Genomic DNA, 288,358 nt, shown 5'->3' with positions numbered 1-288,358 from the left:
TAAATACTTTTTTAAATGTCTAAAATGTAAAATGCAATGTAAAAAATACTCTCCTAAAAGTAAAAGTCCAGTAAAAGTCCATAATTCTAAGTAAATATACTTTCCACCACTGACGCACACACACCCACACACGCACAAAGGGAATGAAAAGGATGCACAGCGTGCATGGAAGGCAGAGAGAAGAGGACCTGCCAAAAGTCAAGAGGGAGAATTCACTCGCTTTTAGCATCTACCCTAGAAACCTTCAGCTTGCCAGCACTGCATGCCCGTACGCAGACTCACACGCACTGCATGCCCGTACACAGACTCACACGCACTGCATGCCTGTACGCAGACTCACACTGCATGCCCGTACGCAGACTCACACGCACTGCATGCCCGTACGCAGACTCACACTGTATGCCCGTACGCAGACTCACACTGTATGCCCGTACGCAGACTCACACTGTATGCCCGTACACAGACTCACACTGTATGCCCGTACACAGACTCACACTGTATGCCCGTACACAGACTCACACTGTATGCCCGTACACAGACTCACACTGTATGCCCGTACGCAGACTCACACTGCATGCCCGTACGCAGACTCACACTGTATGCCCGTACGCAGACTCACACTGTATGCCCGTACGCAGACTCACACTGTATGCCCGTACACAGACTCACACTGTATGCCCGTACGCAGACTCACACTGTATGCCCGTACGCAGACTCACACTGCATGCCCGTACACAGACTCACACTGTATGCCCGTACGCAGACTCACACGCACTGTATGCACGTACACAGACTCACACTGAATGCCCGTACGCAGACTCACACTGAATGCCCGTACGCAGACTCACTGCATGCCCGTACGCAGACTCACACTGAATGCCCGTACGCAGACTCACTGCATGCCCGTACACAGACTCACACTGAATGCCCGTACGCAGACTCACTGCATGCCCGTACGCAGACTCACACTGAATGCCCGTACGCAGACTCACTGCATGCCCGTACACAGACTCACACTGAATGCCCGTACGCAGACTCACTGTATGCACGTACACAGACTCACACTGAATGCCCGTACGCAGACTCACTGTATGCACGTACACAGACTCACACTGAATGCCCGTACGCAGACTCACACTGAATGCCCGTACGCAGACTCACTGCATGCCCGTACGCAGACTCACACTGAATGCCCGTACGCAGACTCACACGCAAGAGGGAGGTCAGCAGCTTGTCAATACATTCATCCACGTGCACTCAAACACACGCGCGCGTGCACACACACGCATACGCATGCATGAACATGATGAAGTGATCAATAATTTTTAAACTCTACCCCCAAAAACGTTTGTCAACAGACACAGACGCACGCACACACACACACACACACACACACACACACACACACACACACACACACACACACACACACACATACACAGGCATCCCATCTGTGCAGGAAGATAACTGTGAAGCACTTACCATCTGTTTGTGTTCGTCGCTCGTAGCGCAGTGTTAGAAGGTGGAAACAACTGTGTGGCCGACCCGCCTAACAAGCTCCTGTTGGTAGGAGGAGAGCAACGTTAATATACACACTCATTTCATCAGTGGTTTTCAACCCTTTTCATATCAAAAGGTCCAATATTTATTCAGCATCTGAGCCACGGACCACCAATTAACCCATTTTGGGCGGGAACCCCTTTTGGTGTTAGCTTTAGCTATTGAAAAATAGCAGATCTACAACCTACAACCAAAAAATGAAGAACGACTGACATAGAAACATAGCTTTTTCAGAAAACTGTCAGGATGTAGAAGACATTTTTAGAATCTGATCTCAGGCCAAAATGGGTTAAGGAGATTTAGCCTGTCAGACCCCAAAACTAAAGAATATTTTGTTATCGTTGGATAAGATCTTGTCCACAATTCCATGCTGTATTGATGTGGAACTATAGGAGAGACAAACGTTGATCAAAATAACAGTTCTTCTACATTCTCTAATTGTGTGGACTTCTTGTAAATTAACCAAGTGATACTGATGTTTAACAATAATGTAACTCTTGAGAGCGTAAAATATATAACATAATAGAATGCCAGATCAATAATGACCTCGCATCTGTCTTCATGAGATGCTATCTAAATTACATACTTTAGCCTTGCATATGCCTGCAAGGTCGTCGAGGCTATGGCAAGTGCTATACGTGCTAAGATGGAGTCTGGCAAGAGGTGGGAGTTTTCGGACTATACGGCGGAAGATCGGGTGAGTGACTCTGCGGTTCTCATTGCAATGTTGAGTTCATTCCATAATTTCCATAGTTTGGGAGCCAGAAGGGAGAAGAGTCTGGGACGTGTTGGAGCGTTGTCCCGGATGTTTTGACGAAGGTTCTGCCAGTTAGTCTTTAATTGGTCTTAATGATGAACAGGTGACAGATCCATGCAGCGACTCGCGTGTCGCTCTCTGTTCTGCGGTGCAGCATAACGCTGTTAGCTAAAGTCTCAGCTCTGACACGCAGCTAAAAAAGATTCTTCCCCTTCCTTCCCTTTCTCCACCAGCCTGCCCCTGTGTGAGAGACTGGTCCCCAGCGTTTTGCCAAGCTATTACCCGCCCTAATAAAACTGTCCCCATTAAGTTGAAATGATGTCCAAGCTCTCAACGGGGCACAATTTGGCCCACTCCTTCAGACCACTGGCCGATAGCCACACAATCTAATTGAACTGGCCGTTGCTCTGTCTAAGGCGCTATGACACTAGGCTGTGTAATAGAGAGAGACTGGGGTGGAGGGTGGGGGGGCAGCCACTAGTCTTTCACAGCCAGACCTTTTGTACTGTAGCTCTGCCTACACCAAGGCAATGGTTCTCAAGCTTGTGTTGCTGGGGTAAAATACAGACCTAGAGGTAAAATACAGACCTAGAGGTAAAATACAGACCTAGAGGTAAAATACAGACCTAGAGGGAACTGGGGTAAAATACAGACCTAGAGGTAAAATACAGACCTAGAGGTAAAATACAGACCTAGAGGGAACTGGGGTAAAATACAGACCTAGAGGTAAAATACAGACCTAGAGGTAAAATACAGACCTAGAGGTAAAATACAGACCTAGAGGGAACCGGAGGTAAAATACAGACCTAGAGGTAAAATACAGACCTAGAGGGAACTGGGGTAAAATACAGACCTAGAGGTAAAATACAGACCTAGAGGGAACTGGGGTAAAATACAGACCTAGAGGTAAAATACAGACCTAGAGGGAACCGGAGGTAAAATACAGACCTAGAGGTAAAATACAGACCTAGAGGGAAAATACAGACCTAGAGGGAACCGGAGGTAAAATACAGACCTAGAGGGAAAATACAGACCTAGAGGGAACCAGAAATCCCCAACCATCCATTTCTATCCAGTGTCTCACCGAGCACCAGTGTTGATTTTGACAGCCACACAATTTGGGGAAACATTTTTGGAAGGCTGACTGACTGAAGTGCGTGTGTGCGTGTGTGCGTGCGTGCGTGCGTGCGTGCGTGCGTGCGTGCGTGCGTGCATGCGTGCGAGTGTGTTCCTTGTATTGACGGTTCTAGTGCCTTAGACATGTGTGCCTCCTGGCAGAGAGGGAGCCATCTGCTGGCCATGCAGGATAAACGCACATGCACGCGCACACACACACACACACACACACACACACACACACACACACACACACACACACACACACACACACACACACACACACACACACACACAGGAGGCTCCCCATAGACGATCAGGAGATCTGCCTTGACTGGCATCTACAGGCATCAGTAAACATCCCTGTCTCTTTGTCACACACACACACACACACACACACACACACACACACACACACACACACAAACACACGTATCTGTCTCAGCTGTTGAGACGTACAAACAGAGTCGACGGGGTGAGGAAAAGGCAACGGTGCAAAGTACATTTCTTAAAAGGATCCCTGGCTAATAAGACAAATATGCCCTCTATAACTACAATTTAAAATGAAAAACACTTTAAATCTTTCATAAATAGAGAATCTTTCACTCAATAGGAACTGCTCCTGTCGCAAGTTGATGATGTCATATGTCCATGTGTGGTCCAGCCGTATGGAATGGATGGAATGCACATGCTAATAAAAGTATTTAAAATATTGCTTTGATGCTCCATATTATCCTTGGGAAGCATAAAGTTGTTTTTTATTAGCATATGCGTTGTGAGCTCGTAGATCTGATGTTTTCAAATGATTATTATAGGTTTGAAAACTCGAAACATAAACTCCAAAAGAGGTGCTGGCAAAAGAGGGAGGGAGTGGATTTGATGCAGTGTTGATTTTGACAGCACATTTTGATTTTAGTTTTAGTCATAGTCTTTTGAGTATAGTTTCCATTTAGTTTTAGTCACATTTTAGTCACCTGGTCTTAGTGTTAGTCCAGTTTTAACTAAATATAAGATTCTTGTCGACTAAAACTACAGTTGCTTTTGTGGCCATCTACAGGCCGGCCATGTGTACTACAACTTTCTCTTGAAAACGGAGCAGTTTACCGGTCTCGTGTATACATCATACACAATTAACATAACCGCAATGTGGACGCAGGAAAGTTTTATATCGTTCACAAACTTGCGCGGGGAACAGCCCGAGACATCCTCGTGTAGCAAGGCCCTTAGTCGACCATAATGTGTTTTGGCGGGACTTGATGCGGTCGTAATGGCTGATTTTACACTTTCTGAAAAAAGCCGATCTACAAGCTCACAGCGTGTTGCAGTGTGGCGCGTTGTGAGCTTGTAGATCTGACATTTTCAGCATGCAACCAATCGTAAAATGACTTGACTTTTTACTTATACTGTATCTCTTGTCCACTAGTCCCTTCCTAACATTTTAGTCTAGTTTTTATTTGTTGACAAAATTGTCAATATATTTAGTCTTAGTTTTAGTCATCATGGCTTACAGTAGTTTAGTATTAGTCGACAAAATCAACACTGGTTTGATGAAATCTCACAGTTTGCCTCCATCTTCGTTTCGCCGTAGCTCATGCAGCTTGGCTTGGCGTTGTCGTGGCGACCGCGACAACATAATTAGCCGAAGACTGCATGTTGCAGTGTGTCGTGTGTGTGTGCGCTTAATGACTGCATTTACACTCCTGTCTGAAACGATGTTGTGAAAACGGCTCTGTGATTGTCTGAGAGCTCTAGTAGTCTTTCTGGGTTTTATTGTAAGTCTATTGTGTGTGTGTGTGCGTGTGTGTGTGTATGTATGTGGGTGTGTAATGTATGTCGTGTGCGTGCGTGCGTGCATGTGTGTGTGTGTTTCTCCATTCTAGAGGAGAAGAGTGTCTATTGGCCACGTGGAAAGGCTTGTATCTTGTCCATTTCTATTTGGCTTTTAACGTCTTCTTAACACCGCCGCCGAGTGACAGACAGACAGCCTTCAAAGAGAGACGATGTTTACAGTGAATTGCCACTTCACTTCACCGTCCAGAAATGCAGCCGCCACTTATGATCGCAACTTCTAGTCAATTGCTCCTGACCGCCTCCAAACAGCCCAGGCTGTACCTAGTATAGTTGTGATATTATGTAGCCAGTCCTCTAACAAATGGCCTGTCTCTCATCAGCAGTAATTGTGTGCGTGCGTGCGTGCGTGCGTGCGTGCGTGCGTGCGTGCGTGCGTGCGTGCGTGCGTGCGTGCGTGCGTGCGTGCGTGCGTGCGTGCGTGCGTGCGTGCGTGCGTGAGAGAGTTAGCCTCATTAAGCTACGTAGACCATTCACAGGCTGTCCTCATTGGCACACCAGCAGAGACTGCTAGCTGGGCTTAATTAGTTGTGGAGTCTTTAAACTCGTTCACCTAAACACATGCAGCCATTCAGCATTCGCTAACTTGCCGCATTCTCCCCACACAGTAAAAAATGTGGATTGTGGAATTGTGGACACTGAGGATTGGACTGTTTTTTTGTATTGTCTTGGTGTTATGTGCTCTGTGTTGTTTTGATGTGGGTCTTTGAACAGACCTGTGAAGACGAATATCCTTTCGGGATAATAGATTATTATTATTATTATTATTATTATTATTAGAACCTGAGTTATATGTATTTTATACGCATATTGAAAATGACACCGGCAATCAGGCACGCACCTACTGTACAGTTCATCTTATGACGGCGACGTGCACACAAGCCGAAAAGCACTTCAGGTCAGTCCCTTTAAAATGTACTCGGTGTACCTCACCACTCGACTCTCTATCTGGCCTCGGTAATCACCGACCAGATGACCAGAACAGGGGCCACTACTGCATCCAACTGGACCTCATACGAGTACACTGCAGTTAGAAGAGATACATCACTGAGCACCATCTGGGAGTCAGAGAGTAGAACAAGATGAATTGGCTGTGCGGGCGGGCGGGCGTGCGTGCGTGCGTGCGTGCGTGCGTGCGTGCGTGCGTGCGTGCGTGCGTGCTTGAGAGCGTGCGTGCGTGCGTGCCTGTGTGCTTCTGTGCATTCATCTCTTGCATTTGTTCTCTCCTACCATTTGCATTTGTTTCTCTCAGGAGAAAGACAGGAGGGATAGTAGAAAAGACATATACCGGTTGATGGGGAGAGAGACAGAGAGAGAGAGAGAGAGAGAGACAGAGAGATACTGTATGAGCTGGGCATTCTGCCAGCCATGTTCACGCTCACAGCTCTGTCCCCGTTGCAGAACCTGCCAGAGATCAATAGCCAATCTGATATTGGGCCCAGGAACAGGAACACAGCCAAAGAACTTCTAAGTAAAGAGCCAGAAGGAATGAAACGGGTTCAATTGGGCCAGTTGGAGATTTTGGACTCATTCATGGGGTCATGGAAACCAAAGGCCCTTAGCTGCTGCAATCTGCATCAACAGAACCACACACTCCAGACTCAAACGTTAGAGAGGGACTGCAGTGGTTATCCAACCTTTTCATGCCGCGGACCCCTAAATTAATGTGTATTTGGCCATGGACCCCCATCTGAAAATAGCTAATGTATATAGGACCCTGGAGTCCTCACTTTGAGAACCCCTGCATTGGACCACCATAACCCTGAGAGTGTACAAATGGAACCATTTGGTTCCACATGCTTGGTTCCATGCTGAAAAAAGCAGATCTACAAGCTTGTAGATCGGCTATTTTCAGCATGCAACCGAGTGTAAAATCAGCCATTACGACGCCATCAAGGCCTGCCAAAATACATTTTAGTTGACTACATCAACTGTAGGTAGTCAACTAATGCTGGACTAACACTAAAACATTTACGTTGACTAAAATGTGACTACAACTAAACTTAAAATGTATTCAATGGACTGACTAAAACTAAATCAAAATTTGCTGTCAACATCAACAGGATTGATTGATTGATTGAGTGATTGATTGATTGATTGATTGATTGATTGATTGATTGAACCTTTTATTTCACAGTATGCATAATGGGAACATTTCAAACGAAAGCACCAGTAAATAAAAAAAAAACTGTTACTCCGAGGACGAAACCATGAGAAGCACAAGACTTGTTTACATCAGGGTCCATCATTTTCAATTCATCATAACAATTAAAGATGTATACTAATAGTTATACAATATACACTTCTATGAAAAAAACAGGACATCATAATATAACTAGAAAAAGTGCCCTTCTGGGCACAGGTCTCCACCAGGAGTGTGTGTGATGTTTGGCAAAATGTTTAGGAGTGATATAAAACGTTTGTTTTTTGCAACAATTTTCTTCATTTTGTTGAGGAAATGCAGAGCCAGATCACTCATAGCATCTCTGAGGATAGAATTCTGGATGAGCAGGACATGTGCAGCATTTTGTACAAAACGGGCCACTCCTGAAGACTTTGGAAGGCAATCTTAGCCAATCAGTGTAGAATCTGAGAAATCAAACAGACTCGTCTTGATCACATGACTACAGAGATCATGTATACCGATTTGCATGAGATTTGGATGAAATCTGTGCGACAAATATAAACAATGTGTTTTGCAGAAATCGGCCTCATGGTGGCGCTATAACCGGCAGATGTGGAGGGATGCAGGGAAAATGTTTTTCCATGGCCTCTAGGGAGTGCGCATACAAAGTTGTACACAGATCGATGCAGTTATAGGTAAAAACAGGAATGGCCCTGTTATAGCGCCACCATGAGGCTGGTTTGGAAAAAAAATTGTGTCATGTCGTCCTCAGCCTAGTGGAAAAGTGTGTGTATAATTTCACGTAAATTGCACACTGTGTTTGTGATTTGTGGCATTTTGTTCGAAACGGACCAATCATGTGAGCTTTGGAAGCGAATCTTAGCCAATCAGGAAGGAAGATGGGAAATGGTGCAGATCCGTGTTGATCACATGACTATGGAGATAGTGTATACCGAATTGTGTGATGTATGGATAAAATGTGTACGAGTAATCTACAGAAATGTGTTTTGCCTAAATCGGCCTCATGGTGGCGCTATAACAGGCCGTTGAGGAATATTTGGGGCAGAGGTTCGTCGTTGGCATCCAGAGAGTGTGTGTGCAAAGTTTGGCATGGATCGGGCCAACGGTGCCGGAGATTAGAGCAAAGAGGAGATCCGGGCACACTTAATGTTAAAAGGAGGAAATATTTTATTGAACCGACATGTTTCGACCTATACGGTCTTCATCAGGGCTGATTATGCATACTGTGGTGCCGGAGATTAGCTGGTAACAGACGGACGGAAGGAAGGAAGGACGGACGGACACACACACGGACGGAGTGCAAAACATACTCTCTCCCCATGCCTTCGGCCTGGTGGAGACAATAATCCCTTGTTTGAGCTTGAACTGCTTGAACTGCTCCAGCACGGGCTGTGTCCGAGCCTAGTGGTTGCGTTGTCATTGCATGCGTACAGACGAATAAAATGCTTCCATGCATCTTGAGATTTAACACATTCTGGGCGGGAACCCCTTTTGGTGTTTTAAGCATTGTTATACTTTAGCCATTGAAAAATAGCAGATCTACAAGAGTGCTGAGTGCTGAGTGCCGCGCTACGAGCTTGTAGCGCTTGCTATTTTTTTTAAATCGTGAAAATGTGGCGCAAATCTTTGAATATATATTCTTTCAGAGCCAAAGTTTTTAACTCAAATCTTTGCTTCTGGGGGGTCCCTGGAACAACATATTTTCGGCGGCCAATTACATATAATCTTGGGAGTCCTTGACATGAAAATGTCAGGATTTAGAAGACATTTGTAGAATCGTTCCCAGGTCAAAATGGGTTAATGTCATGCATATTCAATTACTTACAGTATGCATGCAAATCAATCCGTTCACCACACTCCGCTTCATTTTCAAGCATATCGGTATTATGGAAGGGACACGTTAGGAAGGAATCATTGTTCAGCTGCTGCTATCATCTGCACTACACTGGGGACAGAATGGAACCGTACGCCGCTAGGTGGCTGCAGCGACAATTCGTCCATCACGCAAAGGCGAGGCAAAGGGCTGCGTAACCCCTGCGGACACGCGTAATTCAGCATTTCCATCCCCAGTGTAGCCCGGCCATTAGACAGGAGTGACACTTTCTCATGAAATGAGAAAAACACAAGTTTTTTTCTCCGAAACGTTATATAGGCTGAAAACTGTTATAGCCTATAAATGAGCTATAGACCCTTTAGAGGTTTGTTGGGTTGTGTAATAAACAGAACAGAGACTTCATTATAGTATCATCGGTAACACCTGCAAAGGAAAGGAAGAAGGGAAGGGGCCCCGGGTTCTTTCCAAAATGGTGTGTGCATAGAGCCCATTGAGAAGTGCCGACGCTGCACCGTAGCCCAGCATAGCGGAGATGCTCAAGTCTGATGGCATTCAGACTAAGGGCCTTCAGCACCACGGACAGCTCCGTCGTTCAGAAGAGGTGCTCTCTGCCCCTCTCTCTCTCTCTCTCTCTCTCTCTCTCTCTCTCTCTCTCTCTCTCTCTCTCTCTCTCTCTCTCTCTCTCTGTGTGTCTGTATCTCTCTCTCTCCATCCCATACCATGTCAACATAATTTAGCCAGAGGGCATCACTGACAACCACGTCCAACTAAATGTCTGGTACGCCTGACTTTACAATGAATCTACCGTGAGGAATGAGGATCACCTCAGCCAATGAGGCCTATACCGATGCTCTCTCTCTCTCTCTCTCTCTCTCTCTCTCTCTCTCTCTCTCTCTCTCTCTCTCTCAATAGAGCACCGTAGTCTGACATCAATATCGGTAGAGGGCGCTAAGTCCACTGGTTCATGTACTTTTTATTTGCATTTTAATCCCCATAGGGGAATTTTAGATCGAATAACTTCAGACGGGTGTGATTTTTCTTGTACTGCAAAAAAGCAGCATCAGACAAAAGGTTTTAATGAAAAATTTAAAACAAATTCTCTAGCTCTAGTTGACTCTCTCTCTCTAGTGCGTTCTCTCACTCGCTCTCTAGCGAGTTGTGAGCTCTCACTCTAGTGAGAGCTCACAACGCATCACAGTGCGACGCGTTGTGAGCTTGTAGATCTGCTATTTTCAGCATGCAACCATGTGTAAAATGACTTATACTGGATCTCTTGTTTATTTTTTTTTATTTTTTTTTACGAAATTGTCAATATATTTAGTCTTAGTTTTAGTCATCATAGCCTAGTTTTCATGTAGTTTCCATTTAGTTTTCGCCAGTGAAAACAAAAAAGGTAGTAGACGAAAAAACAATGTCATAGTATTAGTCGACAAAATCAACACTGCCCTCCCTCCCTCTCTCTCTGTCTGTCTGTCTCTGCTTTGTCTCTCTTTAGTTCCCAGTCTCTCTTTAGCTCTCTGATCATGGCTCTGTTCTACTATGTCCTGGTTGGTATTTCAGATGCAGGCAGATCGACTGGCCCGCTGTAGGGGAGATTATTGAATCTCCACAGTAAAAACAGTTCCTTCCTACCTATCTAAACTGGTGGTTATGCTTTGAAATAATCTATATGTTGTCCTGCTGGGCTAGTAGAGAAGCCATGGGCATATTGAACTCTGCAGTAAGTAAGAAAAGCTTAACCCAGCTTGCTTTAGTGATTGCTCTGACTCATGGTGATTGTGTGAAACTATAGAAGTCTAAGGGGGAAAAAGATATGATGGACTGAAGGAATTCTTCACTGGCCATCTACTTTGTTATTTTCTCTTTTATCACCATTCCACTGGCACTTCAGACAGAGTAGTGTTTTCAGTAGTGTAACTGGCACGCTGCCATGCAGAGCCAAGGCTGGCACATAATTCAGGCGGTCACCCTATAATTGGTTCCTTCCCATTTGCATACACTCGTGGGTTCCCTGAGGGGACTCGGCGGTGGCAGCGCACTTGAAAGACAGGAAGGAGGGAAAATGGAATCGGGGAAGACGGAGCGTGCAGTTGTTTGTTTTCTCATAATAACTGGGTCACGAGTTCCATTACGGGATTTCAGTTTGCATGGGTACGGTACGTACACCAACACTACACACACCCAGTGTTGATGTTGATTTAGTTTCGTCATAGTCTTTTGAGTAAAATTTCATTTAGTTTAACCTATTCTGGGCGGGAACACCTTTTGGTGTTTTAAGCATTATGTTATACTTTGGCTATTGAAAAATAGCAGATCTACAAGCTCCTATTTTTGAAAAATCGTGAAAATATGACGCAAATTTGGAATAAATATTTGCTTCTGGGGGGTCCATGGAACAACATTTTGACATGGGGGTCGGAGGCATATCATTTTTGGGGGTCCTTGACTTAGTAGTTAATAGACTTAATAGTTTGAGCCCACTGACATAGAAACATTAGGTTTTTCTGAAAACTGTCATGATTTTAGAAGACATTTTGTAGAATCGAGCTCAGGTCTAAATGGGTTAAATCATCTGAAATGTTTTAGCGTTTAGTCTAGTTTTAGTCAGGCTAAATATCATAAGATTTATTTTTACATTTTGTAATAGGAGTGGTGCAACCACTCCTATAGACAGCTATGTGTGTCCCTGGCTGTGTCCGAGCACGGAAATATAGCGTTTGGTTGGTTTTCACCACCAAGTGTCACTGTTGCGCAGCCTAAGCCTAACACACACACACACACACACACACACACACACACACACACACACACACACACACACACAAATAAATAAAAAAGTATTCTGATTTGTGCCGCATTTTCACGATTAAAAAAAAAATAGCAGACCTACAAGCTTGTAGCGCGCCACTTTGTGGCGCACTATGAGCTTGTAGATCTGCTATTTTTCAATAGCTAAATTATAACATAATGATTAAAACACCAAAAGGGGGTTCCCGCACAAAATGGGTTAACGTTCTCCTACAGACACTGGGTTAGGATTCTATTTGCAATCCTTGTTCATTATTGAACGAGTTCAATTGTGTGTGTGTGTGTGTGTGTGTGTGTGTGTGTGTGTGTGTGTGTGTGTGTGTGTGTGTGTGTGTGTGTGTGTGTGTGTGTGTGTGTGTGTGTGTGTGTGTGTGTGTGTGTGTGTGTGTGTGTGTGTGTTTTATCAAGTCCACCGATTAAACATGAAACCCGCCCCCACGCACGCTTAATCGTAAGCCCCTCTTCTGAGACCTTCTGTTAATAGCTCGATCTTTTATCTCCTATAAGATCATGCCTCTCACATTATACATATTGAGTTGCAACGCCTTCACAATTCCTCAACATCAATCTAAAACACTGAGAGGAGTTATAAATGGATCAATTAACCCATTCTGGGCGGGAACCCCTTTTGGTGTAAGCATTATGTTATGCTTTAGCTATTGAAAAATAGCAGACCTACAAGCTCGTAGCGCGCCACTCGGTGGCGCGCTACGAGCTTGTAGGTCTGCTATTTTTGAAAAATCGAAGAACGACTGACATAGAAACATAGCTTTTTCAGAAAACTGTCAGGATGTAGAGGACATTTTTAGAATCTGATCTCAGGTCAAAATGGGTTAAAGGGGCATTTCCACCGCTGGAAGAAACTGCAGTCACTCAATGTTAATAGTAATTTGTAGTAGATAACAGTAGCACAATTTGAAATTTTGCACCGTATGGCCAGAGAAAAATCCAGTTTGACTGGATTGCTGAATTCCTACAATGACCATAATGCTTTGGTGCACTGCCCCTCCTCGTGGAGAGAGGGGGTGGTGCATGAACATGGCGTCATGACTAAAATATCTAAAAACATATATTACACACATGATAAGAAAAAACCCAGGAAAGTGTTTCTTGTGTCCTAAACATCATTAAAATAAGATCTGGTTGCAAAAGGGGTGAAGTGGCCCTTTGACACTGAAACACTGTATTTCGTTTCATTGTCATCTTTGTCTTTGATTGGCTCTTTCCTCGCCGTTTTAATCTCACTTAGCGGATACTAATTAAAACTTCTTGTCGGGTCTCGGGGTCATGGAATAGCCGTCGAAAGCAGGGGGAGCAAAAATATAACCATCTTTTTCCTTTTATTATTATTATTATTATTATTATTATTTTTTTAGACTAAATAATTTGTGTTCTCTCACCATTGCAGGTCACTATTCACCCTGGAAGACCGCTCAACAGGTAACATGGCAGCAGCTCCCCAAAAACCTGGACTGTACCCCTTTATTCCGTCTCTCCGTCTTTTTTTGGAAAACATTATTCATGAATAGATATCAGTGGTGTTTTTGGCAGCAAAATTTTAGTTTTAGTCATAGTCTCGTCAAAAGTTTTCATTTAGTTTCAGTCACATTTTAGTCACCTGCAATGTTTTAGTGTTAGTCTAGTTTTAGTCGACTAAATGTCGTAAGATTTTAGTCGACTAAATCTACAGTTGATTTAGTCGACTAAAATTTATTTTGGCGGGCCTTGATGGTGTCGTAATGGCTAATTTTACACTAGCTGAAAATAACTGATCTACATTAAGCTCACAACATGTCACAGTGCGACCCGTTGTGAGATTGTAGATCTGCTATTTTCAGCATGCAACCAAGTGTAAAATGACTTACACTGGATCTCTTGTCCACTAGTCCCTTCCTAACATTTAAGTGTAGCTTTTATTTGTTGACAAAATTGTCAATTATATTTAGTCTTAGTTTTAGTCATCATAGCTTAGTTTTCATTTAGTTTCCATTTAGTTTTCCTCCGTGGAAAAAGGTAGTCGACGAACATTTTTCGTCATAGTTTTAGTCGACGAAAACAACACTGATAGATATTCATGTATATATTCGTTACCAATGGCTGCAGTGTGCAATAATATCTGCTTCGCCCAATGACGTCATCTAAATAAACCACGGCTGCTGTCTTTCCTTTTAGATGCCGTGTGGAAATTAATATTCTATCGCACCTTCCCGCGCACTCACTACTACTACTACTACTACTACTGACGCTGACGGCTTGATATTAGATTGCCTTTGTAGCTCCTGCAATGATAACCACTACCTGAGATTTGACCCTCTCTCATCCTGTGCCGGAAAACCCAAAAGGTCAAGTAATCCACTCGTGGATGTAGCATCACTAGAGCTATAATACTGCGAGTCAGATCCTGAATGTCTAAGCCATGTTCAGCCTGACTCCCAGCCAGTGGGGTTAGGCTGTCTGCACACATGGAAGGCAGAGGAGTTGTCCTATACTGCTGCTTAGAGTTCTCTAATTCTGCCCGAACCCTACCCGACCGTACGTTTTTGGGCCGGGCCGGACCCAAAATGTATGCTAATTAGTCCAGCTGGGCCGAGCCTCTAACCTGACTCCGCCAGATGGGGCAGCAGAGGCGGGATCAAGCCATACACAGTGCTGCCTTGATCCCGCCTCTAGCTGCTGCTGATTGGCCAGGCCGTTTTGTGGCCGGAGCATCAAGTCTGCCTGAGAGTTTCCAGATGGGAGCAGGAGGGGGAACCCAGTGTACTCTCTGCTGCCCCATCTGGCGGAGTCAGGTTACCGAGCCTCAGCTACTACCCCCAAAAAGACATAACGACATAAGCCGACAAAGACATAAGCCGCCTAACGGTAAGGCCGACGGAAATGGAAGTGTTGGATGCAGAGTAAAGTGAAAGCTGTACTCGGGTATCTTGTTTGTCGCCGTCCGACCTTCCTAGCTGTGTTATTAAAGAAAAACGGATGACAATGGCCAAGTCTTCAAGATGTTTTGGCCATTATCTCTGGAACGGAAGGTCAAATTTCATTTCAAAGCTTGTTGGATGGGCGACTTTGAGGACATTAAGTGCACCCTTGGACTGCCACCCCGATAGCAGCTTCTCAGTGCCTTCTGCCAGCTCTATTCATTTAATTCATCATTTGAATGCCAATAGAAAAATCTGTGATATTCACAATATATCTCATTTTAACGGGGCAAACCTATAGTATTAGACATCCAGTCCTGATGGTGGCGGTAACTTCACCATTATGCCGATTTTGACCGAATAGACCGAATCAGGCCGTCGTCATTTCCGTATAACGTAAACTTCCGCTAGCTTTCTGCACTGCACTGTGTTACACAGTGATCTGTCCCCGGTCATTTAAAACAAAGGCCCCGATTATAGGGAATAAAACAATTACGTCAATACCGTCAACGGGAGGTCTGGTTTAATTTATTCACCACGTCAAAACCGTCAACGGTAGTCTAAGGGGTGCATATAATGACACCTTTTCAGTTTTGGGGGGGTTTTGAGCCTAAAAGTACGGCCGGCCCTGTTGGGCCCAGTTAGGGCCGGGTCCTTAATGTCCAGGTCCGTAGAGAACTCTCCTGCTGCTCTAGTGACGTTATCATCCTATAGAGAACTCTCCTGCTGCTCTAGTGATGTTATCATCCGTGATCTCACTGCGGCTACGCTTATTGACCCATAGTTTTTCTTTCATGGTTCTTTACATGATCTCATACTAACAACCAAACACTGACTCATCTTAATCTTTTTTTATTTATTCTTATACCGTGTCAGATAGCAGCCTGTTGTATTACGTCTGCGTTTGCACTTGGGTGAGTGTAAGAGGCTGAGTCAGTGCGGGCAAGTGGGCGCAACCCAGTTCCGCCAGTATTTCCTCCTCCAGTGGAAGTCCTCCACTGGAGGACTTTTTTCCTCCAGTGTTGATTTTGACAGATTTTTTTAATTTAGCTTTAGTCATAGTTTAGTCATCCGAAATGTTTTAGTGTTAGCCTAGTTTCAGTCTACTAAATATCATAAGATTTGTTGATTTAAATGTATTTTGGCAAATGGCAGGCCTTGGTGTCGTCGTAATGGCTGATTTTGGTTGCACTCTGAAAATAGCAGATCTACAAGCTCACAACGCGTTGGGAAGCTTGTAGATCTGCTATTTCCAAAGTGCAGCACCCGAGCGCACCCAAACATAAAATGACTGGTCTTTTAGTTCTACTGGATCTCTTCTCCACTACTCCCTCCTTTAGTCTAGATGTTATTTGTCGACGAAATTGTCAGCATTATTTAGTTTCAGTTTTTAGTCATCATAGCTTAGTTTATATTTTGTTCTTATTTAGTTTTCGTCAGCGTTTCGGTCGACGAAATCAACACTGCTCCCCGGGACGTTGCAACCGGCTCCTAACACCAAACGATCCATCCAACCATGTAATCCACACAACAACAGGCGAGGGCTCGGTGGGTTTAGCCTCCATTGTGGTCAGTCTTCATGTCATCAGCTTCCAACAAGATGCTCATTGTTCACGCCAGCTTTTTCCCCCCTTCCTTTCTTTTCAGTGATTCTCCTCAGACTCCCCCAGATTAATTCTGATTCCACGCTCATAGGGAAATGTTTTGACAGAGTACCGGTCCACAAATAAAGCCTCTCTCTTCTCCTCTCATTTCCTCACAGTCTCGCTGCCCCTCACCTCCTCGTACCCGTTTGTTTTCTCCAATTCCCCCCTCCAATCATACACACACACGCACACGCACACACACACACCACACACTACAGTACTTACTGCCAAGAGACGCCAAACCCCCCCCCCCCCCCCCCCCCAACGCCGAAGTTCAGTCTAGATTTAATTGGATATCACTTTTTTACAGGAAGGTTTTGAACGCCCCGACGAGAATGGAATAGGGAAGAATCGTGACTAATAAGGCCGCGTGGTGGAGTAGTCCATGAAGTCTGATCATTGCTTCCTACGTATATCAGCCCCCCCCCAGCCCCACCCATTAGACATGAGACTGACTGTAACTGAGCTCCTATGGAGCTGTGGCTGTCACACTCGTATGTTAATAAAGTAAAAGGTGAACAATAATGTGAGTCCACGAAGGTTTGATAGGTTCAAGGATGTACATGTATTTTGAAAAGCCATACTTTCTTGCAGGATTCTCTGGCTACGATTAACAGTTGAAAAGAAAAAAAGGAGCACTCGGTCTGTATTATGTAGTTTTCCGGTTCACAGTAAGAAAGAAATAGCCGGGGGCACGGTGGCACAGTCGGTAGTGCTGTCGCCTCACAGCTAGAAGGTCCTCGGTTCGATTCCCGCTCAGGACGCTGTGTTTCCTCCTACGCGTCATCAGTGCCCATACCCGGTTGGCGAAAGGGCCTTTCTGTGTGGAGTTTGCATGTTCTCCCCGTGTCCCCTAGGGTAGGTAGTACCCTCACAAAAAATATGCAGTAATCCTGGTCTCTAAACTGCCTCCCCCTGGCCAGCCGGGGCGCCTCCTTCCACGCGCTACGTCCAACCAGGGAAACTCCCCCCTATCAGGTGTAAAGGAGCAACTCGGACACTCAGGCATGAAGGAAGCATGAGTTCAAGTCCGTTGCTCTCCCCATGTCCCCATATATGGGGACTAGGTTGGCGGAGGGTGTGTAGAGCCCAGGATCACATTAGATAATTGACACAGGGGTGAAAAATGGGTTACAAAATCAAAAAAGAAAAGAAAAGAAAGAAAGAAATAGCCAGTACTCCTTCCAGAAGTCCTTCTGGTAATTTTAATTTGTATTGAGGCGCACGGACAAACGCGGCAAACACGGATGCGTTTCGCCGTCAAGCCTTCTTCATAAGTGTATATGATTCATACGTGCTGAAGAAGGCTTGACGCTTATAGCCATAGTATGCCCACTTGAGCTGCAATAATGAGATTGGAACACAGAGAGAGAGAGAGAGAGCGCACATGAATTATTATTATTTTTTCATCTTGAAAATGTGGCACAAATCTTTGAATATATATTCTTTCACAGCGAACGTTTTTAACTCAACTCTTCTGGGGGGGGGGGGGGGGGGGGGGGGGGGGGCTGGAACAACATATCTTCAGATGGGATAATTCTGGGGGTCCTTGACATGAAAAAGGTTGAGCACCACTGACATAGAAATAGAGTTTTTTTTTCCTTCTGAAAACTGTCATGATTTAGAAGACATTTGTAGAATCGGTTCTCATAGGTCTTAACGGGTTTAATAACTTTCCTCCGTCTGGGCTCCCGCCTGGCCCATCCCGACCTGCTTCAGATCAATAGCAGACGTTGAGTGGAGCCACAAAGGCAGGAACAGCTTTGATGGCTCAGAACAAGCCCGTCCACATGCCCCGCCAGTCCTAGTGAAGTGAACGTGCCACACGGAGCAGCCGCTGATCTCATTTTCAGACACTTTCCATTCCCTCGGGATATGTCTGTCTCCCTCGCACACTTCTATGACACATCAACGTGTTATTTGGCTATGCGGCTCACCGCGACAAGCATCGAGGTTGACATTCGGATCGGCTGGTGTTGTCAAAACACATGTGTTTAAATTGGAATGTGGCGGCGGCCGCATTTGCTAATTGTTCATAATTTATACACGTGCAAAATCGTGCATAACAGATTGCCAATCAGAAACACATTCATGGAATAAGACGTGTGACAGTGAGTGAATGCTCAGGAAAATCTGTCCTTTTTGAGAAACTCTCAAAGAGCGCCTATACATTTCAGACAAACCAGGGCCGTATATGTATACCGGTGCATTAAACAATTTAAAAAAGACATGTCAGTACATGCTATTCTTACACACCTTCGCTTGCAAGGCCGCACATCCTTCATACAAACAAACACCTTTGAAAGATGAACGCTTACGGTGCTCCAAATGGAGTTTCTTGTTTACAGCCCCCGTCGTCGAACCAGAACATCATTCACGGTAAATAATAAAAACACTATGCATGCACTTTGTCAAAGATGCAGGCGGTGACATTTATTCGGTCCGATATTGTGTTTTGCTCCTTCCTTCCTTGCCTGCTTCTTTTCACCAGCAGCCTAGAGCCATTCTGCCTGTGTGTGGTTTGAATAATTAACCCATTTAGACCTGAGGTCAAAGACACACAATGTCTTCTGAATCCTGACAGTTTTCTGGAAAAACCTAAGTTTCTAATCTCTCAAACCTTTTCATGTCGAGGACCCCCAGAATTATTATTTTTCACTGCGCTATGAGCTTGTAGATCTGATTTTTTTCAACAGCTAAAGTGGTTAAAAGCTATAAGGAGACATAGATGCCATGCGCCCTCAGCTCTAAATGGGTTTAACAACATACATTACCCAGAACTATCTGTCTCGTTGTTTTGTATTTGTTTTGTTTTTTCTTCCTCATATTTGTTTTCACTGACGGCAGACTTATTTCTACAACTAACCTTACTGACCCTCCCCCTGTGACTGCTTGTCTGGCTCTATGTAGTCATCATAACAACAAACCCTCTAGACTCCGTTTCCAGTCTGTCGGAACCGAGCTCAAAGGTGAGGCGCGGTGGCAAGGTGGGGAGGGTCTTACTGACCACCCCACCCACCACCCTCTACCCTCCACCCTGCCCACTGTGCTTTGCAGGTTCTGGAGCAGTGGGAGTCCCAGCAGCAGCAGCAGCATCAGGGCCAAAGCCAGGGGTTGGGCAGCAGCCCTGCCCAGACCAGCAGCCTGCTGTCGGCCCCCGTTGCCCCCCACTGTGCTCCCCCCTACCCAACAACCCCCCACCACCTGCACAGGGCCTCGGCCCCAGACTCGGCATGCACCCCCGAGGCCCTGCAGCTCAAAGCAGAGCCCTTTGACCTCTATGAGACGTCCAGGTCTATCTATGAGAATAGGCGTAAGTACCCCATGGGTTATAAAGCTCTCAGTTGCCACACATTTTTTTGGATGGATTCCATAGAAGCCAGCATGTCTTCTATGGCATTTTTGCGCAGCGAAAATAGCCGATCTAATAGCCAAGCAATCTAACAGCAGGAACAGTATTACTAAAACGTGAACGTGTGTGGTGTGGACGGCACTGGGCAGACTCCTTTCACAGTGTTTCACAGATCTCATATAAGGACTTAATCATTTTATTTAAGCAATACTACACGAGAGGGTGTTCTTCATCGTCATTAATGCACGCCCCCTCCGTGGGCATAAGGAGTGATTCTGTTAGCATCCGCAGCTATTTATCTTCATATCTCGTGTGAGAGTGGTCCCGCCTTGAGTGCCGACAGACGAGTCCAAGTCAATGCGTTTCTACTTGGCCCCGATTCATGCCCGTCTCGTCTGTCTGAGACTCTCTCAAGTGCCTGGACGGATCTTGTTTAGATCGAGGCGCTGGCGTTCTGCCAGCTCCCATAATCAGATGATGAGTTCTTGGATAAACACTTTAACACAGCGGCAGATCTCTTTGTCACAGTTTCGATTGCATTGCTGCCATACCATGAGCCATAATTTTTTGTAAAAGAAGGAAAAAAAATCAGACAGTGAGTGGTACTGTACTGTACTGTACTGTACTGTACTGTACTGTACTGTACTGTACTGTACTGTACAAGCCCTCCTCCCTGGCCTGTGTGTGTGTGTGTTAGGCTGTGCAACAGTGACACTTGGTGGTGAACAAACACTATAACGCTATTTTTGTGCTCGGACACAGCCAGGGACACAGGGACACACATAGCTGTCTATAGGAGTGGTTGCACCACTCAAAAAAAGTATACAAGACCTTTGCACACCCGGATTAAAAGTCTAAAAGAATGGGTGTGTAAGTGAAACAATCAACGATACAAGGTGAAGATAATCTGCACACTGCCTCATGCGAGGTCCAACCTTCATCATAAATGGTGCATTTATATAGCGCCTTTATCCAAGGCGCTTTACATAGATTGTGCATTACATTCACCCATTCACACACACATTCATACACCGATTGCAGCGGAAGCCATGCAAGGTACCAACCAGCACATCGGGAGCAATTTGGGGTTCAGTGTCTTGCCCAAGGACACTTCGACATGTAGACAGGAGGAGCCGGGATTCGAACCGCCGACCCATGGATCATTGGACGACCTGCTCTACCTCTTGAGCCACAGTCGCCCCGTGGGCTTCATCATGCCAGAGGAAGGTTGTGTGTGACCATAATGTTGCTTTAATAAATTATCCTGCATGTACAGAACTTAGAGTATATATTAATAGAGACGGCACCCGGAGGAAACCCTGAGGAGAAATGGACATAGTGGCCGAATTTGTCATTGCAGCGCTGGTCCGTTGACTATCATTGCGCACGTTCATGTCATTGGGCCCATGACACGTGAACGAATGTTTCATACGTGAACGCGTGCAAACGGCGCAATGATAGTCAACGGCCAGCGCGTTCAGGTTATTGGGGAAATCCATCCCAGAATGCACTCTGTTCCTACCCGGAAGGAGGAGTGAAATCGCCTCATGCGCTTTTGAGCAACTTAATGCAAGTGGATGGGAGGAGGAATCCGGTGCCGTCTCTATTAATATATACTCTAAGGTACAGAACCTTGCAAATGGCAGTGTAGGTTATCCATGATTGACACAAGAGGACACTTTGGAAATAAGGCTTGCTTTGAGGATTGACACAAGAGAGAGGCCACTTTGGAAATAAGGCTTCCTTTGAGGAAGAAAGGAGTGGGGTGCATTCGTATTGGTGTGCACGCTTCATTGAAGATTAAGACAATTGGCTGTCCAAAATGTTCCATATCTTCTCTCTGTGATAAATGTTGCATTAAGTGTGTCACCATGGCTTCATAAAAGGTCATTCGTTCATTGTGGAGATACTTGTTTGAGGGGAGACACACACACACACACACACATACGCACACACACATACGCACGTGCACACACACACACACAGAGTCTTGTTTTGGTTCTGTAGCACAAATAGCTACAATAATAGGGGCATTCCCAAAATAGGGATGCCAGGCTTAATGTTGTTAATTATTTTGGGGTTAGCATTTAAGAGAATCAATCCATTGGCCACTGTCAGTCCTCCTCCTGAGTAAGATAATCAATCCATTGGCCACTGTCAGTCCTCCTCCTGAGTAAGAGAATCAATCCATTGGCCACTGTCAGTCCTCCTCCTGAGTAAGAGACATGATGAAGAGAATATCTGCATGAATCCCAGGCAAGAGTTCCTGATGGTGACTGTTCTTCCCCACGCCACATGAAGGTGTGGTGTGGACCATGGGTACTGTATTGCTGCGTTCAGCTCACACGGGCAGATGCAAAGATACAGTCTGCCATTCATTGTCGAAGGAAGGACAGCGACGTCAAGCTACAAGGCAATTCTGACTTTTGCAGCTGCTACAAAAGACACAAAGCTACAAATTGAATCGAGCTGGGTTCAACTTCCAGATGCAAAGATACAAAACTATACAACTGTAGCTCCGATGACGGACGCACGCTTGATGACGTCAATGACAGTGTTGAGCAACGCAGATACAAAGCGGCGAATATGCTTTGCATCTGCCCGTGTGCATATGACTCGTATGACCCATGTAATCTTTAAATCAAGTGTCTGGCCCATTCTTCCAACAAATGTATGAGTATCAGGACTTCACCGTGTTTTGTAACATCTCGCCCGATCCGATCCCTGTAGTCGGTGCTCGTACTGTAAATACAGGACGGGCACATTACACGCACTGTAAGCCAGTGGTCCTCGAAGTCCTTGAGGGAGGTCCTTGAGGGAGTACTAGGGGGTCCCTAGTTAAATTAGAGATAGTTAGGAACCAAATGGACCCTTATGGGTCTGTAACTCAGGGAGTGTACAAATGGGAACCAAATGGACCCTTATGGGTCTGTAACTCAGGGAGTGTACAAATGGGAACCAAATGGACCCTTATGGGTCTGTAACTCAGGGAGTGTACAAATGGGAACCAAATGGACCCGGCATTTGTACACACTCTGAGAAATGAACAGTGATTTTACAGTATAAATTGGGGGTCCCAGAGATATAAATGCCATTAAATGGGGGTCCGTGGCTTAATAAATGACATGAAAAAGTTTGAGGACCACTGCTGCAAAAAGAAATTAAAAAAATAGGGACAGGCAAATTACACACACTAAGCATTTTCAGGCAGTAATGGATGACAGCGTGGCTTCCGCTACCACATTACTGCTGAGACACAGGCTTTGTGTGTGTGTGTGTGTGTGTGTGTGTGTGTGTGTGTGTGTGTGTGTGTGTGTGTGTGTGTGTGTGTGTGTGTGTGTGTGTGTGTGTGTGTGTGTGTGTGTGTGTGTGTGTGTGTGTGTGTGTGTGTGTGTGTGTGTGTGTGTGTGTGTGTTCCTGCAGTGGTGGTAAGTAACTATAAAGTGTTGTACTTAACCCTTAGAAGATGAAAGACGCCAATTGGCGTCTTCATCAGAATTCCGTAAATGATCAATGACGCCAATTGGCGTCTTCGCCGTTTTTGATTAATCTAAACATATTAATATGCTCCGAAGCGCTGTTTAAATTCCTGAGCTTATATTCCAACTACATTACCCAGAAAACCCGTGTCACGTGACACACGTGTACGTGTTGCCATTGGAAGCTGGTCCCACCCCCTGTAAACAGTGGGGGCAGAGGGAGTCTTCATAGTTTTCATTGTTTTGCCTGTTTACCCGTCTCGCCCGAGCGATTTTCTAGCAGAAAAAGTTGAAAGCAGTACTATTTATTTGAGCGAGTTTTGTGGTAGTAGTATTGATCCATACGCGTCCCAGTCGCCTTCTCCAGGCGGAGTAGCCCTGGTCCAGTGCTTACAGCGAGACTCGCTGCTCCCTCCCTCCTTTTTTCATTGTCTCCCCATCGTCGTCCGATGAGCTATACCGGGAAACCATTGAAGAAGACGATCAACCCGGAATGTTTTGAGGTAATCTTATTGTAGATCCTTCTATAGTGATCAGAAATCATAAGATGATCGCTACAAATAGATGCTTGGATAATTACTACTACTAGTCAGATCATGACGCCAGAATGACTCACCACGATGGCCCCCAGCCATTAGCCAGCACCAAAGGTGCTGGCTAATGGGGGGGTTGGTGTCGGTCGGTGCATTGGTGCTGGCTAATGTCTGGATGGTGGTGTCGATCGGTTGGTCGGTGCAGTACAAATGTATCGTAGCAGGCATGCACGCATGGCAGTACAAGTATTTTATATTGTAGCGTGCCTTATAGGCGATCTGATCTTTAGAGTAATGTTCGCTCCTTTTATTTACTGTCTACAAAGACGGAGAACAAACATGCATCGTTTACTGAAGCAACGCGTGGTTGTTGATGACCTTGCTACAAGGATCGGAGGGGGGGACGGGGAGTGAAGCTAACAGTAGCGTATTATATAAGATCTGTATGACGTTTCATTGACGTCTGAGCTTGCATGATAATCGCATTCATTGAATATTGTATACTATCATGATTGTACATTGTTTAGTGTGTCTCCGTGTGATGATGATGATGACGATGATGTCAGATAGCCTACGTCCCCCCCCCCCCCAACTGGCTATTGGCCGGGCTGACTACAGCTAAATGTTTATTTTTATATATTTAGAACTGGCATCAGATGAGGAGGAGGAGGAGGAGGATGATGATGATGATGATGATGAAGACGAAGAGTCAAGACTGCGATGGAGTTCTCCGACACTGAACCGGATGCATTCATTCATTTCAGTTGTTGTTTTTTTTTAATTTAGCCTACACACACACACACACACCGTCAAGAACAACTGGAATGCAGTGGTTTGGGGACACTGGGGAGTTTGGGGACAACTGTTTTGTATGTAGGCCTATTTATTTTCTGTAATATTTATTATAATTGTATTATGTTAGTAGTCATAAAAAATAAAAGACGCTTTTACAATGAGTTAGACCTGTCATGGCTATTTTGTTCACTATTCTGAGGTTTATGGTTTGACTAAGCGAGTTTCAACTGTGATTTACTCTGTAACGGTAGATGGTAAGAACCCAATTTTTTGTTATAATACAGTATACATTCAAGTCTATATTTTGATACATATCATGGGCACAAAGTCATATCAAAACAATGTCCTTGGATGTGTTTTTTTTATCAAAACTGTTTCTTCACAACAGGTTTTTGAGATACATGCATGAATAGACAAGGTACCGGTAAGACTATGTAAACATGGTATATATCAAAATGTGCGTTAGAATGTCTAATTTTACCCCAAAAAAGAATTGAGTTTATATGATGTTCCATTTCAGAGCTAGGGGGACTTTTAGCTGGATAGGTCAGATTGATCATGACTGACCATGCTATTTATAGATGGCAAAATATCTACAGTGGTACATGTGAGAAACTTTTTATTTTATTTTAATTGAACTAGACAACTCACCCTTTAAAATGAGATATTGCATGGCTATGTACGCCCAGCAGAAAAAAAGTTATTTAGAAAATAAAACTTCAACCGGGCATAACTTTTTTTGTTGTCCTAGAAACACTACCCAGTGTAAATGCAGGCTCTTTTAAATGGCTTCCAACACAAAAACTAAACATTTTATCAACTCAGTTCATTTTTTTTCCTGGAAGCAGACAAGCCAAGCTTTCTCTGAAGGTCTTTCGTTGTCACACATTCACAACAGAGAATTTTCAATAAATCATTCAAAAACGCCATTCTGCCATAGAGAAGTCTAAAAACTATATAGAAATCCATGAAACTCTCAAAGAGTTAAGTACAATTTTGATCGGAAATTCCCCAGCAAAGGAGTATTTCCAATTTTCCAATCTGCATTTTTACTAGTACTCCACTACATCTCAGAGGCAAATATTGTACTTTTACTCCACTACAATTTAGTTACTGGTTACTTCATAGATTTGGATAATTATTATTACAAAACATGTGTGCGTCCGCCATCGTTTATGGGTGCTTCTTTCATCTACCCCTATCCTAGAGCCCGGCCAGCCACGGACCATTTTTCCCGTGGAGCCCTCGGGTAAGTACGGTGTCTGTGAAGGCACATTATGTTCCCCGAAAGATAACTGTTACTGAATCACTTCCATTACTTATTGACCGTGTACTACTGTGCTGTGGAATACAACACAGCATATTGAATGGTACAGTATGGATACATTCTTCCTTCGTTCCCCGTGCATGCCGTTTTAATGCTGCAAAACCATTAATGAACTAGAAAGGTGCAATTCTGGGAAAATTGCAAGTGCGGTTGCAAAGACCACACTTATATCTCCTCTGACAAATTGGGGATAACATGGTAAATGGTGCATTTACAAAGCGCTTTTATCCTAAGCAATTCACATAGATTGTACATTACATTCACCCATGCAGCTTTAAACTGGGTTTTAACCCATTTTGGGTGAGAACCCCTTTTGGTGTTTCAAGCGTTATGTTATACTTTAGCTATTGAAAAATAGCAGCTCTACAAACTCATAGTGCGGCACCGAGTGCCTCGCTACAAGCTTGTAGGTCTGCTATTTTTGAATGTATATTCTTTCAGAGCGAACCTTTTCAACTCAAACTTTGCTTCTGGGGGGGTCCCTAGAACAACATATTTTCAGATGGGGGTCGGCCAATTACATATATTTTTGGGGTCCTTGACATGAAAATTTATGAGAACGACTGACATAGAAATTTTGTTTTTTCAAGAAAACTGTCAGGATTTAGAAGACATTTGTAGAATCGTCCTCAGGTCGAAATGGTATGCATTGTGTGGTTGCTCCATTCAGGGGAGGGGTACCAGGACATGGAGGTCTCACTCCGCAGGCAGAAGTCGGGTTTCGGGTTCCGGGTCCTGGGCGGAGACGAGGCGGGCCAGCCTGTCAGTCCGGATACGCATGAGAAGGTTGGTATGGTGACGGGAGTCGCACGCACGCACGCACGCACGCACGCACGCACGCACGCACGCACGCACGCACGCACGCACACCTGTAGTTTTTAAGGCTTCGGACAGATGGCATGTCATGTCACACGTCGTCTAGTCTCGCGTTGCCAGACTTGCCTCTCGCTATTTTCAAATTCAGTCTGGAGAAACGGAGGCTCTGATCATGAGTAAAATATAAAGCGGCTCACTTCCGTTTCGTCTTTACAGTCACGCACATTTATCCTAGATATTATATATTATATTTTAAAATGTATTTTTGTGAATGTAAATGACAGCCTCCTTATTCTTATTTTGGGAGGTGTAGTTCCAGACTCTATATACCAGTTGTTCTCAAAGTGGGGTCCGGGGACCCCCAGGGGTCCTTGAGGGAGTTCCAGGGGGTCCCCAGATAAATGATAGTTAGGAACCAACTGGACCCTTATGGGTCTGTAACTCAGAGTTTATACAATAGTTAAATTAACATTGATTTTATAATTTAAATTGGGGTCTCAGAGATAGAGATGCCATTATGGAGATTCGTAGCCTAATGCAGGTCAAACTGGGGGTCCTTGAAATTGAAATGGTTGAGATCGAGTCACTGCTAGAGCAGTACAAATCTTCTCTTATGGGGGTCCCTGCATGGCGTTTTCAAATGGGGGTCCGTGGGCTAATAAGTGTCAATTTGGGGGTCCTTGACATGAAAAGGTTTGAGAACCAATGCTACATACTTAGCATTCGGAGATTGTGGAATAGTTGTCTGGCGACGCGAGACCACACGTTGTATGACATATGGCTCTTCCGCTCTCGGACCAGATTGTGATCGGCGCCATCGTGGAGAAGAGTCCGGCGGACGTGGACGGGCGCCTGCGGCCGGGCGACGAGCTGCTCTTCGTGGACGGGATCCCCGTGCTGGGGAAGCCCCACCGCTACGTCATCGAGCTCATGCACGGAGCGGCGCGCAACGGCCAGGTCAACCTGCTCATCAGGAGGAGGACGCACGCAGCAGGTGAGAGGTGATTGACGCAAGGTCACTTTAGTGCTCTTCTTCTGCATGGGAAGAATTCTGTATATTTGAGGGGCGCCCAGCCCCTCCTATAATGTCCATCTTTGAGGGTTTGTGTAAACACAAACTTTGTCCTAGCACAAACATTGAATGCCATTTGACAATGAATGGCCAGTTTTGAGTGTTTGTATAAACACGAACATTGAATGCCATTTGACAATGAATAGCCAGTTTTGAGTGTTTGTATAAACACAAACATTCTGTAAACACAATCATTGAAAACGAAGGTGAGGACGCAATTTGTGATTGGCCGGAATGAGATGATGTATGATGACGTGTGATGATAAGAGCGCCCCCTCACTTCACATGGCCCGGGGTGTGATTTTATTTTATTTTATCCCGCACGATTTTGCAACCCATTTTTTCTTCACCCAGTGTCAATTGTCTAATGTAATCCTGGGCGCTACACTCCCTCTGCCAACCTGGGGAGAGCAACGGACTGACCTCATGCTTCCTTCAATGCATGAGGACTTGAGGAGTCCAAGCAGTTTTTTTTCACCTGACAGGGGCGGGAGTTTCCCCGGTTGGACGTAGCGCGTTTCTTTCCCCTCCATCAGGTGCCCTTTCTGGTCAGGGGGAGGCAGTATAGAGACCAGGATTACTGCATGTTTTTTTGTGAGGGTACCTACCATAGGGGACACATGCAAACAAACTCCACACAGAAAGGCCCTTTCACCAACCCCACCTCGGGTCACTTTAGTGCTCTGTTCTGCACATTGGGAAGGATTCAGTATTGAAGAATGGTGGAAAGTAACTGCGTGCATTTATGTATTTCCAATTTTCCAGTACTTTTCTACTCCACTTCATCTCAGAGGCAAATATTGTACGTTTACTCCACTACAATTATTGGAAAACTTAAGTTACTGGTTACTTTGTAGATTTAGATTATTATTAGAAAACATACACTAACCACCACATCAGCCCTATATACATTTCCGCCATCTGAAAATAGCCGATCTCCAACCATGTAGATCTGCTATTTGACAACCTCCACTCTCTTACCTTTCTTTGGCAGGCGAGCCGCCCGGCTGTTGGGAGAACGGCCGCAGCCCGGGCTCTGTCTCCACGCAGCACAGTTCCCCGCGCAGTGACTTCACCTACGTGGTCAACAGCACGGCCCCGGAGGCCGTGGCGCCCAACCCCAACGCAACGCCCAGCGACGTGGTCATCAACCGCAACGAGAGCGAAGGCTTCGGCTTCGTCATCATCAGCTCGCTCAACCGGCCCGAGGCAGCGGCGGCTCCGGCCATTGGTGAGCCTTCTGACTTTGTGTCGGCTTTTCACGTCAGTCGTTTCGGTGTCGTTTTTGTGTCCGGGCCGGGTAGCTCAGTCGGTAGAGCTCTCGCCTTCACAATGGACCACCAGTTCATGGGTTCGATCCCGGGCACCGCCACCTCGGCGTATGAGTAGTAACACGGCTTGGTGCAGCAAGTTGTGCTGACGGTAGGTGTGGCGCTCCACCTCAGCAATCCATCTCCCAGGGGGTCTAGCTAGCGTATTGTAACGGGGACAGACTGGGTGCACAACAGTCAGACACATCATGAGTCAGACACCTCCCCAAACCCTAACCTAACCCTAACCTCACAGGGAGCCACGGGTGAAACATCAAAAAGTGATTTTTAACCTGCCGTGCGGGTTTGTCTGACTAATGGCTGTATAGCCTGGGGTCCACCTATGCTTTCTATGGCATAGGCAGCTCCCGGCAGAATCCGCCGGGAATATCTAGACGCAGCTGCGCGACATGAGACTAATTAATTAGAGCGACAGAGAGGAGTGTGTGTGTGTACGTGTGTACGTGTGTGTCAAATTTAACAAAGGTGCAGACGATCAGAAATCAGCAGCGAGTGATCGACGTTTGCCGAATTGAAGTGGACTCGGCCCCAGACGTTTTTTTCTCCCTGGAAATAAAAACGTCTGGGTTTCCGAGGCTAACGACTGTAGGACTGTTGTTATGTCTAACCAACGTATGCACCCCCAATGGACATAGTTAGTTCAGTGTTGAAAATGAGTGGTATTACTATTCCCCTTTACGGTAAGTCCAAAATCTAGAGTACTTCACTGCTTCAGGATGTGTGCAGCTGCAGCCCCGTGTGGAATAAATAATGTAAGTAAGCTGACGAGGAGAGGTCATTGTTCCGTTAAAAACTGAAACCCATCTTCCTTCAACATCTACCCCTCCGTCTCAATTATGTATACCCCTCCTACGATAAGCCATTCTCTGCACAGATCTGTAGCATGCTGTGCTGCGTGAGCCTCAGCGCTTCGCCCACACACACACACACACACACACACACACACACACACACACACACACACACACACACACACACACACACACATGCAAAAAACCCAACTGGCTTACGTAAGCTTGGTGGGGGGTGTTGGGTGTTGGGTGTAGCAAAATAGCAGAGACAGAGAGGATATTCAGCCGTTCAGTCAGTCGGTCGATGAGTGGTAGTGCGTCTGAGCGAAGAAACGTTTCCTACTGCATGCACATTTGCTTGTACGGTACGGTAGGCATGTGTGTGTGTGTATGTGCGTGTGAATGTACAGTAGGCGTGTGTGCGTGCGCGCGTGCGTGTGCATGTACAGTAGGTTTGTGTGTGTGTGTGTGTGTGCGTGTGTGCGTGTGCGTGCGTGTGCGTGTGCGTGCGACGTGCATGTACAGTAGTCGTGTGTGTGTGTGTGTGTGCGTGCATGTGCATACTTTATTAATTGAACTTGTTGTGAATCCTTTTGCCCATGCAGCCGCCGTGCCCCATAAGATCGGACGCATCATCGAGGGCAGCCCGGCGGACCGCTGCTCGGCGCTGAAGGTGGGCGAGCGCATCCTGGCGGTCAACGGCCGCTCCATCGTGGACATGCCTCACGCAGACATCGTCAAGCTCATCAAGGACGCCGGACTGACCGTCACCCTGAGGATCATACCTCAGGAAGGTGAGCAGCAAAGTGTTACTGTCGTTGACTAACTTTGGGCTCCATTTTCGTCACCGCTAAACCCCTTACCCCTAAACTTCTTTGCCTTTTTTTTTACTATTTTGCAAAACATTTTTGAATAGTTAAAATGGCCAGTCTACAAGCTCACAACGTGTCAATGTAGATTGGCTAGTTGAACTATTCAAAAATGTTTTTCAAAATAGTAAAAAGGGCAAAGAAGTTTAGGGATAAGGGGTTTAGCTGTGACGAAAATGGAGCCCTTTGGGCTCTATTGGGCTCCATGCTAAACCCCTTATCCCTAAACTTCTTTGCCTTTTTTACTATTTTGAAAAACATGGACGAAGTTTAGGGATAAGAGGTTTAGCATAGCATGGACGACAATAGAGCCCTAAGACTTAAAGTACCAAAAAGTAGAAATGTCCCATTGTAGGGTTTTCAACAATATTTTGAAAATAGCCGATCTTCAAGCTCACAATGAGCTCACGCTGAGCTTATTAGTCTTAGTTTTAATCATCGTAGCTTCTTTTTTATTTATTTTGCGTCAGTGAAGAAAAGGTAGTCGACGAACATTGTTCGTCGTGTCAACGGCATCGATGCGCGGGGCTGCGCCCTGCACAGATGGCAGTAATGATATACACACACACACATTACTTCGATGCGTAAGACAGACAAAGATTTATGACTGCTGTTGAATCAGCGCTTTCATGGAAATTGTTATATGGAGCGTGCAAAGTCTTTGTTATCTTTATGTACCGGTATGCACAATGATGTACCCCCACACGTCGCACGGCCTAAATGGGTTAAAGTAATGGCGCTGTGCGTTTCCATCTGCGTATCATTGAGACTCTGATGCTTTGCTTGCTTTGCTTCATGTTTTTCCTTTTGTTTAACGCTCCGTCGATCTACCTCTGTGGTCACCCAGAGTTGAGCAACCCCCCGTCGGCGCCCAGCTCTGAGAAACAGAGCCCCATGAACCAGCAGCAGCACAGCCCGGCCCAGACCCAGAGCCAGCAGCCTGTCACAGCAGCAGCCTCGCAGCCCAGTCCTGCTGCCCCAGTGACGGAGCCCCCCGGCCCCCAGGAGCCCCCCCTTGGCCCCGTGGTCACCCAGCCTGGCCCCGCTCCTCACCAGAGCCCTGCCACCCAGCTGCCTGCCCCGCCACCCCAGACCTACGCCCATGAAAACAGGTAAGGCAAAACGCACATAAGAGCCCTGCCCGTCGCCCTGTCACCTTCATGCCCATAACTCTTGTCTAACACCAGTAAAGGCCTATTCATAGTCTGGCTTTTCGGTGGTGAGGTGACCACCGCTCCGGTGGTGAGCTGACCACCGGAGCTGAAATAACGTTGAGCGGTGGTGAGTAAAAACAGAGAGAAGGGCTGGAGCGGTGGCGGTGGTTTGCTCTTCACCGCGGCTCGTGACGTCATGTTGTAGTTCGGTGGTCACCTCACCACCGAGAATCCAGACTATGTATGAGCCTTAAGACGCCGAAGGGCGAGAAGCGACGTTGACGGCAGACTGCTGGGTGAGCGCTGGCGCTTTGGCATGGGGGGGTCAGATCAACATGGAATGAATTCTGTACTGGCCATATAAGGAGCGTGTCTTGAGTGTACAAGGTTTGATAACGTCAGATCAACATATGTAATATCAGAACAGGTCAGCTCCCTATATGGAGATCTAAGGGTGGTAGCGGGGACGTTCTCTTGAGTGTACAGGGTTTGATGAGGGCCCAGGTAGGGCCGGGCCTACATTTTCGGGCCTGTTGAGAACTCTAGTTTTCGCCGGCTGCCGGGTGCAGCTGCACTAATAACTTTGGGACGGGCCCGTCTAGAGTTTGAATGGACAGGTATCAGTCAAAAGAGAGACATGGAAGAGGAAGGATGGATGGGGAAGGATCAACATATGGAATGTCAGAACAGGTCAGCTCCATATATGGAGATCTAAGAGTTTGAGGTCAGATGTAGAGTTGCTGGCCAATATTGATGACATCAGGGATCTCCATATTTGGGCTTAATTGCGACAGATGCATTTACTATGACATTTACTATGACATACTATGGCATTTACTATGACATTTACTATGACTGTGACATCCCTGATGACGTGATGTCACGAGACCATCTATGGGGATAATAAGTGACTGACTGACTGACTGACTGACTGACGGGAAAATGGGGAAATGGAAGTTTTCATAGTAAATGCGACTTGCGGTCGCAACAAGACTATACAGTAGGTCATGACCTATCCATGTATGGGTCACGATGGCGCAGTCCTTGACTTGACGAAAGGGCGAAACTCTGTGTGGAGTTTTCATGTTCCACCCGTGTCCCCCTAGTGTAGATGCCCTCACAAAAAGCATGCAGTAATCCTGGTCTCTATTCACACAGGCAGATGCAATGATACAGTCTACTATTCATTTTCAATGGAAGCACAGCAACATGAAGATACAAAGATCAACATCAGACGTTTGTAGCTGCTTCAAATGCTACAAAGTTACAAAGCCGGTTTCAACTTCAGCTACAAAGATTCAAAGCTACAAATACGCTGTGTATCTTTGAATCTTTTGCATCAGTATATTTGAATGCAGCATCTCTCGCTCTCTTCTGCCTGCTTTCTCATTTTCTCCTTGTGCTCTTAATCCCCTGTACCGATTTCCTTCCTCTACCATTTCCTTAGCTGCCCCCTTCCATTTTTGAGTGGTGTAAACCACTCCTACAACTGGCTTTGTTAGTCTGTGCGCAAAAAATGAGCATGGTTGCTACGGTCACCCAGTTCACCCGGGTGTGATTTCATTACGTCAGAGCTGATTTCATTATGTCAGAGCTGATCAGGCTATATAATACCTTACACCACTCAGTTCACACGGGTGTGATTTTTCTCATGTCAGTGACATGTCTTCTCTCTCCTGCCTTCTTTCACTCTCACCCCAATCTTTTACTCTTTCTCACCATTTTACTCAATTCAATTCAATTCAAAGGAGCTTTATTGGCATGAGAAAACATACGTTTACATTGACAAAGCAAAAGTGGAACAAGACAATCAAGATAAAACAATGTACAGTATGTACAATTAAATATTGAATATAAATAGGAATAAAATAAAAGTGTAAACAGAGCTGTGTTACATTAACACTTTGAGTAATACTATCTTGTGAAACTATAAAAACATTGTGCATTTTCTGTCAGAGATAGTTATACATCCATATAGGAGACGTTAGCTTTATACTTTTAAAAGTTGACAGCAGTATTTCAATGTTTTTGCAGCATGACCCTCAGATTACCCTCTGAAGGGACTTTCTCCAGCTGTAAATTGAAACATTTTATGGGATGCGCGTGAGAGGAAACCGTTTTAATTTCCCACTCGAGATCTCGGTTACAATATAAACACTTCTAAAGAGAGATCAGTTCACCTGTCCCTCAATGGGTCTGTTTGGAGGTGATCGCCCTAACGATATCAAATCGACAAGCTCTGCCAGATCTGCTATTTTCGACACGCGATGCCTTTGTACGACGAAGTCCTCGGCGACCGACCGACCCGCAATATGATGATTGGTCTGTTAGTTACAGGTCGGAGGTGAAGGCCAGGCAGGACGTGAAACCGGACATTCGCCAGGCGCCTTTCACAGACTACCGGCAGCCCCCAGCGGTTGACTACCGGCACCCTCCTCCCGTTGCAGACTACCGGCACCCTCCTCCCGTTGCAGACTACCGGCAGCCTCCTCCCGTTGCAGACTACCGTCAGCCTCCTCCCGTTGCAGACTACCGGCAGCCTCCTCCCGTTGCAGACTACCGGCAGCCGCCCACGTTGGACTACAGACACCCGCCCCTACTGGACTACAGACAGCTGTCACCTGACACCAGGCAGTTCACCATCCCAGACTACCGGATGCCTCCAGCCGTTCAGGTGAGGAGCTTTCACTACACGTCGTCTCTGAAGACAAATTCCAAATCAATATTCCAAAACTCTGCCACTCGCTCACTTACACTCGGTCACTCCAGCATGGCGGCGTAACGGGTTACAGTGAAATAGTGACTAGACTTTCAATCCATACCTCCTAGGTTTGAATCTTGCTTGTGCCACTATTTTTGTGCTAACCGCAAAGTGTTTTTTGCAGATAAAGTAAAAGTTTTAGACCTCGACGGAGTCTGTGAGGTTAGAGTTAAGGTTACGGGTAGGGTTATTGTTAGGGTTAGTGTTAGGTTTCAGAAATGCATTACTCAGATGGTATTTCTGTCAGAAATACATTCATCACACTGTATTTCTATCAGAAATGTATTAATCAGATGATAATTCTGTCAGAAATACATTCATCACACTGTATTTCCATCAGAAATGCATTAATCAGATGGTGATTCTGTCAGAAAGGTAGTTACCAGACTGGTATTTCTGTCAGAAAGGTAGTTACCAGACTGGTATTTCTGTCAGAAAGGTAGTTACCAGACTGGTATTTCTGTCAGAAAGGTAGTTAGCTTTGCAGATATAGAAAGATATAGAGTGTTGCAGTCCTGCCCCCTTTCATGACGACGACGGGCCCGGAAAATAATTTCCCATGCATTTTTCCCATAGACGTTTCAAAAAGTATTTATTTAAAGATCTGTAAGCCTCGGACAAAGCCGGTTCGTGACAAATCATGACAATAAACTTTTTGTTGTCATGATTTCTGATTTGTCACGATTCGAGTTGGCTTTGTCCGAGGCTTACAGGTCTTTTATTAAATACTTTTTGAAAAATGCATGGGAAATCCTTTCCCGGTCCTGTCGTCGTCATGAAAGGGGGTGGGACTGCGACGCTCTATTTCTGTCAGAAAGACAGTTACCAGACCGGTATTTCTGTCAGACTTCCGCATTCGGTGTGTAATGGCAGCTTTTGATATTACTATTAGTAAGTAAACAACATCAGGAAGAAGCAGGACTCAACCATCAGGATTCGAACTCCATTATTTTATTGTATATGTCATCACACCAGAGAGAGACTATTGTCTCCCTCCAGAGCTTCCCCCAGCACCCCCCACACACATGTCCCACACATATTTTATACTTTCAGCAGTGTACAGAGTTTCAGGAGTAACAAGAGATGGTCATGCCTTAAATGGACTCTATTCTATAGTTAACTCACACAGTTTGAAATAGGTTTACATGAGTCAGCAGTCTCTAATGAGTTGGTCAGTGAAGAACAGGTGGTAATTAGGTGTTAACTATCATCTACTAGTCGGCTACATTAAATTAATCAATACCATAGTGTTTATATGCATTTTCGCCACCACAGGTGCCACTCAAAGTGAGGGAAGCCTCGCCCCTATATTTCTGAAATCAGCCGTTGAGGGCTGATTTCACCCCACTGCTTCTCTCTGAAGCCATTTTTGTCAATTTTACTCATTTCAATTCATTGTAGTCATTTAAAGAGTAACAACATCGGATAAAATAATTAAAGTGATCGTGACATAAAAAAAACGTTTTTTGTTAGGTTTTCTGAGCTCAATTGCACCCAAATATGGCTCAAACAAGTGCTCTGATTTGCCTGTGGACTGTGAGGTAAGAGTCTACAAATCCCATACAGTATATGACTATATAATAATTTGCCAGCAGATGTCACTGAGGGGTTTTGCCTGCTTTCGTTGCAGCTCAAAAGGCTTCAGAACACACAGAGAAAACCCAAGACCACCCAAGACCACAGCAAATCCACTGAATGTTCAAAGTTCAGGTTGTGTGGGTGTAACTGAGGTCATAAAACCTAAAATAAAAATAAATGAAAATGAATGTCATGAAACCTTTAAGTAAGGGATAATGTGTGGCTGAGTGGTCATTGTTTAAGGTGTTCGCGTCGGTGATTTATCTGTAAACATTGACCACTCAGCCATACATTATCCCGCTTATTACACGGCTACTTAATACATACATTTATAAATTGACCCAAAACACAACAAAACGAGGTATTTCCTTGCTTGGTAATGAAAATATTCTTGGAAAATATTCCAAGTGTCGCGCTGGCCGGCGTCTGCCAAGCTGCAGCACAGTCGGAAAACATGGTAGTGAGTTGATCAAATAGAATCCATTTTCGGGTACTGCTTCGTCTATTTCTCGCTCAAATGTTTTCAAAAACACGTTTGACTTTTTGAGAGCAATGTTTAGCTGTAAAAGACATTGTGTGTGTGTTTACATGGCTGTCGTGTTGGAAACAGCAGTAAATCAGCGGTTCGCAGCAGGTGCTCCGAGGGTTTTATTAGGCATCAGTCTGTTATAGAGCGGAGCGGTCATTATCCAGAAAAATAACAGACCGCTGAATTTGGCGAATGACCAATCAGAATCAAGCATTCAACCAAGCCGTGTAATTAAATGCAGTATTGCATGTAACCATTGTTTCCTCTGCCTCAGCCTCCCATGCAGGACTTTGACTTCTTCACGGTGGAGTTGGAGAAGAGTGTGAAAGGCTTCGGCTTCAGCATCCGTGGAGGACGAGAGTACAAGATGGACCTGTTTGTCCTGCGCCTGGCCGAGGACGGGCCCGCTGTCCGCAACGGCAGGATGAGGGTGGGTTTGATTTGTATTCACAGTATGCAGGGCTGGACTGAGACACACAATTCGGCCCTGACATTTTCGTGGAATTTGGCCCAGTGCTCTTTGAGAGTCTAGGGATTCACATTTCTTAACGGCTGTTGGTAGCTGGGTGTTCCACATTATAGTGGCATAGGGCCAAAATGAATTTAACCCCGATTCGGGGTTGAACGTTGTTTGTGGTACTCCCTCTGGTGTTGTGGCCATGGACTTCGTTGACATTAAGGAAGTATTTTGACAGGTACATGGGTATCTAAGACTTAGAGGTGTCGCGTTGTAGACCAGGCCCATTGCAAGTTGCTGTACCCTAAGCCATTCCATCTGGTTAGGATGCCTCTCGAGCGTCTCCCTAGGGAGGTCCTCGAGGCACGTCCCACTGGAAGGAGACCCAAACCAAGGATGAGATGGAGGAATCACATCTACTCACTGGCCTTGGAACGCCTCGGGATACCCCAGGAGGAAGTTACTAATGTTGCTCTGGAGAGGGAAATCTGGAGCTCTCTGGTGGAGCTGTTGCCCCCGCAACCCGACTACGGATAAGCGGTCGAAGATGGATGAAGTTTATTGGAGCGATGTGTCTTCAATGAAGGCGGAAGTGCGGAAGGCATGCTGCGTCACTGCCACTCAAGTGACCAATCACAGCAGGTCTTTTCCGGGACTTATCAATTAAATCCAAGTGAGCTTTATTAGCATAAAACATTGACATGTCTCTGATTGGCCTACCGAAGGCCTACACTTCCATTACGCACGCTTGGCAAGCTCCCGCTTTGCCTACGCTATGCTTCGCAAGGAATCTCGGGGAAGCTTTCCTCCATGTTGCCTTCAAGAGAGACACACGCCCCAGAGCCGAAGGAGGCGTCAACCTTTTTATGTCTATGGTTGTCCTCCTTTGCTCTACCGCTGATAAAACGTCCCTATTATCACTCTGGATTACGTGTACAAAAACACTCCGATGCTATCAATGCTCTCATTTCAGGCCCTGGTTCCCGAATAAAATAATCTGACCAAATAACTAATAAGACACAGAGAGCTATATCTTGAGCCACCCTATCCCTAAACTCATTTGCCATTTTTTGCTATTTTAAAATAGTTCAAATAGCTGATCTACAAGCTCACAACGTGTCGATGTAGAACTACTTGAACTATTTTAAATTGTTTTTCAAGATAGTAAAGTATGGCAAACAAGTTTATACAGTATATGTTTACACAATTCATTTGGTCATGCCAGTGAGTGTACCAGACACTGGCATTTTATGAAATTCAAAAAGGCAATTGGAATAAATAAATAACTTTTTTGATTACCATGACCAACGACATGTCTGCTATACACTCGAGATTTTTTGTAAATAATGCGCCGGCCATTTTCTTCGTATCGATACGGAAACAGAGCTTGTACTGGCTTGGGGGCGTGTCCATCACAACCAGGCTGTTCCAGCCAGCGGACTCATGGGGGATCAGCTTGCCCACGATGAGTGCTGTTCTCTGGGTGTAACTAGTGAAATGACTCTGTGTCTCTCTGAGGGGTTTTTTTCTCCGCATCTGACCTCTCTATTCTTGTGTTTGTGTGTGGCTGAAACAACAGTGACACTATATTCGATTAATAGTGGACAGGACAGGTAGAGGTAGACTATTAGCCTATATATATGTTTTTCATTTCCTTTTTAATGGAATGAGAGTTAGCGAAAGAAAAACCTTACGCCGTGCAGCACGCAGACTGCAGTGGCAGCCTGATTCGCGCCGGTCGGGCAGCGGGGCACAAGGATGATGGTGATGATGACATGACTTTTGTTTTCTGTATAAAATAGGTAAGGCACGCCCAAGATAGGGCCATGAGTCCAAACGACAAAACATTCTGTAAATAATAGCTGATTACTTTGCACGGTCAATATAAAGCACATTTTCAGGTTTGCTTGGTTGCACAATTCATTTGGTCATGCCAGTGAGTGTACCAGACACTGGCATTTTGGGCAATTGGAATAGTCTTCTCCTCCAAGTCCATTAGCAATGTGTGCGTACAGTGCCTTAGCTTTACACTGTTAGTCACAGCCTTTATCACACAGCCTTGAGACAGACTGCAGCTATTATACTGCAGCACGTCTGAGCACTGAAGTCTGACGTCAATATCGGTAGAGGGTGTTAGAACGCCTCATAAGAACTGTTTGAAAAATAAACATGTCATCCCGGCCGTTTCACTCATATGGATATGAAGAATCAACTGGCTGAGAGAAAACGCTATTGTTACTGCTGCCAAGTTATATTTTCGCTAGAAACAGACTGTAAAATATGAATGACTGACTGTCATAAACGATACAGAGACACCTCCTCGACAATAACGCAGAGACAGTATTTTCGGACCACAATGCTTATATGAGACGATTTTAAGATGACCCCATGTTATTCTCCATAGAGAAATGACTTCCGTGAATCAGGCAGAACCAAAGGATGAGAGAGTGACGTCAGGACTTCGGCGCTCTATAGGCCTGGCTGTCACGAATCTCACGACTACACATTTAAGTTGATGATTAATTGTCACAAATAATTGCGATTAACGATTTAATTGTGTGTTTTTTTTTTGCATTGAACATTGGAACGTTACAATTTGTATTTCTGTTTGCCTTTTAGGCTTCGTAATCATAAATTGCACAGGACAGATATGACAACTAAAATAGACTATACAAAGAAATCACATACACTCTACAATGACACATTAAAGGGGCATTCCACTCATTTTCAACATTTTACAATGTCATTAATATACCTTAGAGGTGTGGAGAAAAAAAAAAAATTAAAGTCCCCCATTCTGTGTTTCCTAGAACTGGAGGTCTGAAAAACATGGTGAATCACATCTTGATGACATCATCAAGATGTGATTCACCATGTTAATGATTTTTTTCAGACCTCCAGTTCTGAAGCCCTCTCTCACCCTCCACTGTTCCAAACGGTCTCTCTCTCTCTCTCTCTCTCTCTCTCTCTCTCTCTCTCTCTCTCTCGCACGCGCGCGCACACACAGACAAACAGAAAACAAAACAACAAACAACTGTATGCCATACGCCTGAGAAGGTTCGCCCGTCTGTTTTTGGTACCGAGAGGAGGTCCAAGTTTGTGGACCGCAGGTTCCGTGTCACAGGAGGTTTATGGAGGAGGCCTCAGAGGTACTGTGTTTCGACATTTGTAGGTGAGAAGGAGGAGTTTGTAATTGATGCGGAACTTAGCCTGGAACTCACCTATGCTTTTTATGGCATAGGCAGCTCCCGGCAGGATCCGCCGGGAGAAACTATGCGCAGCTGCGCGACATGAGACTAATTACTTAGAGCGACAGAGAGAGAGAGGAGCGTGTGTGTGTACATGTGTGCGTGTGTGTGTCAATTTAACAAAGGTGCAGACGATCAGAAATCAGCAGAGAGTGAGAGATGTTTGCGCTACTCTATGCCGAATTGAAGTGGACTCGGACCCAGACTTTCTTTTTCTCCCTGGAAATAAAAACGTCTGGGTTTCCGAGGCTATGCGGAACTTGACAGGAAGCCAGTGTTGATTTCTCCCCGCAAACGCGACCCTGGCCCTAATTACAGTATGGGTTTTGACACCAGTTAAGTACCGTAGAAGCATAATTGAATTCAAGCAACCTAATAAACCGGGGGGTATTTCTTCTTCTTCTTCTTTTCTATAAATAATTTTAAAGCCTGTCACCGCCGTTGGTAGCAACGCCATACTCAGTGCTGCTGGTTCAGTAAAAACAGCTCCCTTCAAGAATGTACTTCTTGAATAGGTTATGAATCTCAGCGTCTCATGAGGCAGAAGTCTAAAAGAGTAGTAGTGGGCACTTTAACCCATTTAGGCCTGACGTCGAAATAAAAAAAACTTTCGCTCTGAAAGAATATATATTCAAAGATTTGTGCCACATTTTTACGATTTTTCAAAAATAGCAGACCTACAAGTTCAGATCTACATGAGCTTGTAGATCTGCTATTTTTCAATAGCTAAAGTATAACATAATGCTTAGTTAAAACACCGGGTTCCCGTCCAGACTGGGTTAAAAGGCCTTGATCCAAAAGGTTGTTTAGTATGCAAAGAGCTCTTTAGGAGGAGTGCAAACAGTGTCGTTAAAAGCATTCGACAACTGTGTGACCTTGCAATGCACTCAGCAACTAATAGCGGTTAACAACGTCTAATGGCAAACGATGACATTTAGAATCTCAATCTCTCATTCCTTCATAAAGTGCTTTATGAAAGACAGAGATGTTTTTTGTCCTTCAGCTACTGTGAACAGACTGCAATCCAATCAGGTTTTTAACCTGTTAAGACCTGATTTAGTTAGATACAGTTACCTTAAATTGTGGCAAATCTGGGAAAAAAATGCTTACCACTAGCTTTCTTCACAGATGTGTTCATAAACATGTCTACTATCACAGAAAAATTTGTTCCAACCCAACTCCCTTGGGAAACTTTGTGGCAGCTGCTTAAAGTTGGGGTACCATTATCAACCAATATAAGGCAAAACATTCCAAATTTCATTATACTTTAAGTAGCATGTGACATGTCAAACTAGGGGGTTTTCATGATGCTGAATCCATTGCAAGCATTAGTTTTGCACAAAAAACACTCCTTTGCCTAAAAATGCCCATAGCCATCATCACAAATGTGATGAGGTCAGCACATTTGGGCACATTTGGGCAAGTGGCTATGGCCCGAATTTAGCCCAAGGAGTATTTCCGTGCAAAACTAATGCTTGGAATGAATTCAGCATCATGACAAATTTTGACATGTCACATGCTACTTAAAGTATAATGAAATTTGGATTTTTTTTGCCTTATATTGGTTGATAATGGTACAGCAGCTGTCACAAAGTTTCCCAAGGGAGTTGGGTTGGAACAAATTTATATGTGATTGTAGACACCTTTATGAACACATCTGTGAAGAAAGCTAGTGGTAAGCATTTCTTTCCCAGATTTGCCACAACTTAAGCTAACTTTACCTAACTAATTCTACAAGTGTCTTCTAAATCCTAAAAACGTATGTTTCTATGTTAGTGGTTCTCATACTATTTCATGTCAAGGATCCCCTGTAGGAAAAAGCTTTCGCAGACCTAGAAATCAGGCGTATGCACAGGTGCGTACGCCTGATTTCTAGGCGCACTGCTCAGAAAGGGACCGAAACGTTGCCTTATTAAAAGATAAAACTCTTGTACCGAGCAGATACACAGTGCGTGCGGGTGTATTTGAATTCATGTCAAGGATCCCCAGAATGATATACATGGTCGCAGACCACCCCCATATTAAATATTTTGTTCCAGGGAATTCCCCCCAGAAGCAAATATTTGAGTTAAAAATGTTCGATGTGAAAGAATATCCAAAAAGTGATTGAAGGTGTGGATTGTCGGTGAGATTTACAACGGTCACGTGACGGTACCCAGCCAATCAGAATCAAGTATTGGGACTAACCGTTTTTTCTGAGGGTACCTACCCTAGGGCCTAGGGGACACGGGGAGAACATGCAAACTCCACACAGAAAGGCCCTTTCGCCAACCCCGCCTCGGGTATGGGCAGTGATGACGCGGAGGAGAGAACAACCCCCTAGCGCACACAGCGAAACTCATCCTCTTAAACCGTCTGACTCAGAACGTCTTTCTGTATAAATGCTCAGAAAGCACGTGATTATCGTCTGCAAAATGAGGCAGCCCAAGGTCAACCCAATTTCCACCATCCGCACATTCCTCATTGTGTGCAGTCCACTATAATGTCCACTTGGCCCTCCATTTCCACTATCCTTCGCACTCGTGCTCTCGTATGCTGTCAGGAGGCACGGATTAATGAGTGCACCATGTCCCCTTCCACCTCTCCTTCAGACCACAGTGATGACACCTAATCACACACATGTGCACGCACGCACGCACGCACACACGCACACACACAGACCACAAACTCTGCTTCTATCTCCACACTTTCAAATTACACCAGCCGTTAGCAGCGGATTTCTCCATTTGCTGGCGTAATTGGTCGGCACATTCGGCCTCTCTCTCTCTTCCTTTCAATGTAACATTGAAAGGAAAAGGTTGTGTCGTTATAGGCTGTATGTCACAGGCGCGCGGGAAGGTATTCATAACAAGGGGGGCTGACGTGGAGGGGGGTTATTTATTTTTATCAGGTTTTTATAATGGTCTAATTGGCCTAACAATTAGTTATTTAGGACGTAGCACCGCAGCATGTACACACAAGCGTGCACGCACGCACGCACGCACGCACGCACGCACGCACGCACGCACGCACGCACGCACGCACAATGAAGAGAAACAATTGATGATTTCATATTACACCCACCCACTTTACTGTAATGATTCAATTTCAATGGGCTATTACAGACAGACTGCACATGCAGTGGCACATTGAGACGGCCTGCCTCCGTCGCGGTCTAGTCCATAGAGTCATATATTTAGGTCTAGTCCGCAGTTGTTTGAGGCGAGAGGCACTTCCGTGTTGGCCACAGAAGCGGGGCGTGGTTATAAGCGCAACTCTGCTTGTATTTAGAATGTCGCAACTAAAACTAACGAAATAATAAGAACTATATATGAAAAACATTAATAAAACAATAACTAACTGAACCAACTTTGTGTGTTTACAAAACTAACTAAAATCTAAGGACGAAAATAATGTCCCTATTTTTTGTCTTTGTCAGTGTATTTCATACTATACATACGCCTAGTAGTGTTGTTTTGCTTGGATATTAAATCTATCTTCCAAATCTTTAGTTTGGAAACCATCCAAATTACATCTTTGAATTGAGGCTGAAATTAATTATAGCGGACACCTATTTGTGGTTAGGCATGCTTATTGGCGTTCCCAGAAGCCGCTGAGACAGGCCAGTAAATCGTTGACTGATGCTTGTGAATCGTCATCGACATTAACGAGGCTTATTAATTACCTACTTAATATGTGCCGTCCATGCCTCAAACCTGCAGAGATAATTACCTTGCCTTTTGTCACGTTCAAAAACTGTCTGTCATTGTTGAACTGATGCGTTTCTGTGCATTCAGTTTGTGAAGTCTATGTAATGATGCGATCCCACCTAAACATGTTTGTAATTGATATTCTTCAGCTGTATTAACGTATTCATGGCTGGACTTTCAAGGACTTTCAAACTAGGAAGGCCTCATTGGCCTGGTCAGCCAGCAATGACATGCATAAAATATGGTCATCCCAGCTTAGTAAGAGGTTCAAAGTAAAAATATTTAGGACGACCATCGACTCTATGGCTCCGAGACATGGACACTTTCAAAGAAATTAGAGAAACGGCTGGATGACACTTACACCCGCCTTCTAATGAGAGCACAAAATCTCTCTTAGAAGAGCGACTTCTCTAATATACGCCAACCTTCCCCGTGTTTCTTCTGAACACTGTGTTCTTCTGATCCAGAAGAACACAGTTTGCCGGCCACTGCTACAGAGCTGAAAATGACGTTAATGTATATCTTCCCTTCTTCTCCGGAGTCCTGCCTCAAAGCAGACCAGAGGTAAAACACTGTCGTTCCCTGATGTCGTCGCTAGGGAGTCGGGACACAAGCATCAGTAAGAAGGAACTGGGGATGGCAATGAAGGACCGGAAAGTCTGGCGTGGCATTGTGAAATCCATGATCTCGACCGCGGACGAAAAATGTGGATGATTCATGGCTGTTTGTGGAATGCATTTCAGCAACACAATAGTGTTTAACACAATCATTGCCAAACTCGAGAAATCTCGAGAATATGAATTAAACTCTCCTTTGCCAAGCACGAGAACACAATAAATGTTAAGAGTGTTAATCCTGAATGAATACTATTATTCTTTACCGTAGTTTAGCTTCTTGTCGCTAGGCAGCGCATGCTTCCACAGTGATGTAAATAGGGTGCGTTTTGCGTCCCAAAACGCACTTTATAGTTATGGGACGCAATAAACCAAAAGCCTCTGCATCCTGTGGACGCAACTTTATCCTGGCTGCACTGAAGACTATGGCACTCTCTCGGTCACACACTGTTCTACGTGGAAGTCTAGCACTCTTTCGGTCACACACTGTTCTACGTGGAAGTCTAGCACTCTTTCGGTCACACACAGGCTGCAACATCGGGTCTCATCACAACCCAATGCGCGACCCGTGAAGTCGGGGGGAAAAATAATAAAAGAGAGAAAAGAAAAAGACGGAGTGACAAATCGTTAGCAACAAGCTATGCTAACAGACTGGTGGTGGTGGTGTTGGCTATTAGCTTGTTGCTGCTGCTGATTCAACGCACTGATTGAACTTCACTTCATGTCCGCTTGTAACGTGAACGAATCCTGACACCAGCGCTGCAAAAACAGACAGATCTACAAGCTCTCAACGCGCTGCAAACGGCGCTGCAGAGATGGGCGCATCTGCGGGTTCTCAACGCGTTTGTTTTTGCAGCGCTGGTGTCAGGGTTCGTTCACGTTGATCTACAAGCTCTCAACACGTTGTAAACGGCGCTGCAGAGACAGGCGCATCTGCAGGTTCTGAGGCGACGCGTTGAGAGCTTGTGAATCTGTCTTTTTTGCAGCTGCCATTCTTTTCTGTAGACAGGGACTCAAGTGACTTCTAAGTTCCACTTTTCCAAATAAATTATTTTACATCCACAATGGCAAACCTATTTGCATTTTGGCTAAGTACAATAATTGCAACTGCAACTTTTGGTTGGTATATTAAGCTATGTTAAATCCACTGTTGCCCACTATTAGTATTTCTTACTGAGTTGTGCTTGCTAATACTACTACCCTACATAAAAAGATATACTGTATAGGCCTATTTGATATTTTTATATATATATTTTTTTATAAAAAAAGTTTTATTATTATTTTTGAGTGGTGCAACCACTCCCTTACGGAGCTATGTGTGTGTCTGGGTATGAGCACAAAAATAGCATGGTTGTTTTTCACCATCTGTGCGCAACCTAACGCACACACAAACACACACGCACGTATTAACTGTATATATGATGCTTTCGGGGGGTGCCAATACATTACAGTGACAGTACAGTACAGTAGAGGGTACAGTAGAGGGACCGCCACACGGTAAAACATTTCTCAACGTTTCGGACACGGCACGGCACGCCGGAACCGGCCCGGCCCCCTGGAACTCCCCCCCCCCCCCCCCCCCCCGCGAACCCTCTCACGGAGTTGCACCACTCACTTTACACAGGTGTGATTCTTTTTGGGACTCATAAGAATTTTTTGGGACTCATTTGAATGACCACCTGTGCATCCCGGGACCCATTACATTGAAAACCTATTTACATCACTGCTTCCATGGTGTGACGTCATCAAAATCCAAAAACTGTGCACACGCGCGCATGTGATCGTTAGCGGCTAGAGGCTCAGATTGAGTTTATATGAGGTGAGGGACGATGTTAGGAGCTTAATAAAACATTATCCCGACCTCCCGCTTAGCATATTAGTGTTTCTAACGCTGGGGGCACGAAAATGGCCAATTCACGGGTCTTCTTTGCAGCCTTTTTTGTGCATTATTTCGGCTCTGACTCCATGGTGGCATGGATTCGGTTAACCACTTGAACCCTAGCGCCCCTACGTATATTGCTGTGAGCTGGTAGATCGGCTATTTTCAAAAGATATTTCATACATTTTGAACTTGTGAAATGGGACATACAGTATGGTACCTCACAATGAGTACTTTTACTTTTGGTACTTCAAGTATATTTGGATGCCGACGGATACTTTTGTACTTTTACTCAATTGCATTTCAGATAGGGCACTTCTACTTTGATACGTTTTCACTTAACCCATTTTGACTATGTTATGCTATGTTTCTATGTCAGTCCTACAAGCTCGTAGCGCGCCACTCGGTAGATCTGCTATTTTTCAGTAGCTAAAGCATATCATAATGCTAACACCAAAAGGGGTTCCCGCCCAAAATGGGTTAAGCAAAGAAACATACTAGTGCTTTTTCCCACCACCACTGCTGCTCACTTCACCTTCCCCAATGATGTCCTTCAGGTCGGGGACCAAATCATCGAGATCAACGGAGAAAGCACCAGAGACATGACCCACGCCAGGGCCATCGAGCTGATCAAGTCCGGGGGGCGGCGGGTCCGCCTGCTCCTCAAGAGGGGCAGCGGACAGGTCCCAGAGTACGGTAAGCATCACCGCAATGTCCCTGCTGGCCCTATTCACTCTCTCTGTCTGTCTCCAGGGCCATCATTTTACCTTTTAAGCTTTTGGTCGTACTGCTTTATTCTTTTCACTGTCTAACTTACAGTCACTGTAGCTCTTCGTAACAATTCTGTTTACTATTAGCCCTTTGCTAAACCCCACTCCAAAAGTGATTGTCCAATGCCAATCCAAATAGTTTAGCAACCGTTGCTAAGGAAGGTCACCTCATAGCTGCCAATGTTATTTTTTGCATGGCTGTATTGTTGAACACATACAGTTGGAGGCCATCGATATTGTCCTTTTCTTTTTGCTCAGGTTTGCGTGATCTGCGCAAAAGGACAGTTAACCCATTTTGGGCGGGAACCCCTTTTGGTGTTTTAAACATTATGTTATAATTTAGCTATTGAAAAATAGCAGATCTACAAGCTCATAGAGCGCCACCGAGTGGCGCGCTACGAGCTTGTAGGTCTGCTATTTTTGAAAAGGATTTAGAAGGATTTTTAAAAATTTTGAGGTCAGGCCTAAATGGGTCAAATAATAAGGGCCAAATCGGTGGCACCCAACTGTACACAGCTTAACGTCGGGAAAGTTACACGATTGAGCCACCCAGGTGATAGCAATAACACTAATCACCGTAGTCTTACCGTGCATTAAATGAAAACTCGGCGGACGGTCGTTAAAGTTGAGCGAGTTGGATACTGTTTCTCCCTCTAACATGTCCTCGTATTTCTAGTATATTGAAATATAGTCTTGCACATTTGTCCATTGCATAGCCTACTGCAGGCCTGGTTGACTAGATTTAGAAGACATTCTGAAGCTCTTGCTACAGAAATGATCGATTATTTATATGGAGAAATCCCCGTCATATTACATGCATCTCAATGGGTGAGAAGGAAAGCTTGCCATGTCTCCTCTCTTAGTTACGGTTGCTAATGTGCCTATTGGACGAGGACGGGTTGGGGAGGGACTTAGCGAAGGGCTAATTTCTCAGGCATGCGTCTTCATTCAATGCTATATCCTCTGTGCATTAATAATATTTCTCCTGTATTTCTCTCGTTTTCGATCTCTTCTTCTGTCTTGACTAAAATAACGGCAGTAGTGTGACTGTGTGTCTGTTCCATTTCAATGGTCTCTAACCCTAATGATCGGTCTAGGCTGTTACTTCCCCTTCTATAGGAATGGCATCTTCCAGTCTCTCCATGTGCATGAAAAGTGACAAGCATGGCGCCCCCTATTTCTACCTAATGGGCCACTCTAAAGACACGGTTTGTGACCATCGGAATGTTTCCTTTCTCTCTACCGCTCTTAACCTTGGTGTTGCCGTGCCGTGTTGTGGTGCTGTGATGTGATGTGCTGTGGAGTGTCGAAGGGCTTTTCACGCGGGAAGCGAATTGTGTGCCTATTATTAGAGGAAAGTGGCCAGGTAGGCCGCAATATCGGCATTTTTGCTCATTTCACGCACACGCCCACCCGCGACAACAGCTGGATTGTTGTCCACTTTTCTATAGTCCACTCTCTGAGTGGTGTCTGACTTGACACCACTGAAGCAGACGTAGATTGCCTTCCGTTTACTGGCAGAGCCATTGTCCTTCTGTGTTTTACCAAGAGTAGACTGATCCACTGATCCAAGAGCAGACAGTGCAACCCCACTGATCCAAGAGCAGACAGTGCAACCCCACTGATCCAAGAGCAGACAGTGCGACCCCACTGATCCAAGAGCAGACAGTGCAACCCCACTGATCCAAGAGCAGACAGTGCAACCCCACTGATCCAAGAGCAGACAGTGCAACCCCCCTGATCCAAGAGCAGACAGTGCAACCCCACTGATCCAAGAGCAGACAGTGCAACCCCACTGATCCAAGAGCAGACAGTGCGTCCCCACTGATCCAAGAGCAGACAGTGCAACCCCACTGATCCAAGAGCAGACAGTGCGACCCCACTGATCCAAGAGCAGACAGTGCAACCCCGCTGATCAAAGAGCAGACAGTGCAACCCTGCAGGCACTGTGTACTTCCCGTCTGTAAAGCCCTTAACGCTGTGTTTTTCTGTGACTACTTCTCCAGGACACGTACAGTGGTTCTCCAGGACACGTACAGTGGTTCTCCAGGACACGTACAGTGGTTCTCCAGGACACGTACAGTGGTTCTCCAGGACACGTACAGTGGTTCTCCAGGACACGTACAGTGGTTCTCCAGGACACGTACAGTGGTTCTCCAGGACACGTACAGTGGTTCTCCAGGACACGTACAGTGGTTCTCCAGGACACGTACAGTGGTTCTCCAGGACACGTACAGTGGTTCTCCAGGACACGTACAGTGGTTCCCAACGTTTTTTTCATTCCCATCTTGCGCCACCCCTTTACCCCTTATAGTTCAAATAGTCGATCTATAAGCTCACAACATGTCGATGTAGATTGGCTAGTTGAGATATTTTAAAATGTTTTTCAAGATAGTAAAATATGGCAAAATAAGTTTAGGGATAAGGGTAAGGCGTGCCCAAGATAGGACCATCGGTGTGATATGCATTAGGGCAGAGGTTCTCACACCTTTTTGGCTCAGGTACCCCCTTGGAGGGGAGACATTTTTCCAAATACCGTCCCCATAACACCGATAAGCATACTTACTGTACAACCACATGTGTACATTTAGATGCATTTGGAACTACCGTATATGTATTAAAAGCTTTTCAATCAATACCACTACTACAATATGAATCATGTGCCAAGAGTCAAATCGATTGTGTGCAAAACCTGACAGCACACTAAACATAATTGTAATGATACAGCATTAAAAAAAACAGGAAAAAAAGAATCAATTAACTTTGAAAACCATCCACTTTGAGAACCGTGGCATTAGGACACCGACCCCCATTTTATACGATTATTTTATATCTCTGGGATCTCGATTTGCTTGGGTTCCAGCCTGCTTCGCTGCGTTCCGTGTATCTGTTTTGTCACTCCGCTACTCAGTCTGCGCACACAGAAGCAGTGATGCAATATGAACGTGCAATCCGAATCGCCCGGTCGGGGAAATGAATCGTAAATAATATCACGGCAGTTTATTTACGCTGTGAAATCCAAGCGATCCACGAGCGGCCCCTTTTGAGGCCGCATGTTTACTTGTGTGAGGCCTCGGGTGATAAAGCTTCAGTGTGTTATCCACTCCCATGGCCCTCGGAGTGAACAGAGAGCAGGTGTGGATCCAGATCTTCAAATAGTAAAATCAACAGGAAGTTAACATTTTTATGGAAAAATAAAACCACATGAGTTTTGGTGATGCTCTATAATATCGTCTGAATCAACTTTGTGTATGTTTGTTTACGTACTAAAAGAGTGACTTTGAGAGCCGTTTTAACGTACAATGTAAGTCAATGAGGGGCATATTTTCAATTATCAATTTCTAATCACTGGAACTTTTTTTTTTCTTGTCCACATTTGGAGTTACATCATGGCAAGGTACCTACACAACCCAAATCTAGTCTTACGCTTTAAGTACAGTACTTAAGTAAATGTACTTAGTTACTGTATAGACCAGTGGAAGAGAGAGCATGCAGTGCAGTCAGTGCCCCGAGTGAAATCCATTCCTCAGCCATCGGCAGCGAGTGGGAGTCGGTATAGTGGGTAAAGGGAGACCCTCCAGGCTTTACACACCTGAGCGATGGGAGTCGGTATAGTGGGTAAAGGGAGACCCTCCAGGCTTTACACACCTGAGCGATGTAATGCAGGTTTAGTGGGTAAAGGGAGACCCTCCAGGCTTTACACACCTGAGCGATGGGAGTCGGTATAGTGGGTAAAGGGAGACCCTCCAGGCTTTACACACCTGAGCGATGGGAGTCGGTTTAGTGGGTAAAGGGAGACCCTCCAGGCTTTACACACCTGAGCGATGGGAGTCGGTATAGTGGGTAAAGGGAGACCCTCCAGGCTTTACACACCTGAGCGATGGGAGTCGGTATAGTGGGTAAAGGGAGACCCTCCAGGCTTTACACACCTGAGCGATGGGAGTCGGTATAGTGGGTAAAGGGAGACCCTCCAGGCTTTACACACCTGAGCGATGGGAGTCGGTATAGTGGGTAAAGGGAGACCCTCCAGGCTTTACACACCTGAGCGATGGGAGTCGGTATAGTGGGTAAAGGGAGACCCTCCAGGCTTTACACACCTGAGCGATAAAGGGAGACCCTCCAGGCTTTACACACCTGAGCGATGGGAGTCGGTTTAGTGGGTAAAGGGAGACCCTCCAGGCTTTACACACCTGAGCGATGGGAGTCGGTATAGTGGGTAAAGGGAGACCCTCCAGGCTTTACACACCTGAGCGATGGGAGTCGGTATAGTGGGTAAAGGGAGACCCTCCAGGCTTTACACACCTGAGCGATGTAATGCATGGTTTCCACGTCGTCTTGTTGTTCAGCCTCGTCTTATCTTGGCCAGCTCCGTTTGTGACGGAGATTTAACTCCTCCACTGTGTTGGAGGGAGGGAGGGTTTTCTATAGCCTGCCTTGAGGGGAACATAAAGCTTGTGAGATCCACACGCAGGGCCCATTACTCTGGTCAGCTCCATGCAGCAGAGCAGCAGACGCTGTACTAAATCACCTGTGCGTTTTCTCTTGTTCTCTTCTGGGCCACGCTGCAGTAAATCCCAAAGTAGAATAGGCCGCGTTTTAACATCTGCGTTTTGTGTGGGCTTTTACTCATTGTTTTACAACCTCGGCCGGGTAGTTAATTTGCAATTTGCCAACAAAGCACGCGTAGAGAGAGTGTCCATCAGTGGCCATTCCAAACGTGCACGTGTCAAAAGGAGACGAATGTTTACTTTTGTTGTGTTAAAGAATAGTTTAGTTCCCCCAAAAAGAAAGAAATATGATTTTGTTTTCAACCCGTTGAGACTTGAGACCGATTATATAGTACGATTAAACTAGTACTTCTCACACACATTGAAGAAGTTTCGAAAAATGATCAGATGTACAAGCTCGCAGCGCACCGTGAAAGTGACACGCTGTGAGCTTGCAGATCAGATGCGTTCCCGGTTTTAAAAGCATACAGATTTTCTGCGTGTGTGTGTGTGTGTGTGTGTGTGTGTGTGTGTGTGTGTGTGTGTGTGTGTGTGTGTGTGTGTGTGTGTGTGTGTGTGTGTGTGTGTGTGTGTGTGTGTGTGTGTGTGTGTGTGTGTGTGCATGCATACTGTAGTTCATATGTAGAGTATGTGAGCTGACAGTGATAGGTGTGACACACACACACACAGTGGATATTACACAAGCTTTTGTCACAGCGAGGGATGACAACAGACTATGATGAGCCAGCGTGCCTCTCCACCAGGTACTTTGTCCAGCTCTTGTCCAGATATTGTGGCTGTTGTCGGGTTTCTGTTCAGGAAATGGAAAATGAACCATGTGTTCCAACGAATCCAAGGGTTACTTTTGGTCCAATATAATATATTGGTTATATTGGAATACTGGAATATATTTGTTCAATATAATCCACAGACTAATATAATACAATATATAATAATACTAATATAATCCACAGACTTAATTTCACTCGGATCGGTGATTATCCAGTGCTTGCTCCATGCGCTACCCGCCCCTCTATACCAGAAAGCACACTGGCTGGGCCAGGCTAGTAATATTTATATATAAAAAAGAAAAACATAAAAAGAAGAAATATGGAAATACAAGGTTTCTGCCCAACAGCAACAATATACTTCAATTCTGGCGTGAGGGTGTTTTCATTTTATAATTGTGCCTCATGGTGTATAGCCACTAGTGCAGCAAGCCTATCCTAGCTCAGGGAGCAGCTAGCCTAGCCTCTGCCCCCTGCCTAGCCCAGTGAGAATGAATGATGGCTCAGGGAGCATATGGCTCACTGGTGCAGAAAAACAGAGGCTAACAGGCCATGAGAGAAGAAACAGTGGTTTGAAAAAGTACTCACATTTTCTTACTTAAGTAATAGTATCGATACTGCAATGTAGAACTACTCTATTACAAGTAAAAGTCTGGAATTCAAAATTGACTTGAGTAAAAGTATTGGTATCAATTTATAGCAAAAGTACCAAATGTAGAAAGTACTCATTATGCACAATGTCGCTTTTCACCTGTTTTCAAATGCCTAAAATGTATTGAAATATTTTGAAAATAGCAGCTCTATAAAGCTCACAATGCGTCACATCGCGATGCATTGTCCGAGATGGATCCGAGATGTAGTGGAGTAGAACTAACAGTATTGGAAATTGGAAATACTCACGTCGTAGACGTAGAGTGCAAATACATCAACATTGTGATGAGGTACTCTACTTGGATACTTCACAGCACTGCTCGCTGGTGCAGAGACAGCGGCTAACATGCTGTTAGAGTGGACGGTTCTGAAGAAACACCTTTTAGAGTCACTGTGGCGGATACTGAGTGCTTAAAGCTAGAGAGAGAGAGGGAGAGAGAGGAATTTCGGGGGCCCATAGGTTCTCACTTGAACTAAAGCACCGTCTTATTGGTCACATCATTCCATTTCATTAAACCTGTTTTTTTCGATTTTCCGCCAACGTTGTGGCCTGGGATTTACAGGGAGCCAGGGGAGGTATAGACTGATGTTGTCTAGAAGTGGAGTTGCCCTGTGACATGACAGGAAGTATAGCTTGTAGTGCTGTGATTTCTACTTTACGACTGTGTGCGTGCGTGCGTGTGCGTGCGCGTGTGTGTGCATGCCTATGAGAATGTGTGAGTCGATGGAGAAGCCTTGGTGTGCATTTATGTGTTACTTACTTTGTCTTTTTCAACTGTGTGTGTGTGTGTGTGCGTGCGTGCGTGCGTGCATGCTCGTGCACTGCACTCACGCATGTGTGCTCGCGTCCCCCAGACAATGCCGCCCCATGGGACGCTCGGCCTGCAGCCTCCCCAGGCCTGTCGGAAGTAGCTCCTCTCGTCGACGGCCTGTCCATGACGCCATCGCCCTCATCTCATCTGACCCTGCTGACCCCCGACCTGGCTCGCCTGTCGCCCCCGGAGGTCCCGGCGGTGCGAGGAGAGAGCCGGACAGAGCGCGCCTCCCGGAGCCCCCCGAGGAGGGCCGAGGAGGGGCCGCTCGATCCAGAATATGGCATCGGCCAGGGGAAGAGAGGGCCGGCCGCCGTACCCACGGGGAGCGGCAGAGCCGCCAGGAAAGAGGGTGGCAGGTCCGCCCGCAACAAGGGCAGCAGCGGGGCGCACCACAGGGGGCAGCGGGTCACGCCCGAGGAGGAGGAGGAGGAGGAGGGGGGGGGACGGGGGCAGAGGCGACGAACGGTTCGGGGACGCCAAACCGTCCGGTGGCTCCAGCAGGGGGAGGTCTAAGGATCGGAAAGTAGCCGCGGAGAGAAGCGCCTCCTCCGGCGGGAAGATAGGAACCACAAACACCCAGTCCCTCGGAGGCTCCGGGGGGTCCACCACGCACACCAACGACAACGGTGGCAATGATGACAACCGGGGGCAGTCGGAGCAAACGGGCAAACCCAGGCCCTGCAGGGACCTGGTGGACAGGGGCCCCCCGGGGGAGAGCCGTCCCAACCACCCTAACAACAACAAGGGCACCAGCGGCGGTGGCAGGAAAACCCCCCTCTCCCCGGGACCCTGGAAGATCCCCGGATCAGACAAGCTGCCCAGTACCCTGCGCTCAGGCACGTCCACTGTGAGCAGATAATACAATACCCCAAGCCCAGCCCCCCCCCCCTCCCCCCTCCCACCACCACCTCCAGCAGGTTGGACATTCTGGACTGGAATAGAATGGAATGGAATAGGCCACAACCACCACCACCCCCCCCCCCCCCCCCCCCCCCCCCCCAACATTTGGACGAAGCCACTCCATTTGAACACCTCTGAAACATTAAAGGTCCTTGCAGACTGGACGCGTTTTTCGGAAAATGCAGCAGTGTGCAGGGACCCTTTACTCTGTTTTTTTTTTTTTTTCTGCCCTGTGTATTTCCTTCACCCAGAGACCTCGATGTCGAGTCTGCATGGGGCCGCGATGTTCTGAATCCTTCACCCAGAGACCTCGATGTCGAGTCTGCATGGGGCCGCGATGTTCTGAATCATGTGTTTTTACGGAAACTTATTTTTTTCTTCTTCTTCTCCGTCTTCTTTTTAATTTATAATACTGGACTCTAAATTATTTTGAGGAATATTTTACACCCACCACCTTAAGAACTGGAAGGATCATCCACTTTTGAAAATCAAATAGGAAGGGAAGCAAGTAGAATGTTGTGCGTGCGCGTGAGTGTGTGCGTGTGTGCAGTGTGGCTAAGAACTAGATGGAGATATAAACATTGAGAACTCCATTTTGGAAGTGGTTCAGCTGTCCCAGCACCACATTCCCCCAGCGATGGACCTGAGGGACGGAGATGCAAATACAAACCACTAACAGCAGACCACTGTTGGTTGCCATTGCATTTTTTTCTTTTTGTTTTTATGTCTATATTATGGAGTCTATTTTATGAAATGAAATGTAAAAGAAGGTTTTGCCTGTTTTCTTTGATTTTCTTTGGTGAAAGAGAATAACACAGAGAACTGCAGTACAGGTTGAACTTCATTCATCAACGGAACTTTGCCTTAACAAAGACTATATGGGCCTGAATCTATCTTGAATAATCTATCAGATGATTATAGACATAAATATATTATAATGGATTTGAACACGTGTGGGAGTATTATGTAAATACAATCATCTTGACAACCCGTGCCCGGTCCAAGCCCATGATGGCAAATCTAGTTTCCAAAAGGTATAGACGAGCCAAGGAACACAGAACTCGTACGGTGTTTTCAACGTGTCTCCACCCTCCTGTTGAAACCACACCCCTGCATTGTAGTTCTAAGTTCTATCTAGGTCTATCTCAGCAGGCCCGACGCGGAACGGCGGACTGGACTGCATGGTCTGTTTGTGCTTGAATCATCCTCGTTCAGCGGCCGTATCACAGTCGGTCCATTACGCCACATTACTGTTCTTCATATGAACAAATTGGCAGTGGTGGAAAAAGCATTCAAATGTTTTACTTAACACTTCTGCGGGATTAAATAATCGCAATCCCCATTTGACTGCCGTTGTTTTTCACTAACCTTTGAAGAACAACCCAGCCGTGATCGTACAAATTCTGCCTTAAGATCCGCCTACAATTTGTCTAAAATCTGTCTAATATTCATCTAAAATCCGCCTTATCGTTTGTAATAGTGTCCAAAAATATGCCATGGTCCCGACAACAGCAGCAGCAGGAACTGGGAGACACCGCCGCCGCCGCCATTGCCCCTCATAGACTCTGCATCCAGACATGTGACGTATCCTACTGTGTCAAAAACAGCGATTTAAACAATGAAAACAAAAGTCGGGAATGTCGTGATCAGCAGGGAATGAAGTATCAATACGGCAATGTGGAAATACTGGAATTTGAAATTAACTTGAGTAAAAGTGCAAAAGTATTGGCATCAAAGTACCAAAAGTAGAAAGTACTCATGCAGAATTTTTACACGTTTTAAAATTATACTAATCTTTTGAAATATAAGATCAGCAAGCTCACATTGTGAGCGCACGTGTTGACGCATTTGGGTGTATATGGACGTGTAATAGTAAAAGTGCACATGTCCTCTATAGAACTGGGCCATAGGTTATTATTTTCAATTCAATAGTTAGACCGTCGATATTCAGCACACACTCTAGAGTCTGCCCCATGAAGGACGAACTGTAAAAGCCAAAAAGCTATTTTGTTTGTCACTCTCTGACAGCCACAGCACTTTGAAATGGCCTTTGAGTTACTTTCCGCCACTGCAGATTGGTTGGAGGTTGTTTTCTGGTGGTGGATCTCTGCCGGGGGGGGGGGGGGGGGGGGAGAGTGCCTTAGGCCGACGCGGAGGTCGGCTTTAGACGTTCCAATCGAAGGTGACTCGACAGAAAACACACACAGGCTGCTTCAGCCGTATTATCCCATCGAGACCCGAGACCAGATTCTGCAAAATGTCTTCTGAATGCTGACAGTTTTCTGAAAAACTTGCTATATCAGTGGTGCTCAAACTATTTCATGTCAACGACCCCACATATATATATATATATATGTAATTGGCCGCCGACCCCTATCTGAATATGTTTTGTTCCAGGGACCTCCGAGAAGCAGTGAGAGTGGGTTGAAAACGTTCGCTGTGAAAGAATATACAGTATATTCAAAGATTTGCGCCACATTTTGACGATTTAAAAAAAAAAATAGCAGATCTACAAACTTGTGGCGTGGCATGCTATGAGCTTGTATATCTGCTATTTTTCAAGAGCTAAAGTTTAAAATAATGGCCAATGTGGTTAAAAGCTGCATGCGTTCCAGGTCCTTACTCTACAGCAGTGGGGGGGGGGGGGGGGGTGGCCGAAAAATAGGCGACCTACAAGCTGACGACGTGTTGCCGTGCAACGCGTTATGTAGCTTGTTGATCGCTTATTTTTCGCCAAAGAGAATTGGTGTGTGAAAGGAAAAAAGGAGCAGACCAAGTAAAGAGCCCGGTGGGACTCCACTGCATACGCCATACAGTATACATACAGTTGGAGGCCATCGATATTGTCCTTTTCTTTTTGCTGAGGTTTGCGTGATCTGCGCAAAACCCCTTTTGGTGTTTTAAACATTGTTATAATTTAGCTATTGAAAAATAGCAGATCTACAAGCTCATAGCGCGCCACCGAGTGGCGCGCTACGAGCTTGTAGGTCTGCTATTTTTGAAAAATCGTGAAAATATTTATTTCAGAAGGATTTAGAAGGATTTTTTTTAATTTTGAGGTCAGGCCTAAATGGGTCAAATGATAAGGGACAATATCGGTGGCACCCAACTGTACATATGGGTTTAAGTGGTTAAAACCATGTAATGTCTTTGGGGTGATACAATAGTAAGCATTGATATTTAGGTGTGCTTTTCTTTTTCTTTTTTTGCAGAATTTAAGACATTTTGTGTGCTAGCTCCTCCCAGACAATTGAAATTTTGAGTTATTTCATTCAACTATATTATATAAAACCGAGTCATTTATGAGCTCTATTGACTGTTTGTGACAGTATTTCATTTTTGGTTCCTTAATGAGGATTAATTTCCATGAAGAATCTTGACACGGTGTAATTAATTGCATTTCGGCACAGAATGACGTTTTTGCCCTAACAGGCAGTCCTTTGGGGAAACATTCTCATTTGGCAAAGACTTGCAGTTTACACATTAGCTTAACAATCTGTAACAGAACTTAAATTAATGCACTCAATTTGAAGACGGGACATGTCTATCCATCCCAGACACTGAGGAGGGTAGATTACATTACATCTGACATCTGACTGCCTCCAAAGTTAATTTCCCAAATTTTACTAAATTGTTTGGTTGTAGGCTACCGTGTATGTATGACGTGCAATTGTAAAGTGCACTTGTCCTCTCCAACTCCCCAACTGAACATAGGTCATTGTAAAACAAATAGGGGTGCCAACAATGTTATGAAGTGTGTGTGTGTGTGTGTGTGTGTGTGTGTGTGTGTGTGTGTGTGTGTGTGTGTGTGTGTGTGTGTGTGTGTGTGTGTGTGTGTGTGTGTGTGTGTGTGTGTGTGTGTGTGTGTGTGTGTGTGTGTGTGTGTGTGTGTGTGTGTGCGTGCGTGCGTGCGTGCGTGCGTGCGTGCGTGCGTGCGTGCGTGCGTGCGTGCTTGCGTGCTTGCGCTTGCGCTTCTCGCGCACTTTTCAGGATATTTCTTTTCCATTTTCCCCTCCATTCAAATTGGTCCATTGGTGCCCCCTGGAGGCCCCCACTTTAATAAAAATCAGACCCATTTGAAGTAAGTGGTACTGTACGTACAAGTTGTACTGTGCGTTAGGCTGCGCAACAATGACACTTGGTGGTGAACGAACGCTATAACATTATTTCCGTGCTTAGACCCAGCCAGGCACGGACACAGCCAGAGACACACATAGCTGGGCAATGGAGACTCAAAAAGCGGAGAGCTAGCAAGTGGCAACAATGTGATTATATTGTGAGATCATGTCAATGACAATCCTCCCTACTTTCCATTCCTTTTGTAACAGTGCCAGAAATGGTAAATGGTGCATTTATATAGCGCCTTTATCCAAGGCGCTTTACAGAGATTGTGCATCAATTCACCCATTCACACACATTCATACACCGATGGCAGCGGAAACCATGCAAGGCACCAACCAGCACATCGGGAGCAATTAGGGGTTCAGTGTCTTGCTCAAGGACACTTCGACACTAACTCTGGGGGAGCCCGGGTTCGAACTGGCAACCTTACGGTTACCATCCAGGCACTCTACCCCTGAGCCACCACCGCCCCCTCAGTAATGACTGAGTGGTCATTTAACTCATATTAAGTCTACATAAAGCGATAAGATCTTTCCTCCCACGGCTGAACAAAATGCCCCCCGCCAAGCACTACTAGTAATGAAAGCCTCAAAATGCCCACTAAACTGCATTGCCCTCATTGTCTTATACAGTAAGTATACATATACGTACAGTAGAAACAACAAGGTGTGTATTCTCTAGCTCATCATTTGCACAATTCATTCTCTCTTCACGCCTGGTATCATCACCATTGATTAGTAGTTTTCTACGGAAAATCACGAGTACAACGGAAAATGAAACTCGAGCTATTATCTGCAGAAAATGAAGGAGTAGGAAGAATGGCACATACTCTTATCAGTGGTTCTCAACCTTTCTAGGCCGCGACCCTCCAGAATAATCATATTTGAAGTTTGAACTAACAAGCACTTGGAATTGTATGAGGCGTTACATTTAGTTTGACTTGGTTCCACATGATAAATATTGTGAAAATAGCCAATGTTAATGAGCTATGTTTTCTTCCTTTTGGCAATTTGGCCGAAGTTTGACCAGTTTTTACAGTAGGCTATAGTTCGTTGATTGGTTTTGTTGATGGACTTTTTAAATGAAATACATTTTCTTCTTTTTATTTTTAGCTATTAGATATTAAAAGTCCTCAAATTGTCATCTAGAGCAGTGGTTCCCAAACGTGACCCAAAAGAGAAATCTGCTGTCTCCGCCGGACCCAAACTAGTAAAAATAGCAGATCTATTAATTCAAAAAAAAATTGAATTAATAATAATAATACTTAATAAAAACAATGTAGAGAACAAAAAATATAGGGACCCATAAAAATGTGTCCGTGACTGACAAATGGGACCCACTGTTTGGGAACCAGTGATCTATAGAGACCCCCCAACCTGGGGGTCCCGACCCGCAGGTTGAGAACCACTGCCACCCCCCACCATGCGGCTCGGTATGGGTACAACTTTACTACACTGTCGCGTCAAGAAAGCACCTAGAGCAGGCCTCTCTTCGTTTTTAAACATCTGGTGGATGGAAATGACGCACGTGCGCGGCTGCTTCTTGCAGCCAGGCCCAGAATAACGATGGCATTTAGTGGAGTTTAACTGGTTCAGACCGTATACAATGTGTGGGCATGTCATAAGCAACCCAACCGACGGGGTGCTAGCGCATTTTCAATGATATCAAACGAGAGAAGAATATTCAGATTGTTTTTATTTTATTTTTTATTTTGAGTTGGCCTCCAAGGCCACCATACTCTTCGCTCTTCATTCATCCGCGGTCCCGGTCACTTCCCTGTACCACTGCAGAAAGAATCCCTCGTATCTCCTAATCTAGGGAGCTCTCCGTGGTTTTGATCAGATGGATATACTAAGCTCTTCATTTCTGACTTCTGACCTGCCTCTCGTTCAAAATATGAACGCGATGGATCATCGAGCGATTTTATCGAAACGAGAACAAGGTAAGCAAGCAAAAATATGTCTCAGTTTTTTTTCCGGAATGGAAAGGGGGGGGGCGGGGGGGGGGGGGGGGCTTTACAGAGTAAAAGCGGCCATGTCTTCCCGGCACCCCGAGCTTCTATTTTGAAAGAATCCCGGCGCTGATTGTATTAAGCGCCAGGGCCCGCAGCTTGCAGGGCCCTGTGTGTGCGAGACATACATGCTGTAGCTTCCATGCTGTAGCTTCCATCAAAACCGTATTCATAGGTCACCGATTTCAATGTAACGCAACACAGGAAACCCCAGCTACTGTTTTTGGTCATCCAACAGTTTCTTAACCACTCGGTGGGAGGAGACAAAAAAAATAGCCGATACAGCGTCGGTGAGCAGCCTTATAACTCTATGGGAGCAGCGGCGATAGTGCTGGAGGTGCACTGAACGCATGCACATTCATTCACTGGGCGCGTGAAGCGCATGTGCATGGGGCCTTTTGACTTGGTGTAGCTCCAGGGCCCTCGGAGGGGTTGATTCGGCACTGCTTGTCTGCTTGCAGCGTCGGCAAGGCGTTTCCGTTTATTTTGCCGACGCGTCAAGTTGCAGCCGCACGCGAGCGTCATTTCCATCCACCAGCTGTTTAAAAACCCTGGAAGAGACGCCTGGACGACGCGTTTTGTGCGGTGAAGGTGTACTTGTGCCCTTTCCGTTTTTTTGTGTCAAGTTGGTGTCATTTCCAGCCACCAGCTGTTTAACCCATTTAGACCTGTGAGACCGATTCTACAAATGTCTTCGTTCGCAAAACATTTTCATGTCAAGGACCCCCAAAAATAATATATGTAATTGGCTGCCGACCCCCATCTGAAAATATGTTGTTCCAGGGACCCCTCCAGAAGCAAAAATTTGAGTTAAAAACGTTCGCTTTGAAAGAATATATATTCAAAGATTTGCGCCACATTTTCACAATTTTTCAGAAATAGCAGATCTACAAGCTCACCGTGCTATGAGCATGTAGATCTGCTATTTTTCAATATAGCTAAAGTATAACATAATGCTTAAAACACCAAAAGGGGTTCCCGTCCAGAAACGCCTGCTCTTGACGCTACTGTTTGGGTACACTGTCACTGTGTAGTGTTCTATAGCGCTGTGTTAACCCTGAGCAGATATCTCTCTATGAATATGACTCAATATATATTATTATTATTATTGATGGTCACACAGACTGTAAGTGAGCAACTATTTTTATGAAATGCAACTCTATGGATATAACTTTTTCAACAAAAAAAAGAATAAAACAAAAAAAACAAAATCTTGTTTACTTGTATGATATTATGACATGTCAAAATAAAAGAACATGTTGACGGATCCTAAACAATTCAGTGGAGATATTTGCTGCTGTATCTTTATTACGGATGTTTTTGCTGTCTCTGTAATTGAGTTTGATGATCTAGGAAAAATATATAGGCTTTGTAAATTGAATACGTATACGTGCTGCCTAAATTAAAGCAGCACTTATGTATACTTTCCTCTTCTGCCCGGGTTTGAACCCGGTTTGCTGCGCACGTTTTGAATTTTCGAAATACTGTTAATGATTACTGTTTGTGCAAAGTTTTTTTTTATTTTTTATGCATTAGGAAGTCCGATTTCATCTTAGGAGGACGACGGAGGAGCAACAGCAGAGCTGTCTGTATATAATTGGACAAACAATTTCCTGGAAGAGTGAATGATCCTTCAGAAGGTTTGATTCTCAAGCTATATTCACCAAGTCTTGATGGGGGGATAATGTTTCAGGCACGGTGCACACGACACATCTACAGTTGTCAAAGATATGCAGTGAAGCAACTTGACACTTGAGACGCTGAAAATTAATCTTCATGATGACACTGTGTCACATCATTTTATTTCACTAGCATTATGGGCCACTTTGATGGCAGTTAATTTACATATAAAGCAGGTTGGGTGTTTAATAGGCTGATATGTCTGGCCAGGGGCACTTTGGAGAACATAACACTGTGAATAGCAAGTGCAACTTCTGGCATGCTTTTCGTTTTTTTACGGGGAGAAAAAGGCCTGGAATTTCTTAAAGAGAGAGAGAGTCCACTTGATTTTATTTTTAATATACATGGTATAAAATAATGCATTGGTATTTATAAAAACAACTTTGTAAGCCTACAGTACCAATATTAGCAAAGGTTCATACATTGAAGATGGGCAGTGGTGGTCGAAGTACTTGATTTGTTATTGCATATTTGTATAGAAATTTTCTGTAACAAGTAAAAGTATAAAGTGCAAAAGTATTGTCATCAAAATATACTTAAAGAATGAAAAGTACTCATTTGGCAGAAAACTGTTACAAATATAAAACATTTCAAATATGGGCCCAGTCGAATGGCCCCAATGAAATTCCTGCCTGTAACTAAATGGAAGCATTTAGCCACACGAGGGCGGTGTTGCACAACAAAAGGATCAACCTACAACGAATGTTATTTGAAAATCATTTTGCATAGCCTGTACTAATATTCTGGAGTCAGGTCCGGGTAGCCTATACTTTGACGATCATCATTGACATTCATTTTTGTGGAGACACAAAAAAAATAAGGTAACAAAAAGGATACTATGAAACAACTCGTATATTGTGATGATGTAAAACGGGAGTTTTCAACTGATTGTGAAGGAGGGACTATGCAACACTCTGAGTCCCTGACTTAGAAGCAACCAGTGGGGACGTGGGTTAAGATTAAGATTTGTGGTTTTGTAATGCTTGCTATGCATCCCATGTGTATACCTCCCACTGTTCTCAACCAATGGTCTTGACTACTAATCATTTCCTAATAATAATGACTCAACCATTCCGCCTCTTGAGATTCTATACTCCCTTTTCTGTTGAATTTCTTGACCTCCAACTTGTCAGTAAAAGACTAGATCAGGGGTCTGCAACCCGCGGCTCTGGAGCCACATGTGGCTCTTTAGCCCCTTTATAGTGGCTCCCTGTAGCTTTACAAAAATATATGGAAATTAACTGTTTATTTTCTTCAATTTAAACATTATTTTAATGTATCGTTGCTGTAGTAGGCCAAACGTGACACATACATTCTTACGTTTTTCAATATTATAAAAATGTGTACTTAGAATAAATACAACGTTTCAAAAAAGAACATTTGCACTCACTGTAGCCTACAACAATCCGGTGTGATTCCAAATGCAAAAAATAAAGACAACTGAGGAAAATAGAGAATTGAATAGTTCATGGACAGAGTGGTTTGCTTTAATTCACTGCCAATACTGCTGGATTACCTTTAGGCCTATGTATGTTTGATCTGTTGTGAGAAGAATGCTCATTAACATGTATTTGTAATTAGTAACTTTGATAGGCTAATATAGGCAGTGTTGACTTTATTATAAGGCTCAAATATAATGTGCGGCTCTGCAGACAGAGATAGACTTATAATGCCTTCCAGGGCTCAAAATTGGTTCAAATTGGTTGAAGATAGGATGCTGGATGGGAGGATGGGTGCTCACTTCCTCCTTGCTCGTACTTTCTGGAAGAAAGGTCACTCAAGAGTTTTTAAGGGTTCGCCAACTATTTTTGCTTGCCACTGACAAGGTTTATTCTTAGCTCTCCACTAGTTTTTATAGGTGACCGACCGTACCAGCCAGGCAGGAAGATGAAATGTTAGAAGAAGAACAATCAGAAATAGTTTTGTAGGCCTACATCAGGGGTAGGCAACCTTTATTATCAGAAGAGCCATTTTTGGCCCAAAAACGTATTAAAAATCTATCTGGAGCCGCAAAATATGTTTGCTTTAATAAAGCAAACTTTAATTATTTGTGATTTTTCTGGTCTTTTATTGTTTGCTAATTTCTCAAAGCATATCAAGTATAATGTGCCAGTGAGCCAGCAGCATTGGTGGTGAAAGCAAACAAAGATGTCTTATCATTAATACATTCTTCTATTTTCCTTCATTAAATTTGTACCTTATTTTTATCTGGTGTATATATAGGCAACATTGTTTTGCAATATCAAAATGAAAGAATAACTTTATGCCTACTACAAATTCAATAATAAATTATGATTAAATGTAAAAAAGGAGCCACGGGAGAGGGCCTATAAGAGCCACATGTGGCCCTAGAGCCGCAGGTTGCCTACCCCTGGCCTACATAGTTGTTAAATGTGCTGACTCACACCAAAGCCGCTGAGAAAATCAAGTTTGGAAAAGAGAGTCTCACCTGGCTGTGAGTCTGAACTGCACCAGAGAGTCTCACCTGGCTGTGAGTCTGAACTGCACCAGAGAGTCTCACCTGGCTGTGAGTCTGAACTGCACCAGAGAGTCTCACCTGGCTGTGAGTCTGAACTGCACCAGAGAGTCTCACCTGGCTGTGAGTCTGAACTGCACCAGAGAGTCTCACCTGGCTGTGAGTCTGAACTGCACCAGGCAGCCTAGATTGTAGCGTTCCACATACAGTAGTTTCAACGAGTTGGCCATCATCAAGTGTTTTTTATTTTTTATTTATTTTTGCATATTTTCCTATATAATGCCTAAATTGCATATTTACATGTACCATTTCAGAAAACTTGTAATCAACTGGGGAAGTTTCATGGTGTTTCATGGTGATAATTACATTTTTTTTCCTATTCAACTCATAGGTGAAAATATCAAAATGTGTGGTAAAAAGATACTCCTGTGGAAGGGTTATCATATATTCATTTACTTAAATTGACCCTATAAACAATTTAACATGTATGGTTTTGCCCACTCAATTCGTAATTAACGTTCCAATTTTGGGGCTCTGGCTCGTGGACTAAGAACCGGGCAGGTTCAACCCTGGTGGAAAAGGGGCCTGAGTGCCAATCATGCGTTTTGACGTGTTTTTAGTTTTTACACTAGATGGCACTCTAATTGATGATGTCACTGGTAGGCAGGTTTCTGAACTGCCCATAGCCCACTAAGCCCACCAATGAGCAGAGTGAGAAGCGCATTAGTGACAACTTAAGCAACTATATTATGAAACGTATTGACAATTGGAAATAGTAAAAGTACCTCAAATGTTTTACTTAAGTACAGCACTCAAGTAAATGTACATGTACTGTACGTAGTTTACTTTTTACCACCATCATACAGTATACCTTCTATCAAAGGATGCCGGCCGTAAAACATATTTTCTGCTACCCTTCCATAGGGTTGCTATTTTCTTTCTTTTTTTAATAATATTTATTGTATTTGGAAAAATCAGTACAGTATAGACAGCATTTCTATTTATACATGGGACAAGTGCAATTCCCAGGATTTTTTTTTCACCCCTCTTCCCTCCCTCCCCCTCATCCCCCCTCCAAGTGGCTCCATCTCCAATGTCTCTGTATAATCCTCGCTTTCTTCAGATGGACTACATATGACATCAAGTCACCACTTAACAGGGGCAACAGGGCAATATCGCTTAAGAGTGTACATTTCAGGAGAAAAAGAAGAAAGAGTGGGCAGAAAAAGACAAAAAACAAAACAACAACCAAGAAACGAAAGTATTTACATTATTGCTGAGGGGAACAAAAACAAAACAGCTTTCGCACTTCGACCATGAGAGGAGGAAGGGTGTCTTAAACATTTCCTACAAAGATCATAAAGCAGCCAATTAGGACCAGTGAGATCACACAAAGTCTGCTCTCAGAGGGGCAATGTGTACTATCCAAATTTCCAAATTTGGTAGAAATTCTCTAGTCTAGTTCTTAGGATGTATATTAATTTTTCCATTTTGAAAATATCCAGGACTATTCCGTGCCAATCGTCCATTGTGGGTGTGATTGGGGTTAGCCATCTTCTTGTTATTGACTTTTTGCTGGCTGCCAAGAGCACCTGCAGTAGCTTTGTGTATCTCGTCTGGTTAAGACTCTTTTTCAATTGTTGTAATGTTGCAGTTCCTTATCTTGAATCTGTCTGAGCTGAACATGAAGAAATAGTCTAGCCTAGCATATACAGCATGTGGGCATGAATAATGAGTGTACTCTCTATTATTAGGGTGCAGTTCTCTCCACAAGTCAATAATGCCCAGTTCCACCATTAGTGAGTTCACCTTCCTTCTAATGGGATTGTTCTGATTTGTTGTGGCCGATGAGTCTTTTTTTAGTCAACCGTAGGTTGAAGTCACCCCCCGACAGGACCACCCCCTGAGAATTAACCATTAAATCAGAAATATGTCTGTATAGGGCCCATTCGCTTCCCGGTGGGATGTATACATTTATTATTGTTATCAATGATCCCTCTATTTTCCCTGTAATCTTGATAAACCTTCCCTCATCATCCCTGGTTTCAGAAATATGTTCGTAGTTAACTGAGGCTGAGATGAGAGTTGCAACCCCTCTCCTATGGCTTGACTTATTAGATGATGAAAACATATGTCTAAAACCCATCTTTTTTAATTTTGTGTGCTCAGATTGACTCATGTGTGTCTCCTAAAGGAGAGCGATCTGTGCATTTTCCCTCCTTAATTTTGCTAGTATCTTAGTCCTTTTAGTAGGATTTAAAACCCCATTTACATTGAAAGAGATAATTTTCACCGGCTCAACCTGCATATCGGATCTTATGAACAACGGTCAACACCCCTCCTCTCTCCTTAAATAAACAAAACCCCCTCAGCAAGGGTTGCTATTTTCATCATTAGAATCTCCGTCGTCGTCACCATAATGTATCTGTATTTGCTACAACAGTTTCTAATTCGATACTGCACGCTAATCCAGCTGTGAGTAGCCAACCACGTACCATGCTTCTCTCACACGCGCGCGCACACACAATATGTGCTTCACGTTAAACATCATTATAATTGTCCCTCTGTGCATAACTGATGTAATCCGACAGGCTGGATTAAACACCACAAAGCAAACGATGATATAGACTTGACCTTGCTTCTGTTGCCCCTTCATCTGAATCTGTATTATTTCAACTCTAGTTATTATTATTATTGTTGTTGTTGTATATAGGCCTATGGTTGTTTGCAAGTTCCAGGTCCAAAATTAGCCATTGATTGTGTTCTGGTCCACCATCTAATGTTTAATGTTTTAAAAATGTTTTAAAAAGTTTGACCCGAGGCCAAACTTACTTGCCGACCCCTGACGTACAGTACTTAAGCCCAATCTTATTTTGTGCTTTTTTTGATTGAATACTTTATTAGCAGTTTGCAAATAGTACAGTTGTACAATTATACAATGGTACAATTATACAAAGATGCTATAAGGCTAACAGGCATGTTTCTATTGTGGTTCAATGCATTCAATTCATCAATACTTGTCAAGCTTGTAGATCTGCTACTTTGCTACTATGAATGACTGCTAGTGCTACTTCAGTCATTCATAAACTCCCCGCCCGGAAATTGCAGCTAATGTGGGCATTTTTCACAACCTTGACGCAGTTCTACAGTTCTATTCCCACCTTCCTTTCACCTTCATTTAAATCAATTGTGAACATAATTATAATGTATTTGAATCTTTGAATTATGGCTACTTAAGCCCTATATACATAATATACTTATTCATGAGATGATCACCTATGATGACATGCTCAAAGTATGTTTGCCAGGCTACAGGTGGATAAGTGGTAGACATATCTACAATAGTTCCGCTGTTGCCACACCTGACTCTGCAGCGGCACAAGTGAAGGTGTGCCAAGGACAGGTTATCTGAGTTATGGTATGAGAGAGATGTGTGCTAGCACAAAGCAAATATGCATTCTCCTTTATCTCTCTTGTCTGACACAAAATGTGCTGGCAGCGGTGGAAAGTATAACTAAGTACTTCATGTCAACATTTTGAATTCCAGACTTTGAGTATACTTTTTCCACCACTGTTTGCTGGGGATCAGGACCTGGAATGTTATATTAGATTGGCTCAAATTCCCCTGCCACCTCACCTCAGCTAAATGCAATGTCAGCCCAGCCTTAAATTGGATGGACCAAGTAATAATACCTGTATTTCCTCCTCTATTGTTGGCTCTAGGGTCATTTTGTCAAGTTGTTGATCATGTAGATACTGTCCTCAGCTGTGTTTATTGCCAAGTGTGTTCTGCGTCAGCCGTTCAAAGTTGCTGCTCAGATGGCAGGACAATGCAGAACATGTCAGTGTTCTTGTATAATTTTCATCGACAGGCTATGTAAAGCCATGGTTCTCAGCAGGAAACCGATGGATGGAGTGAAGGAGTTCAAATATCTCAGGGTTCACGAGTGAGGGGAGGATGGAGAAGGAGATCAGCCGGAGAATCGTAGCAGCAGGGGCAGTATTGCAGTGGTTCGGGCATCTGGTTAGGATGCCTCTCAGGCATCTCCCTAGGGAGGTCCTCGAGGCACGTCCCACTGGGAGGAGACCCTGGGGCAGACCAAGGCGCATTTGGAGGTCACTGGCCTTGGAACACCTCAGGATCCCCCAGGAGGAAGTTACTAATGTTGCTCTGGAGAGGGAAGTCTGGAGCTCTCTGGTGGAGCTGTTGCCCCCGCGACCCGACTACGAATAAGCGGTTGAATATGGATGGAGGCTACGTAAAGTGCTTTGTAGGTTCTCTCTGTGAGAAGTGCTATACAAATAAAATGTGTACATAGACTACTTTACTTACACTACCACACTACATGTTCATAAGAGTTGTTGAACATGTTTCACCAGGCAGGTCATGCCATTTGTTAATGAGGTCAGGTCATAAAACTTGCACTTGGCACTGCACTGGCTATGACGACATTAGAGACTGTGGATGATGATGCGGTGCTATTCCCCAAATGGATCGACAGTTTGAAGCCTCGCCTGCTCTTAAACTTAGGTGTGTCTGCGTCCTGGACCAAACCTTGAATTAAGATGGTTTCACAGCCTGACAGTTGAAAGTTCCCTGTTGGATTCTCTGTTCTCTGTAGTTCTGCTATTTTTGCTACTTTTGTATGACACTGTATGCCAAACTAGGGCATTCATTTCCAAAGAAAAGGTCAAATATGGAGTTATGATGTTTCTGCCCGACAGCAACGATATGCTAGATATAGTTTGATACTTTTATAAGCAACATGTAATTGGATAAAGGGGGTACTTTGATCCAGAAATCAGGAAAAGGGGTACTCAAGCCAAAACCGTTTAAAGCAAAATTAGAAAATAGCTGATCTACAAGCTCTCAATGCGCCATGTTGCGTTGCGAGCTTGTAGATCAGCTATATTCGGGGCACGACCCACACTCTTTAGCTACTGAATATGTGGCGTATATTATGGATTTCTATTCTCTCCATGCAAAATGTTGCGTTCGAGTTCAGGAGAGAGTTTTCTCCAGACAATTCTCCTGAATGCTTTCTTTCACCATAGAAAATGCTGCATTCGTGGTCTGGAGAGGGCAGTTTTTTTACAGATGGGTAAAAGGGGCAGGGGCTCAAGCCCAATGTGTGCATTGACACAAGTTCATGGATTCGATCCCAGGCACCGTCAACTCAGCGAATGAGTAGCACGGCTTGGGTGCAGGAAGTACCGGGAGCTGATGGTAGGTGTGGCGCTCCACCTCAGCAATCCATCTCTCAGGGGTCTAGCGCATTGTAACAGGGACAGACTCCAGGGGTCTAGTGCATTGTAACAGGGACAGACTCCATCTTCCAGGGGTCTAGTGCATTGTAACAGGGACAGACTCCATCTCCCAGGAGTCTAGCGCATTGTAACAGGGACAGACTCCATCTTCCAGGGGTTTAGTGCATTGTAACAGGGACAGACTCCATCTCCCATGGGTCTGTTCTAGCGCATTGAACAGGGACAGACTCCATCTCCCAGGGGTCTGTTCTAGCGCATTGAACAGGGACAGACTCCATCTTCCAGGGGTCTAGCCTCTAGCGCATTGTAACAGGGACAGACTCCATCTCCCAGGGGTCTGTTCTAGCGCATTGAACAGGGACAGACTCCATCTTCCAGGGGTCTAGCCTCTAGCGCATTGTAACAGGGACAGACTCCATCTCCCAGGGGTCTGTTCTAGCGCATTGAACAGGGACAGACTCCATCTTCCAGGGGTCTGTTCTAGCGCATTGAACAGGGACAGACTCCATCTTCCAGGGGTCTGTTCTAGCGCATTGAACAGGGACAGACTCCATCTTCCAGGGGTCTGTTCTAGCGCATTGAACAGGGACAGACTCCATCTTCCAGGGGTCTAGCCTCTAGCGCATTGTAACAGGGACAGACTCCCACGTGTTACAAGCCTGACCTACAGTAGGCTACCTACAATGTTTTGCCACTGTAGCAGTGTCACAGTGCGACTCAAGACAAGTAATATAGGACCCAAAATGCTGAACAGACAGGCAGGAACGTCAAATTAAAGTATTTATTATACTGAAAACACTAGGTGAACATAACGGGAACAGAACACCATAACAATATCTATAATCAAGCAGGGAACAAAAGGAACTGAGGGTTTAAGTAGACAGGGATCACAAAACACAGGTGAACAGAACAAACAATCAACACTGGGATTGGCTAGGAGACTAACAGGACACAGGTGGAGAAAACTAGTAATCACAGGGAGGTGAGACAACACAGGAAACAGTAACTAGGGAAAACAGGAAACACTAGGACATCACCCCACAGTAAAAGTGTGCAACAGACTGATATCGTGACAAGCAGTCTGCCATTAATAATTAAACATTACTGTGGAATGGCTAATACACAAAGAAAAATAAAAGAGTGGCTTGAGTGTAAAAGAGTGTGTGTTTCATACAAAGGAACGTCAGCAGCAGAGGAATTCAGAAAGATTATGTGTGGACTGTGGATGGTATTTAGTTTAGATAAACAGATAGCATATTGACACGGAAACAGTGACCCATCCCAATCAGATTTTCAGTGAATAGCAAGTTGATCCTGTTATTTCACTGTTAACAGTGAAAGTACAAAGAAGCATGCACACATGAATGCACGCACACAGAATTTTATTTTTCTCCTATTGGGCATATAGCATTTTCTGGTTCCATCGATCCAGAACCCATTCGTTTGTCCCACAGAGGTTTCCAAAAATGTTTACCGGTATATCAATTATTTAAAGCCTAGAATCCAGCCACCCAGGATCCTGGTGAATCACGACCATGAAAAATGTGATTCTGTGAAAAACAAAATCTATCTCTATAAATTCACCAAGTCTCTGTACTCCACGTAACTCGGAAACCGCTCGCCTCACTGAGTTCAAATTTGACACACGCGTTCCACACCACCACAGGGAGTGCAGGGCCCGGGTGGGTGAGTACAAACAGTATTTATCACATTTATGCCGCCGTTCTGCCGCTGCAACCGCAAGTCATGACACTGATCTATGGCTCCTGTATGTGGAATACTGTACCAACTACCAACTGTATGTATTATTTCATACAGAAGGATGGTCTTCCTGCTTTCTTTGTCGCACCTCCAACGGTGCCATGGTGGACTATGCATGGCCAACATTGTCTCATCATGATTACCTCACCTTCTGACGTTTGGCAGATACTTCAATTACCTCAATTCTTGACGTATTTCGGAAAAATATTACGTCATGGCGTGACTTAAAGGTGTAGTGAAACGGAAATGGTGGACATTTATTGTGAAGTTTCAAGTTGAAACACCGCTATGAAGTTTCTGAACCAATCAGAGCGTCGCATCCCTTCAGGGGATGGGACGGTAGCTAGGGGCCGTAGCTATGCTGCTGCTATGCTACGCAGGACAGCGTGTGGATGTTTGTTTACAAATCAGATAGTCGTCCAGCTTTACCAGTTTACTCTTATGTGGCTTATTTCTACCCTATAATGTTTTCAGATACATTTTTTAGCGTGATGATTAAGTTGAAACCGAGTAATACACTCCCTGGATGTTATCTTGAATGGGAATAAAAACGGAAGATGTCTGTAATCAGTAGCAGCCATAGTAGCAGCTGTGCAGCCTGTGCTGGACGGATGCGGAGATATGGGGAATTAAACGGGTGAGCTTCATTTTTATTGGCTTTTATCGATGTTGGCCTCGACACGTCATCACGCAGCACGTTTTTGTTTTCAGGAAGTAATAAAAAATATATTTTTATGGACGTTTGATATAAAAACACACAAAAATGAGAATTTTCTCGTTTTTTTGGCATCCATTGTTAGGTATGCCCATATGATGACCACGGATATGGTCTAAAAGTGTGAAAAACGTATTTTTCATTTCACTACACCTTTAAGTGTAAAAAGGTCACGCTCTGACGTTTTTTATTTTTCTGTCTAAAATAATCTGAAGCTATATTATTATTCATGTCATGTTAGAGCAGGTCTGAAATAAATGTCAGAGCTGATATCGACATATAAATATGAAATAAATGCTTAAACATGTCACTATGTCTAATGTTATAACCATTGGGTTAACCAATGCTAACAGCTTCCCTGCTAAAGTATGCAAATTCCGCTAAAATCCGCCTTTTTGTACACAATCGTTTTGGAAGATAATACTAGTCTTTTACTAACTGGCTAACAGAAATAGCAGATAAAGAAGTATTAACACTGATAGTTTGTAAAAAGTGTGTTTATGTTGGTCCGCCTAAATAATGTAGCTACCGGCTATCGTTGCGGCGTTGCCAGTTTCTGCGAGAGAAATAAGCAACCCAAAAATAAGCAACGCAGCGGTGGCCGATGGATAGCGGCGCGGTCTAGATACCGGAAGGTTCCGAGTTCGAATCAGCCGTCCGACACGTTAAAATTACCACCGCTGAAATGCCCTTGAACAAGGCATCAACCACTACGATGAAATGTGTTCTATGAGCAGGGCCTGGCTGGAAACAAGTTCTTGAGCTTAGCCCAGATACCCTGGGTAAATATAGATTTCATTTCATTTTATTTCATTTCACATGCCCGGTAGGCTATATGAAAACAAGCCCAAGCCCCCCAAAAACGCAACCTGCAAGGCTGCAACTACCAATAAGCTCAAAGTCGCTTGTAATAAGATGACTTGGCAACCCTCGCTACAGGAAGTTGGTCCTACATGTTTTTATTATTATTTATATTCACCGAGTAGTGTCAAATGACTTAACTTCCTGTAGCGAGGGTTGCCAAGTCCTCTTATTATAAGCGACTTTGAGCTTATTGGTAGTTGCAGCCTTGCAGGTTGCGTTTTTGGGGGGCTTGTTTCTAAAGTTTCCAGTGATTTTCACACATTTCCATGTCAAGGACCCCCAGAATTATGTATTGTCCAAGAACCCTACATCAAAAAATGTATTTTGTGCCAGGGACTGGGACCCCATATCAGATTTGGACAAGATTTGTGTTGTTAAATGCTTGTAGATCGGCTATTTTCGCTTATTTTGGGCTTGTTTTCATATACCGGGCGGGTTGCTTATTTCTCTCGCAGAAACTGGCAACGCCGCAACGATAGCCGTTAGCTACATTTAGCTAATATATTGATATCAATCCTGTAGCTAAACAAGTACATTATCGCACTATATTACATATCGATGCGATCTGCGTTATTATGACCTTAATTTTCATGGCAGGTACATTCCTGTGTGACATGTTTAAGCATTTATTTCATATTTATATGTCGATATCAGCTCTGACATTTATTTCAGACCTGCTCTAACATGACATGAATAATAATATAGCTTCAGATTATTTTAGACAGAAAAATAAAAAACGTCAGAGCGTGACCTTTTTACACTTAAGTCACGCCATGACGTATTATTTTTCCGATATACGTCAATAGGTGAGGTAATTCATGTTCCTGCCAAACGTCAAAAGAAGGCGAGGTAAAATTATGACATGGGATGAGAATGTGTTGGCATGGCAGGGGCGTCCTGCCTAGAGACATTCTAGGGCTAGGTGGTTCAGAGTCTTGCTCAGGGACACTTCGACACTAACTCTGGGACGGGTGGAGCCCGGGATCGAACTGGTAACCATGTGGCCGCTCTACCGGCCACATGGTTCTCTACCCCTGAGCCACTGCTGCCATATCACAGTACTTTACCTTTTTTCTTCACTTTACTGCTGATGTGGGATGCACTCTCTGTGCCTTGTGATGTGATATGGTGTGCAGTTAGCCAGGCTAGTGTGCAGTATGACACTGATTAGTATGCAGTGACTGCACACTTGTACCTGAAAGCAAAGATGATGCCCTTTAGCCATTAGTCTGAAATAGTAAAGCTGATTATGCTGATACATATGCAGACACCAATTCACACTAGGAATATAGCCAGAGCTAGTTCTGTACATGGAAATAACTAGGGTTGTCCCGATCCGATCACGTGATTGGAAATCAGAACCGATCACGTCATTTTCAAAAACGAATGATAGGAATCGGATCGGAAGCAAAAGAAAACGTGATTGAGACATCACTGGTATCAATATTATATCCATATAATGATATTGGACTGGATATTGTCTGTGATTTTGGATATTGTATTGTGATATAGCATAAACGTGTTATATATAATATAAATATCGGATCTGGAAACATCGGTATCGGCAGATACTCAAAATCAAATGATCGGAATCGAACCGTGAGCGGTTCTAGGGACATCCCTATATAACCTTGATTTACTTTAAACCTTAGTCTGGGATTAGGGATATGTGATCAAAAGGTCCTCCGTAGGCAATGCAATAAGTTATATAATATATACTGCTTCGTTGATAATTTTAACTTTATTTCTTGCTTAGCGCTTGGATACCCGTGACCCCCCCCCCCCCCCCCCGCCCCCCCCATCTCTCTCAAAATTGTTTGATTATGAATCAATCATCAATGCCTACAGAAATTAAATTCACGTCACCGCAATTGAGCATTTTCTATGAGAAATTGAGAAGTTACATGATAATGGGTAATATGATAAAACTAAAAGTAGACTAGATAGGCTATGCAATGGATATCATAAAACGCATCTCTTCAAAAGCCTACATTGGAACACAAACACGGACCCGGTCAGTCCAGTCCACATAGTGTGGTCGTGTGGTGTGATGTGATGTGGTGGCGGTGCTGTAGCCGATCGTTGGCTCCTCTATTCCTTGGAGAACACACCCTGTGCTTCTTCTGATTCCATCCCATTATGATACACGGCGCTGTCTATTCGCTGCCAGTGTTGCCATGTCCGCTTATTATAAGCGGCGCATGGCTTCTTTTTCTAAAGGTTGGTTGATTGATTCATTGATTGAATACTTTGTTAACAGTTTGCAGAAAAAAGGGCTGGGGGCGCTTAAGGAGAGTAGGGATATACATTCCTTTACGACTGTTGGTACATTTTTGTGGCATAGGAGCGAAATTTATTTAACTCCTTGTTTGAGCCAAATCTGGGTTGAACGTGGTTGGTGGAGCTCCCTGTGGTGTTGTGATTGTGTTGTGAAGTAGTTTGACAGGTAGGCCTACGCAGTGTCTTTGTGGTGTAGTAGCGCAGTATTTTTCAACCTTTTTCATGCTAAAGGCCCAGTATTGTCTCCACCAGGCCGCAGGCATGGGGAGAGAGAGTATGTTTTGCACTCCGTCCGTGTGTGTGTGAGTATCCGTCCGTCTGTCCGTGTATAGCTAATCTCCGGCATGTTAACCCGGTCGATGCCAAACTTTGCACACACACTCCCTAGATGCCAATGATGAACCTCTGCCCCAAATTTTCCAGAACGGCCTGTTATAGCGCCACCAGGAGGCCGACTTTTGTTTAAAAAAAAATGATATTACTCCTCCATATTTTGTCCAAAAATCCTGCAAATCGTTACATATAGGCCTATAGTCATGTACTCAAGACAGATCTGTCCGATATTTCATTATTCCATCTTGATTGGCTAACATTGGCTTTCAAAGTTGGTCTGTTTTGAACAAAAAAACGTGACATCTTTCACATACTTTCCTACTAGGCTGAGGAATATATCCCACCCTTTTCACATTGGCCTGTTATAGCGCCACCAACAGGTAGATTTTTGCAAAACACAAAATGCCTCAAATCATCCAATTGCCATCCAAGGCACGGACCATCATTTGATGACATTTAGCCAAAAACTAAGAATATTTTGATGTTGAATATGATTTTGTCCACAGTTCCATTGATTGATTGACTGGAAAAAATATTTCACAGTATGAAGAATGGGTCAATACAAAATGCTACTTTGAGGACGAGACCGAAAAGCACTAGTTTACTGTACATCAAGGTCCTCCATTTTCAATTAATCAGAAATTATGTATTGATGGTAGTACCATAGGAGAGGCAGACGTTGATCAAAATAACAATTCTTCTACATTCTCTAATTGTGTAGACTTCTTGAAAATTAAGTAATGCAGATGTTTAACAATTTAGGTTTCATTTTACACTCTCAATAGTTAAAGATCTATAGTCCATTTGGTTACCAATTCTCCATCATTTAGCTGGGGGGACCACCTGGAACCTCCTCCTCAAGGACCACTGTAGTAGTAGCGTATCTGCTAACATTGCTTGTTTCTCTCTCAATTCTCCCCACATGGCAACGCTGTTCGCTGCCTGTTAACGCAGATGTAACGCAGCCGGGTGGTTGGGTTGTGTCGGAGGAGGCAGCCCACAGCAGCACTTGTCTCCATACGCACAGCAGCGGTAACTATCTACGGTGCCAGTGGGAGGGAACAGAACAGAACAGGCTGCCTGCAGACAGACCCGACACGCACAACCAACCTTTCTGACTGACAGACAGGCGCACGTTTTGATTCTTCTTCTTCTGGTGGTGGTGTTGGTGGTCCCGGACGGCACGGCACGGGACGGAACGCATCCGGCACTGACGGCAGACAAGGTGTAATTGTTGCTCTTCTGACTGAACTACCAAGATATTAAAATAAATCAGGTAAGAAACGCGAATTTGGAGCTTTTTCTGGCACAGTGGTCACTCACTCACCTGTTTTAATGGTGATTATGAAGGGAATGTGTATGTATGCGATGAGGACGGTTTGGTTGTGCATGATTCATCCGTTTGTTTGGTTTGGTATATAAGTACAGTATGTGCGTGCGTGCGTGTGTGTGTGTGTGTGTGTAAGGACTGGAGAGCCTATACACGTTGCGTGCGCCTGCGAGTGCGACTCAAAGCTGAAATGTTTACAAACGTTTACCCACGTGTTCTTGTTTGATATGTTGTATTTTGGCTGTTTCCCACCACCATACGTCCGTTTAAATTGTTGTCAAAACGCGACGCAAGACGCTGTATTTTAGTAGCAGTACTAGTAGCCTACTGTACAGTACAGTACGGTACAGTAAGGTCGGAGCGAAGCAGTTTGCGACAGAATGAATGTGCGGACGGACGGACGGACAGACAGACATACTGACTGACTGTCCGGGATAGCAAAGAACAAGACCCTGGCAAATGAGAAAACCCTATGAAGTGTATATATTTACGTCTTTAATATTGTTATGATGAATTGAAAATGGTGGACCCTGATGTAAGACGAGTCTTGTGCTTTTCCTGGTTGAATTGACTGGTGCTTTATTCGTTGTACCCATTCTATTCTACATATTGTGAAATTAATCAAAATCAATCGATTCAATCAATGAATAAAACGCATGCTCTCTGGAGAGCCTTCACTTATACAACTATTAGGGAAACAAACACTCAACCAATTGATTGATTGACTACACTGACCCATTCAGTATAGTGACAGTAAGCAACATGCCTGATGGTTGTTGAATTAATCCAGTGCTTTTCAACCAAAGCCCATTATTGATATGACATTTGAGCCACGGACCACTTTAGCCTCTCAGAACGAAGAATATGTTGTTATTGTTTGATAAGATTTTGTCCACAATTCCATGCGGTATTATTGATGTGATTTGGTAGGCCTACCATAGGAGATAAAACAGTGGCAAACGTTGATCAAAAATGAAAATAACAATTCTTCTACATTCTCTTCATTGTGTAGACTTCTTGTAAATTAAGTAGTGCGGCTGGTTAACAATAATTCAGTAATATGAGTTAAAGATCTAAAGGGTCCATTTGGTTACCAACTCTCCATCATTTAGCTTGGGACCACTACCTCCTCACCACTGGTTGGAAACCACTGAATTAGAGAGAGAGAGTGTGTGTGTGTGTGTGTGTGTGTGTGTGTGTGTGTGTGTGTGTGTGTGTGTGTGTGTGTGTGTGTGTGTGTGTGTGTGTGTGTGTGTGTGTGTGTGTGTGTGTGTGTGTGTGTGTGTGTGTGTGTGTGTGTGTGTGTGTGTGTGTGTGTGTGTGTGTGTGTGTGTGTGTGTGTGTGTTTTCATCAATTAAATTTAAAGGGCTTTATTGGCATGTTTACATTGCCAAAGGCACAAAACAAATATTGCTGCTGTGTTTGCATATTTTTGTTCTTCGCCCAGCAGTGTCATAGTTTTTTATTTTTTATATATAGATTTGTATTAACAGGAGAACAATGACTTCCATTATAGCATGCCAACAGTGCAGGAATAGAAAGCCTGCAGTGTATTAGCTTGGATTCCCCATCGATGATGTCCGTCTTGATCTCGGCCGGCTTGGTTCCAGTAATTGGTCAAGAAATGCTGCATAATGGAGTGGAGGCACCGACCGCTCAAAAAGCAAATCGTCGCTGTTGGACCGAAACCTTATGTCCAAAACCATTCCTTTTTTTAGGGAAGCTAGCACCTCTAAACATCTGGCTTCCGGAATTGCATCATATGTCAGCCAAGCATATGGACTTTTAATGTTTGTTTAGAGCATATTATTACCAGGCGCTCCTCACTTCACAAGAGTGTGATTTGTATTATTATTTAAAAAAAAACATTTTAAAATGGTGACTTTAGCCGATCTACAAGTTCACAACACCTCGCATTGCAACACGCTTGTATGAGTACGGCATTCATTTACGAAAAAAACATAAACGGGTTTATGCACGGCAGCAACAAAATGGTGCATTTATAATATAGCGGCTTTCTCCGAAAGAGCTTTGTAATGTGCGTCATACATTCACACACATTGACACAGCAGAGGAAACCATGCAATGCACCATGATCCTCATTGTCAGGAGCAGTCTCAATACAGGCTGGCCTAATCAACTACTTGTTTCACCAGTTTTAAGTATGCAGTTATGGTATGCAGTGCCAGTAATGTACAGTAAGTACACAGTGAGTCATAGTCAGTGGGCTAAACATGCTAGACCACTGTTATGGCCTTTTAAGGATTAGACTACCTTACTGTGAGAACACAGACATGCTCTCAACCAAAATATGGTCAAAATGAAACATAAATTAGCCAGTTGGAAACTTGGATTAAGTTTACAAGCTTACCAACTATCACACTGTAGGCTAATTACAGCATAGCAGTGATTGAAGAGTACATGTACGTAAAAGCAGCAATACCACAATGTATGTATGTATGTAAAATTAAATACTGTTACATGTAAAAGTCATGTATTCAAAATGTAGTTGAGTAAAAAATCACACCCGTGTGAAGTGAGTTGTGGTGCAACTCCGTGTGGGGGTCCCCGGGAGGGGGGGTGGAAGTTCCAGACCCACAGGAACGTACCCAGGGTGCCGGCCCGGTTCCGGTGAGCCACCTCGCGTCCGAAACGGTAGAGAAATGACAGTTACCATGTGGGGGTCCCTCTACTGTACCCTCTACTGTACTGTACTGTCACTGTACTTAACTCGAGTAATTGTACTCACAGTTGTTAGACTTGTTACTTTCCACCACTGCAGCACAGTGTCCATTAAGATAATTAATAATGAAGGCCAATGCAAAGCAACGAGCATGAATGTGAAAAACTTTTCCCATTCTGATTAGCTGATTACTGAACTGATTAGCCTAGCTGGAGGAAAATCCTCAGATGTTATTGGCATTTGATGGATGGATTTCATCTGCTGTTTGAAAAGAAAGGAAAGGAATCATTGTAGTAGACTTCTGATCTTCTCTACTGTTTTGTTTTCTTTTTTTCCTACAGCCAGTCTATTCTGTTCTGCTTACAGCAGTTTACATTCTTCATTTTTCATTTCCTGGATCTCAGCGCAGGGTCAGGGTGGTTCTGTCTGGGTTATGCAGTTTCCTCATGTCATGCCGGCAGCCATGCAGGGTACAAGTTAGGATAGAGACCAAAGTGTTTGAACACAAACCAAGTTGTACAGCAGTGGTTCTCAAACCTTTTCATGTCAAGGACCCCCAAATTGACACTTGTCAATGTGGACCCCCCCATTTGAAAACGATATTCCAGGGGCCCCCATATAGATTTTTACAGCTCTGGCAGTGATTCTCAACCATTTTAATTTCAAGGACCCCCCGTTTGACATGCATTAGGCTACGGACCCCCATTTAATGTAATTTTCATCTCTGGGACCCCACTTTATATTGTCATAAAGTGGTCAAAGTGGTCTCAGAGTTAATTTAACTCTGAGAGTTAGGTTCCTAACTATTGCTATCATTATGCTGGAGACCCCCTGGAACTCCCTCAAGGACCCCACTTTGAGAACCAATGATCTGCAGGACTGGTTCCCAAGACCCAAACACTGGGTCGGTACCCATTTGTCGGTCGGGACTCGGGACCCATTTTTAATGTGTCCCCCAATTCTTTTTTCCTACATTTTTCTGAATTAAAAACACATTCAATGTGTTTTTTTCTTGTTTTTAGATAAAAACACATAGATAATAAAAAATAGAAAACAATTGTTTAAGAACATTAAACAGGCGTTGTAAGCTTGAAGATCTGCTATTTTCAATGTCTGCAGATCCAGAAAAAAAATCGCCTGGAGAAGTCAACAGTGTAAAATAGATGGGAGAAGGCACAGTGCCAAAATGGGGGGTTCGGAGGTGTTTGAGAGGACTATTTTAGTTTATTTATTTACATTTGTTAGCGGTGCCAGAGCAGACTGACAGACGGCAAAGGAATGGTCTCCCCTGCAACCTGCGGATTCTCATTCCTCACAGGAACCTCCCCTCCCTCGATAAGACTGCATCAGCATTTGTAGTATTGGATGGCAAGGATTGATGACCAGCCAGTACAGCAGAGTGGAGGCAGGCGCGGGAGAGGAGAGGAGAGGAGAGCCTGAGCCTGGAAAAGAAAACCTGCCTGTAAGGGTTGGAGGTGGAAGACAAACTACCTCCAACATCCCATTAAGGCCTGACTGAAAGTAATAAAACAAAAGTTAATTTCTAGGACGGATTTATTAGGCAGTAAATCATCTGGCCATGATCCACCACGTATAGATCTAGTGGCAGAAACTAGACTCTAGATAATTGTAGTAGAGCGTGTGTCAGGCATATCCTGAACTCTCAGCTACTCTGTTAATTAGTATGTCATATGAGGGCAATTGAGAAGATGTATTGGTGGTATTAATAGTAGTGCACTCCCCAGTGTGACGCTAATATAATCTATTATATAATGAAACTATGCGTATACACACTATAGACTATAGAGTGCTAGGTCTACATAAAATGCTATCTAAATTACATAAGTTGAGAGCAAGTGCTACGGGCTAAGGTGGAGTCTGAAGAGGTGGGTTTTCAGGCTACGGCGACATACGACATATGTATTATACAATATTAGTTTATTCGAATGTTAATAATAATAATAATAATAAAACTTTATTTGTATAGCACCTTTCATGACATGAAATGCAGCTCAAAGTGCTTTACACAAAAAAGAAAAGAAAAGCAGGGCATAAACAATACAGTGAGGACATGAATAACATTTTTTTAAAAAGACAGATAAATCAATTAAAAGCAAGGGTGTAAAAGTGGGTCTTGAGCTGAGCTTTAAAAATGTCTACAGAGGCTGCCTGTCGAAGGTACAGTGGGAGTTTGTTCCACGCCGTCGGCCCATAGAAGCAAAAAGCTGCTTCCCCGTATTTTTTAGTTGCCATTTTTTTAGGCAAAGCGAGCAGGCCAGCAGTGGAAGACCTTAGGGGGCGGTTTGGGAATGTTGGACTTAATCTTCTGATGGTGCATTGGACGTGATTGTTGAATGTATCATATTAGTTTGCTCAAATTGATCCGTGTGAAGGTAAAGAATAACGTTTGATTTTGTTTTTTTCCGCCGATAGTATAGAGACAGTCAGCAACTGTTAGCCTGGAAACCATGCAGACGAATCTGCCTCAGGAAAAATAAAATAAAAATCCCTGGGCAGATTAGGTCTGGTACGCCTCAGTTTGAATTACATTTCGCTCACCCCAGAGTTGTGGGTGACTAATCGGAGCCCACTATTCAAAGTGAGACTTTTTTGCCTGTAACACTAGGAAGAAATATCCTAAACTGGACTCCCTTTGTCGAGGCCACGTTTCATCATAGAAGCCTGCAGAATCTCAGTAGATGCAATAATAGTTCAAAAGAATGTACAGGTCAATACAAAAGCTGCTACGAGGATAAAACCAGAAAAAGCACTAAGACTTGTAGTCAGTCAACCTTTTACATGGAGGGATAAACTCGCACCCTTCTCTCTCTCTCTCTCTTTCTGGCAAGTCAAAACAAACTGGTATGTGATGACAGACTACTAGCGATGAGCAGATTATTTGGTTTGACTTGTGATGGTTACTGTGTTTTTATTAGATGCTACTGTATGTTATGTTAAGGCCAGATATTTTTAGACAGAGTGCCGTCATTGAGGGGGCAGAAAACAGCGCTCGCTGGTTGGTCATGTAGCTCTGGAGAGTGACAAGCTGGTTGGTCATGTAGCTCTGGAGAGTGGTTGGTCGGTCATGTAGCTCTGGAGAGTGGTTGGTCATGTAGCTCTGGAGAGTGGTTGGTCATGTAGCTCTGGAGAGTGGTTGGTCATGTAGCTCTGGAGAGTGGTTGGTCATGTAGCTCTGGAGAGTGACAAGCTGGAGTTTGAAATACATTGTTTTCAATGAGAGCAGCGCAAATATCTCTTTTAAAGTATTGTGCAGTGACAACTAAAGTCTCTGTAATGTTTAATGTTTATGTTGTACTATTACTAACAAAACGATTTAAAATAAAGTGATTAAAAGATCATTAAAGCTGATAGCAGCACGGAGCCGCCATTGGACTAACGCCATGAAGTGAACGGAGTTGTCGCAAGTTCTCTCATCTAAACGGCACTGGTTAGGACTGTCTATCGAGGGAGCCAGTCTGTATCCTAAGCAGTGAACTCAGCCTTAAATACGATAGGGCTGTGTAGTGCACCTTGTTTTTAGTTATACTTCTGTACCCAGTATGAATATCAGTGTATATTAATTGTCGTCGAGGGCATGGTTCTGAAAACTAGTTTTCTACATTCGCACCATGGCTGTCGTTTGGTTTCAGAGAATTAGATGCTAAGACACTTCTCTATTTAGTACTGTATACTGTCCTTTCTACTGTTGCTCTGTAATAAGAAGAGTTGGGGGGGGGGGATTAACTACAAAGATGTACGTGTTCTGTGAGAGATCGTTGACTTTACTTTGACCTGCTGTAGCTAACGACTTCAAGATGACAATTTTAGTTTGTCAGTTTGTGTTTGGGCATCACCATTAGAGAACCAAAACATCAGCTAGTACAATACTGTCAGCATATTTTCATTATTTATATTTTATATTTTCTTTTTTCTCAAAAAGAAGAGAAAATTCACCCATTTTCACCCCATTTGTTGTGAGTACCAATGATGTGATATAAATAGCTGAGGTTCCCCACTAGATTTCCCAGTTTATTTACTGAAGCTGGCAGCCTGGCAAGTCTGTCTCGCTTGTCTTCTACACCTTGGTTGATCAAGATTCTCCTTGACGGGCAGCCAGGAGTGGCTGGTCTCAGAACACTGATTGACTTGCCAGGCCGACTCAGTCACTGACAGCTAATGCCCAGTGGTGGTCACCTTGTCTTTATAGTCTGAGTAAAATGACCCCTGTCTCCTTCATTATTTCCCATTGTAGCCTGTGAATGAAAGCACTTTTACCCATGCATCTAATCTCCACGGTATAAGATATCACAGCTCGATGGGGTGTCAGTGGAAGAGAGTGAACACAGTTCAGCCTCTGGGGCTAATCTCTAGTGATGTTTGTCTCGGACCCCATTAGGGATGTCGGTGGCAGGGTGGACCTTAACCTACTGTAACATGGCTGGCTGTGTCTGGGGCTTGGACCAATGCCCTGGGCATTGTAAAGTTGTGCATAGCTCTAAACAAGGCTTGCCTGCAATTAAACAGGACCTGAAGATTTTAATTATATGCTCTAACAAATCAAAGCTTCAGAAAGGGACAGTTCATACCTGATCTGCCTGATGGAGGTGGTCTTGGGGCCATTTGGAAATGAACCTATCAATAGCAATATTTCAACTGTTTGCAGTCGCATTTATAGTGCTGTAGTGTCACTCGATCCTTTTGAGCCAATTTGCCAACTTTCAGTAGTGGTCCTTTTCATCCTCATTCAAGGAGATTTTCCACATGAACATTCCATTTTGCGTTCCCGCCGATGCAAAACAAATTTAACTGAACGGGGTTTGGAGAGATTGGTGTAGTGTTGAGATACAACACCCTGCCCATTTTCAAATGTTTTTATTATATTTTGACACTTGCTTTGGCAATGTTTTCTCATGCCAATAAAGCTCCTTTGAATTGAAAATGTAATTGAGATTCACTTTAAAGCTTCTCCTGTATCATAATGTGTGCCAGCAATGCAATAAGACTCATCTTCTCTTACATTGTTGTTCGGTCCTGGTTCTTCTTCCCCGGTGTTCTCACCTTCTTCTCCATCCTGCTGACCTCCGAGCAACATGTGGGGTGGATCGACGGAAGCTCAACATTGAGTCTTTGTCATTAATTATAGACCCTGGCCTGCCAGCGATACGAGGCATCACGTATGTTTGTGAAGTAGTACATTACTCTTAAGTCGTGTCATGTATCTCCTCTCTCCTACGCACACTGTAATCGATCCCACCACTTACTAGATTCAATCAGTCCGTCACGGCATGTGCTCTTTTTTTTAATTCATTAACCCATTTATGACGGGAAACATATCTGTGTTGCTTTAGCGTTTAACCACTTTAACAATTATCTTTGAATTTATATAATATATATATATATATATATATATATATATATATATATTCTTTCAACGTTTTTAACTCAAATATTTGCTTCTGGGGGCGGGTCGCTGGAACAACATGAAACATTGACATGAAATAGTTTGAGAACCACAGAGGTTTTTCAGAAAACTCGTGACATTTTGTAGAATCTGGTCTCAGGTCTCAACGGGTTAAGCAAGAGAGATGACCGACCGTTGCTCAGAAACATTCAAGGTTCAAGGTCTTTATTAATGTCCCAGAAGGCAATTAGGTTTACAGCAAGAGTAGTGGTTTAAAACATATACAAACAATACAGGAGATCAACAGACATGAGACACCATAGCATAAACAGGTCTGGGCGCATCTAGTGCAGGTATAGAGTCAAAAAAATAAGAGGCTACATTCAGAAAAAGTGCTTGGATATAAAGTGCCGGCATAAAGTGCTTGTTTCAACATCGTCATCATCACATTACATGTTACTGGCAGCGTTGACTGCACGAATCGAGGCAGGGACAAAGGAGTGCTTATATCTGTTGTTTTTGACAACGGGGGCACCCAGACGACGGCCCGATGGCAACAGCCTGTACTCTGGCTCGAGTGGGTGGACATTATCCTGCCGAATGGCCCTGGCCTTCATGAGCAGCTGTCTATTGTAGAAAGGATCGAGGCTCTCCAACTGGATGCCAGCACCGTGGATGTCCAAGCCGGAGTTCTCCGTCCAAGTTCAAGGTCATGGTCAAGTGCCCAACACGGAGATTGATAAACAAGACAGAGATTAATGAAAACAAAACCGTTCGCATCGCTCTAGAGCCTTGGAGCGCTTGTTGCCCGATCAGATGACGTGTCAAAAAGTGACACGTCATCGAAAATCTCCCCTGCCTGTTTAGCTGACGAAAACGAAAATCTTAAAACGATCATAACTCCCGATCTAAATCATCCCGTCTAATTCTGAAAAAAGATCCTGTGTTAGACGGCGCTCAGCGGTCCAGTCGCTAGTCGCGATAGATTTATTATTACCTCCCGTTGTTGTCGATCGAATCTAGAGTGGTGTGGCTATTGTTAGCTGCTACACAGACATGCACACCAGCTTCCGGTGCGCCGGTAAAAGTGGTCCGTGCGCTACAAATGATGGGCACCCTGGATGAAATTTTTATGTACCGTTGCATACAATGTATGACCGTCTGTAAATGCAGTCTACAAGCTTACCTCGGGGTTCACGGATAGGTCGATGGTGTAAGAGACATACGTTGTCCATTATTTAGCAATTGGTCGCCCCGGGTCCAGCGGCAAGCGGCTTACTTGGATTGCAATGCGGTGGAGCAAGTGATATCCCACCTGTCTACCCGGCCCCTCTTTCCACATTAAGAAATTGAGCCTTCAGGGTGCATGACTGACTGGGCCGCCGTGCCCCAACACCTCCTCAGCCCTCCATCTATATCTTGTGATAAGAGGCTAGAAACCGCACTACCAATTAAGGCCTTTTCCAAATGTCGCCAACACTATTGGGTTCGCGTGCGTGCGTGCGTGCGTGCGTGCGTGGCCGTGTGCGCATTGCGTCGGGGCCGGCTTCAGTCAGGCTGCTGAAAGGGATGACCTTTTTCCAGCTGCTGTGAAATTGGCCGTTAAACGGCTGTTGTGCTCTCCACTGCTGAGTCACCAAAACGTTTCCTTTACTTTATTTATTTTATTTATTGACTGCCAGGGGGGCAGTAATTAAGTCCTTGGCTCCTTCTATGAGTTAAGTAGCAGCAAGCCTTATTGGGAAACCTAAGTAATAACCCTTCATTTATAACAAGCTTTCCGAATTGTGTGGTATGGTGACAGTCCTACAGTGAGTTTACATTGAGCAGTGTCAGGAAAAGTATGGCTCGCAATTTGTAACCAATTTGTTGGTTTCATTTGTACACAAGTTTATTTAACACTGAGAATGTTATTGTTTACTGTTTGGAATGCAACTCATCCTCAACTCAAGTCACGCGGCATCTCCTTTATATCAAAGTTTAACAATGTGGCAATAAACAGAAGATGACAATGTGTTGTCACTTTTATTTCCCCGACTCGCTGTCGTCTTAGAATAGCATTTTTGTGACGCGTTTGAAGGATTCATTGGATGTGCTGAAAATGCCACGTTTATTTGACGGATGGAAGGAAAGTGAGGCGATTGGAGGCCCCGCAGGGTTCTCTGAGCGTCATGACATCACTGCAGGACCTCTAAATCATCACATTATGTCTAAAAACCATGCACCAAATGACAATAAAAAAATGACAGGCCTGCTGCCACTTTATTGCTGCAGTGAGATTATAACCCAGTAAGAAGCCAATGAAATGTCACTTTAGTGCAGAGGACTAGGACTGCGGCAGCGACTGCGGCAGCGGCTGTGCCAGCGGCGGTTTCCTAATAAACCAGTGGTTTTCAACCCTTTTCATATCAAGGTCCATTATTTGAGCCACGGAATTCGATTAGATTTAGCCTTGCAGACTCACAACTTCGAATATTTTTGTCATTGGATAAGATTTTGTCCACAATTCCTTGCTGTATTGATGTGGTACCATAGGAGAGACAACAGGTGTTGATCAAAATAACAATTCTCAAACAATAATTATTCATTCAACATTCTCTAATTGAGACGTCTTGTAAATTATGTGATGCAGATTTTTTTTTGAGTGGTGCAACCACTCCCTTACAGAGCGTGTGTGGCTGGGTGCGTCTGAGCACGAAAACAGCATGGTTGTTTTTCACCACCTGTACGCAACCTAACACACACGCACATTAACTGTATATATGGTGATTTCGGGTGTGCCAGTACAGTACAGTGACAGTACAGTAGAAGGTACAGTAGAGGGACCCCCACACGGTAACTCTGTTCTCAACCGTTTTGGACGCGGGGCGGCTCAGCGGAATCTGCCCGGCCCTCTGGGTGCGTTCCTGTGGGTATGGAACTCCCACTGGTTGAAAACCACTTGGCACCGAAGTCTGGCGTAATTTACTCATCCTACCCCTACCCATAGACTTTTTTTTTCCCATATCGTGTCAAATAAAGAACTGTGTTCCAAAAATAAACAAATGATGGGGTTTGACTCATATGGATATGAAGAATCAACTGACTGCGAGAAAACGCTAATGTTATCGCCGCCGAATGAGTTACATTTTTATGAGTGAACTAAACTATACAGAGACACCTCCCCGACAATATATATCGCAGAGACAGTCTCTTTATTTTTGGACCACAGTGCTTATATGAGACGATTTATATAAGATTATTCTCCAATGAGAAAAACTTCCACAACCCAGGGGATGACCGGGGGATGAACGAGTGACGTCAGGACTTCTGTACTCTATGGATTATGAATAGTGACATCAGAGCACAGCTGATTGTAATGACAGAATATCTCCACTATCACACAGATATAGATAGATGTGCAACATGGAATGGATGGACACACAAATGTGTACATGGCACACACACACGTGCATTCCTAGATTCGCTTTCTAGGAGCCGGATGCGTTGCGATAGTGAGCAAGTTGATGGCGCTGCTTCCAAACTGACCGAGAGGCGTAACTTAAATTAAATTAACAGCACTGGGGTTAAACCTTTAAGGCTCTTAATCTAATGAATTCTATTAAGGATAACGGCTACCCCACAATTGCAGCGAGTGGCAGAAACTGATGTGTGCGGTGTACATTTTCCACTAGGCTGCAGTTACTGGTTTGAGATGACGCATGCGTGGTGATCTGGGGTCATCGATATGTCCGTATGTACACCGACAAATGTTTGATGTTCTCTTTTACACACCATTCTAATGTTATTTTGATCATAAGACCCAATTACTGAATGTCAAGTCTGGTTGGTTTTCACAACAAGTGTCACTGTTGCGCAGCCTCACACACACACTTGTGTTGTCAACTTGTCATAGCACCCGTTTTAACTATCTGTCTGTGTCCCTTTTGTGCCCATACTGTATAGATCTCTGTAAATGTCTGCCTCTGCCCAAAGAGTGCAAACTGACGTAGTGTAGTGGTTAAGTAATCACTTTCCAGGTGTGGGGTTGCCATGGCAATCAATTGGCTGAGGCAGAGGCTGGGAATTGCACAGGTGAGGGGCCTTAGGCTGATTAGGCCCACTGGCAGAGCCTGAGGAGAGCCTTTTGTGGTGGGTCTGGAGAACCGTGGGTCCGACCGACTCGATACAGGGCATTGCACTCCCTGTGGGGGTGTGGAACGCGTGTGTCGAATGGGAAGTCGGTGGGGCAAACGGTTCTCGAGTTACGTGCATTACAACCATACACACACGCACGCAGACACGCAGCGCATTTATAGTAGGATACCCGAGTGGATCCGAGGAGACCTGTAGGCTACTGTGTGTGACGTGTGTGCGTACTGTCTGTGCTTTTTTTGTTGTTGTTGCAAATGTTAATAAAATATTCAATCAGTGTGTGATTGTATGTCAGTCTGACTGTAGAAACACTTTCACTCTGTCCGTGCATGTGCGCTATGCTGCGCTGCGGAGGAAAAAACTTTTGAACTGAAGTTATTTTTAACGTGTGGGCTGACCTAGGATCAGTTTAGTGTTGCAGCGACATGAACGGACGTGTTACTTGTGTGATGATTATGCTGGTTTAAGATCAGCAGCGCAAGACGTACCACGCAATGCAAGCCCTGGCTTGCCTTGCGATGATTTGAATGAAATCCCCGGTGTTTAATTCTACTTTATATCACGGATCCTGACAACACGTCGGTAACTCTCATTTCTCGACCGTTTCGGCCATGGGGCGACTCGCCAGAACCGCCCCGGCCCCCCGGGTTCGTTCCTGTGTGTCTGGAAGTTCCGGGGACCCCCACAGCCCACATAAAGTTGCACCACTCACTTCACACGGGTGTGTGTGGTTTTTGTTTTCTTTATCTCTGAGAGATTCCATGTCTGAGTCAATTACATAATAAGTAGGGCACGCTGCCAGTGCCTGCCCACTGCGCCACTGACTGACTACAAGCTTTCTTCCTGGACCTGCAGGATGCCAGGTTGGTGGATGGGATGGGGCTCGTTATTTGGCAGCAGTCCTGAAACCCTAGCTTCTGCTGGCTTGTGTTTGTCCATTTTAGATGAATTGCTTAGAGTTGGCATGGGCATATAGAATGACCAGCTGCGTACTTCAATTAGCTTTTTAGGCAATTTATTTTTGAATAAACATGCTTTTTTGCTATTAGTATCGTTTTAAGCATTGCCTTGGACTGACCTGTCTGTCTTTGGCATTGGCTCCTTTACAGATCTCTTCCCCATTCTCTGGTGCTCTCTCTCTCTCTCTCTCTCTGCCCCCCCCACACACACAGAGTTAGTGTCAAAGTGTCCTTGAGCAAGACACTGAACCCCAAATTGCTCCTGATGTGCTGGCTGGTGCCTTGCATGGTTTCTGCTGCCATCGGTGTATGAATGTGTGCGTGAATGGGTGAATGTAATGCACAATCTATGTAAAGCGCCTTGGATAAAGGTGCTATATAAATGCACCATTTACCATTTACATACACACACCACCAACAATCCTCAATCATGCACGATTGTAGGATATGACTTCAAATCAATATCACGACTTCAAATCAATATCTTTCAAGATTTTTTTTGAGCTTGTCGATTTTTTTTTGTATGCCACCATTTTGCATTCATTTGGAAAAATAAAATATAAATATGAGGTTTCTGCCCGAGCAATAATCTACTGGTTGCGGAGGCAGAAATGACCACGTCACATTCAGTGGTGTAATAACTACTGCAATGTTTTAGTTAAGTAAAAATATGAATACTACAATGTAAAAATTAAGTAAAAGTCCAGAATTAAAAAAGTAGTTTGCATCAAAAGTAAGTTATGCACAAGTCAGCAGTGAGTTACAAAAAAACAAGATAAAAATGCTAATGATCCACATTAGATCCACAAAGGACATGAGTCCAAATTATGTTTAATATGTACATTAATGAACATTGCTGTTTGTATGGTAGCAAGGAAGCTTTTAATTGCATGTGGTATTAGACTTGTTTAAGTCAATTCTTTATAGTTTCACCTGTGGCACTGATCCAGAACATTTTGGAAGACCAGCGGTCAGATGTTACTGAGATTGAATTGAATAGAAGAAGCCAGAGTTGTCAATGCTCTTCCACACTTAATGATTCTCAACGCAACTAGTCGCAACCTGCAACGCGGCACCCACGTATACATCATTTTCTTTATGCATAATTATGTTATACATTTACACTGTGTTCACACACAGAGTACAGTGAAATTGAATAAACGGAGATCAAGGTTGTGTGCACATTAGATTGTGTTATCTAGGTCACATATGGCTCAGGGGAGCTACGCTCCAGTCTTCTGTCCTTTGGCAGACACTATACCAACCAGGCGTCTCTTTGGGCCGTGGGAGAAGGGATGTTCCAAGCATGTACAGTAGCAGCAGCAGCAGTAGCACCAAATAATCACATATGGCTCGACTAGAATGCAAATCATACTGTAGTTATATCAGCGCCACTGCAAGACAAACCGCTCGAGTTCTCCGTGGTTAACATTGTGTTGATGTCACTGCTGTGCTGATGTAGGCGTGGGTGATATGGTTTTTATGGTTATTTTGTGGTAGTTGTACTGTTAAGTAACTTGAGTTACTTAACAGTACAACCACCTACAAGGTAACAAAAAGTAAGGGACCATTTAGACCAATACGTATTATTTTTGGCGAATGAAACCATCGTTCTACAGAAGTATAAATTAAGGTATAGAACAGCAAATCATAGAATTTGCATTCACTGAACTACGCACGCTAAGCTTGAACCCAGTCTGGGCGGGAACCCCTTTTGGTGTTTTAAGCATTATCTTATACTTTAGCTGTTGAAAAATAGCAAATCTACAAGCTTGTAGATCTGCTATAAATCGTGAAAATGTGGTGCAAATCTTTGAATGTATATTCTTTCAGAGCGAACGTTTATATATGAGGAGGGAGGATGCTAATTGGACAGCAAGCTGTCGTCTGCTCATCAGATAGATACACTTTGATATATTGGGGCATTTTGTCGTCCCGGCCGGTGGTGCCATGCAGGCAAATTAAGGCACACCAACACTGGCTTTGGTGTCTGCTGCGTTTGTCAGCTTTTGATCAGGTTCTATGCCAGCACTGCTGCTGACTTAGTTCTAGGTTGATTTATACCTCAATGTCAATTCTCTCTCGCTCTCGCTCTCTCTCTCTCTCGGGGCGCTTGACCTCTCCTATGCCCAGCTTTGTGTGTCTGTGTGTACCACGGAATGTGATGATTTGATTGGCTGAGTACGGAATGTGATGTATGATGATGTATGATGATCAGCACTAGGTCAACCCGAACCAAATATAGGGATTGTCATACTAGACATGTCATAAACCCAACGTGCTAGTCGGATATGTCATATAACCCAACGTGCTAGTCGGATATCCGCATGTATGGAGACTATATCCAATGAACAACTCTCCCAGATCCGATTATATGAATGGAAGTGAGAGTCTTCGTTACAGTCTGTATCTTGTTCGTGTGTTACGAATCGCCCTCGGAAATGAGATGCTGCATCTCAACGGGGCTATCCCTTCAATAATAATCTGACATCTTTCAGGTGACCTGGAGTAAGATTCATTGTCACAATTCATTGAATGTATTAAATAAAACAAGGACACAGCAAGGTCAACTAGAGCAAGGAAACTACAGTCACTCAACTGTCCAAATGTTGATATAGCATTCTGACTATTTGTGAATTGCCTACAGCAGGTAAAAACTAGTGCCAGTGGAGTGGTGAGCGTTCTTTATCCAAACTGGGACTACAGACTGCCATAGTTAAAAATAGACTTAGATCCACAATGGGCCAAAACAGGAATAGGAATGTTTATTTATGATTGTGCTGCTGTTGCATTATTGCTGTTATGTGCTGCTGCTGCTGCTGTCTTTATTATATTTTCATGGCTTAGTTTTCCAAGTATTGCTCAGCAGTTCAAGAATGGTTAAAACTCATTTTTCGGTACTATGGCGAGTATAGGTTGTTGCATTAGAAAGCTAAAAGCTGTTGCGAGCTTGCAGATACATTGAGAAAGCGTTTGGTCTGTAGGATTCCTTATTGCGAACTCCAGTGAGCCTCTACTATGCAACCCAGCAGAACATGTCTGTCTGTGTGTGTCACGCTGTAACACCACCCGCCCGCCACCAGAGGGCGCAGCTGTATCACACACAAAACACACGCACGCACGCACGCACGCAGTAGAAAACTTTAAAAAAACAACAAAAAAAAAAAGACAAAACAAGGTCTGCATGTGTGTGTGTGAGTGTGTGTCAGAATGCCACAACAGCTGTGCATAGCTGCTTCTTAAAATTGTAGACACAAAAAACTAAAAATAAACATCTGTTAATGCAGCAGCCAAGACTGTACAGGAATCACACATATCATCATGGCTTGTTGAGGTATCTGGTTATACTAAATAAACCTGTTCTTGGCAGTGCAAATTCTTACTGGCAGTGGCAAATACATGTGGCCAACAACAAACACAGTATACCTACAAAATTATAACAATGTGCATAGCACTGCCTACATATAACTGTTTCTCAAAATTGTATTAACGCAAAATAAAACGAATACTGTAGGCCTGAAACCACATCTCATCATGGTTTGTTAACATGGGTATCAGATCAGGGTAACTTAAAGGACCACTTCACCACTTTTCAACTTCTCTTCCTATAATTGGTCCTAATGTTCATGATAAAATACCACCATTTCTTTCTACTCAGTCTGTGTCTCATAGGAAGGCTGTGGGCAGTTCAGAAACCCGTCCACCAGTGACATCATCGATGGTGAATCCAAGCTAATAGAAACAGCAGGATTTCTTTTCCTGAAAAGTTGCAATGCAAAAGTTGAAGCCATCGTTCTCACGATAATACAAATCTAAATATATTTTAAAACAAATCTTGTTTTAAAAAAAATCTGCCTAATGATGATGTCACTGGTGGACGGGTGTCCGAACTGCCCAAAGCCCTCCTATGAGACACAGACTGAGTAGGAAAAAATGGTGGTGTTTTATCATGAACATTAGTGAGGACCAATTATATGAAGAGATGTTGAAAAGTGGTGAAGTGGTCCTTTAAGGACCTGGATTGTTAACACCAGGATACTCTCACTTAAGAACATTTTGGCAGGTTTTTCTTGCATTTCTGCATTCTCTGCTGTATGGCTGGTTTCTCTTGTCATACACATGTTGGATGTGGTGCTAAACAGTCTCTCACTTTCAACTGAGGTGGAAGGTGCACTGAGGAATTTTAATGCAATGGCAGCAACTGCATTAAAGTGATCATGTTATTTTTAGTGGTGCAACCACTCCCTTACGGAGCTGTGTGTGGGTGAGTGGCTGGGTTGGTGGGTGGGTCTGAGCATGAAAACAGCATGGTGGTTTTTCACCACCTGTGTGCAACACACACACAAACACACACGCACATATTAACTGTATATATGATTTTGGGTGTGCCAGTACAGTACAGTGACAGACTGTACAGTAGAGGGTACAGTAGAGGGACCCCCACACGGTAACTCTGTCATTTCTCAACCGTTTCGGACACGGGGTGGCACGCCGGAACCGGCCCGGCCCCCTGGGCGCGTTCCGGGGACCCCCAGGGACCCCCACACGGTAACTCTGTCATTTCTCTACCGTTTCGGACGCTGGGTGAGCCGCCGGAACCGGGCCGGCACCCTGGGTGCGTTCCCGTGGGTCTAGAACTTCCGCCTCTGTTGTTGCTGATTGACTGAAAAATATATTCAGATTGTAGAATGGGTACAGTTCAAGTACAGGTCAATACAAAATCTCCCACGAGGATAAAACCAGACAAACTGGTTTTCTTGCTTCAGGCGTTTTGTATCCTGATTCAGCTCTCTCTGAATGTCTTCTAAGCGAGACTGCAACTTATGACTCACTCAGCCAATGTACAGTGAGGCTAATTAGCGACATTGGGCTAACGTCAGAGGACCAGATATCAGTAGTAAAACTTCAAGTTCAACAGCTTTTAAATGCTCTATCAACCGCAACTTCACTCTGTTCTGTAGTTGTGGTAAAGCGGTTTCTGTTATGTATGTTCTGGACATCAGTTTATACCTCGGCTTTTATACAGTAGGCTGCGGAAACCAACATCATCCACAACGGAGAGAGGCTGACCATCGAGCACAATGAAGCCGAGCACCTTATCTGTAATCGCTTTAGCCTTCAGGTGGTCATCTGGAAGTTTGTCATGCTTCTTGAATGAGTCTAGTGGCAGCGGTGGCCGAACGGATCTTGATCTTGATACCGGAAGGTCGCCAGTTCGAATCAGCGGTCCGACACGTTAAAATTACCACCGCTGAAGTGCCATTGAACAAGGCATTGAACCACTACGATGAAATGTTCTATGAGCAGGGCCTGGCTGGAAACAAGTTCTTGAGCTTAACCCAGATACCCTGGGTAAATATAGTTTTCATTTCATTTCATTTCAGTCTGGGAGCTTCTGCTGTCTCTCTCCTTGTTGTTGTTTAGCTTGCTCCATCTCCTTGTGTTCTTCCGCGTGTTATCTCCAAACTAACGACATGCTTGCTGCTTTGTTGCGCCTCCTCCAAACGAAAACAGTGCTGCCGTACACCACTCACCCTCCCCACATGGCATGCTCGCCTGCGCGACAGGTTTGCTTTACGGCATGCTGTGAAGCAGTGGAGCAACAACGAAGCCGGATAATAAAGACATCGTTAATTTAATAATTATGTGCTAAAACGTTTGGTTATGGGCTCACAATTGCGTGATTATATTATTTATGAACCAGAGTAGAGGCCTTTTTATCGGAACGTGGATCGGTAGCGTCATCTCCGATACGTTAATTAAGCCGTATCGGAGGCAAATCCCGATATAATATCGGATCGGTTGCATCTCTAGTGACAGTACAGTACAGTGACAGTACAGTAGAGGGACCCCCACACGGTAAAGGCCTTTCAAACGGGAAGCGATTTAACACGCATATAGTTCAATTTTCAAACCTGTGGGGTTTTTTTCTGTACGTGTGGAGAAGTCGTGGGGCAACATCGCAAGCGTATTTACGTGAGAGCGATCCCGTGAATTTGTTGCACGCATGCTCGTTATGTGCACACGCCCGCGACTCACCAGACCTGGATTCTGTTTAGCTTTTTTTTTACGCTTGCGTTGTTGCGTCCCTTTTGAGCAGACCTGTAGTTGATCCTGGCGACAACGTCTGCGTTCATCGCTGCCCGTTCATCGCTGTCATTTCTCAACTCTTTCTGGCGGCTCGCCAGAACCGGGCCGGCACCCTGGGCGTGTTCCTGTGGGTCTGGCAGTTCCAGGGACCCCCCGGGGACCCACACACGGAGTTGCACAACTCACTTCACACAGGTGTAATTTTACTGTATAAACACAGTATGTATAAGGGCGGCAGTGGCTCAGAAGTAGAGTAGCTGGTAGAGAGGCCTGATGGGAACGTGAGGTTCCCAGTTCGATCATGGAGCTCGCCCAGAGTTAGTGTCGAAGTGTCCTTGAGCAAGACGCTGAACCCCTAATTGCTCCTGATGTGCAGGTTGGTGCCTGGCATGGTTTCCTCCATCATCTGTGTATGAATGCGTGCATGGATGGGTGAATGTAATGCAATTTATGTAAAGTGCTTTGGATAAAAGCGCTATAAAGTGCACCATTTACCATTTATCATTTGAAATTTTGATAGTCTATATTTTACTATTTTTCATGAGCCCCTAAAACTACTCTTTGAGTGCACCCCCATTACTCTTAATGTTTTACCAGCAAAAAAAACGAAGTAATTTATTTTAGTGGCATGTCTAAAAGCATGCTTGAAGTCGTCACTCACTACAGATCTCCACATGGTGTTCCGGTCCAGGCCATTTGCAACAAATCCGGTGTTGCGAGTGCAAGTTGGCGTTCGACAAAACGAAAAGTCCAGCTGAATTAGTGCTCGGGTTTGAATCCACTCCAGTCCTTCTGGCTCGGCCGAGTGTCTATAAGTTACGATCCCAATTGGCCGTGTTCGGGGGAGGGACATCTTTGTTGACTAGATTTGTTGCCCTTCCTATAGGTTCATTGGGCGACAAGGCTATATCTAGAAAGAAGACCTTTGGGAACAAATTTACGATGTAACTGAGTAGCCAAAACAAGACCTCAAGAAAACCAAACCATCAATCCTATAGCAGCTGGACCTTTATTTATTACAGTAAAAGTGTACTCGACTTGCATTCCCGATTTTAATTTGCAGTTCAGTCGTGCGTGGATTAATTCCCAAGCCGTAGAGCTGCTGCACACAGATGCCTCCTATGCATTTAGAGCGAGCAGAGAGGGCATGCACTCACTGTGGAGAAAACCCTTGAAACCTGAGCGCTAATGAGAGGATGAAGTGTACTTATGCTACTTACTGAGGATATCTGAAATATACAGACTAGACAGACAGCTAATACTTCTTAGAAAGTTTATAGACCGATTCCAAAACGGGTCTCATGGTCGCAGGCAACGTATTTCCTGTAGGCGGAGACGACACATACCTCATACTTTAATGCTTAGTATGAGGTATAAAGTACAGCAGCCTTGTGTTCCTATAACAGAAAGATTGTGTATTGGGTAAGACTGACGTTATGTATCTTTCAGGACCTTTCACTGCTTTGTCTCAACCATTACTATATGGCTCTGGTCTCAGCCACTGCGGTAGATATTTTGACATTCCGTTTTCTTTTCTTTTTTTGAATGTTGCCACTACTGTTGGAGCAGCCATGAACTACACAGGTTCATCCTGATGTTCTGGGCATATTTGTAATGTTAGTGTTAGTAAAAAGCAGGTAAAAGAGTAACGTTTGAGGCAGACTAACATCAGTCACTTTTCCATTCACTGCAGTAGAAGCTTGGTGCGGGGAAACCGCAGATGTGTCGTCTCCGCCTACAGGAAATACGTTGCCTGCGACCATGAGACCCGTTTCCGGAATCGGTCTATAGGCGCAGCCACTACCTTTCTACTGTACACAATACAAATCATCAGTGTTCATGTATCCATTCGTTACTCGGAGAATGTACAAATGAAACCTGTGTGCATTTCTACTAACTCTCAGAGTTAAATTAGCACTCCAGATCTTACTGTGTCAGCTATCGAGCGGCAACGGAGCATCCTGCATGCCAGCAGCAATGTCAGCCTCCAGCTTTTGTGTCTTTGTTGTAATCAGGACTTTTCCCCTCATCGGGCCTGGCTGCCTGCCAGCACTCGAGCAAAAATACCCAGGGAATGATGTTCTTGTGTTGGGCCGGTCCCAAATAAGCAGACACAGGCCATTGCATCAGCGCAGGCATCGGAGCGGGCATTGATTCAATCTAGTCCCCATGTTAGCAGGGGGCGGGGTATGGGCATCCAATAAACTATGCAAATATGTTTGTATCTTACTGTAGGTGAATGCCAATCGGTGTGTATGTAGACTCGGATGCTCTAACCATTGGGGGACTGCCCATTATTCCGACATTCCATTTCTCAGACTATACGTGGCTGCAACGCAACGTCTGAATAATGCGGCGTAGGAACAATGGCGTGCGTGCGTGCGTGCGTACGTGCATGCGTACGTGCGATGGTGTCGCACTGCCTCAGTGTGGAAGATTTATTTCCAAGGGGTGGTTACAGACGTTGGGACAGATTCAAATGTCATAGCAATAAAGTCTCACTTTGAATAGTGGGCTCTGATTGGTCACCCACAACTCTGGGGTGAGTGAAATGTAATTCAAACTGGAGGGATTTTCTTTTCTCCCTGTGGCAGATTCGTGTGGTTTCCACTTTCCAGGCTAGAGAGACGGCGAGCGAGCGATGGCGTAAGGAAAGAGCTTTAGTGTTTAGTGTGGGAGAGGGTCGAGTCCGAGTCGAGACCGAGACCGACAGGAGGCGAGACCAATTCAAGACGGATTTAATTTATTTTTTCAGATACAGAAAACACTGTTGGAGCAGGCAGGCGCGTCAGCTACACTCTACTCTGTCTATAAGTGCCAGACAATTATCTTATAATGTGAATGTGAACGGGCTCCTCATTATGGATAATAAAATGATTTCATTGCATTGTAGTGACTCGTGACTCGAGTGGACTCTGTGGGGGAGGAGTCACGAGTCTCTTTGGTCCGATACCGAGTTAAGTCCAAGTCAAATTATGGGCGATAAATGAAATGTGTTAATTATTGTATACAGAATCATAGAACTCGACATGTTGAGGATCATAAAAACAACTACCCCACACACACACACACACACACACACACACACACACAGCGAATTGTGTGAATCTGTGAGATTAATATATTCATCTGATTTGCATAGTTGGCACCTCCAGCCATAACAGATGCAACATTGAATATTCAGGATTTGAATTGTATGCGTGTCTGGCGAACAGATGTGACGGAAGGTTGTGCCCCCAGACATCATCACTTAAGTTATATAAAGTTCCTCGTGCGTTTTGTCATTCATTTGTTCATGGCGTTGACAGGTCTTACACTGTAAGATGCTTAGTCTTAATTAACCTTCACCTGTGTGAAGTGAGGGGCGCTCTTATCATCATACATCATCATGCGTAAATAGACACTATGCATATTTGCTCAGACACTATGACGTAAAATTATCCATTCATTGTCAATGGGAATTTAATGTTTGTGTGTAAGACAAATCTACACTAATAGCTGAATATAGGAGGGACTAGCAGCCCTCAAAAATCAATACTTGAGTTGTTTGATTGGACTGGACTTTTTTTTGTTGTTTTTTTTTTGTCTGTACTCAATTATTATTGTTTTTTTTATATTGTTTTAATGATGACGATAACTGTGGGGGGAGGGATGGGGTGAGGGAGAAAATGGGAAAAAATGGTATGTTCAAACTAAACCTAAATTGTTGAAACCTGCTACCAATAAACATATATACAGTAATATTCTGTCTCATCTCTTGCTCTACACAGAGACCATCCCGGTGAAGGACCAAGTACCACACGCCGAGCGAGACGGACTGGACCGAGGTCGACAGCAGCAGTACTGCTGCCTGGTCAGGTCAGTAGGATCATGACGTCCATAGCAGACTACTACGCCGGGAAGAACGTGCTGATCACGGGGGCCACAGGCTTCATGGGAAAGGTGCTGGTGGAGAAGCTGCTCCGCTGCTGCCCCGAGGTCAAGGTCATCTACATCCTGGTGCGGCCCAAAGCCGGACAGTCCATGCAGGAGAGGGTCAGCGACATGATGAAGTGCAAGGTAAGAGACGATATTTTGTGCATATTTAGCCTCCCGGTTTGAACGCTATCAATGCACTGAAAGGGACACAGTCATGTTTTATCAGTCTGCTCTGCTGACCTATACCAAGATCTCAGTAGCTGCATTCTGTGTGCTGATCTGTTTTGACATCGACAGAGTGAAATTACTGCCGCCGAAGCAAAAACTATGTGAAACTGACTTACGTGGCCGGTTAAGACTGATATGAGGTTAGGGGACTTTGGTGGCCGGTTAAGACTGATATGAGGTTAGGGGACTTATGTGGCCGGTTAAGACTGATATGAGGTTAGGGGACTTATGTGGGCGGTTAAGACTGATATGAGGTTAGGGGACTTATGTGGCCGGTTAAGACTGATATGAGGTTAGGGGACTTATGTGGCCGGTTAAGACTGATATGAGGTTAGGGGACTTATGTGGCCGGTTAAGACTGATATGAGGTTAGGGGACTTTTGTGGCTGGTTAAGACTGATATGAGGTTAGGGGACTTATGTGGCTGGTTAAGACTGATATGAGGTTAGGGGACTTATATGGCTCGTTAAGACTGATTTATGGGCACGTGCAATATCAGTGGGTTGTGCAAATGCTTTTTTGCACTATAGGTTTTTATTTATATTTTGTGTTTTTAGACGTACTGTATATTACTACTTTTATGCCTGACCAGGACCTGCTGGGTAATCAAATTGTGTTCTGTACTTGTATGGAATGACAATAGAACTCCTTGAACCTTGAAGCCACTCGCCCAGGTTGCCACATCCGCAGAATTCAAGCAACTGGGTATCTGAACGTTGCCATGTTTGCTTTTAAAAAAAAGGAAAAAAAACCTTTCCACTCGGCCCGATTGCCAGGTTCGCGCCATCCGAGCAACTGGGTCTATAAAAGAATCATGGGTTGGCAGGTTTCCTTTTCCAAGCAAAAAAAAAAAAAGAAAAAAAAAAAGCTATCGCATTCCCGCTATTTCCTTCTTCCCAATTGCGACGTTTTTAGCTGGTGACCCCCGGAAATGCTTTGGCCATGTCTCGCAACCCCTGCCCCGGGGGGGGTCGCGAGTTAGGCAACTGATCCCAGTGCAGCCTAACATTACTAAACTCCTGGTTAGAACACACTGACCCAGTCTCTCTCTCACACACACACACACACACACACACACACGCACACACGTGTGCCGCGTTCATGCACGCACGCCGCATTCATGTGTGTTGCTACGTGCTAAGCTAACGTTACTTTTATTGCTACTACAGTAGGCTGCACAAACTGATCCCAGTACAGTACAAGACAACTCCTATAGAATCAATGTCCACTATAGTTTAACCAACTGATCCCAGTGCAGCCTAACATTACTAAACTCCTGGTTAGAACACACACACACACACACACACACACACACACACACACACACACACACACACACACACACACACACACACACACACACACACACACACACACACACACACTTCTGTGTGGGGGGCTTCTCTCGTGTTATGGGAAAGACCAGGGTTCCAGCAGCCTGGCCACCTCATCCATTTCTGATGATTTACAGTATGGATAACAGCTTTACTTCTTGGCTTAAAAGCCTGTATACATTACGCTTAAAAGCCTATTGATATATACATTACAAGATGTACTATAATAAAATGTTATGCACCCTTGCAGTTTCTTTTCAATGTAAATTTAGCAATTTAATCATGTCAGCCCTGTCAAGTTTGTTTACTGCTGTGACATTTTTATATTTTATTGGAAAGTATTTTCTCCTTTGCCCATTGGGGGGGAGCCTCTCTTCCGGTCCTTTCAGCCACAATGCTGTCATTCATAAGAACCCCTGTTGCTAGGTAACAGCCAGGCAACAACCTGTTCCCATCTTTTTTTGTTGTTGTAAGGATGTTATCGGGACGTGGCCAAAGCTTGGAGAAGACAAGACGGATAGCGATCTGATTGTTCTCATGCATCCCAACGACCTGACGTTGACATTGAATCCCCGTGTGAGCATTCAATGGTTTTTGGCCATTACTGTTGAGTCCAGTGGAATGCTGAAATAGCTGCAGCTCTTGTCTCTGGCTGCTGGGCAGTGAATGGCATGCCAAGCACTTGATTGATGCAGGCCTGTGGGCATACATAGCGCTGTGGCACAGCCCACCACCTCCACGCAGCTCTACTGCAGATACTTTTAGCCATCATTTTGTCTGCGTGTGCACCGTCTTAAATGGTGCCTTTATCCAAGCGCTTTACAGAGATTGTGCATTACATTCACCCATTCTCACACACACACACACACACACACACACACACACACACTCATACATCGATGCCAGAAGAAACCAATGCAAGGCACCAACCTGCACATCGGGAGCGATTAGGGTTTCAGAGTCTTGCTCAAGGACACTTCGACACTAACTCTGGGGGAGCACAGGTTCGAACTAGGAGCTTTGTGTTTTCCATCCGGTCACTCTACCCCTGAGCCACTTCCTTCTACAACAGCAGGTGGTTGTGTCTATTTGCCTTGGGGGAGGGGGGTGGCGGGGGGGCAGGTGAGTCCCGATCTGAGCGGAAAGCAGCAGGGAGTGTGTAATGCGGAGGTAGGACGAGTGAAGTGTCTGGAATTCTCATAATATACAATAATTGCAATGCCTTTATTTGTCATTGGTAGCATGTAGACTTTGTAGAGACTGACACGGGAGTGGATTTTTGAGGGGCGCTAGTCCCTCCTATATTCAGCTATTTGGTGTCGGTTTTCGTCTTGCACATACATTGAATTCCCATTGACAATGAATGGAGAATTACGTCATGATGTACGATTATAGCGCCCCTCACTTCACACAGGTGTGATTTTTCACTCCTGTCCCATCCCACCCCCACAGAAAGAATCCCATCCGTCTCAATCCCGGGCCGGAGTAAGAAAAAAAATCACACTCGTGTGAAGTGAGGGGTGTTTCTTCTCCTCATACATCACATTCCGTCAGCCAATCAAACGTCATTCCGGCCAATCACTTTTGGCGTCTTCACTTTTCTGCCCTCACTTTTTACAATTTACAATTTACAATTTAGGCATTTAGCAGACGCTCTTAATCCAGAGCGACTTACATTAAGCAAAAACAAAAAGCATGGCATACATCACATGTATAAAAAGTAGTTATCATGAATCATGCGTAAACTAAGAACGTAACAGTGGAGTATCTATGTAAACTATACATACTATACTATATAATATATTATACATGTGTACTATAAAGTGCTATGACTACATAAAGTGCAATTCTAGAGCTGTCTACATAACAAGCTATAAGTCTGTTTAAAATACTATCTAAGTCTACATAATGTGCTATCTAAGGGGCTAGGCTAGGGCAAGTGCTACGGGCCATGGTGGAGTCTGAAGAGGTGGGTTTTCAGACTACGGCGGAAGATTGGGAGTGAGGCTGCAGTTCTGACTGCAATGGGAAGTGCATTCCATAGTTTTGGAGCCAGAAGGGAGAAGAGTTTGGGACGTGTGGAGCGTTGTCCCGGCGTTTTTAGTGAAGGTACCTCCAGCTTCCCTGCGTTGGCTGATCTGAGTGAGCGGGAGGGTTTGTAGGGTACGATCATACTTGTGAGATATGGGGGGGCCATGCCTTTGGTTGCTTTGAATGCCAGCATCAGAGTTTTGTATTCTGTGCGGGCAGCGACCGGGAGCCAATGGAGCGAGCGGAGAAGGGGGGAGACGTGTGAGAATTTTGGCTGGTTGAAGACCAAGCGTGCTGCGGCATTTTGGATCAGTTGGAGGGGCTTAAGTGCACATGCCGGTAGGCCAGTAAGGAGGGAGTTGCAATAGTCAAGTTTTGACAAGACTGTTGTCTGGATTAGGAGCTGGGCTGACTCCTGGGTGAGGAACGGTCTAATTCGTCGTATGTTGTAGAGTGTAAACCTACAGGATCTAGTGACAGCTGTGATGTGTGTTTTGAACGAGAGCTGACTGTCCAGGACAACACCAAGGTTCCTGGCTGTCGGGACAGACTTTACCAGGGCGTTGTCTACGGAGATAGTTAGCTCCCGCATAGGGCAGGACTTAGCTGGGAAGAACAGAAGCTCAGTCTTGTCTGGGTTCAGCTTGAGGTGGTTTTTATCCTCAATATGTACTTTGCTCAGCCAATCATCGCTATGGGTTCAAGGAGTTTTATTGTCATTCCATACAAGTACAGAATGAAATTTAACCAGCAGGTCCTGGTCAGGCATAAAAGAAGATAAACTACAGTACGTCTAAAAACACTAAATATATATAAAAACCTATAGTGCAAAAAAGCATTTGCACAACCCACTGATGTTGCACGTGCCCTTTAAAAAGCAGCAGCACTACAAAACAGCATGAAAAGAAACGGTTCATGTGTCACGGCTCAAGTTCATAATGCAGAGTTCATGTGTAATCAACAGATCACTGGTGCAAAAGGTCACAGTTCAGGTTCTAGAGTTCATGATTCTCACACAGCTACAGGGAAGAAGCTATTCTTCTTCCTGGTGGTGCTGGCCTTAATACTGCGCAGCCTCCTGCCTGAAGGGAGGGGGACGAACAGACCGTGTTCAGGGTGGGTGGACATCCTTCATGATGCTGGCGGCCTTATTCCTGCATCTGCTGGTGTAAATGTCACCGAGGGCAGGAAGGCTGCATCCAGTGATCTTCTGGGCAGACTTCACCACCCACTGTAGAGCCTTCCTATCTGCCTCAGAGCAGCTTCCATGCCATACGGTGATGCAGGATGTTAGGATGCTCTCCACTGCACAGTGCACACCTGTAGAAGGAGGTAAGGACAGGGGTACCCAGCCCCGTCCTCTTCAGCCTCCTCAGGAAGTACACAGGCTGGTGGGCATCCTTTATTAACCCATTTAGACCTGAGGACGATGATTCTACAAATTCTAAATCCTGATAGTTTTCATGAAAAACGCATGTTTCTATGTCAGTCGTTCTCAAACATTTTCATGTCAAGGACCCCCAGAATTATCTGTAATTGGCCACCGACCCCAATCTCAAAATATGTTGTTCCAGGGGCCCCCTAAAAACAAAGATTTCAGTTAAAACCGTGAAAGAATATATTCAAAGATTTGCGCCACATTTTCACGATTTAAAAAAAATAGCAGACCTACAAGTTCCATCCATCCCACTCCTGGTAGAATGACTCTCACTCCCATGTTTTTGTTTAGTTTTAATTAATAAATCGGTCATTAGGAAAGGAAATGCATGTTGTGTTCTTTTTTTTTTAGATTACTGTGTTTCATGCAGTTCTTTTTTATTCAACAGATACGGTACCAGGAAGGGTTAATCTGTGGTCATATAATGAGGCTAATTCAGAATCAGAAACCCAAGTCTTTATTTCCATGACATGTAAACATGTTGTTTTGGTGGGACAACAGAGTGCAGTTACAACATTAGGACAGGTGCAAAACAGGACAAGACAAGCAAACGTGCAATGAATAATGAATAAATATTAAGTGCAGAGAGTTCAAGTGTTCGGGTCAGTTCAGAGCACAAGTCAGCCCATACCACTCTGAGTGGGGATGGAGGGAGGGTAGAAGGGGGTCAGGGGGGGACACCAGCAGCATTGAGGAGCCGTATAGACGTGGGGAAAAAGCTGTTTGAGTGTCGGGCCTTCACAGTCTTTAGAGAACGCGACCTCCTGCCTGAGGGGAACGGGGCCTGGGTGTGCGGGGTCAGCCATGATCTTCCTGGCCCTCCTCAAAGCCCTACTCCTAAACAGGGCCTCAAGGGGCGGCAAAGGGCCGAGCGTATCATCATAACCTTTATTTATCATAACCTTTATTTAAAGGTTACAATTGAGGCCCGTTCCCGTACCAGTCAAATGCACGAAATACCACAGTAGAAGAAGAGATCCTTGACAACCAGGAAGTGCAGTGTCCCCACCACCACCACCACCATTAGTCTAGTGGATGATCCGCGGCAGAGTTGTTTTGTCCAACAGGAAATAATAACCTTCCAAAGACCGGATTTTGGGAGCAGAAAAAGGAATCTGTATGTAGGCTGTCTAACATGTGAGTAAAAGCAAAAAAAATATGTATATATACTTTTTTAATTACTCCATTAAATTAAATTAAAGAAAGACGAGGTCCCTCATCTTGGCATACTTTGTGTTAATACAAATTTTAATCCCATCCCGCGGAATCTATCCCCAACAAATGTCAGCCTTTAGTAGCATGTTCCCTAGGTGAGCTCCATCTACCCATGGAGTGTCTTCACAGATGCCCCATGCAGCCCCAACCTCTTCTCCTCCAGCCAACACACACTCATCACCATCCCTGAACAACTGGGCTTATTATGCTGCACTGCAGCTACGGTATAGGAGGATCAGCCCTGATCAAACAATGCTACATCTCTAACAAATGCTCGCCGATGCTTGGCGATCGTTGCTCGCCAAAAGTGGAATGTGTCTGGCTGTTTGCTTTTACAGTATTTGTTCAAACATGGCATCTAATGGCTTCTATACGGGAGCATGCTGCCGAGCAGGCCGCCAGTTAAACACATGCCAAGTTGTTCTCGTCTTTGCTAGAATGTTATGAGTAATCTTTGTTTTACTGTCCTCTGCGTTCATTTATTACATTTGTTTCCTCTTTTCTCTCTGCTTCCACCCCTGTTTTCACAGTCAACACCAGAGATAAAGGGGCACGTTGTGTGAGAACTAGTTCAGTGGAGCAAGTGCTCCATGGTCAGCCTTTATATAGTGTTTGTGTGTGCGTGCGTACATGTTTGAGAGAGAGAGAGAGGGAGGAGGAGAGAGGGAGAGAATGCTTCCGCACAGAGCGTGTGGAGAAAGCTATGAGCGCAGCTATGAGTTTTTGAGCGGTGCCTAACCGCTCCATTACGTAGCAATGTGTGTTGTATTTGGGGTCCTTGACATGACTATGTTTGAGAAGTAAGAGCGGGCGACACTAGCGTGGACTCCCATTGTAACGATGGAATGCGGATGTGCTCGTTCTATCTCAATGGGATAGTTCCAATGTTTGGAACTATAGCCCATGGCACCCCCCTTTGCGGGCAGATCAAAGTGTGTCGCCATTCTCTTACTAGATTACTCTGCCTCAGATGCAGTACAGACTGTACAGTACCTGTGAGCAGCTACTAAACAAACTGCCTGGAAATACATTGATAATAGGGATGCCCCGATCACGTTTTGTTTTTCCTCCCGATCCGATTCTGATCATTAGATTTTGATTATCTGCCGATACCGAATTTATAGAACACTTATGCCATATCACAATAGTAAAATATCCAAAATCACAGATGATATCCAGTCTAACATCATGATATGGATATAATATTGATACTAGGGATCAGGTTTATTTGCTCCCAACCCGATTCTGATCATTTAAAAAGGACGTGATCGGCCCCGATTTCCGATCACGCGATCGGATCGGGACAACCCTAGTTGATATTATTGAAAGTGCCTTTTCCTGGTTGTATTCACTGGGGGAAATTATTCTCAAAAATGGCCAATCTACAAGCTTGTGATCGGCTATTTTTGAAAATGTTTGAATTATTTTTTTATATTGTCCCAATTAGGATATGTGAATTATTCTTATAATATCGATATCGAGGTAATTGATCACAGATATTTATGAAGATTGTTCATATCGCCCTGGCCCTACAGCACTATTTAACCCATTTAGACCTGAGGACGATTTTACAAATGTCTTCTAAATCCTGATAGTTTTCTTGAAAAACCCATGTTTCTATGTCAGTCGTTCTCAACCTTTTTCACATCAAGGACCCCCAGAATTATCTGTAATTGGCCGCCGACCCCCATCTGAAAATATATTGTTTCAGGGACCCCCCCAGAAGCAAAGATTTGAGTTTAAAATATTCACTGTGAAAGAATATATATTCAAAGATTTGTGCCACGTTTTCACAATTTATCAAAAATAGCAGATCTACAAGCTCGTAGCACGGCACTCTGTGCCGCGCTATGAGCTTGTAGATCTGCTATTTTTTCAATAGCTAACGTATAACATAATGCTTAAAACACCAAAAGGGGTTTTCGTCCAGAATGGGTTGTTAACCAAGTACCGACACTGGGTGGCTATATTTTTTTGGTTTTCAAAACCTCCGCAGCACCGCTGAATGGCTCTTTATTACATCTGGTGTTTCTGTATTGAATTTCGCCAGATGGGTGCAGCTGGAGGCGAGGCAGCAAAAGGAAAGCCTGCAAACGCATCTCCATGAAATATGGAAGCACGGGAACCCCCCCAGGGGAACACGACCGCGGGGTTTGCACATCGATCCGGGGCCTCGTGTTGTTACTCAGCCCTTATAGCTTACGTGTGTGTATTTGTGCTTCATGCGCGGGTGTTATCGATCCCGGGCTGGAAGAACGAGCGTCATTTCGGTTGGCGCATGCAGGCAGCCTGGGGCCAAAGGTTGGTACTTGCCCCATGGGTTCGGTTCGGTGGCAGGACAGATGAGAAGACAGAGAAGATCATGTTCATCAAGATTATACACAGCAGCTCTGCAGTATCCCTCCCCGACACACACGCACGCACACACACGCACACACACGCACACACACACAAACTTTATCCACTACGTGCAGCAGCTATCAGCCAGTTCCCAGGGTGTTGCCTTTCAGGCATAAATTAATAAGAACGCTTTCAATTCTACATTCCGTTACGTGCATACATGTGTGCGTGTTTGTTTGTGAGTGCGTGCGTGCGTGCGTGCGTGCATGTGTGTTTGTTCATGCGTGTGCTTGTGTGCGCGTGCACCCACTATATTTGCCATATTCTGTCATGATGTCATGTGTCAAACTGTGGTCATGAGGCAAGTGAACTTTCAGCTTGGCTTCTTCCATAATCTCTGGGATTGATGACAACAGCACTCTGGCATTATGCTTGGCCGCGCTTGCACTGCAGTAGCACTGCCACTGCTCAGCCTCTGCTGGGCCTTACAGGGGTGCTATACTTCTCACCTTTATTTTCGCAAGTGGTCGACGGATAGCCCACTTAATGTGGGAAGCACTCCGTTCACTAATGTCAAACCACAGAAAATCCTGCACAGTGTTCATTTTAAGAGTGACAGAGTGTACACTCTCAGAGTTAAAATAACACATTGATCTGCTATTGAGTGTACAATGATGGGGTAGCCTGAGAAACCCCTCCATTTTGCTTAGCTTGCTTTGCCCCACCCTCCCTCTACTCTTGAACATTCTATGCTCTTAACCCAATCAGTGCCAACCTCCAGATATCTAGTGAACAGCTATTTAAAAGGATCCCTGGCTAATATGACAAATATAAATATGCCTTAAAACATTATACTTGCCCTCTACAACTAATGAAAAATAAATAAAAACACCTTAAATATTGTATTTCTTTCATAAATAAAGAACCTTTCACTCAATAGGAACTGGTCCTGTCGCAAGTTGATGATGTCATATGTCCATATGGTCTAGCGCTATGGAATGTATGGAATACATATGCATAATAAAAACAACTATTACTTCCTAAGGATAATATGAGCATCAAAGCAATATTTTAAATACTTTTCATTAGCACGTGCATTCCATATATTCCGTAGGGCTGGACCACATATGATATCATCAATTTGCGACAGGAGCAAGATCTTTGAGTGAAAGATTCTCTATTTATGAAAGAAATAAAATATGTAAGGTGTTTTTATTTTTTAATTATAGTTATAGAGGCTGAGGGCAAGTATAATTTAAGGCATATTTGTCTTATTAGCCAGGGATCCTCGATTACGAGATTTGTTTAAAGAGCAGCCCCCGTGGCTGGACCCCATCACACTCCCATGGTAGAAACAGTCCTACATCCCGATTGTCGGTGCACGCGCCCATGCACGCGGTTATTAGTGTATTTTGTGATCAGAAGGGGTTAAAGTACCATGTTTAGAGCCTATAATAAAACATTAATCCGAGGTGGTCACGTTAAGAATATTCAGTGATGTAAATATGTTTTCAATGTAATGAGTTTTTTTTTATTTTTACAAATTGCACCATTTCATTTGATATGGTTATAATGTGGTTACATTCATGTAGAAAACAAGAAGAAATGATTATTATAACTAAAGCTAGCAAAATAAACTAGAATAAAAAACAGTACAGTAAGTGGATGCAGAGGTCGTTGTTTTATTGCGTCCCTTAACTATAAACTGCGTTTTGGGATGCAAAATGCACCCTATTTTAATCTCTGAATATTAATCGTCCGGGGCGTTGGTACACAGCCTGGAGCGAGGCTAGACTACAGATATTGGAGGGCAATCACTTCCGGGTCAGGCGGATGAGGCTCTTCTTCTTTGCTTATTTTGCGCATTTCACTGGCACTGGCCTCACGATCCCGCCTAGAAAGCTGGGATTCTGTATTAAAGGGATAGTTCTGATTTTTTTTTAACTTAAGCTGTATGAAATACTTGCCATTAATATAGTGGTTGCAACTGTATTAATTGATTGGCCGAGTTCGGTGGTGGGCCCGAGTCCAGTGGTGGTCTGGAGTTCTTCTCTGGTTTTGGTCAATATTAAGTAGTTCCGGTCATTTTGTGGGGGCCACACATTAAAAGTAAATTAAGTCACAAAACTAACGTCATTTGTATTGTTGACCTATTTCTAAAATATTAGCGCAACTTTCGTTCAACTTTGACCCCTCTATCACATGGAACTACTTTTAATGCGTGGGCCCCTGTGCCCCCCCACAAAATGCCTGGAACTACTTAATATTTCACCAAAACCAGAGCAGAACTCCCACCACGGGACTCAGACAATCAATTAATACAGTTGCAACCACTATATTAACACCTTGGAGGCCCGGGGCGGAGTTCTCCATCAAGTTCAAGGTCATGGTCAAGTGCCCAAGCCGGAGATTGATAAATAGGACGGAGATTAATGATAACAAAACCGTTCACATCACTCTAGAGCCTAGGAGCGCTTGTTGCCCGATCCGATGACGTGTCAAAAAGTGACACGTCATCGAAAATGTCCCCTGCCTGTTTAGCTGACGAAAAGGAAAATCTTAAAACGATCATAACTCCCGATCTAAATCATCCCGTCTAATTCTGAAAAAAGATCCTGTGTTTGACGGCCTTCCGCGGTCCAGTCGCTAGTCGCAATAGATTTATTATTACCTCCCGTTGTTGTCGATCGACTCTAGAGTGGTGTGGCTATTGTTAACTGCTACACAGACATGCACACCAGCTTCCGGTGCGCCGGTAAAAGTGGTCTGTGCGCTATAAATGATGGGCACATGGATGAAATGGATTAAATAGTTCCGGGCTACTAAGGTGTTAATGGCAAGTATTTCATACACTTACAGTTTAAGTTAAAAAAATCTGAACTATCCCTTTAAGAAGCTGGGAGATTGTGGGTCACTGGGTTGTCAGGTTTTGGTACAGCTTGTTATTTCATAACAGTCAGGTTGTAGTACAGCTGGCCTGGGGTTATTTCATGGGTGAAATGAGGCTCTCTCTGTCCCTCTGCGGGTTATTGTGTGGGGGCGAAATATTTTCTCTCTCTCTCTCTCTCTCTCTTTGGGTCATTGCGTGGGTGACAACCACCTGCCCACATATACTGAGATACAGTGGTGTAAAGTAACTGAGTACGTTTACTTAAGTACTGCACGTAAGTACAATTTTGAAGGTATACTTGAGTATTTCCAATTTCCAATACTTTTACTTCTACTCCACTACATTTACTTAGAAACTTTAGTTGCTATTATTACAAAACACACACAAACCCCTTCAGCCCTATTATACGTTTCGGACATTTGAAAATAGCCGATCTACAAGCTCACAATGTGTCGCGATTGTGAGCTTGTAGATCTGCTATTTTCAAAAGAATTGTATACACCCTCTCTCTCTCATGACATACAGTACTGTAGGCTCTCTCTACCCCTCTTTGGGCTATAGGCTCGCTCTCTCTCTCTCTCTCCCCCCCCTCTCTCTATCTCTCTCCCCCCCCCCCCCCCCCCCCCCCCCCCTGGGTTATAGGCTCTTTCTCTCTCTTCCCTGCTGCTCCTATGGAACGTCTTACGGGCTTGTGCCTTGCTTCCACTGTTGCTGTGTGAATGTGACACACAAAGCATTTTACAATTGGCTAACAATCAAAAGTGTCAGTCGTCCGGTAAAAGTGTGTAATTGTTTTTAACAGTAACCCAACCCAATTCCATTATTCGACTCACTTAGACACGAGTGCATGTCAGGAAATGGAGGTCAGCGCTGAGGATGCAGCAGTTAATTGCCTCTTGTCTGACACGCTTTGGCAGACCCTACCTAGCGACTGTAAATTTTCCGTCCTGCTCTGCTCGCTGATTGGCTCGTGTTGCCCCTGACTCAGCAGAGAAAGAGAGAGAGTACCGACCGTGGCGTGCAGCCAGAGAACAGATGTTCTACCCGAAGAGCAGGGAGAGGGAAATGTGTAGCATCAGGTCTTCAGAGGAGTTAACAACTTAAAAGTGCTGTAGCAGGAGCTGCCTCAGACATTCTTTTGTCCCAGCGAGGCCATTTTGATCCAGCAGCGTTTTCACTTGACCACAAAGTGTGTGTGTGTGTGTGTGTGTGTGTGTGTGTGTGTGTGTGTGTGTGTGTGTGTGTGTGTGTGTGTGTGTGTGTGTGTGTGTGTGTGTGTGTGTGTGTGTGTGTGTGTGTGTGTGTGTGTGTGTGTGTGTGTGTGTGTGTGTGTGTGTGTGTGTGTGTGTGTGTGTGTGTGTGTGCTTTTCAACTGAGCCACCTGAGCGCCCCCCCCCCTCCAAATAAAAACACAACTTAAAACTATGACAAACTAGATTTAAAATGAAAGGCTTCAGAGTGGAAGGACCATAGGTTGCACATTCCTATGAAAACCTGCAAAACCTGTCCATTTGTCGTTCCATCCATCATGTCACCATATGTGCATGTCAGTCCCTCACGCCTCGTGACTCGGCACGCCACCATATATATATATAGTGGCGTGACGGCTATATATAGCCGTCAGTCCCACACACCTTGTGACACGTCATATATGCCACCATATATGGTCGACACTCGATATATGGCCGTCTCCCTATGAAGATCACGACACTGACCTCATCCAACCCTGGATAGCCATACATGGAAAAGACTGGATCATCACCTAGAATCTGCATATTATGGAGCCGGCCAGCAACTCTACGTCTTGCCTCAAACCCTTAGATCTCCATATATGGAGCTGACCTGTTCTGACATTCCATATCCTTCCCCACCCGTCCTTCCTCTTCGATGTCTCCCTTTTGAATGATACCTGTCCATTCAAACTCGCGACCGATGCCCGGCGAAAACATGGACGACAGAGGCAGCAAGGAAGGAAAAGATAAAGGAGGGAAAGAAGTATGGCGAGTGGAAAGAGCTTGACGTAAGGGGTGGTATAGGGTGGTGCATGAAAGAACAGAGGCCAGTTAAAGGGCAGTTAGCGAGAAGCGAGGGCTTTTTGAATGGCATCTCAGGTTTTGCGAGCTGAAAGGAAAGCTCCATTAGCGCATTGTCCCTGTGAAGGTCCACAGAGCGATCTGCTTCCATGCAGCACTCTCTGGACCCACGATTTATTGTCTCTGGGGTCCCTTGACAATGGTGGTCTGGTCCTCCCTCTTGTGCTGCGGTGAAGGGACAACTGGCAACCGCACGTACTGTACTGTATACGAGCCGGCTCCACTGCAGAGAGGGCTCCACTGCAGATGGGCCGGCTCCACTGCAGAGGGGGCTCCACTGCAGAGGGGCCGGCTCCACTGCAGAGGGGCCGGCTCCACTGCAGAGGGGGCTCCACTGCAGAGGGGCCGGCTCCACTGCAGAGGGGCCGGCTCCACTGCAGAGGGGGCTCCACTGCAGAGGGGGCTCCACTGCAGAGGGGGCTCCACTGCAGAGGGGCCGGCTCCACTGCAGAGGGGGCTCCACTGCAGAGGGGCCGGCTCCACTGCAGAGGGGGCTCCACTGCAGAGGGGCCGGCTCCACTGCAGAGGGGCCGGCTCCACTGCAGAGGGGGCTCCACTGCAGAGGGGGCTCCACTGCAGAGGGGCCGGCTCCACTGCAGAGGGGCCGGCTCCACTGCAGAGGGGCCGGCTCCACTGCAGAGGGGCCGGCTCCACTGCAGAGGGGGCTCCACTGCAGAGGGGCCGGCTCCACTGCAGAGGGGCCGGCTCCACTGCAGAGGGGGCTCCACTGCAGAGGGGCCGGCTCCACTGCAGAGGGAGCTCCACTGCAGAGGGGGCTCCACTGCAGAGGGGGCTCCACTGCAGAGGGGGCTCCACTGCAGAGGGGGCAAGAGACTATTCAGCCTGACATTTTAACGGTGGCATTTTATACACAGCCCAGATTGTGCTTGAATGGAGCCGGTGGTAGTACTGTATAGGCCTCACCACGGTTCTGAATGGAGCCGGTGGTAGTACTGTATAGGCCTCACCACGGTTCTGAATGGAGCCGGTGGTCGTATAGGCCTCACCACGGTTCTGAATGGAGCCGGTGGTAGTATAGGCCTCACCACGGTTCTGAATGGAGCCGGTGGTAGTATAGGCCTCACCACGGTTCTGAATGGAGCCGGTGGTAGTATAGGCCTCACCAGGGTTCTGAATGGAGCCGGTGGTAGTATAGGCCTCACCACGGTTCTGAATGGAGCCGGTGGTCGTATAGGCCTCACCACGGTTCTGAATGGAGCCGGTGGTAGTATAGGCCTCACCAGGGTTCTGAATGGAGCCGGTGGTAGTATAGGCCTCACCACGGTTCTGAATGGAGCCGGTGGTAGTATAGGCCTCACCACGGTTCTGAATGGAGCCGGTGGTCGTATAGGCCTCACCACGGTTCTGAATGGAGCCGGTGGTCGTATAGGCCTCACCACGGTTCTGAATGGAGCCGGTGGTCGTATAGGCCTCACCACGGTTCTGAATGGAGCCGGTGGTAGTATAGGCCTCACCACGGTTCTGAATGGAGCCGGTGGTAGTATAGGCCTCACCACGGTTCTGAATGGAGCCGGTGGTCGTATAGGCCTCACCACGGTTCTGAATGGAGCCGTTGGTAGTATAGGCCTCACCACGGTTCTGAATGGAGCCGGTGGTCGTATAGGCCTCACCACGGTTCTGAATGGAGCCGGTGGTCGTATAGGCCTCACCACGGTTCTGAATGGAGCCGGTGGTCGTATAGGCCTCACCACGGTTCTGAATGGAGCCGTTGGTAGTATAGGCCTCACCACGGTTCTGAATGGAGCCGGTGGTAGTATAGGCCTCACCGCGGTTCTGAATGGAGCCGGTGGTAGTATAGGCCTCACCACGGTTCTGAATGGAGCCGGTGGTAGTATAGGCCTCACCGCGGTTCTGAATGGAGCCGGTGGTAGTATAGGCCTCACCACGGTTCTGAATGGAGCCGGTGGTCGTATAGGCCTCACCACGGTTCTGTGCTACTGTAAATAAGATGGAGCCGGTGGTAGTATAGGCCTCACCACGGTTCTGAATGGAGCCGGTGGTCGTATAGGCCTCACCACGGTTCTGTGCTACTGTAAATAAGATGGAGCCGGTGGTAGTATAGGCCTCACCACGGTTCTGAATGGAGCCGGTGGTAGTATAGGCCTCGCCACGGTTCTGTGCTACTGTAAATAAGATGGAGCCGGTGGTAGTATAGGCCTCGCCACGGTTCTGTGCTACTGTAAATAAGATGGAGCCGGTGGTAGTATAGGCCTCGCCACGGTTCTGTGCTACTGTAAATAAGATTCGGGCCATATAATGGACAATGTGAGTCATCCTCTCCACAAAATCTTGGCAGATCAGAAAAGTGGTCGCAAGGAACTGTTCCGTTCTTTGACGTGTATGAGAACAAACGATTCAAGCACACTTTCGTACCAACAGCAATCAGGCTCTTTAACTGCCCGCTATATAGGCTTTAATATGAACTGGACTATTGGCTTTCCAGCTTTTAGTTTTTAGTTATTTATGGGTCTGTGCAAATTTGCAATATCTAGTGACACCCTTTTAATTATTTTGTATGCTTATTCACAATATATTCTTAATATAGTTGCCTTTCTTTTAATCCATGCCCCCCATTTTTGTGATGTATTTATTACTTATTTGTATGCCCGTATGAGCCATCATCATCTGAATTACCCCTTGGGGATCAATAAAGTGTCTGTCTGTCTGTCTGTCTGTCTACTTGCATTTGATCGACTTTCTTATCCCGCGTCTGCGAAGAATTAAAGGTAGCGCTAATGGAGCCCTGTTTTGGCTGAGATGTCAGACCACGTTGGGAGTGGTTGTGGTGTGACGAGATTGTTTTTCTTCTTCCCCCCCCCCCACCCCCCCGATTCCACCGTGAGAAATGCGGTCGGTGTGTGTGAAGGGTAACTGTCAAGACAGTTTTCTGTGCCGGCGAGTTGTGGAGAGGGAGGCTGTGCAGTTAAACGAGAGCAGTGGTTAGCCTGGCACAAGACCACCGATGGTCCGATGAGCCTCTTAACAAAAGAATACCAGTGTCCCACAATGCCTTTCTTTCCTTGTGTCTGTGCTCTGTAACAAAGAGCGCTCTGATGCCCACAGTCAGTGGCCTCAATCACTCCTCTGACCCCGATGCACTTCTATTCCACTTAGAAGAAGTCCTTTTTGTCTTGGCGCAGCTATAGGTCCTGGGTTCGATTCCTGCTGGGGGGGGGGGGGGGGGGTGGTTGTTCTCTCCTCCACACCATCAGTGCCCAGACCCTAGGTGTGGTTGACGAAAGGGCCTTAATTATGTGTGGAGTTTGCATGTTCTGAGGCACCCTCACAAAAAACATGCAGTAATCCTGGTCTCTAAACTGCCTCCCCCTGGCCAGCCGGGGCGCCTGATGGAGGGGAAAGAAACTGGTTGGAATAACATGTTCCTTCCACGCGCTACATCCAACCGGAGAAACTCCTTCCTGTCAGGAGATGAGAAGCGGCCATGCTCACTCCCTCATGCATGAGGAAGGAAGGACTTCCACCGCGAGAACCCCTGTTCCAATCCACCGCGGTGCAGCCATCCAGCTTGGTTGAGCGTCTGTACAAACACAATTGGCCCGTAAGTGTTCGGGGCAGGGGAGCCGGGCGGGCAGGGTCATATCTGTAATTGCACGTACTGTACGCTGGGGTTTTAGTGGTTTAGTGGTCAAAATGTGAGAGAGAGAGACCGAGACCAGTTTAGATATTCTGCCATTGTAAAATGTTTTCGAGGACTTCCTGGTCAAGCCCAAGGACTATTGAAAAGAGGACGGGAAGCGAAGACCGTACAGTGGACTCCATGTTTCTCCCTGGAAGGAAAGAAACATGCGCAATGGACTATATAGTATATACAGTCAACACTTCCACGTTCAGCTTCCTTGGTCTCAATTGCACACGTTTCTTTCCTTCCAGGGAGCAACATGGACTCCACCGTACCGTCTTCGCTTCCCGTCCTCTTTTCAATAGTCCTTGGTCAAGCCAAGATGGTGTGAGTGGGCAACAGTGCAAGGCCACGCTGCCGACATTCTGGGTGTGCCCCGAAAATAAGTCAGACTCTGAGGTCATCGGATGCCGTCAAAGCCAAGGTTCTGTGGACTGCAAGGGGAGAACGCTCGCTGCACTGAAAAGGAACGGTTAAATACGATACGATATTATATATTCATGAGGACAACTTTCAGATGAAAGCAACACTACACTACACTACACTACACTACACTGTGCGTGCGTGCGTGCGTGCGTGCGTGCGTGCGTGCGTGCGTGCGTGCGTGCGTGCGTGCTGCCTGCCTACTGTAACTGTCCAGACAGTTACATAACCCTCTCTGTATTCAAATCAAATCAAACTTTATTTGTATAGCACATTTCAGCCAAGGCTGACCAAAGTGCTGAACAGGGTAAAAAACAACAAGCAATATAGCAATGAAAAAATAATTGTCGTGTACTGAATTATAACAGCAGCGTGCAAAAAGCAGTGGTGAAAACTGGAAGTATAACTAAGTACATTTACTTATGTACTGTACAATTTCTCTACGTACATATGTACGTAAGTAGGTTCTGTTATGCAGTAGATTTTTGGCCAGTTGTATAACAACAACATGTGACCCCTCCCCACCGACATTTGTGGAGTTTTGGGTCATCGTGCGTCATCTGGAATAGGCCCTATTTGTTATTAATCAGAGAGAGAGAGAGAGAGAGAGAGGGAAATAGAACAGAGGGCGGTGACGCAGCAGCAGAGAGACGAACAACGGGGGATATTAAACAGCTGTTTAGAAGCTGTTATTCAACATCTGTCCCCCAGCCGGCCTCGGGCTAGAAAGAGCACTTTGCCACCCATGAGGATGGCTTACTGCACACACCGACACATAATTCACACGCCTGCACTGTAAGCAACACACACACACACACACACACACACACACACACACACACACACACACACACACACACCTTTGATTCAGCAGCAAAACCGCCAAATGTCTTGTGTGCAGCTGCCAGGCACAGACACAACGTGACCGCATGCATGACCACCGGCTGACCTTCTCTGTCGCCTGCAGTCAGCGTCTCGCATGCGGCCACTCGACCGCAGCAACAGGAGGACGATCACACACACACACACACACACACACACACAGTGCAGTCGACTCGTACCGTTTCACATCCACTATTGATCCGCTATTTTCAAAATATTTTTGTATACATTTCATAACTTCAAACAGGACATTCTGCATAGTGAGTGCTTTCTACTTTTGTACGTTTTGATTCCAATACCTTTGTAATTTGACTCAAGTACATTTTATATTTATTTACTTGTAACGGAGTATTTCTATATTGTGGTATTGATATATTTTTTTACTAAAAGTAAAAAAGAAATGTGAGTATGCTTTTTCCACCACTGTGTCGCGTGCGACAGAAAGTCATGCAGCCGCCGGTGTCATTTTAGTAAGAGATCTAAATCCAGATCAGAGTTCACATAATCCTCCACCCACCTAGCCACCCTGGAACACACACACACACACACACACACACACACACACACACACACACACACACACACACACACACACAGCCACCCTGGAATGCTGGGCGTGCACACATGGCTAACAAACAGTGGTGTAACAGGTGGAATGAAGGCACAAGCTGGCCTTTGTCTTTGCTCTGTGTGCGTTGCGTGCGTGCGTGCATGCATGCGCGTGCGTGCATGCATGCGCGTGTGTGCGTGCGTGTGGGTGTGTGACAGACGCCGCATAAAAGTAGCACCACGACTAGCAGTGTGACAATGGCCGTGTCGGATTCACACACATGCCATCGTCAATCACACTCACTTTATGCAATCTGTCACGTTTGTGACAAATGGGATGGATGATTGGTCAAACCATTAAGACCTGGAACGCATCTGTATCACCGTAGCTTTTAACCATTATTTTAAACTTTAGCTATTGAAAAATAGCAGATCTACAAGCTTGTAAGATCTGCGAAAATAAATGTAATCGTGAAAATGTGGTGTAAATCTTTGAATATATATTATTTCACAGCAAACGTTTTAAACTCATCTTTGGTTCTGGGGGCGGCTGGTCCCTGGAACAGTATATTTTAAGATAGGGGGTCTCCTATATAATTTTGGGGTCCTTGACATGAAAAGGCTGAGCACCACTGATATAGAAACATAGGTTTTTCGGAACACTGTCAGGATTTAGAAGACATCTGGTCTCATGTCTTAACAGTTTGACTCTATAAAACGCGTTACCCGCTATTTAATCAAATATTCTACGCTGCCGAGATTGTTTTATTACCTTTAGAGCATACGCTGAAGTATTTGCAGCTTTCAACGACAAAAATCTGGCGAACAATTTTCGGCATGTTATGATCATCCACACCTGCGGCCATTACAATGCGGTACAGGATCCGCCTCTATGAGGCATTGTAGTCCAAACAAACCCCCCGTCCACTTACATTGAGCTCAATTTCCCAGAAGCCCTAGCAGCCCAGATGATGACTTGATTTCGTCATCATAACGCGACGGTCTCGTCATCAGGTCCCGGATAAATCCGCTGTTTCTTTTTAATTATTTTAAAACGGAGAATTAAACGCATTAAACAAATGTCGGGTATAGCGTTTTACGCGCAGTGGAACACTCGATTAAACAATTAGCGGCCGTCAAACTGTTAATGGGTTACCGTTAGATGCTTAAAACCTACTCTGTGGTTGCACTGGTTTATTTTATTTTATTTTTTATTTATTTTTGTGGCTTTCGCCTTTATTTATTTGTATTTTTTTTAAACTTAATTTTTATTTGCAGGTAAAAACATAAAATGACAGTTACAGTGCATCATTAATAAACAACATATTCCAGTCCATTTATGAATGTCCATCATTGTTAACATTGGTGTCGTTCTGTTGGTTTCTGTCAATTTCTCCCATTTTTCAATGAATATTTCCTCTTGTAGTCGCAATGAGTCTCAATGAGTTAGCATGAGTTAGTTTCTCCATTACAAATATCACCTCCACAATGCTCAGCCACTGCTCACAAACTGGAGGTTCTGGTTTGTACCATAGCCTTGTAATTGCCTTTTGTACTAGCTGCCAATCATACTTTGACCAGGTACATATCTTCTCTCTGCGTATTATCCTGTGATAAATCACTCAGGTACAGCTAGTTTGTAGCTGTACACTAGTCTTAGGTATCTCATAGCTTAGTATCTTCTTTATCTCTGACCATACATTGTCCCAATAATTACTTATTTTAGGACAATTCCAAAATATGTGTTCGTGGTCAACATTTATACTTCCACATAACCTCCAGCATGATTGTTGTTTAGACTGCATTCTTGCTGTAATCTTTGGAGTTATGAAATATCTGGTAATATTCTTCCAGCAGAATTCCCTCCACGTTCTAGAGCTTGTGGCCGTGCACTGTGTTTTACATATATTGTACCAGTCCTCATCCGTAACTCGCACCCCAAATCCAGCTTCCCTCTTCTCCTTAATATATAGGGTAGATATTTCTTTACTTGGCATCAAACCTTGATACAGAGCTGAGATTACTCTACCCTTTTTCTTTTCATATGCCTGAACCATAATCCTAATAACCTCATTCCTTGAGTCCGTTTGTATCTCTTTTTCATAGTAATCCCTCATTTGCGCAAGTATCGAAAAAACTCATGTTTATCTAAGTCATGTTTTATCCTTACATTTTCAAAACTCTGCATTTCTATCACCGTACATACTGCTGTAATATCCTTCCATGTTGCCCATCGTTTAAATCCCTGGTCATAGATTCTCGGTTTGAAACGAGAATCATATGCCAGCCAACTAATAATTTTTGTTTCCTTTTCCAGCTTGTATTTTTTAACTATTGTATTCCAAATTTCAATTGTAAATTTAGTAATTGGGTCCAGATCTTTCTCCAATTTCATATATACAGTAGTGGTCTGAGTTGTGCTGCATTAAAATATTCCCTCAGGTTTGGTAAAGCCATACCCCCTTCGCCTTTATTTTATATTTTTTATAGATGGACAGACAGTAGGCTGACAGGAAATGGGGGGGAGAGAGATGGGGGAGTGACATGCAGTAAGGGCCGTTGGGATCGGGAGTCGAACCTGCGGCACACTGCCATACTTGGACTACTGGCCAAGGTGCCTGGACCACTGAGCCACGGCCTTCCTTTGAGACGTTTAGACTTATTTAAAACAAATCAGATTCCAATATGGATGTGTCAGATCTGATTCAGGCTGGATTTGGCTGCCAGTCTGAACACAGATCTGTGACGGATCACTTGCAAAAGATCAGATACATTAATATTATTATTTTATATAATGCATCTAATAGGTTAGCAAGATCAAAGTACTGTTTCAGACGTACTCACTTCACTTGTGTCTTAGACCAGTGGTTCTCAAACATTTTCATACCACCAAATTGACATGTATTTTCCTGTGAACCCTCATTTGAAATTACTTTGTTCCAGGAATCACCACAAGAGAATATTTGTCCAAAACAAAAGAGAAGAAAAACATCCAAACGATCCACAAACACATTACACCGCAACACGATGTGAGCTTGTAAGATAAGGAGGATACTAACAACGTCCTGCATTAACAATCCCTGTGGAAAATAAGTGAAGAAACGAGTGCATGTAGGTTGGAATGGGTGGATAAAAGTGTCAGGTGTGATAGGAAAGTATCAGCAAGAATGAAAGGGAAGGTATGCAAGAAGACGGTGGTGAGACCAGCCATGTGTATGGTTTAGAGCCAGTCGCACTGAGGAAAAGACAGGAAGCAGAGCTGGAGGTAGCAGAGACTAAAATGTTGAGGTTCTCTCTGTGAGTAACAAGGATGGATAGGATCAGGAACGAGTACATCAGAGGGACAGCGCATGTCAGATGTTGTGGAGATAAAGCCAGAGAGGCCAGACTGAGATGGTTTGGACTGTACAGACTAGAGGAGGGATAGTCTGTGAGGATCGGTTGAAGGATCGGTTGAAGGATGTTGAGGTTGGAACTGCCAGGCAGGAGGCCTGAGGAAGGCCAAAGAGAAGATTTATGGATGTAGTGAAAGAGGACATGAAGTTAGTTGGTGTGAGAGAAGAGGACGCAGAGGACAGGGTGAGATGGAGGCAGATGTTTCGCTGTGGCGACCTCCGAAGGGAAAAGCCGAAAGGAAAGAAGACTCCCTCTTTCCTACCTCTTTCCTTTCCCGAGTTCACTTTCTGGTTTATTCTTGAGATGCCGTTTCATATACTGTCTGCTGCACAACAGTGACACCTGCAGTCTAACCGTCATGTGGACATTAAATAAAAGTTGTGTGTGTGTGTGTGTGTGTGTGTGTGTGTGTGTGTGTGTGTGTGTGTGTGTGTGTGTGTGTGTGTGTGTGTGTGTGTGTGTGTGTGTGTGTGTGTGTGTGTGTGTGTGTGTGTGTGTGTGTGTGTGTGTGTGTGTGTGTGTGTGTGTGTGTGTGTGTGTGTGTGTGTGTGTGTGTGTGTGTGTGTGTGTGTGTGTGTGTGTGTGTGTGTGTGTGTCAACCCCACTACATTTGTTTCCCTGCTAAATGAATTGTAATTTGTGTGTGTCGGACAGCTGTTTGACCGCGTGCGTGAGGAGGACCCAGACTTCCATCAGAAGATCATCCCCATCAGCAGCGAGCTGATGCAGCCCGGCCTGGCCATCAGCCCCGAAGACGTGGAGACACTCACCGCCCAAGTCAACATCATCTTCCACTGTGCCGCCACCATCCGATTCGACGAGCCGCTCAAGTGAGAACACACACATACACCACACCGCTCTTGCTAATGCAACCGTTCACAACCTGTGGGTCGGAAGTTATATATATATATACACACACACACACACACACACACATATTATTTTTTTTGCGGTGGCGGGGGGAGTCCCCAGATGACAGTAAAGTGACAATTTAGCACATGGTTATTGTTTTTTTGGTAGCGGCGAGTGACCCTTATGCGGATGCTTGGGGTTGACTGGAGTGCATTCGTGGTTTAGAGAGCAAACAGGAAGAGTATTCACAGTTTGAAGAGGATATTAAGAAATGAACACTGACCGAACTGGACCGAATGTTGATATACTGTGTTGTGTTGTGTTTTTCCTTCATTTAATGTTCATAGCCTCGAGTTGTCAGCCCCTGATTAACACCTCGAGCGGCGTAAACGGAGTTCTCCGTCCTATCGTAGTGCAGAAGTTTACAGACCAAACTGTAAATAAAAGGTTTACATGACTTTCTGTCTCAGTCCGTATATAGCGAGCTGTAGTGAATAAGTACAGAACAGTTGCAACGCTCACTTCACAGGGGTGTGATTTGTATTATTACAGTAGAAGTTTACAGACCAAACTGTAAATAAAAGGTTTACATGACTTTCTGCCTCAGTCCGTATATAGCGAGCTGTATTGAATAAGCAGAGAACAGAATATGGGACAGAGTTGCACCACTCACTTCACATGGGTGTGATTTTTATTATTACTACAGTAGAAGTTTTTTTCTTATGAAAGCAGAGAGTCTTCTGTTTCATACGGTATATAGTATTTATATGTCGCTATAGGCCTTATTTTGTGAATATTGAGTTCGGGTCCATGTCTTCTCTGCAGTTATATCTGGTGGGCGCAATGTGCATCCACCCAGTAACCAATTTATGACAGACTGTACATGGGATCAATGTTTACTCTTTTCCTCGTAAAAGTACACATTCAGGGCTTTCATTCGGTGTATAGGATGTATAGCATATTTATTGTGTTTATTGTTATATCTGCCTGTCAATGTCTGACTATAAATCTTCATAACTCTGCTTTCTTTAGATTATGATGATGATTGCCTCATTGTCTTGATCGCAAAACATTGGGGGGGGGGTTCATGGGCACATTGGGCAGCAAAAGTCTTGATCCGTACGGCTATAAAAAGTCCCATTCCACCGTTCGGTTCAGAACTATAGTATAACGGTGAGACATTGTCATTGTCATCATCAGCTGATTTTGTTTTTCAAGCTAGTATAGGGGGAACATGCCTGGGCATGCAGGTTGGGGGCGATGGAGAAAAAAAAAAAGATTCACCCGGCTGTGATGTCGACGACAACGGATCACAACACCACGGTTTAGGACGCGGAAAAGTTCGTTATACATTACACCCGGGTCGATTACGTCCCCGATGCGTTCATTGCGGTCTTATCACTACAATTATAATGAATAAAAAAGCGTTACAATCACACGTCCGAGCGATCTCCGATTATGACGGCTCTGCATGGCGATACGTGATCCCCCAACGGTAGACTTTCTGTTGTCATGGCGGCCCCTCTCGATACTGTAGTTCGTTTGTTAGTTTGTAGTATTGTAGGCTCGGGGATCGTTTGGTCGCTACAGTATGAAGAAGGAAACATGCATCTGTCCATGTGTGTTATGCAATGCAATGCCGATCGGATCCGGTGCATATGTGTTTAGGCAGCGATCCGTTCATCATGTTTTTTTCCGAGAGACAGAGCCAGGACAGAGCCCCCATCTCGCAAGGCCCTCCTCCTGCAGGAGAAACAGGAGGGGAGGGGGGAATCGAGTACTATAGTGTTGGGTAAAAGCCAATAGGTGGAGGAAAGCCTGGTGAGGCGAGGTTAGGTGAAATTTGATTCTTTTCACACACCGACTAGATCGGCATGGGCGCATCCATTTTACACCGGCTTCTACACGTAAAGCGGCCCGCCCTCCTGTTTTCAGGAGGGGAGGGGTTTTTTTTTTTTTTGTTTTTTTTTCTGATCACGTGAGCGGGACTAAGCAGCAATGATAGGGGGATGGTTCTTCATTGTCCGGGTGGGTAAAAAGATGAATGAAAGTATGCTATAAAAAAGTGATTAGAACGTATGCATACGTGGTTCGCACCGGACGTTTGATTAATTGATAACGTATTGATACGCGATTAGCGTCGGCTGTGTTAAAGGGTGCTACAGAAAACTAAAAGTGAATCAAATGGCTTGTTGTTACTGCACACAGTCAATATCATTTAGCTAAGTGCTGTATACCGTTGTGATGCCAGTGAGTCAGTCTAAGTGCTGTATACCGTTGTGATGCCAGTGAGTCAGTCTAAGTGCTGTATACCGTTGTGATGCCAGTGAGTCAGTGCTGTATACCGTTGTGATGCCAGTGAGTCAGTGCTGTATACCGTTGTGATGCCAGTGAGTCAGTAAGTGCTGTATACCGTTGTGATGCCAGTGAGTCAGTCTAAGTGCTGTATACCGTTGTGATGCCAGTGAGTCAGAGTCCAATAGTCCATTGATCTTTCATTCATTTAATTTCAATTTTTTATTCTCACAATACATTGAGGTTGCCCTCATTTGCAATGTCGTCGAGTCGCAGTACAATTTAATTCTCACATCAATATTCACATCAATGATTAAAACAAAACAAATTGGAAACGTTTCCCTATCCCTATGCAACAGAAGTTCAAAAGCGGTTGCAGACACTTGTGGGTCGGTCTGGTTGCAGACACTTGTGGGTCGGTCTGCAATCAAATATTAAAATTGACCGTATGTTATGCGAGAACAGATCTTTAATTTAAGCTGTACGTCATTCCAGGTGGTTGGGGCATTAAAACAAAAGGCTTTCCACAGTTCAGAGTTTACTTTGGGCACTTTTAGTGTGAGCCAGTCGGTCACTGCATGGAGTGTGTCCTATATGGTACAGAATTTCCAATCCAGCAGAGCTTTTAAAATACAATGGTAAAGTCCCATCGTTTAATTGCCTTAATAAAAATATACTGGTACCAGTGTTTGTTTCGACTGTCGGCCAAGGAAGGCCAACCCTTTTCTATCATGGATACAGTGATAAGCCCTATAATGTTCACTAGATACTAATCGCAGAGATGAATGATATACTGTATCCATGGGCTTCAGGAGAGAAGGGACAGCTTTTCTATATATAAGACTTCTCCATAGTCCAACACAGAAAGAAAGACTGCTTCAATAACCCTTTTCCTACATGCCATTGGCAAACTAGCTCTTTTCCTGCCTTAGTTTACAGGCAAGTGATTCTGATGAAGACAGTTGACATTCATTACACCACCTCGCTGCTGCTGCTGCCCCAGGCTGCTGCACTGTAACTGAATGCTGCTGGGCACAGTGCTCCTGTCCATATGTTGTGCTGGCGTACTTAATGAGTTCTGCTGCAGTTGACTGCCATCCTTTGCACCACTATGACTGCTGGTCTAGCTGGCACACGGCTCATGTTCCTGTAAGCTCCCCGACGTCGCTGGTCAGCTCTGGAGAATTGTTATTTGAAGTGCTCAGTGTCCATGGATTTGGACTCTAAATTGCACATGTGAGGGACATAAAATGTCACCTTCCACTTTCCCGCCAGGGAAAACAGGATTTATCCCTGTTCAACCCTTATTTTGAAGAGCCAAACACCTGCGACCGGATGTTACTACTGTACTACTGTGTGTGTTGTCGCATCCATTTCCGGTCTTGCGGTCGGGCAACGAGAAAGCCTCATCGCAAGGATCTATGGGCCGTGGAATGAACCTTGATTTGACCAGAAATGCCATCTGGGACGAGGAATTGTACTGTGCATATAGGCCATTGAAAGTAACAGAGTGGGCGCTGGTGTGCCTGAGAAATTCAAGATGGTGCACTAATGTGAGTATTATCTCGACTCGATCGATCTAAAGCTCTATAAAATACCAATTGGTGTTAATCTACACCAATGGAGGTGGGCCTAAACTAATGGCCTACGTCATGTTTTTCTTTCAGTCAGCTCCTCATGACACTGTGGCCACCTCTGGTACACTGTGGCCACCTCTGGTAAAATCAGTCAGCTCCTCATGACACTGTGGCCACCTCTGGTAAAATCAGTCAGCTCCTCATGACACTGTGGCCACCTCTGGTAAAATCAGTCAGCTCCTCATGACACTGTGGCCACCTCTGGTAAAATCAGTCAGCTCCTCATGACACTGTGGCCACCTCTGGTAAAATCAGTCAGCTCCTCATGACACTGTGGCCACCTCTGGTAAAACATGACACTGTGGCCACCTCTGGGCAAATCCTAATTGAAAAGGATCATGTTGATCCCGTCCCTTTTAGTATATTGACTTAGGCCAAAATAGGTATTTTTGTTTTGGCCTAAGTCAATGGTTTTGTGACGTAGTCAGGAGTACGTCAGTAGACTACGTAAATTGGCTTATCAAGGTTTATTCCTACAGTATATGTAATATTATGTTACATAACATAACACAGACAGTGTATATATTAATAGACAATTGTTGAACTATCATATACCAGTAGTTTTGTTTTGGTTCAGTTTGGATCAGTTTTATTTTAAAAAAATCTGAAAACCTTAAAAAGATTACGTAGGCCATTTTGTTTAAGAAGGCGACAATGTGTTACGCTCCATTTCAAATAGTAGAGCGCAGAGAGACAGGAAACCAAGGTCAGAGAGAGGAAAGACTTGCGAGACAACAGCAGACAAGACAGGAGTCGTCGAACTCAAACCCTGGTCCGCTTGCGATCACAAGGCAAGGCGTAAGCACATGGCCCACACACACACACACACACACACACACACACACACACACCCCAACTGGCTGAGCCACCAGCCAGGCACCAGCAGCATGTTTGCATGGAGCTAGATAGATTACATCTGTCGCGTGGGACAACCGTCACGGTTGGGCTTCTTTCAGGCGGTATTGGGAGGTGTGACGCCTGTTGCTGTGACTGATGGCTCAGTGTGGGGCGAAGCTGAGCAGCTAGACTCATGGATTAAAGTTCTCAGTCGCGGCGACGGATTTCAGCCATTTGGATTCCATAGAAGCCAGTACAGCGTGTCTTCTGTGAAAGCATGATCTGCTCATCATAGCATAACCCTGTTCTGAGGCTAACATTCAGCGGAAATAGCAGAGTTGGGTGTAGTGGGGGACAAAAAGAGTGGACCAAGTACAGAGCCAATGCTGCCTGGTCAACTAAGTATTAGTTTACCAAGTATAGAGGAAGGAAGTGGTTACAAGTCAGGATTGTGTGTCTGCCTGACGATATGGATGGACGTTTATGCTGATAGTTATTGCTGAATAAGAGGCAGTTAAACAGAATTGTTTGAAGTAAAAATAATGATAAGACAAACAACTTCTTCAGGAGAATAGCGGGAGTTTGCCCCCTCTGTTTGAACGTATTCTTTAAAAGTAAAATCTAATACATAAACATGGAAAATAGCAGTTTTACAAGTTTTACAACATTCCAATCCTTTATGATCTTACCTGCCTTGAGCTTATGGATCATTTATTTTTGCCATTTCACGTTTTGTTGTTCATGTTTTCAATGACTGCAGTGGCTGTGAATCAACTTTATTATAAATGGTAAATGGTGCATTTATATAGTGCTTTTTTATGCTAAGCCCTTTACATAGATTGTGCATTACATTCACTAATCCACACACAGATGGCGGAGGAAACCATGCAAGGCACCAACCTGCTCATCAGGACCAATTAGGGGGTTGAGTCTTGCTCTTAAGAACACTTCGACACTAACTCTGGGGGAGCCTGGGATCGAACTGGGAACCTTGTGGTTCCCATCCGGCCATTCTACCTACTCTACCCCTGATCCACTGCCGCCTTATTGTCAGAATCTCCATGATGTGACAATGAAGTTGATTCTGCTTCTGAAGTGGTTAATTTGTTAGTTAAGAACTTTGCTAAGTCCTTCCCCAGCCCGTCCTCGTCCAATAGGCACATTAGCAACGGTCACTAAGAGAGGAGACATGGCAAGCTTTCCTTCTCACCCATTGAATATGCATGTAAAATGATGGGATTTCGATCATTTCAACAGCAAGAGCTTCAAAATGTATTCTAAATCTAGTCAACCAGGCCTGCAGTAGGCTATGCACTGGACAAATGTGCATGTTGACAATGCACGGAGCGGCAGTGGCTCAGGAGTAGTGTGACCGGATGGGAACCGCAAGGTTCCCAGTTCGAACACGGGCTCCCCCAGAGTTGGTGTTGAAGTGTCCTTGAGCAAGACTCTGAACCCCTAATTGCTCCCAATGTGCAGGTGGGTGCCTTGCATGGTTTCCTCCGACATCGGTGTGTGAATGTGTGTGAAAGGGTGAATGTAATACACAATCTCTGTAAAGCACCTTGGATAAACTCGAAATACGAGGAAATGTTAGAGGGAGAAACAGTATCCAACTAAATCAACTTTAACAACTGCACGGTAAGACTGCGGCGATTAGTATTATTGCCATCACCTGGGTGGGTGAGTCGTGTAACTTTCCCGTCGTTAAGCTGTGTACACAGTATGTGTTCAACGACACCCAGCCATGCAAAATAACACTTGACGGCTATGAGGTGACGAAAGCTTGCCATCCTTTGCAACGGTTGCTAAACTGTTTGCATTGGCATTGGACTATCACTTTAGGGGTGGGGTTTAGCGAAGGGCTAATTGACACATGGGTGTCTCTTCTCTCTCTCTCCTGGACGACGCGCGCAGACACGCCCTGCAGTTGAACGTGATCGCCACACAACAGCTGCTCACGCTGGCCCAGCAGATGCAGCACCTGGAGGCCTTTATCCACATCTCCACCGCCTACGCCAACTGCAACCGCAGGCACATTGACGAGGTCATCTACCCGCCGCCCGTCGAGCCCCGGAAGCTCATCGAATCCCTCGAGTGAGTAGTGGATGGCCGTGTTGTTGTTGTTGGGAACAGACTAGCGTTTGTTTGACAGCAAATTTTGATTTAGTTTTTATTCATAGTCTTTTGAATAATAACCCTAAATCACATTTAGTCACAACGCGTTGAGGCAGAGGCCAAACAAGAAGGTGCTTTTTTGTATTTATAAAAATAATATGGAGATGAGACAAGCAGCGACAATATGCAATTTCACTCTTCATATTCATCAGGTTCTGATCTTACCTGATTTGGCAGTCCCCTAGTTGTCTACATTATGAAATGCACTATGAATTCCGGCGTTTTTTTTTGTGCCACTAAACCCCCCCCCCCCCCCCACACACACACACACAGGTGGATGGACGACGGCATCGTGCGTGACATCACTCCGCGGCTCATCGGCGACCGGCCCAACACTTACACCTACACCAAGGCGCTGGCGGAGTGTGTGGTGCAGAGGGAGCAGAGCAAGATCAACATCGGCATCATCAGACCCTCCATAGTGGGAGCCAGCTGGCAGGAGCCCTTCCCTGTGAGTTCCTCTCTGGGCTGGGCGATGCGAGGGCTCAATGCCTCGCATCGCGGCGCATTGTGAGCTTGTAGATCGGCTATTTTCTATTGCAAATTCTCAAAACTAGTGTATCTACAAGCTCATAGTGTGGTGCCGAATTGGCACGTTATGTGCTTGTGTTTCTGCTATTTTTGAATAACCAAATGAGCAGTTCAAGAAAGTGGTTAAAATTACACTACATTAACAACCTCCAAATGCATGGTTATCTTTTTAACACCCGGGAGAGATGGATTTATTTTGAGTTATTTGTTTCAAGGATCACAATTAAAGTCTAAGCCCCTGTCCTGTGCATGTTCTTCAGGGCTGGATCGACAACTTCAACGGGCCCAGTGGAGTCTTCATCGCTGTGAGTAAAAGCATGTCATGGCTTTTCTAGTGATCACCATGGATCCCATTAATGAATGAACGTATCTTTTGTTTGACTAATGACTGCATTTTTCTCGGAATTGAAGCTTAGATTGAGGTGATAATACAGAACATCAATGGTTTAGGAGCTCAGTAAAAAAAATCCCAGCGAACTCGCGGTAGTATATAAGCAATTCTGACGGAAGCTAAAGTATCTCCCCGCCGGCTGCCCCGGAAATGATTGATTGTCACTACCAGTTCACCGAATCACCTGGTGGCTCTTCAAAATAACGGCTTACGGCTGAAAAGCTCTATGGTGGCAGCGAAGCGACTAAACTTGACCTTAAACGTGGCGGGGAAGGAGTTGATGTCCTTATTTTCCTCCTCCTGCCAGGCCGGCAAGGGCATCCTGCGCACCATGAGGGCCAACAATGACGCCGTGGCCGACCTGGTCCCCGTCGATGTTGTCATCAACTTGACCCTGGCTGCAGGCTGGTACACCGCAGTACACAGGTAGGCCTCTAGGGGGGGTGGGGGCTGCAGGCTGCTACACTGCAGTACACAGGTAGGCCTCTAGGGGGGATGGGGGCTGCAGGCTGGTACACCGCAGTACACAGGTAGGCCTCTAGGGGGGGTGGGGGCTGCAGGCTGGTACACCACAGTACACAGGTAGGCCTCTAGGGGGGGGGGGGGGCTGCAGGCTGGTACACCGCAGTACACAGGTAGGCCTCTAGGGGGGGGGGGGGGGGGGGCTGCAGGCTGGTACACAGGTAGGCCTCTAGGGGGGGGGGGGGGGGGGCTGCAGGCTGGTACACCGCAGTACACAGGTAGGCCTCTAGGGGGGGGGGGGGGGGCTGCAGGCTGGTACACCGCAGTACACAGGTAGGCCTCTAGGGGGGGGGCTGCAGGCTGGTACACCGCAGTACACAGGTAGGCCTCTAGGGGGGGCTGGTACACCGCAGTACACAGGTAGGCCTCTAGGGGGGGCGGGGGGGGGGGGGGGGCTGGTACACCGCAGTATACAGGTAGGCCTCTTGGGGGGGGGGGGGGGGGCTGGTACACCGCAGTACACAGGTAGGCCTCTAGGGGGGGCGGGGGGGGGGGCTGGTACACCGCAGTACACAGGTAAGCCTCTAGGGGGGGCTGGTACACCGCAGTACACAGGTAAGCCTCTAGGGGGGGGGCTGGTACACCTCAGTACACAGGTAGGCCTCTAGGGGGGCTGTTCGAGTCCCGTTCATGACGACATTCGCTGCATGTCTCTCCCCTTCTCTCTCTCCCTCTTTCCTGTCAGTCTACACTGATACTATCAATAAAGGCAGAAAAGCCAAAAACAGATCTTTAAAAGAAAATCACACCCGTGTGAAGTGAGGGGCACTCTTGTTGTCGTACATCATCCAATAAGAAATGAATATACTTCTTCATGAATTAATGTGTCAACTTATGTTATTGTTATCTTTTAACCATGATACAATGTTTAAAAAAACCTCATCTATCATGATAATGTAAGATGACAATTGAATGTATGTATATACATACATACATACATACATACATACATACATATATATAATTTGTGAGCTATATAAAGCTGATTTGCTCGTCCGTCCACATATGACTTACATTCTCCATTCATTGTCAATGACATTTAATGTTTGTGTTTGTGCCACAAATTTACGTCATATTTGAGGGAAATATGACCTAATTTCTCCTTTCATTGTCAATGGCAAATATGAGACGTGTGGGGACAAAAGCTGTATAAAAATCACACCCGTGTGAAGTGAGGGGCGCTCTTATCATCGTACATCATCATGACGTACAGTAATATGTCGATTTGCTCAGACAGACGGACATATATGATGTAAATTATCCAATTATCAAAGTTGTCATCCTTTCTGTTCTGTCTTGCAGACCTAAAACTGCGCTGGTGTACAACTGCACAACTGGCGGCATCAACCCCTTCCACTGGGGACAGATCGGTATGTATGTACAGTACAGTACAGTACAGTACAGTACAGTACAGTACAGTACAGTACAGTACAGTAGGCCTAGTTGTGTTTAGCTTGAGGATAATTTAGCGGCATCTCCTTTTTTAAAGGGACACTTTTTTCAAAAAGATGTTAATGACGTTTAGAAGATTTAGAACTCTTTCTTGGGGTCTTTGTGTGTAATATGTGGTTTTAGATATTTTAGATTTTAGCAGTGTCCATGATGTCACAGACACTGGGCTTACTTCCTTCCTGGACTACAATTCCCATAATGCTTTGGTGCACTGCTCCTCCTTGTGTATAGCAAGGACTATTAAAAGAGGATAGGAAGCGAAGACCGTACGGTGGACTCCATGTTGCTCCCTGGAAGGAAAGAAACATGCGCAATTGAGACCAAGGAAGCTGAACGTGGAAGTTGCGCATGTTTCTTTCCTTCCAGGGAGCAACATGGAGTCCACCGTACGGTTTTCGCTTCCTAACCTCTTTTAAATAACCTTGGTGTATAGGGGGAAGGCTGTCTTAAGGCTCATTCATAGTCTGGATTTTCGGTGGTGAGGTGACCACCGAACTACAACATGACGTCACGAGCCGCAGTGAAGAGCAAACCACCGCCACCGCCCCAGCCCTTCTCTCTGTTTTTACTCACCACCGCTCAACGTTATTTCAGCTCCGGTGGTCAGCTCACCACCGCTCAACGTTATTTCAGCTTTGGTGGTCAGCTCACCACTGAACATCCAGACCATGAATGAGCCTTTACTGAGACAACATGTAGTCCAGAAAGGAAGTAAGGTGTGTGTGTGTGTGTGTGTGTGTGTGTGTGTGTGTGTGTGTGTGTGTGTGTGTGTGTGTGTGTGTGTGTGTGTGTGTGTGTGTGTGTGTGTGTGTGTGTGTGTGTGTGTGTGTGTGTGTGTGTGTGTGTGTGTGTGTGTGTGTGTGTGTGTGTGTGTGTGCAAAAAGGGTGAAGTGTCCCTTTAATGTCCGTCATCAGCCGTTATCAACACCATTCAATGAAGCCAGTATGGACATTTCCACATACTGACGTTGTCAGCGTTGTCCGACTATTACTAACTAAATCTAACCCTAACCTCAGTCTTAACCGGCCATGTAATTCCCTTATAACCTCATAGCAGTCTTAACTGGCCACGTAATTCCCCTATAACCTCATATCAGTCTTAACTGGCCATGTAAGTCAGTTTCACTTCGGCGGCGGTAATTTCACTTTCCCATTTCCTAGTCGCCTACTATGCGGTAGGCAGTATTATATGTAGGACATGTCCATACTGGCTGCAATGAATGGTCTTGTTAGGAACAGAGTAACAGACTGGTGATTATCGGTTGATATTCGAAGCGAGTGGATAATTAGTTGCCCATATGGTGGATTATTGGACCACATCTGTCATATCCTTGCCTGCTGGTGCCCTACATTATCCTATATACAGTAGAAATACTGCAAATACCGACTTATAAGCTCACAACGCGTCACATTGCAATGCATTGTGTGAGCTTGTCGATCTGCTGTATTTAAACCTATAGTAAAAGTATCAATACTGCAATGTAGAACTACTCTGTTACAAGTTCAAGTTCGGAATTCAAAATGTACTCTCATTGTAAGCTTGTAGATCGTCTATTTTCAAATGGTTGAAATGTATTTAGGGTTGAAGTGGTTAATGTATGTTTTTTCTAATCAAATCTCCAAAGTAACTAGTAACTAAAGTTTTCAAATAATTGTAGTGGATTAGAGGAGTAGTGGCTCTGAGATGTGGTGGAGTAAAGTACAAATACCTCAAAATTGTTCTTAAGTACAGAACTTAAGTAAATGTACTTTACACCACTGCAAAAATCAATACTCCAGTATCTTGACTTTGGCACAGTGATGTCATGTTGTACTGTAGTGTGGTTGTGAATGTCACACAGTGGCAGTCTGCCACCTGGTGGAAGGACCTGGAAATTACATTTCCAGATGCAGGAAATCCATGCAGGGACTTCTACCTTACAATTCGAAGCAAAATGGATTTGGCACTGATTATATTCGAGATTTCATTCATTCCATTCTCTTGCATATTGTACCTTAGTGGGGCTTTTCTGCTTTCCGTTTGGTTCGGTGGGGAGAGCAGAGCGGGCTTAAGTGTCCCATTGGCCGAATAGGGCTAGTCTCCTGTTGGCTTAGAGGCCAGCCAATCGTGAAAATGACTAGGGATGGGTATCGTTAGGATCTTTTTGAGTTCAATACCGATTCCGGTTCTGCTTATCGATTTCGGTTCCAAAATGGTATAATATAACTTAAATAAGAGGTCAAATGTTTAACAAAAAGCTTTTATTCTTTTAAGCATTTAGTTTAAGACACATGAATAGACTAACATCCTCTCCTTTATTTAACAGTTGAGCCATTTGTGGATACTGAGCTGCATTCTTTTTTTTCTCCTTTTTTACCTCTTACTACTACTTAGTAGTTACTTAGTTACTGTTATAATAACAAATATAGGCCTTAGACTCTGAGCAATACTATATATCTACTGTAAACAACATCAAGGATAGAATAAAAAGGGAATAAATAATAAATTAATAAAGCGCGTGACTCTGCATGTCTGTAGGAACCGATGGGAAGAACCGAAATTGAATTATTTTTAATGGGTACCCGGTACCCAAGCATGTTCGGTTCCGTACCTGCTTGGTCTCGAGGTTCGGGAACCACCCCTACACATGACTAGGACTAGAAATTCCGATCATTGATCAGCGCTGCGTGCTGATAAAAAATCACACCCGTGTCAAGTGAGTGGTGCAACTCCGTGTGGGGGTCCCTGGAAGTCCCAGAACTCGCCCAGGGTGCCGGCCCAGTTCCGGCAAACCCGCCCCGCGTCCGAAACGGTTGAGAAATGACAGAGTTACTGTGTGGGGATCCCTAGGGGGTCCCTCTACTGTACTGTACTGTCACTGTACTGTACTATCACACCCTCAATCATCATAATACAGTTAATGTGTGTGTGTTAGGATGCGCAACAGTGACACTTGGTGGTGAAAACAAACCAAACGCTATTTTCGTGCTCGGACAGACCCAGGGACCCAGGCAGGGACACACATGGCTGTCTATAGGAGTGATTGCACCACTCAAAAACAAACCGTGAGATTGACAAATAATGCTGAATTGATTGATTTGGTGTTGTTGAATTAGCGGTCAATCTTCTAGACCCGTTGCGGCTGTCGTCATTTGAGCTAATGCACATGTATTGAGGCAATACATGTGGGGTAAAAAATATGGACGAGAGATGAAATGAACCACAAATTCTATCCCAGCCGTCCAGTTAGACATTCTAATGAAGGTCATGGGTGTTAAGCAGGCAGAGGTTTAATCACATCAGGGTGACGAGGGGGCGTTCGCTCTCCTGCTATGCCTTCTCACAGATTATCAAATGTACTCCCTTCGCCGTGGAAATTGCTACCAGATGGCAGCAGGATTTATTTGGGCCTCGTCTCTGCAACGGTCCGTTCATGAAAAAGGGGGCGGGGCTGGCGTCAGGTGTGTTATCTCACTGGCCCAGATAAGAGCTATAGGCATCAGGCTAATCAACAACAGTGGTGGAAAGTAACTAGTAAGTACAAGTACTGTACTTAAGTACACTTTACTTGAGTATGTCCAATTTCCAGTACTTTTACTAATACTCCACTACATCTCAGAGGCAAATGTTGTACTTTTACGCCACTACATTTGTTTGTAAACTTAAGTTACTTTGTACATTTTGATTATTATTACAAATCATACATTATCCACTTTAACCCTATTTAGATCTAGCCTGGCGCAGCCACACTTCACCCGCCCCTGTTGCATATAGCCCAGCGCAGTGGTATATTAGTATCGCAACGCGAGGCTAATTTAGATCTGCTAGATTTGCTATTTGCTAAGATTTGTATACATTTGTATACATTCTGCATAATGAGTACTTTCTACTTTTGGTACTTTAAGTACATTTTGATACCAATGCTTTGGTACTTTTACTCGGGTAAGTTTTGATACTTTTACTTAAGTAACAAATGAGTACTTTTTCCACCACTGCTAACCAAACACGACCAGACCGCCACACCATTCAGTGGCGACCAGCTAAAGAAAGACAGACGTCCACTGCTCGCGGAAGATTTGAAACAATTAACCGGCTTGATAATATCACACCGTTACTTCGTCATGGTTGCATGCATATATAGCACCGTTTCCCATCTTGGTGCGGGGGTCAACGAATATGTTTGGGGGGTATAGAGTCCAACATTTTGCACAAAATCATAACGTCATTTCATCCACTTTCAACCTGCCATCTCTGTTTTGGGGCTAGGCTGACCAGATGTCCCCCTTTGCGTGGGACAGTCCCTCATTTCCAAGACTTTTCAGGCGTCCCACAAATTGAGACCCTGTCCCACATTGTGACTGGCAGGCATCAGTGTTCAAATGCCCTAATAGTTGGCTTTCTGTTGTAGGCTATACAGTACCAAGTCGGCCAGACCACCCATGACCAAAACTAGAGGGGTTTAACAAAATGATAAAATGCAATATTAGGCCGAGTAGTAGTCGATGGGTTCGTTTGGGGAGGTCTGAAGTTTCGTTTTTAGTGACATTGAGCCGGTGTTGGAGAACCAAGAGCTGCAAGCCTAATCAAAAGGTAATGTTAGAAATAGCAGCAGGTGCGTAAAGGTGCACCATCAGAACAGTGACAGATGTGGCACACAGACCTTTGTGCAGAAAAGGGTCTCGGGTGACATAATCCTCATGAGGTAAACATGAAAATCACACCAGCAACTAGAAATAGTGCCCCTCGGGTGGATTATTCCAAAAATGTGTTTTGCAAAAATCCACCTGTTGGTGGCACTATAACAAGCCTCTGTGGCCACCACATTGGCCAATGTTCAGTGGTGAGCTGACCACCAAAGCTGAAATAACGTTGAGCGGTGGTGAGCTGACCACGTTGCCTACCACATTGGCCTCCAGGGAGTGTGCATGCAACGTTTCACGCAGATCGGTGCAGTTGTAGGTAAAAATGTGAAAAGCCGCCTCATGGTGGTGCTATAACGGGCCGTTCTGGAAGATTTGGGGCAGAGTTTCATCGTTGGCATCCAGGGAGTGTGTGTGCGCAAAGTTTGGCATTGACCTAGCCTGGCTAATAAGCCAGACTAATATCACACAACACTGTCGCGCTGGCAGGCAAACTTTTTTTTGCCAACGGCTGATTCGGTCTGGTTTATTAACCAGGCTAGCATTGACCGGGTTAACGGTGCCAGAGATTAGCTGGTAACGGACGAAAGGACACACACACACGGATGGATGGACGGAGTGCAAAACATACTCTCCCCATGCCTTCCCCTGGTGGAGACAAATATGGTAAATGGTGCATTTATATAGCGCTTTCATCCAAAGCGTTTTACATAGATTGTGCGTTCAGACTCACCCATACATTCATACACCGATGGCAGAGGAAACCAAGCGAGCAATTAGCCCTTCACTAAGTCCCTCCCCAACCCATCCTTGTCCAATAGGCACGTTAGCAGCGAAGAAAGTTTGACCTGCATAGCAACCGTTGTTAAACTATTTGGATTGGCATTGGACAATCACTTTTTGGGGTGGGATTTAGTGAAGGGCTAATTAGGGGTTCAGAGTCTTGCTCATGGACACTTTGACAGTTTGACACTAACTCTGGGGGAGCCAGGGATTGATCTGGGAACATCATGGTTCCCATCCGGCCGCTCTACAGGCCGCTCTACCCCTGAGCCTGAGCCACTATGAAACAATTTTATAATAAAAAAAGGGATACATAATAATACAAATATTGAAAGAATTCAAATAATACAAAAAAACACTCCAGTTTCCTTTTTTTTTGCGTGCTACTTATTGAAATGGTCAAAGAAGGGTTGCCAGGTCTTGTCAAAATTTGTCTCCACTTCCTCTCAATTCACCTATAGCTAAGCGCCGGCCTCTCCCACTTGGACACTTTCCAGCAAGGCTCATTCATTCCAATGTAAATATCATGGATTTTACACATTAAATACTGGTTAATTTTTGGAACCAGGCCTTCAAAATCTCTTCCAAATCCGTCAACAAGGCCTTCCATATGCAGTGGAAAAATATGTTTGTGGCATTTCTTTTTTAAAACAATGTTTTATCATATAGGAAAACTATTGGTGGAGAGGTTTGTCTAACCCATGTTATGCTTAGCTGTGATTGGACTATAGCAGTTTGGGGAGGGGCTTAGCTATAGGTCAATTCAAACGTTGTCTTTAAGTGATTTTTAACCCCTGTTCTCCCGACATGCTCCATGTCTCCAGAGCACCATGTCATGTCTGCCTTCAAGAGGAACCCTCTGGAGCAGGCATTCCGCCGGCCCAACGCCAACATCACCTCCAACTATCTGGTGTACCAGTACTGGATCCTGGTCAGTCACAAGTTGCCTGCCCTCATCTATGACTTCTACCTGCGCCTGTCTGGACAGCAGCCTCAGTAAGACGCACTGTGGGCTGTGTGTGGCAACTTCTTTATTAAAGATGGGGTGCAATGGCTTTTTCGGTCATTTTATTTTGACGTTTCAGTCTGAAGCGTCGCTTCCCTTTGGGCGTCGCATCCCTTCGGGCTATGGGACATTAGTGTCTACGCTACATCCGTTTCTACATCCGAGTCTGTTTGTTTACAAGACATACAGACGTCCACCAAAGCATGCTTACTACTCTGTGGCTTATTTCTAACCTATGTTTTCAGATACATATTTGTATACGTATTTTGGTCTAAATCCTTAGTCCTTTTTCTTTTAGTTTGTGTTACCTTGTAGGTGGTTGTACTGTTAAAAGGTATATTCAGTGATTTGACTTAATTCAAATATCACTTATTTTTTCTTTTTTTCTGGATAATCCTCCCTACTATAGAGTGTGCTGACCATATAAGGAGTTCCTCCCTGTCCCCAGTGAGCCCCTGGGGTCAAAAAACCCTAGTTTCAGTCTTGGTGGCGGGTGGCAAAACCTTCATCCAATCAGGATGAGTGGGGCCTTCCTCCAATCATGATCGAGTGGGGGCGGGCCTTGGTGCACGTGCGGTTGGCCTGTTGCACTTCCCCCCACTGTAGAGCGTGCATGTGCACATTTTGTTACCGGGGCGGACTGGGTGGTTTTCCAAATCACCCAAATCACTGAATGCTCCTTTAAGTAACTTGAAAAATAACCATAAAATCTGCATGAAAGAAATATCATGATATACACAATATTATAAAACAATATAATCTTGTGTATCGTGTTACTGCTGGAAAACATATTGTGATATTATATTTCATGGGTGGCCAACTTTGAAGATGGAGAGGACCTCTATATTTCCACACTCACTCCAGAGGGCCACATTGCATATTACTGTCGTAGCAAAAATAGCGATCTACATGCTCAAAACGCGTCGCAGTGTGGCGCGTTTTGAGCTTTTAGATCTGCTATTCTTGCTATATTTGAATTGAAATTCTGAATTATGTTTTGCTATTTTTGAAAATTTCAAATGCCTTGCAAATGCCTTTAATTTATGTTATGCTCACTCCTAACTTAAATACACATTTTGGTCGTTTTTGTCACGGTAGTGCTATCAAGTACAAATTAACCTTGACTGTTACACTTGAAATCTAAAATGGATTATTTACTTGGCAGTTGGCACATACATACCCTCTCTCTCTCCCTCCTTACTTAGGATGATGCGCATCTTTAACCGTCTGCACAAGGCCATTGGTCTGCTGGAGTATTTTAGCAACCAGGACTGGCAGTGGAACTCTGACAACATAACCATGCTGCTGGGCCAGCTCACGCCCGAGGACAGAAAGGTAGGGCTATACTCTTAACGCAAACTCAGTTAGTCCAACATGGTTAAAATGTGTTTGAAGTTACAATAGTTCTACATAGCAAGGGGGGAGTGTCTGATAAAATGAATATCAAAATGTCTTAATATTGAGTAGACACTTAAAAACTGTCTTGGGTGCACACAAAAGCCTCAGTAGATGTTACAATTACCACCACAGAAGTGTTTTTTAGAGTGAAATATAACCCTTTAAAGGCGTAGTGCAACGGAAATGGTGGACATTTTATTTTGAAGTTTCAAACGGTTTCAAGTTGAAACACCGGTCTGAAGTTTCTGAACCAATCGGAGCGTCGCATCCCTTCAGGCGATGGGACGGTAGCTAGGGATGGTAGCTATGCTACACCAGTACGCATGGCGTGTGTTTGTTTACAAGTCAGATTGTTGGCCTGCTGTACCAGTTTACTGTTATGTGGCTTATATCTACCCTATAATGTTTTCTGATACATATTTTAGCGTGGTGATTGAAACCGAGTAATACACTGTCTGGATGTTATCTTGAATGGGAATAAAAACGGAAGATTTCTGTAATCAGTAGCAGCTGTGCTGGACGGATGCGGAGATATGGGGAATTACGCGTGAGCTTCATTTTTATTGGCTTTTATCGATGTGGGCCTCGACACGTCATCACGCAGCACGTTTTCGTTTTCAGGAAGTAATAAAACATATTTTTATGGACTTTTGATATAAAAACACACAATTGAGAATTTGCCCATTTCTTTTTGGCATCCATTGTTATGTATGCCCATATGATGACCACGGATATGGTCTAAAAGTGTGAAAAACGTATTTTTACGTTTTAGTTCAGAGTAAAAGCTGTTTTCCCGTCACCCCAGAGCCCTTATTTTGAAGGAATCCCGGGACTGATTGTGTTGCCAGCCAGCATTATATTACATGAAAAATGAAATGAGTAAATCAAACATATTATGTTCGGCTTTGCTGTAACAATCCTCTATGCTTTCTGTCTTTCAGACATTCAACTTTGATGTGCGCCAGCTCAACTGGCCGGAGTATATTGAGAACTACTGTCTCGGTACCAAGAAGTACGTACTGAATGAAGCCATGTCAGACATCCCCGCTGCCCGGCAGCATCTGAGGAAGTAAGTACCAAAAGAATGGAACGACTAGCACACCAACAAATGCAGTGAAAATAATGTCTGTAGGGGTGCCCAAAAGGTATATCGTGATCTACCAGTAGATCACAAAGGCGGTAGAACACATGACATGCCTCTAAAAATAAATTATTAAAATATGTATAAACAAAAATCCCAAAACCTCCCCTTTTTGGCATCTGCTATTTAAATTAAGGTGACTTGACTGAAGTCAAAAAGGGCGTGCCAACGTCAGTACCAAAGTATTTCAGTATTTTAGCCGTGACGTAAGCTCCCCCTCCAGAGATACTTCTGGGTCCTACCGTTTGTGTCGCTTTTGTGTCCCCATAGTTATACTGTGTCCCTCCGTCGGAGCGGTGTTTGAACCGATCTGAGACTAAAACAACCACTAAAGTCTCATTTTACCGCTTTCCTTGCAACAACAAAGCTACTGCTCTCCCAAATCTGGCTGTCTGCCCCACACTGAATACTATCACCATTTTATTTCATTGTGTCAACTAAATCCTCCATTAGAGATCGTAGTAATGCAAACTAGACTCAACGTACACATTCTAAATATGCCCCCGAAATATTGTACTGAGCAAATGGACTGTTACCACCTTCAATAATAATGATAATACCGGTAATAGTCTTTATTGTCTCCACATCATATATTTTCTTTGTCATGGACACTTGTACAGTTACATTAATAATTCTACTCGAGTTGAAAGCATTAAGACCCATTTAACCCTCAATGGCTTCCATTCTGAAAAATAACGTTATTGTAAAAAGATTCACGCGTTGAGACATTGCTATTTTACAATGAGAAGCGGACAGGCGCTGGTGGCTCTAGGACCTGGAAGTAACCTAGCACTACAAAATGACGTCGGACTAAAATACTGAATATAAAAATGTGTATGGCAAAGAACCAGAAAACCAACTTCCATTCAGAATGGGCGGAATAGTTTTTTAGGCGGGTAGATCTTGTTAAACTGTTAATTAAAAAATGTGAACATGTGATCCGGTCTATAGGCATGGTCTAGACCGGATGATAAAAAATAAAATATTCCCGGCGTTGCTTTGTTTTGGTACCCCGTTTGTTTTTAGTCTTGCCAGTCACGAGTACTCACTACGGGTTGGAAGGAAAGATGGATATACCAAACAAACTATTCCAAGAAGTACTTGAAGAAACTTCAACGCCACATCAAGACTTTTATTGGGTAGGCCCTAAAATGATGATGCCCTTGATCACTGGGAATTATTTTGGGTAATCCCGATTCCGCTTTGGAGGTTCCGGCCTGATGACTACAAACCAGACTACAACATGACGTGAGTTAAATCAGCCGCTCCCGCCCGGATCATAAACTTGAAATGGTATGCCTCCCAGGCTAGGCAATGGTATACTATGTCTCCTGTCTCCCGCTTTCCACTGTTTGTTTTTTTTACCTGCCTTCCTCCCTCCTTCTTTCCCAGGCTGAGGAATATGCGCTATACCTTCAACACGATGCTGTTGGTTTTCATCTGGAGGGTGTTCATCGCCCGCTCCCAGATGGCCAGAAACATCTGGTACTTTGTGGTCAACCTCTGCTTCAAGTTTCTCTCCTACTTCCGGGCATCTAGCACCTTGACCAAATAACTGACCGGTCGCCCACCTCCACCTCAGCATTGGGCAGCACATGATGACCCTCCTGAACGAACAGTTTGGATTATTTTAGTCTGGGAAGGTCATTATTAGATCATGGCTGTGGTGGAGCGAGGAATGGATTAAAGGAGCTTGGCAGAGAGAACATCTACTAGCCGTGAAGTGCATTCAATTAATCCTCCTTCCAGAATCTGCACTGTTAAAGGAGAATTCCAGACTAAAAGGCTTTCTTACCTTTCTTTGTAGTTGTTACGTCCCCACCAAAGAGGTCCAGGTGTTATTTTGTGCAAAAGCTCCTTATTGGCTATTTCCCCTACCATAAGCCCTAAATCAGGGGTCCTCAACTAGAAATGCTGAAGGTCCATTAATATTTCTTGAAAAAGACTAAGGTCCGGTCCCATGAGCGCGATGCGGGCCTTTGGCGTGCGGCCCAAGGCCGCGCGCCGAAAATTTTGATTAAGTAATTAATTCATTTGATCAATGAATTGTATTAATTAATTAATTTGATTAATAAATTAAGATTAATTTGTATTATTGCTCTTGTATTGCTATTGGAGACACTGGGGAGGCACTGGGGGGGACACTGGAGGCACTGCATGGGGAGGCACTCAGGGGGACACTAGGGAGGCACTGGGCAGACACTGGGCAGACACTGGGGAGGCACTGGGCAGGCACTGGGGAGGCACTGGGCAGACACTGGGGAGGCACTGGGCAGACACTGGGCAGACACTGGGGAGGCACTGGGGAGGCACTGGGCAGACACTGGGGAGGCACTGGGGAGGCACTGGGGAGGCACTGGGCAGACACTGGGGAGGCACTGGGCAGACACTGGGGAGGCACTGGGCAGACACTGGGGAGGCACTGGGCAGGCACTGGGGAGGCACTGGGCAGACACTGGGGAGGCACTGGGCAGACACTGGGGAGGCACTGGGCAGACACTGGGGAGGCACTGGGCAGACACTGGGGAGGCACTGGGCAGACACTGGGGAGGCACTGGGGAGGCACTGGGCAGGCACTGGGGAGGCACTGGGCAGACACTGGGGAGACACTGGGGAGGCACTGGGCAGACACTGGGGAGGCACTGGGCAGACACTGGGGAGGCACTGGGGAGGCACTGGGCAGACACTGGGGAGGCCCTTTGTGGACACTGGGGAAGCACTGGGGAGGTACTGGACAATTTCCTTTTTTTTTTATTAGCCCAGGGTCCACAGAGAGGTGGTCCGCGGTCTGGTCGTGGACCGCGGTCCGCCAGTTGAGGACCCCTGCCCTAAATTAATTGAATGGGGCTATGGGGTGTTGTGCTAATTCGCTTATTTCCATCACTCACAATTATAATTTTTTTGTATATATTCTCTCTTCATAATGTAAATAATATCCCAAGCGGCACACTTTACTACTTATTTCGATGGAAATAAGCGAATCAGCACAACACCCCATATCCCCATTCAATGTAATGCAATTCATTGAGGGCTTATGGTAAGGGAAATAGCCAATAAGGAGTTTTTGCACAAAAAAACACCTGGACCTCTTTGGTGGGGACATAACGACTACAAAGAAAGGTAAGAAAGCCTTCTAGCATGGAATTCTCCTTTAAGTCATCCAGCCCCATAAAGCAAAACGAATATGTTTTATACCTAAGGTTTTCTTCTTAAAAACGACAGAGTATATATATGCAACAATACGCCTTTTGTGTACTCTATCGATATTTTTTCATCCTGGATCTGAACACATTGCCTTTAAAATTTGATGTTTTTGTTTGTTTTCATGTTTTTGGCATACTTGAAATGTCATCGCATAACTTAATTAAAGACTGTTTTAGTGTGTGTTTAATTGTAATTTGGAGATATCCAAAGTCCTGTTTTAATTATATCGGTGAGCTGGACATCTTCATGCCTTGTTAAGGCTCATTTATGCTCAACGTTAAATACTTGTACAGATACAGATGGACCATTTTCTCTCTACCCTGCTTAAATTGTTGTGCATTTTCTGAAAGTGTATGGATATACGGACGAAATTGAGCAGTGAAGTAACACCAGATATCGTGGGCGCAGTGCAGAATTTGTTCAGTTCAAGGAAGACATGACCTTGCGAAAAAAGAAGGGAGAAGTTTTAAACATGCTGTACATTCATATGTAATTTCTTTTAGTTCTCACCAAGGGTCACAGAGCTGTGAGCATTGTAAATTATTACAACCAGTGTTGGAAAGTAACTAAAGTAACTTACTACTTAAAGTAATATGATTACCTTTTTTCCAGTAACTAGTAATATAACTAATTACTTTACATTTTGAGTAATACTATTACCAATATTAACATATTAGTAATATTACTAATCTATTATCCAAAAGTAACTTGTTTACCTTTTTTCCAGTAACTAGTAATATAACTTATTACTTTACATTTTGAGTAATAATAATATTAACATATTAGTAATATTATTAACTATTATCCAAAAGTAATTTGTTAATATTTCCACTCAGTGTTTATTAACACAGGGATCACGGCATTCCTGACTTTTCTTTTCATCGTTTAATTTGCTGTTTTTGAACAAATCAGTCACATGGGGTTCTCAGTGCGTCTGGGAAATTGAGGCGCAATGCAAAGTCTATGAGGGACAATGACCGTGCCCGTGTGCCCCAGTTCCCCGCTGCTGTTATTCTCGGGACTGTGGAATATTTTTGCACACTATTACAAACGATTGGAATATATTCAGGCGGACTTTCGTGAAACATTAGCGCCCGGGTGATTCTTCAAAGGTTAGCGAAATACTCAGCAGTGAAGCTTATTTCACGATTTAAAATCTACGCAGTCAGCATGTTAATGGTAGACTGGGTTGGGATGGAGTTGCTTTGCAGGCTGCTGATCCGTCTGGATCTAGACTCTAGAGCGGATACAGAAACGATGCGCACTCGTCTGTACGTCTGAATTATCGGATGCGGAAGGGGTGAGCCTTAAACTGTCTCGGAACAAGACTTTTGGGGACAAAAGATGCAATTACTGGGGGGCGAGGGGGGAAATATTACCGTGATACGTAACTAATACTAACTTTTGGCAGGGAGTAATATGTAAAGTAATAATATTACTTTTTCAAAGTAATTAAGTACTAAATTGGTAATATATTACCCTTTTTTGAGTAACTTTTCCAACACTGATTACAATCTCCTCCCATCTTATGAAATTGAAGCTCGGCACACGGAAGAACAAAATGACCTGCAGTGCCCATTTATGGCCCTGCAGATGTCGCCATTTTCACCTCCTGCGGACTGCAGAAGCAATTACACTCCATTAAAGTGAATAAGGTTTTGGCCAGACTTTTTCACTTGATTTTATGTTATTACTTAATAGTAAACACTAAACCGTTTTAGTAATTGTTTTTATTTGAAAAATGAATGATAAAGTATGGTTCTAGGGCTTGCTTCTAGTGGTCCCGGTCAACAGCCGCTGGCCGGAAGTTCCAAGATGGCGGATTTGAATTCTCTGAATAAGTGGCTTCAAAACTAGATCTGTAGAAAGCAATGGGTCGCGTGACGGTCCACTTCACCCATATTCTTTTACAGTCGATGTGTCAGATGTCAGAAAGCGTTTGACAGTGAACTGCCCGTATCCCTGCCAACGCAAATTACTTATTTATTTTCGTATGTACAGTTAAGGGAGCATAGATTGGCCTTACACAGCACATGTAAGATGATACCCAAAATGCATGGTTCTGATTTGAGGCCAGTCCAGAGATCATTGAGAGAATCCTTGTTATTATTTCAGTAGCGCTATCTTACTAGAAATATCTGACCATGCAGACATATCACCTTTCTTACTGTCGAGCTCCTGTCAACAAATTATATCGTTATGTTTTTGAACACGTTTGTTTTAATGCTCATGCACTTCTTGCCTGTTTATACAAATGTTTGTACTGAGACTAAGTTTACTACTTTTACATCTTTATTAAGTAATAAAGGCTAGGCTAGTACACGGAGAACCTCGGCAGTGTATTATACATACAGAGTTTGGAAGTAAATATTGTAAATATTTGAACTTATATATTATTCTTATAGACTACCAAAAAAGAAAGGAGAAGAAATTGAAAAAAAGATTGTATTTGACAGTTGATTTTGCTTGGTGAGAGTGTTGATTGTACCACAGAGCTTCCCACTGAATCTACCTATAGAGCGTCGCAGTCCCGCCCCCTTCAAGGGCACCCTATAATGTTTTCCCATAGACGTTTCAGAAAGTATTCATTTAAAGACCTGTTTATCTTCTTTCTAATTATTTGTTCGCCCCCCCCCCCCCAAAATAATATTTATTGTCATGATTTGTCTGGAGCAGAGTTGGCTTTGTCCGAGGCTTAAAGGTCTTTAAATGAATACTTTCTGCAACGTCTATGGGAAAATTAATGGTAAATTCTCTTCTGGTGCCCTTGTCGTTCTGAAAGGGGACGGGACTGCAACGCTCTATTTATACTAAACCGAACTCTGTGTACAGTGTTGTAGGTGTTCAGAGCCTTGGTTATGAAAGTATACTGTAGATGCATACAATAAAGAGACTTCACGTGAATTTAAGGGCAGAAAGGGACAAACCTGTAAATGTGCATATGCAAAGCCTGTACCTTCGGTGTCACCCTTGTGACCCTTGTGATCTCAGAATGGGGCAAAGATTCACATTTTGTGCAACCCCCAAAATATGGTTTCATCTCATTCTACTTTATATCATTATATTTGCAAAATGTTTGACCACCTTTTCCCCCAGCTCTGACGACACTAAATTCTAAAGTGTCTGCTTGACAAAACTCAAATAAACTCAAATGGAGCAATTGTGTTGTTGTGAATTGAAATGTATATTGCCTGCTGTCTCACACTGTAGACTAGACATCATTGAAGTTTATATTCAGACCCATGCGTCCCTTGATTGACAGATTGTTACGGTCCCTTTCTAAAAAAGAAATTGCTTTCTGTCACTCATTGAACTTGAGATGCATGTGGGTGTCCCCTGTGCTCATGCTGGGAAAGACATGAAACAGCTGAGGTGGATCCAATTAGCTGTGTAGCACCATAGTGGGGGGAAAAGGTGAAATTGCTTGGTTACATTCCTTCTCACTAAATCCATGTATTGAACACTAAGTAGCATGCTGTGTGTGTAGCAGAGTGGCTCACAGCCTGATGGCCTCAAATGTGTAATATCTCCCCTGAGTCATAGGGATATCCCTTTGGCTTAGTGGTTATTCTGGATAAGATGTTGGCTTTCCACCAAGCCCCCAGTGAAGCTCTCCAACGTTGAGGCGCTCGGTCCTAGTGGTAAGAGTGGGGACTGCAGGCGGACCCGTGGAGTTATGACGAGGAAACCCCATGCATCTGGGCTTTAACATTGAGCGCTCGTTTGCACTTCCGGGAAGTAGACGGTTCTTCCGGGTGCTTCAAAACGCCACTGAGCAACTTCCACTGAAATGAATAGCGGGGGGCTATCGCTCCGGTTCAGTCTCTATTAATAATCTATGCTTTCCACGTGGGATACCCGGGTTTGATTCCTGGGTGTTACATGTGCCCAGGTGGCCCAGTGTTCACACAATTTAATCACAAGCTGTTTTAAACTGGGCGCTGACAGCTAAGTGTATGAGTGAACCAGCTTAATGTCCCATTGAACGTATGCAGACCGTGGCCATCTGCCCAGCTAGATGCAATTTCTCATTGACAGCCCATTCATCCCAACAAAAGTCCTATCTGATTGTATTAAACAATGTCGAACTCACCAACATTACACAGCTGTGCGAAAAGCTTGAATTATCCTCTTTCTACATGCAAAGTTTGTTTCATAAAAACCCACTGTAGACTTGTTATGAGCTACTTCCTGTCAAGAAATTCCTTGCAGGTTTTTAAGTAACTTTTCTGTTTGGATGAATGGGCTGTCATCTAGTTGCATCTAGTTAGCACCTTGCTGGCAAGATTGCAGCGGGTGCATAAGGGGTGCTGTGCAGCAACTGAATGTCTTTACCAGCTGCTATTTTCTTTTGACCAATAATTCCCAATCCCATCAGCGGTCGCCAGTGGATCATCCTTCCTGTTTTCCGCATCTTTCTTGGTCACTTGAGCAACCTGCTTATCCTCTCTCACCACGTCTATAAATTGCACCATTTGCAGTGGTGGAAAAAGTACAAGTTAAAACCTATAAAGATCTACAAGCTCACAATGCCTGAGCTTGTAAATCGGCGTTTTTTCAAATGAACAAAATGTAGATAGGGCCGACTATTTTTAGTTGCTAATTGTAATAATTAGATCTATTTATAGCAGCACTACTGTATGTTTGCTTACTTGTTTAACAAAGCAATAACAACCATCCATAAATGTATAAACACAGGGTCTGTATTACTTTGTAGACAGAGTTTAATTGCCAGTCAAAGCAAAGCTTGGAGGATGGCACGTCTTCGCCGGACATGCTTGTGTGAGCCGGTGGAAACTTAGATGTGTTTTAGTTTTGTTTACGTGATTTTCATGATTTGCTGTGTTTTATAATTTCTCATGCTGTAGAGTGAGATTATTGCAGAGTGATTTAACTTTTTAAGCAATAAGTAGGATTTTGGAACACCAGGTCTTGTGACTTGTGAATTAATTATTTCCTGATTGCTTACATGATTTACATAATTTGAGACAAGCCTCTTTGTTCGGGCCGGGGGTTCCTCCTCTCTCGTACCTTCACACTTCATCACAGAACAGAACGCCACAACTTCAATGTTTCATTTTTTGTATGTTGTTGAAAGCATTTTATACAGGTCTCCCCTCCAACAAGAGGTCTTGTATCTCACAGGGATATATACCTGTATGAATAAATATATAATAAAAAAAAGTGTTCAACCAGTCGAAGCCTATAGCGTCCCTATTGTGACGTCTTGTGAGCTGGTAGTATAGAAGTGATTGGTGATTTCCAAATAGAAGTGATTGGATGTAGAGGGAGACAATGAGGGGGCCAAGCAAAGACCTCTGGGGGATTCCAGTCAACTGACATATAGGCCGCTATAGGGTTTAAGTGGTCAAGGATGGACAGTCTGCTTTTGCCGTGCAGACATTTTAAGATTCAGCCAGGCTTCAGCACAAGTTCCTGAGCTCTTTTCTTATGATATATGACACCTATGGACAACTCTCTCTCTCTGTGTCTCTCTCTCTCTCTCTCTCTCTCTCTCTCTCTTTCTCTCTCCACTCTGTGCCTTTCTTGCGCCATCGTGGCGCATTTATTGCCCTGGGACGGAGGGGCCAGATTCTGGACAATCCCCAGGGCTTTTGTCTTGTTTGTGGCTCGGTGTCGACCTCTAAAAGAAGAGGAGCAGTCAGAGGAAGAATCCCACACTCCTCCACCCACCTCCACCTCCACCACCTCCACCCGGCAGGACCAACATCAACACAATGGAGCTGCCGGCATTATGCAGCACACAGAGGGGCTTGGGAGCGAGGGAGGTTGTGACATCTGGGCCACGACCTTTGACATGGAATCTGAGCAAGCCAAATCCTGCAAAAGGAGGGGTTGTGTGTGTGTGTGTGTGTGTGTGTGTGTCCTGCAAAAGGAGGGGTTGTGTGTGTGTGTGTGTGTGTGTGTGTGTGTGTGTGTGTGTGTGTGTGTGTGTGTGTGTGTGTGTGTGTGTGTGTGTGTGTGTGTGTGTGTGTGTGTGTGTGTGTGTGTGTGTGTGTGTGTGTGTGTGTGTGTGTGTGTGTGGGGAGGGAGGGGGGGGGGACTCCCTGAAGGGTGGAGGGATGAGGAAGTGGATGCAAAACGGCGAAACAACAACAACCAGAATAAAATGCCCACTTAATAAGGTGATGATGCCCACCAAGGGTCCTGAGTGGTCAGACAGGATACAGATGGTACATAAAATCCCGAGGATTTTACTGTATATATTATGCTACCACATGAACAGAGAGCAAGAATTTAACGGTGCTGTAAGTTGTTTTTATTGTTATTTATTTAATTGTTAAATAGCGTTTTCGGGTCTAGGGTACCAATTTCATTCAATCAGGGAGGAGAGCTCGTACACGTTCAGGATAAACAAGTGAAATTGGAAGTAATGAAACGGGACAAACAAAAAAAGATTGAAATGACAAGATTGGATCTGAAATACTTTTTCAGCTGATAAATGGGTTCTCTCTCCTGATTGGATGAAATCGGTATCCCGACCTGAAAAGGTATTTTCTTTTTACTATATATAACAACTTTTTCGTTATAACCAAAAGATCCCTGATTGGATGAGCACCTTTAACAGGACAACTCAGTGGCATTGGTGGAAAGTACAGATTTGTATGGGTCACGACTCGAGTAAATTTCAAAACATAAAAAAGTTATTAAAAAATCATTTTTCATGAATTTCATTAAAAAAAATTATAAAGGTTAGTAAGTAGTGAAAATACCCGATCTACAAGATTTAATTGCAGATTTTAGATCTGCTATTTTCACTAGTTTGGGTCCCGGGCAAACGTCTAATTTATCTTTTGGGTCTTGAGCTAAAGGCCATTGGAGGTGTCCACAACACTAGAAAAAACTAGAAAAAGTGCCCTTCTGGGCACAGGTCTCCACCAGGAGGATAGGACTGTGTGGGATGTTTGGCAAAATGTTTAGGAGTAATATAAACATGTTTGCCTTTGATGGCAATTGGATGATTTGAGGCATTTTGTTCCAAAAATTTAAAAGTTTTGCAAAAATCAACCTGTTGGTGGCGCTATAACAGACCAATGTGAAAAGGGTGGGATATATTCCTCAGCCTAGTAAGAAAATGTGTGAAAGATTTCACATAAATTGCATGCTGCGTTCATGATTTGAGGCTTTTGTTCAAAACGGGGCAATCTTGAAATGAAATGAAATGAAACTAGAAAAAGTGCCCTTCTGGGCACAGGTCTCCACCAGGAGGATAGGACTGTGTGAGATGTTTGGCAAAATGTTTAGGAGTAATATAAATAAATAATATGTTGCCTTTGATGGCAATTGGATGATTTGAGGCATTTTGTTCCAAAAATGTGTTTTGCAAAAATCAACCTGTTGGTGGCGCTATAACAGGCCAATGTGAAAAGGGTGGGATATATTCCTCAGCCTAGTAAGAAAATGTGTGAAAGATTTGACGTAAATTGCATGCTGCGTTCATGATTTGAGGCTTTTGTTCAAAACGGGGCAATCTTGCAAACTGTGAAAGCCAATTATAGCCAATTAGGATGGAATATGAAATATCGGACAGATCCGACTTGAGCACATGACCATAGAGATACTGTGTAACGATTTGTGAGATTTTTGGACAGAATCTGGAGGAGTAATATCCAAAAATGTGTTTTACAAAAGTCGGCCTCCTGGTGGCGCTATAAAAGGCAGATGCGGAAAATGCAGGTCAAAGGTTTGTCCTTGGCCTCTAGGGAGTGTGCATGCAACGTTTCACGCAGATCGGTACAGTTTTAGGTAAACAATGTGAAAAGCTGCCTCATGGTGGCGCTATAACAGGCCGTTCTGGAAAATGTGGGGCAGAGGTTCATCGTTGGCATCCAGGGAGTGTGTGCGCAAAGTTTGGCATCGACCGGGTTAACGGTGCCGGAGATTAGCTGGTAACGGACGGACGGAAGGACGGACACACACACGGACGGACGGACACACACACGGACGGAGTGCAAAACATACTCTCTCCCCATGCCTTCGGCCTGGTGGAGACAATGAAATCTATATTTACCCAGGGTATCTGGGCTAAGCTCAAGAACTTGTTTCCAGCCAGGCCCTGCTCATAGAACACATTTCATCGTAGTGGTTGATGCCTTGTTCAAGGGCATTTCAGCGGTGGTAATTTTAACGTGTCGGACGGCTGGTTCGAACTGGGAACCTTCCGGTATCTAGACCGCGCCGCTATCCGTTCGGCCACCGCTGCAAACTGTGAAAGCCAATTATAGCCAATTAGGATGGAATATGAAATATCAGACAGATCCGACTTGAGCACATGACCATAGAGATACTGTGTAACGATTTGTGAGATTTTTGGACAGAATCTGGAGGAGTAATATAAAAAAATGTGTTTTACAAAAGTCGGCCTCCTGGTGGCGCTATAAAAGGCAGATGCGGAAAATGCAGGTCAAATGTTTGTCCTTGGCCTCTAGGGAGTGTGCATGCAACGTTTCACGCAGATCGGTGCAGTTTTAGGTAAAACATGTGAAAAGCTGCCTCATGGTGGCGCTATAACAGGCCGTTCTGGAAAATGCGGGGCAGAGGTTCATCGTTGGCATCCAGGGAGTGTGTGTGCAAAGTTTGGCATCGACCGGGTTAACGGTGCCGGAGATTAGCTGGTAACGGACGGACGGAAGGACACACACACGGACACACACACGGACGGAGTGCAAAACATACTCTCTCCCCATGCCTTCGGCCTGGTGGAGACAATAATTGTGTATAGTATAGTGTGACGTTACATTGTCTCTCAGCTGGGCAAACATGTCATGACACAGAGTCCTTAGCAGGCTAGGACTCTCAGAATAGCCAGTGACCACAAACACATGGTTGGGGGTTGCCTGCTACATGTTAGGACACCTACTGTGTTCCTGTTGTGCTTCCTATAGCGCTGTGACTTGACCAATACCATATATGGACATGTTTGACAATTTGGTACAGGGGGGTTGCATGGGAACCTGAGAGAGACCACCTTTTCCTTTGATGTCTTTGTCCTGATCTGTATAAATCTGTATTCACACAACTTACATGGAAGGTCTTTAAATACGTGGCCTGAATACCGCTGGGTTGAACTCTGCTAATGAACAAACTGCAACGATTTACATTCAGACACTGACATTATGTGATTGTCTACACAATTGTCACATATTTCAGCAGGTCACCAATTCCACTGTAACACCACCATGCTGGAGTGGCCGATATTTTGGGTATTGGAATTTGGCTCTTGGGTGATTCTCTCTCTCTCTCTCTCTCTCTCTCTCTCTCTCTCTCTCTCTCTCTCTCCTCTGTCTCTCTCTCTCTCTCTCTCTCTCTCTCTCTGTCTCTCTCTCTCTCTCTCTCTCTGCTCTCTAAGCAGATCTACAAGCTCACAGCGCGGCGCGCTGTGACGCGCTGTGAGCTTGTAGATCTGCTCTTCTAGTGTGGGAGGAATGAGGAAGTGACTCGTTCCCTTCCCCCACCATCGCCCCAAACAGACAGAACTCCATAGGCGATCTTTCCCCTCTTCTCTCCAGCTCTGCTCAGTCAACAAGGTATATAAAAGCTACTTTTATCTCGTTAGTATGTTATGTTTACACTTAACCTGTGGTTAACAATAGGCCTACTACATGTATCTCTGAATATTGAATACTTTACTTTTTCTAATACTAAACTAAGCAACAGCTACATAACATTATAGCCTAGCTCTGGCTCTGCTACTTTCGCTTGTAAATCTCACATAATGGAACTCAGGTCAGCCTCTCCTCTTTAGCCTAAATAAAAAGAACGTTTTGGCTACTCACCAAAACAAAGGAGGGTTGTGTCATTAAGAAACTATAGGAAAGGAGAGGGTTGTGTCATTAAGAAACTATAGGAAAAGAGAGGGTTGTGTCATTAAGAAACTATAGGAAAAGAGAGGGTTGTGTCATTAAGAAACTATAGGAAAAGAGAGGGTTGTGTCATTAAGAAACTATAGGAAAGGAGAGGGTTGTGTCATTAAGAAACTATAGGAAAAGAGAGGGTTGTGTCATTAAGAAACTATAGGAAAAGAGAGGGTTGTGTCATTAAACTATAGGAAAAGAGGGTTGTGTCATTAGAAAGCCTACTTTCCTTAGTGGACGCACTCTGACAGGATTTAAGCCAAAACCAGGCTTGTTAAATCCTGCTCTGTACAGCCTGGTTTATTCCATTCCACTAAAGCCAAGCGAGGCTTAGGCCTCACTCAGACCTTTACTGCATTGCTGTATGCTTGTTGGATGAATGTTGTGTAGTGTCATGGCCGCCCCAATGCATTTCCAATGGGAGTCACATGGTTTGACACAACATTTGTGTTGTATGAGGGGGAGGGGCGCAGTCGAAACACAGCCGAAAGCCATACAACAGCTTGTAGTCCAAAATGTGGACTACAAACCATGTGACTTTCATTGGAAATGCATTGGGGCGGCCATGACACTACACAACATTCATCCAACAAGCATACAGCAATGCAGTAAAGGTCTTCGCAGGTCCCCAGAGGGGGTCCCCAGAGGTGGCCCCCAGTGCCACCGAGTGGCGCGCTACGAGCTTGTAGGTCTGCTATTTTTGAAAAATCGTGAAAATGTGGCGCAAATTTGGAATATATATTTTTTATGTTTTATGTTTTTAACTCAAATCTTTGCTTCTGGGGAGGTCCCTGGAACTACATATTTTCAGATGGGGGTCGGCGGCCAAATACATATAGTTTCTGGGGTCCTTGACATGAAATATTGAGAACCACTGATATAGAAACATGAGGTTTAAAAAAAAATATATATACATTTTTTAAATTTAGACGTCAGGCCTAAATGGGTTAAGTGCCTTCCAGACTTTGTGCCCCCAACAACCTGGCCTAGCAGAGACCTTTCTAGTTTTATTTGTTTTAAATTCAGAGTGCTATAATGTAAGATGTGTGACCAGTGGCTGTAGATTCAACATGGATTATAATGATTCACTAAATATTGTTCATCCTCTCTTTTCTACAAGGAGTCATCAGGAGATAAGCCTTTTCTACCAGGAGTCATCAGGAGATAAGCCGCCATCATTTTCAACAGCACTGCATGGGGCCAGAAGAGAATGTCCCATTCATTTTGCTACATAGATAGATAGATAGATAGATAGAATACTTTATTAGCAGTTTAAAACAAATCACAACACTGTGATTCATTAGGAAAACACCAACGTGGACTATACACTAAACTAAAAAGCCGTAGCTTGTTTCCAATGTGGTCCACCTTTGAGACATAGAACAACACGCAACATACTGCACAAACATTTCAAAACATCCTTATATTAAGAGTTTGAAGGCTGGAATCAAGCCAACCAGCGACCTGATAAATTAACTCATAACACATTTGATTCCATTCACAAGAATCAGAAAACCTATAGCTAAGACCCGGCCTCTCCCACTTACACACTCCCACTTGGACACTTTCCAGCCAGGCTCATTCATTCCAATGTAAATATCATGAATTTTACTGTTTAGGACATTTTACTGTAGCTGATAATACAATATCTCTATGGAGAAAATGAGTGGGAGTTCTGCTTCTGGCATGTCATCGTTGATCTCTAGTGACGGAGACGACCCAACCGATGAAAGGTTTGAATTTACTCGTTTCTCGTGCGTGTTTACAGATGCGTGCGTGTCGTTACCGATCTAGCGCGATGCTACTTTCAACCACCTTATCGCAGACGCACCGCTCTGTTCCTGCAAAATACACTGAAGCATAATTAATCTACTCCACCGTGCAGCGGTGTTGCTCTGTTCCTGCAAAATACACTGAAGCATAATGAATCTACTCCATCGTGCAGCGGTGTTGCTCTGTTCCTGCAAAATACACTGAAGCATAATTAATCTACTCCATCATGCAGCGGTGTCAGGTGAAAAGAAGCAGCTTGACTCCTCATGCATAGAAGGAAGCATGAGGTCAGTCCGTTGCTCTCCCAGGTTGGCAGAGGAAGTGTAGTGCCCAGGATTACATTAGATATTTGACACCGGGTGAAAAAATGGGTTGCAAAATCGTGGGATAAAAATTTAGAAAAAAATAAAATCAAGATTTCTAGGAAAGGGGTGGATGATAGAACTTAACTCACTCACTTTTGAACGAAGTTGAACGTGAGAAAGTGACGTTCACACACGCCAGAAATGAACGCGTTCACAATGACGTTCATCAGGCAGAAATACAATACGTTCAGTTCATCAGGCAGAAATACAGTACGTTCAGTTCACGTTCAGCCGAAATAGGAACGCGTTCGTGAACTATCGTTCTTTGAACGCGTTCGGGTACAACACTGCTTATATAACTGAAATAGCTGTGGTCAATGTTTACAGCTGAATGTTTAGGTTTAACTTTATAAGCTTTTTGCTTGTTTTCAGCTAAGAATAATCACGTTTGAGTAGAACTTCCTAGACTATGAAATTGCCAAGCCTGATATGATTCTCTATAAATCCTGTTGATCCTAGATCAGAACTGCAGCATCACTCCCGATCTTCCACCGTAGTCTGAAAACCCACCTTTTCCATAGCACTTACCCTACCTTAGACAGCACTTCTTAGACTTAGATAGCATTTGAAACAGACTTATAGCCATGTAGACAGCACAATAAGTGCATTGTATGTAATCCTAGCACTTCATAGTATATATGTACAGCATAGTATAGCATATATGTATAGTTTATATGTATAGTGTCATTATATAGATATGTTCTAGTTATGTTCTTAGCTTACGCATGTTTCTTGATAAACTGCATTTTACATATGTGATGTATTCCCATGCTTTTTGTTCTTGCTTAATGTAAATCGCTCTGGATTAAGAGGGTCTGATAAATGACTACATTGTAAATTGTATCCTCTCTTTGTAACAGGGTTGATCATCACAGAGTAGAGTCTCCTGTACCCAGCTGTGTCTCCATGAAGAGTGACTCGTCCATGCATGGACTTATTGACGTCAAAGATGGACACCACTCTACTCATCAAAGGTTTGAATTTGAATTGACCAGGATGATTGAAACATGAACTCCTTTACAACCAACAGCTCCATCTGGTGTCTGAATTGTATACTCCAAGTCAAATCAAATCAAACTTTATTTCTATTCACCTTTTTCATATAGCCCATAAGTCTTTGCGTTTGTGTGTGCATAAGTTCCTCTTGCTGTGTTGCCAGTTTTGCAAGAGAAACAAGTGACCAGGTCTATGAAAACAACCACAAATGAAAATAGCTGATCTACAAGCTCACAGCAACACATTGTGAGGTTGTACATCTGTTATTTAAAAAAAACATTGAGAATAAATCGAAATATTTTGAATATTCTTTAAACATTTTAATAAAAAAGGCACAAAATATGTTCAGATGGATGTCCGTGGACAATTACATATTAATCTGGGGTTCCTTGATGTGAAGAAATGTGGAAGCAAGCCCAAATATACTACTGTACACTTTAGAATCAAGCCCAAAAAAAACATCAGCCAGCAACTACCAATAGTTTATCTGCAAGGGACTTTACAGAAAAAAAGTCAAAGGTTGCTTATAATAAGCAGACATGGCAACGCGGCCTGAAGGAAGCAAAGCACACACACAAGGAGCCACAGTACCTTGGCTGGGAAAAACGTGGACTGGACTGAGCAGATCTAATGGGGAGGGGCAGACATGGTGTAATGTTCACGTTTTATAGTGCCGGTGAGAAGGCGGGCAGCTGCGTTCTGCACTAGCTGTAAACGCCTGAGTGACGCCTGGTCGATGCCAATATACAAAGAGTTGCAATAATCTATTCTTGATGAAATCAAAGCATGGATAACCATCTCCAGCTGTTTTTAGGTGGAGGTAGGATTTGACCGTGGCGATGATTGGAAGAAGAGAGTTTTAACGACGGAGCTGATTTGTTTATTACGTTTAAAATCAAAAATAAAACCAAGAGGGGGACAGTGGCACAGTCGGTAGTGTTGTCGCCTCACAGCTAGAAGGTCCTGGGTTCGATTCCCGCTGTGGGCGCTGGTGGCGTGTTCTCTCCTCTGCGTCATCAGTGCCCATACCCGAGGCGGGGTTGGCGAAAGGGCCTTTCTGTGTGGAGTTTGTATGTTCTCCCCGTGTCCCCTAGGGTAGGTACCCTCACATGTTCTCCCCGTGTCCTTTAGGGTAGGTACCCTCACATGTTCTCCCCGTGTCCCCTAGGGTAGGTACCCTCACATGTTCTCCCCGTGTCCCCTAGGGTAGGTACCCTCACATTTCCTCCCGTGTCCCCTAGGGTAGGTACCCTCACATGTTCCCCCCGTGTCACCTAGGGTAGGTACCCTCACATGTTCTCCCCGTGTCCCCTAGGGTAGGTACCCTCACATGTTCTCCCCCTGTCCCCTAGGGTAAGTACCCTCACATGTTCTCCCCGTGTCCCCTAGGGTATAGTACCCTCACATGTTCTCTCCGTGTCCCCTAGGGTATAGTACCCTCACATGTTCTCCCCGTGTCCCCTAGTGTAGGTACCCTCACATGTTCTCCCCGTGTCCCCTAGGGTAGGTACCCTCACATGTTCTCCCCGTGTCCCCTAGGGTAGGTACCCTCACATGTTCTCCCCCTGTCCCCTAGGGTAAGTACCCTCACATGTTCTCCCCGTGTCCCCTAGGGTATAGTACCCTCACATGTTCTCCCCGTGTCCCCTAGGGTATAGTACCCTCACATGTTCTCCCCGTGTCCCCTAGTGTAGGTACCCTCACATGTTCTCCCCGTGTCCCCTAGGGTAGGTACCCTCACATGTTCTCCCCGTGTCCCCTAGGGTAGGTATCCTCAAATGTTCTCCCCGTGTCCCCTAGGGTATAACTATAGTACCCTCACATGTTCATATTTTCTGCTGTTTTTCTTGTTGCTGCTATGAATCCCAATTCTTATACTTGTATAATGTGATGTGAAAATATGGAATCTTGAAATATCCATTCACATGATAATTGTATGATTCCAGAAGTGTCCACCACAGAGCAGAGTCTCCAACACCCAGCCTTCTGTCTGTGAAGAGTGACAAGTCTATGGGAAACCCTATTAACTTCACTAATGAACCTGGACCTCCACAGGCTAAGTATGTGAATTCTCCTGTACAATATACAACAATAAAACAAACAAACAAAGAAACAATGTCATTTCACAACTAAACAGTACATTAAGGATGTTTTTGACAGAATATTGATTGATATTTGATCCACACTTTGTACTCTGGTTTTGCAAGTCGACCTGTTGCGCCAGACTGAAATATGCTGATGGATTGTACGTAACGTTGCCGTCAGACACAACCCAGCTACGCATCTTAATTTCTCAACTGTTGAGGATCGCTAGGGGGCGCTAGCCCCTCCAATGCATGGCTTTCTGGAACATGTCATGTGGCAACCAAGTCTATGGACTTTAATGTTTGTTTATTAGAGACTATTATCAATAACCTGTTGCCAGTGTTGGGCCAGCCAAATGTAGCTTAACTTGCCCAACACTGGTTTTAATTAATTGTCTCCACCAGGCCGACGACATGGGGAGAGAGTATGTTTAGCACTCCGTCCGTGTGTCCGACTGTCCGTGTGTGTGTGTCCATGTGTCCGTGTGTCCGTCCGCTAATCTCTGGCACCGTTAACCCAGTCGATGCCAAACTTTGCGCACACACTCCCTTGATGCCAACGATGAACCTCTATGCCAAATTCTCCAGAACGGCCTGTTATAGCACCACCAGGAGGCCGACTTTTGTAAAACTTTTATTTTTATTTTACTCCTCCATATTTTGTCTAAAAATCCTGCAAATCGTTACACACTATCTCTATAGTCATGTGCTCAAGACAGATCTGTCTGATATTTCATATTGCATCCTAATTGGCTAACATTGGCTTTCAAAATTTGCAGGATTGGCCCATTTTTAACAAAAAGCCTCAAATCATGAACGCAGCGTGCAATTTAGGTGAAATCTTTCACAAACGTTCCTACTAGGCTGAGTAATATATCCCACCCTTTTCACATTGGCCTGTTATAGCGCCACCAACAGGTGGATTTTTGCAAAACACATTTTTGTAAAAAACAAATGCCTCAAGTCATCCAATTGCCATCCAAGGCGTAAGAAGAAATGGCACCTTTTTCACATTGGCCTATTATAGCGCCACGAGGAGGCCACTACCTGACCTGCCCTAGTGGAGACCTGTGCCCAGAGGGGCACTTTATCTAGTTTATCCTGTTCATATTTTCTGCTGTTTTTCTTGTTGCTGCTATGAATCCCAATTCTTATACTTGTAGGCTATAATGTGATGTGAAAATATGGAATCTTGAAATATCCATTCACATGATAATTGTATGATTCCAGAAGTGTCCACCACAGAGCAGAGTCTCCAACACCCAGCCTTCTGTCTGTGAAGAGTGACAAGTCTATGGGAAACCCTATTAACTTCACTAATGAACCTGGACCTCCACAGGCTAAGTATGTGAATTCTCCTGTACAATATACAACAATAAAACAAACAAACAAAGAAACAATGTCATTTCACAACTAAACAGTACATTAAGGATGTTTTTGACAGAATATTGATTGATATTTGATCCACACTTTGTACTCTGGTTTTGCAAGTCGACCTGTTGCGCCAGACTGAAATATGCTGATGGATTGTACGTAACGTTGCCGTCAGACACAACCCAGCTACGCATCTTAATTTCTCAACTGTTGAGGATCGCTAGGGGGCGCTAGCCCCTCCAATGCATGGCTTTCTGGAACATGTCATGTGGCAACCAAGTCTATGGACTTTAATGTTTGTTTATTAGAGACTATTATCAATAACCTGTTGCCAGTGTTGGGCCAGCCAAATGTAGCTTAACTTGCCCAACACTGGTTTTAATTAATTGTCTCCACCAGGCCGACGACATGGGGAGAGAGTATGTTTAGCACTCCGTCCGTGTGTCCGACTGTCCGTGTGTGTGTGTCCATGTGTCCGTGTGTCCGTCCGCTAATCTCTGGCACCGTTAACCCAGTCGATGCCAAACTTTGCGCACACACTCCCTTGATGCCAACGATGAACCTCTATGCCAAATTCTCCAGAACGGCCTGTTATAGCACCACCAGGAGGCCGACTTTTGTAAAACTTTTATTTTTATTTTACTCCTCCATATTTTGTCTAAAAATCCTGCAAATCGTTACACACTATCTCTATAGTCATGTGCTCAAGACAGATCTGTCTGATATTTCATATTGCATCCTAATTGGCTAACATTGGCTTTCAAAATTTGCAGGATTGGCCCATTTTTAACAAAAAGCCTCAAATCATGAACGCAGCGTGCAATTTAGGTGAAATCTTTCACAAACGTTCCTACTAGGCTGAGTAATATATCCCACCCTTTTCACATTGGCCTGTTATAGCGCCACCAACAGGTGGATTTTTGCAAAACACATTTTTGTAAAAAACAAATGCCTCAAGTCATCCAATTGCCATCCAAGGCGTAAGAAGAAATGGCACCTTTTTCACATTGGCCTATTATAGCGCCACGAGGAGGCCACTACCTGACCTGCCCTAGTGGAGACCTGTGCCCAGAGGGGCACTTTATCTAGTTTATCCTGTTCATATTTTCTGCTGTTTTTCTTGTTGCTGCTATGAATCCCAATTCTTATACTTGTATAATGTGATGTGAAAATATGGAATCTTGAAATATCCATTCACATGATAATTGTATGATTCCAGAAGTGTCCACCACAGAGCAGAGTCTCCAACACCCAGCCTTCTGTCTGTGAAGAGTGACAAGTCTATGGGAAACCCTATTAACTTCACTAATGAACCTGGACCTCCACAGGCTAAGTATGTGAATTCTCCTGTACAATATACAACAATAAAACAAACAAACAAACAAACAATGTAATTTCACAGCTAAACAGTACATTAAGGATGTTTTTGACAGAATATTGATTGATATTTGATCCACACTTTGTACTCTGGTTTTGCAAGTCGACCTGTTGCGCCAGACTGAAATATGCTGATGGATTGTACGTAACGTTGCCGTCAGACACAACCCAGCTACGCATCTTAATTTCTCAACTGTTGAGGATCGCTAGGGGGCGCTAGCCCCTCCAATGCATGGCTTTCTGGAACATGTCATGTGGCAACCAAGTCTATGGACTTTAATGTTTGTTTATTAGAGACTATTATCAATAACCTGTTGCCAGTGTTGGGCCAGCCAAATGTAGCTTAACTTGCCCAACACTGGTTTTAATTAATTGTCTCCACCAGGCCGACGACATGGGGAGAGAGTATGTTTAGCACTCCGTCCGTGTGTCCGACTGTCCGTGTGTGTGTGTCCATGTGTCCGTGTGTCCGTCCGCTAATCTCTGGCACCGTTAACCCAGTCGATGCCAAACTTTGCGCACACACTCCCTTGATGCCAACGATGAACCTCTATGCCAAATTCTCCAGAACGGCCTGTTATAGCACCACCAGGAGGCCGACTTTTGTAAAACTTTTATTTTTATTTTACTCCTCCATATTTTGTCTAAAAATCCTGCAAATCGTTACACACTATCTCTATAGTCATGTGCTCAAGACAGATCTGTCTGATATTTCATATTGCATCCTAATTGGCTAACATTGGCTTTCAAAATTTGCAGGATTGGCCCATTTTTTACAAAAAGCCTCAAATCATGAACGCAGCGTGCAATTTAGGTGAAATCTTTCACAAACGTTCCTACTAGGCTGAGTAATATATCCCACCCTTTTCACATTGGCCTGTTATAGCGCCACCAACAGGTGGATTTTTGCAAAACACATTTTTGTAAAAAACAAATGCCTCAAGTCATCCAATTGCCATCCAAGGCGTAAGAAGAAATGGCACCTTTTTCACATTGGCCTATTATAGCGCCACGAGGAGGCCACTACCTGACCTGCCCTAGTGGAGACCTGTGCCCAGAGGGGCACTTTATCTAGTTTATCCTGTTCATATTTTCTGCTGTTTTTCTTGTTGCTGCTATGAATCCCAATTCTTATACTTGTATAATGTGATGTGAAAATATGGAATCTTGAAATATCCATTCACATGATAATTGTATGATTCCAGAAGTGTCCACCACAGAGCAGAGTCTCCAACACCCAGCCTTCTGTCTGTGAAGAGTGACAAGTCTATGGGAAACCCTATTAACTTCACTAATGAACCTGGACCTCCACAGGCTAAGTATGTGAATTCTCCTGTACAATATACAACAATAAAACAAACAAACAAAGAAACAATGTCATTTCACAACTAAACAGTACATTAAGGATGTTTTTGACAGAATATTGATTGATATTTGATCCACACTTTGTACTCTGGTTTTGCAAGTCGACCTGTTGCGCCAGACTGAAATATGCTGATGGATTGTACGTAACGTTGCCGTCAGACACAACCCAGCTACGCATCTTAATTTCTCAACTGTTGAGGATCGCTAGGGGGCGCTAGCCCCTCCAATGCATGGCTTTCTGGAACATGTCATGTGGCAACCAAGTCTATGGACTTTAATGTTTGTTTATTAGAGACTATTATCAATAACCTGTTGCCAGTGTTGGGCCAGCCAAATGTAGTTTAACTTGCCCAACACTGGTTTTAATTAATTGTCTCCACCAGGCCGACGACATGGGGAGAGAGTATGTTTAGCACTCCGTCCGTGTGTCCGACTGTCCGTGTGTGTGTGTCCATGTGTCCGTGTGTCCGTCCGCTAATCTCTGGCACCGTTAACCCAGTCGATGCCAAACTTTGCGCACACACTCCCTTGATGCCAACGATGAACCTCTATGCCAAATTCTCCAGAACGGCCTGTTATAGCACCACCAGGAGGCCGACTTTTGTAAAACTTTTATTTTTATTTTACTCCTCCATATTTTGTCTAAAAATCCTGCAAATCGTTACACACTATCTCTATAGTCATGTGCTCAAGACAGATCTGTCTGATATTTCATATTGCATCCTAATTGGCTAACATTGGCTTTCAAAATTTGCAGGATTGGCCCATTTTTAACAAAAAGCCTCAAATCATGAACGCAGCGTGCAATTTAGGTGAAATCTTTCACAAACGTTCCTACTAGGCTGAGTAATATATCCCACCCTTTTCACATTGGCCTGTTATAGCGCCACCAACAGGTGGATTTTTGCAAAACACATTTTTGTAAAAAACAAATGCCTCAAGTCATCCAATTGCCATCCAAGGCGTAAGAAGAAATGGCACCTTTTTCACATTGGCCTATTATAGCGCCACGAGGAGGCCACTACCTGACCTGCCCTAGTGGAGACCTGTGCCCAGAGGGGCACTTTATCTAGTTTATCCTGTTCATATTTTCTGCTGTTTTTCTTGTTGCTGCTATGAATCCCAATTCTTATACTTGTATAATGTGATGTGAAAATATGGAATCTTGAAATATCCATTCACATGATAATTGTATGATTCCAGAAGTGTCCACCACAGAGCAGAGTCTCCAACACCCAGCCTTCTGTCTGTGAAGAGTGACAAGTCTATGGGAAACCCTATTAACTTCACTAATGAACCTGGACCTCCACAGGCTAAGTATGTGAATTCTCCTGTACAATATACAACAATAAAACAAACAAACAAACAAACAATGTCATTTCACAGCTAAACAGTACATTAAGGATGTTTTTGACAGAATATTGATTGATATTTGATCCACACTTTGTACTCTGGTTTTGCAAGTCGACCTGTTGCGCCAGACTGAAATATGCTGATGGATTGTACGTAACGTTGCCGTCAGACACAACCCAGCTACGCATCTTAATTTCTCAACTGTTGAGGATCGCTAGGGGGCGCTAGCCCCTCCAATGCATGGCTTTCTGGAACATGTCATGTGGCAACCAAGTCTATGGACTTTTATGTTTGTTTATTAGAGACTATTATCAATAACCTGTTGCCAGTGTTGGGCCAGCCAAATGTAGCTTAACTTGCCCAACACTGGTTTTAATTAATTGTCTCCACCAGGCCGACGACATGGGGAGAGAGTATGTTTAGCACTCCGTCCGTGTGTCCGACTGTCCGTGTGTGTGTGTCCATGTGTCCGTGTGTCCGTCCGCTAATCTCTGGCACCGTTAACCCAGTCGATGCCAAACTTTGCGCACACACTCCCTTGATGCCAACGATGAACCTCTATGCCAAATTCTCCAGAACGGCCTGTTATAGCACCACCAGGAGGCCGACTTTTGTAAAACTTTTATTTTTATTTTACTCCTCCATATTTTGTCTAAAAATCCTGCAAATCGTTACACACTATCTCTATAGTCATGTGCTCAAGACAGATCTGTCTGATATTTCATATTGCATCCTAATTGGCTAACATTGGCTTTCAAAATTTGCAGGATTGGCCCATTTTTTACAAAAAGCCTCAAATCATGAACGCAGCGTGCAATTTAGGTGAAATCTTTCACAAACGTTCCTACTAGGCTGAGTAATATATCCCACCCTTTTCACATTGGCCTGTTATAGCGCCACCAACAGGTGGATTTTTGCAAAACACATTTTTGTAAAAAACAAATGCCTCAAGTCATCCAATTGCCATCCAAGGCGTAAGAAGAAATGGCACCTTTTTCACATTGGCCTATTATAGCGCCACGAGGAGGCCACTACCTGACCTGCCCTAGTGGAGACCTGTGCCCAGAGGGGCACTTTATCTAGTTTATCCTGTTCATATTTTCTGCTGTTTTTCTTGTTGCTGCTATGAATCCCAATTCTTATACTTGTATAATGTGATGTGAAAATATGGAATCTTGAAATATCCATTCACATGATAATTGTATGATTCCAGAAGTGTCCACCACAGAGCAGAGTCTCCAACACCCAGCCTTCTGTCTGTGAAGAGTGACAAGTCTATGGGAAACCCTATTAACTTCACTAATGAACCTGGACCTCCACAGGCTAAGTATGTGAATTCTCCTGTACAATATACAACAATAAAACAAACAAACAAACAATGTAATTTCACAGCTAAACAGTACATTAAGGATGTTTTTGACAGAATATTGATTGATATTTGATCCACACTTTGTACTCTGGTTTTGCAAGTCGACCTGTTGCGCCAGACTGAAATATGCTGATGGATTGTACGTAACGTTGCCGTCAGACACAACCCAGCTACGCATCTTAATTTCTCAACTGTTGAGGATCGCTAGGGGGCGCTAGCCCCTCCAATGCATGGCTTTCTGGAACATGTCTTGTGGCAACCAAGTCTATGGACTTTAATGTTTGTTTATTAGAGACTATTATCAATAACCTGTTGCCAGTGTTGGGCCAGCCAAATGTAGCTTAACTTGCCCAACACTGGTTTTAATTAATTGTCTCCACCAGGCCGACGACATGGGGAGAGAGTATGTTTAGCACTCCGTCCGTGTGTCCGACTGTCCGTGTGTGTGTGTCCATGTGTCCGTGTGTCCGTCCGCTAATCTCTGGCACCGTTAACCCAGTCGATGCCAAACTTTGCGCACACACTCCCTTGATGCCAACGATGAACCTCTATGCCAAATTCTCCAGAACGGCCTGTTATAGCACCACCAGGAGGCCGACTTTTGTAAAACTTTTATTTTTATTTTACTCCTCCATATTTTGTCTAAAAATCCTGCAAATCGTTACACACTATCTCTATAGTCATGTGCTCAAGACAGATCTGTCTGATATTTCATATTGCATCCTAATTGGCTAACATTGGCTTTCAAAATTTGCAGGATTGGCCCATTTTTAACAAAAAGCCTCAAATCATGAACGCAGCGTGCAATTTAGGTGAAATCTTTCACAAACGTTCCTACTAGGCTGAGTAATATATCCCACCCTTTTCACATTGGCCTGTTATAGCGCCACCAACAGGTGGATTTTTGCAAAACACATTTTTGTAAAAAACAAATGCCTCAAGTCATCCAATTGCCATCCAAGGCGTAAGAAGAAATGGCACCTTTTTCACATTGGCCTATTATAGCGCCACGAGGAGGCCACTACCTGACCTGCCCTAGTGGAGACCTGTGCCCAGAGGGGCACTTTATCTAGTTTATCCTGTTCATATTTTCTGCTGTTTTTCTTGTTGCTGCTATGAATCCCAATTCTTATACTTGTAGGCTATAATGTGATGTGAAAATATGGAATCTTGAAATATCCATTCACATGATAATTGTATGATTCCAGAAGTGTCCACCACAGAGCAGAGTCTCCAACACCCAGCCTTCTGTCTGTGAAGAGTGACAAGTCTATGGGAAACCCTATTAACTTCACTAATGAACCTGGACCTCCACAGGCTAAGTATGTGAATTCTCCTGTACAATATACAACAATAAAACAAACAAACAAAGAAACAATGTCATTTCACAACTAAACAGTACATTAAGGATGTTTTTGACAGAATATTGATTGATATTTGATCCACACTTTGTACTCTGGTTTTGCAAGTCGACCTGTTGCGCCAGACTGAAATATGCTGATGGATTGTACGTAACGTTGCCGTCAGACACAACCCAGCTACGCATCTTAATTTCTCAACTGTTGAGGATCGCTAGGGGGCGCTAGCCCCTCCAATGCATGGCTTTCTGGAACATGTCATGTGGCAACCAAGTCTATGGACTTTAATGTTTGTTTATTAGAGACTATTATCAATAACCTGTTGCCAGTGTTGGGCCAGCCAAATGTAGCTTAACTTGCCCAACACTGGTTTTAATTAATTGTCTCCACCAGGCCGACGACATGGGGAGAGAGTATGTTTAGCACTCCGTCCGTGTGTCCGACTGTCCGTGTGTGTGTGTCCATGTGTCCGTGTGTCCGTCCGCTAATCTCTGGCACCGTTAACCCAGTCGATGCCAAACTTTGCGCACACACTCCCTTGATGCCAACGATGAACCTCTATGCCAAATTCTCCAGAACGGCCTGTTATAGCACCACCAGGAGGCCGACTTTTGTAAAACTTTTATTTTTATTTTACTCCTCCATATTTTGTCTAAAAATCCTGCAAATCGTTACACACTATCTCTATAGTCATGTGCTCAAGACAGATCTGTCTGATATTTCATATTGCATCCTAATTGGCTAACATTGGCTTTCAAAATTTGCAGGATTGGCCCATTTTTAACAAAAAGCCTCAAATCATGAACGCAGCGTGCAATTTAGGTGAAATCTTTCACAAACGTTCCTACTAGGCTGAGTAATATATCCCACCCTTTTCACATTGGCCTGTTATAGCGCCACCAACAGGTGGATTTTTGCAAAACACATTTTTGTAAAAAACAAATGCCTCAAGTCATCCAATTGCCATCCAAGGCGTAAGAAGAAATGGCACCTTTTTCACATTGGCCTATTATCGCGCCACGAGGAGGCCACTACCTGACCTGCCCTAGTGGAGACCTGTGCCCAGAGGGGCACTTTATCTAGTTTATCCTGTTCATATTTTCTGCTGTTTTTCTTGTTGCTGCTATGAATCCCAATTCTTATACTTGTATAATGTGATGTGAAAATATGGAATCTTGAAATATCCATTCACATGATAATTGTATGATTCCAGAAGTGTCCACCACAGAGCAGAGTCTCCAACACCCAGCCTTCTGTCTGTGAAGAGTGACAAGTCTATGGGAAACCCTATTAACTTCACTAATGAACCTGGACCTCCACAGGCTAAGTATGTGAATTATCCTGTACAATATACAACAATAAAACAAACAAACAAACAAACAATGTCATTTCACAGCTAAACAGTACATTAAGGATGTTTTTGACAGAATATTGATTGATATTTGATCCACACTTTGTACTCTGGTTTTGCAAGTCGACCTGTTGCGCCAGACTGAAATATGCTGATGGATTGTACGTAACGTTGCCGTCAGACACAACCCAGCTACGCATCTTAATTTCTCAACTGTTGAGGATCGCTAGGGGGCGCTAGCCCCTCCAATGCATGGCTTTCTGGAACATGTCATGTGGCAACCAAGTATATGGACTTTAATGTTTGTTTATTAGAGACTATTATCAATAACCTGTTGCCAGTGTTGGGCCAGCCAAATGTAGCTTAACTTGCCCAACACTGGTTTTAATTAATTGTCTCCACCAGGCCGACGACATGGGGAGAGAGTATGTTTAGCACTCCGTCCGTGTGTCCGACTGTCCGTGTGTGTGTGTCCATGTGTCCGTGTGTCCGTCCGCTAATCTCCGGCACCGTTAACCCAGTCGATGCCAAACTTTGCGCACACACTCCCTTGATGCCAACGATGAACCTCTATGCCAAATTCTCCAGAACGGCCTGTTATAGCACCACCAGGAGGCCGACTTTTGTAAAACTTTTATTTTTATTTTACTCCTCCATATTTTGTCTAAAAATCCTGCAAATCGTTACACACTATCTCTATAGTCATGTGCTCAAGACAGATCTGTCTGATATTTCATATTGCATCCTAATTGGCTAACATTGGCTTTCAAAATTTGCAGGATTGGCCCATTTTTAACAAAAAGCCTCAAATCATGAACGCAGCGTGCAATTTAGGTGAAATCTTTCACAAACGTTCCTACTAGGCTGAGTAATATATCCCACCCTTTTCACATTGGCCTGTTATAGCGCCACCAACAGGTGGATTTTTGCAAAACACATTTTTGTAAAAAACAAATGCCTCAAGTCATCCAATTGCCATCCAAGGCGTAAGAAGAAATGGCACCTTTTTCACATTGGCCTATTATCGCGCCACGAGGAGGCCACTACCTGACCTGCCCTAGTGGAGACCTGTGCCCAGAGGGGCACTTTATCTAGTTTATCCTGTTCATATTTTCTGCTGTTTTTCTTGTTGCTGCTATGAATCCCAATTCTTATACTTGTATAATGTGATGTGAAAATATGGAATCTTGAAATATCCATTCACATGATAATTGTATGATTCCAGAAGTGTCCACCACAGAGCAGAGTCTCCAACACCCAGCCTTCTGTCTGTGAAGAGTGACAAGTCTATGGGAAACCCTATTAACTTCACTAATGAACCTGGACCTCCACAGGCTAAGTATGTGAATTATCCTGTACAATATACAACAATAAAACAAACAAACAAACAAACAATGTCATTTCACAGCTAAACAGTACATTAAGGATGTTTTTGACAGAATATTGATTGATATTTGATCCACACTTTGTACTCTGGTTTTGCAAGTCGACCTGTTGCGCCAGACTGAAATATGCTGATGGATTGTACGTAACGTTGCCGTCAGACACAACCCAGCTACGCATCTTAATTTCTCAACTGTTGAGGATCGCTAGGGGGCGCTAGCCCCTCCAATGCATGGCTTTCTGGAACATGTCATGTGGCAACCAAGTATATGGACTTTAATGTTTGTTTATTAGAGACTATTATCAATAACCTGTTGCCAGTGTTGGGCCAGCCAAATGTAGCTTAACTTGCCCAACACTGGTTTTAATTAATTGTCTCCACCAGGCCGACGACATGGGGAGAGAGTATGTTTAGCACTCCGTCCGTGTGTCCGACTGTCCGTGTGTGTGTGTCCATGTGTCCGTGTGTCCGTCCGCTAATCTCCGGCACCGTTAACCCAGTCGATGCCAAACTTTGCGCACACACTCCCTTGATGCCAACGATGAACCTCTATGCCAAATTCTCCAGAACGGCCTGTTATAGCACCACCAGGAGGCCGACTTTTGTAAAACTTTTATTTTTATTTTACTCCTCCATATTTTGTCTAAAAATCCTGCAAATCGTTACACACTATCTCTATAGTCATGTGCTCAAGACAGATCTGTCTGATATTTCATATTGCATCCTAATTGGCTAACATTGGCTTTCAAAATTTGCAGGATTGGCCCATTTTTAACAAAAAGCCTCAAATCATGAACGCAGCGTGCAATTTAGGTGAAATCTTTCACAAACGTTCCTACTAGGCTGAGTAATATATCCCACCCTTTTCACATTGGCCTGTTATAGCGCCACCAACAGGTGGATTTTTGCAAAACACATTTTTGTAAAAAACAAATGCCTCAAGTCATCCAATTGCCATCCAAGGCGTAAGAAGAAATGGCACCTTTTTCACATTGGCCTATTATAGCGCCACGAGGAGGCCACTGCCTGACCTGCCCTAGTGGAGACCTGTGCCCAGAGGGGCACTTTATCTAGTTTATCCTGTTCATATTTTCTGCTGTTTTTCTTGTTGCTGCTATGAATCCCAATTCTTATACTTGTATAATGTGATGTGAAAATATGGAATCTTGAAATATCCATTCACATGATAATTGTATGATTCCAGAAGTGTCCACCACAGAGCAGAGTCTCCAACACCCAGCCTTCTGTCTGTGAAGAGTGACAAGTCTATGGGAAACCCTATTAACTTCACTAATGAACCTGGACCTCCACAGGCTAAGTATGTGAATTCTCCTGTACAATATACAACAATAAAACAAACAAACAAAGAAACAATGTCATTTCACAACTAAACAGTACATTAAGGATGTTTTTGACAGAATATTGATTGATATTTGATCCACACTTTGTACTCTGGTTTTGCAAGTCGACCTGTTGCGCCAGACTGAAATATGCTGATGGATTGTACGTAACGTTGCCGTCAGACACAACCCAGCTACGCATCTTAATTTCTCAACTGTTGAGGATCGCTAGGGGGCGCTAGCCCCTCCAATGCATGGCTTTCTGGAACATGTCATGTGGCAACCAAGTCTATGGACTTTAATGTTTGTTTATTAGAGACTATTATCAATAACCTGTTGCCAGTGTTGGGCCAGCCAAATGTAGCTTAACTTGCCCAACACTGGTTTTAATTAATTGTCTCCACCAGGCCGAAGGCATGGGGAGAGAGTATGTTTAGCACTCCGTCCGTGTGTCCGACTGTCCGTGTGTGTGTGTCCATGTGTCCGTGTGGCCGTCCGCTAATCTCTGGCACCATTAACCCAGTCGATGCCAAACTTTGCGCACACACTCCCTTGATGCCAACGATGAACCTCTATGCCAAATTCTCCAGAACGGCCTGTTATAGCACCACCAGGAGGCCGACTTTTGTAAAACTTTTATTTTTATTTTACTCCTCCATATTTTGTCTAAAAATCCTGCAAATCGTTACACACTATCTCTATAGTCATGTGCTCAAGACAGATCTGTCTGATATTTCATATTGCATCCTAATTGGCTAACATTGGCTTTCAAAATTTGCAGGATTGGCCCATTTTTAACAAAAAGCCTCAAATCATGAACGCAGCGTGCAATTTAGGTGAAATCTTTCACAAACGTTCCTACTAGGCTGAGTAATATATCCCACCCTTTTCACATTGGCCTGTTATAGCGCCACCAACAGGTGGATTTTTGCAAAACACATTTTTGTAAAAAGCAAATGCCTCAAGTCATCCAATTGCCATCCAAGGCGTAAGAAGAAATGGCACTTTTTTCACATTGGCCTATTATAGCGCCACGAGGAGGCCACTACCTGACCTGCCCTAGTGAGACCTGTGCCCAGAGGGGCACTTTATCTAGTTTCAGACATGCAAAAGTGTAGCTTTTCGGCGAAAATCGCCGTTTTTATTCCAAATAAGGGACCTGTGTGATTCATGCAAATCCGTTAAAAAAAATGCTTGGGGGGGGTGAGGGGGTCTGTGGGTGTGGGTGGAGCCCGAGCCCGCTGCCCAGAGCATTCTCTGACGGACTCACGAGACACGAACTGTAATGATTATGAACGATATTCTGCTTGTATCTGGGCGGCATCATGATCATGATGTGCGCCACCGCTGGCCGCTCCGCGAAAAAAAACCTGTTTGTGTGGACGCGGGACTCGGCGGGACTCGCCAGTCAATCCCATAGTTTAACTGCAAGTGCAGCTGCTACTAGTTAGCATTAGCAACGTTAGCACCTTGCGTTATACTGTCTGTGGTGTGGACACGCCGGCGTCAGTTTCTCTCGTTGTGTGTGTGTGTGTGTGTGTGTGCTCGCGTGTGTGCATACATGCATGCGAGTAAATGAATAAAGCACGTGCACGTGTGTGTGCATGCGTGCGTGCGTGCGTGCGTGTGAGTAAATAAATAAAACGCTTGATACATACAACTTGTAGTCCTACACCCCCCCCCCCCCCAGGGCTTATATATACTAAATAGATATATTAAAAAAGAAAACATGCAGCTCAACTGTTGAATAAGGAGAGGATGTTACTCTTATCTACATGTCTTAAATTGACCAAGGCTAAAATAATGAAGTAAACTGACCCTGTTCCAAAACTATTTGTATTATAATTTATTATTTTGCCAGTGAATATAATTTCTATTTGACATGATGTGAAGAGTGTAACTATAAGGGATTTTGAGATGGGAGTGTTGGACCTGTTTTTAAAAATCACACCTGTGTGAAGTGAGCGGCACTCTTACAGTATCATCATACATCATCCATTCATTGTCATTTTTGTGACAATGAATGTGTAGGACAAAAATAGCCGATATATGACAATTATTCTCCATTCATTGTCAATGGCATTTAGGACAAATCTACACTATAGCTGAATATAGGAGGGGCTAGCACTCCTCAAACTGTTGGAGTAAATGAATTGTTCTTCTATGATTATCAGGAAATTAATGTTAACATCTTGCTCAATACTGACTATAGATTTGTACTGATTTAGTAAATAATCATCTGTCATTTTTGAGTGGTGCAACCACTCTATAGACAGCTACAGTATGTGTGTGGCTGTGGTCCCTGGCTGTGTCCCTGTGTCACTGGGTCTGTCCCTGTGTCCCTGGCTGTGTCCCTGTGTCATTGGGTCTGTCCCTGTGTCATTGGGTCTGTCCCTGTGTCATTGGGTCTGTCCCTGGCTGTGTCCCTGTGTCCCTGGCTGTGTCCCTGGGTCTGACCCTGGCTGTGTCCCTGTGTCCCTGGCTGTGTCCCTGGGTCTGACCCTGGCTGTGTCCCTGTGTCCCTGGGTCTGACCCTGGCTGTGTCCCTGTGTCCCTGGCTGTGTCCCTGTGTCATTGGGTCTATCCCTGGCTGTGTCCCTGTGTCACTGGGTCTGTCCCTGGGTCTGTCCCTGGCTGTGACCCTAGCTGTGTCCCTGGCTGTGTCCCTGTGTCCCTGGCTGTGTCCGAGCACGAACATAGCGTTATAGTGTTTGTTCACCACCAAGTGTCACTGTTGCACAGCCTAACACACAGACACACACAGGCCGGGGAGGAGGGCTAGTACAGTACAGGAAGTAATTAATTTGAACATCTTTCTACATACTGAGAGCAGGGCTGGACTGGCCACAGGTCATACCGGGCATTTTTTTTATGATTATCAGGAAATTAATGTTAACATCTTGCTCAATACTGACTATAGATTTGTACTGATTTAGTAAATAATCATCTGTCATTTTTGAGTGGTGCAACCACTCTATAGACAGCTACAGTATGTGTGTGGCTGTGTCCCTGGGTCTGTCCCTGGCTGTGTCCCTGTGTCACTGGGTCTGTCCCTGTGTCCCTGGCTGTGTCCCTGTGTCACTGGGTCTGTCCCTGTGTCCCTGGCTGTGTCCCTGTGTCATTGGGTCTGTCCCTGTGTCATTGGGTCTGTCCCTGTGTCATTGGGTCTGTCCCTGGCTGTGTCCCTGTGTCCCTGGCTGTGTCCCTGGGTCTGACCCTGGCTGTGTCCCTGGCTGTGTCCCTGGGTCTGACCCTGGGTGTGTCCCTGGGTCTGACCCTGGCTGTGTCCCTGTGTCCCTGGCTGTGTCCCTGTGTCATTGGGTCTATCCCTGGCTGTGTCCCTGTGTCACTGGGTCTGTCCCTGGCTGTGACCCTAGCTGTGTCCCTGGCTGTGTCCCTGTGTCCCTGGCTGTGTCCGAGCACGAACATAGCGTTATAGTGTTTGTTCACCACCAAGTGTCACTGTTGCACAGCCTAACACACAGACACACACAGGCCGGGGAGGAGGGCTAGTACAGTACAGGAAGTAATTAATTTTTTTTTTTTTTTTAAAGATCAGGCCGCCAGTTGATATTAACCTGCGGGCCGCATTAGGTGAAGGTGGGGGCCACATGTGGCCCTCAGGTCGCCAGTTGATATTAACCTGCGGGCCGCATTAGGTGAAGGTGGGGGCCACATGTGGCCCTCAGGCCGCCAGTTGATATTAACCTGCGGGCCGCATAAGGTGAAGGTGGGGGCCACATGTGGGGGCCCAGTGTGGAGGGATGGTATGACAGACTGACTGGTATAAACAGTGCCCCCAGTGGGGAGGGATGGTATGACAGACTGAATGGTATAAACAGCGCCCCCAGTGGGGAGGGATGGTATGACAGACTGACTGGTATAAACAGCACCCCCGGTGTAGAGGGATGGTATGACAGACTGGTATAAACAGCGCCCCCAGTGGGGAGGGATGGTATGACAGGCTGGTATAAACAGTGCCCCCAGTGGGGAGGGATGGTATGACAGACTGACTGGTATAAACAGTGCCCCCAGTGGGGAGGGATGCTATGACAGAGAGACTGGTATAAACAGCGTCCCCAGTGGGGAGGGATGGTATACCCCCAGTGTAGAGGGATGGTATAAACAGCGCCCCCAGTGGGGAGGGATGGTATGACAGACTGACTGGTATAAACAGCGCCCCCAGTGGGGAGGGATGGTATGACAGAGAGACTGGTATAAACAGCGCCCCCAGTGGGGAGGGATGGTATGACAGACTGACTGGTATAAACAGTGCTCCCAGTGGGGAGGGATGGTATGACAGACTGGTATAAACAGCGTCCCCAGTGGGGAGGGATGGTATAAACAGCACCCCCAGTGTAGAGGGATGGTATAAACGGCTCCCCCAGTGTAGAGGGATGGTATAAACAGCGCCCCCAGTGTAGAGGGATGGTATAAACATCCCTCAACTGTAGGCTGGGGGAACTATCGTTCTTTGAACGCGTTCGGGTACAACACTGCTTATATAACTGAAATAGCTGTGGTCAATGTTTACAGCTGAATGTTTAGGTTTAACTTTATAAGCTTTTTGCTTGTTTTCAGCTAAGAATAATCACGTTTGAGTAGAACTTCCTAGACTATGAAATTGCCAAGCCTGATATGATTCTCTATAAATCCTGTTGATCCTAGATCAGAACTGCAGCATCACTCCCGATCTTCCACCGTAGTCTGAAAACCCACCTTTTCCATAGCACTTACCCTACCTTAGACAGCACTTCTTTTTTTTTTTTTTTTTTTAAGATCAGGCCGCCAGTTGATATTAACCTGCGGGCCGCATTAGGTGAAGGTGGGGGCCACATGTGGCCCTCAGGTCGCCAGTTGATATTAACCTGCGGGCCGCATTAGGTGAAGGTGGGGGCCACATGTGGCCCTCAGGCCGCCAGTTGATATTAACCTGCGGGCCGCATAAGGTGAAGGTGGGGGCCACATGTGGGGGCCCAGTGTGGAGGGATGGTATGACAGACTGACTGGTATAAACAGTGCCCCCAGTGGGGAGGGATGGTATGACAGACTGAATGGTATAAACAGCGCCCCCAGTGGGGAGGGATGGTATGACAGACTGACTGGTATAAACAGCACCCCCGGTGTAGAGGGATGGTATGACAGACTGGTATAAACAGCGCCCCCAGTGGGGAGGGATGGTATGACAGGCTGGTATAAACAGTGCCCCCAGTGGGGAGGGATGGTATGACAGACTGACTGGTATAAACAGTGCCCCCAGTGGGGAGGGATGCTATGACAGAGAGACTGGTATAAACAGCGTCCCCAGTGGGGAGGGATGGTATACCCCCAGTGTAGAGGGATGGTATAAACAGCGCCCCCAGTGGGGAGGGATGGTATGACAGACTGACTGGTATAAACAGCGCCCCCAGTGGGGAGGGATGGTATGACAGAGAGACTGGTATAAACAGCGCCCCCAGTGGGGAGGGATGGTATGACAGACTGACTGGTATAAACAGTGCTCCCAGTGGGGAGGGATGGTATGACAGACTGGTATAAACAGCGTCCCCAGTGGGGAGGGATGGTATAAACAGCACCCCCAGTGTAGAGGGATGGTATAAACGGCTCCCCCAGTGTAGAGGGATGGTATAAACAGCGCCCCCAGTGTAGAGGGATGGTATAAACATCCCTCAACTGTAGGCTGGGGGAACTATCGTTCTTTGAACGCGTTCGGGTACAACACTGCTTATATAACTGAAATAGCTGTGGTCAATGTTTACAGCTGAATGTTTAGGTTTAACTTTATAAGCTTTTTGCTTGTTTTCAGCTAAGAATAATCACGTTCCTAGACTATGAAATTGCCAAGCCTGATATGATTCTCTATAAATCCTGTTGATCCTAGATCAGAACTGCAGCATCACTCCCGATCTTCCACCGTAGTCTGAAAACCCACCTTTTCCATAGCACTTACCCTACCTTAGACAGCACTTCTTTTTTTTTTTTTTTTTTTAAGATCAGGCCGCCAGTTGATATTAACCTGCGGGCCGCATTAGGTGAAGGTGGGGGCCACATGTGGCCCTCAGGTCGCCAGTTGATATTAACCTGCGGGCCGCATTAGGTGAAGGTGGGGGCCACATGTGGCCCTCAGGCCGCCAGTTGATATTAACCTGCGGGCCGCATAAGGTGAAGGTGGGGGCCACATGTGGGGGCCCAGTGTGGAGGGATGGTATGACAGACTGACTGGTATAAACAGTGCCCCCAGTGGGGAGGGATGGTATGACAGACTGAATGGTATAAACAGCGCCCCCAGTGGGGAGGGATGGTATGACAGACTGACTGGTATAAACAGCACCCCCGGTGTAGAGGGATGGTATGACAGACTGGTATAAACAGCGCCCCCAGTGGGGAGGGATGGTATGACAGGCTGGTATAAACAGTGCCCCCAGTGGGGAGGGATGGTATGACAGACTGACTGGTATAAACAGTGCCCCCAGTGGGGAGGGATGCTATGACAGAGAGACTGGTATAAACAGCGTCCCCAGTGGGGAGGGATGGTATAAACAGCGCCCCCAGTGGGGAGGGATGGTATGACAGACTGACTGGTATAAACAGCGCCCCCAGTGGGGAGGGATGGTATGACAGAGAGACTGGTATAAACAGCGCCCCCAGTGGGGAGGGATGGTATGACAGACTGACTGGTATAAACAGTGCTCCCAGTGGGGAGGGATGGTATGACAGACTGGTATAAACAGCGTCCCCAGTGGGGAGGGATGGTATAAACAGCACCCCCAGTGTAGAGGGATGGTATAAACAGCTCCCCCAGTGTAGAGGGATGGTATAAACAGCGCCCCCAGTGTAGAGGGATGGTATAAACATCCCTCAACTGTAGGCTGGGGGAACTATCGTTCTTTGAACGCGTTCGGGTACAACACTGCTTATATAACTGAAATAGCTGTGGTCAATGTTTACAGCTGAATGTTTAGGTTTAACTTTATAAGCTTTTTGCTTGTTTTCAGCTAAGAATAATCACGTTTGAGTAGAACTTCCTAGACTATGAAATTGCCAAGCCTGATATGATTCTCTATAAATCCTGTTGATCCTAGATCAGAACTGCAGCATCACTCCCGATCTTCCACCGTAGTCTGAAAACCCACCTTTTCCATAGCACTTACCCTACCTTAGACAGCACTTCTTAGACTTAGATAGCATTTGAAACAGACTTATAGCCATGTAGACAGCACAATAAGTGCATTGTATGTAATCCTAGCACTTCATAGTATATATGTACAGCATAGTATAGCATATATGTATAGTTTATATGTATAGTGTCATTATATAGATATGTTCTAGTTATGTTCTTAGCTTACGCATGTTTCTTGATAAACTGCATTTTACATATGTGATGTATTCCCATGCTTTTTGTTCTTGCTTAATGTAAATCGCTCTGGATTAAGAGGGTCTGATAAATGACTACATTGTAAATTGTATCCTCTCTTTGTAACAGGGTTAATCATCACAGAGCAGAGTCTCCTGTACCCAGCTGTGTCTCCATGAAGAGTGACTCGTCCATGCATGGACTTATTGACGTCAAAGATGGACACCACTCTACTCATCAAAGGTTTGAATTTGAATTGACCAGGATGATTGAAACATGAACTCCTTTACAACCAACAGCTCCATCTGGTGTCTGAATTGTATACTCCAAGTCAAATCAAATCAAACTTTATTTCTATTCACCTTTTTCATATTGCCCATAAGTCTTTGCGTTTGTGTGTGCATAAGTTCCTCTTGCTGTGTTGCCAGTTTTGCAAGAGAAACAAGTGACCAGGTCTATGAAAACAACCACAAATGAAAATAGCTGATCTACAAGCTCACAGCAACACATTGTGAGGTTGTACATCTGTTATTTAAAAAAAACATTGAGAATAAATCAAAATATTTTGAATATTCTTTAAACATTTTAATAAAAAAGGCACAAAATATGTTCAGATGGATGTCCGTGGACAATTACATATTAATCTGGGGTTCCTTGATGTGAAGAAATGTGGAAGCAAGCCCAAATATACTACTGTACACTTTAGAATCAAGCCCAAAAAAAACATCAGCCAGCAACTACCAATAGTTTATCTGCAAGGGACTTTACAGAAAAAAAGTCAAAGGTTGCTTATAATAAGCAGACATGGCAACGCGGCCTGAAGGAAGCAAAGCACACACACAAGGAGCCCCAGTACCTTGGCTGGGAAAAACGTGGACTGGACTGAGCAGATCTAATGGGGAGGGGCAGACATGGTGTAATGTTCACGTTTTATAGTGCCGGTGAGAAGGCGGGCAGCTGCGTTCTGCACTAGCTGTAAACGCCTGAGTGACGCCTGGTCGATGCCAATATACAAAGAGTTGCAATAATCTATTCTTGATGAAATCAAAGCATGGATAACCATCTCCAGCTGTTTTTAGGTGGAGGTAGGATTTGACCGTGGCGATGATTGGAAGAAGAGAGTTTTAACGACGGAGCTGATTTGTTTATTACGTTTAAAATCAAAAATAAAACCAAGAGGGGGACAGTGGCACAGTCGGTAGTGTTGTCGCCTCACAGCTGGTGGCGTGTTCTCTCCTCTGCGTCATCAGTGCCCATACCCGAGGCGGGGTTGGCGAAAGGGCCTTTCTGTGTGGAGTTTGTATGTTCTCCCCGTGTCCCCTAGGGTAGGTACCCTCACATGTTCTCCCCGTGTCCTTTAGGGTAGGTACCCTCACATGTTCTCCCCGTGTCCCCTAGGGTAGGTACCCTCACATGTTCTCCCCGTGTCCCCTCGGGTAGGTACCCTCACATTTCCTCCCGTGTCCCCAAGGGTAGGTACCCTCACATGTTCTCCCCGTGTCACCTAGGGTAGGTACCCTCACATGTTCTCCCCGTGTCCCCTAGGGTAGGTACCCTCACATGTTCTCCCCCTGTCCCCTAGGGTAAGTACCCTCACATGTTCTCCCCGTGTCCCCTAGGGTATAGTACCCTCACATGTTCTCCCCGTGTCCCCTAGGGTATAGTACCCTCACATGTTCTCCCCGTGTCCCCTAGTGTAGGTACCCTCACATGTTCTCCCCGTGTCCCCTAGGGTAGGTACCCTCACATGTTCTCCCCGTGTCCCCTAGGGTAGGTATCCTCAAATGTTCTCCCCGTGTCCCCTAGGGTATAGTACCCTCACATGTTCTCCCCGTGTCCCCTAGGGTAAGTACCCTCACATGTTCTCCCCGTGTCCCCTAGGGTAGGTACCCTCACATGTTCTCCCCGTGTCCCCTAGTGTAGGTACCCTCACATGTTCTCCCCGTGTCCCCTAGGGTAGGTACCCTCACATGTTCTCCCCGTGTCCCCTAGGGTAGGTACCCTCACATGTTCTCCCGTGTCCCCTAGGGTACGTACCCTCACATGTTCTCTCCGTGTCCCCTAGGGTAGGTACCCTCACATGTTCTCCCCGTGTCCCCTAGGGTAGGTACCCTCACATGTTCTCCCTGAGTCCCCTAGGGTAGGTACCCTCACATGTTCTCCCTGATTCCCCTAGGGTAGGTACCCTCACATGTTCTCCCCGTCTCCCCTAGGGTAGGTACCCTCACATGTTCTCCCTGAGTCCCCTAGGGTAGGTACCCTCACATGTTCTCCCTGTGTCCCCTAGGGTAGGTACCCTTACATGTTTTCCCTGAGTCCCCTAGGGTAGGTACCCTCACATGTTCTCCCTGAGTCCCCTAGGGTAGGTACCCTCACATGTTCTCCCTGAGTCCCCTAGGGTAGGTACCCTCACATGTTCTCCCTGTGTCCCCTAGGGTAGGTACCCTTACATGTTCTCCCCGTGTCCCCTAGGGTAGGTACCCTTACATGTTCTCCCCGTGTCCCTTAGGGTAGGTACCCTCACAAAAAACATGCAGTAATCCTGGTCGGAATGTGTTAAGGAGATAACTGTTACAATTGCTCAATGCAACAGACACCTTTTAACCCATTCAGGATTCTAAAAACGCCTTCTCAATCCTGACCTATGTTTTAAGTGTTTAGAGAGGCACTGGTCTTTATCTCCTTGGACAAATCATTCCATTGCACTGTTTGTACTACATGGAATACAAGCTACTGTTATGCTAATTACTGTCTGTTATTTACTTAGTATTATTTCTAGTAGTATTATTCACTGTCTCTGTTGTTTATGTATTGTTATTTCTGTCTGTGTGATTCCAGAAGTGTCCACCACAGAGCAGAGTCTCCAACTCCCAGCCTTCTGTCTGTGAAGAGTGACTGGTCTAACCCCTACAGGGGTCCTAACTTCAGTAATGAACCTGGACCTCCTGATACACAGTATGTCAACCCTCCTATAAATATATACAACACTATACATGTATGTATGGTTGTCTCTGCCAGGCTGAATGGTCCAGTCCATGTTTTACACCCTGTCTCTGCCAGGCTGAATGGTCCAGTCCATGTTTTACACCCTGTCTCTGCCAGGCTGAATGGTCCAGTCCATGTTTTCCACCCTGTCTCTGCCAGGCTGAATGGTCCAGTCCATGTTTTACACCCTGTCTCTGCCAGGCTGAATGGTCCAGTCCATGTTTTACACCCTGTCTCTGCCAGGCTGAATGGTCCAGTCCACTCATCTCCATGTTTAATGACTATAAACACCACATACAGTCACTCATCTCCATGTTTAATGACTATAAACACCACATACAGTCACTCATCTCCATGTATAAATGACTATAAACACCAGTCCACTCATCTCCATGTTTAATGACTATAAACACCACATAGTCACTCATCTCCATGTTTAATGACTATAAACAACACATACAGTCACTCATCTCCATGTTTAAATGACTATAAACACCAGTCCACTCATCTCCATGTTTAATGACTATAAACACCACATACAGTCACTCATCTCCATGTTTAAATGACTATAAACACCACATACAGTCACTCATCTCCATGTTTAAATGACTATAAACACCACATACAGTCACTCATCTCCATGTTTAATGACTATAAACACCACATACAGTCACTCATCTCCATGTTTAATGACTATAAACACCACATACAGTCACTCATCTCCATGTTTAATGACTATAATCACCACATACAGTCACTCATCTCCATGTTTAATGACTATAAACACCACATACAGTCACTCATCTCCATGTTTAATGACTATAAACAACACATACAGTCACTCATCTCCATGTTTAAATGACTATAAACACCAGTCCACTCATCTCCATGTTTAATGACTATAAACACCACATACAGTCACTCATCTCCATGTTTAAATGACTATAAACACCACATACAGTCACTCATCTCCATGTTTAAATGACTATAAACACCAGTCCACTCATCTCCATGTTTAATGACTATAAACACCACATAGTCACTCATCTCCATGTTTAACGACTATAAACACCACATACAGTCACTCATCTCCATGTTTAAATGACTATAAACACCACATACAGTCACTCATCTCCATGTTTAATGACTATAAACACCACATACAGTCACTCATCTCCATGTTTAATGACTATAAACACCACATACAGTCACTCATCTCCATGTTTAATGACTATAAACACCACATACAGTCACTCATCTCCATGTTTAATGACTATAAACACCACATACAGTCACTCATCTCCATGTTTAAATGACTATAAACACCAGTCCACTCATCTCCTTTAGGGTAGGTACCCTCACATGCTCTCCCCGTGTCCCCTAGGGTAGGTACCCTCACATGTTCTCCCCGTGTCCCCTAGGGTAGGTACCCTCACATTTCCTCCCGTGTCCCCTAGGGTAGGTACCCTCACATGTTCTCCCCGTGTCACCTAGGGTAGGTACCCTCACATGTTCTCCCCGTGTCCCCTAGGGTAGGTACCCTCACATGTTCTCCCCCTGTCCCCTAGGGTAAGTACCCTCACATGTTCTCCCCGTGTCCCCTAGGGTATAGGTACCCTCACATGTTCTCCCCGTGTCCCCTAGTGTAGGTACCCTCACATGTTCTCCCCGTGTCCCCTAGTGTAGGTACCCTCACATGTTCTCCCCGTGTCCCCTAGGGTAGGTACCCTCACATGTTCTCCCCGTGTCCCCTAGGGTAGGTACCCTCACATGTTCTCCCGTGTCCCCTAGGGTACGTACCCTCACATGTTCTCTCCGTGTCCCCTAGGGTAGGTACCCTCACATGTTCTCCCCGTGTCCCCTAGGGTAGCTACCCTCACATGTTCTCCCCGTGTCCCCTAGGGTAGGTACCCTCACATGTTCTCCCTGAGTCCCCTAGGGTAGGTACTCTCACATGTTCTCCCTGATTCCCCTAGGGTAGGTACCCTCACATGTTCTCCCCGTGTCCCCTAGGGTAGGTACCCTCACATGTTCTCCCTGAGTCCCCTAGGGTAGGTACCCTCACATGTTCTCCCTGTGTCCCCTAGGGTAGGTACCCTTACATGTTCTCCCTGAGTCCCCTAGGGTAGGTACCCTCACATGTTCTCCCTGAGTCCCCTAGGGTAGGTACCCTCACATGTTCTCCCTGATTCCCCTAGGGTAGGTACCCTCACATGTTCTCCCCGTGTCCCCTAGGGTAGGTACCCTCACATGTTCTCCCTGAGTCCCCTAGGGTAGGTACCCTCACATGTTCTCCCTGTGTCCCCTAGGGTAGGTACAATTACATGTTCTCCCTGAGTCCCCTAGGGTAGGTACCCTCACATGTTCTCCCTGAGTCCCCTAGGGTAGGTACCCTCACATGTTCTCCCTGAGTCCCCTAGGGTAGGTACCCTCACATGTTCTCCCTGTGTCCCCTAGGGTAGGTACCCTTACATGTTCTCCCCGTGTCCCCTAGGGTAGGTACCCTTACATGTTCTCCCCGTGTCCCTTAGGGTAGGTACCCTCACAAAAAACATGCAGTAATCCTGGTCGGAATGTGTTAAGGAGATAACTGTTACAATTGCTCAATTCAACAGACACCTTTTAACCCATTCAGGATTCTAAAAACGCCTTCTCAATCCTGACCTAAGTTTTAAGTGTTTAGAGAGGCACTGGTCTTTATCTCCTTGGACAAATCATTCCATTGCACTGTTTGTACTACATGGAATACAAGCTACTGTTATGCTAATTACTGTCTGTTATTTACTTAGTATTATTTCTAGTAGTATTATTCACTGTCTCTGTTGTTTATGTATTGTTATTTCTGTCTGTGTGATTCCAGAAGTGTCCACCACAGAGCAGAGTCTCCAACTCCCAGCCTTCTGTCTGTGAAGAGTGACTGGTCTAACCCCTACAGGGGTCCTAACTTCAGTAATGAACCTGGACCTCCTGATACACAGTATGTCAACCCTCCTATAAATATATACAACACTATACATGTATGTATGGTTGTCTCTGCCAGGCTGAATGGTCCAGTCCATGTTTTACACCCTGTCTCTGCAAGGCTGAATGGTCCAGTCCATGTTTTACACCCTGTCTCTGCCAGGCTGAATGGTCCAGTCCATGTTTTACACCCTGTCTCTGCCAGGCTGAATGGTCCAGTCCATGTTTTACACCCTGTCTCTGCCAGGCTGAATGGTCCAGTCCACTCATCTCCATGTTTAATGACTATAAACACCACATACAGTCACTCATCTCCATGTTTAATGACTATAAACACCACATACAGTCACTCATCTCCATGTTTAATGACTATAAACACCACATACAGTCACTCATCTCCATGTTTAATGACTATAAACAACACATACAGTCACTCATCTCCATGTTTAAATGACTATAAACACCAGTCCACTCATCTCCATGTTTAATGACTATAAACACCACATACAGTCACTCATATCCATGTTTAAATGACTATAAACACCACATACAGTCACTCATCTCCATGTTTAAATGACTATAAACACCACATACAGTCACTCATCTCCATGTTTAATGACTATAAACACCACATACAGTCACTCATCTCCATGTTTAATGACTATAAACACCACATACAGTCACTCATCTCCATGTTTAATGACTATAAACACCACATACAGTCACTCATCTCCATGTTTAATGACTATAAACACCACATACAGTCACTCATCTCCATGTTTAATGACTATAAACAACACATACAGTCACTCATCTCCATGTTTAAATGACTATAAACACCAGTCCACTCATCTCCATGTTTAATGACTATAAACACCACATACAGTCACTCATCTCCATGTTTAAATGACTATAAACACCACATACAGTCACTCATCTCCATGTTTAAATGACTATAAACACCAGTCCACTCATCTCCATGTTTAATGACTATAAACACCACATAGTCACTCATCTCCATGTTTAACGACTATAAACACCACATACAGTCACTCATCTCCATGTTTAAATGACTATAAACACCACATACAGTCACTCATCTCCATGTTTAATGACTATAAACACCACATACAGTCACTCTCTAGTCTCTAATCTCTAGTCCCTAAAACATCAACCTTGGATGGAAAGAAACACAGACAGTTGTCCTTTAACCCAAGATGTTGTGTTCTCTCTACTTGTAGAATGAGACATAAAGATAGAGAACGTTTAAACCCAAGATGTTGTGTTCTTTCTACTTGTAGAATGAGACATAAAGATAGAGAACGTTTAAACCCAAGATGTTGTGTTCTCTCTACTTGTAGAATGAGACATAAAGATAGAGAACGTTTAAACCCAAGATGTTGTGTTCTCTCTACTTGTAGAACGAGACATAAAGATAGAGAACGTTTAAACCCAAGATGTTGTGTTCTCTCTACTTGTAGAATGAGACATAAAGATAGAGAACGTTTAAACCCACGATGTTGTGTTCTCTCTACTTGTAGAATGAGACATAAAGATAGAGAATGTTTAAACCCAAGATGTTGTGTTCTCTCTACTTGTAGAACGAGACATAAAGATAGAGAATGTTTAAACCCAAGATGTTGTGTTCTCTCTACTTGTAGAATGAGACATAAAGATAGAGAACGTTTAAACCCAAGATGTTGTGTTCTCTCTACTTGTAGAATGAGACATAATGATAGAGAACGTTTAAACCCAAGATGTTGTGTTCTCTCTACTTGTAGAATGAGACATAATGATAGAGAACGTTTAAACCCAAGATGTTGTGTTCTCTCTACTTGTAGAATGAGACATAATGATAGAGAACGTTTAAACCCAAGATGTTGTGTTCTCTCTACTTGTAGAATGAGACATAAAGATAGAGAATGTTTAATATAGTAGTATTCTGGTAGTTTATATATTAAAACCCATTTTGGGCGGGAACCCCTTTTGGTGTTAGCATCATGTTATGCTTTAGCTATTGTAGGAGAAAACTATCGCACACCTAGCAATCAGGCGTATGCACAGGTGCGTAGGCCAGTGGACATCAAAGAAAGCAATAAGGTACACCCGCACACTGTGTATCTGCTCGGCACAAGAGTATTGTCTTATTTAATGAAGCAACGTTTGGGTCACTAGGGACCTTCCTCAGGCATCTTGCCTGAGGAAGGTCCCTAGTGACCGAAACGTTGCTTAGCTATTGAAAAAAAGCAGATCTACAAGCTCATAGCGCGCCACCGAGTGCCACTCTACGAGCTTGTAGGTCTGCTATTTTTGAAAAATCGAAGAACGACTGACAGAAACATAGCTTTTTCAGAAAACTGTCAGGATGTAGAAGACATTTTTAGAATCTGATCTCAGGTCAAAATGGATTAAAGTATCTATATTCTATTGTCTTCATCTCCACAGAGAGACACTCAGAAACACACCTGGACAGAAGACATTCAGTCAAACCACACCTGGACACAGTAAGACTGGACAACATTTTACACTCATTAACATTTTATATCAATTAATTAAATGATTAAATAGCAGCAGACTCATCAGATTAAATATACACATCGTATTCCTGTATCAATGTCCAAATACTGATGATATACATTTATACTAAAACAAATGATCCAATGTTATTTTTTTTCTTTTACAAATTTTGATTTTCTGGAGGATATTTAATACATAGTTGTTTTAATGATATTTTATGTTCAATGTACAGTTGTAAATGAAGCATAATGTTTAACATGTATTAATTGTCTTCTCATATCAGATGTTCTAAAGGTCTATAAGGTCACTTTGGACGGTCTGGATCATGTGGCATACGTCACTGAACTGCCCTCCTCCCTCTCCAACATCTACACAGACCTCCACCTATCAGCGGGAGGGAGTGAAGGGGTTAATCAGCAACATGAGGTGTGGCAGCTTGAGACCGCCTCCAACATGAAGACCCTCCATGACGTCCTAATCAAGTGCCGTGCCATCTTTAAGACCCTCCTCCCTGGCAGAGACACACCCAGCAGCAGAGTTCTGACCAATGGCATCGCTGGCATCGGAAAGACATTCTCTGTGCGTAAGTTCGCTCTGGACTGGGCAAGAGGTTTGGAGAACCAAGACATCATTCTCCTGGTTCCCTTCTCATTCCGTGAGCTGAACTTGGTCCGAGATGAGCAGCACAGTCTTCTCTCACTGATCCATGTTTTCCATCCAACGTTAAAGAAGGTCACAGCAGAGCAGCTCGCTGCCTGGAAAGTTGGCTTCATCTTCGATGGTCTCGATGAAAGCAGGTTTCAGCTGAAATTCCAGAACATTGACGTCGATTCTGACGTCTTTGACAACAATGACGTCGTCTCTGATGTCACGGTGACATCATCGGTGGGCGTGCTGCTGACGAACCTCATCAAGGGGAATCTGCTCCCCTCGGCTCTCCTCTGGATAACCACCAGACCTGCAGCAGCCAATCAGATCCCTCCTGCATGCGTTGACATGGTGACAGAAATACGAGGGTTCACAGACCCCCAGAAGGAGGAGTTCTTCAGGAAGATGTTCAGTGATGACGAGGAGCTGGCCAGCACCATCATCTCACACGTGAATACATCAAAGAGCATCCACATCATGTGTCACATCCCAGTCTTCTGTTGGATGACCGCTACCGTTGTGGAGGACCTGGTGAAGACAGACGAGACAGGACAGCTGCCCAAGAACCTGACTGGGATGTTCAGCCACTTCATCTCGCTCCAGATAAAAAGGATGAAGACAAAGTATGATGAGGAGACTGACGGGGATGTTCTCCTGAAGCTGTGCATGCTGGCGTTTCAACATCTGGAGAAAGGCAGCGTCATGTTCTACCAAGAAGACCTGGAAGAGTGCGGTCTCGATGTGAACGACGCCGCGCTGTACTCGGGAGTGTGCACAGAGATCTTCAAACAAGAGACCGTTCAATCTCAGAGAAAGGTCTACAGCTTTGTTCATCTGAGCATCCAGGAGTTCCTGGCTGCAGTCTACCTGATGCACTGTTTCACAGAAGAAGAAGAAGAAGACTTCTCCCTGCAGAGAGCCATTGAAGAATCCCTGAAGGGTATGGAAGGAGGAGGAGGAGGAGGAGGAGGAGGAGGAGGACCATTGAAGAACATGGAGGTCCTGAAGACATTCCTGGGAGGAGGAAAAGAAGAAGAAATGACTCTGGAGGACTTCCTGCAGAGAGCCATCAAAAAAGCCCTGAAGAGTAAGAACGGCCACCTGGACCTCTTTGTCCGCTTCCTTCACGGCCTCTCACTGGAGTCCAACCAGAGTCTGTTAGGAGGCCTGCTGGGTCACACAGAGAACAGTCCAGAGAGCATCCAGAGAGTCATCAACAACCTGAAGGAGATGACAAATACAGATGGGAGTCTCTCTCCTGACAGATTCATCAACATCTTCCACTGTCTGATGGAGATGAACGACCACTCAGTACATCAGGAGATCCAACAGTACCTGAAGTCAGCGGACAGATCAAAGATGAGACTGTCTGAGAGCCAGTGTTCAGCTCTGGCCTTCATGCTGCTGACGTCAGAGGAGGTTCTGGAGGAGTTGGACCTGCACCAATACTACACACCAACATGGGGGAGATTAAGTCTGGTCCCAGCTGTGAGGAACTGCAGAAAGGCTCGGTTAGTACTAGTCATGTGAATAGAAAACCTATTGGAATAGAATCAATCTACCATCACACTTAATTACTATAATAATCAGGTCTCAAAGTGTGTGTGTGTGTGTGTGTGTGTGTGTGTGTGTGTGTGTGTGTGTGTGTGTGTGTGTGTGTGTGTGTGTGTGTGTGTGTGTGTGTGTGTGTGTGTGTGTGTGTGTGTGTGTGTGTGTGTGTGTGTGTGTGTGTGTGTGTGTGTGTGTGTGTGTGTGTGATATTTATATGGAATTATATTTAAATGGAACTGACTGACACGCACAGAGAACAAAGTAAGAATAATAAATAAGATAACATTCATAGATCCATACAAGTTACACACTGTAGTATTAATACATACATTTATACATATTAATCCATTCTGGACGGGAACCCCTTTTGGTGTTTTAACTAAGCATTATGTTATACTTTAGCTATTGAAAAATAGCAGATCTACAAGCTCGTAGCGCGCCACGAGCTTGTAGGTCTGCTATTTTTGAAAAATCGTAAAAATGCGGCACAGATCTTTGAATATATATTCTTTCAGAGCGAACGTTTTTTCAGGCCTAAATGGGTTAATATATTAATACATATTATAACTGTAGTATTAATGCAGATTATCTGTCTTTCACTTTGATGTTTTCTGGTTCTCTGTTCTTATCTGACCTGTCAATATCTGACCAACTAGACTGTTCTTATCTGACCTGTCAATATCTGACCAACTAGACTGTTCTTATCTGACCTGTCAATATCTGACCAACTAGACTGTTCTTATCTGACCTGTCAATATCTGACCAACTAGACTGTTCTTATCTGACCTGTCAATATCTGACCAACTAGACTGTTCTTATATGACCTGTCAATATCTGACCAACTAGACTGTTCTTATATGACCTGTCAATATCTGACCAACTAGACTGTTCTTATCTGACCTGTCAATATCTGACCAACTAGACTGTTCTTATCTGACCTGTCAATATCTGACCAACTAGACTGTTCTTATATGACCTGTCAATATCTGACCAACTAGACTGTTCTTATATGACCTGTCAATATCTGACCAACTAGACTGTTCTTATATGACCTGTCAATATCTGACCAACTAGACTGTGCTTATATGACCTGTCAATATCTGACCAACTAGACTGTTATCTGACCTGTCAATATCTGACCAACTAGACTGTTCTTATATGACCTGTCAATATCTGACCAACTAGACTGTACATTTACATTACACTTTATAGTTCATTTCCTTGAACATGAACTTGATCTAATCTGTGTTGATAATCACTGATTTTACATAATCTATTTTCAGACTTGTTGGCTGTGAACTCAACAAGCCAGAATATGAGATCGTGTGTTCAGCTCTCAGCTCTAATCCTTCACATCTGAGAGAATTGGACATCAGTTATAATAACATAACGGATCCATACATGAACCTGCTCTCTGCTGCATTGAAGAGTCCAAACTGTCAACTGGAGATACTGAGGTCAGATTATTATTTACATTAGTTCTGTTTTATTAGTTATAGTTTGATTCTAACAATAAGAGTGTGAATAAAGTTGACATCATGGTATCCCACACTGATTAGAATAATATTATGGTCAGAGTTTGTGTCTAGTTCACTCTCTCACATCACAATGCTACAGTACAGTAACTACAATATGTGACCGAGCCTGGCAAAATGGTCCTCATCTCGCCAATAATGAAAAGGCGCTAAATAAACTAGATTTATTTTTGTGTGATTTTCGTTTTTTTCATATTAACATAGTTTGAATGTTGAAGAAGGTTTTCATTCCAACAGATTATTGATTTGGGTAATTTAATTGTATACATTTATAAGTCCAAAGTATGCTTTTTGTTTCGGTAACTTTACCTCTGTTTTGGGGGCGGAGAAGAGCAGTTCCGAGATTTGCATGTAGCTTTCGATTGGCCTTTGGAATGTCTTTGTCCTCAGGTTTCAGGCTCTCAGCTCATTAGCGTGCTTGTGTGTTTGTAAACACAGAATTGTTTAACATGGCTATAGTGCGAGGGGTTATACTTTACAGAAAATACTTACTCAATACTAGTACACGTGTGTGTGTGTGTGTGTGTGTGTGTGTGTGTGTGTGTGTGTGTGTGTGTGTGTGTGTGTGTGTGTGTGTGTGTGTGTGTGTGTGTGTGTGTGTGTGTGTGTGTGTGTGTGTGTGTGTGTGTGTGTGTGTGTGTGTGTGTGTGTGTGTGTGTGTGTGTGTGTGTGTGTGTGTGTGTGTGTGTGTGTGTGTGTGTGTGTGTGTGTGTGTGTGTGTGTGTGTGTGTGTGTGTGTGTTGCCCACTGCGCAGTGAACACAGGCTCGGCGCGCGGCTCAGCTCCAACACGAGCCATATCGGTCCCAGGCAATGGTTTCCCCCGCTGTCAGACTCCCCAGTCCCGACATATTATATTATATTTCATTATATAGTGCTGTGATCTGTATTACCAGCGGACAATGATCTGTAGGCTGCCGCTACTGTACCCGGGGAGGAGGCGCCGCGTTGGGGTGGACTGACTGGAGCGCTCTGGGTTAGATTTTGACGGAGTGGAAAAATGATATAAAAGACACCGTTGAAATGACACTTTAACACTGTAGTAGTAGGCTCGCTAAAAACCATAACTCTATATGGACATAATAATAACATGCAGCGGGGTGTAATCAGCCCTCAACAGCTTCACAGTGTGGTGGTGGTGGTGGTATGTTCAAACGGGATACAAATCCAAAGAGTTTCAGTTGAATCAGTTGTAATTAAATCTGCGATTAATTTCAGCTGTGACCAATAGATAGAGATGCTTTGCAATGCGCGAACAGTATGAAACTCATCAGCTCCGTAACGTTGTGCTAGAAAGGTGTGTGTGTGTGTGTGTGTGTGTGTGTGTGTGTGTGTGTGTGTGTGTGTGTGTGTGTGTGTGTGTGTGTGTGTGTGTGTGTGTGTGTGTGTGTGTGTGTGTGTGTGTGTGTGTGTGTGTGTGTGTGTGTGTGTGTGTGTGTGTGTGTGTGACAACTTAGTGTTAAAGTGCTAGTGTTTTCCTTCTTTCTTTTTAATCAATATCATTTTGTAGTCTACAGTGCCCTACAGCATGACTTTGGCTAGGGCCTATATTCTTTATATTTGTATATATTATTATGATTTGGAATGAATAAGCCTTTTGTGTGAACACGTGCCTTGCCTAGCCGAATAGGACTGTATTTTAACATGAATCATAATAAGGTTGGAACTTGAGAGCCAAATATTTTATGAGGAGGTTCTGCTTGTTGTAAAAAGGTTGAGAACCACTGATTTAACCATATTTCTGTTGTCCTTTTCTTAATTGCATAGGCTCAAACATTCTTGTCTGGTTATCAATGGTAAAACATGTTTTATCTAATTAGATAGAGTTTTGCTTAAAAGTAATCCAAAAGTAACTGAAAGTAACCCACTACTTTTAAATTGTGGTACTCGGATTACATTACTGACTACAATTTTCTTTTTAGACTACAAGATTTGAGTTAAAATGTTCACTCTGTAAGTCTGTAATAATATATATTCAAAGATTTGAGACACATTTTCACGATTTCTCAAAAATAGCAGACCTACAAGCTCATAGCGCGGCACTCTCTGCTGCGCTATGAGCTTGTAGATCTGCTTTTTTTCAATAGTCAAAACACCAAAAGGGGTTCCCGCCCAAAATGGGATAGACCGTACGGTTTAAAGTTGCTTTCTTTTCCATAACATGAATATATTATATATATTATATACATACCACCATGCAACCACCATTCAGAGAAAGAGAGAGTGTGCGTGCGTGCGTGCGTGCGTGCGTCCGTGCGTGCGTGTGTGCGTGCTGGGTCATGCACATGGTGTGGAATGTTAATGTTATGTCCAGCAAAACATTGACGCGGTTTATCGTGTGACGGAAGCAGTGAGTTGAGTGACTGGACTTTATAGATGTTTGTAGGGATTATAATTTCAGTCACACTGTTCTCATGTGATGTAGCATGAGGAGGATTATACCATCGTTTAACACAGGGCAGGGCAACTTTGATGATAGAGAGGAGCCACTATAGTTCCACACTCACTCCAGAGGGCCACTATAGTTCCACACTCACTCCAGAGGGCCACTATAGTTCCACACTCACTCCAGAGGAGCCACTATAGTTCCACACTCACTCCAGAGGGCCACTATAGTTCCACACTCACTCCAGAGGAGCCACTATAGTTCCACACTCACTCCAGAGGGCCACTATAGTTCCACACTCACTCCAGAGGAGCCACTATAGTTCCACACTCACTCCAGAGGAGCCACTATAGTTCCACACTCACTCCAGAGGGCCACTGTAGTTCCACACTCACTGCAAAGGGCCACTATAGTTCCACACTCACTGCAAAGGGCCACTATAGTTCCACACTCACTCCAGAGGGCCACTATAGTTCCACACTCACTCCAGAGGGCCACTATAGTTCCACACTCACTCCAGAGGAGCCACTATAGTTCCACACTCACTCCAGAGGGCCACTATAGTTCCACACTCACTCCAGAGGGCCACTATAGTTACACACTCACTCCAGAGAGCCACTATAGTTCCACACTCACTCCAGAGGGCCACTATAGTTCCACACTCACTCCAGAGGGCCACTATAGTTCCACACTCACTCCAGAGGGCCACTATAGTTCCACACTCACTCCAGAGGGCCACTATAGTTCCACACTCACTCCAGAGGGCCACTATAGTTCCACACTCACTCCAGAGGGCCACTATAGTTCCACACTCACTCCAGAGGGCCACTATAGTTCCACACTCACTCCAGAGGGCCACTATAGTTCCACACTCACTCCAGAGGGCCACTATAGTTCCACACTCACTCCAGAGGGCCACTATAGTTCCACACTCACTCCAGAGGAGCCACTATAGTTCCACACTCACTCCAGAGGGGCCACTATAGTTCCACACTCACTCCAGAGGGCCACTATAGTTCCACACTCACTCCAGAGGGCCACTATAGTTCCACACTCACTCCAGAGGGCCACTATAGTTCCACACTCACTCCAGAGGAGCCACTATAGTTCCACACTCACTCCAGAGGGCCACTATAGTTCCACACTCACTCCAGAGGACCACTATAGTTCCACACTCACTCCAGAGGGCCACTATAGTTCCACACTCACTCCAGAGGGCCACTATAGTTCCACACTCACTCCAGAGGGCCACTATAGTTCCACACTCACTCCAGAGGGCCACTATAGTTCCACACTCACTCCAGAGGGCCACTATAGTTCCACACTCACTCCAGAGGGCCACTATAGTTCCACACTCACTCCAGAGGGCCATGCAGATTGCATATTACTGTCGTACCAAAATAATAGCCGATCTACAAGCTCATTGCTCATTGCTATATTTTCATTTAAATCCTGAATATGTTTCTGCTATATTTGAATTGGAATACTAATATAGACTAATTCAAGTAATTAAAATAATTAAAGCGGGTCATGTTTGCATGTTTGGAATTGCAAGAAATCAATAACATAGTTCAGTATTCAGAATTTCAGATATAACCTGTGGGCCGCATTAAGTGAAGGTGGGGGCCCGGGCCGCCAGTTGCCCATGTATGATTCTGCAAAATATGCAAAATAATGTCTTCTAAATCAACAATTTCAGTTTTCTGGAAAAAACCCATGTTTCTATGTCAGTGGTTTCTCAAATTATTTCATGTCAAGGACCCCCAGAATTATCTGTAATTGGCCGCCGACCCCCATCTGAAAATATGTTGTTCCAGGGACCCCCCCAGAAGCAAAGATATGAGTTAAAAACGTTCGCTCTGAAAGAATATATAATCAAAGACTTGCATCACATTTCACGATTTTTCAAAAATAGCAGATCTACAAGCTCGTAGCGCGGCACCGAGTGCCGCGCTACGAGCTTGTAGATCTGCTATTTTTCAATAGTATAACGTAATGCATAAAACACCAAAAGGCGTTCCCGCCCTGAACGGGTTAAGGAGTACTAAGTACTCACTCACATGATTTACTGAAGTAAAAGTATTCATAAGTACCTATTGTAGTAGTACAGTAAAGTACAGGAACGGTGTTCAGAATTCACTTGAGTAAAAGTTTCAAAAGTATTGGCACTAAAATACGATTTATTATTATTTGAAGCAAATGTGCTCATTTGGGCAGAAAGATGACATTCAAACGTCCTTTGAAAATAGCAGATCTACAAGCTCGGTCACAAGGCGTGTGTAGTAATAATCAAAATCTACAAAGTACGTTTTCAAATGAATTGTAGTGGAGTAATAAAAGTATTAGCCTATACAATATTTGCCTTTTGAGATGCAAAAGTAGAAGTAAAAATATTGGAACATTTCAAGTATCCTATGTATATAGTATAGGCTATAGCAGGTCCTTTTCATGTCAAGGACCCCCAAATTGACACTAATTAGCCCTGCGGACCCCCGTTAGAAAAGATACGCCAGGGACCCCCCATGAGAGAAGATCTTCACGGCTCTAGCAATGATTCTCAACCCGTTTCATTTCAAGGACCCCCAGGTTGACATGCATGCATTAGTCTACGGACCCCCCATTTAATGGCTTTTCTATCTCTGGGACCCCCCAATTTATATTGTAAAAATCAATGTTAATTTAACTCTCAGAGTGTACAAATGGAACCAAATTGGTTCCATTCCATCTCAGAGTTATAGACCCATGTACTGTGACATTACCCCTCCATGAGGTTCTATAGCAGGGTTCCCCAATAGGCGGCCCGCGGGCCATTTGCGGCCCTTGTGGCCCCTGGAAGAATTTAAAAAAAAATGTTTTTGTTTTGTTTTGGGGGGGTGTCCCAGATATAAATGGCATTAAATGGGGGTCAGTAGCCTATGCATGTCAAACTGGGCACCCCCTCAAGGACCACTGGTGGTCCCCGGACCACTGGTTGAGAACCATTTTAAATTAATTAATGATTCCCTAGTCAAAATATGGCCCTTGAGGAACATTAATTGGGGAACCCTGGTCTATAGATCCAATCTCATGTGACATTCATGCTTATCAGACCGTAATTAAAATGCCGCTATACAAATGTGTGTCTTTCTAAACCAAGGCTCTGTGATACAGTGATTGGTTGATTGGTTGATTGATTGATTGATTAAGTATTTATTAACAGTTTGCAGAATTACAGTACATTTCAAGCACAACTCAAATATACAAAGACTGTTAACTGTGAGTGGACGACACCACAAGCATTACACTTGTTTACAAGAGGGTCCACCTTGTTCAATTCATCGGAACATTTAGAGATGTACAACATATGCACTTGTATATAACCATAAACAGGAGATCATCATAAAAGGAGGTGTAAGTATAGTATACATGTCTTTAAACCAAGGCTGTGATATAGTAAATATGCTAGACTATGACTTATATGAATGGATGATCCAACCACATTATGCTGCATCAAAAATAAGGAGGTCAGTTATTCAATCACAATTATGTGATCCATCATGCCTGCTAGGGGATTATCATTATCAATGCTACGGTACAGTAACTACAATATGTGATCCATCATGGCTGCTAGGGGATTATCATTATCAATGCTACGGTACAGTAACTACAATATGTGATCCATCATGGCTGCTAGGGGATTATCATTATCAATGCTACGGTACAGTAACTACAATATGTGATCCATCATGGCTGCTAGGGGATTATCATTATCAATGCTACTGTACAGTAACTACAATATGTGAACTAATGAGGCACAGTGATTACAGTATGTAGAGCGATGTTGACACGCACGCACGCACACGCACACACACGCACAGATTTTATTTCCATCTCTTGGGGTCTTTACTCCAAAACTGTTATTCAGTCCAGATATTTCATGTGTAATTACAGACTTGCTGGCTGTACCTTCACACAGACAGGATTTGAAGTTCTGCTCTCAGCTCTCAGCTCTAATCTTCTCCATCTGAGAGAATTGGACCTCAGTTTCATCTGCCTGCAGGAATCACAACTGCTCCAGCTCTCTGCGTTACTGAAGAGTCCACAGTGTGGACTGCAGATCCTGGGGTAAATAATATGGAATCAGAACAGTATCAAAAGTGTCACGGTAAATCTTACATATTTGTAACTCACAAGTTCAGATTTGCAACTCACGTGAGTGAACTCACAGGTTCACATTTGTGTTTTGTATCCACAAGTTCAGATTTGTGTTTTGTATCTGTATTTCGCATCTGTGTTTTGTATCCGTGTTTCGCATCTGTGTTTTGTATTTGTGTTTTGTATCTGTAATTTGCATCTGTGTTTTGTATCTGTGTTTGAAACACAAATACAAAACACAGATACAAAACACAGATGCAAATTACAGATACAAAACACAAATACAAAACACAGATGCGAAACACGGATACAAAACACAAAACACAAATCTGAACTTGTGGATACAAAACACAAATGTGAACCTGTGAGTTCACTCACGTGAGTTTCAAATCTGAACTTGTGAGTTACAAATCTGTGAGACCTTTGAGACTGTGCTAAAACTCTGCTCCTCTACTTTTGAGACTCTTCTGACATTGGGCGTTAACAAATGTCATCATTGGCTGAGGGAATCTGTCAATCATTCTGATTGACAGATTCCTCGGCCAATCAGATCGGTCCGCCTTCAGCCAATCCTATGGCTCTAACGCCCTGGGGGCACGCTGGTCCATAGCTCTAATGCCCTATGGTGGGGGGCACGCTGGTCCATAGCTCTAATGCCCTATGGCGGGGGGCACGCTGATCCATAGCTCTAATGCCCAATGGCGGGGGGCACGCTGGCCCATAGCTCTAATGCCCTATGGCGGGGGCACGCTGGTCCATAGCCCTAACGCCCTATGGCGGGGGGCACGCTGGTCCATAGCTCTAACATCCTATGGCGGGGGGCACGCTGGTCCATAGCTCTAACGCCCTATGGCTGGTCCATTAGAGCTATGGACCAGCGTGCCCCCCGGGCGTTAGAGCTATGGACCAGCGTGCCCCCCGCCATAGGGCATTAGAGCTATGGACCAGCGTGCCCCCGCCATAGGGCATTAGAGCTAAGGAACAGCGTGCCCCCGCCATTGGGCATTAGAGCTATGGACCAGCGTGCCCCCCGCCATAGGGCATTAGAGCTATGGACCAGCGTGCCCCCGCCATAGGGCGTTAGAGCTATGGACCAGCGTGCCCCCCAGGCGTTAGAGCTATGGACCAGCGTGCCCCCCGCCATAGGGCGTTAGGGCTATGGACCAGCGTGCCCCCCACCAGAGGGCATTAGAGCTATGGACCAGCGTGCCCCCCGCCATAGGGCATTAGAGCTATGGACCAGCGTGCCCCCGTCATAGGGCATTAGAGCTATGGACCAGCGTGCCCCCCGCCATAGGGCATTAGAGCTATGGACCAGCGTGCCCCCCGCCATAGGGCGTTAGGCCTATGTACCAGCGTGCCCCCCACCATAGGGCATTAGAGCTATGGACCAGCGTGCCCCCCGCCATAGGGCGTTAGGGCTATGTACCAGCGTGCCCCCACCATAGGGCATTAGAGCTATGGATCAGCGTGCCCCCCGCCATAGGGCGTTAGAGCTATGGACCAGCGTGCCCCCTACCATAGGGCATTAGAGCTATGGACCAGCGTGCCCCCAGGGTGTTAGAGCCATAGGATTGGCTGAAGGCGGACCGATCTGATTGGCCGAGGAATCTGTCAATCAGAATGATTGACAGATTCCCTCAGCCAATGATGACATTTGTTAACGCCCAATGTCAGAAGAGTCTCAAAAGTAGAGCAGCAGAGTTTTAGCACAGTCTCAAAGGTCTCACAGATTTGTAACTCACAAGTTCAGATTTGCAACTCACGTGAGTGAACTCACAGGTTCACATTTGTGTTTTGTATCCACAAGTTCAGATTTGTGTTTTGTGTTTTGTATCCGTGTTTCGCATCTGTGTTTTGTATTTGTGTTTTGTATCTGTAATTTGCATCTGTGTTTTGTATCTGTGTTTCACAACTGTGTTTTGTATTTGTGTTTCAAACACAGATGCGAAACACGGATACAAAACACAGATGCAAATTACAGATACAAAACACAAATACAAAACACAAATACAAAACACAGATGCGAAACACGGATACAAAACACAGATGCAAATTACAGATACAAAACACAAATACAAAACACAAATACAAAACACAGATGCGAAACACGGATACAAAACACAGATGCATACAGATACAAAACACAAATCTGAACTTGTGGATACAAAACACAAATGTGAACCTGTGAGTTCACTCACGTGAGTTGCAAATCTGAACTTGTAAGTTACAAATATGTAAGATTTACCGTGACACTTTTGATACTGTTCTAATTCCATAAAATAATGTGTGTTCTCTCTGTGTGGATCTCTACTCGAACATCAACAGCACTTTGTTAAATGTGTATTTCTCTGCAGGTTGTCAGGCTGTGGAGTCACAGAGGAAGGCTGTTCTTCTCTGGCTTCAGCTGTGACCTCCAACCCCTCCTCCCAGCTGAAACAGCTGGACTTGAACTTCAGCCACTTAGGAGACTCTGCTCTGAAGGAGCTGTCTGCTGCCCTGGAGACTGTCAAGTGAGTCAACTATAGGACTGTGTCCATGTTGGTCAGTAGACTATAGGACTGTGTCCATGTTGGTCAGTAGACTATAGGACTGTGTCCATGTTGGTCAGTAGACTATAGGACTGTGTCCATGTTGGTCAGTAGACTATAGGACTGTGTCCATGTTGGTCAGTAGACTATAGGACTGTGTCCATGTTGGTCAGTAGACTATAGGACTGTGTCCATGGTGGTCAGTAGACTATAGGACTGTGTCCATGGTGGTCAGTAGACTATAGGACTGTGTCCATGGTGGTCAGTAGACTATAGGACTGTGTCCATGGTGGTCAGTAGACTATAGGACTGTGTCCATGGTGGTCAGTAGACTATAGGACTGTGTCCATGTTGGTCAGTAGACTATAGGACTGTGTCCATATTGGTCAGTAGACTATAGGACTGTGTCCATGGTGGTCAGTAGACTATAGGACTGTGTCCATGTTGGTCAGTAGACTATAGGACTGTGTCCATGTTGGTCAGTAGACTATAGGACTGTGTCCATGTTGGTCAGTAGACTATAGGACTGTGTCCATGGTGGTCAGTAGACTATAGGACTGTGTCCATGTTGGTCAGTAGACTATAGGACTGTGTCCATGTTGGTCAGTAGACTATAGGACTGTGTCCATGGTGGTCAGTAGACTATAGGACTGTGTCCATGGTGGTCAGTAGACTATAGGACTGTGTCCATGGTGGTCAGTAGACTATATGACTGTGTCCATGGTGGTCAGTAGACTATAGGACTGTGTCCATGTTGGTCAGTAGACTATAGGACTGTGTCCATGGTGGTCAGTAGACTATAGGACTGTGTCCATGGTGGTCAGTAGACTATAGGACTGTGTCCATGTTGGTCAGTAGACTATAGGACTGTGTCCATGTTGGTCAGTAGACTATAGGACTGTGTCCATGTTGGTCAGTACAGTGTAGAATGTTTAACTGGCCAGGCGGACCCATAAAGTCCAGATAGAAGTATCAGTGTTCTTATAAATGACATCATAATCTATAATCTAACTCAGAGAAAGACTGTTTAAACAGGGGTGGCAGTGGATCAGCGGTAGAGTGGCCGGATGGGAACTGTGATGTTCCCGGTTCGATCCCGGGCTTAAGTGTTAGTGAGTTAGTGTTAAGAGTTAGTGTCAAGGTGTCCTTGAGCAAGACTCTGAACCCCTGATTGCTCCTGATGTGCAGGTTGGTGCCTTGCATGGTTTCCTCCACCATCGGTGTGTGAATGGGTGAATGTAATGCACAATCTATGTAAAGGTGTGTGAATGTGTGTGTGAATGGGTGAATGTAATGCACAATCTATGTAAGTGTGTGTGAATGGGTGAATGTAATGCACAATCTATGTAAAGGTGTGTGAATGTGTGTGTGAATGGGTGAATGTAATGCACAATCTATGTAAAGGTGTGTGAATGTGTGTGAATGGGTGAATGTAATGCACAATCTATGTAAAGGTGTGTGAATGTGTGTGTGAATGGGTGAATGTAATGCACAATCTGTGTGAATGTATGGGTGAATGTAATGCACACTCTATGTAAAGGTGTGTGAATGTGTGTGTGAATGGGTGAATGTAATGCACAATCTATGTAAAGGTGTGTGAATGTGTGTGTGAATGGGTGAATGTAATGCACACTCTATGTAAAGGTGTGTGAATGGGTGAATGTAATGCACAATCTATGTAAAGGTGTGTGAATGTGAATGGGTGAATGTAATGCACAATCTATGTAAAGGTGTGTGAATGTGAATGGGTGAATGTAATGCACAATCTATGTAAAGGTGTGTGAATGTGTGTGTGAATGGGTGAATGTAATGCACACTCTATGTAAAGGTGTGTGAATGTGAATGGGTGAATGTAATGCACAATCTATGTAAAGGTGTGTGAATGTGTGTGTGAATGGGTGAATGTAATGCACACTCTATGTAAAGGTGTGTGAATGTGTGTGTGAATGGGTGAATGTAATGCACAATCTATGTAAAGGTGTATGAATGTGTGTGTGTGTGAATGGGTGAATGTAGTGCACAATCTATGTAAAGGTGTGTGAATGTGTGTGTGTGAATGGGTGAATGTAATGCACAATCTATGTAAAGGTGTGTGAATGTGTGTGTGTGAATGGGTGAATGTAATGCACAATCTATGTAAAGGTGTGTGAATGTGTGTGTGAATGGGTGAATGTAATGCACAATCTATGTAAAGGTGTGTGAATGTGTGTGTGAATGGGTGAATGTAATGCACAATCTATGTAAAGGTGTGTGAATGTGAATGGGTGAATGTAATGCACAATCTATGTAAAGGTGTGTGAATGTGTGTGAATGGGTGAATGTAATGCACACTATGTAAAGGTGTGTGAATGTGAATGGGTGAATGTAATGCACAATCTATGTAAAGGTGTGTGAATGGGTGAATGTAATGCACACTCTATGTAAAGGTGTGTGAATGTGTGTGTGAATGGGTGAATGTAATGCACAATCTATGTAAAGGTGTATGAATGTGTGTGTGTGAATGGGTGAATGTAGTGCACAATCTATGTAAAGGTGTGTGAATGTGTGAATGGGTGAATGTAATGCACAATCTATGTAATGGTGTGTGAATGTGTGTGTGAATGGGTGAATGTAATGCACAATCTATGTAAAGGTGTGTGAATGTGTGTGTGAATGTTTGTGTATGAATATGTGTGTGAATGTGTGTGTATGAATGTGTGTGAATGGGTGAATGTAATGCACAATCTGTGTAAAGATGCATAATTTATACATACGCCAGGACGGGCAGCTTATTATCGTTCATGATTTGAAACATTTTGTTGAAATCTAATCCAAATCTGAGAGATGTGTCTTAATCACATGACCATAGAGATATGGTACCAATGTGTGTGATGTTTGGACAGAGTCCTAATCACATGACCGTAGAGATATGGTACCAATGTGTGTGATGTTTGGACAGAGTCTTAATCACATGACCGTAGAGATATGGTACCAATGTGTGTGATGTTTGGACAGAGTCTTAATCACATGACCATAGAGATATGGTACCAATGTGTGTGATGTTTGGACAGAGTCTTAATCACATGACCGTAGAGATATGGTACCAATGTGTGTGATGTTTGGACAGAGTCTTTGGGAGAATGATGACAAAATGTGTTTAGTAAATATTTGGTGCGACTAAAATAGGCCGATGTGAGACATTAAGCAGCAGAGGTTTTGACTTGATTCATTGTTGTTCTACTTCCTACAGTGTGAATCATGGAGGAGAACACTGGACTAAACCTCAACGCTGTGAGTCTGTCTGTCTGTCTGTCTGTCTGTCTGTCTGTCTGTCTGTCTGTCTGTCTGTCTGTCTGTCTGTCTCACTGGGGTCCCTCAGGGATCTATCCTCGGACCCTCCTTTTCTCTCTACACCAAATCTGCTGAAAATATCAGATCTTCAAGCTCACAACGTGTTGCGTTGCAACATGTTGTGGAACTGATTTGAAGTTCCTCAGGGCTCTGTTTCCCTCTACACCGCACACACACACACACACAAACTTTCTATATCAGATGTACAAGTTCGCAGCGCGCAGTGATGTGCTGTGAGCTTGTAGATCTGCTATTTGTTAAATAGCCAACGTATATACTGTAGTCCATGGACTGTAGTGTGTGTGTGTGTGTGTGTGTGTGTGTGTGTGTGTGTGTGTGTGTGTGTGTGTGTGTGTGTGTGTGTGTGTGTGTGTGTGTGTGTGTGTGTGTGTGTGTGTGTGTGTGTGTGTGTGTGTGTGTGTGTGTGTGTGTGTGTATTTAATGTGTACTGTGTTGTTTTCTCATCAGATTTCCAGCGTCTCACTCTGGACACAAACACAGCAAACAGAAAACTCTCTCTGTCTGAGAACAACAGGAAGGTGACAAACGATGGTCAGGATCATTCATATCCTGATCATCCTGACAGGTTTGGGTTCTGGTCTCAGGTTCTGAGTTCAGATAGTCTAGATGAACGCTGCTACAGTGAGATGGAGTTCAGTGGAACGGTTCGGATAGGAGTGACTGACAGAGACATCAGTAGGAAAGGAAAGGAAAGGGACTGTTGGCTTGGATACTATAAACAGTCCTGTAGTCTGTACTGTAGTGATGGTCACCATGGTAACTATTACTATGTCCTACACAATAGTAAGGAGACTCTCCTTCCGATCGAACCCTCTGGCTCCACCAGAGTAGCAGTGTATCTGGACCGTCCCGCTGGGACTCTGTCCTTCTACAGAGTGTTAGAGGACACTCTGACTCACCTGTACACCTTCCAGGCCACGTTCACTGAACCTCTATACGCTGGGTTCTTTGTTAACGCTGACTCCTCTGTGTCTCTGTGTGAGGACAGACAGTCTGTGAGGACAGACAGACAGGCTGTGAGGACAGACAGACAGACAGACATGCTGTGAGGACAGACATGCTGTGAGGACAGACAGTCTGTGAGGACAGACAGACAGGCTGTGAGGACGGACAGACAGTCTGTGAGGACAGACAGACAGGCTGTGAGGACAGACAGACAGTGTGTTATATTATAATGTAATAATCAGGAACAGGTGTGGTGGGGGGGGGTGCTTACAGAGGGGGGTCATCTGGGGTCACCGTTAGGGTCATTTGGGGTCACTGTTAGGGTTATTTGGGGTCACTGTTAGGGTCATTTGGGGTCACTGTTAAGGTGGCCTTACACTAGCCGATAATCGGGCATTTTTGACGCTCGGGGGGTGCCCGACTCAATCGGGAACCCCCCGCGCGCGATCGGGATCGGCCCGATCAACATCAAGCATGTTTGATATTTGCTCGGCCCCGCTCCGATTATCCTGTAGTGTGTGGTGCTGTCAGATTTCAAATGCCCGATTATCGGCTAGTGTAAGGCCACCTTTAGGGTCATTTGGGGTCACTGTTAGGGTCATCTGGGGTCGTTGACATGTAAAAGTAGCACAGTGGTTCCCAACCAGCTTTTAAAGACCTCAAAGAAAGAGGCAATTATTGTGAAAAATGCAGATCTACAAGCTCACAATGCCATAACCGCTCATCACTCCACTGGCTCCCTGCCTGAGAGCCCCACAGAGGGTTGAACTGTGGAACCCCCTCCCCGCCCAATGAGAGCCCCACAGAGGGTTGAACTGTGGAACCCCCTCCCCGCCCAATGAGAGCCTCACAGAGGGTTGAACTGTGGAACCCCCTCCCCGCCCAATGAGAGCCCCACAGAGGGTTGAACTGTGGAACTCCCTCCCCGCCCAATGAGAGCCTCACAGAGGGTTGAACTGTGGAACCCCCTCCCCGCCCAATGAGAGCCCCACAGAGGGTTGAACTGTGGAACCCCCTCCCCGCCCAATGAGAGCCCCACAGAGGGTTGAACTGTGGAACCCCCTCCCCGCCCAATGAGAGCCCCACAGAGGGTTGAACTGTGGGACCCCCTCCCCACCCAATGAGAGCCCCACAGAGGGTTGACTCATTTAAGAGAGGACTTAAGACTTTCCTTTTTAACAAAGCGTTTTTATATCTTGCCCTTTTTGTTTTAAATGTGTTCCCTTTTCTTAGATGGTTTTAATGCTTCTTATGTTTTTATTTGTATTATTTTGCATTTGCTCACTGTAGCACTTTGAGATTATAAATAAAATCCATTATTATTATTATTAAAACCGAGTCAAAGTAAATGTAACTCAATTCCAAGTTTCTGTCAGGATGTAGAGAACATTTAAACATGGATATTGTAGTTTTATTGATAATGGATGAGAGAACATTTAAACATGAAAATTGTAGTTTTATTCATAATGGATGAGATAACATTTAAACATGGATATAGTTTTATTGATAATGGACAAATTGAACATTTACTCAAATTTAGGGGTTTTGTAAATCATTGTATTTTAACTATAAAATGTAATTTCACTGTTATGTTGAACCTTTCATGTTTATTATTTACTCATATCTTCAATAACATGTAACCAGTGCTTGTTGTGTTTACATTGTGCACAAAATGCTTTAATTAAAACCTTATCATGTAAATCCACTTTAAAACGGTGTAATCTGTGAAAGTATTCCACAGCGGCGGTATAACGACAACAGACCGGGCAGCGCGCGGCTTGTTCCTCCGGCAGATTCACCACATTGTAAACAATAGGGACTCAATTTCCCATAAGCCTTTGCACGACGCCGGCGCGACGCGATGACGTCATCAAAACGCGCCTCGGATCCCATTCTGTCCGGTGGATTGCCCGTATGACTTAAAGGACCACTTCACCACTTTTCAACATCTCTTCATAAAATTGGTCCTCACTAATGTTCATGATAAAACACCACCATTTTCTCCTACTCAGTCTGTGTCTCATAGGAGGGCTTTGGGCAGTTCGGACACCCGTCCACCAGTGACATCATCATTAGGCAGATTTTTTTTTTAAACAAGATTTGTTTTAAAATATATTTAGATTATTATTATCGTGAGAACGATGGCTTCAACTTTTGCATTGCAACTTTTCACCATCGATGATGTCACTGGTGGACAGGTTTCTGAACTGCCCACAGCCTTCCTATGAGACACAGACTGAGTAGGAAAAAATGGTGGTATTTTATCATGAACATTAGTTAGGACCAATTATAGGAAGAGAAGTTGAAAAGTGGTGAAGTGGTCCTTTAACACTAGCATGACTGAAGTAAAATGAGACACAAATATAGCATGTGATATATATATATATATATATATATATATATATATATATATATATATATATATATTAACTCGCAGGGAAGCTGTTCTACAATTAATTAACTCGGGGGAACTCGTAGCGTGGCACTCTGTGGCGTGCTATGAGCTTGTAGATCTGCTATTTTTCAATAGCTAAAGTATAACATAATGCTTAGTTAAAACACCAAAAGGGGTTCCCGTCCAGAATGGGTTAATACAATACTGTCTGAGATCTCAGTACAGAAAGTGAAAGTGAACACGCACGCACGCACTGACACGCACGCCGCACGCACTGACACGCACTGTGACACGCACGCCGCACGCACTGTGACACGCACGCCGCACGCACTGTGACACGCACGCCGCACGCACTGTGACACGCATGCCGCACGCACTGTGACACGCACGCCGCACGCACTGTGACACGCACTGTGACACGCACTGTGACACGCACGCCGCACGCACTGTGACACGCACTGTGACACGCACGCCGCACGCACTGTGACACGCATGCCGCACGCACTGTGACACGCACGCCGCACGCACTGTGACACGCACGCCGCACGCACTGTGACACGCACGCCGCACGCACTGTGACACGCACGCCGCACGCACTGTGACACGCACTGTGACACGCACGCCGCACGCACTGTGACACGCACGCCGCACGCACTGTGGCACGCACTGTGACACGCACGCACGCCGCACGCACTGTGGCACGCACTGTGACGCCGCACGCACTGTGGCACGCACTGTGACACGCACGCCGCACGCACTGTGACACGCACGCACTGTGACACGCACGCACGCACGCCGCACGCACTGTGGCACGCACTGTGACACGCACGCACGCACACCGCACGCACGCACTGTGGCACGCCGCACGCACTGTGACACGCACGCACGCACACACGCACTGTGACACGCACGCCGCACGCACTGTGACACTCACGCCGCACGCACTGTGACACGCACGCCGCACGCACTGTGACACGCACGCCGCACGCACTGTGACACGCACGCCGCGCGCACTGTGACACGCACGCCGCACGCACTGTGACACGCACTGTGACATGCACGCACGCCAATTAATTAACTCGGGGGAAGTCGTGTTAAGAAGTCAAAGTGTTTAACTGACGTCCAAATAAAAAAAGTCTTAAATATATATTCAAAGATTTGTGCCGCATTTTCACAATTTTTCAAAAATAGCAGATCTACACGCTCGTAGCGTGGCACTCTGTGGCGCGATATGAGCTTGTAGATCTGCTATTTTTCAATAGCTAAAGTATAACATAATGCTTAGTTAAAACACCAAAAGGGGTTCCCGTCCAGAATGGGTTAATACAATACTGTCAAAAAACACTGTCTGAGATCTCAGTACAGAAAGTGAACTGCACACATTTACCTCCAAAATGTTTTTCTTTCACGCACTGTGACACGCACTGTGACACGCACTGTGACATGCACTGTGACACGCACTGTGACACGCACGCCGCACGCACTGTGACACGCACGCACGCACTGTGACACGCACTGACACGCACTGTGACACGCACGCACTGTGACACGCACGCACGCAAGCACGCACGCACGCACGCACTGTGACACGCACTGTGACACGCACGCCGCACGCACTGTGACACGCACGCCGCACGCACTGTGACACGCACGCCGCACGCACTGTGACACGCATGCCGCACGCACTGACACGCACGCCGCACGCACTGTGACACGCACTGTGACACGCACGCCGCACGCACTGTGACACGCACTGTGACACGCACGCCGCACGCACTGTGACACGCACGCCGCACGCACTGTGACACGCACTGTGACACGCACGCCGCACGCACTGACACGCACGCCGCACGCACTGTGACACGCATGCCGCACGCACTGTGACACGCACGCCGCACGCACTGTGACACGCACGCCGCACGCACTGTGGCACGCACTGTGACACGCACTGTGACACGCACGCCGCACGCACTGTGACACGCACACCGCACGCACTGTGACACGCACGCCGCACGCACTGTGACACGCACGCCGCACGCACTGACACGCATGCCGCACGCACTGTGACACGCACGCACTGTGACACGCACGCCGCACGCACTGTGACACGCACTGTGACACGCACGCCGCACGCACTGTGACACGCACGCCGCACGCACTGTGACACGCACGCCGCACGCAATGTGGCACGCACTGTGACACGCACGCACGCACGCCGCACGCACTGTGGCACGCACTGTGACACGCACGCCGCACGCACTGTGACACGCACGCACGCACGCACTGTGACACGCACGCACGCACGCCGCACGCACTGTGACACGCACGCACGCACTGTGGCACGCACTGTGACACGCACTGTGACACGCACGCCGCACGCACTGTGACACGCACGGCGCACGCACTGTGACACGCATGCCGCACGCACTGACACGCACTGACACGCACTGTGACACGCACTGTGACACTCACGCCGCACGCACTGTGACACGCACGCCGCACGCACTGTGACACGCACGCCGCACGCACTGTGACACGCACTGTGACATGCACGCCGCACGCACGCCAATTAATTAACTCGGGGGAAGTCGTGTTAAGAAGTCAAAGTGTTTAACTGACGTCCAAATAAAAAAAGTCTTAAATATAAATTCAAAGATTTGTGCCGCATTTTCACAATTTTTCAAAAATAGCAGATCTACACGCTCGTAGCGTGGCACTCTGTGGCGCGATATGTATGGGAAGCCGTTTAGGCCATAAATGCATAGTCAACTCGCACATACATGTATACTTCTCTTGCACATACATATATATTGGTACTTCACTTGCACATACATGCATATCTCACATACACATACATGCATACTTCACTTGCACATACATACATTTAGGTACTTCACTTGCACATACATATATATTTCATTTACACATACATACATACTTCATTCGCACATATATAAATACTTCACTTGCACATACATACATACTTCATTCGCACATACATACATACTTCATTCACACATATATAAATACTTCATTCGCACATACATACTTCATTCACACATATATAAATACTTCACTTGTACATACATACATACTTCACTTGTACATACATACATACTTCATTCGCACATACATACATACTTCACTTGTACATACATACATACATACTTCATTCGCACATATATAAATACTTCATTCGCACATATATAAATACTTCACTTGTACATACATACATACTTCACTTGTACATACATACATACTTAATTCGCACATACATACATACTTCACTTGTACATACATACATACATACTTCATTCGCACATACATACATACTTCATTCGCACATATATAAATACTTCACTTGTACACATACATACTTCATTCATTCACACATAAATACTTCACTTGCACATACATAGGACTGTATGTATACGTGTGCGTGCGTGCGTGCGTGCGTGCGTGCGTGCGTGTGTGTGTGTGTGTGAGAGTATGAATGTATATGCACAAAATTATTTTTATAACAGGAAGGCAATTCCTTTAACAGGAAGCTCGCAAGATGGTCACATAATTCGTCAGGACACAATTTTTGCCATAACACCGCCCACGCTGCGACAAGAGTGTCTGTCTGGCTGACCTTTCATTTCTCAACCGTTTTGGACGGAGGTGGGTTTGTTGGAATCGTGTCACCCCCCTGGGGGCGTTTTTGGGGGTCTCAAGGTTCGCGGACCCCTAGGGACCCCCAGGGACCCCCCAGGGACCCCCACATGGTAACTCTTTCATTTCCCAACCGTTTTGGACAGGGGTGGGTTTGTTGGAATCGTGTCACCCCCCTGGGGGCGTTTTTGGGGGTCTCAATGTTCGCGGACCCCTAGGGACCCCCCACAGTATGCCGTCTGAGATGGGCTACAGCCCATGGTCAAAAATGATTAAAAACGAGGATTTGAAAAAAAGACGAAAATCACGCCGAGACCATGGGCTATAGTCCATTGTCTTGAGTGATTTTCGTCTTTTTTTCAAATCCTCAAAAATGATGAAAAATGGCATGCTATAGTATGCCGTCTGAGATGGGCTACAGCCCATGGTCAAAAATGATGAAAAACGAGGATTTGAAAAAAAGACGAAAATCACTCCGAGACCATGGGCTATAGTCCATTGTCTTGAGTGATTTTCGTCTTTTTTTCAAATCCTCAAAAATGATGAAAAACCGCATGCTATAGTATGCCGTCTGAGATGGGCTACAGCCCATGGTCAAAAATGATGAAAAACGAGGATTTTAAAATAAGACGAAAATCACTCCGAGACCATGGGCTATAGTCCATTGTCTTGAGTGATTTTCGTCTTTTTTTCAAATCCTCAAAAATGATGAAAAACAGCATGCTATAGTATGCCGTCTGAGATGGGCTACAGCCCATGGTCAAAAATGATGAAAAACACGCTTTTCCGTCACGCTTTTCCGTCACGCTTTTCCCCACACACCCCTATACAGTTTTTTTCAGGCTGCTGCCCTCGGGGAAGAGGTACCAGAGTATCAAAGCTAACACAAGCAGACTGAAGAACAGTTTTTTTCAGGCTGCTGCCCTCGGGGAAGAGGTACCAGAGTATCAAAGCCAACACAAGCAGACACTTAAAAGCACTAAAGACACCTTTGATGCACAGCACCATTCAAATGCTCTGTACATGATCCCAAGGCCCCATTTGAAAAGTGACACCAAGAAGAACAACTTACAACCTAAAAATCACTGAGAGCTCAGTGGCACCCTTGTTAAGATGACGTCCCTGTGAGCCAGAGGTTGTGAGTTCAAAGCCAGCTGAGTTCCTCCTACTTTCACTCTGCAGCATGTTTTGGAGAATAACATCCAGAAGAGAACTGGAAAGAGATGGAAAGCTGAGGAGATTCTCAGAGAGCATGGTGGCACTCTGTGATAAGCTGCTGTCTATGTGAGCCACAGGTTGTGGGTTCAAGTTCAGCCCATGGCCTCAGACGGCATACTATAGCATGCCATTTTTCAGGCAAACATGTCCACCGTAAGATGAACCTAAATAGGTTTGAATGGGGTTTCTAGGTGTAAGTATGTAGGACTAGTAGCATGCCAACGTTTGTGCTATTGCCATTGAGAATGCATTGGGCGTTTAAGTTAAATAACTCAGAAACTACAAAACATTTCAAAGTAAAAAGTTCCAGCATGTGTCTCCACAGTAAGCTGAATTATAAAACGTGTGAATGGAGTTTCTAGGTGAAAGATTTTTTGACGTGCCACTATCTGCCATTATAAATTTCTCAAATTGAAAGCACTATATTTCTAAAACTATGAAACATTTCAAAGATTCCTTTTCAGGCAAACATGTCCACCGTAAGATGAACCTAAATAGGTTTGAATGGGGATTCTAGGTGTAAGTATGTAGGACTAGTAGCATGCCAAAGTTATAATTTTTTTCGGACGGCATACTATAGCATGCCATTTTTCATCATTTTTGAGGATTTGAAAAAAAGACGAAAATCACTCCGAGACCATGGGCTATAGCCCATGGCCTCGGACGGCATACTATAGCATGCCGTTTTTCATCATTTTTGAGGATTTGAAAAAAAGACGAAAATCACTCCGAGACCATGGGCTATAGTCCATTGTCTTGAGTGATTTTCGTCTTTTTTTCAAATCCTCAAAAATGATGAAAAACGGCATGCTAGTATGCCGTCTGAGATGGGCTACAGCCCATGGTCAAAAATGATGAAAAACGAGGATTTGAAAAAAAGACTAAAATCACTCCGAGACCATGGGCTATAGTCCATTGTCTTGAGTGATTTTCGTCTTTTTTTCAAATCCTCAAAAATGATGAAAAACGGCATGCTATAGTATGCCGTCTGAGATGGGCTACAGCCCATGGTCAAAATAATGAAAAAAACGCTTTTTCGTCACGCTTTTCCGTCACGCTTTTCCGTCACGCTTTTCCCCACACACCCCTATACAGTTTTTTTCAGGCTGCTGCCCTCGGGGAAGAGGTACCAGAGTATCAAAGCTAACACAAGCAGACTGAAGAACAGTTTTTTTCAGGCTGCTGCCCTCGGGGAAGAGGTACCAGAGTATCAAAGCCAACACAAGCAGACACTTAAAAGCACTAAAGACACCTTTGATGCACAGCACCATTCAAATGCTCTGTACATGATCCCAAGGCCCCATTTGAAAAGTGACACCAAGAAGAACAACTTACAACCTAAAAATCACTGAGAGCTCAGTGGCACCCTTGTTAAGATGACGTCCCTGTGAGCCAGAGGTTGTGAGTTCAAATCCAGCTGAGTTCCTCCTACTTTCACTCTGCAGCATGTTTTAGAGAATAACATCCAGAAGAGAACTGGAAAGAGATGGAAAGCTGAGGAGATTCTCAGAGATTATGGTGGCACTCTGTGATAAGCTGCTGTCTATGTGAGCCACAGGTTGTGGGTTCAAGTTCAGCCCATGGCCTCAGACGGCATACTATAGCATGCCATTTTTCAGGCAAACATGTCCACCGTAAGATGAACCTAAATAGGTTTGAATGGGGTTTCTAGGTGTAAGTATGTAGGACTAGTAGCATGCCAAAGATTGTGCTATTGCCATTGGGAATGCATTGGGCGTTTAAGTTAAATAACTCAGAAACTACAAAACATTTCAAAGTAAAAAGTTCCAGCATGTGTCTCCACAGAAAGCTGAATTATAAAAAGTGTGAATGGAGTTTCTAGGTGAAAGTGCTTTTTTGACGTGCCAATATCTGCCATTGAGCCCCATTGTAAATGTCTCAAATTTGAAAGCACTATATTTCTAAAACGATGAAACATTTCAAAGATTCCTTTTCAGGCAAACATGTCCACCGTAAGATGAACCTAAATAGGTTTGAATGGGGTTTCTAGGTGTAAGTATGTAGGACTAGTAGCATGCCAAAGTTTGTGCTATTGCCATTGGGAATGCATTGGGCGTTTAACTTAAATAACTCAGAAACTACAAAACATTTAAAAGTAAAAAGTTCCAGCATGTGTCTCCACAGAAAGCTGAATTATAAAAAGTGTGAATGGAGTTTCTAGGTGAAAGTGCTTTTTTGACGTGCCAATATCTGCCATTGAGCCCCATTGTAAATGTCTCAAATTTGAAAGCACTATATTTCTAAAACGATGAAACATTTCAAAGATTCCTTTTCAGGCAAACATGTCCACCGTAAGATGAACCTAAATAGGTTTGAATGGGATTTCTAGGTGTAAGTATGTAGGACTAGTAGCATGCCAAAGTTTGTGCTATTGCCATTGGGAATGCATTGGGCCTTTAACTTAAATAACTCAGAAACTACAAAACATTTCAAAGTAAAAAGTTCCAGCATGTGTCTCCACAGAAAGCTGAATTATAAAAAGTGTGAATGGAGTTTCTAGCTGAAAGTGCTTTTTTGACTTGCCAATATCTGCCATTGAGCCCTATTGTAAATGTCTCAAATTTGAAAGCACTATATTTCTAAAACGATGAAACATTTCAAAGATTAATTTTCAATTTTCAGGCAAACATGTTCACCGTAAGATGAACCTAAATAGGCTTGAATGGGGTTTCTAGGTGTAAGTATGTAGAACTAGTAGCATGCCAAAGTTTGTGCTATTGCCATTGGGAATGCATTGGGCGTTTAAGTTAAATAACTCAGAAACTACAAAACATTTCAAAGTAAAAAGTTCCAGCATGTGTCTCCACAGTAAGCTGAATTATAAAAAGTGTGAATGGAGTTTCTAGGTGAAAGTGCTTTTTTGACGTGCCAATATCTGCCATTGAGCCCCATTGTAAATGTCTCAAATTTGAAAGCACTATATTTCTAAAACGATGAAACATTTCAAAGATTCCTTTTCAGGCAAACATGTCCACCGTAAGATGAACCTAAATAGGTTTGAATGGGGTTTCTAGGTGTAAGTATGTAGGACTAGTAGCATGCCAAAGTTATAATTTTTTTCGGACGGCATACTATAGCATGCCATTTTTCATCATTTTTGAGGATTTGAAGAGACGAAAATCACTCCGAGACCATGGGCTATAGTCCATTGTCTCGAGTGATTTTCGACTTTTTTTCAAATCCTCAAAAATGATGAAAAACAGCATGCTATAGTATACCGTCTGAGATGGGGTACAGCCCATGGTCAAAAATGATGAAAAACGAGGATTTGAAAAAAAGACGAAAATCACTCCGAGACCATGGGCTATAGTCCATTGTCTTGAGTGATTTTCGTCTTTTTTTCAAATCCTCAAAAATGATGAAAAACGGCATGCTATAGTATGCCGTCTGAGATGGGCTACAGCCCATGGTCAAAAATGATGAAAAACGAGGATTTGAAAAAAAGACTAAAATCACTCCGAGACCATGGGCAGTCTTATTGGCTGGAAATCAGATACATTAAGGGGGTAGAAAATGTTGTGGCAGATGCCCTTTCCAAAGTGCCTTAAACTGGAGGCAAAAATGTAACTTGTGTTTCTCTTGTCCCATCTTCTGCTTCTCCTTTTTCTGTCTGCTCCTGCCTCCTGCTCCTCTCCTCTTAGATGCTCCAGGAATCCATGGTTAATCTTGGTTGCTGAGGGGGGAAGCGGTTGTGCTGGTTGTGGACAGGATTGGTTGGAACGAAAGTAGTTTGGAGGCAAGTTGGATTTAAATTCACTTTCAAATTTTCATTATATGTTTTTCTTGATTGATTTGATTCAATTTGTTGTTAAGTTAAGGTTTAGACCAACTCGGTCCCTTATGGTCCCTCATTTTGAAGGGGGAGGGTGTCACGGCCCCTTGGCCTGGCCTACAGGGCCTATGCTGTGTATATGGTACTGCCCTGTGTGTGTTTCTCCCACAGATCATGTGGGTGTCGGCCCACTTGCAGACTCCTCATTAGGTGTATTAGGAGCACCTGGCCAGTGCTCCTGGAACCTCTATAAAAGAGGGCTTGCCAGCCATTATCGGTTCCCTCTCCAGATGACAGCACCCTTCTGTTTCTTTCCCTTACCTGTTTGATTTGCACACCACAACACCCATTCACCATACTATCCACACTGACACCACTGATCTCACTGACTTCCACATCTCATACATTCTGTAAGCATTCTTTGATCTTTATATTATTAGTTACCCTTTTGTGAATAAATTATTGTTATTTGAACACTGTTACTGCGTCCTCCTCCATTTGTCATGGCCCAACGGGCCGGGTTATGACAACATAATGCAGGAGGCAGCAGGAGGTTTCATTACTAAAAATGAGTGCTTCCAAACTCCAATACTTAGGGAAAAATCACCTGCAATGAATGTCTTGACTTGCTTATAACAACTCTACAGTGGACTTTTATGAAACAAACACTTTGCATATAGAGGATAATTCAAGCTTTTCGTAGGCCCTACAGCTGCAATGTTTGACGTTGGTTAATACAATCAGATTTTTCTGTTTGGATGAATGGGCTGTCAATGGGAAGTTGCAGGTAGCACCTTGCTTGCTGGCAAAATGGCCGTGGACTGAAAGTCAATTGTTCACCGTCCACCTGCATGTGTAGGCCACACATTCATCAAAGGCATAAGGCACTCACACAATGCTCTCACAACACCACCACCATTCTCCTGGCTGAACTGTAAGTTTGCCCTTTGACTCACAATAGAAGACATTTTTTGGACAATATGGTATCAGGCCTGCAACGGGGGGGTTTGAGTACCCATTTTATTTTTGTTTTATTTTGATATGCCGACTTAGATAGGATTCTAAGGTTCAAAGTGTCGATCATTTTGTATTTACATTGCATTGGGGAAGTGTAAAAGTGAACATAGTGCATTTACCTGTTAAACTGAACTGTATTGAGTTACAAGACACAATTGACAACTTTTGATAACTCTTATTTCATTTTATCTAATATGTCTAAGTAAAATTATAAAAGACTTGTGTGGGTTGTTTCTTCTATTTGCTTAGATAAGGATTTCATCATAAAAAAAGGTTTAAAATGGTTTAAGCTTAAAAGGTTAAAAACAAGTGATTTCATGGTAATTAGTTAAGGGAACTCAAGTTTATATTAAGTTTTAAAAAGCTAGGTACTTTTAAGTTAAAAGAACTTAGGGGCCCTGCCCGTAATTCATAAGGGGTAAAAGGGGCTACATACAGGCACATGAAGACACTGTATCCACCACACCTATTATACCTATTATCTATTTTACAGGCATATAAAGAAATTAAAGGTACGTATAGATTTTCCATCCAACCATGTTCATGTGGTATGGAGCTCAGACTTTTATGTAGACATTAGACAGTATAGAGCATGTTCACATGGTATGTACACATTTGTATATAGACATTGTTGGAATAGGTGAGAAGATACCAAATTGTTAAATAAATTATAATTAGCCTAATTAATAATGCTAATAAGAAAGGACTGTAAATTGAACTACTTCGATAGCAGAGCAAGAAACTCCGGAAATATAAAAATACTTTTGAAAGCAATCAGAGTAGAAAGCAATAAGGTACAACCGCACACTGTATCTGCTCGGCACAAGAGTATTGTCTTATTTAATGAAGCAACGTTTCGGTCACTAGGGACCTTCCTCAGGCATAACACATCATTTTGACAGAGTTACTTATACAAACATTTGAAAAAGAATCAACCAATCACAATAGACAGAGTCTAATTAGAGGAAGAGGTACAGCTTGTGATGATCCTCAATTTGCTGACATCATTTAAAGGCACAAGGACCCCAAATAACCTTTACATCATTTCAGTTACATTCTAAAAATCATTATACGAGAAAAGATGTAAAGACTAATGGTTGTACAAATACATTAGGAAATCAACATAGTCAACAATAAGAGACAAAAAGTCACTAGGTCCTGCTCTCATGACATACAGACAATGAGAGTGGAAAAATACATAGAATATATATATATATATATACATACACAAACCAAATTCACTTCTTGCCTCGTTGAGTGAATTTGGTTTGTGTAATGTGTATGTATATATATATTCTATGTATCTTTTCTCGTATAATGATTTTTAGAATGTAACTGAAATGATGTAAAAGTTATTTGGGGTCCTTGTGCCTTTAAATGATGTCAGCAAATTGAGGATCATCACAAGCTGTACCTCTTCCTCTAATTAGACTCTGTCTATTGTGATTGGTTGATTCTTTTTCAAATGTTTGTATATAAGTAACTCTGTCAAAATGATGTGTTATGCCTGAGGAAGGTCCCTAGTGACCGAAACGTTGCTTCATTAAATAAGACAATACTCTTGTGCCGAGCAGATACAGTGTGCGGGTGTACCTTATTGCTTTCTTTGATGTCCACTGGCCTACGCACCTGTGCATACGCCTGATTGCTAGGTGTGCGATAGTGTTCTCCTACAAAGTAATCAGAGTACAAATAAATACTCAGTACCAAAAATGGTTATAAACCTTTTATAAAGTTAAGAATTAGTTTTAACAAGAATACTTTTTAGGAGAATAATCAATATCCATATAATACCTTAAGTAGGAAATACTGTTAGAGAAATACCTTAAAATACCCAAAAGATGATTAATTGAATCCACAAGAAAGAAGGGAATGTCCAGCTTCTATGATTTAGCCAATTCATTTTAGTTCGGAGAGCACAAAGAATGAGTCCACATACAGCCAATTACAAAATGTGTTTCTCCGTGCCACAAAATGGACACGGCTTATATATCATTTTAATCAAGATTGATAACACTAGGCCTACGTGTCAAACAGCCAACACCTCTCATGCTAGAGGTGCATGAGAGTTGCTGACCCTGAACTGAAATAATAAAAAGGATATCACAAAAAGAGAATAGTACAAAGTAGATTTTGTTTTTATTTTAAAAAGTATATCAATTTCATAACTGTGGAAAAAATGTTGTGTATAACAGACTGAAAGATAAAGGACAAGTACATTTACTAAATGTTCATGTTTTTGTAAATTTCCCTTTGTGGATTTTCCATGTTCTTTAATTAGTACATGTGTCCAACTTTTATTTTTGTGAAATGACAAAGACACATGGATACTGTTCATTCAAGTGCTGTGGATGATATAAAACATTTGAAAAGGGAAGGGTGACTGCTGTTTAATTCTCAACTGTTCTGGATCTCATTATTTACATGAAAGTTATGAGCTTTCCATAGAGACACACGGGGACTACAAATTTCACGCCCCCAAATGAGACAGCGGCCCCACTTCTGGTCCGTTAGACCAGTGTACTGCATGCCAGCCCATAGAAGTCAATTGAAATTCCACTGTAGTTAGCCTACTTTTAAAATAATACAACATGAACTGAAGACTATATTGATTTGAATAAAAATATGTTTCCAAATGTATGAAGTGTCTTTGTCAACATATTTTTTTGTTTTCTCAATAGATGACTTGTTTCACATTTAATTTACCACTTGAATGAGTTACCCATAATGTTAACGGAGCAGAGCTGAGTTGACAGACTGATTACCTGTCGCTTATAAGTGACGTTCCAAGCGCCGCCGAGTTTGAAGATACATTATCCGTATTTGTGGTGCATGGTGTGAACATGCAGGCGTATATGAATTCTTTACCTGCCGCGGAGCTCCGACGGTACAAAGAAAAAATAAAAGTTGTTGGATTATCAATTTGTCCATATGATTTGCCTAAAAGTAGTTGGGAAAATGACCCAACTAAATGGCCAGGAGTGACATATCCAGATATTGTCAACTATCTAGTGGATTCTCCAGGTTTATAGATAATAAAATATCAATTAGAATCTATCTTATTTATTACAGTTTTAATACATATTAATATATGGGCTATTTATTTATATAGCCGATATATTGCAATTTCACGGGAATTGGGAGCTTCATGAAGAATAATATAATACATTACTTTTCAGGCAGTCAATTTCAGTCTGTGTAATCCTATATAGCAGCATATGCTCCTCAGATGATTTTGCCTGACTTCTTGATATTGTCAATCTATATCATATTCAGTAGGATTAATGGTTCACATGACGCTCGTCCTTCACGTGCGTCGTGGCGTGACTTGCTTTGTTTTGAGCGCCTGGCTAAGTTATGTGCATTTGTAAACGTTCAGATTTCAAATAGCCTATAAAGTGCTCACCCCCGGGGACACGGATGTTAGAATTTTGAACGGGCTGCTATTAACACCCGTGCATCCCGTATTGTTCAAGAAAATGCATTTTAATCCGATCGGTGACCATTTTCTATAAAGGTTATAATAATGCATGAGTGCAATACACCTCCCAACCGATAAGGGCACGTATTGAAAGCATATAGCGAAAAAATTAGAAATTGGCCAGCCGTCGGATAAAAATGCTTTTTATTGAACAATATAAGGACTACACGGGTGCTAATAAACGTGCAAATGTATAACATCCGTAGCTCCGGGGGTGAGCACTTTATATTTGAAATCTGAACGCTCATGTACACTTAAACGTTGTAAATGTAGCAAGGCACTAAAGACAGGGTGAAGTTGCGTCATGACTGACTATCATAAATTTCAAGGCTATTTTCACTGTGACATATACCTTCATAAGCTTCACTTGAATACTTAATTTCCACCACTTGTGGAGTTCACAAACTTCTTCTGGATGGTTTCACAGATTTTTTACTAGTGGATGGGTGCAACCATTTCTGTCTCTTTTCATGATCAGCTGGAAGTTGATGAAACATATCAAGTCTGGGGTTTTTTCTTTGTTGTTTTTACAAAGAGGAACGCAGCACACTTGAGGCATGATGAAGACTGGCCGTTTAACCGTTTACAACGCTGGACTCTGTCGTGGTCGCTCGATCCGTCGCTGGGGAATGCCGCATCTAGCGGTATTTATAAGGATTAATGCGTGACGTACAAATCATACGTCAGGGAAACTTCAATATATCCGATGCTAGCAGTCTTTACAATCTTATGGAGTATATTATAGTACATTGTGGGTTGTATATTGAGATGGCAGGTATATGACATTAAAAAGGACAAATAAAACATATGGGACACATTATTCGAACACAAAATAAATCGCTACAGCCTCAGTAATGAACCAGTGAAATAAGGGTATTTTATGATGCCTCTCATAGGGATTGCATTGGCAGCTGCAGTACACAGTTGAAACGGACCAGAAGTGGGGACGCTGTCTCATTTGGGGGCGTGGAATTTGTAGTCCCCGTGTGTCTCTATCTAGCACCTCTACTGGAACACTCCATCATCGCAGTTCCTGTTTACACTGAGCATGTGCAAACCTCCCGCAGGAGAGTGGGCCGCACCTCCGTGCACCATCCTCGGAAAAAAGGTGGATATAATCGGAAACTGCTTCCTGTTCTGTAAACTGCACTTCCTTCCAGGTGATTTGATGCCTGGTGGCTGTCAGAACAAGCTGTGAACAACTAAGTGGTATGAAAAAAAGGCACAGACTTGTCATTTATTGTTGATTGTTTCCATAATACATAAGAGCTGATGATCTCTTATTGGAGTCCAGACTGTGATCCTGAAGCAAAGATAATTCAGTCAAGTTTAATGTTGTGAATCCACACTAGGCCCAAAGCTAGCCGCAATTTGCAACTCTAGATTTTTTTATAATGGGATGAATCTAGAGTTGCAATACCCTCCATTGACTCCCCACTCATCATTTTGCGTTTGCGATCTGCTTGTCTTAAACGACGTTAAACTCACCAACATTGCAGCTGTAGTCCAACCTTGAATTATTCTCTTTCAATCTGCAAAGCTTGTTTTTCATAAAAATCCCCCGTAGACATGTTATGAGCTACTTTCTGTCAAGAAATTCTGTGCAAGTGATTCTTTTTCTAAGTGCTGGAGTTTGGAAGCGCTCGTCGTAAGTCACTGAACGTCCCTGCATGCATCTGTTTCGCATTTGCACATAATGTAGGAGGCAGCAGCGCGACCCCTTAATAAAAATGAGCGCTTCCAAACTCCAACATTTCTTCTTCTTGACAGAAAGTAGTTCATAACATGTCTACGGGGGATTTTTATGAAAAACAAGCTTTGCAGATTGAAAGAGAATAATTCAAGCTTGGACTACAGCTGCAATGTTGGTGAGTTTAACGTCGTTTAAGACCAGCAGATCGCAAACGCAAAATGATGAGTGGGGAGTCAATGGAGGGTATTGCAACTCTAGATTCATGCCATTATAAAGAAATCTAGAGTTGCAAATTGCGGCTAGCCCAAAGCCTGTTGCTAATGCTAACCATGTCATAACATACTTCATTTGCTTGTTTGAGTCCAGATACAAAAACCACGCCAGAGAATATTGTCTTGGTGTTTTAATCATACTTTAGTGCAACACTGTAACATTGTAGTGATGTTTATGAAGAAGTTTGATGCTAACCAAGATGCTAACTACTTAAGCATTTACATACTTTGTTTTTGTGATTCTGCCTCTATTTTACTATCTTACATGCCTATGTTTTGAGATTTTGCCTTGTTTATTGCTTTATTGTTGATTGCTTGTTCTGTGTTCTGTTCAGCACCTTGTGACTTTGCTTTACAAATAAAATGTACTTACTTACTTACTTAAGCTAGCTAGCCTTGGTTACTGAGGCAACAGCATGGCAAAACATTAAAGGGTCATTCTGCTTATTTTGTTGACATGAACAACACTTGTTTGAGTGTCTTAAAAGGATCCCTGGCTAATAAGACAAATATGCCTTAAAACATTATTCTTGCCCTGCTCTACAACTAAAATAAAAACACTTTCTTAAATAGAGAATCTTTCACTCAATAGGAACTGCTCCTATGGCAAGTTGATGATGTCATATGTCCATAATGGTCTAGTCCTATGGAATGTATGGAATGCATATGCTAATAAAAACAATTTAATACTTCCTAAGGTTAATATGAGCAAAGCAATATTTTATATACTTTTTATTAGCATGTGCATTCCATACATTCCATAGGCATATGCCATCATTCCATATATACATATATATACATCTTATATATGACATCAACTTCCGACAGGAGTAGTTCCTATTGAGTGAAACATTTTCTTTTTATGAAAGTGTTTTTATTTTGTAATTTTAGTTATACTGTAGAGGGGCAAGTATAATGTTTTAAGGCATATTTGTCTTTAGCCAGGGATCCTTTTAAGACACTAATGGTGTGTTGTAGTCAGTGGTGTAAAGCAGGGGTATTTATTCAGTGGTCCTTCAGGGGGTTCCAGGTGGTCCCCGCCAAATGGACATTAAAGAAAATGAACCCTTGTGGGTCCATTTGGTTTCATTGCACACACTCCTCTCCTGCATCAGTTAATTTATACTAAGTCTACACATTAGAGAATGTAGAAGAATTGTTATTTTGATCAACGTTTGCCTTACTCTCTGTATCTCTCCTGTGGTACCAACATTAATACATAATACATAATACTCTCTGTATCTCTCCTGTGGTACCAACATTAATACATAATACATAATACTCTCTGTATCTCTCCTGTGGTACCAACATTAATACATAATACAGCCTTACTCTCTGTATCTCTCCTGTGGTACCAACATTAATACATAATACAGCCTTACTCTCTATCTCTCCTGTGGTACCAACATTAATACATAATACAGCATGGAATTGTGGACAAAATCTTATCCAACAATGACACCAGAAATATTCTACATTTTGGGAGAGGCTACATTTCATCAGATCCATTTGGGCTCAAATGTAGAATAAATAATGGGCCTTGAAACCACTGGTGCAAAGTAACTAAGTACATTTACGTACTGTAGGCCTACTTAAGTACAATAATGTTGAGGTATTTGTACTTTACTTGAGTATTTCCCATTTCCAATACTTACTCAAATATTGTACTTTTACTCCACTACATTTATTTAAAAACTTCTGTTAACTTTACCTCACTTCTTTTAGCATTTAGTTAATTATCTTAACTAAGATACGAGTTTGGTTGTTAAAAAAGGTTGGCATTGTTTAATAATAACTGATCTAAATAAGGACCTATAAATATTTTTGGAGCTCTAACAGTGACAAAGCCATGAGAGCAATGATACAAAAAAGTTGTATTTATTTTACGACATATTATTTAAGTTATCCTATGTTCCCTCAGCCCTGTGTTCCCTCAATGTTCCCTACATATATATATGTTATCCAAAGCTCTATGTTCACTCAGTCCCTCAACCTGATAAGTGCAATAAGTGTAATAGTGTAATAAGTGTAATAGTGTAATGGTGTAATGGTGTAATAGTGTAAGTGCAATACATGTAATAGTGTTAATTGTGTAATAGTGTAATAAGTGTAATAGTGTAATAAGTGCAATAGTGTAATAAGTGCAACAGTGTAATAGTGTAATAAGTGTAATAGTGTAATAAGTGTAATAGTGTAATAAGTGCAATAGTGTAATAGTGTAATAAGTGCAACAGTGTAATAGTGCAACAGTGTAATAGTGTAATAAGGTTAATAGTGTAATAAGTGCAATAGTGTAATAGTGTAATAAGTGCAACAGTGTAATAGTGCAACAGTGTAATAGTGTAATAAGTGTAATTTTTTTGATTTTATTTGATTTATTTAGAAAAGCAATCATAATACAACATTATAATCAGCGATTCAAGGATTACACAGAAAAGTCCAAAGACTTATTTCCACTGAGGTCCTCTCACACGGAACAATACTTTAAAATACATCACAAATACATAACAGTACATATACATTACATACACAACACAAGTACGACCCTATCCATCCCTCTAAGATGACCCTTTATAGGGGAAACTTTTCCAGTAGCCATTGTTTAATCTTCTGTTTAAATGTCCTCAAATTGGAGGTCAGTTTAACACTGGTTTCCAGGCTGTTCCACTGTGTGGCTCCTATATAAATGAATGAGCCTTGCCCACTTTACTTTTAAAAGCAGGGAGCACCACATCTGCAATACTGGCTCTGGTGAAATGGTTAATAGTGTAATAAGTGCAACAGTGTAATCGTGCAACAGTGTAATAGTGTAATAAGTGTAATAGTGTAATAAGTGCAATAGTGTAATAGTGTAATAAGTGTAATATAAGACATAAATATACGTTTTTCAGAAAGCTTAGGTCAGGATTTAGAGGGCTTTTTAGAATCGGCCAAAATGGGTTAACATTGTTTTCATTTTTGTTTGTATTTGTATTTGTATTCTTTTTTTGGCGTGGCGCTATTTTATTTAATTATGTTTCTCACTTCAGTCAGGGAAAGTTGATGGAGTGACAGTCATGACTCATGGCATAAATAGTACAGTACACAGTACATGTATACTGTACAATAAATGCATGTATAATTTCATATATGACACAAGATGTACGCGGTTATAGATTTACTCTCTCGATGTTGAATTCCGTTTCGCCGCATTCAAAGGTGTGTGTGTGTGTGTCTGTGTGTGTGTGTCTTGTCTTGTTTGTGTCCAGACTTCAAGGAGGCGTTTGGTCTCTTTGACAGAGCTGGTGAGAACCTGGTGGCCGATATCTGTAGTGCTCTGGGCAGCTGGGCCAGAACCCCACCAACAAGGAGGTCACCACCATCCTGGGAAACCCAACCGCAGACGGTAAGAGGCCACACACACACACACACACACACACACACACACACCCCTACGTACAAACTAAAACATGCTAATACATAAATACATCAAGTCGTCAAGAATCATACGTAAGCTAAGAACCTAACAGTGGAATATCTATATAATGAAACTATGCGTAAACATACACTATAGAGTGCTACAAAAGGAACAACTGTCAGTTAGAAACCTTGTATATTCTTTTTTTTATGTCATCTTTTGATGCTTATTTTATACTTTGTCGCAGTGGTTCCCAAAGTGGGGTCCGGGGACCCCCAGGGGGTACTTGTGGGAGTTCCAGCTAAATGATGATTTGGAACTAGGGTTAGGGTTAAGGGTTAGGGTAAGGGTTAAATTGTGACTGGGGGTGCTATGGAGGAGCTGGCTATAGAGTGTCGCAGTCCCGCCCCCTTTCATGACGACGCCAGGCCCAGGAAATGAATCACAATGCATTTTTCCCATAGACATTTCAAAAAGTATTTATTTAAAGACCTAACCCTAACCCAAATCATAACCCAAATCATACACAATATTTTGGACCAAACAAATAATTACATAGAAGAAAAACAACAAAAAAGTGTTGTAACCTTCCGTTTTTTTCTACTTTCTAATTCTTTGTTTGGCCCAAATTGTGTTTGTTGTCATGATTTGTCACGACAAGAGTTGGCTTTGTCCGCGACGTAAACGTCTTCAAATAAATACTTTCTGAAATGTCTATGAGGAAAATGAACAGAGAATCATTTCCTGGGCCCTGGTAGGGGGCGGGACTGCGACGCTCTATTTAGAGGGGGGGCTAATGAATCAATGAATTGAGTCAGTCAATTTGGCTTGTTTGGAGGGGGGCTAAGCCTCCACCAGAGGGGGCTAAAGCCCCTCCTTACCCCCCTGGAGCCGTCCCTGATGAGGCATCTATTTTTGAGTGGTGTAAACCACTCCTACAACTGGCTTTGTTATTGAGTGGTGTAAACCACTCCTACAACTGGCTTTGTTAGTTTGTCTGTCTGTCTGTCTGTCTGTTCGTACCAAAAAATGAGCATGGTTGCTATGGTCACCCAGTTCACACAGGTGTGATTTCATTACGTCAGACATTACGTCAGACCACAGCTGATCAGTCTATATAAGACCTTACACCACTCAGTTCACACGGGTGTGATTTTTTAAATATAACACTACCTGGTTTACCTGTGATCCTAGTTAACTGAGACACTACCCTGTTCCTGGTTTACCTGTGATCCTAGTTAACTGAGACACTACCCTGTTCCTGGTTTACCTGTGATCCTAGTTAACTGAGACACTACACTGTTTTTATGTGATCCTAGTTTACTGAGGCACTCAACTCGGTCTCACCCAAAGGGTAACCCAAAGGGTCTAACCCAAACACAGTGAAATAACACAGATTGGCAATTCTGTACATATACTAACACTACTAGCCGTTGAAAGCCACGCCTCCGTCGCGGTCAAAACAGTAGTAGTGTAATATGTACGGATTTTGGGGTTTACTAGTCGTGTGTGTTATTTGAACGTGTTTGGGTGAGATCGGGTTGGAGGCACTACACTGTCTCTATGTGATCCTATAGTTTACTGTCTATGTGGTCCTATAGTTTACTGTCTCTTTGATCCTATAGTTTACTGTCTATGTGATCCTATAGTTTACTGTCTCTATGTGATCCTATAGTTTACTGTCTATGTGGTCCTATAGTTTACTGTCTCTATGTGATCCTATAGTTTACTGTCTCTATGTGATCCTATAGTTTACTGTCTCTATGTGGTCCTATAGTTTACTGTCTCTATGTGATCCTATAGTTTACTGTCTCTATGTGATCCTATAGTTTACTGTCTCTATGTGGTCCTATAGTTTACTGTCTCTATGGTCCTATAGTTTACTGAGGCACTACACTGTCCCTATGTGGTCCTCCATTGCTCTGGTTTGTTAGTTTAAGTGGTGTTTAATATACTGCTCAATATACCACAGTAACTTTGGGTCCTGGACCCCCCTGTTGACCTCTGGGGGGTCCAGACCAACAGGAACGCACCTGCCGCCCCGCGTCCGAAACGGTACTGTACTGGCACACCCGAAATCACCATATATACAGTTAATATGTGCGTGTGTTTGTGTGTGTGTTAGGTTGCGCACAGGTGATGAAAAACAACCATGCTGTTTCCGTGCTCAGCCGCACCCAGCCACCCACCCAGCCAGCCAGCCACCCACCCAGCCACCCACACACATTATCATAGTCACTTAAGGAAGTGGTTACACCACTTAAAAACTCAACAGTTTTTCTCTCTCCACTACTCTGCCACTCAGGTTGTCTTCTCACCACCTCAAGCTATACCCAGACTGAGCTTCTCTTCTTTCCTGGTAAGTCGTGGATCTCTTGGCAAACGATGTATTGTACGTTTGGAAACATTAAAGTTCATAGACTTGGCTGGCAAATGATTTACGTATTAGTGCTCTAAACAAACATTAAAAGGTCCATAGACTTGGCTGCCACATGTGATATGACTAATCTTCAAAAGACATGCATTGGGGATGAATGACATGATGAATGGATTATGTTAAAAATCTAATTTAGATATCTTGCTACTTGAACATTCATTGTTCATTGGTTATCTGGCATTTCAATGTACTGATACAATTGTGTCGCAGATCAAACTGCATAGATTTCATAGATTCCACAGACTTGTTTGAAAGTTGTGTTGGATTTATTTTAATGTGTACTATTTTCTAAATGTTTAAGAGGTCATTAATATGTCCGTACACGGACAAATGTGTCCATGGCAAGACTTGGTCTTGTCCGTGGTGAATTTTCTGTTTTACACACCATTATAATGTTAGGCCGATGTTGTTATTGGTTTACCTGTGATCCTAGTTAACTGAGACAATACTAGGTGATTTTTTTTATTTTTTTCAACCGGGCCACACAGCCACACAGCCACACAGCTCATTATTCTACTGTTGAAATGAATGGATTATAAATATAACTGTGTGCTTCGCTTTGTGACCCATGACCTTTGTGTTTGACCTCAGTGGAAAACACCAGACCCTGCCTGAGGGTAATAATTTAACCATATATATATATATATACTGTAAATTACCAAAGTCCTAAAGGTGCCATACAGCTGAGTTCTAACCACATAGCAGTGGACAGAGTCTACAGCTGGCATAATGTAATTGTGAACCACATAGCAGTGGACAGAGTCTACAGCTGGCATAATGTAGTTGTGTCGAGGCCGGGCACAGGACTCCTTGTCTACTAATCCAATAGTTATGGAATAATCACTAAGAAAATGAGCTATTGCAGACCTAGTTTTGCTCCAATGTTCTGTCCGTGTCACTGACAGAGTCACTGTGCCGTGTAGTACCAAGGTACCGCACCAAGTTGTCATACAGTGGAAGTTTTACTCATAGTGCTGGCGGCACCACGGTCATCGACTTATCGTGTCATACAGTGGAAGTTCTACTCATAGTGCTGGCGGCAGCTGGAAGAAGGTGTCATACAGCTGAGTTCTACTCAAAGTTCTGGAGGTCCTGAAGGACTTCACGACATAGTGACTCTGTCAGTGACACGGGAGAGAACATTAAGCCAAACTATGGCTGCAATAGCTCATTTTCTTAGTGATTATTTTATAACTATTGGATTAGTCGACAGGGAGACCTAGACACAACTGCATTATGCCTATTACAGTATTCCAGCTAGGGATGTTAATTGTTATGTCTATGTACTAAATCTTTTGCTTTTATTTTATTTTTTCTGGGTTGCCTGATGCATCATGAGGACACCTCTACACCAGCAGTGGATCGAGAAGAGTACCTGAAGGGCTTTACCCAAATTATGTTTATTTACCCAAATTATGTACAGTGTCTCGCTGTTGCAAACATAGTGGATTTATACCAAAAAGCATGTTTTTGCAATAGGCGCCCCCCTACGGATGGAATTTCTTAAACCACCATGTGAATGAAATTTGGGGTGGACTTTGAACGATATACGGACTATTCTGCCTGTGGTGTGTTTTAATCGGATAGGTCATACGGAATGCAGGGAAAGTTAATTTTTGATTTGAGGATTTAAAAAATCATGAAGGATACTATACACTGATGGTAGATCTTGTGATATGCTAGCTTATCCCTGGAATAAAAGTTATGTGTTGAGATAAGCTATGCATACAAAAATGTAAACACTTTAAGTACTATTTAACTGTTAACTGTAAATCTGTATAAAAAATACAAAAACCCTGTCTACTTGATGACTGTGACACACATATTTCTAACTTACGATGAAACTCACTTTCTATGAGAGAAACTTCCTATGAAACACATATTTCTAACTTACTATGAAACTCACTTTCTATGAGAGAAACTTCCTATGAAACACATATTTCTAACTTACTATGAAACTCACTTTCTATGAGAGAAACTTCCTATGAAACACATATTTCTAACTTACTATGAAACTCACTTTCTATGAGAGAAACTTCCTATGAAACACATATTTCTAACTTACTATGAAACTCACTTTCTATGAGAGAAACTTCCTATGAAACACATATTTCTAACTTACTATGAAACTCACTTTCTATGAGAGAAACTTCCTATGAAACACATATTTCTAACTTACTATGAAACTCACTTTCTATGAGAGAAACTTCCTATGAAACACATTTCTAACTTACTATGAAACTCACTTTCTAAGAGAAACTTCCTATGAAACACCATACTATGAAACTCACTTTCTATGAGAGAAACTTCCTATGAAACAATGTTAGTTTCTTCTCTAGTGTCTTCTCTAGTTTCTTTCTTCTCTCTCTAGTTTCTCTCTTTTCTTTCTTCTCTAGTGTCTTCTCCTCTAGTTTCTCTCTCTAGTGTCTTTCTTGTCTTTCTTCTCTAGTGTCTTCTCTAGTTTCTCTCTTCTCTAGTGTCTTCTCCTCTAGTTTCTCTCTCTAGTGTCTTTCTTTTCTTGTGTCTTTCTTCTCTCGTGTCTTCCTTCTCTCTCTAGTGTCTTTCTTCTCTCGTGTCTTCTCTAGTTTCTAGTGTCTTTCTTCTCTCTCTAGTGTCTTTCTTTTCTTGTCTTTCTTCTCTCGTGTCTTCCTTCTCTCTCTAGTGTCTTTCTTCTCTCGTGTCTTCTCTAGTTTCTAGTGTCTTTCTTCTCTCTCTAGTTTCTCCCTTTCTTCTCTAGTGTCTTTCTTCTCTCGTGTCTTCTCTAGTTTCTCTCTTTTCTAGTGTCTTTCTTCTCTCTCTAGTTTCTCTCTTTTCTTTCTCCTCTAGTTTCTTTCTTCTCTCTCTAGTTTCTCTCTTTTCTTTCTTCTCTAGTGTCTTCTCCTCTAGTTTCTCTCTCTAGTGTCTTTCTTCTCTCTCTAGTTTCTCTCTTCTCTAGTGTCTTTCTTCTCTCTCTAGTGTCTTCTCTTTTCCTAGCCACACCCCCTTCCTCTCTCTCACTTCCCCTCTCTCTCTTCCTTTCTCTAGCCACACCCCTCTCTCTCTCTCATTTCCGTTCTCTAGCCACACCCCCTTCCTCTCTCTCACTTCCCCTCTCTCTCTTCCTTTCTCTAGCCACACCCCCTTCCTCTCTCTCACTTCCCCTCTCTCTCTTCCTTTCTCTAGCCACACCCACTTCCTCTCTCTCTCTCTAGCCACACCCCTCTCTCTCTCTCGCCACACCCCTCTCTCTCTCTCTCTCTCATTTCCCTCTCTCTCTCGCTCTCATTTCCTTTCTCTAGCCACACCCCTCTCTCTCTCTCTCATTTCCCTCTCTCTCTCTCTCTCATTTCCTTTCTCTAGCCACACCCCTTCCTCTCTCTCACTTCCTCTCTGTAGTCACACCCCTTCCTCTCTATCCACACCCACTTCCTCTCTCTCTCTAGCCACACCCCTCTCTCTCTCATTTCCTTTCTCTAGCCACACCCCCTTCCTCTCTCTCACTTCCTCTCTGTAGTCACACCCCTTCCTCTCTATCCACACCCACTTCCTCTCTCTCTCTAGCCACACCTCTCTCTCTCTCTCTCTCTCTCTCTCTCTCTCTCTCTAGCCACACCCCCTTCCTCTCTCTCACTTCCTCTCTGTAGTCACACCCCTTCCTCTCTATCCACACCCACTTCCTCTCTCTCACTTCCTTTCTCTAGTCACACCCCCTTCCTCTCTGCCACACCCCTTTCTCTCCGTCACTTCCTTTCTCTAGCCACACCCCCTTCCTCTCTCTAGTCACACCCCCTTCCTCTCTCTCACTTCCTCTCTCTCATTTCCTTTCTCTAGCCACACCCCCTTCCTCTCTCTCATTTCCTTTCTCTAGCCACACCCCCTTCCTCTCTCTCACTTCCTCTCTGTAGTCACACCCCTTCCTCTCTATCCACACCCACTTCCTCTCTCTCACTTCCTTTCTCTAGTCACACCACTTCCTGTCTCTAGCCACACCCCCTTCCTCTCTGCCACACCCCTTTCTCTCCGTCACTTCCTTTCTCTAGCCACACCCCCTTCCTCTCTCTCACTTCCTCTCTCTCATTTCCTTTCTCTAGCCACACCCCCTTCCTCTCTCTCACTTCCTCTCTGTAGTCACACCCCTTCCTCTCTATCCACACCCCCTTCCTCTCTCTCACTTCCTCTCTCTAGTCACACCACTTCCTGTCTCTCTCTCTCTCTCCTTGTATTAAGATTTCAGCCAGATCTGGATTTTATTTTCATAACCACCTCGTTTTATTGTCCTAGACCACCAGGGGGCAACACCGCCCACTCCCATACATGGTCCCGGGCCCATACATGGTCCATGACTTATCAACCGGTAGGAGAACTCGAGTCCTGGGGCAGGTAGAGTCTTTCCGCTTGCGGTAGGGTCTCTAACCATTGCGCCACCACAGCGTTCTCCTGACTGAGTGAGATTTCCGGGCGCTTATATCTTCTTCGTTCTTCAAAGTAAAGTTTCAGAGCAAAGAGCAGAGCGGGATTTGAACCCACAACGTCTGGATCATGTGTTCAGCCATGTAACACACTGAGCTACCGGGCTCTCTGTGTTCTGTCATGGTTTCTCCTCTGTATTATCTGACTAACATCCATGATAACACTTAAAAGCATCAAAGACACATGAGATGGAACAGCAAACGCTGTTAAGATGCTCTGTATATGATCCCAAGGCCCCATTTGAAGTGACAACCAGAAGAACAACCTAAAACAGAAGCAAAACTATGAGGAATCTCAGAGAGCTGAATCAAAGAGAGCTCTGTGGCTCCCAGTGTTAAGACAATGTCTATGTGAGCCAGAGGTTGTGAGTTCAAACCCAGCTGAGCTCATTCTTCTTTTACGCTGGAGCATGTTTTGGAGAAGAACACTGGAAAAAGATGCAAAGCAGAGGAGGAGCATGGTGGCTCTCTGGGTTAAACTGCTGTGTATGTGAGCCACAGGTCATGGGTTCAAGTCCAGCTCATGTCTTTCTGCCCAACACATGTTTTAAAGAGTGACAACCAAAGAACACCCTAAAAGTGTGGATGATTAGGGAGAACTTGGTGGCTCCCTCTGTTAAGACACTGTGTACATGATCCTCAGGTTGTGGGTTCAAACCCAGACCCTTCTATCTGAATCATAGATGGGGGTCTGTGGCCAAATACCTATTATTCATTTGGGTGTCCTTGACATGAAGATGTTTGAGAATCATTGTGTTGATGAGAAGAGGCAGCTGAATGGGTAGAGAGGCTGCCTGGAAAGCAGAAGGTCCTGGGTTCGAATCCCGGTCCTGACAATGTGTCAAGGCCTTAACTACTCTTCTGTAGGAATCAAATAGATTAATGGAAGGATGCTTGTTTGCTTAAACATGTGTAGTAACTGGTACCAATAGCCTAACAACTTATAGACTTGTTTGCACTCATTTCCCCTAAATGAGTGCAATTTAGGCTAATCCTGCCATATATAAACATCTATTCCATACACTAGTGCAAAGATTACATGGCTATAGTAATAATACATCACTAAATAATTTACGTCTATATCGACAAGATGTATAGTAATAATACATCACTATAGGGGCGACTGTGGCTCAAGAGGTAGAGCAGGGGGCCCCATGCTATCTAAGTCTACATAAAGTGAAGCTGGGGGCCACATGCTATAACATGCTATCTAAGTCTACATAAGGTGGGGGCCACATGCTATAACATGCTATCTAAGTCTACATAAAGTGAAGGTGGGGGCCACATGCTATAAAATGCTATCTAAGTCTACATAAAGTGAAGGTGGGGGCCACATGCTATAACATGCTATCTAAGTCTACATAAAGTGAAGGTGGGGGCCACATGCTATAAAATGCTATCTAAGTCTACATAAAGTGAAGGTGGGGGCCACATGCTATAACATGCTATCTAAGTCTACATAAAGTGAAGGTGGGGGCCACATGCTATAAAATGCTATCTAAGTCTACATAAAGTGAAGGTGGGGGCCACATACTATAAAATGCTATCGCACGCACGCGCGCACGCACGTGCGCACACACAAGAACCACAAAAAAAAGGTGAAAATCACAGAAAAACGAAAGGCTATAATCCATGGTCTCGGAACACATGCTATAGGGTGCCAATTTTTCACGATTTCAGAGGATTTAAAAAAAAAGGTGAAAATCAAGGAAAAGCGACAGGCCTTGGACCGCATGCTATAGTGTGCCTTTTTTTCACAATTTCAGAGGATTTGAAAAAAGGTGAAAATCACGGAAAAGCGACAGGCTATAGTCCATGGTCTCGGAACGCATGCTATAGGGTGCCATTTTTCACGATTTCGGATGATTTGAAAGAAAGGTGAAAATCACGGATAAGCGACAGGCTATAGTCCATGGTCTCGGAACGCATGCTATAGGGTGCCATTTTTCACGATTTCAGAGGATTTGAAAAAAAGGTGAAAATCACGGAAAAACGAAAGGCTATAGTCCATGGTCTTGGACCGCATGCTATAGTGTGCCTTTTTTTCACGATTTCGGAGGATTTGAAAAAAAGGTGAAAATCACGGAAAAGCGACAGGCTATAGTCCATGGTCTCGGAACGCATGCTATAGGGTGCCATTTTTCACGATTTCGGACGATTTGAAAAAAAGGTGAAAATCACGGAAAAACGAAAGGCTATAGTCCATGGTCTTGGACCGCATGCTATAGTGTGCCTTTTTTTCACAATTTCGGAGGATTTGAAAAAATGTGAAAATCACGGAAAAGCGACAGGCTATAGTCCATGGTCTCTTGGTCTAGGGGCAAACTTGGCCCATAATAGTTGGAAGGACGAAACTGATGTCACTTATGTAAAATTATTTAATAAATAGCTATTTACAGACTTGCTCATGACAGAATAAATAGATATATATGTAATGGCTCAGAATGAATGAAATATATATCTACAAAGGCTCAGAATATTGGGTATCAGAATATTTACAAAGGCTTTGCATATGTAAATATAGTTACTTACAAAAGACCAGAGTTCGGACATCTGACCCTAACAAGCATACAGGGACAAAAACTACAACTTACACCTACCAAACAGACGTCCTCTCTCACAGGCACAAACAAAGCAGAACAGAAACACAAACTAAGTGGCTTAACAGAGCATGGCATCGGCTGCAGGGAGAGCTGCGTTGCTACTCGAAGAGCTGTTGCCACAGACTGTGGTTATAAAGCCCACACTCCAGGAAGACAGCAAAGTCACGTGACCGCCTGGCCAATGGGGAGAGTCGGATGATCAGGCCTACGTCACACCCACAGGACAGTGGCCCACGACGGACATCTTCTGTGGAGGACAATTGCCAAACAGTAACATGTCCAAGGAAACTCATAATAAGCAGCCTATACTGATAAATATATATGGATACACTAGCATTAGCTCCATACATATTTATCACTACTAATCAAACATAATACCAAAAACAGCCAACGGCTGTTACAGACCGCATGCTATAGGATGCCATTTTGCACGATTACGGAGGATTTGAAAAAAAGGTAAAAATCACGGAAAAGTGACAGGCTATAGTCCATGGTCTCGGACCACATGCTTATAGGGTGCAGTAGAGGTATGTGTTTGGCCTCTGTCGGTATCCCGCGGTGCCGCGGGTTATGGCTCTGGCCGGTGATAAGAGTGTTAATTAATTTAACTCGGAGTGTGTGCAAATGGAACCAAATGGACCCGTTGGTTCTATTTGTACACTCTCAGAGTTACATACCCATAAGGGTCCATTTGGTTCCTAACTATAATTTAGCTGGGGACCCCCTGGAACTCCTCAAGGACCGCTGGGGGTCCCCGGACCCCACTTTGGGAACCCATGTGCTAGAGCACCCCTGTGGATGGTAGCGCCTGAGGGTGGGGTGTATTAAAGGCCGATATGCATGCAGGTTTTATTGTTACCATGTATGTTATGGACACTGACATTTACGGGCCCACCTTGGGGGTTTGATGTATCTTCTGCCTCTGGCTCCTCACTTCTGGTCGTGACCGCGCAAAGTATATATAGGGTTTAAGTGTTTAACACAATCAGCTCCGGGATTTCTTTCAAAACAGCTGCTTGGTAAGCACACTTTTGTATAACTAAAATGAGAGTAAATTAAATTAGTAAAGTGTGCTTACCAAGCAGCTAACAGAATGCATAAGAATCAATTATCACTCATGTTTGTACGTTAATATTACTTTAACCTCAAAAGGTAGAAAAGTGCTTATCAAGAAAGAAAATGCATAAAGAACGTATTATAGTGGTGCCTATTATCCTGTAGCGTCATTCAAAGTCAATCAAGTTATCTAAGAACAAAGACAATGAATATAAAGCTAAATAGGGCGATTGGTAAGGCAAAGGGCCTTGTTCAAATTGAACTATGCACAAAGATTTATAGATTGGTCAGGGTGTGAAGAAGCTCCCGCCAGCGTGCTGGTGAGGGAGGACTAGCGATGGAGCTCGTTATTTTTTATTCATAACTAGCACCTTATCGAACTGTCTTATCGAGCCCCTTTTGAGCTTTTTCTATTATTTTGTGGAAAGACATGACGCGACAAATTCTGAACAGAACCAATATCTTTACTGTAATAATTACGATAAACATATTTAACCAAAAACTATCACTTGCACTACTATTTACTACTAGGGGCTTCAAATACAGTACTTTTATTTAAATGTTTAGAATATACACACTTTGTAGTGTCCCTTTGTTGTTTAAGACAGCCTGTTTCGTATTGGCTTTGTTGTTGATGTATTGAATGTTGGTGATATATATTGATGATGTATTGAATGTGGGTTATAATATGTGTCTAACAAAAACAGACAATAGACACAGGAGTTAAAAGAAAAAAAAAAGAAAAAAGATCATTTGTTATTTTTGCATTAGTTCATCAGAACAATTAATCCGCTATGCCGAGACACATCCAACATTCCCTTGCATTGGTTCAAAACAATTAAACATCTTTACAGAGAGACACATCCAACATTCCCATGCATTGGTTCAAAACAATTAAACATCTTTACAGAGACACGTCAAGCATTCCCTTGCATTGGTTTAAAACACAATTAAACAGCTTTATACGTACAAATACTTTAAGTACAAATATAGTTTTATAGTACAATTTTACTGCACAATTATATTCACCCACCTGTCAGAACACATGCATATATGCCTGATACACAATTCAATTCCATTTTATTAAACTGTCAAATAACAAGTTGTCTCAAGACACTTTACATGTAGAGCAAAGGACAGCCGCCCAGAGCAAGCAATATTGCGACAGTGGTAACGGGAAAAAACTCCCTCCCTTAGGAAGAAACGTCAAGCAGAACCCAACTCTAGGGTAATGGTTATAGAATTTGATTGAAATATTGATTGAAATATTTATTAACAGTTTGCAGAATTACATTACACTTCAAGCACAAACTCAATACAACGACTGTAGAACAAAGAGGAGATCCGGGCACACCTAGGCCCTTTTTGAAACTAGCTCCTCGCCACTCGCCCTACACACTTCCACTTGGTTTGAGCATAGATATATAAATAATAGAGATGGCCCTGGGATTCCCATCCCATCCAGTGCCGTCTCTATGATTTATATATCTATGCTCAAACCAAGTGGAAGTGTGTAGGGCGAGTGGCAAGGAGCTAGTTTCAAAAAGGGGGTTAATGTTAAAAGGAGGAAACTTTATTGAACCGACATGTTTCAACCTATACGGTCTTCATCAGGGTCCTGAATTTCAATACAAAGACTGTGAGTGGACGACCCAATTAAGCATTACACTTGTTTACAAGAGGGTCCACCTTGTTCAATTCATGGATTCATTGTTAAAATATAGGACTGTCAGTTTAAGGCAGTAATTAAAGAACCATTTTAGAAAACCTTAGTAGTTGTCAAATATAGTGCGCTGTCAGTTTAAGATAGCACAATGGATAAACCTTTCAGAGAACTTTGAATGGAACCAAATTAATCTGAATCTGCTATTTTTCAATAGCTAAAGTATAACATCATGCTTTAAAACACCAAAAGGGGTTCCCACCCAAAATGGGTAAAAATCCTTTAGTAACCTTTGCCAATCCTAGAAAAACCCTTGAACCCTGAATACAATCCAGGCAATGGATAAAACACCTTGGTAAAAGACCCTTAAAAACTAATTAGGAAGATGCAGGAATTCAGACCATGCCGAATTATAAAGTTTAGTGGAATTTATACAAATTGATTCTCAGTGAAAAGATGTTACAGATCCAGGCTTGACATAGCGTTATTCCTGAGTCCTGGATAAAGTTTCTATTCCGTGAATAACACAATTATAGCAAACATGGCGGAATGTTGTTGTTCTATCGTGATTGGCTGAGATGAATCCATGTTGCTGTCAGCTGACGATGACCCACGTGGAGGAGATCGTTGGCATCCCCTCGTTGGTTCAGCACAGTGATGGTGGCAGCGTAGTGACGTCGTAGTCACAAGATGGGAAGTCTGATGTCTCATGCATGGAGACGCTGTGGTCATGGTGACCTGTAGATATGAACCCTGACTTCACCTACACTGACTGTGCTGCTTAGCTGGGTGATATGCACATACATACATCTGCACGTACATCTGACAAGCCCCTTTCATCAGGTATCATATGTGACTCTTCACTTTGCATCAGGTGTCATCTACTTGACTCGTCCCGACACCCACAAGCTCTGTGGCACTGAATCGTCCATAATCATAAGGTCTCCTATTGCCAGGTTCATCTTAATCTGAGTCCAATGTTGTGGCACTTGAAGCAGAGATCTCTTCCAAAACAGTCAACAAGATACTGCACTATTTCACCCTTCAGTGTGTATACAAGTCTTTTGTGAACAGTTCAAGTGGCATGACTGAGGTACTGACGCATTTCCATTGCTGACACACGACAAAGGCCAGTCTGGGTTGGTATGGGTGTTCCATTGTGCAGCGAAGAAGCTTCTTTGGGGTCAAACAAGCCCCCTTGGCTCTGTGTCTCTCCATTTGAGGATGTTTGGCTGTAACTCCAATCCTTGTATTGGGAATTGAAGACCCCTGCATAGAAGGCAGGCGCTGGTACCAGTGGGAGTGAGTGAATTCACATCATCATATGTCTTCTGCAGATGAGCTTTCACCAACATGGAAAGAGGTGGTGTTAGGACGTGTTAGAAGGTCGTGGTTTTAGAAGGACGTGTTAGAAGGAGGTGGTGTTAGAAGGACGTGTTTAGAAAAGGTGGTATTAGAAGTTGTTATTAGAAGAAGTTGGTGGAAGCTGATCTGCAGATCATGTTTGGGTTATAGCCAAACATCATCAAATGGAGAGACACAGAGCCAATGGGCCTCTAGCACCAACACACTACTGTTGTTTGACCCCAAAGTGCCCCCAAGCCTCTTCTCTGCACAATGGAACACCCATACCAACCCAGCCCTGGCCTTTGCTTTGGGTCAGCAATGGAAATATGTCAGCACCTCAGTCATGCCACTTGAGCTGTTCACAAAAGAAGACTCATATACATGCTGAAAGCTTAAAAAGTGCAGTATCTTGTTGACTTGTTTTGTAAGAGATGAGAGTATTTCCTGAAAAGTAGTCTTGAACATCCAAGGTTTCCACCCGACAGAAAACAAAATGGAGGTAAATGCAAGGTGCTTATAGAGAGGAGAGATGGTCTGTATGTACCTGTATGGGGACAAAGATCCCTTGCCATCTGCACAGAGTGGCCAGGGTGTGAGCTGATCCAACAGGGGGCATTCTGTCCAGTCTCATAGCCAGGGAGGAGGCTCCGTTGTCGGGGATGGAGCACCAGGCCGACGTAGGGTTCTCTTGGAAGGTCTGGTACACGCCCAGCACTGGGACGCTGCCCTCTGCTGAAGGTCTGGTACACGCCCAGCACTGGGACACTGCCCTCTGCTGAAGGTCTGGTACACGCCCAGCACTGGGACGCTGCCCTCTGGAAGGTCTGGTACACGCCCAGCACTGGGACGCTGCCCTCTGGAAGGTCTGGTACACGCCCAGCACTGGGATGCTGCCCTCTGCAAGAAACACACACACACCATCATCATGAATCCATTTTACAATCCATTTACCCCAGTAGTCAGGGAATATCGTCAGTATAGTGTCAAATCTGGGAATACTTTCTTCACCAATGTGTTTGTAAAGGTGTCTACTAACATATCCCACATTGGTTTCTATTCAACCACCCTAGGGGAAGTTTTGACAGCTGCTGAAAGTTGGTGTGCCATACAACCATTATAAGGCATAATGTTTTAAATTTCATTATGCTTGTCAAACTAGGGTGTTTCCATGATTCTGAATCCATTCCAAGCATTAGTTTTGCACTAAAAACACTCCTAAAAATGGTTGATGAGGTCAAAACATTTGGGTATATTTGGGCAAGTGGCTATAGCCCATTCCAAGCATTAGTTTTGCACGAAAAACACTCCTTGTGCTAAATTCGGCCATAGCCACTTGCCCAAATGTGCACTGACCTCATCACATTTGTGATGACGGATATGGCCATTTTTGGCCCAAGGATTGTTTTTGGTGAAAAACTAATGCTTGGAATGGATTCAGAATCATGCTACTTAAAACATAATGAAATTTAGAACATTTTACGTTATAGGCTAATGGTTTCAGCAGCTGTCAGAAATTCCCCTAGGGTGGTTGAATAGAAACCAATGTGGGATATGTTAGTAGACACCTTTACAAACACATTGGTGAAGAAAATTCTTGGTAAGAAATGTATTCCCAGATTGTATTAATATCCCCTGACTACAGTGAAAGAGAGGAGAAACGGAGGCGAAGATTGAAGGAAGGTGAAATGAGAAAGGAATCCAAATAAACAATCTGACAACAAATACTGGATTGTTATAAAGCTACAAAGGTATGGTGAAGGTGCATCAACAGTAGTTAACGTGGCATCACAATCATTTTAACCACTTTATCCATTGATATGTTGGATGTTCAAAAGTAGCAGATGTACAAGCTCACAGCGCAGGAGTTTGTGCCACGCTTGCGAGTTTGTGCAATTGCAATTCTTTTCTGGATTGGTATTGTTTTGTTGCTGTAATAAATCTTCTCTTCTGGGCACCACTGGGGAGGCACACTTTGGTTAGACATAGCATTGGTTAGACATTGGTGCATTAAAACGACCGGATTAAGGTTGGTGAGGGGTGCGTTAACGCGACCGGATTAAGGTTGGTGAGGTGTGTTTGGGAGAGGGTTAAGGTTAGGTTTTGGTGTGCTGCCCCGTGGGAGGTTAGGGTTAGGGTGAGGGTTTGAGATAGGTTGTAGCAACTTGTAGGACTAATGACTGGTCAAGCACAACATATTTTCAGATGGGGGTCCGTGGCCAAATACGCATCAGTTGGAGAACTAGTCAATTCAATTACACCATGAAGTCATCTCGTCATCTCACCTGCGGCCGCGGCGCTCTCAGACTGCGTCTCCCATTCCACACCGACGGCCAGTCCAGACCGTTGCTACGGGAAGCGGTCAGGAAGACCACGCCCCCTTCAGGAAGACCACGCTCCCTTCCGTGGCCACCACCTCTGTGTTAGTTCTGAACAGCAAATACACAGGTAGAGATATTAAACCTACAGTGTGTGTGCGTGCGCGTGCGTGCCTAAATAAATATCTTTTTTTGTGGATGCGGTGTGTGGTGTGATGCTCAGCGCTGACCTGTTCAGCGTGGGTCCGATGCGGAACAGGCCGGACAGAGCCAGGTTCTCCAGGACGGTGATGTAGGTGTGCAGCCTCTCCCCCAAGACGGGCTCCTCCGCTGGGGCTGGACGGTGGAGCTGCTCCCCCCAGACGGGCTCCTCCGCTGGGGCTGGACGGTGGAGCTGCTCCCCCCAGACGGGCTCCTCCGCTGGGGCTGGACGGTGGAGCTGCTCCCCCCAGACGGGCTCCTCCACTGGGGCTGGACGGTGGAGCCGCTCCACCCAGATGGGCTCCTCCGCTGGGGCTGGACAGCAGCACCGTGACGTTGGCTTCGGGCCCAACACCGCCCAGATCTCCAAGGTCTGCCAAGGAAAAACAAACACTGACACTTACATTATTAAAATACAATATGATAATTGAGTCTGCCTTCATGAAATATGTGTCCTTTAGATCTGGTGCGACATGAATATGGTAAAAGTTTTTCCAAAATAGCATACAAATTTCACACAATTTCCAACTCTGAATTTGAACCGATTCGGTAGAATGGCCCATATACAGGAGACTTCAATTCCCAACACAAGGTTTGGGGTTACAGCCAAACATCATCAAATGGAGACACACAGCCAATGGGCCTCTAGCACCAACCCACTACTGTTGTTTGACCCAAAAGTGCCCCCAAGCTTCTTCTCTGCACGATGGAACACCCATACCAACCCAGACCTGGCCTTTGCCGTGGGTCAGCAATGGAAATATGTCAGCACAATCAGTCATGACACGTGAGCTGTTCACAAAAAAAGACTCCTATACATGCTGAAGGGTGAAAAAAATGACTTGTTTTGAAAGAGATGGGCAAGTACCTGTCTCTGATTCAAGAGCCACAAAAATGCACTTGGATTAAGAAGAAGATAAAATACAGTGTGGTGGTGTACTATGATATGGTAGCAGTCCTTGGCCGTGCTCTGGGAGAATGGCGGGTCCACAGTCACACTCTTGATAGGCAGCTGGGGGTCCATAATACAAATCCATGGAACTGCATAGTGGGAGACAAAAAGAGACTCCGGGGAGAAGCTCCCCGGATGACGAGTTAGTGGCAGGTCTTACTGGACCGTGAGTCTGTACAGTGTTAATAACAATCGCACTGATGGGAAACGAACCCACACAACCAAGGGGGGAGAGGGGAGGAGAAAAGGGAGGATGAGGGGGGGTGGGAGAGGGGGAGACGTAGCGTTCTCAACGGGTCCGAAAATTAAGGCCCGGCCCTACCCTACCCGGGTCGGCCCGAGGCTCGGCCTGACCCAAACAATTACCATAATGTTAGGCCACTAGATGGTTCAATATACAGAGAACAGTGTGAGAGAACAGACTTATCGCCGAAATAAAGGATTTATGCAACTCTCGTTGGCTGTTAATGTTCCATTTCCACCATTGTAATGGATTCCAGGGGTGAGTAAACATCTCTGAAGTAGCAGCTCCCTTTATTTTAGTTTTAGAAGTGACGGTTATGTCTAAGTCATGGAACTTCTCCATTCACCGTTGTGCAGAGATAGACTACATTATTTTTATCAACTGCCAATTTGGCTATAATCTAGTAGTGTACATCAATCATCGACTCTTAATACAGATACATAGCACACGTAATGTGCGTAACGGACGGTGTCCAAAAGAACAAACATACAAACCATCCACACACCGCCAGGGTTGGGAAGGTTACATTTAAAAAGTAATCCCCTAAAGTTACAAGTTACTTGCAAAAAATTGAGTAACGTAATGAGAGTACCACAATTTCAAAAGTAAGGGGTTACTTTCACTTACTTTTGGATTACTTTTATGCAAAACTATTTAATTAGATAAAACAAGTTTTATCATTGATAACCAGACAAGAATGTTTTTCAAGAATGAAAAAACTACAGAAATAGTTAAATCAGTGGTTCTCAACGATACCACCTCAGAAAATATTTGGCTCTTAAGTAGACCTACCACCATTATGATTCATTTTAAAATACAGTCTTATTCAGGCACAGTTTGTACAAAAGGTAAGTTTATTCCTAATCATTATAATAATAATTCCTAATCATTATAATAAAATATGTATACAGCCAAAAGCAATTGGTATAGGCCTATTGGAAAAACAAATGGTACTTTAACAAATACGTTCTCACATGGCAGAGGGCACACACACACACACACACACACACACACACACACACACACACACACACACACACACACACACACACACACACACACACACACACACACACACACACACACACACACACACACACACACACACACACTGAGAGACCAACAGCTGTAATTAATCACAGACTGATTCAGTTTGCATTTAGAAATCAACTATTGTTGTAGGCTATGTCGTTTTGAAATGATCTTGATACGACACTGGTCAACACAGAAGCTGTTGAGAGCTGCATGTTAATGATATGATCCATAGAGTTATGGTTATGTCTGCATCATAGCGAGCAATGCATAGCCTACTGGAGGGCCATTTGAACGGAATGTATCATTTTCCACCTGTGACCCCGCAGCTACAAAGCGCTCCACACACACACACCCCGCCTCCTGTTTTCCCCTATACAGATCACTAACCAGAGTGTCCGCTGGCTATAGATCATCACGCGATATAATGGAATATAATATATATAATATAGGGACTGGAGAGTTGGATTCTGACGTGGTGCTGCTGGGACCGCCGCTGCTCGTGTGCCCACTGTGCAGTGCATTATGGGTAGCGGCAGCGACACACACAGTGAACCCCTAATTGCTCCCGATGAGTAGGTTGGTGCCTTGAATGGTTTCTTCTGCCATCAGTGTATGAATGTGTGTGTGTGAATGGGTGAATGTAATGCAAAATTACAGCCTAATCAAGCCTGTAATAAATTGATGAGGGGAGAATGTAATCAAGGGGAGAATGTAATCAAGCCTGTAATAAATTGATGAGGGGAGAATGTAATCAAGGGGAGAATGTAATCAAGCCTGTAATAAATTGATGAGGGGAGAATGTAATCAAGCCTGTAATAAATTGATGAGGGGAGAATGTAATCAAGGGGAGAATGTAATCAAGCCTGTAATAAATTGATGAGGGGAGAATGTAATCAAGCCTGTAATAAATTGATGAGGGGAGAATGTAATCAAGCCTGTAATAAATTGATGAGGGGAAGGGTTAGGGGAAGGGGAGAATGATGAGGGGAGAATGTAATCAAGCCTGTAATCCCCGTTACTGTAATCCAGTTAGTAAGACGCTATTTACCTTTTTTTTCCTCCGATTACATAACAGCGTTACCTGTAATCCGTTGCTTCCCAACCCTGCACACCGCTCATGGCGTTTTCAACAGCTTACAGACCTGTTATTTTGGGCACATACCAATGAGGCGCGCCACGTGACGACTGCTACAATACTAAGCATTTTGGAAACCAAATGGCCTGTACAGTGGACTGTAACACAACTGTGATCATGTAGCTTACGTGTAGCGTTTACACATGTAGTTAGAATGCAATCAGTTGCAACTGCAATTTTGTATGTAGGCCTATTTAGAATGCAGTAACAGTTGCACCTGGAGGCAGACATCAAGACCATGAAGATGACCTGGAACCAGCTGGAGAGAACAGCTCAAGACAGAGATGCCTGGAGATCGCTTGTTGACGGCCGATGCCCCAGAAGGGGCAGTAGGCGTACGTAAGTAAGTAACAGTTGCACCTTACATAAATGTTGTTGCATGGTGAATCATGATATTGACTGTTTCTCACCTTATAGGCTCCTTCACGGCGCATGATGATGCCTTGATCAAATGGGTTTAGTACGGTTCAAGGAATCCAGGAACCTGGAGAAAGGACCTCCTGTCAATACTTGCCTGATGCCAGGAAGAACCGTCATGTGAGAAATACTCGCCTGATTTCAGGAATTAAACTGTTACGCGATAAATACTCGCCTGATTCCAGGAAGAAAACTGTTACATGAGAAATACTCGCCTGATTTCAGGAACAACCGTTGTGAGAAATACTTGCCTGATTTCAGGAAGAAAACTGTTACATGAGAAATACTTGCCTGATTTCAGGAACAACCATTATGTGAGAAATACTTGCCTGATTTCAGGAACAACCGTTATGTGAGAAATACTTGCCTGATTTCAAAAAGAAAACTGTTACATGAGAAATACTTGCCTGATTTCAGGAACAACCGTTATGTGAGAAATACTTGCCTGATTTCAGGAAGAAAACTGTTACATGAGAAATACTTGCCTGATTTCAGGAAGAAAACTGTTACATGAGAAATACTTGCCTGATTTCAGGAACAACCATTATGTGAGAAATACTTGCCTGATTTCAGGAACAACCGTTACATGAGAAATACTTGCCTGATTTCAGGAACAACCGTTATGTGAGAAATACTTGCCTGATTTCAGGAAGAAAACTGTTACATGAGAAATACTTGCCTGATTTCAGGAACAACCGTTGTGAGAAATACTTGCCTGATTTCAGGAACAACCGTTATGTGAGAAATACTTGCCTGATTTCAGGAAGAAAACTGTTACATGAGAAATACTTGCCTGATTTCAGGAAGAAAACTGTTACATGAGAAATACTTGCCTGATTTCAGGAACAACCATTATGTGAGAAATACTTGCCTGATTTCAGGAACAACCATTATGTGAGAAATACTTGCCTGATTTCAGGAACAACCGTTACATGAGAAATACTTGCCTGATTTCAGGAACAACCGTTATGTGAGAAATACTCGCCTGATTTCAGGAAGAAAACTGTTACATGAGAAATACTTGCCTGATTTCAGGAACAACCGTTATGTGAGAATACTCGCCTGATTTCAGGGAGAAAACTGTTATGTGAGAAATACTCGCCTGATTTCAGGAAGAAAACTGTTACATGAGAAATACTCGCCTGATTTCAGGAAGAAAACTGTTAAGTGAGAAATATTCGCTTGATTTCAGGAAGGAAACTGTTACGTGAGAAATACTCGCTTGATTTTTAGCAAGAACCGTTACGTGATAAATACGTAATAGTTATTGGGGCGGCAGTGGCTCAGGGGTAGAGTTGCCAGTTGGGAACCGAAAGGTTCCCAGATCGGGCTCCCCCAGAGTTTGTGTCAAAGTGTCCTTGAGCAAGACTCTGAACCCCTAATTGCTCCCGATGAGCAGGTTGGTGCCTTGCATGGTTTCCTCTGCCATCAGTGTATGAATGTGTGTGTGTGAATGGGTGAATGTAATGCAAAATTACAGCGCCTTGGATAAAGACTGTTAAATAAGATGTCGGTATTGATTTCACACTGGTCTTTGCTTATTTTGACATGATGGTACTAATTTTGTGGTGGTGTTCTTATTTTTAATATTACACTGCTTATGTATTATGCCTTTTGTAATCTTGGCATCATTGAAAATGACGGCTCTTTTTGAAAAGAAATAAACGTTAAAAAAATAAAATAAAATAAAAGATGAAAGTATTCGCAGTTTGTACTTAAGTAAAAGTATCAGTACCAAATCGTATACATTGTCTGGTTCGGTGTTCAAGATTTACTTGAGTAAAAGTACAAAAGTATTGGCACCAAAATATACAGTTAAAGTACTGATTAGGCAGAAGGTCACGTTTAAGAAGTTTTCAAATGTATAAAACAAATGTATGTATATTTTTAAAAATCCTTTGAAGATAACAGATCTACAAACTCACAAGGTGACGCAAGGTACTTCTTCCACCACTGAATATAAAACATGATGCTGGGTGTTTGTGCACGGTTAGAGAGAGAGCAGGGGGTGCAGAGTTGTACTCACTGTGATGTCTCTCGTCCATCCTGGGTCGTCAATCCTGCGCAGTGGGTCGTTGGTCTGTCTGTCTGCGCAGTGGGTCATTGGTCTGTCTGCGCAGTGGGTCGTTGCTATGTCTGTCTGCGTAGGAGTAGCGAAGACATTGAGCGAGGTTGTCCATCAACTGTTCCCTAAACACGTACAAAATAAATAAACACGTACAAAATAAATACAAAAATGTTAAAAGATACTGATAACGGATTCACCTTGAACTCTTGTTGAATAATCATAATAACTGTTGTGATATTAGCCCATGCACAGTACATCTTAGTCTATGTACTTGAACTTGAGATACAGTGTACTTGATATGTATTGTGTACTGCCGGTACTGTAGCATGCTTTATAGATAGGCTACGAGAGACATCTAGGCGACAGCAAGGTCAGCCTTGCTGCAGTAGGCACGTTCTTCTGTCTCATATCTTATTGTTACGTCATTATGATCCAGCACTATATATGTTTCATGTTTGTGTAATAAACTTTGTGAACCTTAGCGTGATACTGTCTCGTGTCTCGTTAATTTGTTCTCCCGGGTACCCGCCGGCCGCCGCCGCAGTCGCCGTACCAAAGTAATACTTCAACAGGATTGTCACACACCACCCAGCCTGCACACACTACCTGTCTGTCAACCCAGACGAGGGTCCCGTATTTAGATTACAACAATTGGTGCTCAGAAGTGAGATACCAGCAAGAGGTGAGTCACTTTATGTTTTATTCTTTCTAGAGAATAAGTGCCTCTCCTCTTGCCTGGTAAATCTCCATGTTAGGTTGTATGCAAGGTTTATCTTAGTTAAACCTTGTCTTTTTTGGTCCCACATCTTTTTTACGCTTCCAAATTTTACTGACATAGACCCTGTTTAGTTAGGTTGTTTCAAAAGTGACTGTTGTTTTTGTTTTAGTTGACTTGACAGAGTTTAGAGATTAAGACTGCTTTGTGTTTCAAGCAGCGAATATGGTTAGAGTCCATATTTAAGCCTGACGATTGGTTCGTTAGCAGAAGACTGCTTTGTGTTTCAAGCAGCGAATATGGTTAGAGTCCATATTTAAGCCTAACGATTGGTTCGTTAGCAGGAAAGACTGCTTTGTGTTTCAAGCAGCGAATATGGTGCCGGGCGATAGTTTAATTCCATATTTAAGCCTAACGATTGGTTCGTTAGCTGGACAGATTTATTCTGTTGATTCGTACACTGTTTATTGGATAGTTGACAGTGGCCTAGTGGTGTCTCCCATGCTAGGTTAAGCCGGGCGATTGCTTTCGTACCGCACAACAGCTGTGTGTTTCCCTGTTGTTTTTGTTCTGTTGGATGTTGTCCAACAGGGTATGATTTGTGACATCACGTCATACTGAGCCTGTGGTGGCCTTTTTTCCCACAGCATACATTAATTTGTATTTTGCCTTGTTTTCACTCTGGTCATTGTCCTAAAAGTCACTGCTAGATAGAACATTTCGGTACCCATTGAGGTATCATTTTTCAAGGGCTGGTGTGTGAAGAGATACCGTTGAATATTCCTGCTGGTTGTCTGTTTTGTGTTGTGTGTCTTGAGTTGGGAATGGGCATTGGAAAAGTTAAGCTAACCCTAGAATCAGGGTGGCCAAGTATGAGATTTACTGTGACGGGGTGTTTTCCCAGTCGCACGTTCCAAATGCTCAGTTTTACATTCATTCATTGTATACTAGTATGATATTGATGTGGCAATGCACGAGCCATGCAGGAGTAGAAAGAACCTTAGTTATCTATGTGTTTACATAACACTGGCTGCTGCGCCATAGCCTGAGATTTACAGTGACTAAAAGAACTTGTGAGTTTCTACGGGCCTATAACCAAGGGGGGGCTGATGGATCGGATAAGAGAAGTACAAATCAACTGATCATGCGTAGTTTTTGTTTCATTACTTACATGAGTGACAAAAAAAGAAATAGCCGATCTACAAGCTCTAAAAATGGCCAAAACAATTTTAAGCAAAATTGCGTTAGAAAAAATAAGAATTTGCTAACTATGGTGTTTACATAACATCCCAGCCCGCTACAAATGGTGCTGGAGAAATAAGTGGCTAGACGACCTTGGACAAGAACACTGAGTGCTTGCGCAAGCGGCAGGAATATAGTAATCTCATGTTTTACTCGAGTAAAAGTATCAAGCGCTATATAGTGTCAGTAAATCAAATGTACTTGAGTAAAAGTAGTAAGTACCCTGCCCTGGTCGATAATTCAAAATGTAGTACTCAAGTAAGAGCACTAAATATATTTGCAATAAAATGTACTTGAGTAAAAGTAGTAAGTACCCTGCCCTGGTCGATAATTCAAAATGTAGTACTCAAGTAAGAGCACTAAATATATTTGCAGTAAAATGTACTAAAAGTACAAAAGTAGAAGGACTCCCTGTGAAAAGTGCCTGGTTCACTGTTCAAAATGTAGGCTACTCGAGTAAAAGTAGTAAGTACCCTGCCCTGGTCGATAATTCAAAATGTAGTACTCAAGTAAGAGCACTAAATTTATTTGCAGTAAAATGTACTAAAAGTACAAAAGTATAAGGACTCCCTGTGAAAAGTGCCTGGTTCACTGTTCAAAATGTAGGCTACCTGAGTAAAAGTAAAGAAGCGAGCCGATCTACAAGCCAAGTTAGAATTGATGAGGTGAAACGTTGGCATGTTTTCTAAAATAAATGACACATGGAAGAGTTACTGTCGATGAGGGCTAGGTGTACTACAATAGACAAAGTAAAAGATTGCAATTATGCAGATGTATTAAGTAATTATGTATGTAAGGAACCTGTTACGGTGAGTAGGGATGAGGACTCAAATGCAGGAGACACCACTGAGGCAGAACAATTAAACTTAGAAGGATTCATTAATCAAACTCAGGATCTTCCACAACTGGGCAAAAGGCAGATAAAACTCAGAATGCATAACAGGAACTCACCCAACAGGGAACTAACGAACCAACAAGAACAATGCAAACACAGGACTTAAATAGACCCAGGATAACAGGGCACAGGTGAACTCAACTGACAATCAACACTGGGATAGGCTGGACACAGGTGGAAACACTGACCAATTACAAGGTTAGACAAGGCAGGAAAACAGTAGGCTAACTAGGAAGACAGGAAACACTAAAAACAATACTACAAAATAAGACGAACAAAACCAAGGTAACAAACAGTGTAACCAAAACAAACAAACAGAACAGTCAGGAACACATGACCAAAGACCAAAACAGAGCGTACTGAAATGACAAATCTTATCTTAAGTCCAAAAGCAAAATAAGGACAGTCAAAGTCTACAGTGCGAGGAGCGGACCGTGACAGAATCTCAATGTTCGAAAACATAGCCTAATGTTTATGTAGCAGGGATAATATATTATGGGAGATAATGACTACACCACCCTCACAGATAGGAGTGAGGGATCCTACAAACACATTAACCATATATTGTATTTATATTGGACAAGGTAAGTGAACAAAGGTAAGGTAACCCAAATTGGTTAAGTGTTCAGAATGAACAGAACCAGAGGCTGATGTACCAAAAAGGTTTATTCAACATCAAGTTTATTGAATCTTAAAAAGGAAGTTGTGTTAAAATACGAAGGGAAGGAGGGGTTATTATGATCATAAAAAATCACACCCATGTGAACCGAGTCGTGCAGTGACGTCACACACTAACCAAAGCAACCGTGCTCATCTGGCCACGTACAGGTACACACATACACAGATACAGACAAAGCTGGTTGTTGGAGTGGTTTGCACCACTCAAAAATGGGACTATAAGCCCACAAGTGGCAAATTGGTGATGAACGGTGAAGGCTAACTAATTGCACACAGCAAATAAACAAATCAAATTAAGTATATGCCAATAAATAAATAAATATATATGCCATCCAAATTCACATAAAGTAAAAATATTGCGACCCTGGTTCGCAGATGACTATGAAAACCTGTAAAACCTGTCTGTCGTGCCGTCAGCCCCTGTACACTCAAGACACTGCCCCCGCTGCCACCCTTAGATCTCCATATATGGAGCTGACCTGTTCCGACATTCCATATGTTGATCTGACCTCATCAAACCCTGTACGCTCAAGACACACTCCATATATGGCCAGTACAGAATTCATTCCATATGTTGATCTGACGCCCCATGCCAAAGCGCCAGCGCTCGCCCAGCAGTCTGCTGTCACCCAGGCGGATGCGTGCACGCAACCTCAGAAGCCCTCAGGGCGCCTTACTGGTTAAAGGGAAACTTCACCCTTTTTGCAAAAGAATATATGTTTAATGACATTTAGAAGATTTAGAACACTTTCCTGGTGGTCTTTGTGTGTAATGTGTGGTTTTTAGATATTTTAGATTTTAGCAGTGTGCCCAGTGTGTTCATGTCAATCATGTCAATTAGTTTTTTTCTACTTAAAGGACCACTTCACCACTTTTCAACCTATCTTCATATAATTGGTCCTCACTAATGATCAAGATAAAATAGCACAATTTGTTCCTACTCAGTCTGTGTCTCATTGGAGGGCTGTGGGCAGTTCAGAAACCCGTCCACCAGTGACATCTTCGTTAATATATATATATATTCAGATTTTAATTATCTTGAGAACTATGTTTTCCATTTTTGCATTGCAACTTTACTCGAGTAAAAGTACAAAAGTATTGACATCAAAATTAACATCTGTTATATTGTTTTGTTTTGTTTTGTTATGTTATGTGTTTGTTTTGTTATGCATTTCTTTGGTTGTGTTTTGTCTATGTCTGTCAATGTTTCATATACAAAAGAAAATTAATAAAGTACAAATCAAGGGTAAAAGTACTCATTATGCAAAATGCCCCATTTCAACTTTTCAAATGCATGGAAATCTTTTGAAAATAGATCTACAAAATAAATATGGCACAGCAAAAGCACAAAGTAAACAAGCAATAATAATATTAATGGCCCAGTATACACCCATGTCCTCAGCCCTATTAAAACCCAAGCTCAAATATAGATAAAATATGTCACGGGAGGGAAAAACAGTGAACGGATAGTTAGTCCGGACTACAATAAATCACAAATAAAACATTTTATGGTTCAGCCCTCAATACCAATTCATCCCAGCAACATCGACAAAAATATACAAAACAATACATACATATAGGCTCTCTCTGATAGAAACATACATACTCAAGGCTCCCTCTGATACACTACAATGTGATAACCCAGGAAGGCTCTGGGAGATAAGAGTATAAAGTAGGCTAACAGCAGGCCTAGCATTTTGAACATTATCAAAAATCCTCTTAAAACCCATCCTCCCTACCCTGTATTGATGGCAGTGTCCCAGCTCTGCAAAACAACTCTATAAAAGGGAATATAGTATATGCCACCGATTCCAAACATATCCCCATATTGCCAAAATGATTGATGAAAGCATCAACATTATTTGCTCCAGGTTTTCTCTCTTCCAAACAAACACCGAACTCAGGCTTCTGGCAAACAGAAGGCCACGATCCTAGCCACCCCTTTTATGCACTCCCCTTAAAGGGGCAGCAGGTCTTAATGGGTTATGTACCATTTTAGATTTGAGCTAACAGTCCCTCACACCTCGTGACACGTCACACCACCATATGGCCGTCAGTGAAGATCATGACACTGTCGTCATCAAACCCTGGATAACCATACATAGAGAAGACTGGATTATCACCTAGATCTGCATATATGGAGCCGGCCAGCAACTCTACATCTGACCTCAAACCCATTGATCTCCATATATGGAGCTGACCTGTTTTGACCTTGATCCATCCTTCCTCTTCGATGTCTCCCTTTTGACTGATACCTGTCCATTCAAACTCTAGACGGGCCTGCCCCAAAATGTTATGAATGACATTTTAAACATGAAGACAGTCTGTTGCGCGCTGGTGTCTAGTCGTGTGGTTCAAACGATTGTCGTGCTGCATTGGGGACCCCCTGGAACCCACCCAAGGACCCCAGGGGGTCCCCGGACCCCACTTTGAGAAGCACTGGTGCAAAACAATAATTTCCATGAATAAATCAATGAAAACGTTTAAGAAGTAGTGAAAATAGCAGCTCCACCAGAGTGCTCCAGACTTCCCTCTCCAGAGCAACATTAGTGACTTCCTCCTGGGAAGAAACATGTATGCCTGAATTACACTGTTTCATGCACGGTGCACATACCATAAACGGCCACTAGGGGGAGGCATGGTACAGTGTAACACAGTGGAATAGCTATACTGTGATCTCAGCAAAGTCTAACTCCACTGGTAAGCCTGTCTGGTAAGCAGAAGGTCCTGGGTTCGAATCCGGGTCCCAGCAGTGTGTCAAGGCCTTAACTGCTCTTCTGTGGGGAGCAAAGTGAAGCTGAAAATCTGTGACATTAAAGCGGCACCACTGTATATAGTTTGGTGCATCAGTGGCCACTTTGGATACAAACCAAATGTCAGCCGACTTCATTACCCAAGAGTCTCTGCAATACATTCATGGAAGGAACATAGTGCTTCTATGAATACATCTAATTATTATTAGAAAGGCGGGGCATTATAATGGTACTTTTTATTCAGCAGTTTTATGCCCACGTGCCTCCCTGTACAGTTATGATTTTATCTTCAGTGGTGGATGTAATGTACAGACTTTAATTATATTCTCATTCTGCTTTAGAACGCATTACACCTGTGGTGTGGCCACCAGGTGGCAGTGCAGTAGAGCAAATACCACCTGTGCAGCTGTGACCGGTGCCCAAAAGAGTCACGTTAAACTTGTGTACCATTTCAACAGAATTGACTACACCATGAGCAACACAAAAATCATATAGGCCTATTTATGAGTGCACTGTTCTAAAGTGTGGTTTGCAATAATTATTGTGAAACCCAAATGTAGCCCCCGGGCAAGACCGAGCCTGCAATAGCCTTGTGTTGGCACGGTAGGTTGTGCGTTGGTCAGGAGCCCCGGGTTCAATCCCTGCTTCTGCCTAATGCTACACAAAGAAAGTTGTTCTCTATACGTAAGACTACCAACTTAATTTATTTTCTTCTGGAGATAAAGAACTCCATTCAACACTCTAAACTTTACACATAGGCTACAGGACTAGTAGCCTACGTCCCCGGGCGACCTTCCTAGTCGACGTAGGCGCGAACGTCAAACCTTTTCTTCTGTAGAAAATAGCAGATCTACAAGTTCACCGCACGGCACTCGGTGCCGCGCTGTGAGCTGAAAATCAGGCCTTCCGGTCTGATCTTCGGATATGTTATAGAGCTTCTCTAGACGCACGCGTGGAACTGTAGTACGTCCCCGGGCGACCTTTCTAGTCGACGTAGGCGCGAACGTCAAACCTTTTCTTCTGTAGAAAATAGCAGATCTACAAGTTCACCGCACGGCACTCGGTGCCGCGCTGTGAGCTGAAAATCAGGCCTTCCGGTCTGATCTTCGGATATGTTATAGAGCTTCTCTAGACGCACGCGTGGAACTGTAGTAGGCCTACGTCCCCGGGCGACCTTTCTAGTCGACGTAGGCGCGAACGTCAAACCTTTTCTTCTGTAGAAAATAGCAGATCTACAAGTTCACCGCACGGCACTCGGTGCCGCGCTGTGAGCTGAAAATCAGGCCTTCCGGTCTGATCTTCGGATATGTTATAGAGCTTCTCTAGACGCACGCGTGGAACTGTAGTACGTCCCCGGGCGACCTTTCTAGTCGACGTAGGCGCGAACGTCAAACCTTTTCTTCTGTAGAAAATAGCAGATCTACAAGTTCACCGCACGGCACTCAGTGCCGCGCGGCACGGAGTGACCATGGGTTATAGCCCATGGTCTCGGAGTCATTTTCGTCTTTTTTTCAAATCCTCAAAAATGATGGACAACGGCATGCTATAGTATGCCCTTCGAGACCATGGGCTATAGCCCATGGTCTCGGAGTGATTTTCGTCTTTTTTTCAAATCCTCAAAAATGATGGAAAACGGCATGCTATAGTATGCCGTTCGAGACCATGGGCTATAGCCCATCGTCTCGGAGTGATTTTCGTCTTTTTTTCAAATCCTCGTTTTTCATCATTTATGACCATGGGCTATAGCCCATATCGGACGGCATACTATAGCATGCCGTTTTTCATCATTTTTGAGGTTTTGAAAAAAAGACGAAAATCACTCCGAGACGATGGGCTATAGCCCATGGTCTCGAACGGCATACTATAGCATGCCGTTTTCCATCATTTTTGAGGATTTGAAAAAAAGACGAAAATGACCCCGAGACGATGGGCTATAGCCCATGGTCTCGGAGTGATTTTAGTCTTTTTTTCAAATCCTTGTTTTTCATCATTTATGACGATGGGCTATAGCCCATGGTCTTGAACGGCATACTATAGCATGCCGTTTTCCATCATTTTTGAGGATTTGAAAAAAAGACGAAAATCACTCCGAGACCATGGGCTATAGCCCATCGTCTCGGAGTGATTTTCGTCTTTTTTTCAAATCCTCGTTTTTCACCATTTAGGCTATGACCATGGGCTTTTTCAAAACCTCAAAACTGATGAAAACGGCATGCTATAGTATGCCGTCCGATATGGGCTATAGCCCATGGTCATAAATGATGAAAAACGAGGATTTGAAAAAAAGACGAAAATCACTCCGAGACGATGGTCTCGGAGTGATTTTCGTCTTTTTTTCAAATCCTCAAAAATGATGAAAAACGGCATGCTATAGTATGCCGTCCGAGGCCATGGGCTGAACTTGAACCCACGACCTGTGGCTCACATAGAGTGCTTATCAAAAAGTGCCACCATGCTCTCTGAGAATCTCCTCAGCTATCCATCTCTTTCTAGTGCATACATCCATGCAGCTGACCTCCCCATTGGTGGATGTGATCCTGGCAGCCAGCCCAGGTGTGTTCTGGTCTTGTTGATTGAGCTGAGAAGGACCTATAAACCTTCAAGGTTTATAGGTCCTGCTCTGCTCAATCAACGGGACCAGAACACACACTTGTTACTTTTCTTCCAGTTCATTATACTCGTCGTCACGCTACTAGTCCTACATACTTACACCTAGAAACCCCATTCAAACCTACTTAGGTTCATCTTACGGTGGACATGTTTGCCTGTAAAGGAATCTTTGAAATGTTTCAGATCGGACGGCATACTATAGCATGCCGTTTTTCATCATTTTGAGGATTTGAAAAAAAGACGAAAATCACTCCGAGACCATGTCTCGAGTGATTTTCGTCTTTTTTTCAAATCCTCAAAAATAATGAAAAACAGCATGCTATAGTATACCGTCTGAGATGGAGTACAGCCCATGGTCAAAAATGATGAAAAACACGCTTTTTCGTCACGCTTTTCCATCACGCTTTTCCGTCACGCTTTTCCCCACACACCCCTATAGTTTTTTGCAGGCTGCTGCCCTCGGGGAAGAGGTACCAGAGTATCAAAGCTAACACAAGCAGACTGAAGAACAGTTTTTTTCAGGCTGCTGCCCTCGGGGAAGAGGTACCAGAGTATCAAAGCCAACACAAGCAGACACTTAAAAGCACTAAAGACACCTTTGATGCACAGCACCATTCAAATGCTCTGTACATGATCCCAAGGCCCCATTTGAAAAGTGACACCAAGAAGAACAACTTACAACCTAAAACTCACTGAGAGCTCAGTAGCACCCTTGTTAAGATGACGTCCCTGTGAGCCAGAGGTTGTGAGTTCAAATCCAGCTGAGTTCCTCCTACTTTCACTCTGCAGCATGTTTTGGAGAATAACATCCAGAAGAGAACTGGAAAGAGAGGTACAAGGTTGTCTTTATTGCTAAAACTATGAAACATTTCAAAGATTCCTTTTCAGGCAAACATGTCCACCGTAAGATGAACCTAAGTAGGTTTGAATGGGGTTTCTAGGTGTAAGTATGTAGGACTAGTAGCGTGACGACGAGTATAATGAACTGGAAGAAAAGTAACGAGTGTGTGTTCTGGTCCCATTGATTGAGCAGAGCAGGACTATAAACCTTGAAGGTTTATACTATTTTCTCAGCTCAATCAACGGGACCAGAACACACCTGGGCTGGCTGCCTGCAGGATCACATCCACCAATGGGGAGGCTGTCTGTGTCCTGTCATGGTTTCTCCTCTGTATTATCTGATTAACATCCACGATAACACTTAAAAGCACTAAAGACACCTTTGATGCACAGCACCATTCAAATGCTCTGTACATGATCCCAAGGCCCCATTTGAAAAGTGACACCAAGAAGAACAACTTACAACTTAAAAATCACTGAGAGCTCAGTGGCACCCTTGTTAAGATGATGCCCATGTTAGCCACAGGTTGTGAGTTCAAATCCAGCTGAGTTCCTCCTACTTTCACTCTACAGCATGTTTTGGAGAATAACATCCAGAAGAGAAATGGAAAGGTGAGGAGATTCTCAGAGAGCATGGTGGCACTCTGTGATAAGATGCTGTCTATGTGAGCCACAGGTTGTGGGTTCAAGTTCAGCCCATGGCCTCAGACGGCATACTATAGCATGCCATTTTTCATCATTTTTGAGGATTCGGAAAAAAAGACGAAAATCACTCCGAGACCATGGGCTATAGCCCATGGCCTCGGACGGCATACTATAGCATGCCGTTTTTCATCATTTTTGAGGATTTGAAAAAAATACGAAAATCACTCCGAGACCATGGGCTATAGCCCATGGCCTCGGACGGCATACTATAGCATGCAGTTTTTCATCATTTTTGAGGATTTGAAAAAAAAAAAAAATCACTCCGAGACCATGGGCTATAGCCCATGGCCTCGGACGGCATACTATAGCATGCCGTTTTTCATCATTTTTGAGGATTTGAAAAAAAGACGAAAATCACTCCGAGACCATGGGCTATAGCCCATGACCTCGGACGGCATACTATAGCATGCCGTTTTTCATCATTTTTGAGGATTTGAAAAAAAGACGAAAATCACTCTGAGACCATGGGCTATAGTCCATTGTCTCGAGTGATTTTCGTCTTTTTTTCAAATCCTCAAAAATAATGAAAAACAGCATGCTATAGTATACCGTCTGAGATGGAGTACAGCCCATGGTCAAAAATGATGAAAAACACGCTTTTTCGTCACGCTTTTCCATCACGCTTTTCCGTCACGCTTTTCCCCACACACCCCTATAGTTTTTTGCAGGCTGCTGCCCTCGGGGAAGAGGTACCAGAGTATCAAAGCCAACACAAGCAGACACTTAAAAGCACTAAAGACACCTTTGATGCACAGCACCATTCAAATGCTCTGTACATGATCCCAAGGCCCCATTTGAAAAGTGACACCAAGAAGAACAACTTACAACCTAAAACTCACTGAGAGCTCAGTAGCACCCTTGTTAAGATGACGTCCCTGTGAGCCAGAGGTTGTGAGTTCAAATCCAGCTGAGTTCCTCCTACTTTCACTCTGCAGCATGTTTTGGAGAATAACATCCAGAAGAGAACTGGAAAGAGAGGTTCAAGGTTGTCTTTATTGCTAAAACTATGAAACATTTAAAAGATTCCTTTTCAGGCAAACATGTCCACCGTAAGATGAACCTAAGTAGGTTTGAATGGGGTTTCTAGGTGTAAGTATGTAGGACTAGTAGCGTGACGACGAGTATAATGAACTGGAAGAAAAGTAACGAGTGTGTGTTCTGGTCCCATTGATTGAGCAGAGCAGGACTATAAACCTTGAAGGTTTATACTATTTTCTCAGCTCAATCAACGGGACCAGAACACACCTGGGCTGGCTGCCTGCAGGATCACATCCACCAATGGGGAGGCTGTCTGTGTCCTGTCATGGTTTCTCCTCTGTATTATCTGATTAACATCCACGATAACACTTAAAAGCACTAAAGACACCTTTGATGCACAGCACCATTCAAATGCTCTGTACATGATCCCAAGGCCCCATTTGAAAAGTGACACCAAGAAGAACAACTTACAACTTAAAAATCACTGAGAGCTCAGTGGCACCCTTGTTAAGATGATGCCCATGTTAGCCACAGGTTGTGAGTTCAAATCCAGCTGAGTTCCTCCTACTTTCACTCTACAGCATGTTTTGGAGAATAACATCCAGAAGAGAAATGGAAAGGTGAGGAGATTCTCAGAGAGCATGGTGGCACTCTGTGATAAGATGCTGTCTATGTGAGCCACAGGTTGTGGGTTCAAGTTCAGCCCATGGCCTCAGATGGCATACTATAGCATGCCATTTTTCATCATTTTTGAGGATTCGGAAAAAAAGACGAAAATCACTCCGAGACCATGGGCTATAGCCCATGGCCTCGGACGGCATACTATAGCATGCCGTTTTTCATCATTTTTGAGGATTTGAAAAAAAGACGAAAATCACTCCGAGACCATGGGCTATAGCCCATGGCCTCGGACGGCATACTATAGCATGCCGTTTTTCATCATTTTTGAGGATTTGAAAAAAAGACGAAAATCACTCTGGGACGGCATACTATAGCATGCCGTTTTTTTAAAAGGATTTGAAAAAAGACGAAAATCACTCCGAGACCATGGGCTATAGCCCATGGCCTCGGACGGCATACTATAGCATGCCGTTTTTCATCATTTTTGAGGATTCGAAAAAAAAAACGAAAATCACTCAGAAACTACAAAACATTTCAAAGTAAAAAGTTCCAGCATGTGTCTCCACAGTAAGCTGAATTATACAAAGTGTGAGTGGAGTTTCTAGGTGAAAGTGATTTTTTGACGTGCCAATAGCTGCCATTGAGCCCCATTATGAATTTCTCAAATTTGAAAGCACTATTTCAAGGTTCAAGGTTGTCTTTATTGCTAAAACTATGAAACATTTCAAAGATTCCTTTTCAGGCAAACATGTCCACCATAAGATGAACCTAAGTAGGTTTGAATGGGGTTTCTAGGTGTAAGTATGTAGGACTAGTAGCGTGACGACGAGTATAATAAACTGGAAGAAAAGTAACGAGTGTGTGTTCTGGTCCTGTTGATTGAGCTGAGCAGGAGCCAGGTTTCTAGGTCCTGCTCATGCTCAGCTCAATCAACAGGACCATAACACACCTTGAGTGGAAAGAAATCCTCATCCCCATGGTCTCAGAACACACTCGACATACTATAGCAAGCTATAGCCCATGGTCTCGGACGGCATACTATAATTTATCATTTTTTTGAGGATTTGAAAAAAAGACAAAAATCACTCGAGACTATGGGCTATAGCCCATGGTCTCGAACAGGCATACTATAGCATGCCATTTTTCATATGGCTCGATGTCTTTTTCCAACAACAAGCCAGCTGCTATCCCACAGTAGTTTATTATAAAAAATATTATTATTTTAGTTTACCATTATTATTATCATAGTGTCTTGATCACTTTCACTGTTTCATGTCCTTTTTGTAAACTAAAAACTTGTGATTGTGAAGAAAAATAAAAGCCGACCGAGCCTGCGACCAGATGTGACAGATGCCCCATTCCGATTTTCGGCAACAAACATCGATTTCCAACACTTAACGCCACTGATGACATTGCTGCGGGGGAGATCTATACCTTCAATGATATAGGCCCTGAATGAATAAATTCAAAGAGAATTAACAGTGTAACACGAACAAGCATTTATTGCAGACCAATGCAGCCAAAGTTGCCTTGCTGTGGTAACTCCAATTATAACAGTAAAAAAAAACATCTAAAAGTCACGAATATCCAGAATAAAGTATGTTGTATGTTTGTCGGGCAGAAACCTCATGATGTCCATATTTCAACTCTTGTTTTGTTTTCTTCACAAAGTGATGCCCTACGTTCGTACAGGTGTCACAAAGAAGTAGAGCTAGCAGATCTGCTATTTTTTGAAAAACACAATTATGTGAAGTGGTTAAGTCTCTCTGTGGACTTTATGAAGAAGAGCTTGTGTTAAAACAATAACAGTTTTTTTCCATTTGGAACACAACACTGAATTTACGTTTTACGGAAAGAAAGTTCTTTTTCGTTTCCACCCGACTGAGTATTATGTACCGGATATAAATTATAAATAGTCACAGCAACTCGCATAAAATAGGCACTTATGTAAGAAATGTAAACTCACCAACACCTTTTTTTTTTTGGGTCAGAATAACTGTGTGAACATCACACACATACACACCCGTAACCCGTCAGACACACAAAATAGAACACACAAAATATAATATCACGCACGGTACATGCACGCACACACACACAGTCAAGATCAAAAGTGTATGGGGGAGAAATCGCAGTGGAAGTGACTGTGGATCGCTGTGGGGCTGTCGTACTCCATCTTGACAAACGGGGGCGCCGGCGGGGGGCTCTCGGGACTGAGCTGGGAGGAGGGGGACTTCTGCTGGGCCTGGACGCCGCCGCTGCTGCTGCCGCCTAGGTCTGTCACCATTACAAATATAAACATATTTAGGACTGAGAACGATTCTAAAAAAAAATCTTCTAAATCCTAAAAGTTTTCTGAAAAACCTATGTTTCTATGTCAGTCGTTCTCAAACATTTTAATGTCAAGGACCCCAAAAATATATGTAATTGGCCGCCGACCCCCATCTGAAAATATGTTGTTCCAGGGACCCCCCAGAAGCAAAGATTTGAGTTAAAAACGTTCACTGTGAAGAATATATATTCAAATATCTGTGCTACATTTTCAAGATTTTTCAAAAATAGCAGATCTACAAGCTCGTAGCGTGGCACCCGCGCTATGAGCGTGTAGATCTGCTATTTTTGAATAGCTAAAGTATAACATAATGCTTAAAACACCAAAAGGGGTTCCCGTCGAGAAGTTCTATTGTCACACAAATAATTGGAAGTAACGATTTAACTGTGTTTTTTACATTGGAATATTACAATTTGTATTTCTGTTTGCCTTTTAGTCACAAATTAGCCCTTCGCTAAACACCACCCCAACAGCGATTGTCCAATGCCAATCCAAATAGTTTAGCAACCGTTGCCAAGGATGGCAAGCTTCCGTCACCTCATAGCTGTCAATGTTATTTTGCATGGCTGTGTTATTGAACACATAACAACACGCCTTAACTTCGGGAAAGTTACACGACTGAGCCACCATAATACTAATCACCGTAGTCTTACCGTGCATTACATGAAAACTCCTGTCGGACGGTCGTATTAAAGTTGATTGACTTTAACACATTTTCCAAGTGCATAGCCTACTGCAGGCCTGGTTGACTGAAGGCCGTGCTACTGAAATCATCGATTATTCATATGGAGAAATCCCCGTCATTTAACATGCATCTCAATGGGTGAGAAGGAAAGCTTGCCATGTCTCCTCTCTTAGTAACCGTTGCTAACATGCCTATTGGACACGGACGGGTTGGGGAGGGACTTAGCGAAGGGTAATTGCACAGGGCAGATATGAGTCATATCATGACGAATAAGTTAATATACAAAGAAATCACTGACACATTTAATACATTTATATGATTTTTTTTCTTTCCAAAAAATTTACAAAATACCGGTAGTTGATCTACAAGCTTGTAGATCTGCTATTTATTTTATTTTTGCAAACAGTTTTTAAAATGTATTGACGATCATTCGAAAACAATTGCGATCATCTCAAACAAATGCTATCATGTGATAATATTGTGACAGGCTTACCGGCAGTGCTGCTGCTCTCGGCTGCTCTGACGAGGGACGGCCACAGGGTGGACACGGGGGGCAGGGTGGTGGTGGTGCTGCTGCTGCAGCTCTGGGTCTGGGTGGTGTGAGACTGAGGCTGCTGCTGCTGCTGGGAGGACAGAGAGGACCCTCTGTAGCCTCCTCCTCCTCCTCCGCCTAGAGCTAGGGATGATGGGACGATAATCGTTACTTAATCGTTTATCGTGATTAAAAAAAAGAAAAACGCTCACGATAATCGTATCGCAGAGATTTTAATTTAACGTGAAAATGTCCTCCGTCATACATACACTGGGATGAATTCGCTTTGGTTTCACTCTTCACTCTTCACTCTTCACTTAAGTAGTTTGGTTATGGAACGATTATGGAAAACAACTGCGATTAGACAATTTACGTAATAATTGTAACAGGCCTACCTCCGCCACGGGACAGGTTATGAGGCATGTTATTGGTGGCGTCGGTGGAGGAGAGTTGCTGCTGGTGGTCTCCAGCAGAGAGCCCCATGCCGCCTGGGTAGGTGAGGCCACACTGCTGCTGCTGGGCGCTCTGGAACATGGCCGCTGGCTGGCTGTACATGTTATCCCATGGGTATGACTGGTACTGGTGCTGGAGACCACCTGGAGAGGGAGGGTGGGGAACAACACACATGATTGTTATGGGACTGTTGTTGCGACTTAGGCTCCCCTAGGACGGGTCGTAACACAGATAGGGATGACTATCAATTACTTTCTTAGCTATTATTTGATATAAGACTTTTTTTGATTCATCAAAAAGGGTGTTTTTAAAATATAAATATATATTTATTTGTATATGAAGTACTTATGGGGTATTTTATACATTCTCTCACACAGCGATTTCGTGACAATAGCCCATCTCTATATTTAAAAGCTCACCACACGTAGATATGAACATTTCTATATCGATTATCATTTTTAGAACCGATACAATTCGATTAGTTCAACTGTTGCACACCTATTTACAGATTCCAATACACATGTAATTCATCAAGATATTCTTGTTTTTTATTTTTTTGTCGCTTTCGCCTTTATTTTTTTTAGACAGACAGTAGGCTGACAGGAAATGGGGAGAGAGATTGGGGGTGACATGCAGTAAAGGCAGTATACATTTGGTATATGGATTTGCGTCTGCTATACAATTACAATAACCAGTGGTTCTTAAACGTTGTCATTTCAAGGACCACCATAACTCTCAGAGTTACAGACCTGTAAGGGTCCATTTGGTTCCATTTGTACACTCTCAGAGTTACAGACCTGTAAGGGTCCATTTGGTTCCATTTGTACACTCTCAGAGTTACAGACCTGTAAGGGTCCATTTGGTTCCATTTGTACACTCTCAGAGTTACAGACCTGTAAGGGTCCATTTGTACACTCTCAGAGTTACAGACCTGTAAGGGTCCATTTGGTTCCATTTGTACACTCTCAGAGTTACAGACCTGTAAGGGTCCATTTGGTTCCATTTGTACACTCTCAGAGTTACAGACCTGTAAGGGTTCATTTGGTTCCATTTGTAAACTCTCAGAGTTACAGACCTGTAAGGGTCCATTTGGTTCCATTTGTACACTCTCAGAGTTACAGACCTGTAAGGGTCCATTTGGTTCCATTTGTACACTCTCAGAGTTACAGACCTGTAAGGGTCCATTTGGTTCCATTTGTACACTCTCAGAGTTACAGACCTGTAAGGGTCCATTTGGTTCCATTTGTACACTCTCAAGAGTTACAGACCTGTAAGGGTCCATTTGGTTCCATTTGTACACTCTCAGAGTTACAGACCTGTAAGGGTCCATTTGGTTCCATTTGTAAACTCTCAGCGTTACAGACCTGTAAGGGTCCATTTGGTTTCATTTGTACACTCTCAGAGTTACAGACCTGTAAGGGTCCATTCATAATCAAGTTTTAGGTGATAAGGTGACCACCGAAACAGTGGTTAGTAAAAACAGATCAACATGGAATGAATTCTGGACATAATATATGGAGCATGTCTTGAGTGTACAGGGTTTGATGAGGTCAGATCAACATATGGAATGTCAGAACAGGAAGGACAAGTGGGGTAGGATCAACATATGGAACAGGTCAACTCCATATATGGAGATCAAAGGGTTTGAGGTTTGAAGGCAGATATAGAGTTGCTGGCTGGCTCCATATATGCAGATCTAAGTGATGATCCAATGTTCTCCATGTATGGTTATCCAGGGTGAGGTCAGTGTCGTGATCTTTATATATGGAGATGGCCATATATGGTGGTGTGACGTGTCGCGAGGCGTGACCATATGTGGAGGCATGATGTAACCATATATGGAGGTGTGAAGCGCGATGTCATAGTTAATTGCGAGTCGCAATACGTTTCAGGAGTCGTTAAAGGCGAACCGTTGAGGAATGGGACCGTTAAGTACCGTTTAGGTTCCCAACCCTAAACACCAACTCACCCGGGTGGCCGGTGGGCTGCAGCAGTATCTGCCCTCCGTTCTGGGACTGGATGATGGTGTACGTCCCGGTGGAGTCCACCTGGCCAAAGGTCAGGTAGGAGGTGACCCCGGGGTTGGAGGAGTCGGGGGCGTTGGGGGTGAGGAATGGGGATGGCGTGAGGTAGGCCAGGCGGGACACGGAGCCCTGCTGGGGCTGGCCCACGACGTAGGAAGAGGTCTGGAGCTGGTAGGACAGGCTGCTGCTGTTCTGTTGCTGCTGGTCCCCGTAGTCACACAGAGAGCTGTGGGAGGGAGGGAGGGAGGGATGCCACAACATCAAATCACTGTCTCATAAGTAGGGTTGTCCCGATCCGATCACATGATCGGAAATCGGGGGGCGATCACGTCATTTTCAAATGATCGGACATCCCTAGTATCAACTTTGTATCCATATGATTATATTACATCAGACAGAATATTGTCTGTGATTTTAAATATTGACCTATTGTGATAATTGGAGTGTATGTATTATAAAAATATAAATATCGGATCGGGTAAAAATTGCTATTGGCAAATACTCAAATGATGGGAAACGGATCGGGAGCAGATAAAACGTGATGGGGACGTCCTTACTCATAATGCTTCTCCTAGGATGGGGAGCAGATAAAACGTGACGGGGACATCCTTACTCATAATGCTTCTCCTAGGATCGGGAGCAGATAAAACGTGATGGGGACATCCTTACTCATAATGCTTCTCCTAGGATCGGGAGCAGATAAAACGTGATGGGGACATCCTTACTCATAATGCTTCTCCTAGGATCGGGAGCAGATAAAACGTGACGGGGACATCCTTACTCATAATGCTTCTCCTAGGATCGGGAGCAGATAAAACGTGATGGGGACATCCTTACTCATAATGCTTCTCCTAGGATGGGGAGCAGATAAAACGTGATGGGGACATCCTTACTCATAATGCTTCTCCTAGGATCGGGAGCAGATAAAACGTGATTAGGGACATCCTTACTCATAATGCTTCTCCTAGGATCGGGAGCAGATAAATCGTGATTAGGGACATCCTTACTCATAATGCTTCTCCTAGGATCGGGAGCAGATAAAACGTGATTAGGGACATCCTTACTCATAATGCTTCTCCTAGGATCGGGAGCAGATAAATCGTGATTAGGGACATCCTTACTCATAATGCTTCTCCTAGGATGGGGAGCAGATAAAACGTGATGGGGACATCCTTACTCATAATGCTTCTCCTAGGATCGGGAGCAGATAAAACGTGATGGGGACATCCTTACTCATAATGCTTCTCCTAGGATCGGGAGCAGATAAAACGTGACGGGGACATCCTTACTCATAATGCTTCTCCTAGGATCGGGAGCAGATAAAACGTGATGGGGACATCCTTACTCATAATGCTTCTCCTAGGATGGGGAGCAGATAAAACGTGATGGGGACATCCTTACTCATAATGCTTCTCCTAGGATCGGGAGCAGATAAAACGTGATTAGGGACATCCTTACTCATAATGCTTCTCCTAGGATCGGGAGCAGATAAATCGTGATTAGGGACATCCTTACTCATAATGCTTCTCCTAGGATCGGGAGCAGATAAAACGTGATTAGGGACATCCTTACTCATAATGCTTCTCCTAGGATCGGGAGCAGATAAATCGTGATTAGGGACATCCTTACTCATAATGCTTCTCCTAGGATCGGGAGCAGATAAAACGTGACGGGGACATCCTTACTCATAATGCTTCTCCTAGGATCGGGAGCAGATAAAACGTGATTAGGGACATCCTTACTCATAATGCTTCTCCTAGGATCGGGAGCAGATAAAACGTGATGGGGACATCCTTACTCATAATGCTTCTCCTAGGATCGGGAGCAGATAAAACGTGACGGGGACATCCTTACTCATAATGCTTCTCCTAGGATCGGGAGCAGATAAAACGTGACAGGGACATCCTTACTCATAATGCTTCTCCTAGGATCGGGAGCAGATAAAACGTGATGGGGGACATCCTTAAGGTCATTACACACTGGCGAATTAGCGACGCGAATTAAAAATTCGACACCGGAGCGAACACCGGAGCGAACAAATAAAGAGCGAAAACGGTCGCATTTTCGCACATTCGCACATTCGCCACTGATGTGGAAGCTTGCATTGACTTCAATTGGTTTTAAAAAAAGGCGAATTATTCGCACGAATAATTCGCGTCGCTAATTCGCCAGTGTGTAATGACCTTTACTCATAATGCTTCTCCTAGGATCGGGAGCAGATAAAACGTGATGGGGACATCCTTACTCATAATGCTTCTCCTAGGATCGGGAGCAGATAAAGCGTGATGGGGACATCCTTACTCATAATGCTTCTCCTAGGATGGGGAGCAGATAAAACGTGATGGGGACATCCTTACTCATAATGCTTCTCCTAGGATGGGGAGCAGATAAAACGTGACGGGGACATCCTTACTCATAATGCTTCTCCTAGGATGGGGAGCAGATAAAACGTGATGGGGACATCCTTACTCATAATGCTTCTCCTAGGATCGGGAGCAGATAAAACGTGATTAGGGACATCTTTACTCATAATGCTTCTCCTAGGATCGGGAGCAGATAAAACGTGATGGGGACATCCTTACTCATATTGCTTCTCCTAGGATCGGGAGCAGATAAAACGTGATTAGGGACATCCTTACTCATAATGCTTCTCCTAGGATCGGGAGCAGATAAAACGTGACGGGGACATCCTTACTCATAATGCTTCTCCTAGGATCGGGAGCAGATAAAGCGTGATTAGGGACATCCTTACTCATAATGCTTCTCCTAGGATCGGGAGCAGATAAAACGTGACGGGGACATCCTTACTCATAATGCTTCTCCTACACTGTAGGACCTACAGTATGTTTTTTTCTTTCTACTTTTACAGTGAGGTCCCTCACCCGAGTAGTGACACCCACTTTTGTTCCCACTTCAGGGAAAGATTTTTTTAATCATTCCAGTTTATGGATCTGAACTTTTTCTGGTAGATGAACAGTACTGACAAGAAATGGGGGGAGAGAGAGAGAGAGAGAGAGAGTGAGTGATGGGGAGTGACACGCAGAAAACGTTGTCGGGATCGGGACTCGAACCCGTGACACGCTGTATTAGCAGCCTAGGTGCCCATTGGTTCAAGATTAGGCAGAAAAAAAAGGAAGAACGGAACCGGTTATTGCTTTGATTGGCTCAGGTGTGAGTCGTGTGACTGAATTTAACATGGATTCTCCTTAACATAAACTGATGAAGCGACTGAGAACTTTAGATTCTAAAACAGATATGGTGATTAACTCCGGCCAAGTCCTTTGTTTTAGAACCAGAACGTAAGGGTATAACGAAGCTTACATGTTGTTGGGATTTATTTCCAAACGGGCTCTTCCTATATTTGCTACAGAGATTTCCCCAACAGCTTTCTTTAAAAAAAATTGATCTCTTGCAGCCATTATGTAATAATTTGCTAGTGGCTGAGGTGAGCTGTACAACAGGCTAACGGAAACATTGCTTATCCCCAAAACCGCTTCAGCGGGGGAAAAGGGCAAAAAAAACGCACCCGCAAATCTGAAAAACTCCTGACAACTGAGTTTAAACTTGAAACTTTAAAAAACTGCACGTTCACCAAGTTCAACTAAAGTCATCTTTGAAAGACCATTTTAATACTTTAACTAGAATGGATTATAAGACCAATTTCAACTGTGAAATAAACATGAAAGAGCATAAGTCTGTGTGACCAAGTGGATTTCAAGGTTTCTGCGCATAAAAAAAACTGATTATTACCTAATTTAAGACCTAGAATGAATCTGCAAGGCTAATAATGTTAATAATGTACGGCCTTGCACGACACTGCTCATCTCTGTCATATTATGCCTTTGAGATTCTTCAATTAGGCACATATTAGGGCATGTATATTTTACACTGAATTAACATCAAGTAAAGAAACACTCTAACTAGGGATGTTAATAGTTAATCAATGAATCGCCGTTAAGAAATAGTCAATTAAACTTAACAGTTAATAACTAATCGAATTAATCAAAACGTCTCTGCTTTTCTATGTGATGTGACACTACAGTGCACTTTTCATTTAATTCTATTTCTCATACAAAGATGCCATTGCCTGGCCCTGTATCGTAAATAATCAAATAAATATTTGATTAAGGAATATAATTTTGTATTCTTTCTGTATATCAGCAAAGTGTAGATTTTTATGTTAGACATTGAGGAAAAGGGTTAATCGATCGATAAGCTTATCAAAACTTAGCAGCTATCAATTAATGCATTAATCGATAATTACCATCCCTAACTCTAACAATTTGAGTGTGCCCGAAAATGACATAGAATGCACAAACTTAGATTGTTTAGACATTGGGGGCAAAAGCCCCCCACGCCAAAAAAGCCCTTGTGCTGTGTGAACCTGGTAAAAAAAGGTTACAAATATTTGCTACGATCACTGTTGGGTGCTCCAGTCTGCCTACTGTGCCTTAATTAGTATAGACGATAGAGTACCTAAGTCCTGGCGTCACTCCTGCTACCCCAAGGTCACACAAGTATTTCTTTCTATTGAAAATCCCCATGGATAATAGAAATCTTAGATTGCGTCCTATGAGAACTGTGTTCCAAATATTTACAAATCAGATGTGACTCTGTGTTGTTTATGATATTGAGCTACATTTGATAATGTCTGTGTTTGGATTTAAAAAATATTTATTGTGGATGAATTAGCACTTTTTTCACCATCAGCTGATGCCTGATCTAAGATTTCTCTATGGGGAATTTCAATAGAAAAAGTAAGTCACTTCCAGGGGGATATCGGCCTCTAGTGGCAGTGACGTCAGACTCCGGTGCTCTATTGATGGAGTGGTCCCCAGGTTTCATTTTACACTCTCAAGAGTTCAATTAGTGTTAAACATCTGCATTACTTAATTTACAAGAACTCTACACACAATTAGAGAATGTAGAAGAATTGTTATTTTGATCAACATTTAGCCTCGCAGACCCAAAACTAAAGAATATTTTGTTGTTTGTTGTTACAATTCCATGCTGTGTTGATGTTGGTACCAATGGTACCAACATCAACACAGCATGGAATTGTACCAATGGTACCAACATCAACACAGCATGGAACACAGCATGGAATTGTAACAACAAACAACAACATATTCTTTAGTTTTGGGTCTGCGAGGCTAAATGTCATCAGATGGTGGTCCTTGGCTCAAGTGCCGAATAAATAATGGGCCTTGATATGAAAATGGTTGAAAGCCACTGCTCTATAACAACTTAACGTGAGAGCGTGCTGACCTGGGGTCAGCCTGTAGAGCCTGTGGCTGCGTGGTGAGGTCCCTCCCCGGCTGGACCACCAGCGCTGTAGAAGAGGAAGACGAGCTTCGCTCCAGCCCGTCCATGAACAGGGGCGGGGCGCTGGCCGGGGTGTTGAGGACGGGCGGAGCCGAGGCAGAGGCAGCAGAGTGGTTGGTGTTGTTGCTGGGGTTGAAGGCGGTGGCGAACTGAGGCAGGCTGGCACGGCGCAGCGGGGGCGGGCTGGGCATGGCCGGGTGGAGGGGTTGGTACTTCCCCGCCGTGGCTGAGACTCCTCCACCCTCGGCCTGAGACACCATCTGATGATGCTGAACCCCCACCCCTGCCCCCACCACCACCTCCGTGTTCCTTGGCTGACCTGTAAGAGCTACAACAATACAATTTACAATTAGGGCATTTAGCAGACGCTCTTAATCCAGAGCGATTTACTGTACATAAGCAAGAACAACACATGGCAATACATCAAATGCATAGAAATAGTCATCTAGGATCATAAGTATGCTCAGAACCTAACATCCGTCACATGCAGACAATACACACACAGCAAACAAATCAATCGAAAATGTAATATATAGAATAATATCTGGGGACAATAAATCAATAGTTTCAACCATAAGATGGATGGAAACCTCAGGTTACTTTTCAGGATTCAAATTCATTGATTGTCCGTCCTGATGAAAGTCTAGCGACCGAAACGTTGAATGAATAAAGACAAACATTAAACATTTTTTGCAAGTTTCCGACTTGTTTCCGAGTTTTTAAAGATACCATTTTACAGGATTCAAAATTTAAAAATGAAATAAAAGCAGCAGATCGACAAGCTCAAAACTTGTGGATCTGCTACATTTGATGTTTTTGTTTTGTGTGACGCTGTAGTATGATCAAGTGGGCCGTTAATTCACGAAAAAACATGTACAGTTCAAATATGGAGATAAAGAGGTTTTTCTGCAGCCCGACAGTGACAAAATAGACGTGTGACTGAGTGTGTGTAGAAAGCTGACCAGGGCTGGGCTGTCTGGTGGTCAACAGGGCGCTGATCAGGTTCTGGGCGGACGGGGTGGTCAGAGATGGAGGTGGTGCTGCGAACAGGGATGCTATCGATGCATAAGGTCCAGAGTACGAGCTCGGCCTGATGACAAACAACAACTATGATGAGCCAACAACAACTATGATGAGCCAACAACAACTATGATGAGCCAACAACAAGCACTGACAAAAGACTTGGGGACAACGTGTTGCGCTGTGAGCTTGTAGATCCGATGTGTAAAATCAGCCATTACGACTAGGGTTGTCCCGATCGGAAATCGGGAGCAATGTGATTTTGGATATTGTACTATTGTGATATGGCATAAGTGTTCTAAAATAAAATAAATATCGGATCGGGAAAAATCGGTATCGGCAGATACTCAAAATCAAAATGATCGGAAGCAAAAAAAGAGTGATCGGGACATCACTAATTACGACGCCATCAAGGCCTGCCAAAATACATTTTAGTCAGCAAAATCAACTGTAGATTTGGTCAACAAAAATGTTATGATACTTAGACTAAAACTAGACAAAAAATAAACTTTTCAGATGACTAAATCTAAATGGAATTTTATTCAAGAGACTGACTAAAACTAAACACAAATTTGCAGTCAAAATCAACACTGGTCGATGGGCATAAACATGCCAGAGCAGACCACTGGTATGGTCCTTCTAGATATTGAACCAGGGTGCTTTAACCCATTTTGGGCGGGAACCCCTTTTGGTGTTAGCATTATGTTATGCTTTAGCTATTGAAAAATAGCAGATCTACAAGCTCATAGCGCGCCACCGAGTGGCGCGCTACGAGCTTGTAGGTCTGCTATTTTTGAAAAATCGAAGAACGACTGACATAGAAACATAGCTTTTTCAGAAGCTAAAACTGTCAGGATGTAGAAGAAATTTTTTAGAATCTGATCTCAGGTCAAAATGGGTTAATGTGTTTGTTGTGATGAAAGGAACTGACTTGACGTGCAGTGGCAGGGTGGTGAGGCTGGCCATGGACGTTGGCATGGTTAACTGACCTGACGTGCAGTGGCAGGGTGGTGAGGCTGGCCATGGACAGGTTGGCATGGTTAACTGACCTGACGTGCAGTGGCAGGGTGGTGAGGCTGGCCATGGACAGGTTGGCATGGTTAACTGACCTGACGTGCAGTGGCAGGGTGGTGAGGCTGGCCATGGACAGGTTGGCATGGTTAACTGACCTGACGTGCAGTGGCAGGGTGGTGAGGCTGGCCATGGACAGGTTGGCATGGTTAACTGACCTGACGTGCAGTGGCAGGGTGGTGAGGCTGACCATGGACAGGTTGGCATGGTTAACTGACCTGACGTGCAGTGGCAGGGTGGTGAGGCTGGCCATGGACAGGTTGGCATGGTTAACTGACCTGACGTGCAGTGGCAGGGTGGTGAGGCTGGCCATGGACAGGTTGGCATGGTTAACTGACCTGACGTGCAGTGGCAGGGTGGTGAGGCTGGCCATGGACAGGTTGGCATGGTTAACTGACCTGACGTGCAGTGGCAGGGTGGTGAGGCTGGCCATGGACAGGTTGGCATGGTTAACTGACCTGACGTGCAGTGGCAGGGTGGTGAGGCTGGCCATGGACAGGTTGGCATGGTTAACTGACCTGACGTGCAGTGGCAGGGTGGTGAGGCTGGCCATGGGCAGGTTGGCATGGTTAACTGACCTGACGTGCAGTGGCAGGGTGGTGAGGCTGGCCATGGACAGGTTGGCATGGTTAACTGACCTGACGTGCAGTGGCAGGGTGGTGAGGCTGGCCATGGACAGGTTGGCATGGTTAACTGACCTGACGTGCAGTGGCAGGGTGGTGAGGCTGGCCATGGACAGGTTGGCATGGTTAACTGACCTGACGTGCAGTGGCAGGGTGGTGAGGCTGGCCATGGACAGGTTGGCATGGTTAACTGACCTGACGTGCAGTGGCAGGGTGGTGAGGCTGGCCATGGACAGGTTGGCATGGTTAACTGACCTGACGTGCAGTGGCAGGGTGGTGAGGCTGGCCATGGACAGGTTGGCATGGTTAACTGACCTGACGTGCAGTGGCAGGGTGGTGAGGCTGGCCATGGGCAGGTTGGCATGGTTAACTGACCTGACGTGCAGTGGCAGGGTGGTGAGGCTGGCCATGGACAGGTTGGCATGGTTAACTGACCTGACGTGCAGTGGCAGGGTGGTGAGGCTGGCCATGGGCAGGTTGGCATGGTTAACTGACCTGACGTGCAGTGGCAGGGTGGTGAGGCTGGCCATGGACAGGTTGGCATGGTTAACTGACCTGACGTGCAGTGGCAGGGTGGTGAGGCTGGCCATGGACAGGTTGGCATGGTTAACTGACCTGACGTGCAGTGGCAGGGTGGTGAGGCTGGCCATGGACAGGTTGGCATGGTTAACTGACCTGACTTGCAGTGGCAGGGTGGTGAGGCTGGCCATGGACAGGTTGGCATGGTTAACTGACCTGACGTGCAGTGGCAGGGTGGTGAGGCTGGCCATGGACAGGTTGGCATGGTTAACTGACCTGACGTGCAGTGGCAGGGTGGTGAGGCTGGCCATGGACAGGTTGGCATGGTTAACTGACCTGACGTGCAGTGGCAGGGTGGTGAGGCTGGCCATGGACAGGTTGGCATGGTTAACTGACCTGACGTGCAGTGGCAGGGTGGTGAGGCTGGCCATGGGCAGGTTGGCATGGTTAACTGACCTGACGTGCAGTGGCAGGGTGGTGAGGCTGGCCATGGACAGGTTGGCATGGTTAACTGACCTGACGTGCAGTGGCAGGGTGGTGAGGCTGGCCATGGACAGGTTGGCATGGTTAACTGACCTGACGTGCAGTGGCAGGGTGGTGAGGCTGGCCATGGACAGGTTGGCATGGTTAACTGACCTGACGTGCAGTGGCAGGGTGGTGAGGCTGGCCATGGACAGGTTGGCATGGTTAACTGACCTGACGTGCAGTGGCAGGGTGGTGAGGCTGGCCATGGGCAGGTTGGCATGGTTAACTGACCTGACGTGCAGTGGCAGGGTGGTGAGGCTGGCCATGGACAGGTTGGCAGGGTTTTCCTGCACCATGGAGCGTTCCCTTTTCTTCCACTTGGCCCTGCGGTTCTGGAACCACACCTGACGCACAGACAGGCACACATGGTTTAACGCAGTGGTTCCCAAAGTGGGGTCCGGGGACCCCCAGGGGGTCCTTGAGAGAGTTCCAGGGGGTCCCCAGCAAAATTATATTTTGTAACCAAATGGACCCTTATGGGTCTGTAACGCTGAGAGTGTACAAATGGAACGATTTGGTTCCATTTGTACACTCTGAGAGTTAAATTAACATTGATTTTACAATATAAATTGGGGGTCCCAAAGATAGAAATGTCATTAAATGAGCGTCCGTAGACTAATGCAGGTCAAATGGGTCAAATGGGTTGAGAATCACTGCTAGATCATCTGAAGAGGTAGCTCCCGGATTGAAACGTATAACAACCTGTCAGCAAAAATAAAATCTCACAATTTAAATGTTTCCGTCTATGCGCCAGCAGGCAAATCCAGTGGCCCTCAAACTTCTTTGTGTCAAGGACGCCCAAAATGGTGTGTATTTTATGACAGACAGACAGACAGACAGACAGACAGACAGAGACGCCCACAGACAGGTAGACAGACAGACGAGAGGAGGTGTTAGTCTAACCCCGATCCTCGGTGGGGTGACGCCAACTGAACAGGCGATCATGTTCCTCTTTTCTGTGTCGGGATAGTGGTCCTCCTGGAAGAGGCCCTCTAAGTGCTCCAACTGTTCTGCTCAGAGGCACACGCACACACGCAAACACGCGCACACACACACACACACACACACACACACACACACACACACACACACACACACACACACACACACACACACACACACACACACACACACACACACACACACACACACACACACACACACACACACACACACACACACACACACACACACACACACACACACACACACACACACACACACACACACACACACACACACACACAGGTCTCAGAGGCACTTGCCCGTCTGTCAGTCAAGTACAGGTCATGTTCCACTTGCCCAAAGGTCATGCCAACTTTCCCAAAAAGTAAATCGTCCATTATAAAATTATGAGAAATTTGAATTGTCGTTCAATGTAACACTTTTCTTTTTTTGCTTTCTAGGGCTGTGCGATAAAAAAAAGTCCTATCTCAATTGTTATGACAAATATCTAAATACCAGTCAGTAGCAGTGAATATGACTATGGTGCTTGTTTGAGAGGGGACGCAACAGTCTATAATACACAAGAACGTGGCCAGATTGCACACTTGCTAAACTTAAAAATATAAAATAACCCGAGGATCTGGGTTAGACTAACCCCTCCTCTCGTCTGTCTGTCTGTCTGTCTGTTATTTTATATTTTTAAGTTTAGCAAGAGTGCAATCTGGCAACGTTCTTGTGTATAAACGGTTGTGTCCCCTCTCAAACGAGCACTTGCCCATCCAGTCGGGGCAACCTGAAAGCAAACTCCACCTGCCCATAACGTTTTATTTACCTGCCAGGGGCAGGTGGGCAACCCATGGTGTCAACGGCGGTAAGTTTTTGACGCAATGAGGTTTCCGCCCGATGGAGCCGATATGCGATGCTTTTCTTACCATTGCTGTAGAGTATGCGGAGCTTCTTCTTGGTCACGGCGGGCATCACAGAAGGCTCCAGATGGTCCTCTCCTCCCATGTCCACGTCCACCAGGGGAAGCAAGGCCAGCTGCCCGCCTCCCCCCCGGCCCCTCTTGGTGGTGCTGTAGTGGACGGAGCGGCGGGTGGAGTAGAACTCCTGAGTTATCTCCATCTGTGTGGAGAAGAACGGAGCCGGTTACTGTAGCACCTCACTGTTACTGTAGCACCTCAATGCCTTTATTTATAGCCCTAGTGGCTCTCTGCTAAATGACTACCGGTACATTGTAAATTCTCTTAGCGTTTTTTTGTATAAAAGACCCACAAATTGAATTTGGCCACGGACCTGGATGTTTTGTGCCCTAACTTTGTACACTCTCAAAGTTGCAGACCGGTCCATTAGGAACCTCCTATCGAAATCATTAAAGGAGACTGTTAAATAATTGGAATCTTTAAAATCTTAAAGGTTCCCAAGGTAGGTAGTCCAATACAGTGAACTTGATGGCCTTTTATTTATAGGCCATCAAGTTACTTATGTATAATTTATTTATAGAGCAGAATCAGCAGGTTGATTTGTCTAGCGGAAAATTGCAGCCTGGAGAAAAGACTTGATTTACAAACAAGATTCGCTAATGACTTCTTAACCTCCGCAACAATGTTTAGACAACATTGCCTCAAGTTATTCAATCATGTTCACAACAGACGTTTTAATTGACTATGGGAGAAAGTGAAAAACGAATGCCAAGAGATTGGGGGGTTCGCAGCCAAATATATCAATTTAATTTAGGGGGTCCTTGACACGTAACAGCTTGAGAAGTACTGATTTAAGAAGGCGTTTGTAGGTCTTAATTCATGGGTTACATTTGAGCACAAGGGGAGTTCATGAGTAAGTGAATGGATAACTAGACAACTGGGCAGGTGAATTACCCCATAACCGGACTAAAGGCCTATTCATACTCCACTTTTAGGTGATGAGGCGACCACCGGAAACTACAACTACTACTACTACTAGTGTTTTACTAAGCCAAACATTGGTCACCTTATCACCTACAACTGGAATATGAATAGGCCTTAAGAGGGCAGGTGGTGGTGTTCATGGATTAAAGCAAAATAAAATCTCACGACTAAAACAGTGTGCCCCCCACACTACTAGCGCTGTGTCCTAGACAATTAACACAATATGTAAATTGCATTTCATTATGATGTTTTAGTGATAATATTGTTTGTATATTTGTCTGCCTTTCATACTGCCAATCAGGTGAAGAAATCACGGACTGAGGTTTTAACATTTGCTTTTATATGAAATGTCCGAGACGATTAGGGATTTATGGAAGATAAACAGCAAATAATGCTAGTTCGGCTACTTTAAATGCTCTAATCTTAAAATAAGCAAAAGTAGCCTATTCTACAAGCTTTTAGAATAGGCTACTTTGGCTTATTCGCTTTATGCTTAAATAGAATTAAGAAATGCTGGCATCTCCAGAATCCAAATGACGGAAATCAGTCGTGGCGACTGAGAACTTTGATCCATTGGACCTCACCTGCAGCGACTGTGAGGGCGGCGGCTGATGAGCCAGAGTGAGGGAGAGAGGAGAGCTGCTGTGGGGCCTCTTGTCGCCACAGGGGGCGGGCTGGGGGGCGTCCTGGAGGGGCATCTGGATCTGTGCTGTGGAGACTGGGAGGAGGATCTGGTGGGGGGCGTCCAGGGTTTGGCTCTCGTGGTGGTGTTGGGGCTGCTGTTAGGGGTGGGCGATATGGTGAGAAATATCGTTGAGATGTTACGACATACATGGGCAACTGGCGCCCCGGGGGGGCCACCTTCACTTATTGTGGCCCTCAGATCCTCATATCTGAATACTGATATATTATTGATTTCAGTTGTTAGTTTCAAACATGCAAACATGGCTCACTTTAATGACTTCATTCTAAATTAGTAGCTTAATGAGTAGTATTACAATCTTTTTTATGTCCATTGTATTTGTGTTTAGTTCATAAAGTTAATATAATTTAAGGCATTTCAAAGGCATTTGAAATTAAATAGAAACATTACTTTTCAGGAATCCGATTCAAAAATAGCAAAAGATTATTCCAAAGTTCAATTCAAACATACCGAAAATAGCTGATCTACAAACTCCAAACGTATCGCACAGCTATTTTTGCTACGACAGTTATATGCAATGCAGCCCTCTGGAGTGAGTGTGGAAATATAGTGGCCCTCTCCATCGTCAAAGATATCTCCACGATGCCTTTTCAGAGATATCGTGTATATCATGACGCACATTATATGATTTCCAGTTCTATACCTTCATTTATACTTAAAATAATTCAAATTCAAAATAATACGCATTTTGGTCTAAATCATGTTTAGTTACTACTCCTTTTAGGTTTTGTTACCTTGTAGGAGGTGGTTGTACTGTTATAAGTAACTTGAAAAATAATATGTATCGGGATACTGCTTGGAATAAATATGGTGATATTATATTTTTTCCATATCGCCCACCCCCTACCTGCTGTCGAGCAGCAGAAGAGGAGTAGTACAGGAGGGGAACGGGATGATGATGGTGGTGCAGGTCCGCCCCACAGCTCTGGTAGCCCGAGTCGGACAGGTCTATGCGGCCGGAGCCCCTCAGGGCGTCCACCTCGGACAGGGTCCCGGAGCCCCCCAGGGCGTCCACCTCCGACAGAGTCCCGGAGCCCCCCAGGGCGTCCACCTCCGACAGGGTCAAGCACTCTGACGGGGCCAGACACTTGGGTTCGGGGCCCGGGCTGAGAGGGGTCGCCAAGACCAGCGCCGCTGCTTCTGCCTCCTCCTCCTCCTGCTGCACCACCTGGCCAGTGGTGGGAAATGTTACTCACATGTTTTGCTAAGTAAAAGTATCAATACTGTACAATGTAGTAGAACTTACTCCGTTACAAGGAAAAGTCCGCTATTCAAAGTTTACTTGAGTTTAAGTACAAAATGTACTTGGTATCAAAATGGACTTAAAAGTACCAAAAGTAAAAAGTACTCATTATGCAGAATGTCCAATTTCAAGGTTTCAAATGTTTAACATCTTTTGAAAATTGCAGATCTACAAGCTCACAATGCGTATACACTAGTATAGGGCTGAAGTGGTTAATGTAAGTTTTGTAATAATAATACAAATTCTACAAAGTAACTAGTAACTACAGTTGTCAAATACATTTAGTAAAGTACAATATTTGCCCCTGAGATGTAGTGGAGAAGAAGTGGTTCTCAAAGTGGTCCTTGAGGGAGTTTAAGGGGGTCCCCAGCTAAATGATACTTTGGAACCAAAAGGACCCTTGTGGGTCTGTATCGCAGAGTGTAAAAATGTACTCTCAGAGTTAAATTTACATTCATTTTACAATATAAATTGGGATCCCAGAGATAGAAATGCCATTAAATGGGGGTCCGTGAGCATGTCAAATCGGAGGGTCCTAGACATTAACATGCTTGAGAATCACTGCTTGGGCCGTAAAGCTCTTCTACAATGGGGGTCCCTGGCGGCATATAATTTTCAAATGGGGGTCGGCTGGCTAATAAGTGTCAATTTGGGGGTCCTTGACATGAAAAAGTTTGAGAACAACCCCTGCTTTAGACCACTGCACCTGGCCCGTCGTCATCGTTGACGCGCTAGGTGTCTCCTCCTGCTGGACCCCCTTCTTCTTCTTCCTCGAGCCCTCCCTGCTCGCCCGCTCTTCAACGACAGCCCTCCCGCCTTTCTTCTGCTTGTTGCTGTCGTTTCTCCTTCGCTGCTCCATTCCGTACTCGCTGTACCGTTTCCCTCGACGCCTCCTGCTCCTCCGAAGTTCCACTTTCTGTGTCACTTCACCGCCGTCCGTTTGTTGTTGTTGAGCCGGCGCCTCCTCCTGCTCCTCCTGGTGCTCGACCTTTTCTTTAGGGCTGTCACGGTTACAAAGTTAAATTGATGATTAATTGTCACTCAAATAATTTGCGATTAATGATTTAATTGTGTTTTTTTTGGCGTTGAACATTACACACAACGTTACAATTTGTAGGCTATTTCTGTTTGCCTTTTAGGCTTTGAAATCACAAATTGCAGAGTCAGGATATGACGAGTAACTTAAATATACAAAGAAATCACTGACACATTTAATAATTTTTAATATTTTTCTTTCCAAAAAATGTACAAAACCTAGTGGAAATTGTTGATCTACAAGAGCCTGTAGATGTCATTTCTGCTATTTTTGAAAAATGTCCGAAAATGTATGGACATTTTTCAACATGAAAACAATCGCCGATTATGAGAAAATAATTGCAATTATCTCAAATAATTGCTATTAAGTGATTAAGCGATGATGCAATGATTGTGAAAGGCAGGCCTTTACTTGTCCTCAGTCTCCTCTCTCAACCTCTCCACCTCCATGATCACGTCGTCTCTGGACCACACAAAGTTCCCGATCGCTCGCTTTTTTCCTCCATCCTCCTCCTTCTTTTCGGCCCTTTTCGCCTCCTCTCCTCCCACGCCGTCATCATCCTCTGTAGCGCGGTGGTGGTGTTCTACAGTGTCTGGATTGGTGCCGAGATCCCCCTGTTCCTCCTCACACAACAGGCTGGGGAACACTGCAATGGGAACAGTTAAAGTCTTATTGTCGGGGCCAGAAACCTCTATATCTATATTTTAACTTTCTGTTTCTTTCAAAAATGTACACTTTCCCTCCCTAACACCACTCACACAAGTTAATTGACTGTAGAACAGCTTCCCTCCCTATAACGAGTTACACAAGTTATGTATTCAATTGTTTAATCCACGTTTTTAATACGTTTTAAGTCATTCAGGGGTTTCCATCGTACAGAGTGGGATAGGTGACGTGTTTTGATGACGTCATCGCAAAAACATCCGTCGCACCGGTTCTGGGAAATTGAGGCCCAATGCATTGCAATGACGGCGGTGCCGTGCGCGTTCCTCCTCCGCTCTGTTGTTGTGATCGCCACTTTGGAATATTTTTCAACACTACGACAAGCCATTACACCATTTTAAAGCGGATTTTCATGGTAAGCAAGGATCAAGTCAGTGCAGTTGCTTTTCAAAGGTTAGTACTGTAAACTAGGCAAGGACATCTGGAACATGATTGTTTAATCACCGCAGGGAAACTATTAACGCCCTAATTCAACTGTGTCCAAAGTGTGGCCCGGGCCTGAGGCGAGTTTTATACGGCCCAACACTATGGGACATTTTTACATTCAAGTTTGTTAACCTGGGCATTTCCCAGAGTATAATGTGTCAGTGTTCCTTGTATTTATTTTGTATTATTATTTTTTTTACCTTGCTTGCTTGGTTACATTTGGTAATGTGACATAAGGCTGATGTACTTTTTGTTCACAGTACACACCTGACAAAAGACCATTGATATTAAATATTGATGATGATAGTTAAATAAAATCGTTTAAATCCAAAGCTAAATTATGTAGTTGGCCTTTGGGTGTTAATATTTTCTAATTTGGCCAACCTTTGAAAAAAGTTTGGACACCCCTGCCATACTTGATCACACTACAGTCACACAAAAAGTATCAAAAAGTATCATATCTGACACGTTTCGAACTGCTACTGTTGCCACTGAGTAGATCTGCTACTGTTGCCATTTCTGAATTTGAATCCTGAAAAGTAGCAGTTTTGCACATATGAGGGACGATTTCTTCCACAAACCAGTGCCACCCAGCCTTAAAGAATACAAGCTGGCTTGGTGAACATGCAGGCGATTGGTCTGCTGCCTTATCTTTATCCCATTATTAATTCGGCATTTGAGCCACAGCAGACCACCGTTTGATGAGATTTTGTCTCACAAACCCAAAATTAACTTGTCCACAATTCCATGCTGTATTGATGTTGGTTAGCCTCGCGTTGCGATACTAATATACCACTGCGCTGGGCTGCAATAGGGGCGGGTGAAGTGTGGCTGCGCCAGGCTAGATGTCTCCAAGCATAGGAGAGATAACAGGCAAACGTTGATCAAAATAATGCAGTGTTTGTTTTTGTTAAATAATTGAACTCTTGAGAGTCCCCCCCCCCCCCCATAACTCTGAGCGTACAAGTGGAACAAAATGGACCCGTAAAGAATCATTCCTGTGAACGAAACATGACTCTGTGCGACCAGAATGGAACAGAACAGAGCCTTTAGGCTACTTTGTAACACCTGTAATGAAGGAAGTATGGAAGAGGCCCAATTTCTTGTCAATAATATGTCTGCTGTGCATAGAGAAATTAATGCACAGGTGAAAAATCTAGATTTTATTCAAAGATCACCGGGCCAGCTGTGCCATGTCACTGTAACCCCCTCTTTTGTCAAGTAAAAATGACACAGAGGAAATTATAATATTCAGAATTGCACGAGAGGCAGATAGGCCTAGCCAGCCTGCTTAAAGGTTTGGCTCACAACTGAACAAGTCATATAAATCGACCCAGGCAGGGAGAGGTATAGGTATGATGGGCTAATTATATCCCAGGTGTGTGGTGCTGCTGCCGCAGCTGACCTGAATGTTAATTAAATGGAAAAGTTAAAAAGTTTTAAAAAAAACGAGTCTAATCTACTGTCTATCTTTAATCTTAACTTCAGCCGTTTTGGGAATTTAGTTAATCAGCGTAGTGAGTGAAAACCGACAGGGCCGGGGTCAAATTTAGAATTAAATTATAGAGGACAATTTCCTTCTTACCCAAACCATTATTGATCACGTCGCGGTTTTCTTCCTCCATGATGAGTTGTACACATCTAGTAGTTAGGGTTAGGGACAATAATCCAATAATCTAATAATCTACAAATTAGTCAGGTTGTCTCATACGGCGAGAATTATCTCTGCAGCAGATTGACTAAATGATTGAAGTTTCACATAGTGATCCACCCACTGCGCAGGGGCTCACGTGATCAACAGGTGAAACGTCACTTCACCAGAGAAAGGATATGTGCTTCTCAAAGTGAGGTCCGGGGACCCCCAGAGGTCCTTAAGTGGGTTCCAGCCAGGGGGTCCCACTCTTTTAAGGTCCCACTCCCAAGTCCCAACAACATTATTTGAGATAAGACTTTAAAACCCTATTTTAAAATGTTGCCACAATCTTGTGGTTGCAATATATCATGACCTCTTAAGACATTTCTGAGTGTATCTTGTGCTGTTTTTCTTCACATCCCATTCTTGCACTGACCAATGGGCTTTCTTTTTTTTTGGGGGGGGGGGGGCTTTGCACTGTTGACTATTTTTATTATTGTCTCCACCAGGCCGAATAGTCAGGGGATATTAATAAAACCTGGGAATACATTTCTTACCAAGAATTTTCTTCACCAATGTGTTTGTAAAGGTGTCTACTAACATATCCCACATAGGGGGAATTTTTGACAGCTGCTGAAAGTTGGGGTACCATACAACCATTAGCCTATAAGGCAAAATGTTCTAAATTTCATTATGCTTTAAGTAGCATGTGACGTGTCAAACTAGGGGGTTTTCATCATTCTGAATCCATTCCAAGCATTAATTTTGCACGAAAAACACTCCTTGGGCTAATAATGGCCATAGCCGTCATCACAAATGTGATGAGGTCAGCACATTTGGTGTGCCTATGGCCATTTTTAGCCCAAGGAGTGTTTTTCGTGCAAAACAAATGCTTGGAATGGATTCAGAATCATGAAAACCCCCTAGTTTGACGTCACATGCTATTTAAAGCATAATGAAATGTAGAACATTTTGCATTGGCTGTTGATGGTACGTACCCCAACTTTCAGCAGCTGTCAAAAATTCCCCTAGGGTGCTTGAATATAAAATGTGGGATATGTTAGTAGACACCTTTACAGACACATTGGTGAAGAAAGTTCTTGGTAAGAAATGTATTCCCAGATTTGACTGGTAATACTGATAATATTCCCTGACTAGAAGGCATGGGGAGAGAGTATGTTTTGCACTCCGTCCGTGTGTCCGTCCGTGTGTGTGTGTGTGTGTGTGTCCGTCCGTCTGTGTACAGCAAATCTCCGGCACCGTTAACCCAGTCGATGTCAAACTAATGTTATTTGGGATAACATAGGCATAAATTAAATAACTACCTGGTCCAAAAAGAAAACGATGCTCACACAATCATTAATTGCATTTCTGAGGGTTTTTTGTTTGTTTTTGTTGTCATGAAATGGGAGTTGTTTATCTTTGACTAATTATCACTAGGCCTATAACATAACGTACTCAATCATTAACATGTCTTTATGTAACCAACGATCCATTGAAGTACTTGCATGTTGTTTTGTTTTGTTTTGTTCCCTTGCCAAATGTCTGTTAAATGTTTGTCTAAATTGCATGGAAAAGTGTGTCTTTTGTCATCTCTGCATCCCTTGAAAACGAGATGATTCATCTCAAGGGGTTATTTCCAATAAAGAATTTCCATATATATTCTAAGGTAAAGATCTTTGTGTCACAGACAGTAAGCTGCATGGGTTATCATCAGATATAATATTTAGCCATATTGAAGCCCTGTCTTTCCCCACTCATGTTGAAATATATCACGTTGAAAGTTCTCTTCTTCTCACAAAGGGAACTGATTGTTTGGGTGTTCTACTGCCATTTATTTTGTCGTGTGGTGAATTGGATTTTCTTGGATTCTTGAATTGGACTCTCCTACCACATCAATACAGCATGGAATTGTGATCAAATCTTATCCAATGACAACGAAATATTCTAAGATTTGGGTCTGCGAGGCTAAATCTCATCAAATGGTGGTCTGTGGCTCAAATGCCAAAATGGGCCTTGGTGAACAGGGCAGATTCTGAAAACCACTGATTTAAGATAAAGGCTGTCGTTACACCGGTCGTCCAGCAGATGGGGCTCTGGCTAGACAGCAAGCAAACCCACATTTGTCTCTCTCCTCTCCTCTCCTCTCCTCTCCTCTCCTCTCCTCTCCTCGCCTCTCCCTCACAGGCTCACACACACACACACACACACAGGGCACAGCAATGGGTACAGTAGACTATTTACCCAAGTGTACTTCGCATCCCAAACAGGAGCAGCTACCCAGCTAGCAAAGATTCACCGAGCGGCGCCAGCACCAGCCTGGGGCTGTCGTATCAGGGGCGTTACACGACTGTCGTATGACTATAAGCGCTACGCTGTCCTCACGACGGAGAGGTCTCGCTCAGTGGAATGGGTGGGGGTGAACGCGTTGCTGTCTAGCCTGACACCAGCCTCACGTCAGACAGCCACGCCATCTACATTTGAGATCATTTACATTTGAATGCATAGCTACTCAATGTAGATGAGACTGCATTAGCATCAGATTGTCTTTACTCTTCTAGAAATTATTCTCTAGCCTACTCTGACAACATTTTAGGACATCACTATAAATTATTTAGATTTATTTATTTTTCATAATCTTTGCCACTTTCACCCTGAACCTATAGCAATTTGTATTAAAGCTTAATACTTTGTGTGCAAAACAAAAGGTGACCTTATTAAAGTCTGACACTTTGTATTGTATTTAACCTAGTATTTTTGCTTATTTTAATTTTAATTTATCTTTATTATTGGGTATAATTAAGTGACTTATTATTTTATTATTAT

At 44.0% G+C, this 288,358-nt stretch overlaps 5 protein-coding genes and 1 long non-coding RNA gene across 9 annotated transcripts in view; 4 read left to right on the top strand and 2 right to left on the bottom strand.

The window, feature by feature from the left end:
- The window catches only part of magi2a (membrane associated guanylate kinase, WW and PDZ domain containing 2a), a 282,751-nt gene extending 227,695 nt beyond the window's left edge, over positions 1-55,056 (top strand). Inside the window, exons 13-24 of one of the 2 annotated variants that reach the window (XM_079494000.1) lie at positions 13,478-13,509; positions 19,688-19,943; positions 25,997-26,038; positions 26,787-26,902; positions 27,734-27,926; positions 28,999-29,235; positions 30,732-30,920; positions 31,843-32,107; positions 34,481-34,823; positions 37,292-37,447; positions 47,462-47,600; positions 54,456-55,056. In XM_079494000.1, coding sequence (XP_079350126.1) covers positions 13,478-13,509; positions 19,688-19,943; positions 25,997-26,038; positions 26,787-26,902; positions 27,734-27,926; positions 28,999-29,235; positions 30,732-30,920; positions 31,843-32,107; positions 34,481-34,823; positions 37,292-37,447; positions 47,462-47,600; positions 54,456-54,928 — 2,441 coding nt within the window. In that variant the 3' untranslated portion in view covers positions 54,929-55,056. The remainder of the gene's footprint in view (positions 1-13,477; positions 13,510-19,687; positions 19,944-25,996; positions 26,039-26,786; positions 26,903-27,733; positions 27,927-28,998; positions 29,236-30,731; positions 30,921-31,842; positions 32,108-34,480; positions 34,824-37,291; positions 37,448-47,461; positions 47,601-54,455) is intronic. The other variant, XM_079494001.1, reaches the window with a different exon arrangement.
- Positions 55,057-77,776: 22,720 nt separating this feature from the next.
- Positions 77,777-145,636, top strand: LOC306916196 (fatty acyl-CoA reductase 1). Of its 2 annotated transcripts, XR_013788959.1 has the most exons (13): positions 77,777-78,101; positions 101,194-101,482; positions 124,476-124,651; positions 131,360-131,539; positions 131,894-132,071; positions 132,412-132,456; positions 132,850-132,968; positions 134,367-134,434; positions 140,744-140,915; positions 142,131-142,260; positions 143,265-143,392; positions 144,491-144,712; positions 144,857-144,983. XR_013788959.1 is itself a non-coding variant. In XM_079494007.1 (12 exons), exons 2-12 carry the CDS (start codon positions 101,294-101,296, stop codon positions 145,017-145,019), a joined length of 1,548 nt encoding a protein of 515 aa, XP_079350133.1. In that variant the 5' UTR covers positions 77,779-78,101; positions 101,194-101,293; the 3' UTR covers positions 145,020-145,636. The 2 variants fall into 2 exon arrangements, 1 of the variants encoding a protein (XP_079350133.1); XM_079494007.1 differs by lacking the exon at positions 144,491-144,712 and having other exon boundaries at positions 77,779-78,101; positions 144,857-145,636.
- A 10,518-nt stretch (positions 145,637-156,154) lies between these two features.
- LOC306916729 (uncharacterized protein) lies at positions 156,155-208,634 on the top strand. Its single transcript, XM_079494747.1, has 20 exons — positions 156,155-156,216; positions 157,664-158,276; positions 159,542-159,655; positions 161,624-161,737; positions 162,992-163,105; positions 164,355-164,468; positions 171,171-171,284; positions 172,534-172,647; positions 173,897-174,010; positions 181,516-181,629; positions 184,225-184,341; positions 187,232-187,348; positions 189,778-189,836; positions 190,133-192,008; positions 193,332-193,505; positions 199,899-200,072; positions 202,460-202,615; positions 205,863-205,903; positions 206,432-207,262; positions 207,493-208,634. The coding sequence occupies exons 2-19, from the start codon at positions 158,197-158,199 to the stop codon at positions 207,031-207,033; spliced, it is 4,308 nt and encodes a 1,435-aa protein (XP_079350873.1). The 5' UTR covers positions 156,155-156,216; positions 157,664-158,196; the 3' UTR covers positions 207,034-207,262; positions 207,493-208,634.
- Positions 208,635-223,544: 14,910 nt separating this feature from the next.
- On the top strand, positions 223,545-232,192 carry LOC306916199. Its single transcript, XR_013788960.1, has 4 exons — positions 223,545-223,696; positions 227,701-227,837; positions 230,155-230,208; positions 231,626-232,192. It is a non-coding gene; the product is annotated as an uncharacterized lncRNA (long non-coding RNA).
- A 7,278-nt stretch (positions 232,193-239,470) lies between these two features.
- Positions 239,471-252,611, bottom strand: LOC306916198 (uncharacterized protein). Its single transcript, XM_079494009.1, has 8 exons — positions 252,529-252,611; positions 249,729-249,892; positions 244,845-244,960; positions 243,949-244,292; positions 243,686-243,829; positions 240,347-242,300; positions 239,611-240,291; positions 239,471-239,577 (listed from the first exon to the last, which is right to left on the bottom strand). The coding sequence occupies exons 2-5, from the start codon at positions 249,745-249,747 to the stop codon at positions 243,763-243,765; spliced, it is 546 nt and encodes a 181-aa protein (XP_079350135.1). The 5' UTR covers positions 249,748-249,892; positions 252,529-252,611; the 3' UTR covers positions 239,471-239,577; positions 239,611-240,291; positions 240,347-242,300; positions 243,686-243,762.
- Positions 252,612-263,282: 10,671 nt separating this feature from the next.
- LOC306916194 (uncharacterized protein) lies at positions 263,283-285,708 on the bottom strand. 2 transcript variants are annotated; one of them, XM_079494002.1, is made up of 14 exons: positions 285,485-285,708; positions 283,162-283,396; positions 282,421-282,715; positions 281,319-281,639; positions 280,353-280,547; positions 278,794-278,986; positions 277,820-277,926; positions 277,148-277,260; positions 274,121-274,248; positions 273,102-273,486; positions 267,779-268,059; positions 265,752-265,952; positions 265,318-265,500; positions 263,283-264,084 (listed from the first exon to the last, which is right to left on the bottom strand). In XM_079494002.1, the coding sequence occupies exons 1-14, from the start codon at positions 285,522-285,524 to the stop codon at positions 263,915-263,917; spliced, it is 2,847 nt and encodes a 948-aa protein (XP_079350128.1). In that variant the 5' UTR covers positions 285,525-285,708; the 3' UTR covers positions 263,283-263,914. The 2 variants fall into 2 exon arrangements, with proteins under 2 accessions (XP_079350128.1, XP_079350129.1); XM_079494003.1 differs by having other exon boundaries at positions 281,319-281,627.
- Positions 285,709-288,358: the final 2,650 nt, after the last annotated feature.

This window comes from Electrona antarctica, assembly GCF_951216825.1.
Source record: "Electrona antarctica genome assembly, chromosome: 23".
Lineage (NCBI taxonomy): Eukaryota > Metazoa > Chordata > Actinopteri > Myctophiformes > Myctophidae > Electrona > Electrona antarctica.
Note: the sequence above shows the minus strand (reverse complement) of the source record. Positions and strands in the feature narration are given on the sequence as shown.

Excerpts from the sequence above, each read along its gene's own strand:
- LOC306916196 (XM_079494007.1), top strand. The coding sequence starts at position 101,294 with ATGACGTCCATAGCAGACTACTACGCCGGGAAGAACGTGCTGATCACG. Across the intron at positions 101,483-124,475 it reads GCGACATGATGAAGTGCAAG|CTGTTTGACCGCGTGCGTGA; the intron begins GTAAGAGACGAT and ends TGTGTCGGACAG. Across the intron at positions 142,261-143,264 it reads TCACGCCCGAGGACAGAAAG|ACATTCAACTTTGATGTGCG; the intron begins GTAGGGCTATAC and ends TCTGTCTTTCAG.
- LOC306916729 (XM_079494747.1), top strand. The coding sequence starts at position 158,197 with ATGGAGAAAATGAGTGGGAGTTCTGCTTCTGGCATGTCATCGTTGATC. Across the intron at positions 164,469-171,170 it reads CCTGGACCTCCACAGGCTAA|AAGTGTCCACCACAGAGCAG; the intron begins GTATGTGAATTC and ends GTATGATTCCAG. Across the intron at positions 174,011-181,515 it reads CCTGGACCTCCACAGGCTAA|GGTTAATCATCACAGAGCAG; the intron begins GTATGTGAATTC and ends TCTTTGTAACAG.
- LOC306916198 (XM_079494009.1), bottom strand. Across the intron at positions 244,293-244,844 it reads TCATAGTACACCACCACACT|ACCTTGGAGATCTGGGCGGT; the intron begins GTATTTTATCTT and ends TTTCCTTGGCAG. Across the intron at positions 243,830-243,948 it reads ATCGGACCCACGCTGAACAG|AACTAACACAGAGGTGGTGG; the intron begins GTCAGCGCTGAG and ends TTTGCTGTTCAG.
- LOC306916194 (XM_079494002.1), bottom strand. The coding sequence starts at position 285,524 with ATGGAGGAAGAAAACCGCGACGTGATCAATAATGGTTTGG. Across the intron at positions 281,640-282,420 it reads CAACGATGACGACGGGCCAG|GTGGTGCAGCAGGAGGAGGA; the intron begins GTGCAGTGGTCT and ends ACCACTGGCCAG. Across the intron at positions 265,501-265,751 it reads TAACCTGTCCCGTGGCGGAG|CTCTAGGCGGAGGAGGAGGA; the intron begins GTAGGCCTGTTA and ends CATCATCCCTAG.